The sequence below is a fragment of the Ambystoma mexicanum genome, chromosome 5p (assembly GCF_040938575.1).
Source record: "Ambystoma mexicanum isolate Mex_15411 chromosome 5p, UKY_AmexF1_1, whole genome shotgun sequence".
Lineage (NCBI taxonomy): Eukaryota > Metazoa > Chordata > Amphibia > Caudata > Ambystomatidae > Ambystoma > Ambystoma mexicanum.
Window position 1 is genome coordinate 802406914 of NC_090930.1, and position 288358 is coordinate 802695271.

The following is a 288358-nucleotide window of genomic DNA, read 5'->3' on the forward strand; positions in this document are numbered from 1 at the left end:
AATGCAATGGTACATTTTTTGTGCAGTGTTTATGTGCACTGTTTGTGAACATTACAGTGATGGTGTGTTTTGTTATGTTCTGGGCTGTCACCTATGATATGTGATGTTAATATGGAGAGGAGGTTTCTGCATGCAAAACATTGGATTGAGACAGCAAGGACTTCCCAGATATGATTTTCACTTCCAAAACGCCCATCACACTTACAAATTTGACAAGATAACACCCGGGCAACCCCCGTTCCCCTTGTTAGGTTTTATGGGCTTTGATTTTTTAATACCAGGTCGAATGCACAGTAAACGTGCATTCAACCTTTTTTATCTTGTTCAGGATAACAGGGTGAGGGAGGTTGGGGTCTGGAGGGATAATACTGTGCATCTCCCAATGTGTCGTCCCATGTCCCATAGGGGGTTTCCCTCCCCATGAGATCCACTCATTGAGTACCAACCCCAGGGGACTATTGGATAGCGGCCTCACGGGAAGGGGCGTCCCCATAGAAGCAGTGACGACATCCTGGGATTCGTTACAATACTTAAAGTCCCTAAATTCCGTATTTATTTCTGGTTCAAACCTAAGAAATACCCTCCATTGGGACCGCAGGAATTCCCTGGGGGACTCCTCTTGGCCCGCAGAAAATGTGTATGCCACCAGTGTTGAATCCTGCACTCAGCGTTACAATGGGAAATACTTCCTGACTTTCTGCTTGTATTTACTCCATGAGGTAATATTCAGCTCAACAAACTGCAGAAAAACCCAGAGGACTGAGCATCGACTGTGCAAGAACAATATTTCACATAATTTTCCTACAGCCGCAAACATAACGTATGAAGAACAGCCTCTGTATGGTCCAAATGTTCTTGAACTGCCGCACCACCATCTTTGAGGAATGTCTTCACTATTTTCTTTGTGAGACTTCACAGCCTGGGAGGTGTCTACATATGCGTGCCTTTCATGTCTGCTTCTGGGAGGCCTCTTTGGGCCCACCTCCTTTTCAGAGGCCTACTCGTTTATTGTATCTAAAACCACATGTCTGGCCCCAGTCGACACTGGTGGTCTCATTATTTTCACATCAACTAGCACACCACCCCACAGCTGCAATCTGCCTGTCTCTCTGATGCTTCTGCGCTGCACACCCCTTCCGAATGCTGTCTGGATGATGGTCAGTTAATGATCGCATTCCCTTGTGTGTGCTTGAGTCAAAGCTGCTCCATTCCCGTGCTGTGGGTACAATCCCCACTGCCTGGGGCGGCATATTGGGGCTCATTACGAGTCGGTCGGTTTACGATAAAATTGGCGGTAATACCATTTACTGGCACTTTTACCAGACCGGCCAGGTATGAGTTTGCCAGAACACAGATGCTGGAATTACCAGCACCGGTATCAACTCATCCAGAATTAACAGTGCTGGTAATACCAGCAACAAAAATACTGGATGGTCTGGAAGCCCGCGCTGGTAATACCGGCACAATGAGATCAACACCCTATCATGAGATTGCATTTGCCGGTAATACCAGCAAAAGCAAGGCATAGATGCCTACAGCTGAAAGCAGGTGGCAAATGCACACAGGTGTGGTAAATGCACACAGGTGTGGGAAATTAGGCCACAGGTGCACCCAATGCACCCAGGTGCACCCAGTTCACCCTGGAAGAGTACAAAAGGCCCACACCTTCTCCAAACACACTTCCCTACACCACCATGTTGCCACTGATCGCAGTCAGCTTTGAGATGCAGCTGCTCCAGATCAACATGGAGCTGCCGGGGCTGGAGGACCACCAGAAGGGACAAGAGGCAGTGGATTGTGAGGAGGAGACGCCACACTAGGCGTGCACCCATACCTCAAGTAATGGCCACACCATGGATCTTCACTGACATGCAAATCCTCACCCTGTACTGCCTTGATAGGGAGAGCATTGCAGATTTCCTCAACCTGATCCAGGAAGACATAGGGAGGAGGATCGGCATCAGGACAGCCATACCACTGCTGGTAAAGCTGGTGTTGGTCCGGCACTTCCTTGGCACGGGCACGTTCCAGCACACTGTGAGTCAGCTGCATAGCATTTCGCAGCCTGCATTCTCCAAAGTGCTGGGTGAGGTCCTGGATGCACTCCTGCACCATGTGGGACAGCACATTGCACTCCCCACCACCCTGACACAGATGAACACCATGAAGGCAAGTTTTCATGCCATTGAACACATGCCCAATGTGGTGGTAGCCCTGGTTTGCAGCTGTTGGCCCCTCCGGCCTCGGCAAAGTCTACAGGAACCGAAAGCAGTTCCATTCCATTAATGTCCAGGTCATCCGTGATGCTGACCTCACAATCGCCCACTGCTGTGCGCGGTTCCCAGGATCAACCTATGATGCCATGGTCCTGTAGAACAGCATTCTACCAGCATACATGGAGGGGCATAGAGGCCAATGGACCTGGATATTGGATGAGTACATGTACCATCACATTAACCTTGTTGTACAGATTGTGGGGAACACACACATAGAGATTGCATGCCCTAACAATTCCCTATACATGCAGGAATCATTCACATACCCAACACATGACAGGCAGCAACCCACAGGAGTAGGGCATGACCCACAATTCATCAGTGAATGGCCAAGACATACTTGTCAACAGGCCCGCCCCACACAATGGACTACAAGCACCAGAATGCAACATCACAAATCTCACTACATGCAAGGACTGTCAATTGAGATGCTGCTGTTACAGGCAATGCTTCCACAGATCCACATGATGTACACCTATGTCTACCCCCCTTACAGGGGACTCTGGATACCCACAGCTTCCATGGCTAATGACTCCTCTGAGGACTCCCCTGACGGCACAGGAGGTGGCATACAACTGGGCCCATATTTGCACTAGGGTGTCATTTGAGCGGACCTTTGGCCTGTGGAAGGCCTTCTTCCGATGGCTATACCAGACTGGGGGTGTGCTCTTGTACAGGTAGGCAAGATATTTCTATTTCTATTTCTATGCAATTTTAACGCGCCGAAACCCTGCAGGAATCAGGGCGCGGAGAACCGGGAGAATAAAATTTGCATGAAAGGGTGGACATTTTATATTCTAGATTGACCAAGGGCTGAGTCTAGAAGGTGCCCTACAGCCTAGGACTTTACTGAAATAAGAAGGTGTTCAATGATTTCCTAAAAGTGAGGTAGCTTCCTTCCCGTCTCAGGGCAGCTGGGAGCCTGTTCCAAAATGTGGCTGCCCTGACCGGAAAGGTTCTGCCTCGACCCGCTGCCCGTTTGGCATCTGGAACCTTCAGAAGACCTACATCTGCTGATCTGAGACTTCTCTTAGGCACATAAAGCAAGAATGTTTCTTTGAAATAGGTTGGAGCCACTCCAAAGAGGCATCTGTGGACAATCGTCATGGCCTTAAAATTTTCTCTATCTTCTATTCTAAGTCAGTGCAAATCCTTTCTTCCTGCCGATATGTGTTCTCTGTATTTAGTTTTCTTAACTATACGAACAACATCATTCTGCAGGACCTGGCATCTTGGTAGCTCCCTCTTTGTGGCACCCATTAACAAAGCATTTCCATAATCTAGGCGAGAGAGTAAGATCGCCCTTGCGATATTTGCAGTATTTGCTTCGTCAATGAAGGGTCTGATGGCTCTTAAGAGGCGCAAATAGTATGCATCGTTTTTAGCTAAGTAATTCACTTGGGCTTCGGCACTGACTGACGCTTCCACCATCATCCCCAGTGTTTTGACTTGTGAGGATACTGAAATGATGGCTTCTTTTATAGCGAAATCCTTGTATTGTGCTCCTAATTTAGATCTTGCTTGACGGGATCCAAAAATCATGAGTTCTGTCTTGTTGTTTAGACACATCCAGTGTCTCTGCATCCAGATGTCGATGACCTTGTAGACCTCCTCGATGTTGGCACTATCTGTGGCGTAATCTCCTATTAATTCAAAGACAAACTGTTGTCATGATTCCTGCCCCTCATGTCCTCAGCCCTCCAAGATGTCAGGCTGGAGCCAGGCCACAATCACCTACATGGCCCTCAAGGGCCTCTCCATCCCTCCAAAGACCCACTTGGAGTCAGACTTGGCGCTTGTGGCACCAGACTCACTCACTCCCATAGGATAACATTGGGGATTGGACTTGTAGTGCATTGATGGGAACAAGATGGATGCCCCCACATATTTCGGTTCCCAGAACTGCATGTGCAGTCTAGTCTTTTGGGTGTGGTTCAGCCCAGAGACACCTGAGATACCCAGAGACTATTTAAGCCACGCCCAGGCTGAGAAACATGCTTTGTGTTTTCTGCACCTGCAGCATGACACTCACCGTGTTCGGATTGGTCTCCAGTAGGCTTGCATCTTTCTTCTGCGCTCAGCTCCTGCAAGAACAAGAACACCGTTAGGAACAGCCTTTCCTTGCAGTGCTTCTGCCCATCATTCATTGCTCCTTCTGTTCTGCGGGCATCTCCGGCGGTGTCATTCCCATCCCGGCATGCCGCTTCCTAAGGAAAAGGGAAAAGAACAGAAAAAAGGCATTAGTAAGCATTCTGCAAATCTTTGCTTATTTTTAAATACTGTACAAGCTTCAAACGCTTACCTGAATCCCAGCCGCTCTGGGGGAACTCTGTCTCCGGAACTTCTCATCCATCTGCAAGAGGGAAAAGACACTGCAGGTTAGTGTGGAAACATCTAGAGGCACTGCATACCGCGCTTACTCACCGCATTTGTTCTTCATAACCGGCATCCACTCTGAAAACGTTGCAGCACCTAAAAGACACAGGAAAAGAACTCAGTTCAATACAAATACGAAAGGGGTGCATCGCGCTCTCACTCACCTTCAGCGCTACTCATCTCAGCAGCACGCCGCCATCCCCGGACACCGGCCATCATCTAAGGAAGGAAAGGAACGAAGTTAGAGAACTGTTCAAAAGACTCATTATACTTACCTGTCGGACTCTTGCCAGAGAAGTAACTAGGCAGCAACGAGCGCGCATCAATCAACGCGCTTCTGCGCTGAAAGCAGGAAGGAGAGCACACTATCCAAGAAAAGAAGGTGAGCTGTGGATCAAAGGAAAGGGTTGGACCCCGGGGAAGAAGGGGTTCAAGCACACAGAGATAATAGGGAGTTAAACTCTACCAATCCTGTGTTTCAGGCCCAGTCTCCAGTCGAATAGCCTCCAGGGAAGGGTTTGAGGTCGTAAGAGGTCAGAACAGGCTGAGTGACGTCCCCGTGGATACCAGGTGAGCGTTACAGCTGTGTATCATCGGCGTAGTTTGTGAAAAATACACTGATGCTTACCAGTAAGTCACAGAGGCTTCCCATGTATAAATTAAATAATAATGGAGACAGGCTGGCTCCTTGAGGAACTCCAAACAGGATAAGGTCCGCTTCTGAAAATGTAACGCCCCAGTGTATTCTTGCCTTCCTGTCACTCAGGAAAGACGTTAGCCAAGCGGATGCAGATGGAGAGCACCCTGCAAAGTTATCTAATGCTGCTTGGTAACTGGTGGTCAACCAGATTGAACGCTGCGCTGAGGTCTAGCAGCATGAGCAGCCCCGATTTACCCTTGTCTATCAGCTCCAGCATGTGTGATTGTAAGTCAAGCATAGCTGACTCGGTACTATGCGCTGCTCTAAGTCCTGATTGCTGATTGTGGAGCATCTCCTGAGTCTCCACATGTTTTTGCAGCTGGTTTGTGGCGATTTTGTCCAATATCTTCAAGATAAAGTTCGAATTGGTTATGGGACGTAAGTTACTTGGATCCTTAGGGTCCAAACCCGCCTTCTTAACTAGGGGAGTTATTGTAACATCTTTCATGGTTTTTGGAACTATTCCCTCTGTAAAAGAGGCATTGATTATTCTAGTAAGAGTGGGTGCAAAAAGTTCTTTGTTGTCCAATATGATCTTAGTGGGGAGTGTATTTTCCGCACATGAAGTTGGTTTCATTTTGGCCAGCAGCAAAAAAAAATCCTCCTCTGTGATAGCTGCAAAGCTGAAACTTTCTCCAATTTCAGATGGAGGGTTTTCTGAGGGGAGGGTTTCTGAACTTGTGATGACCCTTGCCTGTATGATATTGTTTCTAGCGTTTAGAATTTTGGCGGCAAAAGCTTCTTGCACTCTATCACAATCTTCTTTAAAAGGGTTGTGGGTGGTTGGAGCACCTTGGGTTTTTCGAGTGCCTTAAGTATTTCGAAAAGTTTGCTGGTTGAATTAGAGGCTGCCTCAATTTCATTGTTATAATAATTTGATTTTGCTTCTTTTACTTTCTTTCTATATTCTTTGTCGATACGTTTCCACTCTTCCCTATTTTCTTGGGTTTGGTTCTGTAGCCATAATATTTCCTTTGCGCGTTTTACTTGTTTAAGTGTATTGATTTCATCATTGTACCATTTACGTTGGTTGTTGTTTTTTCTGACTGACTTGTTTTTTGAAGGAGCATGCTTGTCTACTAGCTTTTGCAGATGAGTGGTGTATTTCGATAACATGAGCTCACAGCTATCATTTTCAACAAATGACTCAAAAATTTGCTGTAGGCATGGTTTTAAATGCTCAGGGCCTAAATTCTTAAAATTTCTGCTCCAGACTTTCACATGAGGGTTCTCCTGCTATTTAGGTGGGGGTTCTAGTAGTTCTAGATAGTGTTGTTATATGCTATGTTGTACAACATATGCATCCAATGCAAAATTCACTTGTCCTCGGATGTGGACATGCCACCCCCTCAGCAGGATGACGCAGTGACTGTGGGTGCCACACATGCATGCACTGAGTGTGTAGAAGCCAGGCGTGGGTGACTGGCTCACCAGGAACTTATTGACAACTTCTTCAGATGAAGCCACCAAATTGCACTCCCCTTGCACCTATGTAAAGTAAAATATTGCTGCTCACATTAAACACTTGCACTCAATAAAAAATGTCCCATCATTGTTTCAAGTGAATTCCTGTAAATCTTGCAACGTGTAACTAACATCCCGACAACAGCATTGCCCCTCCAAAAACACCTCACCAGAATCACCCTGAGGCATGGTGCAGCATCACCCTCATCCACCTCATCCTCCTCCTCTTTCTCTTCAGTGGTAGGGACATGGACACTAACACAATGTATTTTGTATTTATTTTATTTATAGAGCGCAGCCTTGCCCTGAGGCATCTGGGTGCGTGGTTACAAGAAAGTGGTTACAAGCAGGCATAGGGGGTCATTCGGAGTTGGGCGGTAGCCATGGTGCTATTAGCACCATGGCGTCCTCCCATACCGGGTCCGGTCTGGTTTAATGGGGACTTACCGGGTCATTCCGACCCTGGAGGATCCGGTAAGTCCCCATTAAACCAACCATTCCCCATTCCCATTGAGCCCCTACTGGGCTCAATGGGAATGGGGAAGGCGCTAATAACGGGCCCGCGAATAGCGGTCAGACCACATGTGGTCTACGGTTCCCGCTAAGGGACCTCGGAATTGGCCACTGAGGGATTACCGGCACTGGTCTCCTTACAGGTGTCCGGTATCCCTTACCGCCCAACTCAGAATGACCCCCATAGTATGTTGCAGCAGTTACGTAGTCTTAGTCAGGATAATACAAAAGGCTTAAAGCATAGCTTAATAACACGGTACATGATACACATAAAAATGGAAGTGAAGCTGGAGCGGGAAAGAAATGAGAGAGTGAGCAGAGCTGAAGTAGTTAAGGTTCGGTGCCTACGAAGAGAGTGTAGTAGGCTCATCAAACTTGTGAAGCCAGAGTTTGGTTTTGTTTTTGAAGGAGAGGAACGTAGGTTCTGCTCTGAGTGCAGTGGGGGTAGTATTAGCTGCAAGAACGGGGAAACTTGAACCCCCAGCAGACTGCAGCTGAAATCTGGGTATAGTGAGAGTGTTCTCAGCGGTCTGCTTGTGACATGCTGCGAGATGCGGCTAGTCAGGTATGCTGGCGCCAGGTTGTTCTGAGCCTTGTAAGTTAAGGCTAAGGTTTTGAGGGATATTCGCTGCCCAACGGGGAGCCAGTGAAGGCTACGTCTGATGTCTGAGATGTGAGATCTTCTAGGGATGTTGAGGTCCGCCCTTATGGCGTTGTTTTGTGCAACTTGTAACTTGTCAATGTTTTTTTGACTGGTCCCTAGGTAGAGAGCATTGCAGTAGTCTATTTTAGCCAATATTAATGTTCTAGCTAGGATGATGCAATTCTCAAAATTCAGGAAGGGTCTGCATGCTGTGATAAGTTTGCAGGTATATGCAGAGTAAGACGCTACAGCATTGATTTGTATAGTTAGGGAAAGAGTTGCGTCCAGATAGATGCCTAAAGTTTTTGCTGTGTTCGACACGTTAATGATGTTACCGTCTATGGTGAATGCTTTGTAAGCTGGATTAAGTTTGGCCAATTTGGAATGCGAACCGAGGATGAGTAGCTCAGTTTTCTCATCATTGAGGCAGAGCTCATGATTAGCCATCCATGTGCCTGTGGCTGCACTCCATGCAATGGGGAGGATGGCATGCTGGATCCCTGGGGTCTGCGTACCAGTGCTTTGATGGTCACAGTGCGTGCCACTACAGGCGGTGGCTTTGGCATGACACAGGGAGCTGTAGTGACAGCTGTGTCACTTGCCCGGCTGGTGGCAGGGGCACTGACTGCTGACATGGGGATTGTGTCCCCCTCAGAGCTTGATGGCATGTCCACAACAGTGATAGGCGGGGATGGGGGTGGTGGAGGTGGAGTTGGTGGTGCTGCTGGTGGCCCAGCATACCTGCCATGCTGCTTGCGCCTGTTGGCAAGTGGTTGGGCCTGTGCAGGGGTGAGGCCAGTTGATGTGGCTGTGGTCGAGGCTCTAGCCTCTTCACTGTCCGCGGACTGTGTTCCTATTGGAAATGTAATTACATGCTGTTCGTCATCAAGCAGACATGTCTGTGGGCTTGTAGTACACTAATGCGACATTGCATGTGTCCCAGAGTTCCACGTGTCAGGTGGATCGCTTGGGTGATATTGCTCAGATGGGTGCTCATGCATGTATGTGGTTGTGGTGTCAGCTGAGTGTATACAAAGTGTGTGTGTGTGTGCATGTGCACATTGCCTGTTGGCCTGCCGAGGTGGGTTTTTTTTGTGGGTGTGGTGGGGTATCACTTTCTGAAGTGGACGATCTTGGCACACATGGGTGCTTCTCATGTGTCCATGTGCATGCATGCACATTTCAGCTACATTGCATGTGCATTGGTATGTTTACCTGCATCCCCTGGCATGTGTATATGTGCACTCACTGACCATTTGCTGTATCTCCCATGTGTTGATCCATTTCCCATGCCCATTCTGTGCATCTATGCTGATGGATGCATGCAATTGGGGACTACATGCACATGTCCATGTAACTGTACTTACCACCATCAGCTTGGGCCCCTGCTCCAGCCTCTGCGCTCCCTATTCCCTCAATGCTCCCTACGAGCATGATTCTGCTGGCTGTCTCCTCAAAGGGCATGAGGTGTAGGGGGTGCACCGTGCCTCCTTGATGATGGCGCACTCCCTCCTGTGCTTTGTAAGGAGGCTACGGACCCTTGCCTTCAGGTCGTCCCATTTTATACGGCAATCCGTGGTACTGTGGTTGGACAGTTCCCACAGCCGTCACCCTTGCCATGACCTCTGCCTATTTGACACTCTTCCAGTGCTCACTGGTCTTCCTGTGCTTACTCCCAAACACTTTGCCAGAATGCTGTACCACAGCATCTGACAATGCAGTGAGCTCCGTCCTGTGAAAATGTAGGCTTGCGGAGCCGAGATCTGGTGCCTGGGACTTCTCTTGCTGGAACATGTTTTGGAGGCACTTCTGGGACTGGACGGCAGCAGGAAGTGGGGATTCAGGATGGACTGTGTTTTTAAAAAGGCCGCCGCCGGCCTTGGCATTTCAAAAGTGATGCTATTTCCGGTGCCTTTAATACTTCCAGTTTCGATGGTGGTATCAGTATTACCAGCACTAATCTGCTGGTAATACTGGCAAACTGCTGTTGTTCCGGCGGGGGATGTGCGCGCGCCCACAGACTCGTAATACACCAATAATTACACTGTTTTACCAGTGTACTCGTAAGGAGGCCCATTGTCTATATTTCTTTCAGTACCTAACTTTTAAAGTTCTCTCCTCCATATCTGGCCGAACTGGAGTGTTAGCTCTGCATTGTTTCCATTGTCTTTTGAAGTTGTGCCTGTAAATGGTCACATTCCGTCTGCTCATTACTTCTGTCGCACTGTCATTCAAATCAAACGAAGGGCCTGTAATTCTGTAAACTGGGCCTTATTCCAAGTATGCCAGTATTCTGGTGGTCGAGCCGCCAGGATACTAGCATTCATTGGTGTAGGAAATGGGGAGGACAGGGGGGACAAATCCCCACCACAATTTCAGGCAGGGAGGACATGATGACATTTATCCCCCCCACAATCAGAAGCAAGGCCAGGAAAAGCTGGGATTTTATTGTCCCAAGTGAAGTGATGAAACAGCAGGGCAGCATTAACTAAATTCAGGGCTGGTCTGTAAGCGAATATCCAGGCCAGCCAGAATGGTTCGCTCATCATCACACTGGCCGTGGCTGGCTGCCTGGTGCACAGAACATCATTCTTTTCTGCCAGGGCTCGCACGCGCCTGCACATTTGAGGGGCATCACCCAGAAAACAAAACGCACATGCCTTCTGTGTCTGCTGTGCTGATCCCCGTACTAGCATGAGTTGCATCACATCACATGAGGCGCAGTGCACTGCAGCGCAGCCCGGGGCAGTGACCAGGGCCAAGTCTGAATGCTGCTGCTGAGCTGTGTGACGCGTGGACGAGTAGAGCAGTCAGCGATGTGTGCTCAGGTCAGCGCTCATGCAGCGCAGCAAATTTCTGTCTGGGCATTGTTTGCTTGAAAAGATTGCGTTTGATTGGCAAGACGGGAGCTCTTGGTAAAGGTCAGTAGTAATCCCTGTGGGAAAATAGATAGATATGCTTGCATTGCATTACGATGCCGGCCCCACTAATAGCTAGTTAAATTTGTGTAAAAACTGGCAAGCTCCCCTTTATACAACCAACCCTACCTCAAGACAAGGTTGTCCAGGATTTAGCGCAAATGAACATGATTAAAAGTTAATGGGCCTCATCACGAGTTGGGCGGTAACCCTTAAATCCGGTAATAGCACCGCCAATACCGCTCCACCGGATCACAACTGTAAATCCTGCCGGCACCCAAACGCGCTATTACAGAGTCATCACAAGTCCGGCATTGGCACTCTTAGTGCCAGAAAACCACCATTAAAACTGCCAAAAATACCCCAGGCCATATGCTGGAGGTAAAAGAACACATGAGACAGCAATAAGGGCCATACACAACACACCCTTCCCAAACCCATTTCACCATCAGGAGCAGGGAGGAGACAGCAATAAGGGCCCAGGTGAAAACAATGCACACAAGAGGCCTCCTAAAGACCCACCCATGCACAGCACACCCTTCCAACAACATGTTGCCATTTGGAGCCGGGAGCCTTGATGTGGACATGTACCTGCTGTGCCTGGAGCTACAGAGGCCTGCCAACCAGTCCATGGAGGAGCAGGAGACCAGCACCAGCCAGCCGGCCAGCCAGCCAGCCATCCATCCCTAGGGTCAGGCCAACACCCTGGGCCCTGACTGATGGGCAGCTGGTGACCGAGTACAGGCTGGACAGGAAAACCATCACCCAGTTGCTGGACACAATCCAGGCTGACATAGGCAGCCATATAGCCATCAGCACTGCTGTGCCCCCACTTTTGAAACTTGTGTCCATTCTACAGAACCTCGGGACTGGCAGCTTCCAACACACCGTTGCCATGATGCATGGTATGGCCCAGTCCACCTTCTGTGCCGTGCTGGGACAGGTGCTGGATGCACTGCTGCCCCATGTCAATGAGCACATTGCATTGGCAGCCACACAGGCACGGGTCAACCAGCTCAAGGCACAGTTCCATGGCATTGCCCAAGTCCCAAATGTCATAGCAGCCCTAGACTGCACACATGTAGCACTAGTAGCACCCCGGGAACATTAGGCAGCCTACAGGAACCATAAGAGTTACCATTCCGTGAACATGCAGATGACGTGTAGCCCTGACCTAACCTTCACCCACTGCTGCGCCCGCTACCCAGGATCCACCCACGACTCCATGGACCTGCGCAACAGTACCCTGCCAGCATACATGGAGAGGCAACGGGGCCTAAACACATGGATGTTGGGCGAGTAAAAATCTAGTCTGAAATGCATGCCAAATTACACCTGTTGGGGGGCCATACACACAGGAATCCCTGCATGCAAGCAGGAGACACAGGCATCTCTAGCACAACACCATTTCCATGCATATGCCTCACATGAGAACCCTTGCACACGTTCCACACAGCATAACACACCCAGTCTGAATGGCACACACTTGTGAAAGCACAGTCACATATGGAAGCCCAACTACCACAAAGCATCTTGTGTGTGTCGGAGTGCTGCTCCTCACCCTGACACAGAAGCGATATCCCACCCTGGCCACCAGACAGTCATGCCAATACAGTCCAAATGTAGGCACATCCACAAAACCACCATACACAAGTAGTTGTAGTCTTGACAATGACCATCCCTGAGATAGTGACCCCTGATTGGCCAATCACATGCCTGGCCAAATGTACATGATTGTGCCAAGTAGCAAACGCAACACCAGCCATAGCGAATGCCACAACACATGGCCTAACAACATGTTGCCTGAACATGCATATATAAGGGTACCCTCATCCAGAAATAAGGGACAAAGTACTGTGGCATTTAGACACAGGGGTGGTGCATGCAGTAAGTAGTCCATTGATTGAATACTGCACCTTGCACAGCACACACCACAATGAAAGTAGCTATATGAAAAATAATGTACGTGTACTACATGAGTGTGACACACACATAAGCATTAACATATTAATTGATACATTGCTGCATGTAAACCTCAGCCGAGGCATGTCCCGGAAGGCGAAGGATGTATGACAACATTGCACTGAGATAGCATGAACTTTTTCAACACATACTTGATTCTGCTACCAATGTCACTGATGTCTAGGCCAAGGTTGGTTCAGTGGGTGTACAAGGCTCAATGTCTGCATTCTCTCCCCTGCAGGTAATTCAGGATACCCGCAGTACACATGGCTCATGACCCCTGTGCGTAATCCACACATTCCAGCTGAGCTGGCATATAACATGGCCCATGGGCGTACACGCATCTGTGTGGAAATTGCATTTGGATTGCTGAAGGCACGCTTCCGGTGCCTAGACCGTATGGGAGGGGCATTGATGTATGCACTAGAGAAAGTTGGCAAAATCGTACTTACCTGTGCCATGCTGCACAACATTTGCTGTCGCAGGCATGTGCACTGCCCCCCTATGCTGATGGCCAGCCACCTGGGGATGGGAGTGATGATGAAAATGTGCCCAAAGCCAGGGAACATGCACACAGGGATGGGGTAAGGGAGGGGGGATTGGCCAGAAAGGCCTTGATTGACAATTATTTTTGATCCGGTGGATGGGTACATGTAACACATATCACTTGTAAAATAAAGAGCACTTTAACACAATCATGAATGTCCATGCTTTATATGCATAATGAACATGATTTATTATTAGTTGAACAATCCCCTCTCCCCTCTGTAAACTCCCCAGCACACAATCCCCCCTCAGCACTCCCCAAAACAGTGCAAGTGTCTCCATGTGCCCAGGGCTCGGCACAACTGTGCTATATGCATCTAGTATGCTCGTGGGAGCTTCCCACGTCCAGGCCCCTCTGGTGAGTGGCGTGGGAGATTGCGCAGGGAACAGCACCTGGGCGAAGCCTCCAGGAATACCTCTGTGAGTGTTGTAGAGGTAGATGGAATAGCTCCTGAAAACTGCAGCTGCTGGATCTCTCCCGCATCTGCTCAGCATGTGCAGATTGGCCCTCACACCAGCTTGAGTACTCTTTGTCCAAATCCTGTCAGGGCCGCTGTGCAGCCCTCCACCACTCTATGGGTGCGCGCATTATCATGTGCCATGGTCTTGGCAGCATTGCATATGGCATGGCTTATTGCCTTGATATGGCAGTTGTGCTCAGCCAACATGGCCTCAATTGTCAGCTGTCAAGCCTCTATCACATCCTACCGCCCCATTAGAGCAGGTCCCGTGACGATGGGTCTGTCAGGTGTGCTGTTGAATGGACTGACAGGTCTGCACAGGGTGGCAGGGGAGCTGTTGGGGGACATGGCGGCATCTATGATGGGGCTGCTGCGGTTGGAGGGGCTGCCTTCAGGGGAACCATAAGAAGGTGTGTCCACATCAGGCATGGGTGTGCGGGAATGATGTACACGCACAGGTACATGGGGAGTGTGTGTTCCACTGACACCTGCTCTGGGCTCTCTTGGGGTGTGCCCATCTCATGAGTGGCACTGTGGCTGGGTGAGAACACTAGTGCAGTGTGTCATAGCGGAGTGGTTGTGTGGCCCTCATCCGAGTTAGACCCACTGGTGGCTCCATCCATATCCTGAATGCCTGCAGTGACTCCCAGTGTTCGAGGTGCTGACGCCCTGCAGCCTTGTGGACTTTGCACTGGTCTGAGTGGGCTCCGGTGGGGTGACGTAGGATGTGTCCTCTGTCTTCCCTTCTCATGCCGGCCCCTTTACAGGGATGTGGTGCTGGTTGATGCTCGTCGGGACATGCAGCTGGATGTGGATGCTTCTTCCCCATCATCATTGCCCTGCAATGATCGCTGCGTGCCTGTGGGGTACATAGGGTGTTGTATGAGTTGAGGGCAGCTTACATTGGTATCATGCATTTGATGCCTTACAGTGGGTTGGGGCACAGTTTCTATCATGCTTGCCCATTGCATATTAGTCAGTCCTCATGTTGTGATTGGTGGAACATGCTACAGGGGAGGGACACTGCTTGGACATATTGGTGTGACATCTTCAGATATCTGTAGTGAATGCACAGCTCCCATGTGGCTGTGCGTGGGGGGGCGGGGAGGCGGGGGGGCTTTGATACGCACCCACATATCACGATGCTGTGCCATGCCCATGGATGCCTTTCCCTTGGGGCTTAGGTTGATACATTTTAGGTTCTTATGGTACCAGAGGGTGCTAGAGTACAGTGGTACCAGGGGGCACCAATGGGTGGCTGCGGTGTGTCACACACATTGCAAACACATACTGGGATTGGAGGGGTGGGCATAACATGATTATGCAGTTTTCAGGGGGGGAGGGGGTGTACTCACCGGCAGCCTCCTGGGTACCAGTGCCTGCCTCCGCTCCACCGACTCCCTCGATTGTGCCCATGTCTATCAGGGTGGTCATCTCCTCCTCCCAAGGTGTCAACTCGGGTGGTGGTGGTGCTGGCCCTCCTACAGTCCCCATGCTCTTGCTCCTGTGCTGGACCAGGAGACCACAGACACGGACCCGCAAGTCATTCAGCCACTTGCGGCAATCCTCCCTATCCCTGGTCACACGGCCCACCACTGACACCTTCTGGCTCACTTGTCTCCAGATCTGTGCTCGCTGCTGTGCACTTGTTTTGCACTGCTGGGGGCCATACAGCTCTTCTTGATTTCCCAAAACCTCCTCAACAAGTATGGCAAGCTCCTGGTCTGTGAACTTGGGTTTTCGCACCCTGTCCAAGGCTGACTTGCCCCCGGTACGTTCCTGTGATATTTTCCAAGCTTTAGAGGAGTGGGTGGCTTACAGGGGCTGTGATTTTCAGCAGATTGTGATTTCCAAGATGGCGACCACTTTAATTCCCGTTCCGGCGGTGACGCATTTCCCGCAGCGCTAAGGGCCAACTACTAGTGCCGCGGCTTGGGGGTAGCGCAATGTGCGCTGGATTTACGGGTTCATAGCCACATTTTCCGCTGGGCACTATGTGTTAACTCCATGGCCGTGTGTGCATGCACGCCGACTCATGACCTGGCATTGTATCCGCCAGACATCGGGGCGTTAGCGCAAATAGCGCTAGAAGGAAAAACGCTGGGATATCGCCCAACTCGTGATGAGGCCCAATGTCTTTACTTTCGTGTCTGACTCCTGTGTTTTCACTACTCAGTGAGTACTCTTCCTGCCTCAGCTTCGGACTGAAGGGAACAGATCATATTCCCTGTGCCATGAAAGCAGCCTGCTGCCTACCGAACAACCAGCCAACATCAACAGATTGTAGTATTGGATGTGTTACCTAACCTAGAGCTATCTACAGTTAGGCACCCCGTTATCACGCCAAAGCTCTGCCTGTCTACCATCGACCAGATGCCCAAAGTTGGCTTCCCAATACCTGCTGGTTTACCCCATGCTCCTTTTCAGGGTTACATCTCTACTCTAGACCACCACGCCTCCCTCACTGGAACCGTGTACCACAGCATCTGTTCCATGAACTCTGACTGCATCAAGTTCAGAAACTATATGATCCTCAGGCCTGGCACACTCAAGCTCTTTTCGCCGACACACCCTTTTGTCCTTCAGGGGTCAATAAATTTAGAATAAATAAATTGGGCAAAAATAACATGTGATAGCACAGCGCTTAGAAATGGTAAGGATCTTGCCTGAAGCGTTACATAAGAACACAAACTATTCTTATCTTCTGCCCCTCTTATTTACTTCCTGATAAAAATGTTGGGCAAACTCATGGCGAAGCTGGTTATCCCCAATATGACCCTCCACACCGAAATAACCGGCTGCCTCCACGACCACCAGTCCAGTTTTAGGGCACTCCCTCTGTTCTGATCCTCCGCAATCTCTCTTCTGCTTGTGATGCAGTCAACCACTCCCATCCTCATAAACAGTGCCCAGTCCGTGGCATTGTGGACTGGGCACTGGCGTGACTCACCTCCTTACTTTCAAACAGACCTTCTGAAGTACAAATGGGCCCTTTTTCTCTCCCCCACCTCCCTCTCTACCTGTAGTGTCCCTCAGGGCTCTATCCTATCGCCTTTGCTCTTCAACATCTACCTGGCCCACATGATCTCCATTTTCTCCCTTCATTTCCAGTGTTAGGCAGATGACACATAGCTCTCTTTCAAGCTGCCTTCCTCTACCTCCTCCTCCTCCTCCTCCTCCTCCTCCTCCTCCCTCATACCTGGCTAGCTGACTGCTATTCAGTGGCATGGTGCTCTGCCAATGATCTCTGCCCTAATGCCAGTAAGATAGAGATCCTTTTCGTTGGGACGCCTGCTCCTTGTTCCCCCCCCACTCGCTGGGCTGACTCCCTGGTCCCCTCCACTCACCCACTTGTGAACAAAAAACCTTGGTATCATCTTTGGCTCTTCTCTCTCTTTCTCTCCACACATCAAAGACCCTGCCAAGAAGTCCAATGTTCAGTTGCATCTCCTCAGGGGCATTCTACTGTTCCTCACCTTCCCCCAGATGCTCAATGTCTCCAGAACCCTGGTTCTCTCTAGGCTAGACTACTGCAACAGCCTCTTCCTCAACCTGCCTCTTTCCTCCCTTAACCCCCTTCAGCTAATCTAGAATAGGACTGCAAGATTCATACTTGGCCTCAAGCCCATGGACTGCATCTCTCCAGCCCTAAAATCTCTCCACTGGCTCTCGGTGACCGCAAGGGACAAATTCAAGACCCTTTCCATCATCCACAAGGCGTCTGGGGCCTGGAACCTCTTTACATCCAGCTTTCCCTCCCTAAATCCCTCCCGCCCAGAGTCCTTCTGTCTTCTGGCACCAACACTTTTCCAAGCAGTGGGAGGTAGATCCCTTTCCTTGGCTGGCTCCTCCCTCTGGAACGGTCCCCCGCCCCCAGACTTGAGCCGGATTTTCTTGAATTCCGGCAACTTCTCAAGACTTTCCTTTTCTCTTCTTCCTTCTTTCTCCCCCTCCCTTTGTAACTTTCCATCTGCTGCTGCGACATGGTATGGACCCTTCAGAGTCATACAGGGGCCAGACCATCGCCTACCAGTCCCCCTTGCATCCTTTGCCAGCACTTGCCCTCGGGCTCCCTTCCCCGGACTAACCTAACTTGGTCTTCCCTGTCCACCACACTCTCCCCTCCCTTCCCATTTCACTTGCCACCTTGGCCCACGCAGCACTTGCAGCCCCCACCCTTGCGGGTATCCCACTCCTGCACTTCTCCTTCTACCCCATCCCCTTGCACCTACCACCTTGTTATGCACTTGCATGGTAGGATTGTCAAAAGGCCAACATAACCGTTTTTGTTGTTCTACTTTTTGATTCCCATGCCCCCCCTCCCATCTTGTCTTGTTATGGCTGGAAACCACTGTGTACAAGCGTCATACAAATGTCCAATAAAATAAATAAAAATAAAATACATTGTTGGGGCTTTAAAGCGGCTTCCTGGCAGCGTTGAGTTCTACACAAAATACACACATGAGGTCAAATAAACATGTTTTCAGGGTGATAGGCATGGCGCACATGAAGCGCGTGCAGCCGGCGTGGATCTGATGGTGCTCTCTGTCTGTGCAGTGGTATGGGGACGATGCACGCATATATTGTGTAAAGTGGCATCTATGGTCCACACAAGGGGGTGTACAAAGGGGTATGGAGGGTGCACACACGGTGTGGTTGGTGCTCATTTTGTTTATGATGGGGAATGCAGCACACAATGTGAGCGGCAGGGTGCATGGGTCGTGCACACAAGGCATCTGCATTGCCAGAGAGGTAGGTCTAATGCATAATGTCTGTATAGAATGGTAGGTATGGTGCAGGCACATGGTGGCAGGTATTGTATATATTTGGTGTCTGCATAAATGTAGGTATATTGCCAGTAAGATAGCTAGGCGGGTTGCCCGCTTGCTGCGGAAATCTGTGTGGGATCTGCAGATTGCAGTTTCAGGTTGGAATACCTGCAAGGCCAGCTCAGTTTTTTATCCTTCCCAGATGGATAGATGAATATCAACTTCAGTTGGGTGATAGTAATTGCATGTTAATGATCTATGTGCAGCGCTGTGGCAAAAGCGCTATATAAATACACAAATATAAATGTTGTATTGTGGGCAGAGAAGGGATGGGGCCTTTGATTTGTACATTGTGGTAGGTCTGATGCACACATGGCGAGTACACAAATATGAATATGGTGCACTTTTGTGCGCAGAGTAGTAGTTCGGTATTAGGCACAAAGTATTCACAAAGAGGTAGATATGGTTCACATTCTGATTGCAGAGCAGCTTATGTGCTGCACATAATGTGTGCAGAGAGCTGAGAATACTGCATGCATGCTGCTTGCAGAGCAGTACGTGTGCTGCCCACATAGTGTGTGTACAGACTGGTTGGTGTGGTACACACTGTGCGTGAGGAATCGTAGGTATGGTGCACTTGATGATTGTTCGGAGAGTTCAACGGAGCAATCACATAGGGCCTGCAGTGGTGAGCAATGTCCGCAATAAGAGTAGGAATCGTGCACAAGGTGTTTGTAGAACGGTGGGTATAATGCATACATGGTTTGTGCTGTGAAACCGGCATGTGCATCCAATGTAGATAGCGCAGATGATACAGTGCGTGTAGACCTGTAGTTGTGGTACATAACAGATGTGTGTAAATCAGTTGCTATGTTATACCAGTGTGCAGAGCGATAACCTTTATGAACGTGTGTGTGAAATGCAGTTGGTATGGTGCTCACATTGTGTGTGCAGACGTTTTAGAATGGTGCACGCACAATGTGTGGAGAGTCATTAATATGGCATGCAAATGCTGCGTGGTGCCCATACGGTGTGTGTATATGGAAAAAAATAAAGAAAAAGTGCCAGAACCAAGTACCAGTGAGTTGGGCAACAGTAACACCTGTTATTTGTAGAGCTCCGAAGACTTCGGCACTTGGCTGGCCTTGCCTTATGTTGGTTTGAATATGGGTTGGTTTGTGTCTGTAGCAAAGTCCCCAAGTTGTCCACTGTCCCCCCAGATTGTCTGGTCTCCTACGCCCCTGCTAGCATTTGGTACTTACCTTTACTGACACTCGGTCCGTGGCATTGCTGCCGGATTACGAGTGCCAGCGGTATGGTGTAAATCCCCATTCATGGAGTCCCTTTGGACTCCATGAGGGGATTTTCCATCATTACAACCACTGGCATGGTAACAAGGGCTTTTTTGGCCAGTACGGCATCTGGCTTACCTCCAGCCTTTAGCTGTAGGTAGCCCAGGTGCCCCACTGGCAAACCCGTAGTCGGGCGGCCCGGTAAAGTGCTGGTATCCACAGATACCAGCACTTTTTAACCAGACTGCCCGACTCAGAATGAGGCCCTCTGTTCCTTATATTCCACACATAACTTAACTGCATAAAACATTCCAACGTCAATTCTGCAAGGTTTTTTTCTAATCTAGTGGAGTTGTCTTAACCTGTATCTCCTATTCCAATTGATCAGTTTAATTTTGTATGTCATTTAATTCATTTTTCAACTTTGTAATTGTGCTAAATTAGTCTTGTAGCTGTTTATCCCAAATGTGTCAAACGTTTTCAGAAATCCCCTTGCTCTGAGATCCACCTCTCATGGCGCAAGTGCGCAGGTGTCTTCATTCCCTACAGAGCACCTGGAGATGATGAAAATAGCAGCAGTGTGCGGTATAAATCAGCATAACACAACAGGAGCATATCACATTTCTCTTTTCGTTGTGCCAAATCAGTCTGCAACACCACATTTCCCTACAAATCCTGTTCTCTGGCCTTATCACACGACTCGAGATCTAACATGCATTTCCGAGCTTCAAAAAGAACAACCATGCACCCAGGCAGGACACTACCAATAATAAGCAAATCATCCAGAGATTCCTTAGCAATAGCATCTGTCAATGTGTGACACCAAAATTCAAGTCGCAGAAACATCCAATTACTAAAAACAAAGATGTTGCTTCTGCATAACCTTTCAGGTGAGAGGGGGTAATCTTTTGCAGGTTTCCTTTTTTTGCTTCCAACAATGTTACAAACTGCACCAGGACTAAGTCACTCTGTTAAAATATACACAAATTATATAGGACAGGCGGCTTCACAAAATGTTCTTAGGAACTTCAATCTAGAGGGCCCGGCATTACCTGGATAAATGCCTTCATCAAGTGTCTAGCCTATGCACATTATAGCTAACAGTGCCAGCATTGTCTACCAAAAATAAATGTAGTGAGTTTTGTTTCCCCACTTCCCATATGTTTATGGACGTCCCAGCTGTAACCCCATATTTCGGACCCAGCAAATACACTATTATTATAGATATATATATATATATATATATACATATATATATATATATATATATATATATGTACATAAATACATACACACACACACACACCCGCCCCCCCCCCCATAATAATTTGACAGCAGTGCCCCTGGAAACAGGGAGAAGAGGAAAGAAAAATGAAATAATAATAATACATGTATGTTGTAGTTCATATCAGACATTTTCATAAAATTGACATACATTAATACCACATGAATTAGACAATCACAATAAAATAAACACACTCCATACTTAGATCAAAACAGTAACATTAATGACATAATAGTAACAACACTTAGTCAAGATCGGCAGACTTCATGTGCAAGGAAGCAACACTGCACTTACTTTCAAATCCTCATATAGTGCATAATTTATTTCATGGTAGTCGTCATCATCTGGCTTACAGTCGTAAAATCCATAAAAGTCCCTAAAAATTCATCAATTTGTGTCCATACCTGATAAAGTGCCACGTGTGTGGTTGTAGAGTCTGTGTTTAAGCAATAATTCCAAAAGTCCATACTTTTTATACTATCATAATTATGGACTAGTTTCCCAAGAGGGGTCATATACAACAGGCCGAGTTGGGGACACCAGTAAAGACATGTCTTGCAGTCTCTTCATTAGTGGGACATCGGCAAATCCAACAGTACCCCTCTTCTTCAGCAAGACCCCATCTGGCTCCCAAAATGGCCCATAGTGGTAGGAGATTCCAGCGCATCATAATGCACAATTGATGGACTCCTGGGTGGGGGCACTGCACACAGTACCCCTGGGGCTTTCCAAAAGTGTCAGTCACAGTATGCACAGTTTAGTAGCCTTTTAGTTTCGCTAGGTGGGTATAGTTACACTACCAATACCACCTATTGAGTTTCCTGCAGCAGACCCCTTTTACTGTCTCGAAGTCTTTGCAGCGGTCGTGGCCGGGATGCCATTGCATTCGGTCGAATTGCTAGTTATTTAGTTTCATATCATTTGAGCCTCGCAGTAAAGGCTCCTTGTGCAAACTACTACCCAACACCGCTAGCATTGGACACTGCGGGTATAATAGAGATTTTAACACACTACACCAGAAATGCCCCTCCAGTCTGTTTAACCAACTTAAATAGCGCAATGCTAGAGCCTCCATTCCATATAGGACAGATGGACAAAACCACTGTTTGTTCAGCGTGCCTATCCCACCCAAGTAGTAGCTTGCATGCTGGTTGACAAATCTACGACACAGAGTGCTCTATTGCTTGCCTTTCCTGGTTTTCAGATCTATGATGTTAGATTAATTAGACCGTTTTGATATAGTAATGCCCAGATATTTATAAGAGCCACATATTGGATCTCTCCCAGAGTTGTAGCTATAACAGGACGATTGATTTTCCTTGGGGAGAATAGCACAATCTTCTTCTTACTTAAATTTACAGCCAGCCCATTGGCATTAGCACATCTCCCCAATTCGTTTAGCATGGCTTTTAGGCCTGAAAAAGTCTGGTCAAATATGACCAGGTCGTCCACATAAAGCATAGCAGACACAGGTTTAGTTCCAATTTTGGGAGGGCATCTGGCTAGACCCTCTAGGAAGGCTGGTAAGTCCGCCAGGCATAAGTTGAACACCGTGGGGACAAGAACTCACCCTTGCTTGACTCCCTTGTTAATGTTTACTGGCCTAGGAAAACTACCATTGTTCCCCAGGCAGATACGCGCTGTGTTGTCACTGTGGAAAGCAATAAGGATTTCCACCAGTCACTCAGCGCAGTTTTTTCCCTTAATTTATCCCACAACCGTGCACAGTGAAATGCTGCTCGGAAATCCACTAACAACATATAGGGGAGCACTCTGTTTTACACTAGCTCTCGACACTAAGGCGTCTAAGACACTAGGGCGGAAACCTGTCTGGAAGGGACCCAGAATGTCATCCCTCTCTGCCCAGGATTGTAGATGAGTCAGCACACAGGAGGCAAACACATCTATCATAGATAATAATGTATAGGTCTCTGGTCTCTGTCTGTCTCCTGCTTTATACACTGGTAAGAGAATGGCTATTGTCCAGGACAATGGGCTTGCCTTTTCTCTATATACTCTCTCAAATAACTGCAACAACAGCATTGCCGATCCTCTGGGATCATTTCTCAATACTGTGGCCGCCAGGCCAGTTGTTCAGATTGTATATCCGTTCTTGCAGGTCTACTATACAGAGAGTCAGTGGCCACTTACTATCTCCCTCTTAAGGAATGTTGTTGTCTCTACCCTGTGCCTCCTGGTAGAACATTTTGCCTTGTATAAACAACCTCCAGTCTTGTTCCGCAACTGGATTCATCCTGGGCAGCTCTTTTGCACTTCTTTCCCGCATCAGTACTTTCCACATTGTTTGCATGTTTTACTACAGACAGCTACCATCATATTTTGCCAGTCCCTATTTAGCCCTTGGAATTTATTGCACTTAAGCCAATTCCTGTTGTCGGGGGGAAATTCCGCCGGGGTCGGCCGGGCCGTCCGTAGACCTCCGGGCAGGGAGGCCCCAACTCCTCCCGTATATCCCAAAAGAGATAGAGTATGAGACACACGCAAGAAGCAAGGTGACTCTGCTGTTCATTAGACAAAACGGCAGGGATGGGTCAAGGATCGTACGCGTCCGTCCTGACACACACACAATCGTGGGGCTCGCCGGCCCTTTTTACCTTAGTATGATGCGCTACTTGCGTCATCTTACAAAGTTTAGCAAAAAACCTATTTCCACTCTGGATTGGTTACTCGAGTGGTAGGGTTAGTATAGCATACATATAGAGAACGGTATTAGTGGTTGAGGGTTAGTCAGGTGATATACTTGGGCTGTCCCTTCAATTTTTTACATGAAAATTGTTACATGAAGACCTCTGAGGATTGGTCAATGTTAATGGCGTCAATGATAAGAGCCCCATGCTCTGATTGGTCCACTCGCGAGCCTCCCAGTCTGGGACTATCGCTGTTCCCAGCTCGCGGTGCACCTGTCATTTGCAACAATGTTTTTACTATGGGTAGGTGTGAACAATGTGAGGATTTATTCATATGTTGGGAGGTCGACTACTCCCACTGCTGCAGATGTCCAATGAGTCTTTTAATTGTATCTGCCTGTGTCTTGAAACGTGGGATTCAGGCGTCTCCTTCCTCCTGGGCTTGGCATCCTGTCAGGTTTATCTTTGTCACGTGAGGTGGGACCGTGTTTGAGGCCGAATTCAGCACAATTAATATTGTTTTTCCCACTGTGTGCCTGGTTTATCTTGCAGGTGCGACCTTGGCGTCGGCTTGCAGCGTGCGAGATTGCAACATCGTGCCCTTTGCGGTGTGCTTTCGCCGGGCTCATTCTGCAGGGTCAGCAACCGAGCTCTCGCTCATTCAATGTTCATGGAAACTTTTGCTTGCGGCCTACTTGGGCCTGGTGCATAGGTGGAACCGTTTGATGCAGAGCTCTTTAGGTTACGGTATCATATTGCTCTATCCTCAGTATCGTGTCTCCGTTATATTCTTTATTATGGTACATGGTTCTTAGAAGAAGCGTGAGCAAGCCTTTTTAGATAAGTTCATTATGCGTCTTGCGTTTCTGCATTTTGAGAGCCTATGTGGAAAATAATAAAGATGCACGTCCGTGGGTATGTCTGTGGCCTATGTCATAGCACTGAGTATGTTCTTCGTGTGGATTGGTGTGGGAGTGTCCGGTGTGCATAGGTGTGCTGACCGTTGGCTAGGTTGTCATGGCATCTCTAACGACGTGTATGTTTAGTCGAGTTGGTCCATGCCGCGGGCAGGCTGCTGGGCAGGTAGGTGGGCACATCCGTATGTTCCTGTACCAGGGTATTTGGTCGTCTGGTAGATAGGCAAACTCCTCTCGTGGCGGGTGCCTAGGCCGTGATCCTCTAGGCCAAGCGCGAGAGGGGAAGGGCGGGAGCCTGGGAGCCTGTTCTTCCATTCTCCCACTTCAGTCCCCCCTCTGGTCGACTTGTCGACCACAAACATATCCTTTTCTTTATCTCCTCTTACTCTCCATATTTTAGTTATTCCTCCCAAATGTCCATAGTGGTTAACATGGTCTTCAAATGACCAATACATATATGCACAGGTTCCTCCAGGAGTGCAGTATACCCATTTCCCTATGTAGCTCCTTGGGTTTCTTGGGTTTTCGAGTTTCACAGATGGTGGGTCCAGGTGGTTGGTGATGATCTGGTTGCGCAACTTCTCTCTCTCTTTTATGATTGTGCCTGTGTGTTGGCCGTCATCTGTTGGCATCAAGAGGTGCATACCAACCATTTCGATCATCTCGTCTGTGGTGCGTGCCTTCCGGGCCTTCCAAAATCTTATTATGATCAGTGTAGCTCCAGCCAAAATAGTACATCCAACTATAATTTTCAGTCAATCTGACAGCCAAGATGGCATCCATGACCATAATATTGAAAACCAGCTCTCATCCTTTTTCACACCTTTACTTTCATCCATCATTTTTGAGTGCATCTGGGCCAATTGTAAAACTGCTTCTGTCAGTGTACCATTGTCAGCATCGTTGGCAGGGATGAATGTGCAGCATGATTGTCCTATCTTAGCGCAAACTCCTCCTTCCATTGCTGTGAGGAGGTCCAGTACATATCTGTTCTGAAGTGCTACCATCCTCGCAGCTCGCAGTTCCTCTTTTATTGCGTTGAATCCATTTACCGTAGAATTAATAGTCATCATTAGTTCCCATCAAGTTATCTGGAGCCATTTTGCGTTTGCGTAAGCCTGTAGCCCTGGATGTATTATTGAGGAGAAGAACATTGCTGCTCTGCTGAATAGTCTGTGCTCTGGTGGAATTGAAGTGAGTGCTGTTTCCGACCTTCCCCATAGGTAATTTCCTGTCAGAGGTTCTCCTTGTCTTTTCTTTCTATTCAGGACAGTATTATTGCCGTCGGTTTTGCTCTCTGGCTCCTTCTGAGGTTGTACAGATCTCTTCTTCCTTTTGTTCCCTTCATCCATTTTGGGGAAGTTCGCCATATTGACATGTTTCTGGGGTACCACTAGTGATGGTACATTAACGTGCACTATTGTGCATATACCATTCCACAGAGGGGGCAGTGTGTGGTATGCTTTTTCTCCACAGGCCCAGTAATGGTCCATTACTACTGCTGTTCCTGCTCCCCCCTCAGGTAGCTCCATCACGCTTTCACAGTTGGTGTTGTATCCTACATCCACCTCCCCTTTATGTTGGTAGCATACCTTAGGCGCAGTTAGCGGCAGTATTGTTATTGGGTCTTCATCCTTCTCCATCCACGTGAGCATGGGTACGTACTTGACCCAAGTCATCCAACATCTATGGTTGTGTCCATCAATAGTTGAAATATTTTCTCTTGTTACCATGTTGCTACCAACCACTCCTATGTCCCATTTGCTGTTCATGTACACCTTCCCTGTTATTATCACCAGTGGTCTTTCCCAACATCCGTTCTTACCAGGGACTTCAGTGGCGTACCAATCACATGGTAGGTACTGTAGTGTTACTTTCTTTGTTTCTCCTTTTTCAGGACCACTTGTTATGTATCTGAATCCTTCAGCATGTAAACTGCTCTTGTGGTAACTCAAATAAGTCTTGAGGAAGTTGTTTTCATATGGATATGTATCTCGTGTTTTCCACACCAGTTGCACCACTGTCCCTTGAAATCTACCTTTCGTCTGGAACAGTGCCAGGTATATTATACATCATGCTATTTTTTCATCTATCTCCGTGGCAACAAATGTTCGAGAAGCGCTCATGGCGTATGGGATTAATGAGCAAACGTAGCAGCTGTCTTCTGTTGTCTGCTTACCTATGTGGGTCATGTGTTGGTACCATATGTTGTTTGAGATGTGTGCTGAATCTTGTATGTAATCATCAATACCTTTATTATCGGAGTATGTGCTGCGTTTAACTCTATTTTCCTTGTGTGGGATTTTACTAGTACCACCTGACATAACACCTGTTGCAGCTGGGGGTGGGGGTGTATTAGGTTTGGGTACAGCAATAATATTGATAGCATAGCTGTACTGCCATACAGAGGCAGCCAAGAATCCGGTGGCCATTAAAATCCCCATCAATTTTATTACAAATGCTAATTTCACCGGCATTTTGCTCTTACCTTGCTGCAGTCCGGCAGCTTATTCTTGCGACGTTAGAGTTGCCCGCCTGAAAATTCTTAATATGCTCGTTATTAATGTTAGTTGTTGTTTTTAAGCTCTCCCTATCAAGTAGTCATTCAGTGCCCAGGCGAAGAGCTGTTCCCACGCCAATCTAAGCGATCTATCTTTTAGGGCAGGCAAGTATGGTTGGAGGTGGGGCATTGAATGTTCTATGGCCAAGAGGAATGCTGTGTAGTAGACACGTACCCTCCTTCTTTTCAGGTACGTTGGCCTTTTTATTTCATATACAAATTGGTGTGACAATTCTTCCAGGTAATTATCGTCTGAGGGTACCATCTACTCCTGGGCAGTGAATTGGTTAGTTATCTACTTTCTTAATAGTACAATAATACGCTGTACCTGCATGTGCGAGAGAAAAGAAAGAGAACATTCAGGTGTTTACATGTGTATATGTGCAAGACAATGTCCTTCAGTTCAGTTATTACTACAATGGGTAGGGGTTCAATGGGCAGACGGTTTGGGGCTCAACTGGCGGAAGTCTCGTTATTATATGCTCGTTATTAATGTTAGTTGTTGTTTTTAAGCTCTCCCTATCAAGTAGTCATTCAGTGCCCAGGCGAAGAGCTGTTCCCACGCCAATCTAAGCGATCTATCTTTTAGGGCAGGCAAGTATGGTTGGAGGTGGGGCATTGAATGTTCTATGGCCAAGAGGAATGCTGTGTAGTAGACACGTACCCTCCTTCTTTTCAGGTACGTTGGCCTTTTTATTTCATATACAAATTGGTGTGACAATTCTTCCAGGTAATTATCGTCTGAGGGTACCATCTACTCCTGGGCAGTGAATTGGTTAGTTATCTACTTTCTTAATAGTACAATAATACGCTGTACCTGCATGTGCGAGAGAAAAGAAAGAGAACATTCAGGTGTTTACATGTGTATATGTGCAAGACAATGTCCTTCAGTTCAGTTATTACTACAATGGGTAGGGGTTCAATGGGCAGACGGTTTGGGGCTCAACTGGCGGAAGTCTCTTTACTCTTTAATCGTGTAACCATGGGGTGGGCAATATGGGGATCACCCCTTTCTTTTCTAGTAGTTGTCTCTGGGGAATCTGAGGGGTGGCAGGGTATGGGGACACTTAGGCCGTTAGTTGTAGTAGAAGTCTCTTCCTCCGTTGGTGACGCTGTTGTTGTTCTTCCAGTGGCCCTGTCGGTGGCGCTGGGGCGGGTCTGGAGTTTGTAGATCTTTACGTCGTGTAGGTGGTTCCAGGCACGTTTGTCCTGTAGCTTTACTGCTCTCGTTGATACCTCCTCTACCAGATGGGGGCCAGTGAAGCGTGGGCTGTTCCACTTTCTGTTGAAATTGCGAAGTAGTACGTGGTCACCTTTAGCAACTTTGCACAGTCTTTCCTTTTTCAATTCTTTATCCGCGTCTTTTTGTTGATCGCTGTTAGACCCGCCCCGTGTGCGCTCGAGCTGTTGAGACACAAACACTACACTAGTAATCAAAGAAGGCACATATTGGTACATTTCATCACCAAGGACATTTGCAGTACTCTCGTGATCGGTAAATGCTCTTGATGTTGACGTTAGGGGAAGGCGCATTTGACGTCCGGTAACCACCTCGTGAGGGGTGAGGTGGTGGTCGGAACCTGGTCTATTCCTTAGCTCAAATAGGGCTAGTGGAAGGCAATACAACCAACTCTTCTTTGTTGTTTGCTGTATTTTTGCAATTGCCTCCTTTAATACGCCATTCAGGCGTTCACATATACCGTTGGCCTGTGGGTGGTATGCACATGCAAATTTATGCTTGATGTTCAGTAAGGATGTGATGTGCTGGAACATTTCGTTTGCGAAATGTGGGCCATTATCTGACCGCAGTACCTCGCACACTCCCCACCTGGGGAAGACCTCCCTCACTAGGAACTTAGCTGCTCCAAATGCATCTGGGTGTGAAAAGGGCCCTGCTTCAATCCACCTCGAGAATGGGCATATTACTACAATCATATACCTATTTCCTTGACATACGTTGATCATATCAACATAGTCAATATGGAGATGTCGGAAGGGTCCCTCTGGCCGGGGTATAGTACCTCTTATCACCTTCAGAGTGTGACCGGCCGTAAACTGTTGACATGTGAGATAATTGCTGATAAAATTTGACACATGAGAATTTAACTCAGGGCAGAGCCAGTCTTCCCTAATTCGTGCTGCAATTACTTCCTTGCCTGTGTGGGCTGGCTGGTGTAGTTGGCTCAGGGCGTTGTTCAATAGTGCCAGTGGTATTACAATCTTTCCAGTGTCACCCTGGCGCCATAGTGCGTCAGTTGGTGACATTGTGCATCCTCTTTTTACCCATAATTCTTTTTCTGCCATTGGTGCAGCCGCTTGTAGCTCCATTATCTGTGTGGCTGGGAGATGGGTGTACCCTTCTCTTATCAACATCTCCTTAGCCATTCCCCTCCCTCTCCCTCTCTCTGGGGGGTTCCATATCTCACCAAAATATGCAGCATACTTCGCATGTGCGTCTGCTGCTGCATTCCCTTTTGAAATGTAGTCTTCACCATTGGTGTGTGCGGTGCATTTGACCAAAGCTAATTCTTGGGGGTCATTTATTGCTTCACTTAGTTCAGCCAATAGGAGGGCATGTTGCACTGGAGTGCCATCAGCTCTCCTAAACCTTCTTCTTCTCCATTTCGACAGCCCTGAGTGGACAGTGGACGTAACATATGCGCTGTCGGAATATATGGTCACTCGTTTGTCAAAGCTTTCCTTCAACGCCAAGATTAGTGCAATTAGTTCTGCTGCTTGAGCGGAATAATGCTGTGGTAGTTGTACACATTTCATTGCCACACACACCGGTACCTCCATCATTTTTACCACTGCTGCCCCAGTCCTCCTTATACCATCCCTTTGATCGATAGTTGATGACCCATCAATGAACAGGAGCTCACCTCCTTCTAGTGCGTTCTATTCAATCTTTCTAGTACATGAGTACATTTCAGTAATTTGCGTACAATCGTGTGCATAATCTCCTTCCTCAAGTACTTCTGCTAGGAACCTTGCAGGGTTGACCGTGCTACATCTAACAATTGATAGTTCAGCTCTGGATAAGATGATCTCATAACCTGATGCCCTTTGCGTGGTTAGGGTGGACTTAGGTTTATTCAATATTGCAAATAGTGCATGTTCCACAAACAGTGTAGTCGGGCACCCCATGGTGATTGCTGATGCTTTCTCTACCGCAAAAGCAGCTGCGGCGAGACCTTGTTTGCAAGGGAAATGACCTAACATCACAGGGTCTAAGTGGCCGCTGTAAAATGCTACTGGTTTGTAGCCCATGCTTGTTTTTTGAGCCAACACTGCTTTCATTACTGCTGAGTCGCAATGTGAAAATATAAAGAATTGTCGCTCATAGTCTGGGGTTGCCAGTACCGGAGCAGTTGATATCGCATCTTTCAGTTCATCAAAAGCCTCTTTCATTTCCATTGTCCACCCCAACTTTTTCTCCCCTTTATTGGCTTCCTTTAACGCCTCAAGCAGGGGTCCTATGTATGAGCTATAATCAAATACCCATGCTCTACAGTAGTTGCACAGACCCAGGAACTGCTGCAGTTCCCTCACTGTTTGTGGTACTGGCGTTTTTGAAATGGCCTGTGCTCTTTGTGGTGCAATCTTTCTTCCATGTTGGGATATGAGCTGACCAATGTAAAGTACCTGTTCTTGACAGTACTGTAACTTTTCCATGTGTACCTTGTAACCTTTTTCAGCCAGTATTGTCAGCATCTTTAATGAGTCCTCTCTGCATGTTCTTTCGTTTGTACTGCAAATTATTATGTCGTCGACATACTGCAACACTGTGCTTTCCACTTCAATGTTACCCAAATCCATCTGTATTACTCTGTTAAATATTGAGGGTGATTCGCAGTACCCTTGTGGCAATCTGGTGTGTTTCCACTTTGTGTTTCTGTAAGTAAAGCTTGTCAAATCTTGTGAGTCTGGGTGCAATGGTATTGAGAAAAAAGCATTTTTAAGGTCGATCACTGTAAATCGTGATGCTCCCGCTGGAATGCCACACAATATTGTGGCCGGGTTTGCGGCTATTGGGTATTCTGCTTCTACTGTGTTGTTCAAGGGCCTGAGATGCTGTATGAAGCGCCAAGACCCCCCCTCTAGCCTTGCGCACTGGGTATACAGCCGTGTTACATGGTGATTTTGAGGGGACCAATATGCCATTATTTATAAGGGCCGTTATGGTTTCATATATGCCCTCATCTGCCTCTTTTGATAGTGGGTACTGTTTCACTCTGGGGAGTATTGCACCTTTCTTCAATTTTATCCTTACTCCCCCTATACTTTTTATGCACCCCACGTCATAGGGGCCGGTAGTCCATAATGATGTGGGTACTTTTGTCATATCCTCCTCAAAGAAGGGAACTGGGGTGGATGTGGGTGCCTCAAGTGCCATTGCAATTTTCTTTGCCACTTGTTTGTACGCCACTTTTAGCCATATTTCCACACTCATCATAAACACCATTTCACCTTCCTCCTTTTCTTCTGAGAACAGCTCCTCATCTGACACCTGGGTGAGTCTACATCCTTCTGCTAGTGCTATCACTGCCCTCCATGCTCTTCCTTCTCTGTCTTGGGCATGTACCGCAATGTAATCAGCTGTTGCTATAATGCTCTCAATGTCCACTGGAACCACCTTTCCTTCTGGTTCATTGACTGGTGTTTCTGGTCTGAACAAATAGGCGGCTGGCCTCCTCCAGATCTTTCCCTCTATCCCTGGCATCCATGCAAATGCCATGTCTGTCCTGTACTGGAATAGTTCACCATCTACTGGCTCAGCCCTAATCGATGTCTGTCCGCAGTATGCTTGCATAATCTGTCGTGCTGTGAGCATGTTAATTCCTGGAGTAGAGCAAATTATGCCGTCCTCCGTAAAGGAGATTGTCATATTCAACCTGTTCATGATGTCTCTCCCCAGTATATTTACTGGTGAGGCACTATGATATAAAAGTGGGACTGACATGTCATAATATCCTATAGATAAGGGAATGTTATCAGTAAAGGGAACCAACCCTCTAGCCCCAGAGAATCCTTGGGTGTTCATGGCTTCGCCCGACATCTTAAATTTACCTTCCCTTATGCCAGACCGGGTCGCCCCGGTGTCAACAAGGAATGATATAGTCTGTGAAGGTGGTATTTGGGAGGGATCTTGTGCAGCCACTACTTGTGTGGGGCTTTGGGTCATTGTTGTAGGTGTAGTTATTAGTGCCCCTTCCATTGTGTATTTAGTAAGTTTTTTCTGTACTAGTTTAGCCTCTTCCGTTTTCCTGTCCTCTTCCTTTTGTTTCATTTTTCCTTGCCATGTCCTGCAATGATGCACTATTGTCAGTTGTATTTCTGGCCATGCTTTTGCTTCCATTCCCACTACTTTCTTCAGTTGTTTCTGAACTCCTTCTGGGAGCCCTTGTACTAGTATATGATAAAATATTGCTGGTGTTTTGTCCCATTGTTCTCTAGTTTCCATGTGCCACTTCTCTTGGATTTCCTGGATATAATCAACAGGATCTTCGTTCTCACGCATCTTGCGTGAGGTAATTGCTCCTATGTCTGATGTGTCTGGGTACTGTACCCTCAGTGCCTGCCATAGTGCATGGCTGCAGTTTGCGAATGGTGCCCCATCGTGCGATGTGTTTGCTATTGTTACCCCAGGGAATCCCGCTCTCTTCCAAATGTCATCCGCTGCATCCCCTAATATCGATATTAGAAGGCCCTTTACATCTCACCCTGCCAGTTTCTGTCCTGCGGTGTGTTTTTCCATTTCATATATCCATTTACCCGCACCTCCACTTAATGATGGGAACCTGCATTTTATATTTTCTTTGTCTGTATGCTTCCAAGGGACGTACTGTGGTCTAACCCCTCCCCTCCCCAGAAGTGGCATTAAGTTGTGTCTCGTTTTATCCCTTGGGTTCCATAAAATCGAGTCCTCACACCCCTCCTCTTCTTCCCTCTCTCCTACATCGTCAATTTCGTCCGTATTTCCCCTACTCATAACTCTTTCTTCTCCATCTTTTCCCCTTCTTCCATCATTTCCTGTATTTAATGTGGGCGTGTGTATTCGTCCTTCCTGCCTGCGTCTAGGGAGGTCTCTAAACCGACCTGCATAGGGTGTCAATTCGTTTGTGAAGGGCGCAAGTTTGATTGTACGTAATGAGCGTGAGGTGGTTGAGCATGTGGGGTGGGATGGGAGAGGGTGTGATGGTGACGGTGTGGCTTCATGTGTCTGTCTTTCCGCTATCCCTTGCTCTTCCTCCTCACATCTCTCCAATTCATCCTTTCTCCTACAGATCCATGGTGAGTCTGTATTGGTCTGGGTGGTGTATAGTTTATCTAGACTTTCCCTTTCACTGTTTCTTCCTTCCTTCTCCATTCCTTCTTCTTCCTCACTACAAAAGTCATTCACAAACGGCAGCCCCCACTCTGTCTTTTTCCCCTTGATTGTTACTGTTTTTAAGCCTATTAAGTCCGGTTCTCCCTTTTCTCCTTTACCAACCGTCCCCCTTTGCGCTGATGTTGTTGCTACTTCTGCGTCTCTATACACATACCCCCTTACTTCAATCTCCCTCCTCCTATCTTCTCTTTCCCCTTCATTTCTCTCCTCCATCTCTCTACCAATTTCCTCCCTTTTCCTTTTTAATTCCTCCATTACTTCACTACTCACCTTTTCCAATATCCTTTCATCCTCTTTCTTCCTTTCCCATCTCACCCTCTCCCTTTGTAATATACTCTCTATCACCCTCCCTTCTTCGTATTTCTTAGTCGTTTCTGATAGTAATCTCTTCTTCCACATTGCCATTTCTTTTTCTTTCTCTTCTTCTTCCCTTTTCCTCTCTCGTAGCACTGCTCTTGATACCCTTTCTGCTGCTGCTTTTACCCTTTCAGCTTCTCTCCTTTGCTTCTCAGTTCGTTCCCTTATTTTTTCCAATTCGTTCTTACCTTCTTTCCTTCCCCTCGCTCTCTCTCTTTCCTCCCTCTCGAGCTGTTTGATCAGTTCATTCTGTTCATCCCTTAACTCTGCTAGTCGTTCCTCCAAAATCTCTTCCTTTTGTCGTAACAGCTCTTCCCCTCTCATTCCACTCTCCCTGGTATTATCCTCATCTATTTTCCTTACTACCTCCTTCTCTTCTCCTGTTAATGAACCTCGGAATTTTAATAGTATCTGCGCAGCTACCCACTCATCATGTCCTATTTCCACAGTTTGCTCTTCTCCAGTCCTCCCCTCCCCTGCTGGCATCTTCCTATGAGCCACATATGGTGGCGGGCTGTATGCCGGGTTCGAGTACCCCTCAGCCGCCCTTAACTGTCCTCTTTCTATTTCTCCTAATTCTCTTAAAGGGTACAACCCCCCTCCCTCTGTTTTCACTACCTTTGCTAGGGGTATATCGTTGCTCTGTTCCTTTTTTATTTCATTTTCTTTTGAGTTATTATTCTTTTCTCCTCCCTCTTGTCCGTTCCCCGTATTCTTTGGGTCTTCACTCCCCTTTTTCCCATTCTCTCCTTCCTCCTTAATCTCTTTTTCTTCCGGTATTTCCCCCACAGTGAACATTCCATTTGGTCCTGGTCGGGTCCCTTGGAACATCCTCCATAAGTTAAACACCTCCACGTGGTTTGTCAACTTCTTCCCTTTGTATGTATTATGCAGATGGTTTAATAGTGAATGTTGGGTATATGGATCGAAGCTACCATTAGGCGGCCATGGTGTTATCATTTTGTTGTCCGTCCCCTGTGTCCATTCTATGCTATACTTGATCAGTTTCTCCCTATGGGGTGACAGTGTGGTACATATGTGTTGTAGTGGGGTAGTGAGGGTGTTCCCCCACCCTCCCGATCCTGTCCCGTGTGACATAGTAACGCTCCACTTGTTATCCTTCCCCTATTTGGTAGCTATTATCTTGCTAACACTTACAATACACAGCCTTATACCTTTACCTGGCCCCGTAAATTTGGGGACTTGCGATAGTCCGCTAAGGAAAATTATTAAAATATAGTATTTACATTTGTATATTTTCTTCTTTCTTTCTTCCTTTACACAACACCCTTACGGCCCCCTGCGGCCGAGGCGCACGTAGCCCCCTGCGGCTGCGTACCCCTTGTGACGTTCTTATACCGTCGCCTATTTTCATTTGCTCCTCCTCCTTCTTCTACACTCGCCGTGGCCGGCGTTCTCCGTGCGCAGCCACGTTCCCCGTTTCGCCTTTCCCCGATCAACTCATTACCTTTTATCTCCGTTTCCACTCCCTTACCACAGTTCTCTTCCCCACCACTCTCAGAAAGAAAGATGCCTTGTGCTCGGGATATCCTATGAAAGTCCTACTGGTGACGTCACCGATCTCAACGAGCTACTGGTAAGTTCTTCATATATTCTTTAAGTCCAAAATACACTTGTAATCTACCCCCGTTAACCTCACAGCTGTCTTCCTGTCACTCCTGGAACAAGGTAATCAATAATATAATCGGACTGCGCACGCTGCGTCGCCTTGCGTGTGATACGCCCCTCGACAGGAGGGCTTAACCAGCCAATTATCTTCCGTATTGGGCAACTAACTAGCTACCGCCTACAGGGAAACGTCATCTACCTATCGAGTTTCTTGCTCGAACAATAGGGATCCTCATCTACTCATTGATCAATAAATGCCAAATCGTAGGAAACCACACACACACCCTTACACGTAGTCGCGACGTAGGCCAATCAGTGTCTACGAGCGGCCGCACGTGATGTTTTCGTGCTCCACCCCCCTCTCTCGCGCAACGTAGCCGACTGCTCTCGCACTCGTTCGGCTACCATTCATTTCATTGCCAACACTAAATTGTCAAACCTTCGCCGCGCACCTGTGCAACACCTCCCACCTCCCGTTTTTAATTCCTCCCCCCTCCCTCACAATTTCACGTTGCTTGTTGTGCGTGGCATGCTCACCAAGTTCTCTTGATGCGGGGCCGCTCGACTGCGTGCACCCCTCCAAGCGGCTCGCCACCTCCCCTCGTCTGGACCACGTCTGGACACTCGCCAACCGCGGGCGGGATACTTCTCAACCGGCTCCCGAAGGCCAATATCCGGATTGCACTGTCCGGTCTTCTCGCAGTTCCGCGATGGTCCTGTAGTCCTCAGAAGGGGGCAACGGCAGAGGGGGCCGCGCCGCCGGGCCTCCTCGCAACGGGAGTACCTGGAAAAAAATAAAAATAAAAAACAGATCTTAAACAGATCTCAGCAGTGCCTCCAACTTGTCGGGGGGAAATTCCGCCGGGGTCGGCCGGGCCGTCCGTAGACCTCCGGGCAGGGAGGCCCCAACTCCTCCTGTATATCCCAAAAGAGATAGAGTATGAGACACACGCAAGAAGCAAGGTGACTCTGCTGTTTATTAGACAAAACGGCAGGGATGGGTCAAGGATCGTACGCGTCCGTTCTGACACACACACAATCGTGGGGCTCGCAGGCCCTTTTTACCTTAGTATGACGCGCTACTTGCGTCATCTTACAAAGTTTAGCAAAAAACCTATTTCCACTCTGGATTGGTTACTCGAGTGGTAGGGTTAGTATAGCATACATATAGAGAACGGTATTAGTGGTTGAGGGTTAGTCAGGTGATATACTTGGGCTGTCCCTTCAATTTGATACATGAAAATTGTTACATGAAGACCTCTGAGGATTGGTCAATGTTAATGGCGTCAATAAGAGCCCCATGTTCTGATTGGTCCACTCGCGAGCCTCCCAGTCTGGGACTATCGCTGTTCCCAGCTCGCGGTGCACCTGTCATTTTCAACAATGTTTTTACTATGGGTAGGTGTAAACAATGTGAGGATTTATTCATATGTTGGGAGGTCGACTACTCCCACTGCTGCAGATGTCCAATGAGTCTTTTAATTGTATCTGCCTGTGTCTTGAAACGTGGGATTCAGGCGTCTCCTTCCTCCTGGGCTTGGCATCCTGTCAGGTTTGGCTTTGTCACGTGAGGTGGGACCGTGTTTGAGGCCGAATTCAGCACAATTAATATTGTTTTTCCCACTGTGTGCCTGGTTTATCTTGCAGGTGCGACCTTGGCGTCGGCTTGCAGCGTGCGAGATTGCAACATCGTGCCCTTGGCGGTGTGCTTTCGCCGGGCTCATTCTGCAGGGTCAGCAACCGAGCTCTCGCTCATTCAATGTTCATGGAAACTTTTGCTTGCGGCCTACTTGGGCCTGGCGCATAGGTGGAACCATTTGATGCAGAGCTCTTTAGGTTACGGTATCATATTGCTCTATCCTCAGTATCGTGTCTCCGTTATATTCTTTATTATGCTACATGGTTCTTAGAAGAAGCGTGAGCAAGCCTTTTTAGATAAGTTCATGATGCGTCTTGCGTTTCTGCATTTTGAGAGCCTATGTGGAAAATAATAAAGATGCACGTCCGTGGGTATGTCTGTCGCCTATGTCATAGCACTGAGTATGTTCTTTGTGTGGATTGGTGTGGGAGTGTCCGGTGTGCATGTGTGCACAGGTGTGCTGACCGTTGGCTAGGTCGTCATGGCATCTCTAACGACGTGTAGGTTTAGTCGAGTTGATCCATGCCGCAGGTGTCGGCATGGGCAGGGCGGGCTGCTGGGCAGGTAGGTGGGCACATCCGTATGTTCCTGTACCAGGGTATTTGGTCGTCTGGTAGATAGGCAAACTCTTCTCGTGGCGGGTGCCTAGGCCGTGATCCTCTAGGCCAAGCGCGAGAGGGGAAGTGCGGGAGCCTGTTCTTCCATTCTCCCACTTCACTGTAGTAGTTTTTAGCCTTTTTTATTTCTTTCAAGGTTACTACCATGGGAGCCTCTATAGTTTTAATTTGACGCAGTTGTTTTCTTAAATTGGCTTTAGCCCTCCCCATTCAGACCACCTCCAAGCATGATGGTCTCACTCATGGCCGAAGCTCCCCAATATGTCAACGATCTTATCAATATATTCAATGATTTCCTCTGTTGTACTATTGCCTGGGGGATCATGTGTATTCACACTAACATTCGCTTGGCGATCCCTCCTCCTTGGTATACGAATTTCTAAAGTCAGCACATTTCCTTTTTTCGTCGTGCGGGAAAACCTGGCTTGCCTGCATTCAACACAAACTTCAATCATCAAGCTGCTCCTGGGGCACCCCCTTGGACGCTTAGTTGCTAGAGTTTGGAAAATGTTATACCCATCTAGGTAAAATGGGGCACACATCCAATTTTACTATAACATAAAGACTTTGAAGCTTGTTAGCAATTTAGTTGATGGGCCATTTGGACAAAAGTGTGAATTGCACCTGGTATTCCAGCAACCCATTTTCCAACTTCATACTGGTGCGGAGTACATACTTTGGAAGACACTTTTCAGACATATGGGTCCGGCTGCGTTGTTAAGCCCCTCAGGTTTGCTATGCCCCTGGAGGGGAATTTGCACCGCCACCGAGTTTGGAGCTTGGCCCCTACAGGTGCACAACGCTCCCGATACTGGCACACAAATTTGCCTGTCAAGTTCAAAGCCCAGGGAGGCAAGCGATGCTTTCTGCGCTCTTGTCAGTGTAGCACTTTCTGGAAGCATGCAATGCAGCTGGGTCGTGTATGCATTTTTCGGTCCAAGGGATTGTACGAAATCAAAGTCAGATGAATTTAGAATTCGTAGGGATGGTATTTTCATAAACCATTTCATAAGGACAGAGCAATTCAAGTTAGGTGCTTTACTGTCCCTTGTTTTAGCAGCTATTGTTAATATACGTGGGTCTAGAGGAACAATGACTCGATCTACTTGCTTGTTAGGTGCTTCTTGAGCCCCCACCTCCCTCATTTTTGTCACTTTTAATAGGTCTGTTAACGGATTTTGTGACTGACATATTTAGACCATGGAACCCCACCCTGGATCCAGCTTCGGGAATGTCACCAGCTGTCAGGTTCCTGCTGCTTTTATCTTTCAGTAGCCAGCTTGAGAGTGTGCTGACCGACCGCTGCTGTTCTTTTCTCCAGGTGATCTGTTTCCTCACATGCCACGGATGAGTTATGGAAACTATCGGTGAATTGAGCATAGGACTAGGTTGGGCCCGAGGAGCAGGGTAAGGATTAGTAACTGCTACACTGCACATGTTTCCTCCTGCACCTTTCCTTTCTGGTTGAGTAAGATGGAGGTGAGGCTGGCAGCAGATCTATAATTTCCAGATCTGCATTCTCATTGGGTGGAGATTCCTGTGTCTCTTTCACATTTGTTAGTACTTGGCCGGCCAAATCCTGTTCTGTATTTTTTTTAACATTGTGTAGCACTTAACGCCTTTATAAGCACCGCTTGTTTAAGTAAATCTTCATGTATGCGACCACACAACTTCAACAAGATCTTTACTGCAAAGTTCAGGACGTCATTATCAGGGGTAGTTGATTTGGCCGATCTCACAATTGCTCCTTCAATGGGCACTGAGTCTTCTACCGGCTGTGACATAAGCTCAAAACATAAGTTAGGAGAAATGGAGAGGTGGGGTTGAGGATGGATGGATTAAGGGGTAGGAAGAGGGAAACACGTTCTCTGCTTCAACCAAGCCCCTCTCTGTAGGTGCTACTCCCACCTTCTCTCAAACAATGAGTGGCAAATATTGTAATCCCCAGGCTTTCATTTGCTTGCCTTTTATTTAAATGTGGCGTTTTTTTAAGGTGACCAAATAAACTTTCACCAGTGGTACCTTCTGGTGAAAACTTGATTCTGTCTGGTCAAAATGTCACCTATGCCAATCCATTTGCTCATTTTCTTCAATACCGAGGAGCTGTAACCCTAAACAGTCACTGCAGGCGATTGGTGATAATGTTGAGCTATCCAGTTGGCAGGTATGTCCATGTACTCGCCTGCTTGTAGCCTAATCTCGTGAGATGAACTACTTTCCCTGGAACAGGCCTTTCTGCACATGCATGCTAACTGCTACCAAGCCAGACCCAGCTCCAAATCATCTACCAACAAAATCCTAAAAAGCTGAAAAAATAATTTCCCATATGCAGTCGAATTTAAACCCTACTCTCTAGTACAGTCGCCCTGAGTGGTTATACTATAGGACTGCCAGCCTGTTCGCACCACATGACTTTTCCAGTGTTTTTCCATTGGCACTCATTTACAATTGTTCTAAACTAATGCAACAGAAAGTACATTCTGGCAACATCCTTAGTCCTTCAAAATAAGTAAAGTTAAGCTACATTGTGTCAACTTCCTTTCCCTGCTACAGCTTCCCATTCTGTCTCGTCACTGTGCCAGTTCGATGCAGACATTTTTTTTCTCTAAAGATTCAATCCTGGAGTACACAGCCGTGTTAGAATTTATCAGAAATGCATCTGGAAGTTCATGACATTTCCTTTATTAAGGTAAACCAACATCATCCATGTGTTATTTAACCTTTATACACACAATGCGCTTCTAAATGTTAACAACATGGTTAGTTTGCTCAAGGCATTCTGTCTACAAAGAAATTTTCCACAAACCATTAATTATGTTTGCAACCTAGCTCTCATGTATAATTACACTCGTGCACCATGGATTGTATTAATAAGAAAAAAAGGGTATAATATACAAGAAGTGGAGCGATGGATCTCTTTTATGGCTGAACGTGGATTTTGTAGAGTACATGGTGCTATAACAGGTGATATCCCTGCAAAACAAACGTGGCATAGGAACTGTTCATCTAGTATCATTGATTACATCTATGTTAATACTAAGTGGTTTTTTGTCATTAATGACTTTTGAAATTATAAACCAAGAACTGAGTGATCACACAATCTTTTAGCACTCAAACGGAGGTAGACAACAGATGAAGTGAAAGTTGAGAAACAATGGACTAGGCAGAATGTTATCATTAATTGTGCAAAAACCCGCTTTCGCTGGTCTGAACCAAAATTATTGACTCTCAGTAACTCAATTGAAGTCAATGTTAGTAAGTCTACACAATATACTCATTTTTTGGCTAAATATAAAGACACAGGGCCTCATTACGAGTTTGGCGGTATCCTTCCCCTAATAAGGGCACGGCTACCGCCAAACTCACTACCGGCACCCACGAATGGGCCATTACCGGCCCATTACGAATTGAATGGGCCAGTAATTGCACATTCGCAGGTGCCGGTATGGCCGGGCTCCCGATCCCCATTCTACCCCATGGGGCAGGGTGGGGAGCATGGTTGCACGGGCAACGTTTATAACGTGCCGGTGCAATCACAAGTTCTGCTCGCGGGTGCCGCTCTGCACACCTGGTCTGACCAGGCATGCAGAGCCGCACCCGCGAGCAGAACTCGTAATGTGGTGGTATGGTAACAACAGCGCCGGTCGCACTACCGGCACCGTTGTTGCCTTACCGCCACATTCGTAATGAGGCCCACTATCACCATTATGGGCCCGCAGGCCTTTTGCCATACCCATGTATATGATGAACAGGTGAGAATATCGACAGGAAAGAAGAATGATTTACAAATTACCATTTGCAGAAAAAAACAGCAGCATTTTGATCGGCCAAGTGCAAATATCAAAACTGTATTTGTGGCCATAAGGCACCCCTATTTCAGCAAGATAGTGAACTCCTGCTCAAATCAATGAGCAATAAAAATTCTTCTGAAATTTGGAATTTGCTCAATAATCATTCTTATAATAACCAAGCAGCAGCATAAACTAATGGCAGGAATGTACACCAATGGGTTCAATATTACTCAAATGTAGGTACAGAACAATGAATTCAGAAATGTAAATTATATTCTAAAATCTACTGGCCCTTGAAAAGTTGAGTGTTCTGTCTCGATAGCGGAGGAACTAATTAAACAAGCCAGCTCTTTGCGGGCCGCCGTTACTAATGGGCTTCATCATTGTATGATAAAAGCGAATTCAAGGTTGTGGGCCACCTTTGTATAAAATATTCCATCAAATACTTCGCAGTCGAGAAATTCCATCCTCTTGAACAACATCATTAATTGTTCCCATTTTTAAAAAGGGCAATAGATCTCTACCTCAAAACTATCGCCCAATCGCTTTGTTAGATGCTCCAGGCAACATATTTGCCAAACTGATCTTACGAGATTTTAATGCCTGGACTCTGTCTGAAAATCGAGACCCCAATAAATCAGGCGTCGTTGCTGGCATGGGTACTGCAATACATTTGATGTGTTTGAACGACTTGAAGGTACAATGTCAGGCTACTAAAAAAGCCATTTATTTTGCTTTTGTATATCTAAACTGTGCTTTTGATTCAGTTTCTCTTCTTCTGTTAATGTCCAAACTACATAGAGCTAAATGCCCAGAAACACTGTGTGATATAATCTACGCCTTTCACTCAAAGACATCAATACAAAACAGGCTTACTTTAGATGGCCCATTATCTGTACCTATTTCAACATTTCGAGGCCCCAAACAAGGCTGTTTACTTACTTCAGGTATCTTTAATTATTTTCGTCATGATATCAAAGAAGCATTTCAAGAAGTTTGTTCCGATTCACCAAAATTTAATAATCAGCATATTAAAGCTTTACTTTACACTGACGATTTTGTGCTAATTCCAAAGACCCCAATGGGCCTTCAGAAATTAACAGCATTTGAAATATACATCATGCGCAATGAATTAAAAGGGAACCCTGACAAAACACAAATAATGATATTTTCTACAAAGAGGTCTCAGAAATCTCAAATGTCATGGTCAATCGACAAATTCAATCTAGCCATTGTTACTAGCTATAAATATTTAGGAATGGTTTTTGAAGGCGTCATTGTAGCTAAAGGCCAGATAGAGAGTGTGGTTGCTAAGTTAGACACAGCCATATCGCAGACAACAATTATCTTGCATCGATATGGCAAGTTTTCACCAATTCCTGCTCTTCTATTTTGAAATCTAAAAGTTAAACCGTGCTTACTATATGGGCTAGGAACAGGAGTCCATTTGTCAAGACTTTGGCTAGACCAACTGGAAGCTAAATTTTCGAAACAAATATTATATTTACCACAATCCACACCTAGCTCGTGGTTACGATATGAGTTAGGTCTGACTTCCCTGTACGCTCTATCAGTGGCGAGTATGTAATCTTCTTAGAAAGTGTTTGATTTCTACTCTTGTGAATGTATTGTTGAAAGTCTTGGCCACCTATTTTTTCTCATCTGTACATCAATTTGCTCAAAGGTGGAACATGGGAGTTATTAATATACTTGCATATGCGGATGTGTCTATTATGCTACTAATGAATCCAGACAAAGCTAAAACGAAGATTTACCAACATGACTGGATCACAAATAGACAAATGCCTAATGTATAAACAGTCACCAAAATTTAGGTTTCCACCTAAGAAAATTCATACCATGGCAGGCTATCTTCAGAAAGCTCCATCACCTGCTCATCGATCTGCTACGTTACGTTTGAACTTAAACTTGTGGCCTACAAGAGATGTCCGGGCAGTTCGCAAAATGATATCAAATGACCAGAACTTTTGTCATTTTTGTTTGGATCACTCATGTAGGGAGACACTGGACATTTGGTTTCATTATGCGCTGCTCTTGTGAATATACGCAGAGTTCACTTTGCTAAACATTGCAATTACCTTGGCTCATTAGAAGAATATGATCGCTGGTCTGTTTTGCTTTAATCAGCCTCCTCTTCAATGTAAGTTTCGATTGTTGGGTTTTAGAATGCAATGGGGCTTGATGAGTAGCCTGATTGGATAGCATTGAAGACCAATCATTTTTTCTTTTGATTTTTCTTTACATAAGAAGTGCAGAAATTGTGTGTATTGCATTGGATTGTAGATTTACTTTAGTTTTGATGGAAGATTTGTCAATTTGTCATTTTATTTAATAGTAAAATATTTTATTGGATGATAAATGTAAAATTTATATTGAAAAGTTGATTTATCAGCTGAATCAATAAAAAAAACTCGTACACCATTCCATTTGTATCATCATAATGTTATGTTGGTTGATTGTACAGAGCAGTAATCTCCAACACATTGCTCAAAGCAACCTAAAATTTTGCCCGCCAGTTGCTTTCAGCCATGAAGTGGAGGACAAGAATGGGGCATTGGATGAATGAGGCAACAATGGCAATGTAGCCTGTGCCCGGACTGTGCAGGAAATCTAGCCAAACCGCTTCCTCTGGAAGAGACACATAATATGCCATTAGTTGTCGCAATATCATCAGGGTGGGCTAAGGTGTGGAGAGGGAAGCATGGGTTTAAAGTGCACAAGGAGCATGGAGGAAGCAGCCGAGTTGATTCTCGAGGCATCAAAAGAGGCAAGCACCAGGACGACCATGCTTGTACAGTTGAAAGCAGACATAAGTCTATTGATGCCCTCCCCAACCCCCCGCTCCCCCCACTGGTTGGTCAATTTATGTTATCTTGCATTTGTATAGGGCCTACTGCCATACTTTATGGTGTCAAAGCGCTTTGCCTGTCAGAGAGGCAAAGGAAGAGCATGATGGAACATTCAGTAACGGTAGAGAGGAGCAAAGTCAGATACATAGTTGGGATCAGGGCAGTGGATTTGGGCATGCAATGTAAACAGACTTACTGAGCAAAGCAGTTATTGAGACATACACGAGGCCCAGAAATAGGCTGGCATGACCATCTCTGTGAAGGCCATGAAACTGCTGCTATCAGCATTACAAATGGCACTCAATGAATTCGCATTTATTGGGGCAGATGCACTCTATGGTCGCTGTGCCACAAAGCTGCATAACAGTAGTAGGTGAGCTGTTGGAGGAGAAAAGGTACACAATCTGTCCAGCATCTGTTGAAATCAACCAGGCAATCCAGTGTTGCATTTGATTAGGTTGAAATGGGGCTATTCACAGAAGTCTAGCAAGTGCATAAGGGCAAAATAAGTACCATGAATTGACTTTCCGTGCATGAAAAATGTGTGCGCAAATTATTGGTTCAAAATGTTCCATACACTTTGCATTGTCATTGTGAATGCATTCCCCATCTTCTGCTAATTTGCCCACTAGACAAGTATACACAAATGGGAAAAAACCACATGCCCATATTTGTGTCCTGGTGAATTTGCCATCTTCTGTACCTTTGCTCGGCTGGCAAGTACATAATGAGAAACTGAGTAGCATGCATGTACACATTTTCTTTATTAAATAATTTGCATACACCGTTCTTTGAACTAGTAATGTTTGTGTTTGATGCCATGACATACAATGGTTAGAAATGTTTCATACTCAATGTGGTTTCCTGGTCGAAAATGACATTTTCTGATGGTTTCAACAAGACGTTTTTAGTGCACTCCAACTTTAAGAATGGCTCTGGGAGGCCACCAGGGGATGCGCTAATATAACCAGCCTCAGTGCGACTCTCCCGCCCTGGGGACCAGCAAAGTGGACTGAGCCCTCCGTCAACTCAGAGGAGGGTGTAGAAAGACAGCAGAGATCCCACAGAGGGAGGGCAGAGCACCGGCAAGGAAGGAAAACCTATACTGACTGAGCCCCTCGCCCCCCCCCTTAAGTAATAAAATAAAGAGAGCCAGGTGAAGGCTTTCTCGTTCTGGGGGAACCCAGAGCCAACACGTGGGAGCAATAGCGGGGACATGCAAGAGTGCAACACTGCCTTGCAACAGACGGGGGCCAGCAGTGACTGGTGAGGGGAACACAAGAGAAGGGGGCCTGCCCGGGGTGTCGGGAGGCCCCAGAAAAGGGCCATTACATGCCTATCACTGCGCCCAGCCAGGGATAAAGGAGATGAACAAGTTACTTTCTTACCTGATAACGTTCTTTCGATGGGATGGTCCGACAACGTATTCCATATCTATGACAGGTAATGTCCACAGCTGTGCTGCTGTGGAAAATCTTTCGCGTCTGCGTCGATGACGTTGATGCGCCGTCCCCGAGGACCTCCTCCAACGGCCGACGTGACGTCACCCAATGTGATAAGTAGGACGCACGACGCCCATAGCCTCAGTTATAGTTTTTTCCCAGAACGTGTGCCACCAGTTTTCTGCCAGTCAGACACACAAGGCCTTGCGGAACGCAAGCTGCAATCGCAAAAGAAATTCTGCAGCGGGGAAGGCAGGGAGGGAGCGATATGGAATACGTCGTCGGACCATCCCATCGAAAGAACGTTACCAGGTAATAAAGTAACTTGTTCTTCGAGGGGATTGGGTCCTCCGACGTATTCAATATCTATGACAGACTCCCAAAGCAGTACCAAGCAAGGAGGTGGGAAAGAATTTAGAATACAAATTTAGCATGCCCAATCAAATTGCGGAATAGAGAACTGCCTTGCCAAAGGCCAGATCTTGCCCTCTGATGGAATCGAGGGAATAATGACGTACAAAAGTATGTACTGAAGCCCAGGTAGCTGCATCACAGATGTAACAAATAGGAACTCCCCTCTGCAGGGCAGTATACGCAGCCACTCCTCTGGTAGAATGGGCCCGCAAGCCAGCCGGAGGGTCCTTGCCCCCCAAGCGGTAACACTCGGAGATAGCTAAAATAATCCAACGAGACAAAGTCTGTTTCGTCACAAATTGTCCCAAACGCTTTCCAGCGTAACCAATGAAAAGTTGATCGTCCACTCTGACCCGGGACATGCGCGAAATATAAAAGCTTGACGCTCTCCGAGGATCAAGCCTATGGAGCCTCTCCTCTTCCTTGCCAGGATGTGGAGGAGGATAGAAGGCCGGAAGAACCACCTTCTGGCTCAAATGAAATTCCAAAACCACCTTGGAAGACAAGAAGGATGAACTCTAAGGACAACCCTGTCCTTATGAAACACAGTGAAGGGTGGCTTAACTGAAAGGGCCTGTAACTCACTCACTCTGCGAGCTGAAGTAACCGCAACCAAAAACACAGTTTTCAGAGTCAACAGCCTCAAAGGGCAAGAATGTAAAGGCTCAAACGGAGCACACATAAGAAACTTAAGAACAAGGTTCAAATCCCAACCTGGCACCAGAAAAAGGTGACGGAGGGAACACATTAGTGAGCCCTTTCAAAAACTGCAAAATTAAAAGGAATCTTAAAATAGGAACACTTCAGACGAGCACTTAAATATGGACAGCGCCGCCAGGTAACCTTTAATGGTCCCCACTTGCAAGCCCTTTGGGCCAAAGAAAGCAAAAAAGACAAAACCATGGGAATGTCACATTCAAAAGGATCCACATTCTGAACTCTGCACCAGTCGCAGAACTTTCTCCAATGGCAACGGTACAGAGACTTTGTTGCCGGCCGCCTGGCCGAGAGCAACACCTCCATCACGTCTTCAGGGAGGACCCAATCCTTATACCTCAACCTTTCAAAAGCCAAGCGTGAAGATTGAGGGATCTGACCTCTGGATGGAGAACCTGACCCACCCCTCCCGTGAGAGCAGATCGTCTTGGTAGGGAAGACGACATGTAGGGCAGATGGACAAGTCTAGAAGGTCCGGGTACCACGTCCTCCGGGCCCACGCCGGAGCAATGAGGATCATCCGGGAACCGAACCTCCGTAACCTCTGCAGCACTTGCGGGATGACGGGGACTGGAGGAAACGTGTACACCAGTGGGAACGACCACTCCACCGCGAACGCGTCTCCTAAGGCTCCTTTTGGAGGAAATTCCCGCGAGCAAAACCTTTCGCACTTCCGGTTGACACTGGAGGTGAAGAGATCCACTTGAGGGGTCCCCCAAAGGGCAAAGATCTCCAGGAGAATCTCCTGAGCCAGCTCCCACTCATGAGAGATCGTGCTCTGCCTGCTCAGAGCATCCGCCGTCTCGTTGTCGTCTCCGGCCAGATGAACCGCCAAGATCGAAACTTCCTGCTGGATGGCCCAGAACTCGAGCTGCATCGCCTCCCTGCACAGCGGAAGTGACCCTGTACCCCCCCCCACCCCACCCCACCCCACCCACTTTTGTTGAGGTAGTGCATGGCCACCGTGTTGTCCGATAGAATCAGGACACTCTTTCCGTGCACAGTCAGCAGAAAAGCCTTCAGGGCTAGCCTGACGGCCCTCAGGTCCAACAGATTGATATGGAGTCTGGACTCCGACGGAGACCAACGACCGCTGACTGTCAACTCGTTGGCATGAGCTTTCCATCCCGTGAGGGATGCGTCCGTCACGATCGTCACCTCCGGCCAGGGCAGCCAAAATGGGGCCCCCTTCATCAGATTGCCCTCGACGGCCCACCACAGAAGGTCCCGGGCTACCGAGGACAGCACCTGAACAGGGTCCGACAGTCTGCCGGAGGACTGAGACCACTGGAGCTTGAGTGCCCACTGCAAAGATCTCATCCGCAGACGAGCCTCTGGCACCAGAAGAATGCAGGATGCCATGAGGCCGAGCAGTCTTAAGAACTCTGACGCTGGGAGATTCTGGGCAAACTGAAACTTGTGCACCATCTGCTGAATGTGAAGAACTCTCACCTGAGAAGGAAAACACTGCCCCAGGGACGTGTCAAGCACTGCTCTGATGTACTGGAGCCACTGCGTTGGTGTCAAATGGGACTTCTTTAAATGGAGGGAGAAGCCCAGCCTGTGAAGGGAGTGGCAGATGACGGACAGATGATCCAGGACTTGCTCGGGAGACCTCCCCCTGTTCAACCAATCGTCCAGGTAGGGGTAGACGTGAATCCCCCCCCTTTCCTGAGATGCGCTGCCACCACCACCATGAGCTTGGTGAAAACCCTCGGGCGGAGTTCAATCCGAACTGCAGGACGCGAAACTGAAAATGCGAGTCGCCAACCGCGAACCTCAGGTACTTCTAGTGCTTGGGATGGATCGGCACATGGAAGTAAGCATCCTTGAGGTCGAGAGACACCCACCAGTCCTGAAGTTGAAGGGCCTGGAGGACTTGAGAAAGTCACCATTTTGAACTTGTCCTTCCTGAGGAGTTTGTTCAAACCGCGCAAGTCCATGATGGTTCTCAATCCCCCGTCTTTCTTCCATATCAAAAAAATAAGGGGAATACCATCCCTTGTTCCTCTCCGCTATAGGCACCAGTTCTATGGCGCCTTTCTCCAGCAGGGCTTGAATTTCCTGCGCAAGGAGCGGATCCGGACTCTTCATAGAGAGGCTCCCTGGTGGATTGTCATGAGGCCTCTGCCGAAAAGGAAGACAGTAGCCGTGGGTTATGATCTCCAGAACCCACACATCCAAAGTAATGGCTTTCCACTCTACAAGATGCTCGGCCAGCCTTCCCCCAACCAGCGAACCATGGGACCTGGCCTCATGACTGAGTGGTAGCGGCGTTGCCTGAGGGCAAAGAGGCAACTGCCCGAGCGGCCTTGGCACCTCGAGTACCTTTGTATCCACCTCTGGCACTCTTACGATGGCCTCTTTGACTGCTAGCTCCTCTCGCTTTACTGAAGGACAAGTAATAGCGAAAGGAACCTCCCCTCCATTGCTGTCCCCTGGGACAAAAAAGGCGGAGGTTGGCGAACTGCAGCGCCCAACGACTTCACTGCAGCTTTGGAGGTCTGCAACCTCTCAAGGCTCTCGTCAGCCTTGCTGCCAAAAAGGTGTTCACCGTCAAAAGGCATGTTGAGGAGCCGGGACTGCATATCAGGAGGGAACCCAGACTTCCGCAACCACGCAAACCTGCGTATTACGGTGCTCGCCGCCATGGACCTACTGACACAATCCGCCAAGTCCAAACCCGACTGAACGGCCTCACACATAGCATCCTTGCCATCCTGAACCATAGCAAGGAAACCATCCCGTTCGTCCCCTTCGGGAATATGATCAGCCGCAAATGCAACACAGTTCCACAGAGTGTGTGTGAAACGAGACAAGGCACATATGGAGTTGGCCGCCTGAAGCGCCATACCCCCCGAAGAAAACACTTTCTTCGCCCAGCCGTCAAAACGTTTGTCGTCCCTATCCGGAGGGATGTTAGGATACGACGCCTGCTTTGCCGGGGCCATAGCCGCCTGCACCACCAAACTCTCTGGGGTGGAATGCCTAGACAAGTAGCAGGGGTCGCTACTGGCTGGACGGTATTTTCGCGACAAAGACTTGCTCACTGCCGGGAGACTCTCCGGAGCAGTCCAAGCCGCCGCCACCCTTCTCTGCAGAGCCATATGAAAAGGCAAAACCGGGTCAGTGGGTGGACTGAGATCAACGATGTCCGTGAGATCATCCTGAACGAACTCCCCTGGGGGAGCTGACCAACCCAAGTACTCGGTAACCCGAGACATAAGGCGCCGATATGAAGAACCAGCATGAGTGCCAGGCTCCGGCCGACAAAACTCCACCTCTGGAGAGGTGTCCAGTCCACTGGCATCATGCAGCGACTGCCTCAGGTCATCAAACTGGCTATGGCCCGAGATAAGGTCATCTGGAACCGGAACCGGAACCAGGCCACCATCAGAGCCTTCCTCACCCTCTGAAATGTACTCCAGGCGGGGAGAGGAAGACCTCTGTGGACCAAAGCAGTGCAGGACCTTAGCCATAGCCTTTCTAGGGGCAAACCCTGTGCCACGGGGCCCCTCCGACACCACCGCCTCGAAAGGTGTCGAGGGCGCCAAACGAGTCGGCGCCGGCAGAAAAGGCGTTGAGGGCGCCGAACGAGTCGGCACTGGCATCGACAGAAAAGGCGTCGACATCAGCTGCAGCGCTGCCAGCGTCGACACAGTCCTCGAAGCCGGAGCTCCGAGCGTGTCTCTCGACAACCTAGGCGCCGATGGCGTTGACGACCCCCTCGGAGGCGGAGCCTCGAGAGAAATAGTCGACGACCTCGGCGCCACAGGAGTCGACGTCTTCTTCGAAGACGGCACAGGATCACACGGTCTCGAGCGCGTCGAGGACCGGGACCTGGCACGGGCATGGCGAGAATGGCTACCCTTGTTCGAGCAGGACCTCTCCCGCGAGCCGTGCCAACCACCCGAGCCCGAAGGCGTACGAGCAGTGTCTCTCGACCGGTGCTGACCGACCCCACTCGGAGCCGCGGACGGTCCGGTGCCCTGCGATTCAAGAATCGCTAGCATCTGCTTCCCGAAGGAAGCCCATTCCTCCGGTGTCGCTTGCATGGAGGGATAAGCGACCCGCCGACGGGCGGAGTCCTCGGAAGAGGATGGGGAAGGCGACCTATGCCGGCGCTTCCGGGAATGCCTCGAAGAGGCGGAGGAGTGGCGAGACCAACTCCTGGAAGGAGACCCACTGGACTTCCGACGATGACGCAGAGAGTCGCCCCTCGAGTCATCTGTCGAAAGCCCCGCAGACCTCTACTTCCAGGGCTTAGACACCCGGCCTACCGACAGCTTCTTCTTGCGTTCCCGCAAGGCCTTTGCCGTGAGCGACTGGCAGTCGACACAGTCGTCCATATCGTGGGCCTCCCCGAGGCACCAGAGCCAGGCGTTGTGCGAGTCCATGACCGACATCTTGGACCCACAGTCCCCACAGTTCTTGAAGCCCGGACGCGGGGTTGAAGATGAGAAAGACATCGCCACGAGCAGGTCTTCACAACAAACCGAACAGGTTCAACGAACCGAGAATAGAAAACAGCAAACTCCAACGAGTCGAGACGTACCGAGATTCACGAAGCGAACACGTTCGCAGAAAAAACAGAACTGAGGCTATGGGCGTCGTGCGTCCTACTTATCACATCGGGTGACGTCGGCCGTCAGAGGTCGTCCTCGTGGATGCCGCATCGACGCAGGAGCCAAAGATTTTCCGAAGCAGCACAGCTGTGGACATTACCTGTCATAGATACGGAATACGTCGGAGGACCCAATCCCCTCGAAACCCCCAGCTCGGGGGGGAGGAGGGGAAAGAGCCCTACCAGCTGACCACAGAGGAGGTTCTCGCAGCTTCAAAATGACAAGCAACCCATGAGGGTAACCTGTACCCCCCCACCCCTCAGCAGCTGGAGAAAGTGAGGAGGCCCGAAGGGTCAAGAGGGAGACCTGGAGCCTCATTACGATGCAGGCGGTAGCCGTGCCTGTATTACAGGCACAGCTGCTGCCAGTATTTTATTTTTTGCCGGCATTTTATTTTTTCCCCCGCACCAGAAATTGGCAATTACCAAGTCATTACGGCCTTGCCAGACCCAGTATTTGGCCATTCCTGGGGGGCGGGAAAAATTCTTCCTCATTCCCATTTGAGCCCCATAGGGAATGGGAATGTGGAAGCCGGATGCACCGGCACCGTTATGGACGGTGCATCCGACATGCTGTGCTCGCAGGTGCCTGCGGCAGAAAGGAACCCGCAAGCACAACTCATAGTTTGCCGGTCCGGGAACTACGGTACCATAGTTCGCGGACCGGCAAACTTATGAAGCCCCTGGGGTAAGTGCGCCAAGGAGGAAATAAACCTAAGGTGATCCTGGATAAATAGAGGAATCCTGAGAGCCCTGCTCCATTCGGAGAGAACCTACAAAGGTGTGGGCCCCCAGGACCATTCATGGGGCATGCGCCTGCCTCATAGAGGACCTCCCATGGCCCCAGACAAGTGAGAGCACCATCTGTACGGGGCAGGGAGCGCTGGATTGGAATCCACTCCCCTCCACCTGCCCTGTGGGGCCCTAGCAGCATCAAGTGAACCTGGTTAAGGGGAAGGCCCCCAGGAACCACAACTGGGGTGTGTGCCCACCTTAGCGAAGAGCCAAGCTGCCTGGAGCCCCACCCCTAGAATGGGAGTGCAGGGTCAGACAAGAGCCTTCCTGCTTGAAAGAGGGGCAGGAAGGAGGTGGTCCTGAAGTCCCCCCCCCCCAAACTATAAGCACCTAAGCAGCTTGGACTGTGGGGGGCAAGGACAATGGCGAGAACTGGCAATTTATGTGGGCCCACAGAGGCGGGTGAATAGGAGATTACCATTGTGAAAGACAAACGGTGGGGGTACTGGGACAGAGACACGACCCAGTCAAATAAAGCAACGCCCCCCGCTGATGGCATGGAAGGCAAAACTTGGGCACTTTCAATACAAGCAACTAGAGCTGGGCAGTGACATATCCAATCCCACCATGTTGGAGGCGGGGAGTGACGTCTGTCCACCAAGAGAGATATCGCCTCAACAGAGGCAAAGTAGACAGAATCAACGTTAGAATCGATAGTATGGACGAGAGGCTACAGGCGGTGGAACACAACCAGACAACCCTCGAACATTGGAAAAACAGATGGATATGAGGCTGGCGGAGTTGGAGAGAAGGGAAGGTGAGGTAGCTCTAAAGATGGTTGACTTCGAAAATCAGGAGAGGAGAAACAATCTGGGATTCTTTGGCATCCCAGAAAAGGAAGGTGAAACGGAAGGAAACCTTCGGAGAACCATACACGAGGTGGTGAAGACGCTGTTCAATGATGAGAACATGGACAAACCCAAACTTGAGATAGACCCAGATAAGACAAATAATTCTTGTGAAGGCAAGGGGGCTGAGCTCTGTGTCCCTGGGAAATGCAAAGGTGGTGATCTATCAGCACTTACACTGGCGAAGTGTCGATTGTGTGCCCCCATCACGAAGTGGCTTAGCGAGAAGGATATGAGGTACCTTTGTGGGTTCCCCTTCTCTGTATACTTTGAGGTTGAGGATACATCTACAGGTTGGTGACTGAGGAAGATATAAAGAGGGTCACAGAGGAGTTGGGAGGAGGCAGGCAAAAAGTGGCTGGCGATGGAAAGGGTCAGGAAGACAGACGATGGCGCATAAAGGGTCCAAATAGATGCAAAGACACAGGCTCCAGAAAATTCAGGAAGCTTGGATCGCCCCAGGCGACTCCCTCCTGAGCCATAAGACTTGTCGGAGATTAGAACACAGAGTTTGGATGATTAAGGTGTGGGGTAGGATGTATGGGGAAATGTATGTAGTTACTAGAGGGCACAAAGTGGGGCTCGAATTAGTGTGCTTGGTTGAGCCAGTCCACAAAGGGGGGGGGACCACTGGTGATTCAATCTCGTCAGGGGAAATGGCTCTGGGAAGAGTTGGATGCTGGGGGGTGGGGGGCTACAGGGGGAGGAGAGGATGGCCTATGTTCAAGTTGTGAAGGTTCTAAATTTAATGGTGTGGTGTAGGGCACCGGTTAAGAGGGTCCAGAACATGGACTTGTCTGAGAGGAGGGGGAGGAAGCGTTCCCATGGGGAAAAAGGCGCTGTCTGGCCAAGAAGATGATATGCGGATAGGCTCCCTAAACATCTGGGGCCTTAACTCACCTTCCAAAAGATCTATGGCGCTACGAGAGTTCAAGAAGTCCAATCTCGATTGGATGTGCCTGCAGGAAACCCATTGGAAGAAGGGGGGACCCAGACTGGGCTCCCGGGAGGTGTGGGAGGTGATTATGGCTTCCGACCTAACAAAGAGACGCAGGGTTGCAGTCCTTGTCTCAACCCAGATGAGCTTTACGATAAATGCGGTTCTGGCCGATCCCATCGGGAGGTATGTGTTTGCAAAGGGTCACTTGCATGGGGTTAAGCTCACGATTGGTTCAATATATGCACCAAATGTGATTTCTGGGAGAAGGTCAGAGATTAGTTAATTCAATCTGTTGAAGGTCAATTGGTGGTGGGTGGGGATTTTAATATGGTGTTGGACCCACTGAGGGATCGCAAGCAGATGAGGGGGACCGAATGAGCAGGGTTAACTAAAGTGATTTGGAGCAGTTTAAAATGGTTAATGAAATATTAGGTTTATGGGATTCCCTCCACCCTGTGCCAGAAGTGGACATGCCATTCACTTTATACTCTGCGGTCCATGGTTCCTTCTCGCGCATCGAGTTGATCTTGGTGGACATGACCCTAAAAAAAAATAAAAAAATTAAAATCAGGTCTTACAATCCCAAGTAACATCGATTCCGTGGTCAGGCCACGATATGGTAGGAATTCAGGTTGACATGGGTTTGACTGAAAAGGACCCAGGGGAATTGGAAATGCAACGATTTCCTGTTAGGATAAAGCAGTACAACAGGAATTGCTTAGGGGAATCAAAAGAGTACTTCCTTTTCACTGATACAGGAGAGGTGGGGATCCAATCGGTTTGGGACGGTTTCAAGGCAACCATACAAGGGACCCTGGTGAGAATAGGCTCAGAGAAGGGGAGGGGGAGGAGAAGGAGGTTATGCTCCATAGGAAAATAGAGGAGATACAACCAGAGGTATTCACAGGCAAATTATTTCACCTGCTAAAGCGAAAGAGTTTCAAAGATACAAGACACAATTCAAAGCTATACTGATGCAGGATACAGAAAAAACCTCTTCCTGAAACAAAAATACTACAAGAGGGGGGGACCGAGCAGATAGGATCCTGGCATGGAGATTGAGGGAGGAAAAAAGAGGAGAACCATCAGGGCTAATAGGACGGAGGATAATAGGTGCCTACACAACATCCAGAGTATGGGGAGTGCATTTGTAGAATAATACAGAACCCTCTATTCGTCGGAATGGGCATGGGATGAGACCCAAATTGACATTTTTGAAAGGGCTACCAATTCCAGGGCTCCCCAAAGATATAGCAGAAACCCTAGAGAATCCCAGAACCATAGAGGAAGTTCATGCGGGCCATTGCGGGAATTAAATCAGGGACCGCCTGGGGAGGATGGGTTTATGCTCAAATTCTATAAATTATTCAAATCCCTGTTGGCCCTGCGCTTAGTAAAAGGTATTCAACATGTGCCTGGAGGTGAACCCTCCCCCCCACAATGATGGCAGAAATTATTGTTGTGGTCCCAAAGGAAGGGAAGGACCCCACCAAGTGCTCCTCCTATAGACCAATCTCCCTCCTCAATGGGGATGTGACGATGCTAGCAAAAGTCAGAGGAACGAGATTGGAGGGAGGTATGCTACTCCTAGTGCATGGGGAACAAGTGGGATTTATCAGGTGAAGGCACGGGTCGGACACCATCAGAAAGACTATCAACCTGATTCACGGACACATGCGAGAGGGCTAGACATGTATATAGCGACATTGGACTCAGAAAAGTCCTTTGATAGGGTCAAGTGGCATTTCATGATAAAGGTTCTTCGAGGATGGGGCTGGGAGCAAACTTTTTCAAATGGGTGGCTGAATTATATAACAGGCGCAGGGCAAAAGTTCGGATAAATGGGGGACAGAGACTTTTCAACTCACGAGCTGGACCAGGTAGGGATGGCCCCTCTCCCCGCTCTTGTACGCCCTTGCCATGGAGCCGCTGGCGATTGCAATTCGAATGAATGAACGCATTACAAAAGGTATCATGGGGGAGAACTTGAATGCAAACTTTCACTATTTGCCGATGATATACTGGCTTACCTCACAAATGTACATGTCTCCCTCCCAGCATAATGGCCCAGATTGGTGAATATGGCCAGCCCTCGGAACTCAAAATTAATGTGGGTTAATCTGCTATCCTGCCACTATTGGCACAGAGTCCCCTCGTAGATAAGAGAAAGAGTTACCAGGATATTACAGTTAATCAGAGAAGCATTCAATACCTGGGCATATGGGTGACAAGAAATTTAGGAGAGATGGTGGCAGCTAATTATAATCCCCTTCACGCTCAACTCACGGCTCCCTTTGATACTGACCTGGTATGGAAGGATGACTTCTATAAAAGATGAATGTCCTTCCCAGACTGCTACATCCGTTTGCATCTTCCCGAGCCAGCTTCAGGATTAAGTTTTTCTTAGAAGTTACAGGAGAGCTCCGTAGATTCGTATGGGGGGAAAAAAAAAAACCCAATGGTGAAAATGGCAGCCCTTACCATTCCAAGGGATGGGGGGGTTGGGTTCCTGGATATCCGCCTATACTATAAGGCGGCACAAACCAGGGGTATGCTGGAACCAATGAGGGAAGATTTGAGGACTTATTGGTCCGACCTGGAAGTGCACCATCTGAAGGTCAGGGACTACTTCTGGTCCCAGATTAGTTCAATACCGGAACGTAACCGGTCCCACCCTACACTGGGAGTTTTCTGGTCAGTCTGGCGGGACTCTATAGATGCACAGGGTTTATGCCTCATGGCCCTCCCCTATGTCTTCAATACAGGGGCCCCCGTTCGAGTTGGGGTGACGCGCACTTGCAGAGGTGGTCAGATGCGGACCTTGAGAGTTGGTCAATTTTTTGAGGAAGAGAGCTTCCATAAATGGGGTAAGGTGTGGGATATACTGTGAGGTGAATCAATACCTATATTTGAATATCTTCGCATAAAGGGTATCCTGACGGACCCCAAGTGGGGGGGAAGGGGCAGCTAGAGAACTAACACCAATGGAAAAAGACCTAGCCCAATCTGCGACAAGGAAGGTTATATTGTCCAAACTATACAAGGCTATGAATGAAACCTGCCTAAAGGGGAGGCAAATCTTCCAGAGATATTGGGTGGAGTTCATGGTTGAAGAGATCTCCGAGGAGAAGTGGGCACGTATATATAAAGTGGTCTTCTAGGGAGGATGTTCACCTCCACAATAGAGCACAACTTTAAACTGTTAATGGGATGGTACAGAGATCCGGTGAAACTGTCCAAGATGTTACCGGAGTATCGCCGCTGTGCCCTAGGGGCTGTGGGAACTGGGGGACCCTGCCCCACATGTGGTGGCAATGCCCCAAGGTACAAGTGTTTTGGAAGGAGGTGCTGAGCTGAATGGAAGAGGTGACGGGGATATTGTTGAGTGTAGACCCACTGCAGCTGCAGCTGCTACTAGGGCTCCTGCAAAAAGATAGGGAAAAGCATAGACTTCCAAAGATGTGGAAAGCCATGCTAAGAGCGGGGAGACTGGCCATAGCACAATGTTGGAAAAGGAAACAGCTCCCCACAAAAGTGGTATGTGAAGGAAAAGTGCAAACCAAGATGGTAATGGAGAAGCTCACTGCGGTGGTGAATGATAGAATGGAGGTATTTCCTAATGAGTGGTCCGCCCTACTGCTCAAATGGGGGCTGGAAGAAGATAGCCACGTAGAATAATCCAGTGTGTGTGGAGCGGAATGGGGAAGAGTGGGAGGAGGAGGGGGGGTGGAGGAGGCGCGGGCCCCGGAGGGAAGCCGATAAGGGATATATACAGATAATACAAGAACCTTTGTATCTGAGACAATAATAGAGGGACCCTACACACCATTGAACAAAAGTTGATTCGGACAAGGGTTCTGGGTTGAGAGAAGGGAGGGAGGGTGCAGGGGAGGGGGAGTTGGGAGATCTAGACTATTTTTGTTAAAGTGGGTTACACATGTTTGTTATATGGAAAATGTCTGATTCTCTTTAAAAATGCCAATAAAATTAAGTTTAAAAAAAAAGAATGACTCTGAGGTTCTTAATTACAGGTTATATTTCTATTGGTCAAGGTGCTGAGGGGGTAATACAGCCCTGGCACTAAGGTTGTTAGATAAACCTAAAAATAAAGGTATCCTAAACTTAAGGATACTCCCGTCCCCTTTGCGCAGTCATCATTTGTGGAACAAATTCTTATGACAGTTCGCATTGAGCTTAAAGTATTCAACCCGTGACTTATTTAAGAGAATGATATGAATCAATCTAGACAGTAATATGTTCAAACCAATGTGGCATTTAAAGAAATAAAGTGTCAATTATGACATCAAAGGAGCAATAAGATCCTTTAAAGTGCAGTTTACAGCTCAACGCATTTGGGGATAGTTCCCTTCTTCAGGAGTATATATGAAGATCTGTAGGATATCAAACATAAGTATATTATATAATATGGTCCATATGTAGTTCACAACACTCAAGGTACATGTAAAGATAACCCATTAGGTGAAATATTAAATGGATTTAACTTAGAATATGGTCAAAAGAAAAATATTCTAGTCTTCAATTCTAATGTTTCTTCACACTAGTAGTGATAAGGTTTAATTAGAAAGATAGATGTAAGTTTATCTCATATCTGAGAAGTAACATGCAGTTTAGCAATAATATTGAGGCATAATTTACAGAAAAAAAGCATCAATTGTAATCACAACAAAATGCTTGAATTTTGTAGGGCCTGTGAGAAATCTGAAGGTGTCTCACTCCCTAGTCCCCGGGGATCTGTCATCCAGGTGGCCAGGACACAGCCATCGCTATTGGATCCAGTTCCTGGGGGTGGACCAGTGCAGGAGGATCACCTGGATGGGGGTCTTCGGGGAGTGGAAGTGGGACACTGAAGGTGAGATGTGGTATCCCCTTCCTTATGACACTTTTTCCCCATCCTGCCCAGTAGGCAATTAAGAAGCTCTACCTCCCCCCCCCTTTTCCAACACTAACACTTTGAGCGACAACGGACAAAAACCCAAGCTGTTTACCTGATGTGCCCAAACGCAAGAGTCAGGCAATTGCTGACAACTAAACACACCTGACTGCCCTTTCCCTTCCCAAAAGGGATAAAAGACAGAGCACGAGAGCACACTCTGAGGAGGGCCGAACGCATGAGGAAGCAGCTATTCCAGGATGGCAGTTCAAACAGAGGAGACAGGCGGCAAGACTTGAAAGGACGTCAAGGAGGGATTGGCTTTTGCCCTTTTAAACCCAGACCCGCGAAGCCTCCGACAAAGGAATCATAAGACCGGTAATCGCAGTTGGGAAGAGGTTTGACAGATATCAACGGTACATGGAACCCTCCCTCACTGAGAGCCAGGGCGCGGAGATGCGGTTGCCATCGTGGTACAGTCTGATTTCAGCACAGCCGGTCAGTCGGAAGAACCTGATAAGTGGACCAGATTGTGTTAGGCACAAGGTTGCAGGGGCAACATTAAGTAGATTAATAGAAGTCTTTTGTGAAGGAACTTGGTACCAGAGAAAGAGTGGTCCGGCGCCACATGGGTGCTCATTTGAAGATCTAGCTGGTACCCCTCTCCTGAACAAAGAGAATGTGGGATTACAAAAGTGTTGAAACTACAAGTACCACAAGGCCATAGGGAAGGTTGGTGTGAGGTGTCAAGGTGGTCATACAAGGGTCAAGCCAAACTCCTTATACAATTGAAAGTCCTTGACACATTGCAGAAGTTTTGACAATTGCGAAATTGTGAACCCGACCGAGGGAATTGTGAAACAGGCATTTGCGCCCAGCTGAGGGGAACGCCGTGCGAACTGTAATTTTGTGAAGCCTGCACTTGACATAGGCTAACAGAGTGACCCGGCGAGACGTGACCGCATTCGGAAAGCCTCCGTTTAAAATTGGCAAGTGCTTTGGAAGGTCTGAGCCCGGAAGAAGGGGACCCAACTAAAACTAGATAGTTGTTTAAAAAGACATTGAAACTTTTGAATATTACACATGAAGAGATTGTGATTGAAAGGCGGTAGTGAACCTGACTGAGGGACGTCAAGAGAAAAGCAAAGGGAAGTGAATCCCACATTGTGAAGAAGCTAAGTGAACTACATTGCGACAAGTATGAACCCGACTGAGGGATGCCCACAGTGAGTGGTTGGTCTGAGCCCAACTGAGGGAGGCTGACGATTGAGAGAGGGATTGAAGTCCGGCTCAGGGGGATCCAAGGGTGAACCATAATCACCCGATGGAAGATTAACAGAAGGAACTTTTGTTTTGTTGTTTTTTTGGCATATCGGGCCATTTGAAGCAAGAGTCTGGGCACATAATGCCCTGATATAGACAAAAGGAACTGTAAGCTCGTGCCAGAGAAGCCCAGGATTATCTCACTGGCTTTACTGTTTAATAAACACCCTTCAACTGTGGTCACTTGTGTCCGTCCTACTTTGATACCATGCCTTCCTTACAGACCCTGGGGTGCCGTGCTAGAGACTTAGGGGATGGATAATAGCCAATAGAGTGGTTGTAAAACAGTATTTACAATTGAAAAATGTGTTAGATAAATCTAAAGAAATACCTAAATTCAGTGTGTTCTTCACCCCAACAGTTATGCGTAATCTCTGTGAAGGAGGGTATAAAATATGTTACCTATTAATATGTTACCTTTCAAGCAGATGCCCCTTCGACATGCCGTAGCCACACCACTGGAACAGAACAGGAGGTAAGCTGTAAAGCGATGTCCCATCAACCTACCCAGATGCCTGCAGAACCACTCCTGTGTGCCCTCACTGAATATGACTTAAGCCCAGCCCAGGAGAAGGAAGTGAACCCGGAGGCAACAGTATCTGAGATGGATGGGAACGCAGATCTTACTCATACATCAATAATCAGACTGACTCAGGAAGTTTGGCATAAAACACAACTGTTAGACATCAACAGACGCCGCACATCATTCCCTCTCAAGAGATCTTCAACATTTCATTAAAACAAACACAACATTATACTAAAAATTCATCATGCGTGACCTGATACTCATAATTCTGGCCCTTACATAGTCTGATGTCTTCATCCGTCAGCTCTTTGGGTCCAAACCCTGACTCGACATTAATCATGATCTTCATTCCTGTTACTTTCTTTGCTGTCTTCTTGCACGATGTTATTATTATTCTTATCACACACAATCCAAACATGATCATCACCAACAAAGTTCCAAGATCTTGAAGATATTTGCCATCCACTGTGGAACTCATGAGAAGATTGATGCAAACCAGCTGTCATCAGCAATGTCTGCTACTTCATCTTCACATGTTAGTTCGTAAGCATCGTTCTGGCCTCTGTCAAGGTCCCATTTTCATCATCGTGAGAAGGTGTAAATGTGCAATATGATTCTCCGATTTTGGCACAAACACCTCCATCCATAGCTGTAATCATAACCAGGACATAGCTATTCTGAAGAGTCAGTCTTATGGCTCTCGGCTCTTCCTTGATAGCATTGAATCCCTTTATGGTACTCTTGATCATCTGCTGGAGCTCCCATCTGGTTATATGTAACCATCTGGCATTTGCCATCCTCTGGATAGCTGGCATGAAGATTGTCGTGAATATTGCCGAAGTCTGACTGAACAACCTGTCTTCATACGGAATGTCATTGACAGCTTCTATTGATTTAGCTGAGTAGTTCTCCCTTTTAGTTCGATTGAGGAATCCAACTTACCTCCTCTTTCGCAGGTAATCTGCTTTTGGGAATTCTCCAATTTTCAGGTCACTCTTCGGTATGATCAATGCTGGAACATGAACAATTACTATAGAACACAGTCCTCCCCAATCCCTGGGCAGCTTCATTTATGCTCTGGATGACAGTCCCAGTAGTGATCCATTATCAATATTGTTCCATCCTTCTTTCCTGGTACATCGAAGATTCGACCACACTTCTGATTCTCTCCAACTTTTCTTGTGCTATTGTTTCTGAAGCATCGCTCTGCACTAGCAAGAGGCACTATCTGCAACAGGCCACCTTTGTCTTCGACCCATGTCAGCAACTTTGCAAGCTTTGGCCATAAAGGTTTGCCTCCTTTTTCCACATGATCTATAACTGGTTTGTGATGTCTTGTTACTGCTAAAGCTCTGCATACGAGTATATGCCTTCTTCCCAGCCATCCGGAGAAAGTACTGTTGCCCAGATCTGCATATGTTGTCTCTCCTTGCATCTTCGTATTTCTTCATCAGTTTTTCCTTGGCAATTGAGCTTCTTATTTATCACCCATCTGATTCCCACTCCCTTCAGATGTCCAGGCTGCTCAAATCATATCACATGATCTCTTGTGTGTGCTCTTGTCTTTAAATCTTGACATAATTATCTTCTTCTGAAGCTGACCATTCCGTCATCCATACCAAGGATGCTGTTCGACCCTGGAATTGATCTCTTGTACGGCAGAGTGTAAGGCGAGTCAGACAATGAGCTGTCTGGACATCCATTTCTATAGCTATGAATATCTTGGACTTTCACATAGCATAAGGTAGGAGAGCACAAACATAGCAATCCTCCTCAGAGGTCCTATTTCCCACCTCTTTCATGTGTTGATAACACATGCTGTTCCCCCAAATACGCTGTACTGTCTGAATAATTATTTAACTCATTATCATCTGTCCTTGCACCTCTCTTAGGTCTCTTTCTTGCAAGGAGAACGCGTGCATAATGCTCATGGAGTGTATCAGTAATCATCCTTCCAACAGGGAGAATCATAGGAACACTTGTCAGAGAAATGGGTGACCTTACATGTGTTAGTGGTGTGGGGATAATCTCATATGGCCTTGGTCTCTTTGCAACAACCAATTCTGCATAGGACACTGGACTGGGAAGACTCAAGGGGATTCCTACCTTTCTGGGACCATCAAAGTAAGTAGCCTGGACCAGCAAAAAAAAGAAAAACAATAATAGATGCTGAGCATGCATGTATCATGACCCAATACATGAGATCCCACCACTGGTGCCTCTCCACTCATCGTCGAGTCTGCTCACTTTCTGGAACTGCATTATTCTCAACAGTCCACAGTGTGCCTGTGTACTACTTTTAAGAAAGGAAAACAACTTTTTAATCAGGCAGGCTTGTTAGATGCTCAGGTAGCTGCCGAATTTTCTCAATTATCGCTGCAAGCAATCTTCTAATCGGTGGGCCATTCTTAGGATCGTGCACAAAAGTACATATGTCAGTGCTACGCCCAACAAGAGCAGGGTAAGCTCCGAGTATAAAAATGAAGACAGCGAGAAGAAGCCTATGGATATCGACATCAGATAGAACCATGTATCTACCCAAAGAGAAACGCAGTGAGGAATGAATTGGGGAACTGCGCCCTTTTCCAGTCGTCATATATGAACTCAAGATCTGGCATTTTTAGCACATCAGCACTTTTTAAAGTCCAGTTAAAAAGATTCCTGTGGCTCGAGAACGTCGATTATTGCACTCCTGCTAAAATATCTATAAAGAGTGTTTGCAGTGAGTCACAGTCCAAATGCACATTTGCATTTATTCAATCAGTACTCTTAGCGTCCTTCTTCCTCATCATCGATCGAGTCTGCACATGCTGAACTGCTTCTCCTTGTCTTGCTTCCGGACCAATGGGTGGGGGGTGTATCGGTCTCACCAGCATATGGCTTCACATTGCCCAAGTGAATCCAGGCGTGCCTTTCATGGACTTTTACTGCTGAGGGAGTGACATTTTCCGATGATAAATGGTCCACTAAAACTGGGCTCATGCCACTTCCTTGTGAAGTTGTGCACTAAAACGGGGTCTCCAATAAACAACTTGGGTACAGATCATTTTTTACATCCGGTTGCTGAATGGCCTTCATCTGTGTCCTGAGACCGACACACCTTACGCTTGAGTTGATCTGAAATGACAGAGCTACTAGCGGTCATAGATGTCAAATACGTACGCAACTCATTTCCTAACAATTCTGCAGTCGTCTGGGCATCACTTCTACTCCTCGCTGGAAGAGACAGGGGCTTTCTCATTCACTTTCCCGTTACTAACTCATGGGGTGTGAGGTGGTTGTCCGACCCAGGCTGATTCCTTAATGCATACAATGCAAGAGGGAGGCAATACAGCTATCCCTTTTTCATTGTCAATTTGAGTTTAGCGATTCTTTCTTTGAAAAGACCGTTGAGTCTCTCTCATATATATATTTTGTTGCTTGCGGGTGATAGGCTAATCTGTTTGAATACTTCATTAAGAAAATGGGGCCCATTGTCGGATCACAGCACCTCACATACTCTCGGACTAAAATCTTTGCAGTACAAGTGGCATCAGGGTGTGTACATGGACCAGTTTCAATCCATCTCAAAAAGGGGCACACTACTATGATCATACAACTATATCCACTACATACTTGCAGCACATCAACAGGCGATATGTAAATGCTGAAAAAGACTGTTCGGTCGAGGAATCACTCCTCTAATGGTTTGCATTGTGTGCCCAGTGGTAAACTTTTGACATACGATACAATTTACTACATAAAGGCAACGTGTTCAAACAGGTTCAGTATGAACCAGTCCTCCGCAATAGCTGCTGCAAGGCTTTCCCTAGTTACTTGCGCAGGGTAGTGCAGCTGTTCAAGCACTACTTTTAATATGGCTATAGGCATCACCGGTTTGCAAGTGCTGTCCTGTCGCCACAATACCTCAGAGGGGGATAACGAACACCCCCTCTGTTTCCACAATTCTTGCTCTTCCTGTGGGGCACTGCTTTGAACTTCCATCAACTGTGTACGGCACAAATGATTAATCCCTTCATTTACAATCATAATTGTGAACACTTTTTCTTTTACTTCTGGAGTATTAAATCTAGAGATATCTGGGGAATATGCAACCCCTTTGGCATCTTCATCTGCATTCCCACCTGAAATAAAATCAGTTCTCTTTGTACGTGCTGCACATTTAACTATTGTGATGGCTACTGGGAGTTGTAGTGCCTTAATAAGCTATCCAATAATGCTGCGTGTTGCACTGGAGTGCTGTCCGCTTTGAGGTAGCCCCTCCTTTTTCAAAGTGCTAGCCCTGCATGCACAGTTGACGTCACATAGGTGAAGTCACTGTACACTGTTACTTCCTGCCCTGTGTGTTTATCTAGCATGACAATAAACACCACCAATTCCACAGCCTGTGCCGAAAAGTGAGACAGTCTTGCACTTGCTACCACTTCAAATTCCCCATTAGTTCTGTGCCTTACCACAGCTGAACCTGAAGGTCTTTCCCAATCAGTTTGATCAATTTTTGAAGACATGTCAATAAAGTGATCCTCCCCCCTGGTAGAGCATTCTCCTTTACCCTTGGAATCTCATCGTAGAACTCCTTGTAGTTGGAGCAATCATGCACTTGCTCATCCTCTGTCAGGTTCGGCTACAAACGTGGCAGGCTTCACCATTTTACACCCAACTATTTTGATCGCTGGATTCGATACAACTACCTCATATGCAGAAGCCCTCCGAGATGTCAGTGTACCCTTAGATTTCTCAAAAACAGCAAACAAAGCATGCTCAACAAATAAAGTAATGGAACACCCCATCACAATGCTTGTAGACTTCTCAATGGCAAACACAGCTGCTGGCAGCATTGTTCGCAAGGAAAGTGTCCTCTCATAACTGGATCTAGAATTCCACTATAATATGCCAGGTGTTTGTACCATATTTTAATCCTCTGTGTAAGCACTGCTGTCATAACTGTTCCATTTGTGTGCAAAAACAAGAAGCACGCCTCAGAATAATTGGGAATTCCTAAAACTGGAGCTGTACAGACTGCTTTTTTTTCAATTCCTCAAACCCTCCCTCCATTTCCTCAGTCCATTCTACTTTTTCCTTGTTCACTTGGGCTTCAAATCCCACAAAAGGAGTCTTGTGTATGAACTATAATCAAATACACATGCTCTAACATAGTCGCATAATCCCAGAAACTGCTGCATTTGCTTTATCGTGTGCGGTTTTGGTGTTTTCATAATCACCTCAGCTCTTTCAGGTGTGACTTACTTTCCTTCATGTGAGATTAACTGGCCTATGTAGAACACCTCCTCCTGGCAATATTGCAACTTATCCTGGTCTACTTTATATTCCTTGTCTGATAGGGTAGTCATTAACTGAATCGAATCTAGCGTACACTCTTCTGTCATGCTACAAACTAAAATGTCATCTACGTATTGCAGCACAACTGTATTTTCCAATTTAATATTTCCTAGGTCCATATGCAGAACCCTATTAAAGATCAATGGAGATTCACAATACCCTTGGGGCAAACAAGTGCTCTTTAGTTTAGTCTGACGAAACGTAAATGACGTAAGGACTTGGAGTCCTTATGCAACGGGATTGAGAAAAACACATTTTTCAAGTCAATCAACATGAAATATCGTGCCTCTGTGGGAATACTACATAAAATCATTGCAGATTCAGAACTAGAACAAAATGTGTCTACAATCTGGTTAATTGGCCTCATATCCTGAATTAATCTCCACAAGCCACCCTTCGAATTGTTAATCGGATACACAGCAGTATTACACAGTAACTGACTTCACCAAAATACCCTGTTCCATCATGGCTGATATATTCTTAAAAATACCCTCATCCGCCTCTTGAGACATCGGATACTGTCTTGCTCGAGGTAAAATTGCTTCTGGTTTTAGCGTAATCTTAACTTCTCCCACCCCCTCAATAGGTCTATGTCATAGAGGCATATAGTCCATAAAAAGGTTGGCACTTTTTCCAAATCCTTATAAAAAAAGAAATGTTTGAAAAAATTATGGGCATTGCAGCACTATTACCATTCGCAATGGAATTTCTCTTCTCTCTATTCGGATTCAATATGTAATACTCATCTTGAATACTACTTCATCATCTGATGGATCATCTCTAAACATATCTTCATCTGTCACGTCAGTCAATCTATACCCTTCCCCAATGGCAATTACCCTTCTCCATGGCCTGCCCTCATCATTGGTTCTTTCAAGCATGGTCAATTCCCCTCGCAATATGGCTGCATGTAATTTTAGGGGAATAGTCTGTCCCGCCTCTTCATCCATAGGTACCTGTGGCCTGAACAAGAACTCATCAGGTATCCACATAATCTTTCCCACTAGGTTGGGTAGCCACGTCAACAAGATGCATACCCCATTAAAATGCTTGTGGCTCGAATGGCATTCCTCAGAGAGCCATTTGCCCTGTAAACGCCTTTATATATTCACCCACATTTAAATGTATCCCTGAAGTGGAACACACTATACCTTTATCAGGAAAGGAAATCTTTTATTTAGATTTGTCATTAAATCCCAGCCCAAAATATTAGCCAGTGTCTGCCTGGAGTACAATAATGGAACAGACGTGTCACACTCTCCTATAGAGACCTGTAATTAATTTGTAAAGACCTATGCTTGTAGCTCCAGAGAACCCTTGAGCATTCTTGACATTTCCCGATAACGGATATTTTCCCTCTCGTATACATGAGCGAGTTGCCACAGTGTCTACTAAAACTGACTGCCCTTGTGGCGGATTCAACGGTGCTTGCAATGCCTGTTGCATTTGCGGTGCTTATGCTTGATACACTGTCTGAAACTGGGCAAACCCATCCCCTACTTTGTGAGCTATATGCTGGAGGATAAACTGTCCCCCCTCTTCAGAATTGCCCATTCTGTACATACCCATGGCTCCCACATGTTCACACGATGTGCCCTGTCATGCCACATGTCCAACATATAGGTGGAACTCTTCTGACTTGCCCCCGACTGGATTAAAACCTCCTTTTGGTTATCATTCTGCATATTCTGAAACCCGCCTTGGTTATTTTGGAACCCACCATAATTATTCTGGAAACCACCTCTTCCTCTGAAACCCATGCCTCAGCCTAACACCTTCCCTCCTTGATCTGTTTGGCATTGACAATTTGCCTGCGATGTACGCAGCGCTTGCTGGGTTCCCAGCCCTTCTCCGCTTGTCAGTACAGGCCCTTCTTTGGTGTACTTCGACAATTTCTTCTGAACTAACTTAGCCTTCTCAAGTTTCCTGCATCTTCCTTCTTATTTTTCTCTTGTAGCAGTCGGCAGTGATGCGCGATAGTCAACTGTATCTCTGCCCATGGCTTCACTTCCATTCCCACTAACTTCTTGAGCTGTCTCTGTACCCGACACAAAATGTGGTAAAATACAGGCACCGATTTCCCCACGGCTCCCTCGTTTTTCAAAGTCCACCGTTCCTGAATACTTGGAAATGTAAGAAAGCGGATCTTCGTCATCTTTCATTTTACGCGCCATAATTGCACCCATATCTGACGTAGAAGGATACTGTACCCTCAGTTCTCTCCAAACACCTGCTCTGCAATTATTAAATGGCGCTCGGTCATGAGCTGTGTTCTTTGGTGTGCCATATGAATAAGCTGCTGTCGTCCAAATGTCAACAGCCCTTTACCCAAGAATGGCTGCTAGGAGACCTTTAATGTCCCCTATGGCTAGAGTATTTCCTCCTGTCATCTTTTCTAGCTCATGAATCCATTTTCCTGCACCCGCCATAAAACTAGCGAGTTTACATCTTAAATTATCCTTGTCCATTTGGGGGCAGGGGCTATACTGCGGTCCGGCCCCTCCTTCCTCCATTAAGGGGAACTCAATGAACCCAAATCCACAATCGGCTCCCATCATCTGCCTATCCATAGTGGGGACAATGGTTCCAGATTGCCTTCTACTTGGCAATGACCTCAGTCTGTTCACATATGGTGGCGACTCTCCCTTCTCACTATGCGACCGTCTAAGTCACCACCAACGGATCTGGCATCCTATCTTTAGGTTGCTCTAAATCAGACCATCTCACTTCCTTGTCTGTCTGCAGACATCCCTTGGGACCGCATGCACTCTCCTTCCTCCCCACGGAAGCTTTCCCTTTCTTCGTCTGACATTTAGTCCACAACTAGTAGGACTCTCGTCTCCATTTAAGGTAATTCTGTCCAAAGACAAGGCTTCATGCTTGAGACTAAACTGGCTTCCTTCTTCGCCGTGTTATTGGGCCACTATAGATCGATCTTCTTTCCCTCTGCTTCCTGATTCACCTTTTGTTCTCATATCTTCATAGGCTCTATCGATCCTATCTCCGATGCTCCCTATGTCAAAATTCTCCTCCAAGGTGATCGTAGATGGCCCTGCCGTTGCGCCCTGCAACGGGAAAAACTTCTGTGTGGCTCCAGAATATTACTGGACTTGGTTCCATTAACTCTCAATGTGATCAATATCGCATTTTCCTTTTTTGCTCCATTTCTTTGTCTAATTCCCTTAGCTTCCCCGCTTCCTGTCTAACTCTTTCCTCTTGTCTTTTCTCTTCCCTTTGCTCTGTGCACTTCCTCTTCCCTTCTTCTTTGCATTCTTTTATCCCACAATCTCTGAATTTCCCCTTTTATAGCCTCTCATATTCAATTGCTCTGCCTGTTGTCATATTTCCTTTGCTCCTCTGCTGCTCTTCGTGGTTTATTTGTTCTCGCATTTGTCTATCCATTCTCTTGTGCTCGTCCTCTTTCAATCCTTCTCCCGTTCCGTTTTTTCTATCTTGTTCATCTTGATCTTCCCTTTGCCTTACTTCCGATACTTTTCCCATCGAGTTTAAGCAATATCTGTCCACCCATCCATTCGTTCTGCACGAGCGTGACCGTCAGCTTTATCCTTTTCTCCTTTCCATCTCTTAATCTCCAGTTCTATATCTAGGGGGACATTTGGTTATTGACTTTTCTCCGCTTTATCTTTCAAGATCTTAAAAGTCTCCTCTTTTCCTTTAGTCTTTTCTGAGCTATCATCACTGCAATAAGCAGGTGGTTCATACACATACTATATCCTGTTGCCGCCATTAATTCCCTTAATGGATACACTCCATCTTTTGTTCTATCGTCATTTACTTTGGGCGAGGTAAGGGGAGCAGAAGGCTCAACAGCTTCCTCCCTACACTGGCTAAGCATCCAGCGCTCAGGAGGCAGATCTTTCCATTCCTCTTGGTACATTTTCCAGAGCTCTAAACTAGCTAACCTTTTCTCCAATTTCTTCCCTGTGTACACAGTGTGCAAGTAAGTGGTCATGTGTTGCAAAACCGCTTTTGACAGCGATACCCCTTGTGGCCATGCAATGAACATTTTATCTGCTGTACCTTTTACCCAATCCACACTATACTGTTTGAGCTTGGGTGCATGTTTTGTCAGTGTCTTGCAAAAGTGCATCTGTGGAGTAACGTCCCCCATTGTGGCAAGTCTTAATTGACTGTCGATACTTACTGTTGATTTACACAAAATGTGTTCCGGAAAAATAACAAATATGAGCGTGCACCTCCCTCACTGATCAAACCCTCTACTTTCTCAATTACTCCAATCTACCTGTTCTGTCGGCACCAACAATGAGTAAAAAGATAGATAACTTTTTCCCATCCTTTAACATCACAATTTTACTTTTGTCACTCAATACCTTTCTAAAATTTCAAAATACACAGACTAATCAACTTTACATATACCTCGTCATGACACTCCTTTTCTCTTACCCCCTAAAATACTCTGGAGTTTGAATCATTCCCTATCAGAAACCTTATGTGCCATCCAAGTACCCACTTGGATTTTGAAATGACTCCTTCTAAAAGCTCCTTGAGCTAGGACCCTGGGCTCTTTTTGATGCTCGTCATATATCCGATGTATATCTCGTCATATATTAATCAACCTCTATTACTTTATTCTTTTACCACAATCCCCATTGCCTTATTTTGCCAGTCCTCTCAATCTACTCACCATTCACCTTCCGATCCTCGGGATTGTCTCCTTCTCCAATCAGCCACCGTCACCTTCGGTCTGCTCCGCACCGGTTGAAACCAGGAGGGATTTCATGAAAGAGGGACCCGTCCCACCTGTATCATCTTTTCTTGCAAGAGTTCTACATCGGCCGCTCTCCACAGGAAGCCTCGCAATCCTCCAGCTAAATGGCATAGGACGCCCAATTTTTTGAAAATTTTAAAAGCCTACTGTCGATGGGTCTGTAACCATCCTCCTCCTGCTACCAAGTGAACTCTGAGGTCCTTTAAGACAAGGTAACAGTGTCTGAATTGGCATGGTCATGCCTACCCACCCATATAAACCCAAAATCCATCATCACAACTGCGGGCTGCCATTCAATTAATTGTCTTTGATCTTGGCCTTGGCAGAGGCTCACTGTGCCTGAGAATAGAAAGGGAGTGAAGGCATGGCCTTATCTTCTTGTCTCAGTGTAGCTCGCCCCAAACTCTATTTTCATCTGACCATGTGACTGGAGATCACGTTTTGAGCTCCTTTGTTGAATTTAATATTATTAAATGAAGGAGAGGGTCGGGGCATGATCCTGCAAACAGATCCTGTATTTGGTGGTTTAAAAGGGTAATCCAATAAGGAATCGAAGGAGAAGAGTGCCTCGAATCATACGGCAGCCCGTTTCCACGTAGTTCAGGGATTAAGGGGATATTGATGGAAAACTACGAGAAAGAAAATGAAGAGGCGGAAAACATGGCGCGGACCGCAGAGATGGTGTACTGAAAGGGGCACCGACTGCCGTTACCAGCAGCAGAGGCACACCGGAACAGTGCGCAGCTGAAACCGGCACCAAGATCCCCTCCAGTCGGGAGGAAGATGAGAGTGGTGCAGGGGAGCCAAGAGCAGGCGCCCCCACCTGCGCAACGGAGTGAACAGGCAGAAGACGGCAGCACGCAAGGAGGGGCCGGTCCAGTAGACATTGTGCCAGGTCCCCGCACAAGTATTGCGGCCACCCGACTCCCCCAGTGAGGAGCGGCCAGGCCGCGATCGAGTGGCACTGACCCACGAATATCTCCCTGCCGGTTGCATAAAGTGAGGGCATATGAAACTGAGGCACACGAGGGCGCGATCAGACAAATTCACTGTGGCCCACTCCTGCGACTGGGCACCCAACAAGTCTGCGCCCATACAGCACTGCACAAAATCACCCAGAAGAGGCATTACAGGAGCGACCCACTGGTCCACAAGGGGGCCACGGGGCACAACAATTAACAGAACTTGGCGTCGGGAATGCCAGGACATAACCCAGCCTGCGACATGGCAAGCGAGTGCGGATCGGCCGCTCCGAATCTCCAGAGCACATTAGGCGGTAAGAAGCGAGCAGGTGGAGGACCGACACTTCCCCAAAAAAGGTTGCTGTGAAGTCCTGCCCCAGAATTTTTCAAAAACCCTGAGCGTTACTAATGAAATATCACGCCCTCAGACGCATGAGCGAAGCCACAGGGCCCTAGCAATCTGCAGACCATAGGCTATGAGGAAGACGGGGATCTCACTGTGATAGTGCCATAACATAGCAAGGACCCAAGCAAACCTCCCTAACACAGTGAAGTGAACAGTGAAAGTGCAGCAGCGCACGGACCTGAGCAACTTGACACCTCCAGAATAAACCCATCTTTTCCAGGCCAGCAGGGGGGCCACTGAATAAGGTCCCAATCAAGACAGAAGCTGACCCACAGGAAACGGAGATAGACTCAGAGATAGCGCTACCAGTGAAAGCCCACTGTAGACCCAAGTGCAACATACAGCACTATGCAGCCAGGTCCCAAATGCCGGAGGGGCGGAAGAAATCGAACGCGCACCTAAAAAAACCCGGCCATCCCGAAGCAAGCCACAATGGACAGCTACGTGAAAAAAAACAGACAACGGCTGAACCTCCGAGCAGAGAGGTACCACCAGAAGGCGCAGCAGCGGGGACACAACAGGTGGCAGACCAGAAAATGGTCCTGGAAGCAATTGCAGCCATGTGAGCCTCAGTGGAAACACATTGGTGAAATAAAATGTGACATGGGACTGCTAACGTAAGACCACTGGAATCTAGCTAGCAGAGTGGGTGAAACAGAAACGCTCATGCAGACTGTCACCAAAACCAAAGATCTTGAAGACACTGCGAGAGAGCTGGTCACCCAAGTGAAGATGCTACAGGACCGCGCATAACATTCGGATACTTGGCCTCCCGGAGGGCATGGAAGGTAAAGATCCGACAGAATACGTGGAAAACTTACTTCTCCAGGAAATAGGACCAGGAACACTGTCGCAAGGATTCACAGTTGAAAGGGCCCACCGGGCACTAACCAAGAAGCCCCCGCCTGGAGCCCCACCCAGGCCCATTATAGCGAAAATACTCAACTACCGAGATAAGGAAAGAATCCTTACGTTCGAGGCTAGCGGGCATGATTCAAAAGGAACTTGGCGACTCTAGCCATCTACCACGATTACACAGTACAGGTCCAAAAACGAAGAGCGCAACACATGCCCATGAAAGAAAGGCTACGACAACAAGGCATAAAATATATGCTTCTTAATCCAGCCAAAATGAAAATAATATATAAAGGAAAGACCTGGTTCTTCGACACCCCCCGATGACGTGAATTCCTGGTTAGATGAACACAACTTAGGCCACCTGCCAAATAGCGACTCCAACAGACCAGGAAAGGCCAACTTCCAGAACGGAGTACCCTCCTCTCATAAAACACGCAGCTATGGAAAAGCAGACACAAACAATGCAGAACCCTGCCTCTGGAACCCAACCACACTTGGTAAAACAAGACTCAAAACAAGTAGAGGGCACGCAAGAAACAGACACTTGCTAACACAGGAGACACCTATCGCCCTCATATGGAATTGACATTCTAATATGTTGTACTGAACTAAGGACACCAACAGTGTTCACCCACCGAATGCCACAGCTTTGGGACGATGGTGGGGGTGCCTGTACGGAACCAAACCGATGGGCAGCAAGTTACTAGTTATAGTTTTAAGTTGTTGCTACAATCACAGGACAGTATACCCCGCTCACAACTCAGACCAATCCACTAACGGACCACTCGCCAGAAAGCCACAAGCAGTAGGCATGGGTGGCAGCAAGAAGGAGGAGACACAAGGCAAGCTGGATAAAAGCAGTAGACCCCAGACTTCCACGAATGAGACGGTGTATGGCACAAGAAGATGTAAACAGACCTTCACAGGTCGACTCATTCAAGCCAAGCAACGAGAGAATGAACAAGTAAGAGCCCAGATAAGACATTTCAGATGGTGGAAACCATAAGAATTGCCACGTGGAACGTGAGAGGCTTTAATGACTACACCAGGAGAATGAGGATCATGTCCTACCTGCGAAGAAAACACATCCACATTGCACTATTACAAGAGACCCACTTCACACCGGACAAGCAGAAGACCATCCTCAGTAAATGGAGGGGCAAAGGTTACGATTCGGCATACTCAAATTATGCTAGAGGGGTGGTCATATGGATCACACCTGGAACGGCGTTCCGTCACCTTCATAGCTACTCAGACACAGAGGAACGGGTCACATTGGTACACGGTTACCTAGATAAAACAGAAATCTCTATCATAAACACATGCGTCCAACCACAATGCTGCAGCATTCTACCACTCGCTCTACAGCACCCTGGACCCGTATAGAGACTTGCATTGGATTTGGGGGGCGGGTGGGAAGACTTTAATTGCGTCTTGGAACTCTCCCCCTTGGATAGATCCAAATGCACATCAATGACCCATTCGCCCTCAGCAAAAGCCCTCCGAGCCGAGCACTGACCCGGGATTTAGACCTACAAGAAACTTGGAGATGGCTGAATCATGATAAACGTGAATACTCCTTCTACTCTGGGTTCATACATTATACACAAGAATAGACTATATCTTAACAGGGAGGAACACCTGGAAAATGTATTGAGTGCCAAATACGAGGGGAGAACACTATCAGACCACCCCCCATTAATAATCCAATGGGCCCTCACGGACTGCCCAAAACCCATCCCTACATGGAAGCTCAGAGCGGAAGCCTTACGAGACAGCCCTCAGGGAGGAGCTCAGATCCCAGTCTGCAGTATTTTGAGCATAATTCAGGTAGTGCACGGGACTATATAAAGTGTTCATAAGGGGGGCAGCAATTGCCACGATAAACGTGCCGCTCAAAAAGTACTGGAAAATCAGGTCACGAAGATAGAGGCAGCAATCACAGACCTAGAAAGAAGCACAACTAAAGGAGCAGACCTTGAAGAAGCCCTCAGGCAACTTTGGCTCCAATGCATGAACAGTGGGAGAAACTGGGGATCTGAGCTTCAGGAGATACACAGAAAAGATACACGGCCAGGGCGACAAACCAGGCAGACTTCTAGCCTGGCTCGTCAGAAAACTGGACATGAAGGAAGAGATAGGAGAAATAAGAGGAAAAAGGTCAATTGCGGAGATCTCAACAAGACATTAACAGGGAGTTTGAGAGCTATTAAACCAAATTCTACAAAGACACCTCCCCTTCCAACAAAACAATTACTAGAAACTCTGGAAGACATGACTTCCAACCCTCACAACCGAACAGAGAGAAGTACTAGACAACCCTCTCACATTGGAGGAGAGACAAGAGGTCATAACAGCACTGCCCACAGGAAAAGTGCCCGGAAGCGATGGACTGCCTTCCGAAGTATATAAGGAATATGCAGACATATTGGCACCAAGATTGCTACAGGTCCTACAGGACTCGTATGAAAGGGGCAAGTTACCAGAATCGATGGATCAGGCACTCATACTCTCCTCTTAAAACCTGGCAAAGATCACACACTGTGCGAAGATCGACCCATAGCACTGATAAATCAGGACATGAAGATACAGCGATTCTCGCAGATCGCCTTAAAAGAGTGATCACCACTCTGATACATCCAGACCAGACCAAATGGGCTATGTACCCGGAAGGGCCACAACTGCCCACCTGAGATGTCTACAGGCTATCGTAGCGGAAACGTGCGCCCAATCAGATCATTGTGCTGTGGCTGCCTTGGATGCCATCAAGGCCTTCGATTCTGTTAAATGGGAGTGGATGTTCGCTGCATTAGAACACTTTGGGAACAGCCAGGGGTTTGGGATTCACATGTTGTATGCCACCCCAACAGCCAGAGTGCTCACAGGAAAATACAACTCAGACTTCGATCTCACGGGGTACCAAGCAGGGCTGCACATTTCCCCCGCTTTTATATATTTTAGCGTTGGAAACCCTAGCCATATACATGATCATGTTCCAAGATACCGGACTACATGTCCACAGGGTCACACGTTATGTCCCTTTACGCAGATGACATTCTCCTGTTCATACGAAAACCCGGAAGACACATTGGGATCTTAAATTGAAGTCTTGGATACCTTTGCATGTCTTTCAGGGATAGCCATCAGTAAAACCAAATCTTGCTCATTTCCCCTGGCGGGCTGGGCGGAGCACACATTGGAACAACTCCCTCATCTAGAATTGAAATGGAACACCCACTCATTCCGCTACCTAGGTGTGCACATACACCACTCCCTAGAAGGCACCCATAAAACCACCACAATACAAGCCAAGCACAGCATAGAAGCTTCCATTAAATTTTGGGAAAAGCTCCCCCCATCAGTAGTGGGCCGAATATCCTTAATAAAAATGATCATATTACCTAGGTTACTGTACCACTTGAACAACATACCCTACCTCATCCCGAAGACAATCTTTGCAGATCTCAACACCACATTGAGCAGCTTCATATGAGGGAAAGGGAGGAAGAGAGTGGCCATGGCAACGCTTTGTAGTGACTATGCAGAGGGAGGTCTGAGACTCCCGCACTTTGAACTGTACCACCTTCCTGGACAGCTACAGCATGTGGCCAATTGGCTGGCAGACACACACAGTGGAGCACACCCTCCTGATCGAGGCTGTGACCCCTTATCTCCTAAAAGAGATACTGTGGACAGAGGAGGCAAAGCTTCCAAACACCCCCATGCTCCTGCAATTAGGAAGACAAATATGGAAAAGAACATGGCTGCTACTGAAAGTGAAAGAACCGTATTGACCCCCAGATTCCCCTGGCGGCTCTTAATAGCACCACAAGAGAACATCTCCAACAGAGAGGAAGTCACTGGGAACCGAAGGGTATCACAATTGAAGACCTGGCGCCGGAAGGGAACGTGAAAGAATTCAGGGATCTAATTGAGTCCCGCAACTTACATAAAGGCCAATATACAAACTATGCAAGGCTCCTCAAGCAAATAAACATTAAGTGGCACAACCCCAGCAGAGCGACAAACCTAAAACCTGACACTAGGCCTCCTATATGACGTAATGGGGACACATGGTATCCAGAATTTACCAGATGATAGAAGCGGAACTAACCAAAGACAAAAACAAGGGGAAACAAGACTGGGAGTGAATACTGGGGAGAGACATAACGGACAGGGACTGGGAAAAAGCAAAGATCTACCCTAAACACGTATCAAGAAATGCCAGGTTTAAGCAACAGCAATTCCATATACTCAACGAGCGCACCTCACACGGAGAGAATAGCCCATTTTCCAGGAGCTAGCACCCAAAGATGCCCAAAATGCAATGCTAATCTAGGTCACATGTTTTGGCAGTGTCCGAAGATCCGTTCCTACTGAATATGATTTGAACAACATCTGAAGGACAGGGAGTTAAAAGGGAAAACTTGGACAATGGAAGCCTGCTTACTTGGCATCTACTATTTTCCAAATAAAAGCAAGACAATGGCAAAGTTGATCAACCTGACGTGGGCATTAGCCAAAAGGCGAATAGCAATGGCGTGGAAGAAGGAAACAGCACCGGACTTTGAGATATGGTGGAAAGATTTACAAAGATGGACCACTGCAGAGATGGCAGTCTGGCAAGAAGCATTACGAGCCGGAAGAATGGAAAGTTCCATAAATATAACGTGATGGCACCAGATATTACAAGACTTGTTCAGCTCCCCGGACGACAAATCCCCTTGAACATGATGCCTCGGTGCAAGTAAGAGTGGCGCTGAAAAGGGAACGCAGGTGATGAACAGCAACCGGTCACAAGTCAACCACTAGAATTACCAGGGCGAGGAATAGGCAAATTACTACCTTTTTTTACCCCTTAAAGCTCATTATTGTAAAAAATAAAAACTTTAGGAGGGGAGGGGAAAGGAGAGCGGAACAAAAACGCATACAAAGTGCAGGGACAAATAGATAGATTGCATTAGGAACCCAGAATGCAATTATGTCAAGCAGATAAGAGGGAGTGAAGACTGGAAAAGCCTTGCCTCACGGAATGAGGGGCTACATCAGGCACAAATGGGACTCAGCAAGTGACAGGAGAAACCGCATCTAGGGCAAGAAGGGAGACAACAGGAGATGTACGATAGAGAAAAGGAAGGCTGGGGATTATAATAAAACAGGACATAAGAGGGGTCAATTAAGGAAAGAACAAGGACATTGTAAGCAATGCAGCACAGGGAAAGAGATTAGAAGAGCCAAGAGGTTACTAGAAGTAGTGATGTGGTAGCTGCCAGGCATATTATGAAGTGAACATTGTAAGAAGGTCTCATCCACATGCAAGGGTGTTACATCAAATGCAGGAAACATGGTAAGACACCACTGTTGGTGAAAGCAGCAAGACATGGGAATGGTGTTGGGCACAAAAGAGCAGACAGCTAGGCAGGCAAAGAAAAGTCAATGTCCAGAATAATGTTAGATGCTGTGAGCATCCAAGAACAGGATACAGAGCGATCCGAGATGTGCTGCAGCTCTGAACCTAAGTGGCATGAGAGGCAGTCAAAAGGGAATAGAGCCAGTGGGATGGGGCAGGGTCAGGCCTTCCTTACCTTTGGTCACATCAGGAGGCATGCAGGTGAGGCAGGAGCAGCAGAGTAGAAACAGAGCATAGATTACCGCCAAACTACCAGAAGCCACAGACTGGCCCAAACAGCTAGCAGAATGAGGCCCTTTGCTGCAGGCCTTCGCTGGGAGCCAGCTCCGCCTGCAAGATCCCTCGTAGTATGAAGATAAAAGGACCATCCAATCTGCTTCGAGCAGGGGCGGGCACAGGCAGAAGGTGGAAGAAAGGCTGAAATGACCCAAGGCAGCCATGATCGAGTGGAGCAGCGCTCCTTGCTGCAAATGAACGCCACAAGGCTTCCCTTAAGAACACAAGGCAGATTGCTTGGTGCACATGGCCACAGGTGCACACACTGGGCCCCGGTCTTCTCAGACCCAGACAGGGATGGTGAAGTGACCATGAAGACTTATGCGCTACACTCCTTCCCTTACTCGAGCAATGGTTGCCAGGTTGAGTTAAGTGCAACATAACCTGTTAACCATGCTACCTCAGACGCAGGGATGATTGATCTATGACCCCCGTTTGTTTCCCAATGTGTTTAACCCTTGCAATTTCTTGTAGGGTGGTGCTTTGCGATTAATTAAACCAAAATTGTGTCAGACTACAATTTCAGGTCCTTTAAGTCCTTTTTCAATGAAAAAGATTTTTTTTTTTTTTTAATTCTTTGGTGTTAAAGGTGGTCTACCTTTTCATGGGTTCGTTTTCCATTAGGACACAATGGTCTCCCTCAATTATCAAAAGTTTGATCTGTGACAGCAAAACAATGTCCCAGTCACTTTTGCATCCTAAAGTCAGATACACTCTGCTAAGAACAACAAATATGAAACTGACACACTGGCGTGTGCCCTCTGCTGCCACCCACGCAGCTCGATGACATAACCGGGTCAGTGGTACCAGCAGAGCAGTGTCAGAGAAAGGGGCTCCAATAGCGCTGCCGCATATAAAGAAAAGAAAACACTATAAAATACAGGGTTCAACATTAAGGGGCGCTTGGAGCTATTTAGGTCCTGCTTTTAGCATAGTAGAGCCTCTTGAAACCAACAACTACCAGGAGCTACTTTTGGCTCCTAAGGCCAAGTGGTGCATTCCAAACATGTAAACGTGACGTTAACTTTGAGTATTTTAGAATGGGAATAAAGAAGAATTCGAACACATTTTAACACAATGGTTCATACCAAATGGACAAAAAGTTAAAGGAGCATCTCTGATAGCTCCTTGTTCCTCTGTGGGAGCGCATGCCTACTGGGTGATGTCCAGTACCCAGGAGCTGGTTTTAGGCCCTGCTCATCGGATCTCAATTAAAAATATCTAGAACCATGTCCGGGTGACTTGTGTAGGAAACCTGGCTGCACAGTCTGATGCAGACCTCTCCATCAGGTGCCAGATGGCAGAAATAACCAAATCAACCCTCTTATCTGAAACATCTGAGGAGATTTTCCACTTTTAAACCCCTCACTTTAGGTCCTGGTAACAATGGCACTGGTTCTTGAAAATAGATTATCTGAATGGCATACTTATCTAGGATTCCATTATACATTTTCTCAAATACTGCACTGAAAATGTTATAACAGCCCAATATTTCTCAGGGATCTCAGGGAAACATGTTTTACTATTGCCCAAGCTCATTAGCTGCACTACCAAACAATTATCTTGTACCAGTGCGCAACTCCCAAAACAAAAAAGAAATCAGGGTGGCAGCTGCACTAGGGCGGTCTGGGCAATTCGTTTTCATTGACACCAAAACTTGAAATTCATCTGGTGTTTAGAATAGCCTTAAAAATGTTCTCTTCCGCATAAGGTCACCAGATAGTCCACGGCTGTGTTCGGTTGGTTGAGGTCAGTGCAGAGGCATGCCAGATTGCTCTAAAGAAATTGGGGAGCTTCTCACATATAAATTGGGAGTCTTCTCTTGCACTTGGAATTGGTAGCTTTTCTAAAACAGTATGGGCACACCTCACCTAGATTGCAACATAAAACCAGCAAGGTAGTAGTTTTAATAAGATTCACTTAAGAAGTGGTCAAGTTGGTCTCCTGCGCAAGCAAGAAATATGGCTTATGCTTCAATCCACATTTCAATCTTATTGTCTCATGAACTTTTCTCTGGAGACCATCCACATTCCAGGAGATGGACTTTGACCTGCCCTCGACCCGGTTCTCTACAAACCAATACGGATAGACATTAGTCACCAATGTCATATGCGTTGTCATGATGTTCACCTTGACTTTTCTCCTGCCTGAAATTAAAGAATTCGTTCTAGTTCAACGCAGCTTAAAACAAAATCCACCTATTAACCCAACTCTAGCAATTATCCCTCAACTCAACACCCAGAACCACATCCCTGCTGCAAACATATTCCTAAATCACTGACTGAGTAACGTCAAACTGAATCCAGTTGTGTGCAAGGTGAATGCACCATTGGTCTTCATATTTTGGTGTTAATCTTGATATTTTGGTGTTAAAACAGTTATACTGTAATCCAGTGACCTGAAGCAATAGTGATTTTAATGCAAGTGCTGGGCTCATTACAAAACTTGGAAATAAATTAAGTGCATTCAAATGAATAACTCAGGTTGTGATCATCTTTTCGGGTAGTACAATGCAGTTGAATAAAAATTCCTGCAGAATAAAAAGCATGCAGCCCTTTCAATTGATAAGACTACAGGGAAAAACAGCACAAAACCTCTGCTCATCAGTCCTTTTTTATGCAATATCCATGTTTATAGGGAGAATATAAACAGCAACAGAATATCTTCACTTAAGCGGAAAAAAGGTCTACAAAATAAAACTCATGATTCCAATAATTTGTATTCATGACATTTTGTGCACAATAGAAATGTGAGCTTTTTACAAAATATATTTTTAATACAAAAAACAGAATTGTAGTTGCATCGGCATAGGTTCACACGTCAGGTCCTTCTCCGCCAGGAACTAACTGCAAAAGAAGAAAATTACATTTAAATTAGGTTGCTCATAATCCACCAACAATTTTGACAAAATTTTTTAGAAACTAAGATTTAGACCATAAAGGGAACAAATGCAAATTTGCAAAGAATGTTGTAATGCAACCATCATTTTAAAGTCAACAGTTCAGAGCAATTGTGAGGTTTGACAAACATTGGAAAACTAGTATTGCTACAAAATAGGAAAATGACCCAGTACGGCACTTGAGTGGAGTTTGAGAAGCAGACTAAGGTCCATAGGCCGTGAACAGAGTAGCAAATGTTGTGGGAGGCTGCCTCGTGAAGGCTGCCCCCCACAAGTGGCTCTGTGCTCCATCCTCTCGCCGTTAATTTTTTGGGTGGGCTCAAAGAGTACACGAGCCTCCAAGAATTACGGTTTCCATTTTTTCCACATTCCTCTCCGTTCACGATGACCACCTTTGTTTTTCCAGCCTGCTCTGTTACACTTCCAGCCCGCTCCCCAACCCCCCAACTGTACCCAAGCTCGATGTACTGTGGGTGATATGCAGTGATAAAATTGCGGCAAAAATGTCAGCTTCACAAAAATAATTGCGGCAAAAAGGCTGTGGTTTAACTTGTTAAAGGTGTACCCCATTACACCATTTAAAGGGAGCGGGGGTCACAGGGTGTCCCCTGCTCCCTTTAAATGGTATAACTGGGTCCAGGGGTTGCGGAGGTGTACCTCTGCATCCTTTACATGGATCATAGCAGCAAAACCACAGCCTTTTCTGCAGCGATTTTAACACATGGAACCCTTCCTGGGTAGATCATCGCAGTACCTGGCAACACAGAAAGCGGGCTTGTTGTACATGGATGCGTTTTGATACTTTGTAAGCCATGCAGCATTCTGTAGGAGCAAGCGGTTTCTCCCTTTTCGGTCTTTAGACTGCTGAGACCAAGTGTGATGCAATAAAAGAGCAACGTGGATAACACCTGGCGTGTGGGTCACCAATAAGGAGGAATGCCAGTGACAGGGAGATAACTACCTACAGATATTTCATGAGTCGTGAGCGGGTATCTGTTTTGCGAGGTGGTGGAAAAGACAGCTGTTCCGAGTATCAGCCGCTTGCTCACGAAATATAATAGTGGCAAGAAGCAAGAGTCCTGCTGTCTGCCGTGTCCGCACTGAATGCAGTTAAGGACTGTATATCACAAAAAAAGTAATATCTGGAAGTAGTTATCTCCCTGTCACGGCCATTCCTCCGTATTGGCGACTCACGCCAGGGGTTATCCATGCAAGAGTGGACCATCGGAATTACCATAGCACAGGATAGTCTACGATAGAGAACCCAGGATTTGAATTTACCATCTACCACACGTCCTGATGTCGGCCTGCACACACAAGCTTCACTGAACAGCTTGGCTTTGGGCCGAAACACCATAGTGTCGACAATTCCATTACTGAGTCAGTGTTGATTCCACACACTGGCTCACAGTTATGTTCACTGAAATGTATCCACAATGTATTTGTAAAACAAAATATGTCGTTGAATGAAAGCAAAACATGTTTATCAAAATCCAGTCCACCTGTCTGGGTTGCACTCACCCGTTCTGTATACTTTTTAAAACCAAATTTGAATGTCTCTGGGTACTCTATCCCCACATTTGTTAAAAAAAAAAACGTGTATTAAACACATAAGGTGGAAACACTCTGTGATTGACTTTCTTTTACAACATCATTGATACTCTGCCATGAAACAATATGAAATGTATGTGTGACCTCTCACTCTGATTTCTGTGATTATTAAAACATACGCCCACCTGGGTTTTTCAGGGCATAGCCAGGTGCCCTTATATATTTTTTTGTCAAATAACACAAACAAATGACTAACATGTAATAAAATCACATAACCTCAATAATAAAATACATCCAACCAGATTAGCCAGTGCAATAAAATCGCAACCCCCCCCCGCCCCAATACGCAATACTGAAAGGAAAGGCAACAATTAGAAATTGCAATGGCAGTCCACAAGAAAATCAACCCGAACTTCAAAAGTCCAACCAGGGGGGGCAGTGTTGCGCAGCGCTCAAGATGGCGGCTCTCATTTAGAGCTCCTGCACCAGAGGCTGACCGGGACAGAATCAGACTTCTTCGTTTAATCCCACAGCAGACGGGTGGTTAACCCTCAGACTACCTCAGCCATGCACAGATCCTACCCCGGTCCCGATCGGTGACCGGGGAGCAAAGAACAAACAGTCTGCTCTGTGTGGCGGTGAGGGACAGGAAATACAGTGCGACCAGCGCTTCGTGTCACATCACAGGGGCTGTATTTTTTATCAGCCTGAGCAGCGAGAACCCCGGTGCTAGGTTGAGGAACTCGGCAAGCCCCGCCTCCCACCAAGCGCATTTACAGTGGCCTCCAGCTGAGATGCGTGAGGCAACTCCTCCGCCAATGGCGAGAAACATCTTTGCTCTACGTTGTTGAGACCGGAGCACAGATGCTGCGGCTGGGATCACCCTGCAACGTGGGGTTGCCTCCCGCATACCAGGTACTGGTGTCACTCTGCAGGGCACCCTGGATGGCTGCATGCCCAATGACGTTCTTTCCTGCCACCCTGTGCCCTGCAGTATCCAGTCGGCAGGGAATACAGGTTGCCACGTGCCTTACTAGAGATCATTGCTGATTTAGCCCTGCAGCTCCCCTGGGTGACCATGGACAACCATCTTGGAGACAGCAGGGCGACTGCCCATCATAGCCGGTCCACTGGGGGCTGTGGCGGTGAGTGAGCACCTAGCACTTAGCGCAACATTGACTGAGAGGCCTGCATGTAACTTCAGCGCTGCTCTACACTTGGCCTCTTTGCCCTGTGGGGAGCCCCGATTGAAGCCCAGGGCAATCACGTTGCCCCACCCCTACCATCCAAGGTACATCGTGTTTATCCTCGTTATCTACGCGCTCACGGCAGGCGTGAAGGCATTGACCCGCTAACATTACCGTATAGATCACTGGATTAAGATACTCTATACCCTTTGGAACACTCCCACTGCGACCCCCGTCCTTACATAGTATGACAAAAGGGAGCGCAAAAAACCAATGCTCCATGAGCCAATACACTAAATCCACTCCTAAACCCACTCCTAAACCATCGACGTCCGGTGGGGCGACTGCAAGCATGGAACTAGAGGCAATACTGATGAAACGCACCGAAACTCATCGCATGATGGCATGTTTGCAGGAAAGGTCTGCCACAGTACACAGTCAACTCAATAACATGACCAGCACCATAGACTCAATCAAAACTCGCATAGATAAGACCGATCAACGTCTAGTGGAGGCTGAAACACGAGTGAGCACAGAGGAGGAGGATATGTCCACCATGAGAAATGAACTCTCTACACTCTCCAGGCGAGTGCTCCAGGTGGAAAAGGACGACTTGGAATCACGATCCCGTCGCAAGAACATTCGTGTTATAGGAGATCCTGAGAGCAATAATGAAACATCCTTGGAACAGTGGATAGAGACCACTTTGCTGCCACTGCAGGGGAATCCAACGTTATCGCCACAGTTTATGGTTGAACATGCACATAGATCCCTGGCTCCTAAACCCAGACCGTGGGCACCCCCACGGCCATCATTGTCCGTATTCTTAACTACCAGGACCGCAATGCAATCCTCGGAGCAGCCCATGAACAGGGGACCAGATGTTGGGATTGTGCAAAATACACATATATCCTTTGGGATCGTGCAGAATACACATATATCCTGATATTTCAGTGGCTGTTCAACAAGAGGAAATGCTTCTTAGCGGTCAAGAAACAACTGCGAGACATAGCTTGAAATATGCAATGTTGCACACTGCCAAACTACGTGTGAAGTTAACAACAAGACCACCTTTTTCATGATACCTGGAAAAGCCATGAAGTTTTTGGACAAAACTTTACCACCACCCTAAACCCTGATCATAAATCCTAATGGCTGTCCTTGTAAAGGTGGCTCACTTTGCTCTGCCCCCCATAAGCCCTGTGGTTTGATTTTCATGTAAAGTTTTATACTTGTTTTTACAGCTTTGTTACCAAAGGGGATGCAGCGAATGGACACTCTTACTCACAGACCCACGGTTGGTAATGCGTGTTCTGCCCCTGGCGGGGGCAGTTATATAAGCAGTACACAAACAAGTCCTGTGTTGGCCCGGGTGAACCCGTGCACCAGCTTCCCCATGCATTGTTGTGTTAATAGTTCAGGGTGTTTCACGTGGGGTATCTTCACCCTAGTTCCATGGGGAGGAGGGGGGGGGGGGACTGTTGGGTTTATTTAAACAGCACTTGGTACACACTACACTTAGGAAAATGATGGGCACAGAAAATAATTTAAACATACTGGGACGGTTGGATCCATGTACTATGGGAGACAACACTAGCCACTCTACCCAAATGGGGGACATAACCTGTCTTAGTTGGAATGTCTGTGGCCTGGGTAATCCAACCAAGTGGCAGAAGATGGAGCTATATATTGAAAGACACAAAGTTAAAGTTCTATATTTGCAGGAGACCCATGATCTTTCAGCAGTCTGAGAAGGATTCGCTAAGAACTGGGTTGGAAACCACTACATACTCTGCACAGGCTACGGGAGTCATGACCCTGGTACACAAATCTCTCCCATTGCAGTGCAAACATACAAAGGTAGACCCTTTAGGCAGATATGTTGTGGTGTAGGAGACCCTTGCGGGAAGAGTAATACTGTTGCTGAATGTTTACGGCCCCAATGAATTTTATACGGACATCCTGGACGACCTTGCTCGATATCCCCTATGGGAAGAGGGGGCGGAATTGGAACACTATCCTAGATTTGAAGCTGGGCAGATCCACCCACACTCCGAACTCGTGCGGCCTCTACTATTAAAGAGGTCATGCACTGCCTTGGGCTAGCAGATGCTTGGAGAACATTCCACACTGAGGACCTCGCATATTCTTTTCATTCTTCGGTCCACGACACTCAGACACGTGGCTCATCTCCAATACATTGGTCAGTGATGCCAACATGCTAGCTCGCACCTACTCCAATCACTCCCCAGTTAGCGTCTCCCTAGCATTACCAACACTCTCCAAGCCCCCCCCAACAACTCGCGCTTTAAACCGCAGCGTTCGCATCCACCATTGATGAACATGTGCAATAGTTTTTTTGCACAAAATGTAGGTTCTGTATCCTCGACCAGTGTGCTCTGGGAAACCTTCAAGATTTACATTCAGGGGATTATGTCAGAGTTCAGTGTCCTCAAAGTCATCCGGCAAAGCATAATACAATGCAATGACGAACTGCGGAGACTAGATCGAGAAGTCCAACCCTAAGTTGGATGGGACATTATGACCCAAAAGTTGAAAGTAGCCAGAAGTTTTGGGAGCTGGGAAAAAGTTAGGAGGGTCTTGGGGATAGGTGGAAGGTTCCAAAAGCTAGAAGACGACGTATTAGGACTGTTCCTAGCTTTCAGAGTGCTTCCGACAACAGGTTTTGTGAAAGCCAAACAATGATAAAAGTTTTAAAAGTTAGTCAAACCTTTAAAGGATGGAGATGGGGGCAGGCATATTGCTGCAACTTAAGACACGTACTGCAGTTTCTCTCCAGACTTGGCAGGTCGATGGAAGATTACCTGATGCAAGTTTTCACACTTTTGGTTTCAGTCAGAGGTCCCCAGGAATTGTGATTGAAAGAAGCATTCCCAGCAGGTAAAGGAGTTTGGTGCAACCTCCTTGACGAACCATGCAGCAGGCACCGGTACATGACTCTACAGGGTGGCTGACTGGACGCGGGAAACCTGGTTACAGGGACAGTCACCAATGCATAGTGCCAGAAGATGGCAGCTGTCGTGGTCAGTCTCCTATCTCCAGTCCCGTTGATGCTGGAAAGCCGACATTTTATAGGAGTGACTCTTGTAAAAACACACTGCGGATCCCCACAGTTTCAAGTAAAAACGTGCAACCACGACACAGCTACTGCAGTAGCCCAAACTGGACTTGGTCAGTCCAGGGACACCTCAGACAACTCCAGATGGAAGTGTGTTAGGGGAGTTTACCTAAAGTCCCACTTGGAGTTAAGACTTTAGTAAGCTAGACCAGTGGTTTGTAGATCCCCAACTCTTAGTATCAATCCGTACTAGCCAGGAAACTTGGTAGAGGGGAGAGCAGTCAGGATCATCGTAAGAGTAAGATGTGAGCTGTAGGTAAGTACACTGAACCTATCCAGTAAGCACAAAGAAACACATTAATATATAGATGTATTATAGTTACACATGAGTCACTTAAATACTTAGCACAAAAAACCAAACCACACAGGTAGTTTCCAAACCACTTAGTTGGTAGTTGCTGAACGCTTACATTGTTACAGGAGTTCGACAGGTCTACCATATTATTGGTAATAACGAGCACCCACAAGGGCGTGGCCTGGTGCCCATTTGAGGTGGCAGCAGCGCTGAGCTCCGGCCGAGATCCTATAACACGATCCTGTCCTGTAACGGTGGACAGAAGGCACTACCACTGAAAATAAGGGAGTTCCAAGGAAGAAAAATCACTTCCAAACATCACTCCAACAAATCCGAGTAAAATCAGACCTGAAGACGACGAGAGCGCCCTCCTCCCCCGGAGCCGCACAAAATGGCGGGCACGTTCAGGAGCCTCTGCAGTTAAAGAGTGGCGGGGGGAGGGTTGGAGTGCTGCTGCTAAACTATCGCGTGGGAAACCGCCTGGAGAGACCTGTGGCAACCTGATCAGATTGTGAGACACACAGTGCCGGGCAGAGTGAAAGAAGCCACTTGTGCACTGCCATCGCACTCGGACCGCCGCGACTGGGAGGCGGAACATCAAGCGGCGGTGCAAGTGACAGCTGGACCAGCACTGAGACTGGCACCACGACGGGGAAGAGCGAGCCACGCTCAGGAGAAGTATAAAGCGATCAGGACATAATGAAGACAGCGAGGACTCCCACGAACATCAGAGCAACACACCAAGGAGCGAGACGAGGTGAGACACGGGACCCAGGACACCAGCAGCTGAAGAGGACGATAAGTGGAAACACGACCCGAGAAGCACAACACTGGCCGGCGACAGTCGCAAAGGAGGCGAGCCATTAACCCATGGGGTGGAACTAACAGCCATGCAGAGTAAACAGTCTTAACAGTGGGCAGACACCAGTAGTGAAAATGAGGCATTAATTTACGAGGGATGGGGTACAGCCCGGCAAGACCACATAGGCGCTGGGTACCTTGGACACAGGGCAGTAGGTCAGCAAAAGCAAGCGAACCCACCAAAACTGCGCCCCATCCGCCCTAAGATACCCCATCAGATTGCCGACCCACACTACAGAAGCAACGTGCCCTTAAAGACTCAGAGGACACTGGGGTAAGCAACACTGCAACCCCCGAACGGGGCGACAGGCAAATAGGAGAGACAGGCGGACTGGCCTGGGGCGAATCCAGGACTAGAAGCAAGAAAGATGAGCGGTAGACCAACCCCTGACGAAGAATAATCAATAGAAATTGAACTTAATAAGATGGGAAGTTGAGCCGGCGCGAAAAGAAAGCACATGAACAAGACACTGGAGATTGACCACTGGGATCAATACAAGAGTCAAACTAAAGCACACAACCCATGTGTGCTCCATAGCTACAAAAGCCCACAGCACTATGAACCAAAAGGCAGAACTGGCATAACCTACAATCCCAGGAGGGGAGAAGTCAAAATGCACAGAGGGGAGGGGGGGGGGGGCACAACACAATCACCCCATTCTGCACAAACGTGCAACAAGTCAAATAATAACAGGGCAGCCTGAGAGGTCCCGGAGCTGTGCAAGACCAGCCACAAGTAAACAGATCACTGGCAAAAACAAGGCTGGGGCTCAAACTGAATACCTACTGAACTAAGAGGGAAACGCAGGCAGCGACCCACAAACCCCAAACGCCAGAACTGCACCACAAGTAATGCTCAAAGCCAACATGTCATCTTCCAGAAATAAAAGGGAAGACAACCATAATGGACTTGTTCACCGCAACTAAGCCCCACACCATAAACCGAGGCTCCTGGAACTGAAACCCAGAAAGCAGCGACGGGGCCAACGAAGACAGTCAAGTATTGGAAGCCATAGCTGCGCTGAGAACCTGATGCGCAAGGACGCCCCCAACCTAACGGAGAGGGTCACTCATACAGAAACGGCACTCCAAGAAACAACAGGTACAGCGGACCTGAAAATCAGAGTAGCTGAGCTAGAAAAGAAAGTGGCCACGTTGCAAGCAAGATCTGAGGACGCAAAAGGGCGTGCTAGACGTAGCAACATAAGGATACTGGGGATACCCAAAGGTACAGAGGGACCAAATCCGACAGGCTACGTCGAAACCCTACTAAAGCAAGAAATTGGAGCGAGCCGACTGACACAGGGCTTCGCTGTTGAAAGAGCTCATCGATCCCTCCAGAAGAGACCACCGCCGGGCTCATACCCCCACCCGATAATTGCAAAGATTCTCAATTTCCAGGACAGGGAGACTATCCCCAAATACTCCAGAGAGGGCAGAGTGATAGAGCACGACAACTCCAAAATAACCATCTACCCAGACTACACGCCAGCAGTACAAAAAAGCGAGAAACTCCTTTGTTCCAAAGGCCAGGCTCAGACAGCTGAATTTGAAATACATGTTGCTCTACCCGTCCAGGCTGAAGGGGCATGCAATATTCTTGGAAACACCGGCGGCAGCCACCATGTGGATGGAGCACAACAACTTAGCGGATGATAAGGAAGCGACCACCTGAACATAATAAATAAATAATGTAACCAACAGAAATCACATCTACTCCATTCTTTCTTGCCCCCAACGAAGCAGCAGCCTTATCCGACCACCGAAACATGATAAAGCAAGACGGCTGAGGGACACACTTGCCCTCCCTAACTGAGCACACACACCTAACCCATGGACCCATTAGTGCGGGCTTGTTGCCAGCACGGGACTACTCACGCTCGAAACCCAGAATGGGACTAGACAGCGCGAGGGCGCTTGAGCGCTGTGAGGGAAACGCAGCCGCTGGGCGCAACGGTTTGGTTTATGTTTAGTGTTACACTTGTTATACGGTCTACATGTTGCAAACAAATGGTGTGAGAGGAGGCATAAATCTCAGGCAACGGAGCTAAGGGGGTGCCCAATCTGGAAAGAGACCACAATCTGGGAAGGCAAGCCACACGAGGGAGGAAGCTGGAGGCAGCCTAACGGAACGCTCAGACCTGGCAATGGCTACATAGCTTAGAATGACATGGAATGTGAGGGGGATGGGCTCATACCTGCGAAAGAAACCAGATCAAATCCTTCTTACAGAGAAATAAAGTATTGATAGCCCTACTCCAGGAAACCACTCACGGCGGAGGACACGTCCAAACTGAAAGAATGCTGGGGTGGGGCAGGGAGCACTCTACTCTAAATATGCAAGAGGAGTATTCACGTGGGTGAGCCCAGAGGTACCATTCCAACTGCTGGGAACCAAAGCTGATAAAGAGGGCATATACCTGGTAATGTGGGGAGTAGTTGAACAAATCAAAGTTTGCATAGTGAACTCTTACTTCCCCAACCATGGCATACCTGCCCACCTCAAGCAAATATGCGCCAAAACACCACATCACAGAGACAGCTTCTTCATATGGTGGGGTTGGGGGTGGGGGGGGAGGGGGGGTTGGGGGGTAGGAGGTGTAAATGATGGGGCCCTGGATAGATCAGACTCACCACATCATCAAACAAACACCACCTCACAGGCGTTAAACACACTGGTTGACCACTTGGATCTGGTTGACGTCTGGCAGGAACTACACCCCACGGACAGATGTTACTCACACTACTCCCCCTCACAGCCTATACACTAGGATAGATTACCTTTTTATCGACAGAGATCAAATGCCACAAGTAGAATCCGCACAATACCTAGGCAGATCGATATCAGAGCATAGCTTAAGGTTCTAGAGGCCGTTTCTTCGCACACCAAGGCTCTTAAAGTCCAAAACACAACCTAGCTAAAAAGCAGTTCGGAGAGGCTTAAAGCCTTGAAAAGCAGCAGAAGTAAAAAATTCCTGTGGATACTTTTTAGTCTCTAGGATAAAAAATGCAAGAAGGCTTAACCAACTTTGGAGACCCTGTTAAAGGACTTGCAAAGGGGACACAAGCAACGGCTTGGGTCAGAGGTAAGAGGGGGCTGCCCTGGACACCTCTATGTGCACTCCAACACTCTGGAGCGACTTTCTGGAATAAGTTAAGCAAACACTTGGACGAATTCACAGCATTGGAAAGGGTCTGCAGGCAGGTCTGTCCTTCTAGTTCAGTTTCCAGTGGTCGACTTTTTCACTCCAGGAGCCTCACCCTTTCAACAGTTTCAGTACATACTCCTATGCCATCTTGCTCAGAAGTTTACAGAAAGGGTCATATGGCCGTCCAATCAGGACAGCCAGACACCTCAGCGGGAGCTGGTCCCATTCAGGCACTCGGCAGACAAATAAGGGGGTGGAAATCTCCTCCCCCACTTCCTGCCAACCCAGACACTCAGGAGCCTAGGCAGGGACAACCAAGGGTTCCCACCAAAGGCAAAACACAGACACAGTCCTCCCCCCTCCCAGAATGGTAGAAGGTCCAACAGAGCCACTGTGCTAGAAATGGCGAAAAAAGAAGGAAGACGCCAAGTTGGTACTTGGGTGCCCCTATTGTGCACTACCAGGGCTATGGGCATAGCATTCGGTAGGAAAATCACACAATAGTTGATAGAATACATCCAAGGCCAGCCACCAGCCATAACTAGGAAATTGTCTGCGACTAAAAGGTCACAGCAGCAAGAAGCAGGATACTAGGTATCCCCCTGGCACTTCACATAAGGTGCTGTGTGCCAATCTCTCAGTATATACATTTTAAGGAGAGATACTAAGTATCTCCCTACCCTTAATAACTATAGTTACTCTAGGATAAAAAAGGATCTCTAAGGAGGACCCAAACGGTCCCCCAGCAACACTGCCCATAAGGAGCTGTCTGCTGCAATAGTAAAATACGGGCGCCTTAAAGATGTATGGAGGAAAGTAGACTCCATAGGACAGGTAAAACGGAACAGAGTTCAAAAAGACAGAGCACATAAGAACGAATGAGTGGAAAAAGGCTCCACTCATTAGGGATTTTTAAAAAAATGTCCAAATAGGGGAGGAAGCAAAAAATAATAAATCTCCCTAACAGTGCACCGAGCAGACATCAGGAATGGTTGGTCCCATTACTCCAAGGGTCGAAGCTCCACTAAGAACTTTACAAGCAGGCAGAGCCCTACTGGGACTGCAGCAAAAGTTGGTTGCCAGGCCTTCTTAGGACAGGGCCACAGGTCTTCCAGGAGATTTCCATTGTTGTGCGAAATTCTCTCCATCTGCAAGTCCCCCAGTACTTTTTGCTGAACTCGTGGATTATTATTTTTTTTTTACCAATTCTCCCGAGTCAGTGGGAACCTTTTTCCACACTTTTTTACTCTGATCACAAGAACCCTTTTTACCTCTTTTTGGTGTTTCTTTGTGAAGTCTTGCTTCTCTCCAATTTTAAAGGCCCGTACAATTTACTAGAGCAGCACAGAGCGCCTTCTGTGCAGTGTTGCTGGAGGCTCCAAAAGCTTCCATGCAATTGTTTTTACTTTACTTGGCATACTCAAAGCTACCAAGACATGGGGATACTTTTTATCCTACCTGTGTTATTTTGCGACATCAGCACACCTCACCTTCTGTGGAGTGCAGTGATGCAGCTGCACACAGACAAACAAGACAGGGTTAGGCTCGAAGATAGGCTGAAAGAAAGTTATTAAAAGTTAGGAACAGTTTGCATGTGATTCAGATTGTTTTACTAAGTGATGTGTTACTATGAAAGCTATTCTAAAGTTACTGGAACTGTGGTTCACGATCTAAAAAAATATTAAAGTGATTTTATGTTATCTACTGTTTGTACTTGACTTGCGATTTATCACCTCTGCTGTAGTGTATATAATAAATGCCTATTTTGTTTATTATATATTCCAAGTGTATTCATGTTTTCTCTGACTAAGTGTATGGTTTCAGTTCTTTGTACCTCACTACAACCCCTCCTTGAGCCTGGCTGCTCACCATTCTACCAAACACTTGCGTGTTTCAGGTCAAACCCAAGTAGTGTAACCCTGTTCACCCAAGGTGAGCTTTCATTAATCAGCCCAGACAGTAATCTATGTCAAGCTCTCTAACACAGTCTTCACAGCTGTGCGGGATACCCGGCTCCTCACAGGATCTCTTGGGGAGGGGATGGGGGGAGGGGGGGCTGCAGACTCCTCTACTTATCCAAAAACTCAGGTGATAACGAAACTCAGCCCACCCAATGGAAGATCTGCCTCCTACACACCAAAGCAGTGGTCCAACAAGGAACACTAATGGTGAATCTCAGCATACTCTAGACATACTGAAACCAGTTTGTGGATTAGGACCAGAGAGTACCAGTCGACTTCCTGGGAGCATATACACATGGCCCTGCACTAGCCCACAAAACGCATGGCTTTCCCCATGCAACGCAGGTCCGTAAAAGGAACAAACAAAAAACCAAGTGGCACAGTCATTTTATGAAACTGTTAGTAGCCAAAAGCGGGAAGGCTTACAAGTACAGTAATAAAATCATCAAAAAGTAACTGTTGGCGCCAGTTTGCATTGTAAGATGCATTGTGCAATGATATAAAGTTACAATAAAAATAAAAAAATAACAAGTCAAAATAAAAGGAAAACAGTTTCCCTGTACTGACAGTCTGAAGGGCTGGTCAGTTTCCCCAAAACAATGAGCGTGCAGTGAAGAAAGTCAGGACTGAGTACAAAAATAAAAAGTTTGGGGGTGCATAGAAAGGGAGAAAAAGTTGTAAAAAAGAAAACTTTCCCAACACTTGTTACTGGAGGGATGTTTTGTTCGGAACGATACTAGTTGGGTATTGCTACTGTACCAGTATCCAATAAACAGAATTAAAACTAATACAACACGGAGTAAGATGGTATACAGGCAGGGGGAAACAGGGCTCCCTTTGTCACCAAGATTTACCTTGATCATGGGACCCTGCCCACTTCATGCCAAGTTTGTGGAGGACTAGTGTGGCCCAGCAGCAGCAGCTAGCTTCAATTTATGTTATCTTACTTGCGAGCGTAGTGGCGTTATATGGTGGTTATCAGTAAAAACGCCCGAGACCACGCACGTGAGCACGACGGTGGGGACGTACATAGCGACATACATATGTAAGGCGACAGGATGGATATATGATACAGATATATATGGCGATACAGGTACATAGCATGTATAGGGGATACAAATATTTGGTAACATCATGGCGAACATGTGTTGCCTCCATCCGCGGCGTCTGCGACATCTGCAGCGTCTACAACATCCACAACATCTGCTCCAACCATTCCACCCGCACCGCTGTTCCACCTACTCCATGCGTTCAGTCACTTTCATCCGTTCTACCCATTACAATGGTTTCACCTGCTCCATCCGTTTCACCTTCTCTGACCATTCTGTCGATTCTACCCACTCCTCTGCTTACTTATTCTTTGTGGTTTGTCCTCTTTACTCCATTTATTGCACTCGTTCCAGTCATTCTACTCGTTTCATTCGACCCAAACTATATATACACAGTGCGAATCCGCCAACTCCTTCCACTCATCCGAATCAATCGACTCCACAGATTTTCATCCATTCATGTGGTTCACTCCAAATATTCCATACATATTTCATCCAGACCAACTTCTCTCAATCAACTCTAATTACTCTTCCATTCCTCCAGTCCACCAGCTGCGTGACTCCGTCCGTTCCATCCCACCATCTCATCCATCTACTCCCTCCACACAATTCTATCATGTCGGTAGGAGCAGAGGTTTTTTCTCATTAGTCTCATTGTGGGATTTTTCATTGGGTTGCTGGGAATTCGGATCCATCTTTAGAGTGATCATTGGAATTATGGGAAGAGACACGTTTTTAGTAATTTGCAGAATGACAAATAGTCTTCGTGTGCCAGATGTGAGGTGGAAGCGAGTTCCACAGGGCGGGGGCCAAGGCTGAGAACGAGGATCCTCCGAGCCTGACCAAGTTGGTTGTTGGGATCACCAGAAGGAGGGCGGAGCTTGATCTTAGAGGGCGTGTTGGGAGGTAAGGTTTTAGTTTGTCTTGCAGGCATAGAGGGCCAGTCTTGTGCACTGCTCGGTGAGTGATGCACAGGGTCCTGAAGGGGGCTCTTCGTCCAACTGGGAGCCAGTGAAGCGTTCTGAGAGCTGGAGAGGTGTGGTTTCTTGGGACCAGTGCTAGTAACAATTTGGCAGCAGGGTTTTGTGCTCTTTGTAATTTAATAAGCAGATATGCCCGAACTCCGAGGTAGAGGGAGTTTGCATAGTCCAGTCTTACAATCGACGTAACAGCTGCAACTCTATTAGGAAATGAGAGGTAGGGAAAAATGTGTCCGAGAATTTTGAGATGGTAATGACAGGACTTGGAGACGTTGATTTGACGAGAGAGTGAAAGGTCAGAGTACATGGTGCATCCAAGGTTTTTTACTGTGGGAGAGGGGGTGTTGACCCATCGATGGGGGGCCAGGATAGAGGGCGGGGGAGAAGTTCAGTGCTGCCGCACACCATGATTTCGGTTTTAGTGGAGTTTAGGAGTAGGTGGTTTGTAGTCATCCAACGGTCGATGTCAAGGAGGCAAGCTCCGAGGTTGGGCTGGGGGTTGGGATCTGGGTTGAGGAGTTTCAGGATTGAGTATCATCGGCATAGTTGTAGCAGAGGATATTGTCCGGGCGGATGATTCCAGGGAGGATGGACATATAGAGGTTGAATAGGAGGGCTGATAGGCATGCTCCTTATGGTACTCCAGTATTGACTGGGCGTGCGGCCGAGGAAAAAGTGGACAGGAGGGTTATTCGTTTCCTGTTGTCGAGGAAGGAGACGATCCATTTGAGCGCGGTTCCATGGATTCCCAGTGAGTGGAGGCAGTCAAGTAGGATTAAGTGGTTAACTGTCGAACACGGCAGAGGTCTAGAAAGAGGAGTGCCACGCATCCTGCAGAGTCAGCAGTGATCTTAAGATCGTCCCAGATTGAGGCCAGTGGTTTTGGTTCCGTGACGTGGTCTGAACCCTGATTGGGCGGGATCAAGGAAGTTGTTGGAATCCACAAAGGTGTTTAGTTGGGAGTAAGCTGTTCGATCCGATGAGTTTTGCAAGGAATCTGGTGTTCGAGATGGGGCGGTAGTTTTTGGGGTCATGGGGTCAAGGGATTTTTTTTTTTGTTTAGAAGAGGTTTGACATGAGCAATTTTGAAGGCGTCGGGAAAGATTCCAGAGCCGAGGGAGTCGTAGAATGGTTCTTGCATATTCTCTTGCGCAGGTGGAAGAGATTATTTCTTTGAGGACTGATGCGGGGCAGGCGTCGAGGGGGGAGCCAGAGGATTTTCGGGCAGAGAGCAGGACGAGAAATTAATCTCTGGAGATTGGTTTGAAGGAGTCAAAAATGGGTGGGGTGGTTGTTGCAGTGGCGGGCAGATTTTGTGGTGGTGAGAGGAGGGCCAGTTTGTTGTTAAGAGGCCTTTCTGTCGAGAGCAGAGGAGTAGAAAATGAAGCTAGAGCGAGTCGCAGAGTGATTGAGAAGGTGGAGATTGGGCCGAGGTAAAGGATGGTTTGGCAAACTCAAATGATTGTTGGAGTTCCTTGCTGGGTTTTTACAGTTGTGAATTCGTTTGATGTAATGTTTTTTTTTGGCTTTCCGGATTTCAACTTTATAGTAGCGATTGTGCAAGGCGAAGGTGGATCTACTCAGATTGGTTGTTCTTTTCCGCTATTTGCGTTCTAGGGATTTATTTCACTGTTTCGCAATCTTCAGCTCAGCAATAAACCATTTGGGTTGAGGAAATAGTTTCTGCGAGCCATACAGATTTGTCAAAGATGCTTCTGTTTGTGGAGGAGTTCAGGCTGATTTCTGGACTTCATATAAATGGGTCAAAGTCCATTATATACCCACTACCTGGGGTTGAGCGTTCATGTATCACGCATGTTTTCTAAAGTTACTATAGTGAGAACAGACACTGACAGAGTGACTGATGGAGAGGAGATGAAGAATTGACAACAGGAAGGAGAAGGAATAGATCTCTCCTATTGCACCCCTTGGAAAGACATGGGGAGGCCTACTGGGAGTTAAAGCTCCAAGCTTTCTTCAGTCGAAGAAATAGCAGGCAGGCTGAGTAAGAAAACCGATCCCCGCACCACCATCTTGCCGACTGATGCCCACCTGTTCCGACAGGCGGAGAATTGAACCAGTCCATAAGAGGGTGCAAAACGGTGATAAAGCCATAACAAATTAATATGCGAGGGAAACAATCCTGAGGGGGAACGAAACTATAAAGGGAATTGGATTAAATCCTGGCCCCTGTTATGGCGAGTACGGAAGGGTGGGAATATATAAATTGATTGTGCACCCCGAGAAGTTAGGTAACATTTCAGAAGTCTATGTGCTTCTGAAAAAAATATAATTTATAAACTAGATTCATGGTGCGTCTTTGTGAGATCCCATCACTCTCCCCCTGTGCAACGACATCTAGCAGAGAATAGTTCTCTGGGAGTTCAATGAACATCTCAATGTGTGCATAACTAGAAGTAATTCCTGGGTATACCATCAAGCAGAATATTGTTCCAGACAAAAGGGAGCGGGTGGTTATTTGCTACCCATTCTCTAGCTGGTTAAGGTGTCCATTGAAGGTGAGAGTGGTACAAGTTTACCCGGTAATTGGAATCTAGCCTACATAAATGTTGAAAATACATTTTCCCCTTCTACAAGCCATTTACATACATTAAGTAGTTATGTTCTAGTAGTTAGTTGCAATTGAGTTTTTAAAATGCTGTTAAAAGTCTGAGATGTCTATGGAATAAAGGGGAGGTATCCATTTTGAATAAAGGGGAAGAAATGAGAATTGGATAGGTAGGGCATACTTTAACTAATTTAGGTTTTTTACAAGGGAATAGATTCCTCCTGGACTCATGCATTCAATCCACAGTGCATGCACTTTCAGGGGAATTAGATGACTAAATATCTATGGTGAGGTTTGCATTTCAATAGTGTTTCTATAACTTTGAAAACTGAGGTGACTAGCGGGTTGATTATTTTTCATCATTGGCATTAGAATTTCCTGTATTTGTAACTTGTTGGCCTGTAAATTGATATGTTTTTGATTTGGCTAATAAATAGACCCTCTGTGCAACCCTGCGGGTTTCTTGTCCCTAAAGGGGAGGGAATTTGTAAGGCATCAATGCTATTAAAGTGGGGGTCCGAGATACATACAAAAGAACTTTATTAAACAAAGGAAAAGTGGGCGCACCTAGTTTGGGGTGGGAAACTTCTCTGAATTAGTCGTCACCCGATTAAAGCATCCTATAAAAACGTCAAAGGCCTGGTGTCTCCTTGGAGGTGCACTGCCCATGAGACAAGTCACCTGGAATCCAAATCATCACTTGCGTGTACTCTTACTCTTAAGTCTCTTCATAGAGGGGCGCCAATCCAAAAATCACCTGAAGGCACTAACACCAGACATCACTGCCTTACTCAATTTGCTTGGCCATTTCTGCGATGGTCACTCCTCCTAAAACTCTACCTACCTAAACTAGGAGGGCAGCTAGGAAGGGCTCTCCAAATATTTAGTGAACCAACTAGACCATGATAAATATTCATCTGATCTGGAAATAGGTTTTTCAAAAGGATCAACATTAGGAGTGTAAATCAGTTTATAATCTTCTGCTTGTGCATGCAAACGCTGTAGACCTCAATCTTTGTCATTACCAAAAGGTAATGGCCTGAGGTGAGTAGCATTACTGTCTTTACTAGATTGCACCCAGTGAGGGTAGAATGTTCCATATAAAGATAGATGGAGAAAAGGGAAATGCTGGGACTGAAGCCTTAAAACCAGTAATTAACTTCTGCAACTGCGTTGTATGCAATGGAACTGCCCTCATTGCAATATTCTAATATGGGATTAGGTACTCTGGCTGGGGCATACAAGCAAGATAATGGTTGTTGGAAAAGATTTATCTTTTAGACAGCAGACATTTTAGAGGAGCAGCAGGGAGCTTCCCCTGAACACAGGTTTATTATAAAAGCATATTCAGCCAGGCGATCCAGGACGTAGACCAACTCCCCCGCAGCAGCTGTGAATAGAACTTAGTTATCAAGTAGAAATTGAACAGAATATCTGGTTGGCTTCATTGGTTTAGAACATTGTTGTAATGAGAGTTAATCTTGTCCTGCATGACTGGCTAGGAATGCATGCCGATAGAATGTTGGTGTGTATGATTGACAGCTCAGGAGAATGTTGAGTGAGTTGTGGGCAAGTCTTAAATTAATGTCAGTTGGGGGCCTAAGCTGGATGTGAGAGGATGGCCGGTGGGTCTGTCCATTATCGGTCTACCGAGGTCATCTGTCCACCTGTGATGTACATACCTGCAAGTAACTGGAGTTGTACATATATAACTATGCATAATAAAGTATCCTGTTTCAACTTGCATGGCTCCACAGCTGGTCTGTGTATTATCGAAGAGAGCCCTACACTTCATAACAAACATGTAATTTGCAACTTAAGCCTTATTCAAAACTAACAATCACTAAATCGAACAGACATTTTTCACTTTTAAAAGGAACACCCTAGTGGTTGTACGTTCTACAGTTATGAGAGCTCGGGCCTTTTATACATGGTGTGATCAGGTGGACAGCCTGCCTTGCAGGTCTTCAGATTCCTTACAATTAAGGTATTGCATTTTGTTTTGGTCACACCATCGCAAACACTTTGAAACAGGTGTTTAGATAAGGGCAGTCTGGCCATTTCACATTCAAACTGCTGCCTTCCAAGACTTGACTGTAGGACAGAAGTTTCAAGACAAAATATTTACCAGTCAACAAATGAGTAGCAAAGAGATGTGTGAAAGGATGCAAAGTCAAGAGCAAGGGTGATTAAAACAAGAGTGCAAGTCGGTCTTGCTATAATCTACTAGTCGCCAAATCTCAATTGACATTTTCCACATAGAAGAAATACAGGACATACAGTAAACATTACTAACCATAGTTATATTGTTTCCATTCAGCAAAATCTGATCTAGTTTTGTGATCCTTCTTCCTTCAGGAGTGATCTCACTAATTAGTAAAGGAGGAAAAGGATTTATAAAAATATCAATATAAGCCATGAGACAAAAAACCAACAGTTCTCATTTCTTTCTAATCAAGACAATGTACGCAGCAAACGCACAGAAAAGAATCTTCCTTTCAGTAGACAACTGCAGAAAGTGGACTGGACATTTTTTTTTCCATAATGTGCCCAGGTGAACTTTTTCATGTTAGATTTCTTTAAATACATTGCTCCCCAGCACATGTAATGTTCAAAGTGGTCTTAGTGCTACGGAAAGCTGACCGAAAAGCAACGACTAGAATATAAGAGGCACAACCTCCATTCCTGCTCAATCGTAGTGAGGGATGTGATGAGGAACGGAGGACCCAGTTGAAGTGCACTGGACTGTGCATAAGGGTCTTTCACTTGACGGTGCATAGGGGGATTTCACTCCATTCGTTTTGCCTATGAGAAGCAACGGAGCGAGGAAGCCATACCAGAGGCAGGCAGTGACATTACACACTGCAATCTGGAAGCGTGTTAAAAATTTGAAATGGTTCCATCTTTTACGCTGACCTAGCAGACAATATTTCAAATGTGGCATATATTCTTAGCTTCAACAGTTTCAAAAATAATGTCTAATCTACAGGGGACATGCACAAAAATAAAAATTGTAAAAAAAAAAAATCATACCCCCTTAAAATAACTAATGGTATTTTAGGTTCGGAAGGAAGACATCAATGCTATGCATCATTAATCGAAGAGCAATTTCTACTGCAATTGCATACCACCCAAGTCTCTCACAACCAACTAGAGATTACTTATACGCATACAATTCTGGTCCGTAGACTGAGGACAAAACACCAAAAACCTACTTTCATGCAGCAGGGTAGACAGTAATGACATTTTAATCCAATTCAAGCCGCGCAGAGGCTAAAAACAAAAAAATACTTACAATTCTGTTACATCTTCTAGAACCATATCTAAAGTTTCATTTTAAGGAAAAGCAATTGCATAAGACATACCTGTAGGTCACCCAACAATAAATGCACCCTTCAACCCGACTCCAACCTTCCAAGATTTCTCTGCGAGTTTGGTTTGCTTCACAAAACAAGAAATCCTATGCCTAAAAAAGGTTCTTTTAAAATGGGACATTTGATCTTAAGAAATGAAAAGTATGCCCAAGAAATTACCAGAAATAGTATCCTTCCTGGAAATATCCAAAATTAAAAAAACTTTAAGCATATTCAAGAAACAAAACTGTAGACAACCCCTCCACCCCCTACCCAAAGCCAATCGTCCACACACTCAGCACTTCGATTCAGCCAGGCTTCCACAACCGAATACCATCAGAATGCCTGGTCGGTGTTGTGCCTCCTCCATTCCGCAATACATTCCTCTACCAATGATATGTCCCCACAACCCACGCTCCCCCATGCCATTTGCCCTCCAATGTAACCGTTTCCCATTCCATCCTAACCCTGTCACACAGTCATAACAAGTCTTCTGTATCCCAAATTTCTAACCAACCTCAACAATCATAGTATGTGCTCCGTCCATTTGTGCGTCTCAAATCTGTGTACTCTGTTCTTCAAACTATGAATTATGGGCGATTGCGTTATGGCTTACGGCCAATGAGCAATATTAACATTTGACACAAAAGGCCCACCACTAACATCACCTATATAATGCCCAAAAAACTCAGATCTGTAGCAGGAAACGCTTAGGGGGAATCCATCAGATGTGGCTATATTTTGTTTAGGCACCAGAGGGACTTTGTTCGCATAGAAACAAGTCAATTTACAATATCACAAGTGGAGTAGGAGACACTAGAAGGCCAGCCTGCAAGATTGCAACTTTTTTTTATTTGTGTGCATTCAAGACAGTCTTTACAAACCACAAACTATCAACATACAAAATATCAAACATACCAAGCCTTTGACATGGCCCTATAATAATTATAAAAAAAAACAATAAAATACATCAACCATGGGTTGTTTCCACAGATCACATTTGCAACATATGCATAAAAACCTTACTTCATGATCCAATTCACATGTTCTACATTTCTTAAAACATTACAATAGTTTGTTAGATAATCCACAGAAAACTATCTAAAAAAGATAGCTTAAAAATGTTATGATCTTTGTTAATTTTAAGCCACACATGGAAGGCCGAGGCAGAAAACATGAGATTCTGCGGAGTATAGCATGCTCCAAAACTGATCAGATTCCAAGTGAACAAGTTTGGCATAGCCCCTTAAATATAAAGTATACAAGGCTCTGCAATTGGTCAACACGTGGCGGGCAGTTTCCCCTTGACAGTGACAAAGTTGGCAGAGGCAGACATCTCTAGTGATCCCCATCCAAGCCCCTGTATAAGCTCATACCAGCAATACATCAAGGCGTAGATAGAGTATAAATCTAGTGAGTGCCGAGAATCAGAGCAACACCAGATATTTGCAGGGAGTATCCCCAAATAATCCCTGTTGGGTGTAGGAAGCATACTTCCGTGTCCCCGCCAATCTACTAAAATGAAATCCGATCAGCTATGCCAAATTTTGCACTAAGATTGCTCAGGAATAAGGGAATATCACTCTTATTATGGCAATATAGATTAATGTCATGACAATGCAAGCCCACCCTGGTCTCCCAATTCCCTAAACCATGAGCTTTTTTGTTGGCAAGCAGAGTGTTCTATTGTGGAAAAAAGCAGAGAAGGCATGGCACTGCAATTATATTTAATCTCTGCCCATAACTTACAAGCCCTGATTTTCCAGACAGACAGGAGTGGAGGCCCAGTTCAAGTCTTACCGCCTCCACGGGGACGCAACTAGGAAGGTTCAAAATAGACCTAAGAAGCCTCCAAAATCGGGAGCCACGAGAGCGCCTTACATGGAAAGACTTCTAGAGCATACATAATGGTGGATATAACAGACACCCTATATGCAATCACGAGAGCCTCAATGGATGCTCCCTGTGGTCTAAAATGACCCGCCGAAGGGCCAACCACTTGGTCCAAGATTTCAATACAATGACCTCCTCTAAATGAGCAAAGGATGGAGAAGCCTGCAGATGTACGCCAAGGTACTTTGAAAGTGAGGACTGGCTCAAGCATATCATTTTTCAATGCCCAAGGGAATGACTTCCTGGCCTTAATCCTGCTGGCACAACTCATAACCGTGATCTTGGTAATATTTATTTGCAGGCCATTTAGATTTGAATAGGCCTGACATGCGTGTAACGAGTGTTGTAATCCAAGTGCAGTCCTGTCCATCACTACCGTGTCATCTGCGTACATTAGAGACTATCTCTGTCCTACCATATCTAGGGGGAAGTTGTAGACCAATTTTAGGGACTGGTGCAGGTCAGCAAAATAGGTAACATAGCAGTGGTGCCAATGCACACCCCTGTTTGAGACCCCTATTTTTCCTAAAGGACATGGTCATTGCCCCCTCCTGCGAAAGTCTGACCCGAACCCTAGTATCACAGTACAAAAGCTTTATGCAGTACAATAAGGCAGGGTTCGATGCCTCATGCTGCCAGTTTCTCCCATAGTTAACGGATCACACTGTCAAAGGCAGCACTATAGTCCACAAAACAAATACAGTGGCATATATGCATCTGATCGGAGTGTCTGGAGAATCCAAATAGAATGGGAGGTGTTAAAACCCTTTCTGAAACCAGACTGATGTGGGCCAAGTAAATTCTCTCTCTCCACCCACTCTGTCACCAGACTAAGAAGTAATCTCGCAAAATATTTGGAGCTACAATCCAGCATAGTTAGAAGGCGATAACAAGTAGGATCCTCCCGAGGTCCCTGTTTAAACACTGGCAGGACCAAGATCGAATCCCGCCAAGATTGTGGAATGTCACCATCCTCGCATATGCGTAGGAAGAGTCTCTACAATAAAGTAGCCCAAAAAGCAAGGGGTGTGGGGGGACAGAGACGGTCCGGGCCAATAGCCTGTGAGGATTTCGATTTTTGAATCATACCCTCTATCAGCCATCATGATACGAGACCAGACACAGGTGTTCGCCATTGAAGTTCGGATATCCGTACAACTGTGCTCAATGGGAGTGTAATAATGTTCTATGAGATAGCTACCCGAAGCGGCCTCTGTAACACAACCAACTTCATAGATGCACCATTAGCTCGAAAAATTCTTAGCATATGGAGTTGTTACCCAGGAGTGAATTAACTGCCATCTGGCCGAAGTGTAACTTGCTTTATGCCCCTTCAAATTTCTTTAGGGTTTTAACTTGTTCAATGAAGGCTGAAGGTTGATTCACCCCGTCACACTTTGTCTCAATGTAGCTCGCATGGCTGTTTTCTTGGCTGCAATAATCGCATCATTTGGGGGTCCAGGCTTGCCTAGGACAATGCGCTTGACAGGTTGCATAAGCCCATGGGGCCAATACAGATCCATTAATATCTCAAATCCCAATGACACCTCTCCAGTACAAAATCTATAGGCGGGTCACCCCTGGTTACTGCCCAGTTAAAAACAGGCAATATTGTGAAGTGGACCAAAGTAGTCCGTTACCCACCAAATTGCCCTGCGGATTGGCCTCGAGAGTTGATAGGTTTGATCTAAAGCATATTGAACTGCATTTTACAACATTACGTGGTCACTCATAGGCCGCCTGTATGTGCAGCTGTGGGGCAAAGGTTCCAACAATCTCATTTACAAAGATAAAATCAATTCCGCTATGACTAATTCCATTGGACCAAGTGCAGGGGGTAGATGTAGGGGGTCCCACGGGCGAGGGGGTTAGCTCAAAGTCTAACACGAGTTTGCACCATGCCCTAGGATGTTTCTTTGTACCTATATGCCAATGGTCCCTAGCTGAGTGCGTGGACTCAGCTATACAATCAACAGTAAAGTCTCCAGTAATGATGATACCCCTCCCCCCCTTGACCTGTCCCCAGCCAGGCCAGCAAGAGGTCATGTACATTTGTACATTATCCACAAGGTTAGTCGTTTTAGACCCCAGGTTGGGGGGGGGGGGGGGGGGGGTCATAACGTGAACACCAAAGTGCAACCCCCCCCTTACCGGGAAGATCAGGTATGGAAACGGCCAGACAATTCTCTGCCTCCCTATAGGCCTAGAAAAGAATTGGAGTGTATGTAGATCTAACGCCAATATATAATCCCCCTTGGGCAGGCACAGTGATGTAGGATGGGAGAGGGGAAAGAACAGAGTAGCCATCCAAAGAAAACGGTGATGTGAGCCAGGTTTCCTGAAGACAAAATATGGACAGCCAGTAATTCCTTTACACCCAGGGGATTAACAAGAAAGGAGCGGTGGCCGTGTGAATTCCAAGAAAGTAAAGTAAATGGTACCGGATCACTCACCGGTAATCAGGCCGTAGTGGACACCAGGGCCCACTCTCCACATAGTCTACCCTTGTGGTGCGACAGCCCAAACAACGATACACCAGGGCCTAAGCCATGGGGACAACTATGTGACCGCACTATCTACAGAGGCCTGCAAGGCTTTTGAAAAAAAATAAATAAATTGATGTCAAAACCTGCATCATAAAACCAGTTTGCATTTTTACACACACAATCAGCGATCAAAGTGGAAGCAAATTTCAAAAGTACCCAATTAGTAGCACTGTAAGAGAGGAAGTTCAATGCTTACTATATCCTCTGAAGTAAGTTAGTAGAGATCAGGGACATGGTGGAACAACTGAGTAACCGTGATCGATTAAGAACTGGATTAGCTACAGATGGTTCAGTGTCTACTAGCTTGATCAATTTGGAGTGAGCCCATTTCCTAACGGTTTCCAAAGAAGTTCTCCTTTCCATGGGGATCTGAATCCCAGACTCCACAAAAGAATGCCAGACTGTCCGGAGAGGGTGAGCTCTACCCACAGCCAACCCCTCCCGATAATGGTTGCACGTGGAAGGTTCCAGATTAGGGGCAATGGTAGAATGCCCAATGTGCTGCCCCCTCCCGCCTCCACTGTGGGGGTCCTCAGAAACTGGCACATTTGGGGGGCTAATGTTCTCAGGCAGGTGATCGCAGGCAGCCAGAGGGACTGAAGTGGCAGGCCTTTCGTTCAAAGCACCATGCAGGGTCACACGACAAGTAACTCCAACCGAAAATGTGTTCATTGCTGCATATTTGCCAATACCGATGGATGCCATCTGCAGGTTCCTAGGTTTATGTGTAGGAAGCTCTACGACTTCCATGGCCTGGGACACCCCTAGAAGAGGAGGGGACCCTCCCCAGACTTTGACAGTCACTTTTTTTTCCATAGGGAGTGGTTCGCTGGTCAGCAAGGAGGGACCGCTCAACATCAATAGCATCCAGTGCTTGTTTATGTGATCAAGCTGTTACTCTCAAGGAGGGGCACCACAGGACCACCGGATTTAGTGTCACTTTCTTGTGAAGCACTGAGGCTGGAGGAACACATTGTAGACCATTTTTCCTCTCCTGCGATTTATTATAAGATGCATCGCTGACAAGAGGGCATAGTTCTGTGGGTCAAAGGTTCTTGTCCAACAGCAGCGAGCTGAGCCACCATACATCGAAAGTCATTGTCAGCCAGCTTGGAGCAAAGTGAAAAAAGGGCATCACATGTGGCTATAATAAGACCCAAAGCAGAGGAGCCGGAGGTCACCAGAATCTCCCCAAGGGGATATGAGACTAGCCTCTTGAGCAAATTCAGAATCACCCCCTGCCGTGTCAGGGGGCGCGGGGTGCCAAGTGCTCCAAGTTAGGGGTGCCAGGTAGATTGGAAATCCCAGAGTTTATTTGGCTGCAATCACATGGGTCAAGGGAGTTAGTTTCAAGTTTAAACAATGCTTCAAAAGAGATAATCAAAAGGGAGTTTTGTAGTAAATTGTCTGGGTGGACCTCACATTGAACTTTGACTTTACTCAATGGGGTTTGTAGCTTTTGAATGAATATTCCAGAAAAATGTGGTCATTTTCTTTTGTCCAGTAGACTATTTTTTCTTCCCAGGTTTTATTTTGGATATGGTTTGCTTGGCAGTTTTTATGGTATTTAGCGCACTGAGGCCACGTGCCTGCTTTCAAGCCCGAGTGGATACCCTGCAAGGGACGGTTTTGGAGGGATTAGCTTTACCCATAATATGTTCATCCCACACCCCCAGTAACATATTGTTCACTGTCTCAGGTGACCCAAGGTATGTCCTGGCAAAAAGGTGTTCTCACCGGAGGCCACCACAACCTTTTCCTCGGATTGGTCTCGGGTCCTCTCACTTTGTCAGTCTAGAAAAATGGATACCTATACTTTGTAACCACAAAGGCATTTTGGTGGCCGTGGGCCAACCGTCTCATGCACGATATGACAGAATATAGGTTTTCGAGTTTGCCAATGAATGGCCATTTTGATGTAACAAGAATCACCATTTTGTTTTCTAACCATTGCTCATTGCTTTCTGTTCCTATTGCTTCGCAGTATATTTTCCGCTTACACTGCTCCGACTGTAAAACATTGTTGTCTGTATGTGAAAAGGACAAGGCCGCAGGGCAGAGAGGATAACAAGAGTTCGCTGAAACACAAAATTAGGCAGCGCCAGGAAGAATGCCCGGCTCCCTCCCGAATGTAGCCTTGAAGCAGACCTGCAGGGCATTTAATCATTTCACAGCTGCCAGCCAGTCTCGTTATATGGTACAATATGTTAGAATAATACCGCTAAAGGCTTGAATTATGCTTTTCTTACGGCCCCCCTTTGCTGAGCCCGCTAGAGCGTGTCGGCTCCCAGGACGCGAATAGCACCTAATAGATAGCAAGGAGCGGAATGCAACTCTTCCCCTCCCCCCCATATGTAGCTCGCTTCCAAGAACAGAAGCGCTGTGTTCTATTCAACAACTGAAAGATGCCTTCGCACTCACAAATTGCAAATTGTTACTAAAATAGATGTTTGAAGGTGTCATAGTAGTCGGAGATGTCCATCATCACACCAAGTTCAAAGAAACCCAATAAAGGGGGGGTGTTAAACATGTCATAGCTGATTGTTTGATATGCATTTTGTATATATGTAACTGATGTACATAATTCACTCTTGCGTCCCTCGAGGTCTAGAGATACACGTCGCGGGGCGTGAGACCGAGTTGGCCAACTGAGACTTACTTTGCAATAAACCCTAGCTTTGGGAATACAACCGCGCGTCTGGCGTATCTATCGTGTGTGGTGACTCGCCTTGTTTCCATAGACGTCAGGGTCCCCTAGGGGCCCCTTTCAAGATGGCACCCGAATAGGGACCCTCGCCCACTCGTTCCATCGCATAACGTAATTGAGTAAGGCAGAGAACGGCAAGGACGGGACGATCGAGCCGGGATCAAGAGGTGTTCGGGGTGCCCTGTAAAAGTGGAGAGACTCCTTTGCAGATCTGCACACATGTGATCCCTGATCGACGTGCCTGGCTAGAGAACAAGGAAGCGAGGGTCCCGAAACGAGGCGGAAGCCAAGAAACGCAGACACGACGTCCTTTGGTGCGTCAGTATACAGACGACTTGATTTATCAGGTGAGTCATTCCCCGATTCAAGGTATCCTGATATTGGTTGAGAGTTGACGAGTTGACTTTGCAAAATCAACGTCCTAGGTAAGGTTGATTAACCAGGGGGCAGGTAGAAACATGCCTGGGGTATTGTCCACCTTAGCAGGGTTTTTCCGCTGTGGTAGACCATCTTTGGAAGCTGGCCAAATTGTACCACCTGGGGGGAACGCCGGCGTATGAGATGTATGTAAAGTATGGAGTGGGTGCGATAATATTCTGAGAGACTTGGCATAGGCAAACCAGAAAGCAACAAGACCATCAGTGGCCGATTAATGGTAGTTTTGAGATAGCGAGGATAGACAACCTGGAAAGGGTGTTGATAAGAAAGAAAGCGCGTCCTGCAGCATTTGAGACTGGAGAAAGGAAGCAATGCTCAGATTTAAAAGCAGAGCAAAACATGTGCGCATGCATAAATCGAAAGGTGAAGTAGCGGAAGAGAAAGAAGAGGAGGAGTGGACTGAGTGTCTAAGAAGGGCAGGTAGGCGTGACCAGTTGAATATAGAAAAGATATACCCACAACGAGAATTACACATAGCAGATGAAGTGATAGAAAATATATTGACCCATACAAAACAAGGCCCAAGATCAGATGTAAGACCAGACATGTCAGTAGCTATTGTCCAGACCCCGCCCGTAGCTCAAGCTCCCCCTCCGGTAGCTCAAGCCCTCCCGCAGCCACAGACCGTGCATGTATCACTTCCTATTAGCCAATCAGGCCCACAACAGACACTCCCTGTTCCCATTGTCCCATCCGCACCTCCCGCCTCAGGTACAGACTCGGTACTGACCGTTCCTCCCGGGGTTGAAGTTGAAACCACGGGGGCAAGAGGCGGGACTGACCAACGGGGGTGCACGAGGGTAACCCGCAGAACAATGAGCAAAGAAAGGAAGGTGGAATTGCAGCAACAGGCCGAGATGTATATAGACGGGAATGATCGGACGGCAGCATTGGCCTCGATGTATGACTTCCGTAGAAGCAACGAAAGACAGGTAGTGTTGGAATGCATGGGTGAATATTTGATGGAGAAATGGAAACAGTTAATTGGGAAATTACCACCGCAGCAATTGTTAGATTTGAATGCATTAGCACGCTGTAGGGAGAGGGATGAAGAAGTGAGAGAACATGTTTATAGACTTTGAGCTTAAAGATGAATTAGATAATGATTAAGCCGAAATGGTTGCTACACCTGGGTACAGGAGTAGGGATATCGGGAGAAATAGGAAGGAAACTGTAGAGCCATATATATACACAACAACGACATTCAATGTTGTCAGTACAAAGGGGCGATAAGTTAAAAGTATGTATACGAGAAGTCGGATCCTAGTATTCCCACAATGGAGATACACGAGCTATTTGATGAATATTCCATGTCCATGAAAAGCACTACAGTCGATGGCTGAACATTTATTAGACAAAGATATAAAAAACGATAAGGCCAGCCCCCCCGAAATAATGGCAGTATATAGAAGAGCACTAGAGCGAGGGACAGGAGAAACAGCCCTATCATTGGATCTGGGAATATTGTTACATCTAAGAGAGGGGGGGGGGGGGATAAGTGGGGCATTTCCTATGAGAGAGGTCCCACCTACCTTTGTGCCCAAAGTGGAGGTTCCCGCAGTGGGCAGTGCAGCGGCGCAGGTGACACCAGCCCATTACACCGCCCAATATGTGCATGTCCCCTTTTCCAGACAGGAGGTGAACAACAAAGCAGACGATTCCTGATACAAGAAAGAATCCTGCAGGGTTTTACAAGGAAGTAGAGTCCTGCCTACAAATATCCGTGCTTACCAGGGGTGATAGACCTAATGTTCCCAGTGATCCTGCCAGCAGACATATGGAAACAAATAAGGAAGGTAGATGACCCAATATCCTTTGGCGCCACATGGGCGGACTTGATAATAGAAGACAGGAATAAAGCGGTTGGAGGGACACCAGGAGCGAACCTGGTGGCGTTACCAGCACGTATAGTGCATAAGATAAAAGCAATTGTCCCAGAGAAAAGAATTCAAATGGGTCAAATTGACTGCATGTGTACAAGGCAAGGATTGAAGAAGTATTCACAGATTTCAGTGGGCAGGATGTGGGTTCGGAAGCAGGAAAGAGGTTATTTGTTGACAAATATGTCAGGGGGTTAAAACTTCCAATTCAGAATCTAATAATGACATCAGAGAGTGCATGGCAAGCAAAAAAGTATTACATATGGCCCAATATGATGAGCGCAGAGTGACTGCAGGAAAAGAAAAAGAAGAGAGGGATAGGGTAAATCTAAAGACACAAGTATTAATGCAGCAATTAGTAGGACATAGAGGGCGAGGGAACGCACAAGGCAGGAGTAATTCAAATATGCATGGGGGAACAGTGGGACCGAATCAGTGTGCGTATTGTAAGGAGGAAGGACATTGGCGAGCGCAATGTCCGCATCTACAGAATAGAAATGGGTCTGGTCAGAGGAGACAGCACAGAGGACGCCCAGGAGCGAATGGGCCAAATAGGAATAGTATGCAGCAGCATCACAATAACTGAGGTAATCAAAACCAAGGCCAAAACCAAAATGCCCCAAACCAGAGTCAGGGACCGCAAAATCAACAATATGGAAACCAGAATGGGGGAAATAGAGGGAAGAGTGGGAATGTTTTCGATACACAGCCAAACACGTATTACAGTAATAGTAATGATTACACATCGGACGATGTGTTATTTCCCCAATAAGACAGCCCAGGACAGGGGTCGGAACCAGTGTCTATTCCCGTGAATCAGAGCGGAACCTACGAAAAAATGAATCGGGAATGAGGAACACCGCTTTCTTGTAGATACAGGAGCACAGAAGTGTTCAATAGACCATCACTTGGTTCCGGATATACCACTGTCAGGGAAAAAGAATATTTCCATAGGGTTCGCAGGTACACCAGTCATAAACCCAGTGTCCAAACCAGTATCAGTTACCATAGGACCATTTACTGAACATTGTCCTTTCCTTTTAACAGAAAATTGTGGGGAGAATTTGTTGGGATTAAACTTGTTGAAAAAACTAGGTTCTGTTATACATTGCACGGCAGACTGAGTGTTTCTAACGATATGGCCACACGATGCTCCTGTGTCAGAATTCATGTCCGAAGCGTTCCCAGGGGAACTAAGTAAAGTACCAACCTGTATATGAACAATGCATGACAATGATGTAAGATGTTTAAAGATAGAGCCAGTAAAGATCATTTTGAAAGAAGGCGTTACCCTACCGCGAATACCCCAATACAAAATTTCGGTTGAAGGTGAGAAAGGATTGAAGAGTATTGTTATAGATTTGGTGAAATTAGGGGTAATCTAGGAAATTACAGGCAGTACATGCAACAGCCCGATTCTTCCTGTTTATAAAAAAGGAGGCAATGAGGTACCATACCGTTTCATAATTGATCTACGCGCATTGAATAAGGTAGTAGATCCACAATTTCCTCTAGTGCCAGACATCACTACAATATTGACAATGATACCTGTTTCAGCAGAATATTTTAGTGTAGTAGATTTGAAAAACACGTTGTTCAGTATTCCAGTGGACAAGGACAGCAGATATTTGTTCGCGTTCACATTAGGACGACGATCATTTACATTTACGCGGATTCCGCAAGGTTACACGGAAAGTCCAAGTATTTACAGTAGAGTCCAAGTAAACCTGGCTTTACTACGTTTCCCATCAGCAAAGATTAAAATGTTTTTGGAAGGGTTTGCTTGCAGATTATGCCTCTGGGCAAATAGAGCAAATAAATTAAGTTTATTTTGGAGTCCAAATGGGGTAATCCGCAAAGTCAATCCAGTTAAAAATCAATTTACCCAACCTTGCAGGATATATAGGGGAACTGTTCCAGGATTCACCAAGGTCCGATAGATATTAAAGAGGACCGCTGCCAAACTGCAGCCCTATTTAACCGCAATTTGGGTCGAGATTGGATCTGTAAGAGCCCTTTCTCTATTCAGTCTGGTCCTACATGTGGTATTTGAATGCAATAAAGCAATCATGGCAACAAGTTGAGTTGATAAACCAAACTTGATCATTTTCGCCCACAGTAGTTCTCTGAAAACTGTCAAACGCTGCAGTAAGATCTGGGGCTGCCATATAAAGAGGCCCTGTGTTTGAGCGTTTAGTTTGATCTTGAAGATGGGTCACTATGGCGGCATTTAAAGGAGACCCCATAAACGTAGGAAATCCCACTTGGCAATGAGGAAGAATATCATTTGGCCAATGACATTTTGTATCTCCAATAAAAGGATTGAAAATATTTGGAAGAGGCTTCCACCAGTGCAATTGGTCTGCAATTTCCAGGTACACTGGCTAGGCCCTTTTTGTATACCGGAATGATATTGGATGAGCACCATGTTGAAGGAATTGTGCCCGAGTGATAGATATGATGACATTTTATTTTCAATATTTTTGTCCAAAACACAGGATCAGACTTTAATAGACAGAGGGATGGGGGGGAATCAGGCCGAGCAGCTTTTGTGCTCTTGGTCTTGTTAATCGCCGATTCTATATCACTTTGAGACCACAGTGTAACCCTAGGAAATGTAACCCTAGGAAGGGATGATCTATCATTCTTCCAAGTGTTTTTAGTCAATCTGCTAGGTAATCAATGTTTATCAGTAATATAGGTTTTATTGCTATCATGTTTTATTGAATTATACATCATTGATTGTCAGCCAATAGTAGCTCACTCTTTTAGCACTAATTTTATTTTTATATGCTTGTCACACGATTTTTAGTTGTGTCATAAGGTGCAAGGGCGAGCGATATATATATATATATATATATATATATACACACACACACACACCGTAATCATATTTCTGATGCTTGTATCTGCTTAGATTCACATGCTGTGCATAGGCCGACATCTAGTGGAAGCTGTGGAGTATTACAGTTTGTTTTTCGAAACTCAAAAATGGGCTTCGACACAGGGCGTGCCAGTAATACTACCCCTAGTGCGACGTCCACTGTACCCATGATCCCTCACGCGTCTAGGACCCTCAGATTGTATTTTTTCTGACATGCGGTAGCATGCGGAGTAGCGCGAGTACAGATAATCCAAGCAGATAGATAGATAAGACTACAAGCATCCATGCGCCTTCTCTCAGAGGGGAGGAAGGGTGGGTCACATGTGAATCTAAGCAGATACAAGCATCAGAAATACGATTACGGTGAATAATGCATCTCTTCTGAGGCTTGTTGAATCTGCTTAGATCACATGCTGTGCATAGATTAGCGAGCAGTGTTAGAAGGAGGAGGTGGGATGTGCAAAGGGTCACGAGCAAATAAATGTCTTAAAACCGCTTGTCCCACTTGAGTATCTGTCTTGGAATGGGTGTCAATGCAGTAGTGCTGAGTAAAAGTGAATAGAGCTCCAAGTAGCTGCTTTGCAAAGGGTGTCAAGGGGTACATTTGCAATGAAATGTAGAGTGGCCCCAATGCTTCTAGTAGAGTGGGCTCTTGGCGTGAAAGGCAGAGTTTTTTCAGAAAGAGTAACACAGCTGGATGCAGTTAACAATCCACTTAGAGATGGCAACTTTAGAGACACGATCTCCCTCTCTGCCTGTAGCTACAGAGACAAACAGCTGATCCGTTTTCCTTAGCGGTCTGGTCTTGTTTACATAGTAGAGGACCACCCTACGCACATCTAGGGTGTGTAGTTTCACCTCAGCCGAGCTTTGTGGGTCTTGGAAGAAAGCCGGAAGCTTGATGGACTGGTTCACGTGGAATTTAGAAATAAACTTAAGCGAGAACCTAGGGTGTGTACGTAAAACCAGTTTATCTTTATGAACTGTAAAGAATGGATCCTGCACTGACAGAGCATGAATTTCACTGACCTTTCTTATAGATGTTATAGTTACTAAGAAGGCCGTCTTATAAGTCAGGTGTTTGAGACAGCTTTTATGCATGGGTTCGAATGGGTGGCCCATGAGTTTAGATAGCACCACGTTAAGGTCCCATCCTGGTGGTGGGTTTGAAATAGGAGGGTGAAGTCTCTTTATTCCTTCCATGAAAGCTTTAACCACTTGTATCTTCTACCACAACACCTTGTTACGGGATGTGGTGTATGCTGACAGCGCTGCCAGGTGTACCTTCAGTGAGTTAAATACCAGTCCTGCATCCAGCAGGTGGAGCATGTATGTGACAATTGTGGAAGGAGTGCAATCAACTGGGTTGACTTGCTTATTTTGGCACCAGATAACGAATCGTTTCCATTTGTCAAAGTAGCAGTGCCTCGTGTTTGGCTTCCTAGATTCCTTTAGGATGTCCATACACCTCTGTGGAAATTTGAGATGTACGAACTCTATGACCTCAGAAGCCATGCTGCTAGGTTCATGGAGTTGGGTTGAGGATGCACTGTTTGACCTTGGTGCTGGGACAGTAGGTTGTACCAGCCAGGGAGTTTGATGGGTTCGCACACCGCTAGTCTGCATAGGTGTGGGAACCACGGTTGTCTCGCCCACATGGGAGCAACTAGGACGAGCGTCATTGACTCTGTTCATCTTGTTGACCACCTTCCTGATGAGGTGTTGGTGGAAAAGCGTACACAAACATCCCTGACCAGTTCATCCACAGGGCGTTCCCAGTTCTCTGGCGACCAGCCTCATATTGCAGTAGTATATTCCGAATTCTTTCCTCTGATGGAAAGGTCAACCCCCTCTTGCGTGTCTAGGATAGCTCCTAGGAACTGTTGGCGCTTGGCACCAGACAGGACTTCTTCTCGTTTGAGAAACCTAATTCGAAGAGGAGGTCGATCGTCCTTTGAATGTTTGTTCTGTAAATTACTGGGGTCTCCCCCGTGATGAGCCAGTCGTCCAGGTAAGGGCACACCGGAATTGCCTCCCTGCGTAGGTGTGCCGCCGCCACCGCCAGTACCTTGGTGAATACCCTTGGAGCCAAGGCTATCCCGAAGGGTAGTACCTTGAACTGGTAGTGCCGACTGTCCACCTTGAAGCGCAAGTACTTTCTGTGCGTGGGAACATGGAAATATGAAAATAGGCATCTTTCATGTCCAATGTTGCCATGTAATCCCCTTTTTTAGGAGGGGGATTACCTCTTGGAGAGTAGTCATGCAAACTTTTTGGGGCTTGACATAGTTATTTGCAGGCCGCAAGTCCAATACTGGGCGCATTGTCAAATCTTTTTTTGGCACAAGGAAGTAAGTTGAATAAATACCCTTGTTTACCTGTTGTCCCGAGACGGGTTCTATCGCGTCCTTTGCTAGAAGATTGACGATCTCCTCGAGGAGGATCTTCTGGTGGTCCAAAGAATGTATTCTTTGTCGTGGAGGGTGGTTTTGGGGACGCTCTAACAGTTCTATGCAGTATCCTGCAGACACACTGGACAGCACCCATCTGTCTGATGTGATCCCTTCCCAAGCTTGGGTGAAGTTGGAAATGCGTCCCCCTACTGGGGATGCGTGAGAAGGGACCCTGAACAGAGTGTCACTGTTTTGGTGGAGGCGTGCCGACGCCGCCTCTACTGGGGCTGCCTCTACCTTTACCACGCCCTCTCTTATTAACCCTGGGTAGACTGTTGGCTGTTGTTCCATTGTGTACCCTGCCCCTGGGAATAGTTAAACCCTCTCTGGGAATTTTGTCCGCATGGGCGACGAAAATTGCCATTCCCTCTCTGGTTTGGGGGTTTACTGGTTAGTTGGCCTAGGGATTTGAGTGTCTCATACTCGTCCTTGGCATTTTTCAGTGCGTCCTCGACCGCCTTTCCAAACAATAGATCCAACTCCACCGGTTTATCAATGATGCCTGGGTTTCGGCTTTGAACCCAGACTGTCGCAACCAAGCATGCCTTTTGATAACAGTACCTTCTGCTATCAATCTGCTGGCGTTATCCACAGCATCAAAGGTTGCTTTTAATATGCAACCGGACACAGCTCTTGCTTCTGCCGAAACGCATGCCAATTGGCTTTTTAAGGGTTCTGTTGCGGAATATATGAGTGCCTTGACTTCTTCCCACTGGTGGCAGTTGTAACTCGCCAGCAGGGTGGTGGAGTTGGCAATCCTTGCCTGTTAAGCGGAAGTGGAGGCTACTTTCTTGCCTAAGCCATAAATCTTCTTGCTCTTCTTGTCGGGAGGAGCTTCCGACAATGACAAGGGTGTTCCTGCCCTCTTACGGTGTTTGTCACTACCAGGGAGTCCGGTTTCAGATGCTCTCTTATGTACAGTGGGTCTGTTTGGGCTGCCCTGAAAAGCTTCTCAACTCTGGGGTTTACCGCCCTATTGAGATAGGGATTCACAAAGGAAGGGTCTATCCTTCTTTGAATTGACTTAAGGCTAGGGATGACCTGGGCAACAGGTCTCCTTTCTCCCACTAACTCCTCGGCAAAGTCCCTCTCTTCCTGAGCACCCTGGGTATCAATGTGGAAGTGTTCTGCCGCTCTGGGTAGCAATTCATTCAAGAGAGGCTGGTTATCGACAGGGGAGTCGGTAACCGGGGGTTCTTTATCTACCGGGGAATCTAGCCTGTAGGTTTCTGGGTTCTCCTCCTCCTACTCTTGGTCCTAGTCATCCCCATAGTAGCCCATCCCAGTTTGTTCTTCCAACATGCCCAATTCTGGATCCTCACAAAAGGATGGATCTCCCCGATATTGAGAATAGGGCTGTATACTGAAGGGGTCTGAAGTAGGAGCTTCAACCCAGGACTTCTTACTTGGGGGTATAGGATCCCTAGAGCCAGAGGGAGTTGACCCGTTGGGCGTAAAAGAGTGTTCAGGGTTTTTGGCGTAGAAATCTGCCAATGATGACATCCTTGACATGACTGTCATCACTAGACCATTCTCTTGAACTAGGAATGATTCTTTCTTGAAGGCCTTTCCCTGTATTAACTTGACTAGACCTACTGGTTTGAACAGGGGTCTTTGGGATAACAGAAGACCAAGACTTGTCCATCAGTTTATGAAGGGTTGAATGTTTCTGAGGTGTGGAAGGAGGCAAAGACTGCTTCCTCTGTTTTTTCCCTTCCCGTGGGTGGAAGAGTGTTTACCCTGTTTTTTCGCCCCTTCGGAGCCTTTCGACACCTGGCGCCGAGGTTCGGGGGTAGTGTCCCTATCTCTGGAGTGTGGAGGTTGGGACTCGGGAACAGCCGTTGCGCGGCCTGTTGACGCCGACTCCTAGAGTGCAGTCTGGGGATAAAGGTTGGCTTCGTGTTCTGACGATCGAACCTCCGTTGCCTTGGGGAGCGAGGCACTTCTGGCAACAGTCGATGGTTGCCTGGAATCATGCGGCGATCTAGATCGAGGACACCGATTCGGACCGTTCTCTTTGTGCCTCTTTCCGAGTACTCGGCATGCGCGTGGAGTCTCGGTTGGACTTCATGTGTTTTGTGGAAGTGCTGTGGGTAGCACTTGTGTCGCTGGGGAGGTGGGTCTTCCCCATAGCCGCCCTGCCGGACGACCTTCCGAGGTCGGCAACTTGCGCTTGGCTGTCAATTGACGCTACGTTGCCCTCGCCGTCCGAAAGCACAGCGTCACTGCCATTGCTGAAGGCACCCTCCGCTGCCATGGCCTCTTGACTCCTGGCGTGGTGGGCCCAACGCTTGATCGAACGTTCCTCGAGTGTTTTCGGTTTGAACCTACTACACGCTCTGCAGTTAGCCTCGGGGTGGTCCTTCAGTAAGCAGAGATTGCGCGTGGCGTGCCCGTCAACCCAAGGGTACTTGCGGTTGCACTTGGGGCAAAATTGGAAAGGGGTACCCTCCATACGCACCTTGTGGCAGCGGGCTAATAAGTGTAGGAATATATAAGAATGTACCTATATACCAAAAGAGTGTATAGTATGTCCACCCCCCCACTCTCCCTACTTGCAGGGCCGAGGCCAGAGGCCTTCCTAGGCCCAAATCCGTCGTGCAGCTCTCGACGGTCGATTCTTTCTCCGTGCCGGCGTCGAGTCTGGATGTTCGGTGACTCGACGTTGGGGTGGAGAAATGGGGAAATATAACAATATTTTAGCAAAAGTATGGCTAAGGCCAGGGAACTCCGCGGAATGCTTCCGACCAGTATGGCGGAAAAAAACAATCTGAGGGTCCTAGACGCGTGAGGGATCATGGGTACAGTGGACGTCACAGCAGGGAGATGTAATGCTCCACAGCTTCACTAGATGTCAGCCTATGCACAGCATGTGATCTAAGCAGATTCAACAAGCATATATATATATATATATATATATATATGTTTGTTGTTCTGGTTGTTCTTTTTTAAATGTAGCAATCATAGAATTAAAGAATGCTGGTGGATGATTGGATGATACGGGGCGGCCTAGAATCCATTTCTCTTGCCAGCTTGTTCACATGCTCTTGAATTTGTCTACAATTTTCCCCCTCCATCTCCACTATTGGACATCCCACCCCATGCTCACTAAATTTGATGGCTAGGTCGGCAAGGATCCGATTAAGAAATCTTCTACAAATGTAGGGATTCCATCTAACTGTCAGTTTATGCCGGTCCTCTTCTACAAATGCAAGACCAATTTCCATCGTGAATTGCTTACAAAATAATGTCAACACCAATTTAATAACCATATGGTCTCCACAAGCTGGATTGATTAAAGTAAGAGGATCTGATAAGACATATAGGGGAGTGGCGATAAAGAAATAGTCTATAAGCGATCTAAAGTTGCCACGCATCCAAGTATAGTTATACGTATTAGCATCCCGTTGCATCATTTGAATATCCCAAAAAAAAAAAAGTCTACCCATCTCTTCCCATTAATACCGGAGTCAGACAGGTAATTACCCCAGCTCCTACCGGTACAGGCAGAGGGAGTAGCGCAAGTTGAGTTAAAATCCCCACCTATTACAATTTTTACATGAGGATTTCGAATTGTGGCACCTTCAAGGATAAAATCCAGATGGTCCACCAAATGGGCAAACATTTTTGTAGCTTTGTTCCAATAGATGCATACGATTAGGCGACAGACATTGGGCTCTCCGGGGGTAAAGAGAGCTGGACGGAAAACAGGTCATTGTAGATTAAACATGATGACAAGTTATAGGAGTTGTTGATTAGCACTGCAAGACCTCCCGACGGTCTGCCTAAAAGGCCTCTTTTGGAAAATTGTACATAGGAATGAAACCCTCTACATCAAATGTAGACATATGCATAGTCTCCTGCAGTAGCATCACAGCAGGTTTCTCACTTTTTTCAATTACTCTGAACCACTGCTGGAAGTTTCTCAACCCACATGCATTCCAGGAAATAAGGACCATGGTTTTGTTGCTACCGTTCTAGGGGGTGCTTTTTTGAGTCCCAAGATTTATTCATATAGGGCTCTAACCACGCAAGCTCTTTAATCGCTGCGGCAACCACCATAAATTGCCTTAACATGTCCTCATTTAAGTCAGAGGGCAGATCACCAGTACTAAGGCCAAGATTTAGGTCTGTACTTGGCATAGGCATTTGTACAAAAGCTGTTGCCTCCTCTGGTGAATTGAATATGTAGGGAGTCAAACCGATATGAATAAAATCATCTTGTTGATCCCAAATTAATTTCATAATAGTAAGAGTTGTAATTACATATCCTGCAAATGGATAACCCTTGAGACAGGCAATAACAATCTATATCAGATTGTAACGTTCTCAACAATGGTATTGCCTGAAATATTTTAATCATGTATGACCTATTCAGGCAAATGTTACCATTTCAGGGAGTATTCATCTCCCAATCCATTATAGTTGGTATGTCATAAATTAACAAGGGCTAACCCTCACTTCAGTATATTCCCGAAATGTTGGGCATGGGAAATATTTAGTACAAAGATTCTCAGGAGGAGATATTGCACTAGCTGGAGACGAACACTCATTACCGTGGAATGGGGCCACTTCAAATCTACAGCAACTAAATACAGTTTACCATCAAAAGGCACCCTTAGATACATTTAATGACCATGGCCTAAACTGCTTAGGGAGCCCAACACCCACATGACCAACAATACACTTTATACTTCCAGGGTCACCATAGTTTTACCCAGATTGACTATATATTTTTATATAACGCATTCATGGATAGGGTGAGAGGTACAAGAAGTGGTCACCTTTTGAGTTGAGTGAGTCGGAGAAAGGGGAGAGAAAAGGGGCTGGACAGTGCCAAAATATGTTCACACAAGCCAGTTATAGAAATGACAGAGTGGTCAGTTTTCACTTTTTACCCCGTCCACTCTGACCTCATATGACCACATGGGAGTCTTAAAAGGAGTTTGTAAAAGCTTCGCAGAAACAACCAAACTAGCACAGATTAGGAAAAAGACAGCTTCCCCAATGCAAACAAAAATGAAAAAAAAGGTTGGAAGAATACAGAAAGACTGGATCTAGAAAATTAACAGGGCTGAAAGAACATTAGCTATAAAAAGGGATTATGAATAATTTAATAAACCTGACAAGCTGCTTACAACGTTTTACGAAGCAAACAGCAGAATATATAACAGTCATTAGTGATGAGAAAGGAAGGTAACACTTTGGCGAGAAAAATACAGACCTTTTATAAGACCGCCTACAAAAAAAGAACATAGGGATAGTAGCCGATCTTCCCAATAAGAGGACCAAAACAACTGGCTTGATGCCTCAATTACCAAACAAGAGATTTAGAAATCTATAGCAATTTAAATAGACAAGGCCCCACGACCAGATGGTTTAACAGGACTATTTTAGAAGACTTTTAGATCTGTAATAGTATAGCAGCTAATTCTTTCTGGAAGTCAGGGGAAATTAAGACTCCATGAAGGAATTATTTAAAACAATTTTCAACCTGGGAAAAACCTCAACTGTGTGGTTTATATAGGCAAAGATACTAACTAGAGTCTAGGGAGGCTCATAGCATGGATCTGGGTTGTTGGATCTAGGTCAATAAATTTGCGGCAGAATGGACCCTAGTCAATTTCGCCCCTTATCTATTTGACCTTCAGCCAAACAAGCAAAATCCCTGGCCCAGCAGCAGCCCTATATCCATCCCCCTTCCCCTACTTACCTTATTGCCGTCCGCTGGTGCTCCTCTTAAATCCATGCGTCAGTTTCGTCCCTGCAACGCAGGTCGGAACTGATGTTGCAGGGCTCCTTTCTCTTTTAAAACTTTGTTTTGTTTAAGTCCCCTGCTCCAGTGTCCCGGAAGTGGGGTACACTCCCGCAACCCCGGTTACCATTATTGCAAGCAATGGGTGTAGGGGACATCCCCACAACCCTCGTTCGCTATAATGGAACCGTAGTTTTACAAATTTTTGCTGTACAATCATTTCGTGCAGCCTAAATTCGGTGAACTGGGCCATTCAGTAATTTACTTTCAGTCAAATTGGATAATTCCTCCTAGCATTAGTCATATGGATCAGTCAGGGTTTGTAACACATCGACAGACTTTTGACCAAATAAGAAAAGTGATCCACTTAATAGCCAGAATCACCCGATTCTGCAGATGGCCCGGCCACTCCATTTTTTAAACCATTAAGAAATTAGACTGACATTTTATGGAGTGTTGAAGAAATTTGGTTTTGGAGAACAATAAAAACTGGATATTCCCGAGTTACAAGAATCCAATAACACAAATCAGAATCAACAAATCTATCATTGATTCATGGCGCGTCACCCTTCTCAACTCTAATGCTGGACTTCCTTGGCATCTTGCACTCATGGTGGCCCTGAATCATGATGTTCCATCTTCATCTTGTATCCTGGCTTGCAACATTATGTGTTACTACTGACTTCTGCAATTGTATTCACTCTCCTCTCTTGCTTCTCCACTCTTTTTGACTGCTTACTCTGTTCTCTCCTCCCCTTCCCTCTCCCTTTTTCTATCTCCTCCCCCCCCCTTACTTTCTTCTATGCACTTACTCTATCAGAATTGTCCCTGGACCTACTATGATAGCAACCTCGTCTGTCGCTCCCCACTCCCCTTACTGCCCCCCCCTCCCTCCAGCACTATCTGAAACGTTGTCGGACCTAGTACGATAGTCACTTGTTTTGTTCCTCCCCTCCCTTTCTGCACCCATGTCCCTTACCTTTTGTTTTCCTCCGGCTCTACCAGAAATGTCGTCAGGCCTAATACGGTAGTCGCATGTCTGTTTCCATTTCCTTCCCACTCTCCCCCTCCCTTATCTATGTCTTAGCACTTGCACTATCTGAAATGTCGTCAGGCCGAGTACAATAGTTAATTTCACATCCTTACTGTTCATGGTCTGTAAGAATGTTGTATTTTCCCCTAGTTCCCTTCCTTGCCTTGAAGCGCTTTGAAACACATTGTGTGTAGGCGCTATATAAATAAACTATCATATCAGCTGCAGTAAAATTTGAAAGAATAGTCCAACAAGGGCGCCCACTGTAGCCTTTGTTTTATTCTGGCATTGGAACCATTAGCAAGAAGGATGTGGGCAAACTAACAAAGGGGTTAGGTGGAATCAACTTTGGTAACCAGTAATATAAATTGACTCTGTTCTTAGATGACATACTCCTATCCTCATTGGAACTAGTGGAATTAATGCAGTGGGCACGATGGGAGAGGATAGCAGAATGTGCACAAGGTTCAGGGTTTAAAATGAATGGACAGAAATTCGAACTCCTGGGACTAGACATTACTGAAGACATTCTAACACGATTTCTGGAAGTGGGCTGACAAGTGTATGAAATACTTGGGAATACAAATGACTAATCAGATCTCAGATGTATACAAGATGAATTACCCTCCCTATATGATGCTATTCATTCAGAATCAGTGAGATGGGAAGAGTTAGTCATATCCCGGTTTGGGAAAATCAACATTATAAAAACATTTATCCTCCACTACTTTATTTCTTTCAAGCCATTCCCGTAATAAGTAGGGACCTATAAAAAATATGTAATTTGGTCACCACCAGCAATAAAAGCTGGGCTGGGGTGCTCCAATTAAGGAGCTTCTCAACTGCGCATTCTGGTAGATATGGCAAAACCCTTCAAATAAATGTGGGCATGGGATGGGAAGGGGGTGGACACACTCCTTTGGAAACATTTAGATGCCATAATACCCCAATCGATTTAGACCAACTGGTTCACAAGCAAGAATTAGGCGACCTCATTTCCCTCTCCTTTCACATCTATATTTTCACAACCAGAGTAGTACCGGAAGCATTTGAAGCTTGGAAAAGGGGAGGATGCTCACATATGTGAGAGCTCTTCGAAGAAAAAGAAAATTATTAAATATTTCTAGGAACGCAAAGATGAATTCTCCCTGCAAGAGACCGATACGATGGAAATCTTTTCAAAGCCCTGATTCAAAATTCGAGGGCCCAGATTCCCCCTCGCCCTAAAGGAGCACTCTTTATGTGCATTTCCTGCATTCAGGTACACGAGGTACCAAGCATCTTCCAAAATGGCCACCTGTTTCTGCCTGGAGCCTCATCTGCCTAGCCAGGCTCCCCACAACAGCCATTGCCGCCTACCGATTGGCCTGTGACCGTTCTTAACAGCCATTGGCTGACCGCAGGCGAAGCCGGCCCACATTCTCCAAGGCACCCTGAATCAAGGCTACTGCCTGTTCGATGCCGTTCGACTGCCCCTGCCGGACCGGACCACCTGTATGAGGTAACATTAAAAGAACTTCCATGTCGCCCCTACACCGAGGTACTGCATCTTTGCAAGACACCTCCACCTGCCTATTATTCCTCATCCGGTACTCAGAGCTGTCGACCTGCATACTAGAGTACAATCTACCGCCTCAGAACTACTCACCTATGTATTACAATTGACGCTTGTATGCTCTCACTAACCCCCAATCACGAGGTACATGAACTGCCACTTTCACCTAATGTCTACCATACACGCTCTGGTCCAACCACCTCCCAATCCGTGTCCCCCTTTATTCTTAAGCACTCTCCAACTTGTTCCCTGTATGTGCATTCCTTAGCTAAAAGTGATCTTGCCCACCATTGACTGTACTGCCTTAGCTAAATCGTACCTGCCTACTGCTGATTTCTACACTGTCTCAACCAAAGTGAACCTGCCGATTGTGGATTTTGCACTGCCATAGTTAAAAGCACACCTGCTCACTACTGACTGTGTATTGCCCTAGCTGAATTCGAACCTGCCTATTGTTGACTCTGCACTGCCCTAGCATAATCGAATTTGCCTATTGCTGCGACGCATCTCCTCCCAGGTGCACATCCACCATGCTCTTTAGGGCGCTCCTTATACTGCATCACATTCTGCCCTTAGAAGCAGCAATTATCACCCAGCTACACATAGTCCGACACGGCCGACACCTTCAGCCATCACTCACCTTATCTCTCCCAAGCCTTGCCCCCCCCTCCACCCCCGACCCTGCGCATGGCGACCCCCACAATGGACCCTATGAGACCCACCTTAGGCCTCCAGCACCCTAACACTGACACTGACACTAACCCATACTTCAACGACCCAGCCCTCTGGCTGGAACACTTCGCTAGTAAACCCACTCCGAATCAACTGTGTTCCTTATCTCTTAGAAACAAAAGATTAGGCACCAGATTCCGCATACGCCCCACCCGCAGTAATCTCCCCAAGCAAGCACACACCACCTTGCTCACCCACTGCACCCATCAATAGCAAACCCTCTTCTACAGAGGCAAAATTGTCAGTTATCAAGGATGCCCTGATCAACGCCAGATCCCTCCCAGCGCACGCTCTAGATATAGCAGACCTTATAACATCTTCAGATATCTACTTCATTGCCATAGCTGAAAATTGGCTTCATGCCGAATCCGGTCCTTCCTTATCCCTTGCCCTACCACCTGGTTTCGGCATCATGAGATGTGACCGCACCTCTGCCTCCCAAACCAGAGGTGGTGGCCTAGCCATCATCCACAAAACCACTCTGGATTTAAGAGTATCGACCAATACTAAACTCTAGTCCGCTGAACTACTATCAGTTAAACTCGCACTAACACCTAATCAAACAGCCACCATCCACCTAATCTACAGGCCCCCAGGCCCTGCACCCTCCTTTGTCGGCAAAATCTCTACCCTCCTCCTTGACAATGCAAAAACTAACTCACAAATTATCATCCTTGGTGACCTCAACCTAGGACTTGGCGACCCCAAAGATCCTATTGCACTAGTCTTGGAAAACGCCCTTTCTAACTCTGGCTTCACCTTGCACATCCAAGAGCCCACGCATTCTAAAGGCTGGCTAGCCATCTCTAACTGCATTATCAATGTCCTGGCCAATACCCCCTGCTTATGGTCAGACCACCACATCATCACCTTCAATATTGAAGCTTCCCCCTGTATCCCGACCCCAATAGCGCCTGCTCTCTCAACCAGAAACAAAAAGGACATAACCAAGGAGAAACTTCTCCCTCTGCTACTCCCTCGCTTAAAGCAGCCACTGACTCCAGCAATGACTGCACCACTCTAGCTGACATCTATAACTGCAGTATGCTCACAGCTATAGATTCTATTGGCCCCATCAAATTGGAGGAAGGCCAAACCACGTGCACACCTTTACTCTTGGTTCACACCACAGTTAAGAGTACTCCGCAAAACTAAACGCTGTGCAGAAAATCGTTGGAAAAGTCACCCTTCTGACACGCACAAAGACAGCTTCTTCTTGGCATCGCTCACCTACAAAGCAGCCATTATAGAGGCAACAAAAAAAAACCCTCAATAATCGCATCCTGCAAGCTGACTCCAATTCTAAAGAACTCTTTAAGATCCTAAAAGAACTCAAAACACCCGTTACCCCCACCCCCCGTCCCCCTACACTTGCATTAGAGATAGCAAATGGTGTGCTAACATTCAGGCAGCGTTACTGAATAAAATCACCATGCTTCAATCTAAAAATCATAGCTAAACAAGACAGCCTGAAACTGGACAATCGCCCTCCTACCCCAGCTGGGGCCCTCTCCCCTGACCTGCCCAATCTCAAACGCTTTGCCTTCTCACCACTGCAGAGGTGGAAAACATCATCCCGAGGATCAAACCGTCCAACTGCCAGGGTGATCCCTGTCCTTCCCCAATCATTAAGGAATCGGCCCACGATTTGGCCCCATTTATCACATCCTTCATCAATGCTTCCTGTAAAACCACGGCCAAACCACGTGCACACCTTAACTCTTGGTTCACACCACAGTTAAGAGTACTCAGCAAAACTAAACTCTGTGCAGAAAATCGTTGGAAAAGTCACCCTTCTGACACGCACAAAGACAGCTTCTTCTTGGCATCGCTCAATTGGATGAATTAAAACAGGAACTGTCCCCGACAACCTCAAGGACACATGGGTGATCCCCCTGCGCAAAAAACCCTCCCTTGACCGTAGCATACCCACCAACTACCGACCTATTACTACTGTCCCGTTTCTGCTAAATATCTTAGACCACGCAGCATACCTGCAAATCGAAGAGTACCTGGAAGCCAATAATCTCCTAGGTCTTAGACAATCTGGCTTCCGCCCCAGACACGGAACAGAGACAGCTCTACTAGACTTAAAAACTCAAATTGAAGTTCTAAAGGACAACGGCAAACTGGCCCTGTTACTTCTACTCTACCTCTCTGCAGCATTCAATTTAGTCAATCACCAAATCTTATGCAAGCATCTTCACTCTGCCGCCCATTTCTCTGTCAGCTACGGCCTGGATCCAATCATTCTTGAGTAATAGACCTATGCGGGTCTTCTCTCAATCTGCAGCCGCAGATCCCTCCCCTATTCACTGCGGCGTCCCCCAGAGCTCTTGCGTGTCGCCAACACTGTTTTTACAAAACCGCTCTTTGATGTACTTGACTATCTGGGTGTCTTATACGAATTACGCTGACGACACCCAGATACTCATTCCCATCACTGGAGACTACTTGGCTGACACCAAGGCCCTGAATGACGTCTACCTGGTCATCCAAGCCTGGATGGCACAACACCAGTTATGCCTCAACGATGACAAGACTGAGCTCCTCATCTTGGGCACTACGCAATGCCTTAATAAACTTGAGCCGTTTTACCAATCGTTCATCATCGATCGCAACACCATCCAAGTTTCGAAAGACACCAAAACCTTAGGCGTCTACCTTGACGCCACCTTATCCCTATCCCGACAAACAAATGCAGTCAGATCTGCTTCAGCATACACCTGCAAACTCATTGCAGCTTGCAAGCCATTTCTGACCACTTCAAACACGGTCACACTGGCCAGAACGCTCAATATGGCCAAAATAGACTATGGTAGCGCCCTCTACCTAGGAACCAGCTAAGAGAATCTGAACAAATTGCAAATCTCCCAGAACAACGCCATTAGAGCGGCTCTAAACATCCTGCGAAACCACCACATCTCGGAATCCAGATCCAATCTACATTGGCTACCTCTCAAACAGAGAATTTCACTGAAAGCCTTAGGCCTTACCCACAAATGCCTAGCCAACCAAGCTCCCCCGTATCTCTGCAACCGGCTATCCCGCTACGCGCTTACCCGCCCTCAAAGAACCGCCCAGACCCACTGTTTAACCATCCCTAGGTTCAAACTACAAATAGCCTCCAAGCTGTGGAATGCCCTCCCCCTCACCATCAGATCAGAAGAATGCTTCAGTGCCTTCAAGTCCAAAACGAAAGCCTGGCTCTTCAATCAGCCTTGAAACTCGGATTTCTTATGTAGTTGGGAGCCCCGTCCCAGTAAGCGCCTCCTCTAATCTCTACTCTGTAAATGATGTATATCGCCACCACTCCGGCACTGATGGATCAAACAACACGGCCGACTTCCCCCAGAGGCGAGGGTGATCTTTCACTAAGGGACATGATGGCCGCTATGGCTAGCTCGCGCTCCTCCATGGAGATCAAAATGGATAGCATCGCGGCAGACGTCTACTTTCTATGCCACAATCTTCAAAAACTCACCTCTCTAACAGAGGAGGCGGAACACCGCATTTCTGAAGCAGAAGACAACATCAGAGGCGTCACCCAACAATTTTCAAACACCCTGACCCGCCTGAGAACCCTGGAATCCAGAGTCGATGAGGGAGAGGGAAGATCTCGTCGCAACGTGCGCATTCTTGGACTGCCAGGAGGAGAAGAGGGGCACAGCATGGAGCCATTTTTAGAACAGTGGCTTGTAGATATCTTTGCACCCCATTCCTTCTCTAAATTCTTTTCGGTTGAAAGAGCCCATAGGATGCCCTCGGGTAGACCAATCCCGGGCGCGCCCCCTCGTACAGTGATCGCTAAACTGCTCAATTACCAGGACAGGGATGCCCTCCTCCAGATGTCGCGGTCAAAAGAGACAAATCCCCACAACGGAGCCCGAATCACATTCTTTCCCGACTACACCCGAGAGGTTTAACGGGCACGGCAATCCTTCGAACCACTTAAAAGACAGCTGGCCCTCATGAACGTAAAATACAGACTGCTCTTCCCAGCACAGCTTAAAATCTATCATAAGTGATCCACAGTACACTTTACCGACCCGCAAGAGGCCTGGAAATGGGCAGAAACTCACATCGAAGGCGACTGGAAAGCGAGACCAACGAGACAGAGGGACACCCCGGCCTGGACGGGACCGCCCCTCCCCGTGAGAGAACCTGCAGGGATGGAATCGGAACCCCCCGGAGCAGGAAGCAAACCAAAATGAAAGATGAGCATGCAGCGATCCTACACCAAAGGAGCATTATGAATCACTGCGGCGCAATGACACGCTATTCCTTGAACTCGGCTCTTTGCTGTGTGGCTTGATCCAACACGAGGAACGTGATTAAACGGCGCAGGAAAACGGAGCAGACCGTTTCTTCTCTTCATTTGTTCCTAACATTAGTTCAAGTGTGAGCTGACCCCCTAAGGTTTTGAAGATCAGCGATGTTCGGGCGACAGGTACTTCAAGTTGGGGGGGGGGAATGTCTTTATATTTCGTTAGTTCGGAACTAGAGCATGTTCAAACAATTACCCAATCACAACCCTTTGCATAATATACCCTACAACACCATTTACCGGGACCTTACTCCCGCAAGACATACCAACGGGAGGCAACTCTACCGACTGTGACATCCTCTTAGCCCTCCAACACGTGTTCTAGATGGCACAAGCAAAAACCCAGTCGCCACCGACTGATCGCCCCAGGTACCTCAAACTGCTCACCTGGAATGTGAACGGAATGGGTGCTGGGATCAAAAGACGCCTGATTAGGCAACTGTTGAATAGACACTCTCCCGATGTGGCCCTGTTACCCGAAACACACCTAGCGGGAACACACTGCACCCTCTTCCAAAGGACCAACTACTGGGCCGCATTCCATGCGGGGCACACAATGGGATCCAGGGGCACCGTTATCCTCATACACAAATGAGTCCCGTTCTCCCTGCAGGTCGTAGAACAGGACCCCCGAGGTCGCTATGTATCCATCCTGGGATCGCTCTGGGGAGAGAAATTAGCCATTGTGTCGATATACTCCCCACCAGGACTGGGCCAGGAATTACTGGATGATCTGACCAGTCTCATGGGAAAACCCCAGCCAGATAGGTGGATAATGGGGGAGATTTTAACGACGTAATGTGCAATACCACAGATCGTACTCACCTTAGAGGGCGCAACCCGGATACCCCAACGAGGCTGTCTAACTTTGTATCCGCCCTGGGCCTTCGCGATGTGTGGCGGGAACTACACCCCGAAACAAGGGCTACTCGCCCTCTCCAGACTAGACTACCTCTTCCTCCCGAACACAGACCTACATAAGGCAATATCCGCAGAGTTTCTCCCTCGTGGAATCTCGGACCACTCGCCCCTAATCATAGAAATGCGAATGCAAGGTACAACCCCTCCCAGAACACGGAGACTGAACAATTACCACCTCGGGTTCCCCGAAGTGATTGACCACCTCACAGAGGTTTCCGACGAATATTTTGACATAAATGAACCGGCAGTGAACAACCCAGTAATTATATGGGAGGCTTACAAAACAGTGCTCCGAGGAGCAATAATCTCCTGGACAGCGAATAAAAAGAGAGAGACTCCAAAAATTATAGAGGCAGAGGGTGAGCTGACCCAGTCCGAAAATAACCACATTCTTGACCTCACCCCGTAGACCCAAGGGTGCCTTAAACTAGCCACGGAACACCTCAGAAATATAATGCTGGATAACGCCAAACAAGCCCACTGGGATTCCAGAGCGAGAATATACGAGCTGGGGGACAAAGCAGGCAAAATGCTAGCCTGGCTTGAAAAGAGGGATGAGGGCCGACGATATGTCCGGGAAATTGTTACTCCATACAATGAGAGGTACCAGGCAGATGCCGAAATAGCAGAGGCCTTCGCCCAATTTTATACAGAATTATATCGAGCCCCGACTCTGCTAGATGATATAGAACTTCCATCACTGACAGCACAACAGCGAGCGGAACTAGACTCCGATCTCTCTGAATCGGAGATAACCGAAGCCCTAGCACAACTCCAAACAGGGAAAACACCAGGCCCTAAAGGATTCCCGGCCAAAGCTTGGCAAAAGCTAGGAGGGAACAAAATAGCAACCCCCCCCTCTACAAAATGTTCCTCGGTGCCCGTGAACAAGGCACCCTTCCACCAGACCTATGAAAGGCTACCATTGTGGTAATTCCCAAACCTGATAAACCCCCGGAGATGTGCGCCTCCTACAGGCCTATCTAACTAATTATTAGTGAAGGCAAGGTCCTCGCCAAGCTCCTAGCCAACGGACTGCAACTGGTAGCCCACACCCTGATCCATGTGGCTTTATGCCACACAAATCAACCCGAATGAATCTGCATCGGCTCCACTTGGCGTTAGAACGGGCCCCAGTTATCGACACATCTCTCGCCCTACTGGCAATTGTTTTCGAAAAAGCCTTCGACTCGGTCAGGTGGGACAGCCTTTGGGAAATCATGAGACGCATGGGGTTTGGCGACGGCTTCTTGGGATGGGTTAAACTACTCTATACGAACATCCAAGCGAAGGTCAGGGTGAATGGTTGGCCCACCCGGTCCTTCCCTCTGGGAAAGGGCACGAGACAGGGCTGCCCCCTTCTTCTCCCCTTCTCTTTGCCCTTGCGATCGAGCCTCTCGCCCTTTGGCTGTGCCAAAATGCAGCCTGGACAGGATTCAGATGGCCGAGGGGCACGAAGAACGAATTTCCTTGTACGCAAATGATCTCCTGATATATCTGGGGGACCCAGCCCGGACCTGCCCTATAGTGACACAAATGCTTATCCGTTTCGGTGAATTTAGCAGGCTCAAAATTAATTGGGGGAAATCTGTTCCCTCCCCGGTGAAGGGTGGTGTGCTGGTCAACCCCCAGGACTGCCTGTACAGAGTAGAACAGGGCTTTCGATACCTAGGGATCTGGGTGACAACAGACCTCACTAACTATGCAACACACAATATCCATCCGGTAATTGACCGTTTTGTCAGTGATGTTCACCACTGGAAGCTCCCCCCCCTCACACCCATGGGCAGAGCTGCACTCTTTAAGATGACTCTCCCAAGGTTTCTCTGTCTTACAGAATGCCCCACTCAAGATCCCAGACTCCGACTTTGTCCGGGTTGAAGCCCTCCTCCCGGAACTTATATGTGGTGGAGGGCAACCAAGGATAGCGCTAACCACGCTTGAAAGATCGATCTGGGAGGGCCGGATAGGGGTGGCCCGCCTCCAAACCTATTATTGGGCCTCACAACTTGCAGTGGTCAATTACCTGCTTCACGGGGACAGAGAACTCCCCCACATCAGGGCTGAAATTGCTGCTATGCATGACACCGACCCACTGCACTTATTATACAAACCCTCCCGAGAACCCCCCCCCACCAATGACCACGACTCACATCATTACTGTTTGGAAACAAGCGCACGGATTCGTAGGGTGGAAAAATAAAATAACCAAAGCACAACCGCTGTGGGCAAATAGCAATCTACCCGAAATAATGAAACTTGACATGGCCGAGATGGGTGGGGGTCAGGATTCTGAGACTTGAAGCTATTCTTGATGGAGGGGCACTAGCCCCGTTTGAAGCCATACAACAAAAATTCCAACTCCCGGGTACTGAGCGATACCATTATGTACAACTGGCCCATGCCCTAAGAAACCATATACCTGTAAATGCCAGTATCCCGGACTACACACCAATAGGACGCAGCATGCTCCCAGCTTTCATCGCCAACAAATGCACTTCCATTCTATATAACGCCATCACATCCTTTGCCACACCTGAACTGACGAGCTTGAAAGCGAGATTGGAGGTGGATGTGGGAGAGATAGACCCAGAAGACTGGATCCAAGCACTAATGCATCCAAGGGCGGTTGGCATCTCTTCTAGACTTTGGCTGGTACAATTAAAATTTTTGCAGTGTATTACCCCAGAACGATATTATATAGATGGAAGAGAACCCCCGAATCCGAACTGTCTCCTATGTGGAGAGGAAGAGGGGACTTTCTTTCATATTCTATGGGCATGCCCCCCGAGGCACACCTTCTGGAACGCATGCTGCAATGAACTCAATAAGATCCTTGCCTGTCATATACCACTGGACCCAAAGATTCTCATCCTGGGTATTCCGGATGAGATTGCTCTTAATAAATGGGAAAGGCTGCTCTTTAACAGCAGCGGGGCTGATGAAGCGTAACATAGCGCAAAGATGGGGAGCAATGGGCAACGGACATGGACATATGTGCAATGATAGAGCACAGAATATACAATGCAAGAGGCTGCCCTGTTAAAGCTGACAAAATATGGTGGAGGTGGGAAGAAGGATCCTAAATCCTACAAGACACAGCGGGGGTGATGCTGCTTAAATGCATTAAAGGTTTTGGGAAATGTTTTTGGGGGATTAGTAACGAGTCTGATAATGTTGACTTTTGAAAAGACATGCTAGTTCCTACATGATGATGTTTTGATTGTGATGTAAAACAAAAATGTTTTATCCCAAAAAAATATAAGCAACAGTGGGAGACTGATCTAAAACACTATTTTACAACAAAACGATGAGGACATATGGGTCAGAACAAGACAGGCATCTATGTATATACAATACAGACAGGATATGGTGGTAATGCCAAGATGGTACTTCGATCCCATCAAGCTGCATGGCTAAAAAAAAAAAAGAAATGTTCCCCCAATTGTTAGAGGATATGCAGGAATTGGGGTCCCACAGCACATGATGGGAATGTCCAAACAAAGCAATTCTGGAAATAGGTCCTACACTTAAAATTATAAGGAGGTGGCAATACCATGGGACTGCGGAGTGCACATGTCGGGCACAACACTGGGCGGTGCTGATCCTATAAACCCACGCAGGGGTAGGCGGATTACAACATTATTACTGGGAGCAAAATATTTTTGCACAGAAATACACAGCCAATTATCAATGTGTGGTTAAACAGGGTCTGGATGATATTGGCAAAAAGATCCAGCACAGATTCCTCTGCAAATTCTTGTAAGTTATGGCAACCCTTGTTGGCATGTCTGGCGCAAGAAAAGAGATCTCAAATGCTTTGAAAGACTGCAAGCTCAGTTATTGGATATTCATTCAGGTTCTTACACTTACAATTAAGGTAAACTTAAATGCTTACTAGATACCTTGAATATGATTTTCTGGGAAGTGGCACAGGGGATTCAATTGGGCTTGGAGGAGGGTAGTGGAGGGTGGAAAAGGGATAAGTAATATTGGAACATTATATTGTAAAACTTTATAAAAATGTGGGGGGGGGGGAAGAAGAGGTGAGATGGGCTGCTAGTATCTAGATACTACACGGCTTCCCAATTACACATACTTTGAGAATGGTTGAAAATACTCAACCGAGCAGTGATGGCAAATTTATGGGGCAGTAGCAAGAATAGCCCTCTGGAAACGTGCTATTGAAAACACATAGGCCCCCTTTAATCTAGCCACGGCAGAAGTCTTAAGTATGGGAGCAACCAACCAGGTCCAGAGGTTTGGGTACATTAAATGCCTCCATTTATGGCTTGGAAAGGGGAGGATGCAGCCATTTGAGGAAAATGCTCACAAATACCATCAACTCCTTCCTAGCGTGTAAAGGGGAATTCAGCCTCCACAAGACTAACAGAATATTTCCATATATGGCATTGGGTTTTAAACCAGGAAATATGCAAAGGGACCACTAGGGACTTCGTAGAAACACTCAAGAGATCTACAGGAATAAGGCGTTTTGATCTATGAACTATATTAAATCCTAGGAGGGCCCACCTGCACACAGACCAAATCTATGCAAAAATTGAAAAAAGGCTAAGGGTATTCACCAACATCAGAACAATGGGATGAAATCTGGAGCAGCGCAACCAGTCATAATTCTGTGTACAACACAAGGAGACAGGCTCTAGCAGGGTCTGCAATCTTTGGCTCTTCGGGTGTTTAGGAATAGAACTCCCCAAATGCCTCATCACAGACTATTCTGACCAGTGGCCTACACAGAGGATATCTGGATTCCATTAGACTACATAAGATGAATACTGGCTTCTCGTCAAGGTGCTAGAGGGAATGTGGAGAACAATTATCTTTTCTTTTTGTTGGTCATGCCAGACTCTGGAGCAATTTTGCAAAGAGATGCTACAGTTTAGAAGAAACGAGATCGGTGTAGAAATTTTGTGGGATCCAGCTGTAAGCTTACTTAGGATACTGGTTAGAAGAATTTATCCCAGGCAAGCCTCCAACGATAGATTGATCACAGCATTATTAAAAGCAGCTAAGTTTACATTAGCAGAATTGTGGCGCAATAATACGAGTGTGTGGATTTTAGCAGCAATGGAATGAATGACTGCCGATCCAAGAGACACTTCTAACAGTTTGTATGAACCATGGCAACACTTGCTACTATTTTTGTCACAGGAAAACAGAGATCATTCTTGCCCAGAAAGATTACTAGCCTTACAGCCATGGGAGGTCTACTCAAGTAAAACTGTTCATTAAAAACAAGAGTTTAGTATTCATTTATTGCTCAAGAGGTATCCTTGACCCTGCTGGTATAGTAATACGGTAGAAACAAAACTAATTCGATGAAGTGGGAGGGCTGCCTGATGTATCCCCGCCAAAGAAGCTCTTGTAAACAGCGCAAATTAAGACTGGGAAACATTTTAATCCTAAATGTAGTTGAGAGCGTAGACGAGAACAGGTAATGCATTTCAGAGTAGCCCATCCATCCAAACGTGCAGCACAGGCAATCAAGGACAACATAAGTCCAGCTCCCTGCCGAGGGTGCAAATATTGTGTCAAGTAGAAAGTTTCTTCACCACCCGTGGCCTGTCCCTGTATGAGGTGTAGCTAGCCATGCCAGCCCCATATTCAGTCTCAAAAGCACAAGTAGGAACAGGGGGGACTGAGCACAGAGGTGTTCCCTGCTGGTAAGGTGTGGCAGCCAAAACCTACCAGGGAAGGTTAGGTCACTTAGTACTGCAGGCTCATGCATTCGACCCCAGTCCAGGGGGGCAGCAAAGGACAGGGCAATGCACATGTGTATGGAAAGGGGAGGTGTACTGTTAGAGAGTTTTACTGAAGTCCACCTGTGGTAGGGCTATAGAAGACTCACTCTTACAAAGCACCAACTATTTGGTTGTGCCTTAACTATCCAAAAGGTTTGGTACCTATGACCGAGCAGCCACGCTTAGTCTAGGAGGGAGAAGGGCTGTAGGAGAGTACAAAGAACTTTGAACAGACTTGGGCCGCCATATGAGGTTTGTACCAGGCCTTTTTAAACATGAAAATCTTGTAAATATGACAACTTTATTATTTTCCTGTGTACATTTACACACAGGTTTGGAGGAAAGGGCAGTGCAAAGGTCATGTTACTTGACGGAAATCAGAACGCTTTTGTTTGTTGTCTATATGGATCTAATTGCCAGCCATGGAGAAAAGCATCTGAAAAGATGTTTTCTCTGAAGCCTTTCAGAAAAAGAAAGTGCACATTGTGAAAGGAATGGTTTCTTTCCATTCATCATCTGCTGTTGTGGGTCGATGCTCATGGAGGAAACAGAAGCACTGTGCATATTTATTTTCCTAGCATTTTAGGATTGTATAATTAATCAAATGGAAAACTAAGTTGCAATTGAGAATTAATCTTTTATAACAAAGTATGCGTTTCCCCCTAGTGAAAGCAAAAGTATTGAACAAATGTATTTTAGAGCTATGTGCTGTGTGCATTATAATGCAGAAGCAGATCATTTTTACACTATTTAAATATACACTCTTCATTCTAAAAACATTGTGTTAAATGAGTAAGCATGGTCTAGTTTACATTCAGTCAGCCTTGCAGACAATGGGGTACACTACTATAAATGGTCAGTGGCAGCAGTCTTTGCTTAAGGGTGAGCGAGTGTCATTACACCAACCACAGGTGTTCCAGACTCTCAGATCTTCAAAACTACAATTAAAACAACCAAAACCTGACTCCAGAAGTGCAAGCGCTGTTCAAAAACAAGCAGAAGTTACATTTGTAATTTAAATAGCAACTCAGCAAAACCTGTCCCTGTGATAATCCAGATAGGTATTTAACTTTACGTGCCGCTTCAGACATGGTTTGTCCAACATCTATGCACTATGATTATTATACCTCAGTCGATACTCTTATTTACCAACCTCTGAAGGATGTTGGCCAAATAGATAGCTCAGCCAGTTGAGCGCTCGATGCTGTGATCTGTAGGTTGCAGGTTTCGAAACCCGGCAAGGCCAACTGAGCCTTTCATCGTTTCGAGGTTGATAAAGGAGTACAGGCTTTGGTGTGGTGATAATTGCGATAAATATGTTCTATGTACGGCACTTTGCCAAAAGCGCTATATAAATAACCAATTGACCATGAGATTAGGTATAGAATTTAGAAGAGAGTCCTTGCCTGTGCACAGTTGTATCAGAACACTGGCATAACATTAAGTAGTAATAGCTCCAGGAAATGAGGACTTTCATTAAACATCATAAGACAATTCTGCTATTGAACCTCAAAACACACAATACAATTCATGTTTTCTTTCCTATGTAATTGGTTAGGTTTTGTGTTTTCAACAGGTGAATATATACAGGAGAAATGGCACCTTAGAGAAATAGTGAAAGGTTTATTCCGTCACAATGCAGACCCTGCCGCATGGTAATGATTTCCATACTGTTTTTGCACACGTCAGTTGGATGTCACATACATTTTATTCTTGCAAAGGCGAAAAGTCATGTTTACTCTCTTAAAATCACATTTACTCTCAAAGTTTAAACTGAGGGAGTAAAATGCTCCCCCTAGCTGGAGCCCCGAGCAGACCTCTAGTCAAGGAAGCACTTACACACTGTAATATTAGAAAAAAATAAGGATTATATATACTAAGGCAATGTTAAATCAAGCCATTCCAGTAAGTAAAAATAGTTCACCCAGATAGATGTATACACTCAGTATCTGCTGTTGAAATACTAAATTCAGTAGGCCTTTAGATGAAACAGGTAGAGTAGCTTCAGGTTAGCAAATAATTCATCAACCAACATTTACTTAAAATAGTAATACTGGTAGTTTAAAACTGTGTAGGCCTTATCTATAGAAGTCCAACCCTTTCCAGGGAATGCGTCTCTCAAAGTCAGATGTGGACACTGGGGGTGGGGGAGAGGGGACAAGTGGCCTGTGGGCAGAACAACAAAGGAAGGCAGATGTTGAAAATGTTTAGAAGATGGGTTTTCGTAACAAGTAGCTAATAGGATTGGATTAAAATGTTAAAGGGGGACTAGGTAGGGTACCTGAAGGATTTCTGTCTCAAGGACCGATGTCCTAATGCCCGGGAGAACACAGTTGGGTCATCCACCTCAACGTGACTTAAGTTCAGGAGGCACAAACAGCAACACAAAAACTACCCAGGTAAGTACCCAGGAGTGAGACGGTGCCCTGTTTGATGAACAGCGATGTCACCGGCGGGTCCCCAAGGTGAGACGACAGCAGCTCTGGTTCGAGTCTCTGGCGTTGGCGGCTGAAGGAAGAACATTTGGCAGGGGCAGTGAGACTCAGTCACAGGGATGCCCAGCAGACCCTCAGCACCAGGTTGGGGAGGTTCGACACAGGCTTTGTAGCAGAGACGCTGTCACCCGGCAGACTTTCTTCCTTCTCTTTGTCCACAACTCAGCTGCGGGGACTCCTACGATCGGGATGAGTCTCTGTAGGCTCAGACATATTCCCACGAGTTTGCAGCCAGAACTGTGCTGGACGAGATGATGCACCACAGCAGTGCCAGGGGTCCCAGAGTATTTGGGTATTGCAGGCCTGGATGGTCGCAACACGTCGTGGGATGGCTAAAACTGTAGCTGGTCTCGAGACTTGTTAGGCCCACCAGTCCAGGGGAAGAAGACATCTGGTCTGGATCTTCCCTGTCGCACAGAAGAAAGGGCTTGAGCTGCAGCAGTCACTCGGTCGGCTTTGGCAGTCGCCTTCTATACAGAAACCCAGCCAATCAGCATGCAGATTACACTCAACTACGGGTGGTGGCTATTCCAAGGCGACAGCCAGACACCCAGTCAGAACTGGATCTAAGCACACACTGGAGGACAAAGACCTAAGGAGTTTCGGTGTCCTCCCAGCTTCCGGTCCTCGCAAATACACTGGCGCCTTCGGGCAGGCTTCTCAACGGTAGCCCGGCAAAGACAAAGGAGCAGGACTTCCACTCCCACCCAGATTAGCAGGAGAAGGTTCAAAAAAAGGGCAAGCCATCATGAGTTGGCGAAAAAAAAAAAAGACATGCACCAATTTTAAAGGCATGCACCAATTTTAGGTCAATGGTGACCCATGGCCCTTACCGCAGCTGCGATAGCAGCCTGCGTGTAAAATTTATAAATACATTTTTTTCTTTAAAACGGTAGAAAATGTCCACTGCCACCAGCCACTCCAGACTTGCGCTGTAACTAGAACATTACAGGAGAAATGAGAAGAGATACCATGTATCCCCCCCAGCACTCCACATAAGGTAGGTTGGGCTGATCATGCAAAAGAAAAAGTATCCCCCCCATATCCTGGTATCATTAAGTTAGCACAGAAAAATAAAAGAAAACCAAAGAGGGAAGCTTAAGGAGCTTCCAGCAACCCTGCGCAGAAGGTGGTGCGGGCTGCAATAGTAAAATACAGATGGCAAAAAAAGATGGTGGAAAACAGACCAAATATAAACAAAAAGGGCTCCCGGAGTTACAGAAAAAGAATGACTGAGGAAAAAAGGTTACAACTAACCCAAGAGTGTCAGAAGAAAGTGCTGGGGAACTCACCAAGTGGCGAGAATTGCACACAGGATGAAATTCTTCCTAACAGATACCCATGTATGTAGCAATTATATGGGAGAAATGTCAAAGTGGCAATTGTAACCAACATGACAGCATGGCCAGATAGAAGGCCCCAAGGTGAAAGGGGGCACGGTCTACCCAACTGAAGCATAGTGTTCCTCAACTGAGTGTTAAGGGACTCCGAACACTGATGCAAAAAAGAAAATGGGGCATTCAAACATGAGAGCACAGTGGTCAACAAGTGGGGACCACCAGGCTGTCTGAAGTCACAAGGGGGAAAAAATGCGAACTTAAAATTAACAAATTGTCATTAGGACAAAGTAATTTGGGCTAAAAATAAACCAGTTATTAGCCCAAAGAAGTAAATCATATGTGTAATCATTTTTATAGGAGTAGAGAAAACCATTTCATATTAATATATTGATCAGCAATGCTTTAATAAAAATGTGCAGTATGTGATACAACAGCTTTTAGAATGAAAGAAATGTGATACCTTGTAAATTTCAGGGGCTTGGCAGATGATCCAGTTGGCTTATAGCCATTCACCAACATATTTCCTAAATTCATACCGTTTAAAAGAAGCTTATATTAAAATGTGAAAAGTACGATTTTGGAAAAAGCAAATTATCTAAATTAAATGAACAATAAGAAAAGGATACTGACAAAATCATCGAACCCAAGCAATGTGCCAACAATTTCTTTGTCGCTTTTCATCACAATGTGAATCCGAGATCCAATACACTTGTCCACCAATTCTAGTGAAAAGAAAAGAAACATGCGAGTAAACAAAAAATATAAAGTTTAAGATATGAAGAAAACATTTTTAAAAATTATCCATGTTGGAGGACCATTGCAAAACAGCACATAGCCAGTCAATACCACACCACAAGAGTTCACCTTTCAGTTTTAAGTCAAGAGCAAGAGTCAATTTCAGATAAATGTTCAAAACTAATTTCAGGCCTCAAAATCTGCACTCGCCATATGCTAAACGAACGATTCCTGGCAAGTAAGAAAGGGTGGGCTTGTGCATAAGCAGAATGGAGTAGTAGTAAATGGATTTATTTTGATTTATTAAAAAAATGAAGTGTTTTGCCAAGAAGCACTTTAAAAACAGCACACTGATGGTTGGAGAAATCCCTCTGCTGTGAAATTACATAGTCCTAAAACAGTAAGTGATAAAAGGGCAGCATTAAATAGTCTCTGCATGAAGTAAACAAAAAGGTGATTGAATAGGGAGCCATCCCGCATGCATAGCCTTCCTGCGAGGCTCAAGGATTCAAGTAGCAAAGTTCAAAACCTTAAGTGGAAAAAAAGGAGAAATGGGAAGTCCCACTCTTCAGCCTGAGATGGGGGCGCTATGCCAATACGTGTTTCACTACAGCGAAAGGGGAGTAGATTACAGATTTGACAGATGTTAAAGTTAATCTGGTGGCATTTGAAGTCAGGTTGTGGTTAAAAAAATAAAAACTCCCAGACTAGGAGCAATGTGGAGGATGGAGCAAGATGGTCGTCGGGTGAGGGCAGAATAGTAAAGAAAGGGTATACATTGGAGGCCAAGAGAAAGACCAAAACCAAACCCGTTTAGGAGAAATCGCGAATCAGTCAAACCAAAGAGGTAGGCCCTAATGTAGGAAGCCAACACAGGGGCGAAGGAAAAGAGTAGTATCCCAGTTATTGGAAGATATGAGAAGCCAAGCGCAAAGATGGGTTTGCATAGAGACCAGATCCTTGCAGGAAACTAAATGGGTTAGGTTTAGGCCTGTCCGTAATTGTTTTTATTTATTTATTTATTTATTTTTAAACACAGCATGTTTCACCCACATCCTCAATTCAACCAGTCATAATGAAATCCAGGATGCAGCATATATTAATGTATTCAACTTTTTATCCACGTATAACTTATATTTTGAACCATTAATATCTGTAATTGCATCTGTAAACTTCACCGTAATCAAACTAAGGTTAAGTTCCCTAGTGACAATATATCACAACACACACCCGTGCTTTTATCAGCTGCAGAGGGGACAACGCAGCTAAACGTACTGTCTACACCAGGGGTCTGCAAACGTTGGCTCGCCCGAGGTTTGACTACAACTCTGGTTGGCTCGCCGGAGGTTTGACTACAACTCTCATGCTTCCTCACCATGGACTAGGCTGGCCAAGACTGACGGTATCCATAGTCCCAAACATCTGGAGAGGAAAAGGTTGCAGACCGCTGGTCCACACAATGCTTTCACGCGTCACCATAGAAATGAGCAAGGCTCTGGGCGTGACCAAGATGGCGACCATGTAGCAGCACTGAGTCACTGCTCTGCCAACGAACTTCAACATCCTGTAACCTACCACATTAGGGGACACAATGCGCAAGGCATAAAGTAAACGTGTGGAACGCTGTTCTAGAGACAGAGGCTGCGCTGCCAATGCAGCCCTGTGTCACTGGCACATCCCCATCACGTGTCACACGACTTGAGCAGGAGGCTGCCCCCCCCCCCCCTAGGATCCAAGTGGCCTCAACAGTTAGGGAAGGCAAGGATGACGGCATTTAGGGCTATTAACGGCCATTGTTGCTTCGCTGGTTGGGGTTTGGAAGTACAGGTGGGGAAGAGGTGTTTTGTTTTGAATTTTTGCGCAACCTCTTCTCTCTGCACAGCACTTCTGCACACACGTTACTACACCACAAAACAAACCGCACATAACCCCACACAAAAGCACATGGGAGTCTGCCGAGATGTAAATCGCACCGAAGCTCCGCGAACGGTGCAAACGAAACTGATACTGTCAACAGGACATCGCAACTCTCACCAACACTTTCCGCTTTGACCTACTAACCCATCCCACAGTCTTACCTTTCAGATTTGCCAGAGCACCAGAGGACCACTCGGGTAGTGATAGCGTGCAGTATAAATTATCTGCAACATTAACTTGAGGCATTAATAATGTTGTGAACAGGCACAGGGTCATCTCATCTTTAAAGCAGCACAAAATTGAGATAGGAAGGAGGAAACGCACCTTACTGGCACGGAATATGTCAAATTGCAAGGGCCAACTGTACTTTTCATCTATCTCTGCAGCAGCCAGAGGGTTAGAAATTTAGATAGTGCCAATTTGAATTACAAAAACACATGATACAAGGGTGCTCTTCCTGAGTACCTAAGCGCCCAATATGAAGGACCCCGGTTGGTTTTACTTGAGGTCTCCAATATTGCTGTACCAAATGGGTAACAGGATCATATGAGGGTGACTATTGTATACTGGACAGACTTGGATAGCTTCAGGAACACAGGCCGTCGCTTAGGGACAGGGTCTAGAACATTACAAGTCTGCGATAGGTTCTAACTAGACACCTGGCGTAATCATCACCTGTATGGAGTGCGATTCTCATATTGGTCACAGATGCATAATACGTGCTCACGTATTGACATCTTATTTTGGAGTAAAATATCTGTGCACAGGGTAAGACAGGCAGTCTTCCACAGATCAATATCCAATCATTCTCTTTTAAAGGTTCTGATGGACTGGGTAGGCAGCCCTAGTTTTCCACCACAATGGAGACTGCAAACATCAGCCTTGCAGGAAGGGGCATACAGGCACATGATAGAGATCATCCGTGCATTTTTCCATATGAACAGAGGCACAGTAGACTCCAGTGGGATGCTTTGGGAGGCCTTTAATGGAATGACCCGTGGGGTGTTAAATGTCAAAGATCTGGAGAATGAGGAGCGTGCTAAAGAAATAACGACATTAGAGAAACAAATACAGGAGCTAAATGCCCTACCTCACACGGACCCAGCAGTCCCTGCTCTACTAACTCAAACACAGGCAAAGTTGAACACAGCACAGGAGGAAGTAAAATTTGAATACCGTGTACTTACCAAATCCCAGCATGAATTTGGGGGTAGGCTGGGAAAAGTTAACATGGATGAATATGAAATCCTGCAATACGAAGCCCATTATTCGCATTCAGACATTTGGGGGAACCATCACACAAGACCTGCAAACAATTATAAATTCGCAGGGTATTTGTAGATAATGCTACTTGGGGAGCTGATGAGACATTACGGACTACCTAGCAGATGTGATGCTTCCGCGGTTGAGCCAAAATGACTATCTGAACCTGCCTGGATATCCCAGTCACCATGCAAGATGTGAAATGGGCAATCTTGAATATTTCAATGGGCAAAGCTCAGGGCTTGGAACGATTGCCAGATACCTTTAGTGAGATCCTATTTCCATACCTGTACAATATGTACGTGGAGGCCCTAGAAGTTGGGCGATTGCCAACTTCTTGGACTGAGGCGGTGATGACATTACTGCTGAAATCAGGTAAATCTGAATTAAGTGTAGGTCCTATAGACCTTTGTCACTGATGAACACAGATGTGAAGATTAGTACGATCCTGGCGGGGTGAATTGCAAGGGTGGCACCTTAACTGGTTGCTGAAAACCAGGCAGGATTCAAGGCAGGGAGGACCACCTCCCTTAGCCTGCACAAATTATTTCTGGTGATGGATGGGTCAATGCCTTCCTTGGAGACTATGCACTCTAGATGCTGAAAAGGCATTTGACAGTTCACTGGGGATTAATGCACGCTGCAATGCTCGAATATGGGTTTGGGCAAAGGATATGTAGATGGATCTCACTGCTTTACAACAACTCAGTAGCCAAAAATCAGGACCAATGACCACTTCTGATTTCTATAGGCAGAGGTACAAGGCAGGGATGCCATCACCGTTGCTATTTGCTCGGATTATAGAACCATTGGCATGCAGCCTTAGAACAAAATTTGACAACCAACTGGTGGCAACAGTCTCACTGTACGCAGACAATGTACACAAAAGACCCGGGAAATAATATACCACTAATGCTATGTGAAATTGTGCGTTTTGGACAAATGTCTGGCCTGAGGATTAACTGGCCTAAATCAGTGCTGTACCCCCTTCCCGGGAATTAGACAATCTGCCACTAAAAAGGTATCCACAGACTCCTTCAAATTAGGGGTAATGGTGAACGCAGATTTCAAAGTGGTGTACACGAAGACTCCGGTAGAGTATGTTGTCCCAGGTGGACCAGATTGTAACTACTTGGGCTAACATACCGTCATCACTTCTAGGGAAAAGAGCTGCTGCAAAAATAGTAATTCTACCAAGACTGCTGCATCGCTTGCAGGTTTTACCAACCAGCATACCACCAGCATTTTTGAAGAAGGTGGACGCTACACTACTTTGGGGTAGTACGAACCAAAGGATTGCACCAACTAAGTTGAAACAAAACATAGAAAATGGAGGGCTGGGCGCTCTGGACTCGGCTGTACTATTATGCTGCACAATTACAGCATGTAGTAAGTTGGGGGAAGGTGGGTGTGTTAGACCTCCCCAACAGGATGACAGGCCATAATGGGGAACAGAAATTGTTGAATCTGCTGTGGGTAGGTGTGGCGAAAGCAAAGGGGTTAACAGCTCCGATAAGAGTGCTGCATAATATATGGGCCAGCCTAGATCCACAGCAAAAAAAAAAAGTAGATGTGTAGTAGCGCACGAGATTCCGATATGAGACAATTGCACATTTAAAAGGCACAGTAAGTAGAATCAGGAAAAGGGTCTGGGGCAAAAAAGGTTGTAGGACCGTGGGAGATGGAACAAGTTACTTACCTGTAACTGTTGTTCTCCAGCATGGGTCTGGCATGGATTCACATGCTCATGAATATTCCGTCGTCAGGCTGGGAATCCTCGGTAAAGAAAAAATCAGTATCAGTTTCGTTTCTGATCTGTGTTTCTTAGTAGTAACCAATCACTGATCTCTGGGCCATACTGCCCCCAGCCAATGACTGCCCTCTTCCCAAGCCCCGCCCCTAGCAGCCATCCTCAGATTTGGTAGCACGCCAAGTGGCAGTATGACCAAGTGAAGAGCCGCAGAGGGGCAGGTAGCACGGTTCGTATGTGAATCCATGCCAGACCCATGCTGGAGAACAACAGTTACAGGTAAGTAACTTGTTCCTTCTCCAGCATGGGGTCTGGCATGGATTCACATGCTCATGAATAAAAGAATACATAGCAGTACACACATGCACAACCACGGGAGGTGGCAAAGGCTCAACATTAAGCATTACATACCAACTCAACATTAAGCAATTCTTACCTCCTCACCAGGCTCACCTTAGGCAAACAGGTTGCGCAGTACTGCTTGGCCGACCCTGGACTCCTCCCTGGAGTCCCGATTGACGCAGTAGAATCTTGTGAAGGTGTGCGTCGACCTCTGTGTAGCAGCCCTGCAGATGTCCAGCAGGGGCACACCAGACAGGAACGCCGTGATAGCAGCGATCGCTCTGGTCGAATGGGCTGTCGGACGGCCGGGCAGCGGTCGGTTTGCCAACCGGTGACAGTGCATGATGCAGCCGTAGAGCCATCTGGAAATGGAAGTCTTCGAGAGAGCCTTCCCTTGATTCACAGACCCAAAGTTCACAAACGGCTGTGACGTCTTCCGAAAACTCTTTGTGCGGTCCACGTAGAACTTCAGCGCTCTAGCTACATCCAGCAAGTGCAAAGTCCTCTCGGCCGGCGTCGAAGGCGACGGGAAGAAAACTGGTAAAACCAAGGGCTCGTTGAGGTGGAAGTCAGACGGCACCTTGGGCATGAAGGAGGGGTGCGTCCTCAGCACCACCCTCGTGTCATGAAAAGTCAAGTATGGAGGCTTGCAAGATAGGGCCTGGACCTCTCCCACTCGTCGTGAGGAGGTGATGGCCACAAGAAACGCTGTCTTCCATGACAGGAACTTCAAAGGCGCCGAATGCATAGGCTCGAATGGGGACCCCCACGAGCCTGGTCAGTACCACATTAAGCTCCCACGCCGGGGCAGGAGCCTTCACCGGCGGGAACGATCGGAATAGTCCCTTCATAAATTCCTTCACCAGGCGATGAGACCCCAAGGACGCCCGTCCCGTAGTTCTGGTATATCGGGAGATGGCAGCCAGATGTATTTTGATGGAGGCGTGAGCCAGTCCAGCTCTGGCCAGTGACATTAGGTACAGCAGTACTTGAGGGGCCGTAATCCGCAGAGGGTTAATCCTCTGTGCACGGCACCAGACAAAGAACCTCTTCCATTTATGACCGTAACACCTGAGAGTTGAGGACGCCCTGGCCTTTGCAAGACCCTCTCTGCAATCAGCCGGTATATCGTACCCTCCAAACTCTAGTGCTGCAGAAGCCAGGCCTGCAAGTTCAGCGAATGTGGGTCGTGATGGAGAATGGCGCCTCCTTCTCTGGAGAAGACCCGCGTCCGCCGGCAGCTTGACTGGTGGGGACGTGGACAAGTCCAGAAGGTACGGGAACCAGATCTGCCTCGGCCACGCCGGTGCGACCAGGATCATCCTGCACCTGGACTTCTTGAGCTGGTTGATGAGGCGGAGCAGCAACGGCAACGGAGGGAACGCGTATAGAAACAGGCCGTCCCAAGGGAACGAGAAACATCGCCCATGCTCCTCGGCTGTGGGAACCTGCTGGCGAACCTCTGGCACTTGGAGTTCGTTACCGTCGCGAACAGGTCGATCTGGGGTTTGCCCCTTCGTTGGAAGAGCCGATCCACTTGATCCTGGCGTAGTTCCCACTCGTGGCACGAGCGCAGCTCCCTGCTGAGTGAGTCGGCGATGGTGTTTTTTTTATTCCTGCCAAGTGAAAGGGAACCAGAAACATCCCCTGGGCAACGGCCCAGTGCCACAGATCCTGGCCCTCCTTGGTTAGGGCTGGGGATCTGGTGCCCCCTTGCTTCCGTATGGAGAACATTGTGGTGGTGTTGTCGGTGAAGATCCTCACCACCTTGTCCTAGAGGGACGGAAGGAACGACTTCAGAGCCCAGAACACTACTCGGAGCTCCAGAATGTTGATGTGAAGAGACCTCTCCTCCGGGAGCCAAAGGCCTCTTGCGTGGAGATCTCCGGTGTGGGCCCCCCCCCCCCAACCCTCCAGAGAGGCGTCCGTCATCACCATCTCCTGAAACGCCGGGGTTTGAAAGTCCGTGCCTGTAGTGAGATGAGCACGGGTGCCCCACCATAGGATCGCCTGACGGAACTCCTTGTCGAGAGGGATCCTGTCCTCGAAGCAGCCCCTCGCCTGAAACCAGCGGGCATCGAGAAACTCCTGTAGCAGACACATCCGAAGTCTGCAAAGGGGTACAAGATAGATGCACGAGGACATCCCGAGAAGGGACTTGATGGACCTCACCCTGGCCATGTCTGTGGCTAACAGGCGCCACACCTTGCCCAGGATGGTCTTGGTCCTCTCCTCTGAAGAGGAGGCCAATTGCCCCACTGTATAGAGCTTCGCTCCCAGAAACAGTGCTACTTGCGATGGAACCAGGTGGGATTTGGGGTAGTTGATGGCGCACCCCAGCTCCGTGAGCAACCGGATGGTCCTCGCCGTGTGTTCAACGGCGAGTTCCCTTGTCCTTGCCCGGATTAACCAGTCGTCTAGGTAGGGGTAGATGTGGATCCCATGCAGGCGCAGCCACTGGTGCCAGGCACTTGGTGAAAACCCTGGGTGCCGACCTTAATCCGAACGGCAGGGCACTGAATTGGTAGTGGCGTCCCTGAACCATGAACCTGAGGAACTTCCTGTGCCGTTTTAGAATGGGGATGGGGAAGTAAGCATCCTCCAGGTCCAACGACGATAAGAAGTCGCCTTCCTCCAGCTGTCCCAGCACGTGATGGAGGGTGACCATCCTGAATTTCTGCGCCTTGATGTATTTGTTTAACCGACGCAGGTCCAGGATGGGGCGCCAACCGCCGGTCTTCTTTCTGACGAGGAAGTACCTTGAGTACACTCCGGAGCCTCCTGGGGACGAGCTCGATGGCACCTTTCTTGAGCATCGCCCTTACCTCCAACAGCAGTTGAGGGACGGGATTCTCCTTCCTGGCCACGGGAGGAATGCAAGGGCACTTCTTTTGGAATTCCAGCGAGTGCCCGTTGGCTAGGGTGTCCAGCACCCAACGGTCGGTGGAGATGGACTCCCACACGCTGACGAACTTCGTCAGCCGGCCTCCCACCGGGGTGCTTTGGTGGGGGCCAGACAACACGGCCGGGTCTGTCTTGCTTGGAGGCGGCCTTGCTGCCTTGGCCTCCCTGGCGACGACGGCGGGATTCCCCTTGCTTGCCGCGACCTCTGTACGCCTCCTGGGAAGAGGAGCGGGCCGCCTGGCGGTAAGTGGAGGAGCCACCGCTGGATCCTTTGGAGGCACCCTGTCTGCCTCCGGAGCTCCAAAAGGGCAGCTGCTGTTGAAGCACCCTTAGGGCCCGGGCCGTTCCGAGTCGGTCTTGATGGCCTGTAGAGACTCGTCCACCGCCTTATCAAAAAGGTTGTTTCCTTCGAAAGGCATGTCCAACACTCTGCTCTGGACATCCTGGCGAAAGTCTGTCGCCTTGAGCCATCCTCGTCGTCGGAGGCAAACTCCGTTGCCCAGTTGGCGAAATCCGGTCTCGGCAATGTCCGTTGCCACCGTTATGGCGTGATCCAACGCCACCTCACCTTCCTGCAGAATTTCTAGGGCCTCCGCCCTCTTCTCGTCAGGTAGGAAGTCTGGAAGGGGAGCTATCTTGAACCAGAGCTCCCCATCGTAGCGGGCCACGATCACTTAAGGCGGCCAATGCCTTAATCGTCGTCGCCGACGTGACGACTCGTCGTCCCATGGAGTCCAACTTCTTGCCCTCGCTGTCCAGCGGGGGAAGTGGAAGTTGAAGCAGCCACACCCGCTGCCGCCTTCTCAGCCGCTGCCGAGACAACAGAGTCCGGCGTGGGCTGGGCCCTGAGGCACAAGGGGGCGGCATCGGGGACTCTGTACTTCTTCTCGTACCTGTCCCTCTTGGCAGGTGTCGTGGAAGGGTTCTTGAGGACAGCAAGCCCCTCGTCCCAGATGTCGAGCAAAGGCACCATGAGGACTGTCTTCCTCTTGGCCTCTCGTCGTTGGTACTGAAACCCTTCCTTTTTTTTTTTCTGGGCGGAGCTCGAAGAGCTCAGATGCCCTGGTTATCATGGCGTGGAAAGAGCCAATTTCGTCGGCTGGAGAAGCCCGTGGGGGGGGGGTGTGATGACGGGATGTCCGCTGTGTCATCGCCGCCGTCATCGTCCGTCCCCATCGCTGTATCGTCACCGTAACCTCTCTAGGGTCCAGCGAGGAGGATGCGGGGTCCACAGGTCTCGCAGGCACGAAGGGAGGAGCGGGGTGGACTCCTCCGCGTGTTCGGAGGGCTTCCCGACGGGCCTGGTTCTGGGTCTTCCGTCGGGGTCCGTGACAATCTCGTCCTTATCTCGGTACATAAGGATTGGATTGCCAACAAAATGGCTGCCGAGCTATCCTGAGGCTCGGGTAACGGCTGCGCCGGAGGGTATTGCCGCTCCACTGGGCCCTCTTTGTCGTCATTGTCGCCATCTTCGATCACGTCAGCAGGGACCGCCCCCTGGGATCGAACCTCTCGTTGAGGCCTATGAACCTCTCATTGAGGCCTATGGACCTCTCATTGAGCCCCTTCTCGGTTTCCACCTACTCCTCAGAGGCTGATTCCGAGTCTGTAATGGCCAGGTCACCGGCCCCCCCACCTTTTTTTCAGCCGGGGGCTTCACGGGGGTCTTAACGATGGGCTGAAAAGAGGATTCCCTTCCGCGGTGACAGGGATACTCTGGGCCCGGAGGCCGTTTCCACTGGCGTAGTCTCAGCCGGCTTCGCCAGGGTCGCAGCGACCACTTTGATAGTGGCCTTTGCCGGCTGGATCAAAGCCCTCACCACCTTAGGTGCGTCCTGGGCCTTCGCCTTGGGGGGAGGCTCAGCGCCTCGCTCTCCCTTCGAGATCGACCGGGTCCGCTCCAACGGCTTACCCGGGTTCTCGGACTTCCTCTTCTTCGAACCAGAGCGCTGGCTCGTGGTCGTACGTGCCGGGGAAGTAGCGCCCTGCCTGGCAGCCGAAGAGCCCGACCTTTCGGCGCACCCGGTGCCCGCAGACTCACGGTGCTTGGCCTTCTGTTGGGCCCACGTCACCGGGGCACCCTCACAGGACTTAGAAGCCCGCTCAGACTTTTTCTTCGCCTTCTCACCTGCTGTGCCCTTCTCCAGCCAGGCGGGATCGACGATCTTGTTTGGTCCATTCCGAAAGGTTCTTGCAGAACGCACAGTCCTTCTCCACGTACGTCTTGTCCTCATGAAGGCAGTAGAGACATTGTGAATGCTCGTCCTCCTTGAAAACGTTTTGCAGTCCGCATCCAGGGCAGCACCTGAACAGCTTGGATCCGGGCATCGAGCTTCCCTTGTCCTGGGTCATGTCCATTGAGGTAGTCCGCAGATCTTCCGGAATCCTCCAAGAAGTGTAAACTCGACGAAAACTTCACCCTTGAGGGGCGTAGAAGAATTCCGAAACGGGTCCCCGTTGTCGGAAGTAGAAACGGTGGAGCTTGAGGCTCAATTAAACCGAAAAAATTAGAAAATCTCCTGAAAAAATGTGAAAACGCAGCAAAAAAACTCGAGAGCTAAAGCACGAGGACTGCCAACACTTGAGCGTGTGGTAAAAATCTGAGGATGGCTGCCAGAGGTGGGGCTTAGGGAGAGGGCAGTCATTGGCTGGGGGCAGTATGACCCAGAGATCAGTGATTGGTTACTACTAAGAAAGAGATCAGAAACGAAACTGATACAGATTTTTTCTTTACCGAGGATTCCCAGCCCGACGACGGGGAACATTCATGAGCATGTAAATCCATGCCAGACCCCATGCTGGAGAATTATATGAGGGAGGATTGGCCCTGCCATTCCAAGAGGCACTTCAGTTTCTGCCATATGCTGCAACAATGGCAGCCATCAGAGAAACATAGACGTACATCCCCGAAATACCCACTGAACACACAACGGTGGTAGAAATTGCATGTCTCGCAAAAGGGGGGTGGAGAATCACCACACTACATAAGGCACCGATGGCTGGTCAGGCCCTGGGCCAGATGAAAGTGAGCACTGAGAAAGGGATAATGGTGTAGATCTGGATGACACAAAATGGAAAAAGGTGTGTCAGCGTGTTCAAGAACTATCGATAAACCCTAGACTGAAGCTTATATAAACGACAGACACCAGAACGTATACATACACTTGCCCCAGGATACCCTGCTGCTTGCGCTAGATATGCAAAGTAGCGAAAGCATATGGTATGGGAGTGCTGTCCAATGCCATCTGCATGGCAACTGAGACAGCTCGCAAAAATTACTGCTTGGACGATGATCCGCTGGTATGCCTACTAGGGCAAATGGGCAACCAGGCAGTTTTATTGTATTGCAATTTTTCTGAAATGCTGGAAAGCAATGCAGCGGGAGAGCGCGATGGCTCCAGTGTTTAAAGATTGGCAAAGGCATCTAATCGGGTAGACCACAGCAGAGAGAGAGATTTATATGTACAGAGGGCTATCAGGACGGGTGCTGAAATACTGCACTCAAGGTGAGACAGGTTGCCAAGAACCATCCCATCTGAGGCCACTGTGAATTAAAACGCCTTAAGTGCAGGACCTATGCGGATAGTATCATTAGATGTGGTGCTTCCTGCCCCACAGGCGGCTTTGTTGGGAAATACCTATGCAGTGGTGGTAGAGGAGCTGGCTCCTTACCGTCAAACAGCAAATTTATCTTGTGCCTATGATTCAACAATATACTTCCCTTGGGATTGTGTTTGATTCAAGGTGCACGTTAATTAAATCTATGTCGCAAGTGTTTGCGTTGGAATTGTCGTATGGTTGATTTAAAATTAAATGCCTGTCCAGTAGTAAAAAAAAGGAAAAAAAAAAAAGAATGGGCAAGACTTTAGCCTTCAATAAATATCAACAAACCCTAAACACCCCAACATCTACACTGGAACAAGGAATTTTATGCATGCTTTCTGCTGCCGCAAAGCATTCTCCATGGGCAAAATATGAAGTAATTAAACCTTTTGAATTAGCTATTTAAATGTCTCCCTATGGTGTCTATTTGCACCACGAACCGATTGCCAAATTCAAAGTTCATCGTTGCCATTTTTTTTTTTAGATATTTGTCTCCCATCCTTTTCTTAAAACGCATGATTTTCTTTAAGCATATTCTACATTTCCCGTGGACGACTCCTGTTATCGCCCTGCTCTCTTGTTGCCATATTTCCCTCACTGTGTTCTTGCCCTACGATTCTAAACTGCTTCATTGCTTCTCGAAGTTTGTCTTGTGCTCAATAAATAACCGAAAAATAACAATTGTTTTTTTTTCAAATCAGTTTTATTTTGTGATTGGGTCCAACAAACAAGCATGCCCAGTACTTGGGGTTTCAGATAGGACCCCGAATTAAAAGACAAAGAAAAGGAATCAAGACAAAGCCATGGAGATCGCTCATACCGAGACGATACTCACGATCAAGAACATCGTAGAACGGAAGACCCTTCCACTTGGATGTCTCTGCCATAGTCAAATGGAGCAACCATTCAAAGAAATGCAGGTTAAGAAAAAAGTAAACAACCTGCAGGGCTCATCTATCTGAAGGTGACCCTCCACCACTATGCATAACACAGCAAGGTGACTTCAAGGCAGTGTCTTACATGCTCGAATCTGCAAATGGTGATGGCCCTTATGCATGAACTTCTTGGCACTGTTCGTTCACATACAGCCAACAATGAGTATCAGGTCCGTTTATTTTACAGAATAATCTGACTTACAATTTGTTTTAAATTCCTTTACAACCCACATGTCCAACAATCCCAAGTGTTTTCTATGTAATATTTGTTAGTTTCCCTCCCCACCCCCATCAAGCAATTGCTTTTTTTTACAATACGTTTACAAACAAATGTCAATACAAACATTTTTTTCTGAATATATTCCATCTGCCGATTTGTAATGCCTCAAATGTAAAAATTCCATATCGCTTAGCGTATTTCCATTTGTTTCCGACACCGGATTTTCATACATTTTTGCCTCGTTTATTTCAAGCAGAGTATACAATTTAAAAATGAAATCCTAATAACTAAAACTAGACATCTTGGATGGTACGGACCCGTGGCATGCAGACCCCAGGGTTAAAAATTGCTAAAACCTATGTAGGTGCGTAGGAGAGCCTGGTTAACTTGAAATCAACAGACACCCGGAGCTACTTTTGTCTCCCCAGTCCAACTATTACTATCAACTAATATGCTATTAATTCACAACATACAGCAGATTGTTTTGACTGGCCATCTGAATAGATATCCTAGCAACAGTGAGTTTATTTTTAATATGAGCAGGGTTTGAAATGAAGTGTCGATGAGCAGGAGCTAAACCCAGGACATCAACAAATAAGCAGGGGAACCAGGAGTACACAGCGCACTACACTACCACATGAGATGCACATCAACCACCGCCTATGTTTAAACATGTCCCAATTCATCTTAACATTCTGGAACACTAAATGTTAATATCACATATGCATGTTTTTAAGGTACCAGTTGGACTAGGGAGCCAAAAGTAGCTCCTGGCGTCGGTTGATTTCAGGTTAATCAGGCTTTCCTACGGTAGAAGCAGGAGCTACATAGGTGTGAGCAATTTTTACCCCTGCAGTCTGTATGCCATGAGTCCGTTCCATCCAAGCTGTAAGCAGTTACTAACAAATTCAGCCACGTGATCCACCAAATTAAGACAGAACTATGTTTCTCAAATGTGGGTAGCAATGACCTCTTTCCCCACGTGTCTCGGATAGTGCAATTGTGCTAGTGCAGTGTTCAGTAATGCTAGTGACATAACCACTTTCCCTGTGTTATTCTGCCGCCACAGGGCATCCGTCAGGTGCATTCCCTTTTGGTCCACAACTACTGCTTTTCCCTGGGTGTAGCTCCCTGCAATGCCACAATCTGTGCTTCTGGCAATACATTGTACCCTTCCTTTAGCACCATGTTCCTTGTGCACTCGAGTATGTGGTGTTCCCAAAGCTCCCCAAAATAAAAAGTCTGCTGCTTCATTTCCTCTTGACATGGTATCTTCCCCTTTAGTGTGCGCGTGGCACTTTGCCATCTGTGCTGGATACGTTAATTACTTTATCAGTCTGCCCAATAGAAGTGCATGCTGAATTGAGTCCCGTCCGCCCTACTGAATCCTCTCCTGAGCCATTGTGACAGTCCAGAGTGTATTGTGTACGTCACATAGGTGGAGTCAGAGTACACAGTCAGCACCTTTTCTCGGTTATGTTTCAGTGCTAGTATTAGGGCCACTAGGTCTGCTGCTTGTGCTGAGTAATGGGATGATAGTCGCAGACTGGCTACTACCTCACTTGTAGCATCTTCTTTCAGTCTTACTACTTCAGCTCCCGTATGCCTGACCCCATCTGTCTGGTCAATTGTCGAAGATCCGTCAATGTAGAGCACATCTCCCCCCTCAAGTGCATCCTCCTCTACCTTGCAAGTGTCACTGAATATCTCTAGGTTTGCTGTGCAGTCATGTGTGTAGTCTATCTGTAGGACATCTGCTAGGAATATTTCTGGGTTGACACTGCACCCATCTTCAGTGCTACATTACAGTATCACCTCATACCCTGATGCTTTTTGTGTCGTCAGTGTGCTCTTTGGCTTCTGCAGTATCGCAAAGAGGGTGTGTGTTCCACGAAAAGAGTGATTGTCCACCCCATGGTAACTGCTGTCGACTTCTCCACTGCAAACGCGGCAGCTGCCAAAGCTTGTTCACACCGATTGTGTCCTCTCACTACTGGGTCGCGTTTCCCACTGTAGTAGGCTATTGGCTTGTGTCCCACGCTTGTCTATTGTGTCAGTACTGCCTTCATCACTACAGTGTGTGAGAACAGAGAAAGATTCTTGTGTAGTCTGGGATCCGTAGCACTGGTGCTGTGCATATTTCGTCTTTCAGCATGTCAAATGCCTCAGTCATTTCTGTAGTCCATGTTAGTGTTTTGTTCCCTTTCTGCGCCTCCTTCAGAGCACCCAGTAGGGGCTTTGTGTATGTGCTGTAGTCAAAGAACCATGCTCTGCAGTAGTTGCATAACCCCAAGAACGGTTGCATCTCTCGCACGGTCGTGGACTTGGGGGTTTTGCATATTCCCTGCTCTCTATGGGGGGGGGGGAGATCTGTCAGCCATTTTGGGATATCGCCTGTCCAACGTATAGCACCTCCTTCTGACAATACTGTAGCTTGTCGTTGTCCACCTTGTGTTTCTCATCAGCTAACACAGTCAGCATGTGTACAGAGTCCTGCCTACACTGATCTTCTGTCTCACTGAAAATCAAAATGTCTACATATTGCAAAACTGCGCTTTCCATCGGTATATTGCTCAAGTCCATCTGTATCATGCTGTTCATGATATATGGTGACTAGCAGTACCACAGAGGAAGTCTTGTATGTTTCCACTTGTTTTCTATACCTAAAGCTGGTCAATTCTTATGAATCTGGGTGTAGTGGTAAAGCAGAATGCATTCTTCAAGTCAATGACCGTAAAGCAGGCAGCCTCAGAAGGAATGCTGAACAAAATTGTAGTGGGGTTTGCAACTAAAGGATATTCTGCTTCTACAACGTGGTTAAGAGGCCTTAAATCCAAACACCATTCCCCCCCCCCCCTTGCCTTCCTAATTGGGTACACCAAAGTGTTGCATGGGGACTCGGATGTTACAAGAATGCTTCTCCCAATCAGTCCTGCGATTGTCTCATAAAGCCCCTCATCTCCCTCCTTAGTTAGTGGGTACTGTTTTACTCTTGGCAAAACTGCTCCTGGTTTCAGCTTTGTCTTCAGTCCCCCTATGCTCTTTATGTGTCACACATCATAGGGACTTGAGGCCCATAAAGTGCTGGGTACTTTGGTCAGGTCCTCAAAGAATGGGGGTGGTGCTTCCAGCGGCATCGCCATCCTCTGTGGTACCTCCCTGTAGTGTATCCTTAACCAGTAAGTCGCACTCATTTCGAAACACTATTTCTAGTCTCTCTTCCCTGAATAGCTCTTCACCCGTCACGGTGGTCAACCTGCACCCTTCTGCCACTGCGATCACTGCTCTCCATGCCCGTCTTGTGTCATCCATCCCATGTACCGTTATTCAATCCTCTCTTGCAACCACTGCCTCCATTTCCATTGGCACTTGGCACTATGGTTCTTCCTCATCCAATGGTAGCTCAGGTCTGAATTGGTATTTGTTTGGAACCCGCCACACCTTCCCTGCAATGCCTGGAAGCCATGCAATAGCGATGTCATTCCCGTACTAGCACATTGCCACGTCCACCTGCCCCCACCCTCCTCTGTACAGTGCACCCACAGTAAGCTTGAACAATCGGTCTTACATAGAGCATGTGTATTCCTGGTGTAGAGTGAAAAATGGGCCGGTTTAGTCTGCTCATAATGTCTCGTCCCAGTAGGTTTACAGGTGTCTATCTAGAGTACAGTAAAGGCAGTGATAGATTATGATCTATAGAAAGTGAAATGTCTGTAAAAGGAAGCACTTTGAGCCCCAGAGAATCCCAAGTGTTCATGGCATCACCTGACAATGTAAACGCTCATTCCCTAGTCGCCCCTGTGTCAACAAGAAAGGAAAAGGTTTGGACACCCATCGCAACCCCTATGCAAGATTCCTCGCAGGGTTGGGTGTGATCGACAGGATGGGACACATCAAGTTCGTCTGTGGGCTGTCCTATTAAGGGTATAAGGACATCCCCATTCCCTGTAAAGGGAATGTTCCCCACCATGGTAACTCGTCCCAGTTGCCCAACATGAACCGGTCATGGAATCCACGCGTAATGCTGCGCCATTGTTCTGCATCTGTGCCAATTGCTGTGTGTTCCCCCGGTCCTGTGGTGCTTATAAATATTGTAGTACTGGTGCTTGCATCTGTGTTATTTTGTGTTTGTGGTGCTTGAACCTGTGATTGTGGCATCTGCTGATGAGTGCTCTGCATCTGTCCTTGCCGTTAGTCGTGTGTAGTAGTTATGCTGATCCCCTTGATATGGCTGCAGTTCAGTTGCATCCCCCTGTTCCTACACTCTTGAAATATGTCCAAATTGCCAACACGTTCAACACTGTGGTGGCTCCCTCCCTTGCCCTTGGAAACCCCTGAAAAATCCCCTGTGCCCTGCTGCATCTGCTGCCCATGTCCCCAAAACCCTCCTGGAAAACCCCCTTGGTTGTGATGCATCTGTGGTCTGAATCCGTGCCCTCTGTTGGCCCCCCTCTTCCTCTGAACCCTTGCTGTGCACCACCACGCCCCATGACCACCCTCCCACCCCCATGGGCAGTGCGAACTGCTGTGGCCTTTGTGGTTGCTGCTGCTGTCCCGGTGGGGTGGGGCTGGTTAATACCACCCCTTCCATCGCGTACTTAGATTTTTTTGCATCAATTTCGCTTAGTCCATCTTCCTGTCCTACGTCTTTTCCTTAATCTTCTCCTGCCATAGCCTACAATGGTGAACTATCGCGATTTATATTTTTGGCCATCCTATTGCTTCTATCCCTACCAACTTCCTTAGATTTTTCTGGACGGGCTCTGGCAGCCCCTGTACTAGTATGCGATAGAATATTGCTACTGTTTTGTACCGAGTTTCAAGGTGCCAAAGCTGTACTGCACAGGGTCTTTGACTTTCCTCATTTTCTGGGACATAATCACCCCAATGTCTGATGTGTCTGGGTATTGTGTCCTTAATGCTTGCAATACGGCAGTCCTGCAGTTTGCAAACAGCGAACCATGTGTGCCGTGTTTTGTGTCGTCACCCCCCAGGAATACCGCCCTCTTCCATACGTCAATCAGCCACGTCCCCTCCGTCCCCCCAAGATCGACACTAGCAGTACCTTTACGTCCCCCACAGCTAACGTTTTCCCGCAGTCATTTTCTCCATTTCATAAAACCACTTCCCAGCCCCTGCACTGAACGATGGCAGTCTACACTACACATTCTCCTGGTCTGCCTGCTTCCATGGTATAAACCAAGTTCGTACTTCTCTCTCCAATAAGGGCATCTGTGTGAACCCCTCCTCCCCAGGTGTGTTTCTGGTCAGTCTAACCTACCTGTCCCCTCCCTCGCTTTCAATGCCTGTGCATACATCTACCAGTTCTAGTATGGGTACTTGGATACAATCGTCATATCGCCTGGTTAACCTTCCCCTTGAACAAGCTAGGGCTGTTTCCCCCTTCTTCCTAGGCGGTCTCCAAGTCTATCGACATATGTAGTGCTGTCATGTAGGATGTGCAAGTCATTCGGCAGTCGTGCCGGCTTTTTGCAGCTGCCCCCTCCTTCTGTATACAACCTAAATTCCCATGACACCCGCTTGTCTTTCCCCGTTGACTGGGGTTGATACTGCTCCCCCCTCTCGTCCCCAATGTTCCCGTCTTCATTGCCAGACCCTGTGTCCATATTACCACAAAAATCATCTGCGAAACTCAGCCTCCTCGATGTCAAGTCGCGTTAGGTTTCAAGCTGAGGTCAATGTCCCTCAAGCCGTACCTACTTACTCACCCCCAGTCCCTTTAGGCCTGCTCCATCTTTCTGCAGTGCTCCTGCCCCACGAGCTTTGAAGCTGCAGTTTTCCCCCCACCCCAATCTATGGCTACTTGTGTCTTTACTACCCTTATTGCTCGCTCATCGTCCTCCCTGCACGCTTGTTCCCTTGCCAGTCTATCCAAATGCAACTTCGTCTGTTCCCTCTCAACCAACCTGAGTTTTTCCCGCCCTGCTACTTCCCTTCACCTCTCAATCTCTTCCAGTTCCCTTGTCCCGCTGCGCTCTCTTCTCGCCTTAAAGTCTCTCGATCCTCTCCCTTTGCTCCTTTTCCTCCTTTCTTCCCCATCCTCCCACTCCAGCTTCTCTTGTTTCAATTTCTCCTCCCGTTCCTTCTCTATCTCATCTGCCTCCTCCATTATCTCTGCCCAGTCTCATGCCTCGCTGCTCTCCTTCAAACCTTCCATTGCCTTAGTCGTCCCTTGTGCCTCTCAATCTATTTTTCCCTTCCAGCTTCAGGAGTATCTGTCCTATCCACTCGTTCGTGGCTAGGCTCCCGAGCCCCTCCTTCACCTGCTTCATCGCTCTCCCTCTCTCGCTAGCTGGCTGCCCTGCGCCTTTCAGCCCCTCCTCCTTTGTATATGGTGGTGGCTTACATGTCGGATTGGAGTACCCCTCTGATGCTCTCAATTCCCGTAAAGGGTACATCCCTTGCTCATCATCTGTGTAATTGGATGCAACACTCTGAGGGACATGGGGTGGTTCGGAGGGATGAGCCCCTGGCTCCTTCACATCCTGTTGGTTCAGCATCCACCGACTCCTCGCTGCGTCCTCCTCGCCCTCCTGAAACATGCACCACAATTCAAATATGACCATGAGTTATGTTAACTTCTTCCCCTTATAGGTACCCTGTATGTGTGTCATTAGTGATTGTTGCATGTCTTTGGAGAAACATCTGCATGATGGCCAGGGTTTAGTTAGCTTTCCCCGGGTACTTTTGGACCATTCTATACAATATTTACAATGTTCTCCCTATAGGGCGAGAGTGTCTTACACAATTGCTGAAGGAGCGTGTGTCCCCCGCACTTCCCTTGCTACATCTTTCGTGCCTTTACCTTCCACAATCCGCTGTTCAGGGAAAAAGGTACAACATAATGACAATACTTTTCAGTTTCTACGAGCCTCTCTGGCGCCACAACTTATCAGCGTGCTCCGTGCACCTCCCCTCCTTCACAACCACTGCCTCATCAGGGGCGCACACACAAACTTGCGCATGCGCCTTCCGTGCACCACTTGTTCACCTCGTCTGCCAATCCCAATTTTCCAATACTAGCCCCACACAGTCATGCTCTCCGTGTCCTATGTGCAACCCTACGGGTGACATCACCAACCGATTGACCAAGGTGGTACAGAATAAATCAAATACTGCGCGTACACCGTTATGTCGTTTACTCCCAAACCACACAAAAACCCCACAGCCAGTCTTCACATATTCTCTTGTTATTGAACTGTACCCCCTTCGCCACCTAGCGTGCAAAATGTCTCATTCCAGGAGACTGAATCAGTCGACTCACCTTCCACAATCTTGGCCAGCTCCCTTGCTAACCCTTACGGGGATACGGTCATGACCAGAGTTAAAACACCCAACCCACAGGAAAACCACAATTTACATTATCTTCCGTAATCCGTGTCCTCTAGTCAATAGTCTAGGGTATTCAGCAGAACCGTTTACCTCTAAAACCAAATGTGCACTAAACATAGAAAAAGGACATCTACCTCTGCTCCGGCCCCTACTAATTTTGACAATGCTAGCCAATACTCAATACCCTCCCACACACCCACAGTTGCCGTTAGAATGGATCAATACTTACACTCTGCTGGCGCTGCTTGGCCGACGACTCCTCTAGAAGGTACTCACTTCCCCGTCCCAGTCTGCCTGTACTCCTCACTGATTTCGGGCAGCCTTTCCAAGGGCACGCATTTCCCAGTCTTCTCGAAATATGTGAGGGTCCTGCAGCCTCTCCAGTTCTGTGTCAGAGGAGACTACCTGGTGCCTGGCTGATGCAGTCAACCATCCACTCTGGCATACCTGGGAGTTCTCCCCAACAAGTTGGTAGCAGAGGCGTACTGGCAGTTCACAGACTTGGAGGACCAAACACCCTCCCCCAGAATACACAAAGGACTTGGTCAACGGCAAGCTCAAACTGTGGTTTATTACAGCCAAAACCAACAGGGATCGATACAAGAGAAATTCCAGCATGTCACCCAGTAAATGGCTCGCCGGCCACTTTTGTCTTAGAAACCGGTCACTGCTCCGTCCTTACTTGGGCCTCTCCAAAAAACCTACCGCGAATATATATATGTTATTTTACTGGCTCTTCCATGTCAGGTGGCTGGCCTGTTCCATCCCCAATTCACTAACATTGTTGCAGTGTTGTGGATTTACCATTGGTTCTTTGCCCGTTGCTACCCACCCATAGGGTACTAAACGGATTGGCTAGAGCAGACGTCCCCAGGCCTGGGACCCGAAATTTTTTTTAGCTCACGCTTACCTTTAAGTTAATGAGACGGATGTGTGTGTATTGCAACTTGTGTGCACCACCTTTGCCTTATGAGAATATACTCCTGCTCGGCGCAACACTCGTTGCAGACTTGTTGCAGTTTGTGTCTGTATACCTGGGAAATCTTGTCCATTGTCTGCTTCAGCTATCACATGTATCACAAGACCACAAATTTGAGCTCTGTAGCTCTTAATTAGGAGGATTTATTCCACGTCCCTGCAGCTGATCCCTTGGTCAACTGGGAATTGGAATGTCTTCCATCTCTTGTCCTTGGCTGTGGGCCTCGTCTCACACTTCTTGCTCCCTGTTGTGAGGAACTCATGGTGACAACAAGACAGACAAGTGATCCCAGGTCAAGGGTGTTTATTGAACAATGAAAGTTGTACACGGGTTGGAAAAACGCCTTATCTAAACCTAAATCTACGATGGGAGTTAGCTTCGACCATCAAATGAAAGAAAAAGCAGTCCTAGTGGCGTCAGGTCAATATCAAGAAGGCCTATACTAAGAAACCTATTGCCAAACCTCACAACTAATACAAAAAAAGGGGTGTGGGATAGTTCAAGAAAAGAAAGCAGTGGTCTCAAATAATATGTCAAGATGCGGTAGTCTGGGTCGCCCTTCCCCACGTTTTGGACACAGGGTAAAATGGGTGTTTTGAGCACAGCCTCAGGCTTCTCCAGCACAAGACGACAGTTACAATGGTAGGTTATTTACAGAGATGCACGTAGGTTGCACAGAAGTGTTAGCACAATGCGCACACAACTCAAATATTTTTTGGGGTTGGATTGAAATGGCATCACTTTTTTTTTTAAATGCGGGTAGAATGTACTGTTCTTTTCCCATTACAAAATGGGTAGCACCCTGGTTCTTGAAGCATCTTTAATTCCTTTTGGGGAACTCTAATACCCTCAAATTTGAAATACTATTTTTTGGGATCAGCATGGACTCTGAGATCGGAAATCTCCTGGTCAGCAGTGCCCCCCGTCTGATTTGCATCCATGAAGTTAGAATTGCATGCCTCATGGAATAACTGCTCTTCAGTTGGTCTCTGGATAATACATTGCCTTTGGAACAGGCGTTTACCTACCCTGCAGCTTTTAATTCCAGAGTCCCAATTCCTTGTGTGTTCCTGCTTTTTAAAATGTCCAATATTCCCACAACAAGTCATGGTAATCCTGCACATCGTAATTGGTCAATAGCTTGCCCAACAGTCAGACACTCCGGTAGACTATGCACCCCAATCTTCATTGGTTGATTATAATTTCTGCACATGTGAAAAGAAACGGATCCAACCTGCTCTTAATACTTTTAAAATGCAAAATCTATGTTACCAATATTTTCTTGTAGCAAAATGCCATATCACCAAAACAAGGATTTCTGTAATCCCCTGGCTCACACAAACCCCTCTGGATATGCAACTTGACTGCTAGATATTTATTCATAAAGTTATGAATAGTAACGATTGTTTTTTGTATTTGGTGTCCTATGAAATACGATTCTCAGCTTTAATAACATTGACTAGTTAGCAACCAATTTGGTTGAGAATTTATATCAAGATGGTTTTAAAATACCCAATTTTAATTTAAATAATCTATGGATTCCAAAAGGAGAGATCCAACCTTAATTCCATTTCTGTGAAGAATGAAACAACGCAAGCAGACCTCTTAGCCAATAACATAACATGGACCTGCTGGCAAAAGGGCCTTTTTTGGTTTTGTCGCTTTTTGGTGGTGTAAACCTTATTGCCTTATTCCCTTATGGCATCCCACACCCATAACAACTCTTGAATTTTGGTGCAAACAATGAAATGGGAACATAATAGGAAAAGCATAAATGGACTCTCAACCTCCTTTTAATAGGAGCATAACCTTGCTGCCAATAAACCATTAAGCAGAACCCACTATGCACAACAATAAATGTCACCATTGCTACCGTACTGAGGCCATGACAGGCAAACACTAGGCTCACACTCACTCGGCCAACCATGACCTACTTCTAGTATTCGCTGTCATAACACTGCAACTCCTGGAAAAAAAAAAATAAAATAAAAAAAAAAACAGTAAATCTGGTTCCAGTTCTTGTAACAAAATTTCTCTTCACAGTATGATTACCCACAGTTTCCTGCTGTGTCTTCTCGGGGGGGGGGGGGGGGGGGGGGGGGTGGAGGGTGGGGGGGGGGGGGGGGGTGGGGGTCGGCAGAGAACAATCCATGTCCTGATAAGAACCTTCCACCGACTCACAGTACCGGTTTGTTCTCATCACTGCCCCTGCAACCGCAAGAGAATCCTCTGGCAGCTTCAACATTTTGCCATGACGCTCTTCATCCTTTGTTGCCATCAAATGAAAATCTCTATTCAAAACACTTAGTTTCCTCACATGGGCAAAAAGTTCAACATTTGCCATCTCCGATACACTTCTGCCCTCGCCTGCACACTTTGTTTTCATTTTGCCGAGCTGCGTGTTTAGGCATAGTTCTGAGAAATAAATCTCACGTGATGCTCATGCGCCTGCTCCAGAAGCTGTTAAACTGGTCGCCGACGTGAGTTCTCCATTGTCATTGCCCTGTTGCTCTTTGAAAGAAAACATAAGCCCACGTGACCCATCTGTCACTGGGACCACGGCCATTACAGCTATGTCCGACGTCATCATTTCTCATCTGCTCAGCTTGAATCGCACACCTCCAGTGGTCATGCCAGACCCAGATGACCTGTCTTCCCAACGCACCCTCATTTCACAACTCTGTGCCTTAGGGATAGTCCAGTCCATAAGCAGCATTAACTGGCACACGATCCACCAACAGCACTGAACAGTGCACACCAGTAAGTGACTCAATTGAAATTTGTGAAGTTCGCCGCAAATGTATTTGCCACCACAGTGTCTGTGTTGCACATCGACAAGACTCTCCCCACAACGTTTACAACCATTTTTTAGCACTGCAGGGAATCACAGGCAAACCTCCTCTTTGATGTCTCACTCTGACACTGAGCACCACAAGCCCAGCCACATATCGCCCGGTCAGAGGCATGTGCCCTTCCACTTACCACCCGGTGAGACCCTCTGGGCTGAAATCCTTTACAACCGCTGACACGCAATACCCCAGGGCGCCCTTGATACAAATGAAATTGGATCTCTCACCTTAGGGCCTGAGAGAGGGGGGGGGGGGCTCTAGACTTCTCCTTGGTGCTCTCTCCGAACGAGCTGCTCCTTATGTCAGCAAGCAGCAGTCCTGCGTGGCACCCTGCAATGAACCAGCAGTTGCCATTACTCTTCAGATCTCCCGTCTGACTGCCGCACCAACTCCTTTGAATCACACTGAAACGCACCCGAGTTTCTTGGATCCTTGTCGCCAATGTAAAGAAATTCCGAGGCACTGCTGATTTATACACGTTTACTTGAAATTTGTGCAAGTTACAGATGACAAATTCAGAGCTTAAGACATCTACCAGCCCATATCCCAACCGTCACTTAAAGAACACGCTCACTTGACATTCCACACCTCACATAACGTTCTACCCTGATGACATCACAGTAAAAGATGCATACACACTGAGGAATATGTAGAAACATTACAAGAAAAATATGCAACAACATCACTACATGTTTTAAGATCACTACACACTACTTAAAGAATAGTCTACTGGTGGATGGTGTAGAAACCTCTGCCATCAGGGACACTGGGGCCAGCGGAACTGTAGTGGATTCCACTTTGGTAAATTCAGAGGAGCTAGCCAGAGCCCCTCTGATGCACACTAAGTTAGCTGATGGTCCCCCTCAAGTTTCCAGTTATGCCTGTAACTCAAGCTGTGAATGGTTCAGTAGTCAGGATACCTGCAAGTGTTCAGATGCAGGTCCCTGGAAGAGTCTGCTGGGAAACGATCTCAGAGACTTTGGTCTTGTGGGAGATACAGCAGAGACTCTGCATTAGGTCTCAAACAAAGGCTGCCAAGTCCAAGGCTGAGCCAAAGGGGAAACCCACGGCTAAAGTAGTCAGAAAACCAAGGAGAAGAGAATATTTCCCCTAACTCGCCTACCACTGAGGTGGCAGCAGTTGGCCAAGCTCCTGTACCTGATGAGGAAGAGGAGCTGCCTGAAGCATTTGATCCCAATGACCATCCTGGGTTGCAAAGTGTACTGGCAGAAGGTGGTCAGGGAAGAATTCGGTAACGTCCAATTTAAGTGCCCATCTTTGGAAGGCCTTGGGATACAGGCCTGATCCCAGCTTGAGGGGGTGCCTCCTGGGAAACAGAATTTATTGGGAAGGTGGGTGATGTATCCTGCCTCCTGCAGGACTTACCCTGGGCCAGTAACAACAAGGAGCAGGAACCAGGCTGACCCAGGTATGTATGAAAGGAAACACGCTTTATTGTCTTAGTTACAGGTTCAGTTCAGAGTATAGGAGAGAGAGACCATCAGTAGCTTCTTCCCTGGTTCCCTGCCCAGCTCCAAGTTCCCAACCGTCTCCCTTGGAATCCCCAGGTGCCCCAACACTCCAAGCTCCACTAGCATTCCATCACAACTCTTACACTGACTCAGACCTCATTCATACATATGCAGGATATAACACATCCCCCCCCTTATTTCAATCAAAAGAAAACACACAAACTCACAACCATGCTAGGACTAACAACCACAACATTTCTACTACTCCTTCCACCCTGGCCTGCCACACCAGGGTCTCGGTGCCGCCACCACCAAGCACTACCTTGCCACATGGACAAACAAAACAAAACTACAGACATCGACCCTCCTAACTTAACACCTTCCGCCAAGACTGCCACTCCTGACCTCAGGTCTGCCACACCTGAGCACAATACAAAAACGCCCCCCCGAGAGGCTACTAACCTGCCAAAATAGTGTAGCCACGAATATAGAAAACTTACACAAAGGCCAAAACAGAATAGTCCTAAACATGCCAACAAAGATCCCATGCACTCTAACAAATATCCCAACAACTATGCCTCATCCTCCTCCCCTAAAGAAAACATGAAAAAGGAATGAAAACCTAGGAAAGAGACATACAACACAAAGATCACAGAAAACACAACCACAAAAGAAAGGAATTGTGGCTTAAAAACTGCATAGCAAAAACCATGAAAAAATGTTTACATGCAATTACTACCAAATGACAAAATTAGTAGTGCATTGCACATTCACCTTTGCAAAACCCAAAATTCAGATGTAAAAATTTTAACACTACCAGAAAAAAAAATAGTGTAGTGCAATTTCAAGATTTTGCAACCCAAAAGCTCCGGCACACCACTGGGATGAAAAATCAAATGGTGTGACCTGGAATTTCTAAAAATATTTTGAAAAGTGTAATAAAAACTGAAATTAATCCAGTAACCCAAACCAGTGTACAATCCACAACTTATATACTAAACACTGGCCTAATACTGTGTGCCCTCCGCTCCTATTCCATACCACTTGCAAACTGGCGTGCAAAAACAACAAAAATCCTCCTCCCAAATGCACCGCCTGGCATCACAGAACTAACTAGGGAAAACCCTAAACTCAACTAAAGGAAGTATGTTGCCGTGCGGTTACCTACAACGCAGACAACTAGTGTAGCCCCTATAATGTAAACATACACTCTCTAAGAAAAAAAAATTCTCCTTTCCCTTCCTTTTCCAAACGCACCCCTGCGTTGTAACTCCACAAAACAACTCCGAAGAGGGCCCATGCCCTAAGGTCAACTACATTGGAACACCCTTCTGTGTCCAAACTCCTCAAAACGAAACTTGGGGTTCCTCCTGAAGGTTTTATACTACTGCCAAATACACCTGGCCAAAGTGTATAAGCCTAACCCCTTTTGCATGCATGCAACTCCCATTTATATATTCCCAATTTGCGCAACATACTCCGCAATTTACGTGTACTCTCCCGCACGTCAACATCTACAACCGTACAACACCCTGTACACACACCACTACAAAACACACGTGCTACCTCTCACACATGTACTAGCACAAAAATGCACAACTGCAGAACCTGCTGCCTCCTGTGCGCACTCTTGTGTCACACACCCCATAAGCTTGCGCTCACATACGCAGACTTAATCCACAATCATACAGAACTTCAACACATGCAAACGCAGATCAGACAATTAGAATTTCCAAATCTGCAATTCCCAAAAATTGTGCTATTCCCAAAATTTGCATTTCCCCAAAATGCAAATTACATAATGCATACGAAAGATCAAAGATTCGCCCAAAAAACCATATCATGTGCAATTTCTAACAAAAATCTGCCTTCTGCCTGCCCATATATGCAACAATAAACACAACTTTACATTATTACTAGTGCATATATATAAATGACGTCTTCCGGAAAATAAACGTATAACCTGCATCTTGTCATTGTGTGCACTGAATGTGCTGCAACTTCAATTTAAAACCATTTCGAGTTCGCAAAAATGTATTACATTACATCTGCCAAGATAACTTTAACCTGCATACCGGCATCGTGGTCCGTAAATCAAAGTGCCATCTGTCTTCATGCACTGTCCACTGAAACTTCAAACTCCAAAACGGAGATGCCTTGACAAACAGCTGTGTACTCCCCGTATCGAAATTACTCTGTTCAACCATGTTTGTTTGATTTATTTCAGCTGCGTGTTCCAAATTCCCATTTTCAACCGATACTTCACGGCTTCATGTTTCATTTCACCTCTCTTCCGTGAAAGATTAATCTGCAGCTGCCGGTGTAATTTATTCACTCCAACGTTCCGTAGTTCCATTATGAAATAATGCTCTTGAATTTCCGCAAACGTCATCACGTTTGTACTCGCAGACGTCCTTTCCTCTATATTCCTCTGCAGGCTCCTGAGCTCCGAACATGACGCAGGGGCGTTATTTATGCGTTCCAGCCTAACGGTGATGCTGGAACGCAGGGGCTCGACTGGGCGCGCGCCACCCACGGCCCCAAGGACCCCGAAAATTGTCCCAAAACACGGCAAAATGTAAACGTTTTTTTTTTTTCCAGTACCTTGACTTGTGGTGTAGTTCTCCACGAACTACAGGTCCCAAGAGCCACTGCACAACAGGAGCGCAACGGCGCTGGATCATAGGCTGCAACATCAAATGCGAATCTGCTCCTGCCAAACTCCTTTTCCTTGCCGTTGCAGTATCATTTCTCCATCGGAGCCCGACTTCCCTCTGGCCCCATGGTTGGACTACAGGCTTCCTCCGCAGCCTGTTTGATCGTACAGTGCCCCCTAAGCATGGCACCAACCTCACGTCGCCCTGCACTTCTCAGCTCACCAAACCAGCGTTTCTCCCAGCTGGTGTTGGCGTCAGTAGGGCATCAGGTCTTCTCCTCTCCAAATCTCCAGTTCCCTGTTACATTTCTCTCCACATTCACTGGATTCTTTAGATCCTCGTCGCCAAATGATGTATCCTGCCTCCTGCAGGACTTACCCTGGGCCAGTAACAACAAGGAGCAGGAACCAGGCTGACCCAGGTATGTATGAAAGGAAACACGCTTTATTGTCTTAGTTACAGGTTCAGTTCAGAGTATAGGAGAGAGAGACCATCAGTAGCTTCTTCCCTGGTTCCCTGCCCAGCTCCAAGTTCCCAACCGTCTCCCTTGGAATCCCCAGGTGCCCCAACACTCCAAGCTCCACTAGCATTCCATCACAACTCTTACACTGACTCAGACCTCATTCATACATATGCAGGATATAACAGTGGGCCGCTATATAGTGAGCCCACAGAGTCCGCTGAAGAATACCATAGGGGGATGGCGATTCCCCTTCAAGTGAGAACCTTCCCTCTGCAGTTGGCACATGAGGTCCCCCTTGCAGGTCATCCTGGTATCAAGAAGATGAAAGGTTATCCATGCACTTCTACCTGGACCCCCATCTCAGGCCAGGTCACTGCAGGAGTTGTGCTACTTGCCAAATGTCTGATAAAAGGGGCACAACCATTCAGGCTCCATTGGCACCACTCCCGGTAGCGGGTATACCGATTGAGATGTTAGGGCTTGACATTGTTGGTCCCCTTGACCCTCCCAACATCCTCTGGCAGCAGGTATATTCTGATGGTAGTTGGCCATGCCACCAGATATCTGGAGGCCATCCCACTGAAGACAATAGCTGCCAGGTCAGTTGCAAAGACATTACTTGCCATCTTTACTGGGGTGGGCCTCCCCAAAGAAGTTGTGTCTGAGAGAGACAGCAACTTCATGTCCAAGAACATACACGCCACGTGGAAGGAGTGTGGGGTCTCCTATACATTTCCATAAGCGTATCCACAGACAAATGGCTTAGTTGAGAGGTTTAATAGAACTCTCAAATGTATGACTGGAGCTCTTGGGGAGCCCCAGAGTAGAAAGTGGGATCTCCCCCTATCATGCTTACTCTTTGCCTACAGAGGTCCCTCAGCAAGGGGTTGGCTTCAGCCCCTTTGAACTTCTTTTTCGTCACCCTATCAGGAGACCTTTGGCTATTTGTCACGCTCACCTGGTATCCACGGGGACGCCACCCAGCCCTGGTTGGATGATTTGCACTCTCGAAACCTCGCCCGGTCCCTTGGTAAGGCCTCTGGTTAAAGATGGGTCTGCAATATAGGAGAGTTGGATTCAATACCAGATTGTCTCCCACCTCCCTTGTGGGGGGCGAGCAGCGACCAAGTTACTTCACTGGTGCAAGCCCCCCCCCTGTGGGAATCCAGGCCTGCTGCGACTCTGTAGGTTTGATGCTTTACAGTCTTTATATGCAGTTCTTATGTTGCTCTTAGTTTGAATAATAATGTCTTGCTTCTTTCCTTTTAGGTGTGGAAAGGTATTTTGGAGTTGTAATGCAGTTTGAAGATGAGCATGGGCCGGTAGGCGAAAGCGCCGTGTGCGCGATGCTGTCCGGTGAGTAATGCGATGCGCAGCGCTGTTTCGCCTTTTATATTGCTAACCTGTGTCTTTTATCTCCTTGCAGGTTGCGATGTTCCTCGCCGAGCGCCGTGATGTTCCAGCAATGATACGGACCAGGAGAGGACTACCCAGGTAAGAATTGTGTAGCTTTCTTAATTTGGAAGGAAACGTGAGTAAACGCTTACTAATGCCGTCTTTCTTTCTCCGCTTTCCAGGTTATGGTATTGCAGGATGCATGCGGTGCCGGATGATGGAGTTCGTACCTTCAGGTGAGTGGAACTGAAGTTGGCGATGGATTGAAGACAGGATACTGTTCCAGTTAAGTTTCGTAGTGTTCCTTCTCTCTCTGCAGGTCCTTGGTTTCAGGTATGCTGGCATCAAAGAACTGGACACGATGAGCGTTACGCTGCCCACAGCAGAAGAACGCAAAGCATGTTCTGCTGTTTGGGTGTGGTTTAAATAGTCTCAGGTAAAGTAGTCCAGGTAAAATAGTCCCAGGCCTGCCACACCCAAAAGACTAGACAGCATAGCTCAGTTCCTTGTAACTGAGCTATGTGTGTGCCTCCATGTTGGCTGAACCCCCCTATATTCCCCCCCAAAGTTAAATAGTCCCAAGTAAATAGTCCCATTCTAATGTTGGTCTTCATGATGGTTATGAGCCTGGCACCAAAGGCGCCAGGACTGACTCCAAGAGTGTCTTGGATGAGGTTTTAAGGCATTTGACCTGGCCCTAACTGGAAGGCTGACTTGCCAGTGAGGGACAGGGGCAAGGGTCATGACACTATAGTCTAGGAGGGGTGGGAGCTCCCCACACCACCCCCCGCCCCATCACTTCAAATGTAGTGGACTATGTGCTAGGATTAAGGAAGAGAAGGTCTTGCTAATGGCTCAGGCCAGTGACAAGTTCAAGGCTGGTCAAGCAGACCAGAAGGCTTCACTTGTATACTTTCCCCCCTGGTCAAGACGTCCTAATCATGCATTGAATAAGGTCTAGGGCCCTACAGGATAAGTGGCCAGGACCGTACAAAGTTGTGGAGCAGCTTGGTGAGGTGAACTATTTAGTGGACCTTGGAAGGCCTGGTCAAGACACAAAAGTGTTCCATCCAAATAGACTGAAGGCATTCATCCCTAGAGTGGGAATGGCTGCTCTGCTCTTGGCATCAGACAGGGAGGACGCAGTCCTTCGGATGGCTCCATTGAAGGTGTCAAAATGGCTCCTCAGCTGTCTCCTAAGCAGCAAGGTGAAGTGGGATGTTTGCTTGGGCAATCCTCCCCCTTGTTCTCTGTCACCCCAGGTTTGACACCTTGGTGCAAAGACATTGGCACTGGCAATACAGTGCCTACCACAAGTGGGAGCTAAAAGGACTGTCAGACAAAGTTAGGTCCCACATCAAGTCTGAGGTCAACAAGATGTTGGATCTAGGGGTGATTGAACCCTCCAGTAGTTCATAGCCAGTCCTGTGGTTCTGGTGCCAAAGGCAGGTACCTCTGAGTTGAGGTGCTGTGTGGATTACACGGCTTCGAGTACCATCACCAAGACAGATGCACACCGACTACCAAGAACAGACGAGTTGGTAGACAAGCTAGGTTCTGCAAAGTACCTGAGCACCTTTGATCTCACTGCAGGGTATTGGCAAATATCCCTGACAAGGTGCCAAGGAGGAAAAACTGCATTTTCAACTCCAGAAGGGCTTAACCAGTTCAGGTTAATGCCATTCGGATTGATGAATGTACCTGCCACATTCCAGAGGTTGAGTAACCACGTTATGAAAGGGTTGGGTGCATTCTGCATTGCATATCTGGATGATTTAACAGTATTCAGCCCCACTTGGGAGGAACATGTAAAACACATGTGTTACAGGCTCTTCAGAAGGCCCACTCGATCATAAGTGTCAAATTGGTGAGGGTTCAGTGGTCTACCTTGGGCATGGGGTTGGTGGAGTTAGAATACAGCCTCTTCCCAGTAAAGTACAAGCAGTACAAGACTGGCCTACCCCGCACAACCCAAAGTGGGGTTTTTCCTGTGCCTCACTGGGTACTACAGGAATTTCATGGCAGACTATGGTACCATAGCTGCCCCCCCCCCCTACCCCACTCCTGTCCAGTCTGCCCTCAACTCCAAAGAAACCCAAGAAGGTCTCTTGGTCTGAGTAGTGTAAGGCACTTAAAGGAGTCCTTGTGCCAGGCCCCTGTTCTCAGAGCGCCTGACTATCAAATCTATTATTGTGCAGACAGATGCCTCAGACACTGGGATAGGTGCAGTCCTATCACAGCTAGATGAGAAAGGCAGAGAACATCCTATTGGGTTCATCAGTTGCCAGCTTTAGGACAGAGCTCAGATGGTCTACTGTAGAAAAATAATGTTGTTCTATTGTGTGGGCCCTAAGGAAGCCGAGGCCCTTCCTCTATGGGACCCACTTAACTGTGCAAACTGGCCAGGGGCCATTCAAGTTGCTGATGAACATGAAGGGAGAGAATCTCAAGTTGCTCAGGTGGTCCGTTAACCTGCAAGGCACTATTGAGCATAGGCCAGGTGACCAACATAGCAATGCTGATGGGTTGTCGAGAAAGTTTAACCGGCCTGAACATGACTCATCCAGGGGTGGTCTGTCTATGGAGTCAAAGTTAATTGCAATTTAATTGTATGCAAAAGAAACTTGGTGTATCTAATCCTGAATTGTAGCCTAATTTATGCATATCCAAAGGATAGGTGCACAGACAAAGGAAGAGTAATACACATGCACACGTGTGAGTTAAATTAAATTAAACCTGAGAGTAGTTTTTATTTTCACTTCAGTCATTGAACAAAAATTGGATTATCAATTCCAATATGCAAGACAGAAATTGCATTTAAACATTTATACAATTGTTCCGCATGATCAAAAACATGCTGCATGGAGACTATTGCGGCACGTATATAACAGAACCTGGGTGAATGGATACATGAGTATACCGTATGCTGACATTCTTTGAGAAAGACACATGTACAGGCAGATGTTTCTTATATTAAGTACATTACTTGTTCTTCTCATAATTCACCTAATAACAATACCAGGTAAGTTACACATTTATCTCAAATGAATAGAAACAACATGAACAATTATTGCTCTAGACACAGGACCTTGGATAGGTCTGACAAAAGCCAGGCTAGAGGGTGACCAAAGTGGATCGACGTCCCTGACATAAATCGAACCCAAGATTGTAAAGGGGGAGGGGGGACCCAACAACAGAAGGTGGAAGGGTCCCTGGACGTTTCGGCTAAACATTGGGTCACAGCCTGCTTCATGGAGCCAAGGTATGAGGTCCCCTGTGAAAGATGAAGGGGAATTATGGTTAATACACCATATATGATGTATGGGTGCAGTGTATAGTACAATAAGATGTTCCAATGATAAGATACTAAAGGACAAACAAATTAAAAAGGGACTCTGGTAAACTCATATTGATGGTCAGGAACTTACCTTGCGCTGGACTGGAACCTGGATATTTGCCAGGCAACTGACTTTGAAGAATTCCAACTGAAAACTTTCATGGATGTATGTTGATACATTCTCACATCATGTAGCTGTAAGGGACAGGGAAGAGCAGAAAGGCACAACTGGGTAAATGTGTAATACAGGATAAAAACCAATTGAAGTAGCACGTCTAGTTAGCTGGTTACCTTGATAAGAGAGCTGGGTTCCCAACGGATGGGTAACTTAAGGTTTCAAGTGGACTTGGAGACCGAGCTGAAGTGGCCAGTGAGTGACCCGGAATGAGTCGAGTCTGCAGAAACAAAACCGAACAAAGACACCCCAAGATATGGTAGGTATAAGCAAAGGCTTAAAGTTTTCAGTTGGAATTCTTCAAAGTCAGTTGCCTGGCAAATATGCAGGTTCCAGTCCAGCGCAAGGTCAGTTCCTGACCATCAATATGAGTTTACCAGAGTCCCTTTTTAATTTGTTTGTCCTTTACTATCTTATCATTGGAACATCGTATTGTACTTCCCCTTCATCTTTCACAGGGGATCTCATACCTTGGCTCCATGAAGAAGGCTGTGACCCAATGTTTAGCCGAAACGTCCAGGGACCCTTCCACCTTCTGTTGTTAGGTCCCCCCTCCCCCTTAACAATCTTGGGTTCGATTTATGTCAGGGACGTCGATCCACTTTGGTCACCCTCTAGCCTGGCTTTTGTCAGACCTATCCAAGGTCCTGTGTCTAGAGCAATAATTGTTCATGTTGTTTCTATTCGTTTGAGATAAATGTGTAACTTACCTGGTATTGTTATTAGGTGAATTATGAGAAGAACAAGTAATGTACTTAATATAAGAAAAATCTGCCTGTACATGTGTCTTTCTCAAAGAATGTCAGCACACGGTATACTCATGTATCCATTCACCCAGGTTCTGTTATATACATGCCGCAATAGTCTCCATGCAGCACGTTTTTGATAATGCGGAACAAATGTATAAATGTTTAAATGCAATTTCTGTCTTGCATATTGGAATTGATAATCCAATTTTTGTTCAATGACTGAGAAGTGAAAATAAAAACTACTCTCAGGTTTAATTTAACTCACACATGTGCATGTGTATTACTCTTCCTTTGTCTGTACACCTATCCTTTGGATATGCATACATTAGTTTACAATTCAGGATTAGATACACCTCAAATTTCTTTTGCATACAATTAAATTGCAATTAACTTTGACTCCATAGACAGGACTCCCCCTCTTGTTTGCTTTCTACTGATAGCCCTTTGTCCTGTGCTATTGTTTGGGGCTTTCCCTCCCGTATTTCTCATCCAGGGGTGGATCAAGACCCCCTGTCCTTAAACTGGGAGGGCCAAGTGTTGGGTAACATTTTAAATGTACTGCTGTTTTACCCCTCTATTTGTGAGCTCCAACTTTTTGCTGTTTGTTTTAACCTCCTGTCCTGACTTTCTGCCAGTAGAGCGCAGTCATCTGCTGCACTCCACAGGGCTTTTGCCAGTCAAAATCATGAATCAAAGAAAGGACATTTTTTTTTCCCCAACGACTAGGTCCCTTTTTTCTTATGAGTCAAGGACAATATATTCAACGTCAGAAAGAAAAAATGTCCTTTCTTTGATGCACTATTTTGACTCCATGCACTCTATACAGTTGGTTGCCTTGGTTTAAAACACTACACTATGTTTCTTCGCACACATTGCACATTTAGGCAAACCACCAATGACTATGTATTTACATGTTTTGTCTGTTAATTTTCTTTAAGCATTTGCTACCTTTCTTTGATGCATTTGTTAAACAAGATGAATGTTTTTGATTTATATGTACACAAAAAACTAAAAAGTATTATGTTAAACTGAACGCAGAAAAGTTCCTCTGCACCTACTAACACTGGCTAAATAAAAAGCTACATTGTAACCTTTAAGGGCTTAACTGCTCGTCTTCTTGATTACGTATGAGAGTTAGCTTAATGAAATGGCTTCTGTCATACCAAGTATGCTGAATAACTCAGCCTTTACAAAAATGTATATGTAAAGTGACCAAAAGTAAGTGGTAGGACGCCATCCCTTTTGTTTCAAGTATTATTAGCTCTAAAGTCCTCCCGCTTTTCCATGAACTGACCCTCCAGTTACCTAGGTACCCAGGAAGGGGGCTGGGACTGCCTGGTCCCAATCCACACTCCTGGTGCCAGGATGTCTGGTGTGCACAAAGGCAAGAGAGCTGCAGTGGTCCCGGAGCTGGACTAGGATACGAGGAGGAGTCAATAGCCCTGAGGTCCAAATCGACCTCTACACAGAGCCAAGTATCCAGAGCAGCTAAGCAGATCCAAGGTTGCCCGGAACCGCGCAGAGACGGTTTGGCACCCTGAGCCTGCTGTTGTCCCGGTAGAGCCCTGGTTTGCGCTCAATCTCATAAGACCTGCAAGGGTGCTTCAACCCTTTTGAGTAGTGGGACCAACCGCTCTCAAAACCTCCTTGGTGCCCTGCAAATGAGCCTTATCGGCAGTGTCCCCCGGGCCCTCCAGTGGACCGACCAGCTCATCCCTTGGCACCCATCCTGGAGCGTTCTAACGGAGTTTGTTTGAACTTGGGAGAACCCTAGTTCGCACTGTAAGTCACATTCTTGCCAAATCTCGTCGTCCCTACTGCTTTGGCCCGCAAGAGAGAAGGGTGCGTCACTGTGCGACAGTGGCGATCGCTGCTGGCGACTTTCCCACCTTTCTCCAAGTGCTCTGAACCAGGTCCATCAGTATCTTCATTGTCCTGTATTCGAGATGCCAGATTCAGTCCCAGATGTGAATTGGACCTGCATCCGCAGCGCCTGTGCACTGGAGCCCTAACAAGGAGGGGATTTTGTTGTCCAGGCGACCTTTGTCAAACCTGCCAAGTTTGACCCCGGAGTGAGCTAAGGGCAAGGAGTAGTAAACCCAATTACCGGTGGACCCTAGTTCATCCAATCCCTTATATGCACAAAGGATCCCTAGTGGTCCTTCCTTCGACTTAGGTGGCTCTTGCTTCCTGGGGTCATCCGAAAGTTGGGGACACCTTCATTTTCCGCATTAGGCCAGCCTCTGACTTTTGAAACCGAATTCCTCACACTCCAGTGTCCTATTCTAACTGTTCATTCCCATTGAAATGCATCCCTTATACATCACTGACCGCTTTTACGCACAAACATAACATTGAGCACAAGGTACCAATCTTCGTAGGGTTGAACTTCTTAAGTTAGGGATATCCATTTCTGGAGTTGACCAATGTATTAAAGATTGCGTTTTCCCTGCTCACAGGTTTCGGTGGTAATCTGCACACTATTACATTGTCCGAAATGGACTGTAGATAGGTTTTCTTACTGTGCGTGTGCGTGTGTGCGTTTTAACAATATTATTAATGTGGTTTCATTATAAAGTGTTTTGTTAAAGGCCTAATACATTGTGTATTTTTTTTTATATACAAATGTTTAAGGCTAATTCTCGTGTCTTACTGTGTGCGCACGCATCAACCTCAGATCACACCCACTACTCCGAGACCTACCTACCTTAAATAGTCCTGGCTAACTTCGCATGAAGTGTTCCCCGTTTCACTGACAACGGTGGCCTTCTGAACGTCTGTTCACCAGAGCAGAGTTCAGAAATCCATTCTAACAGAAGGTGTGCAGTCAAGTGTTTTAATTTCAGTGTGTGTTACAAGCCCAGCTTCACTCTTTGGCCAAAGTGTGTGATCCTGGACAAAGAATGTAATTACTCTTTGACTTATACACCTGCAGTCCTTATAAAAGGGATTTAATTCACACTATATGAAAGACACGCTAACAATGGGGCAGGTTTATTTTTATTCGGCATGTAGTTAATTACAAACTTTTCCCCAATCGCATCACAAGCATATATATAACAAAAAACACACACTTTTTTTTAATACAATTTCCAAGTATTTTACCAGTGCACCAGTGCACACTTGACATTTTCACCCATATAGGGCTTCCCACCACCTCTCAGCATCCAGCTCAAATTTTGGGTACAGGTGGCCATACAAGTAGACACTCGGGTGTCATAGTTCCGTGCAGAACAGAGTCAAGTGTTACAAAGACTATTTCTGTCACATAGTCTACAGTGTGTGGTGTTGGAACAGATTCTGTATCTACAATGTTGTTCTGTTGTGTAGGATGTTCAATCAAAGAAGGGGTCTGTGTTTAGGGTTCGGAAATTTAGTCAAGAAGGGTGGTATCACATTGAGGGAGCCCGTTATAGTTTTTGAGAGGGAGTGAATCTTGGAGCCTGATCTTTTAATTTCTGTGATTCTCCAGTCAACTGCCCACAAGATTTGTTTCACATACAACGGGTTACGGCATAGGGTCTCAACAGTAACACCCAGCTCGGATAGCAGGGCAAGGCAGGCTCTCTTCCACAGATCCAATGTCCAGTCTTCAGAAATATTCGGTCTTGGTGACAGGACATCGAATTGAATCTGATGTTTGCGTTTTACTGAAGAGTAATAAAGATTTCCATTTTACTCTTGAGAAAAGGAGCCCAATCTCGTGTCACATAACAGCTATAGGGACTGCATTTGGTAGGTGTGGAACAGTTCGGTAAGAATTTCCTTCAAGCCAGTCCCACGTCTTCCACGGTAACCCAAGGCAGGCTTCTGCTGCATAATGCGATTTCTGGAGTACTTCTGGTTGTAGAATTGCGCAATTGGGGCAAGTGAAAAATGTCCCATACTTCCACCGGATTACCACAGGCTTTCATTTGCGCCAATCATCGATCCCAGATATTTGATTGATGGCTTCGCTTGGAGATGGAGCTCATTGATGGGCCAGCTCAAGGCCTTTGTTTTCTGTGCACTTCTTTTCTAGCACTAATATTTCCGATTTGTTGGGGTTGATTCGCAAGTCATTTTGGTCTACATAACTGAAGGATATCTAGTAGCTTCTGTAGGCCCCTTGGAGTTCTGAATAGCAACACCAGGTCGTCGGCGTAAAGGAGCCACGCCAACATTTGGCTGTTTATTTTTGGTGAGCACAATTGAGCAGGGGAAAAGGACGTGCCTCGCATCAGAGATTAGGTTTAACAAGAAGGTGGCAAGGGTGCAGCCCTGCTTTAACCCATCATAGGTGGGAATGGAATCTGTCAAAAGGCCTTAATTTAATCTGATCTGCAAAAATGTTCCTGTGTATAGATCCTTGATCACGTTTTAATAGATCAGCTGGACATTTTGTAGCAGACATTTTCATCCATACGTTCTGACAATACTAGAAATACACTTTCTAGATAGATACAAGCAAGGTATATTTTACAGTCTCTTCTAAGAGTTTGCATTTTCATCAGACTCAGTAACAGGTTAAGATTACACCCGATGCCTTTTGTCTACAATCTAAATTTCCGGTCAGTCACCCATTCAGTCGCTTTAGTAAAACAGACGCGAAAATCTTGCCCAACACGTCAAGAAGGGCCATGGGGCGGTAATTTCCTGATATTGCCTGCTCGCCCTTGTTGAAGACTTTGCCGATTATACCACTAGGGTGGGACTTGACCATTCTGGACCATCCTTTTAAAAAACGTGCAGCAGAATTTAGCTCCCCCCCTCCCCCCATGAGTCTGGGGCTGCCTTGAGCATTTAGTTTGTGAGGCTGTCTGGTCCTGGGGCTCTCGATTTACTTGCCTTCTTTATGATGGCTAGTATTTAGTCTTGATCGAAGTTGATGTTCGATGAACTTCTCCCAGTCTGCAGGAGGTCACTTCTTTGGTCAGTGGTTTTTTTTTGTATAGGTCAGCAAAGTGAGATGACCATACATTTCCTGGCACTGGGTTCAAGAGAAAAGGACAAGTGGATGATCTCACTGTTTAGCAACTGCCATACTTTTGGATCTCATGGATTCGCACATTGTTTCAGCGTCTTTTTCAAACATTGCAGCTTTGTATCCCGATATCCAGTTGCAGTATTTCGGTTTTCACTTTTAATCAACTGTGTTCTCACCAGCAGCAGAGCTCTCTGTAAGGCCCACACTTACTTTGCGCATTTGACACTTTTGTTTAAATACCATACAATCAAAGCAAGGTTTGGCTTTGAAAAGCAGTATTAAGTTTCTTTGGTTGTTTTCTTTGAAGCTGATCAATACTTGTTCGTAGTTCACTCCTGATTTGTCAAGCTCTTAACAATTCAGTAATTTTTTTCCTGTATGTTTTTGGCATACTGTGGTTTAAATCGAAGCAGATTTCTTCCTGGTTCTAGATAGATGGCATGAAGCCATGTTTTTACTGCCATTTGCTAAACATGGAGCAAGTCAGAACAATGGGATTGTGATCACTGACTGGCGTAGGTAATACTCTCTCAGTAGAGTAGTTTGACTTGGCATATTGCGTGAAGCGAAAAAGTAGTCTAATGTTGAACTCATTGTTCAATTCTTCCAAGTTTTTGCTCCTGGCAGGTCAACTTCCAAGTTACCATTCATCATATGAATCTGTCTCGCAGCAGTCTCCTCCTTCCATTTCTGCTACCGATGTGTTAGCATTTTTTTTGAATGGTATGACTTTTACCTGTGTGTTTGCGTTTTTCAGACAGTCAATATTTAGGTCGCCGCAGAGATTAGGAAAGGCTCCTGCAGCATATAGGTCTTCAAACTGATTCATCACTGTCCACAAAGTCCACATATTCCGAGCACTTTGGGTTTCAATATAGGTTATATAAGATTAAGTTCTTCCCCTTATTGCTCGCTGACTCTTCATTGAGTTTTATAATCAGAGTCTGAATAAAGGTATTAGGTCAAATTTCTCTTTCTACTTCCAATTTTTGGTTATTTCTTCTCACAAAGATTGTTAAGCCTGCAGTTGGCCTGCAGGCAGTTCCTCTGACTGCTTTGTTGTGGTAGGTAGTGAACCCTCTAGGCATGGGACTTATGTCAGCCACGTTTCTTGAAGGCATATTTGCAAATGCCGAGGGCAGGCCTTGCAGGAGACAAGTGAATCCTCAGGTATTCCGAGATACGATCTCTTATGGCCACGGTTCGGCTTCCTTCTGGCTTTATGGCCATGTGTTTATGGACTGAGCGCTTGGGAGCCCGTTCCACAAGTAGAACTTTTTGTTGGTTGAAGGGATTACGTATCTTCGAGTAGTGAGATTTGTCTATCGGGACATGATGTCCTTTGATGGCGATTTTGAATAGATTTGGAGCAATTGGTCGGTCCCTCAGAAGGTTCCAGCCAAAGTGGTCAGTTGAGCATCCAGTTTCTTCTTTTCTTCTTTGTTTGCAGGGATTTTCGGTGCATTGAATTTAGACTGAGATGAACTTCGAGACACTAAACATCTTGTTTCTGGGGCTTTCACATCAAAGCCAAGCGAACAGAGTTGATCTTGTGTGTCCAGGACCAGGGACGCTAAAGCTGCTGTTGCCATATGCAAGGGGACACTCATTTTCATATTGGTTTAAAAAGGCTGAGTATCCAAGTTTATAGTGTTATGCAGCTGTGCCATAGTTTTATTCCGTCTCTTCTAAAGTTAGGTATGGGAGTTTGTGGTAGAGGTGTTAATATCATATTTGTAGCTCGAGTTCCATTGCACATCATTATGGTCTCCAACACATTTGCTTTCTTCAGGTTCTACTTGATAGCATTATAAGGACATCTCAAGGAGTAGGTCATCTAATGTTCTCCTGCAAAGGGAGATTGGAGGTTTACTGGAGATGGTTGGGCTGAGTTTTCATATTGGACCTGGAGCGGGATATTAGTAGTTTCCTTTCCTATATTTGTCTTTTCAGGTAGTCTAACTTCAACTGAAGGCAGCTCTGCGAGCTTGCGGCATAGGGGCGTTTTTGGTCTTCTTTACTGGGATTAGTTTAGAGGTTTTCTTTGGTTTTGCCATGGATCCTTGCGTTTTAGTGGTGAATATAGAGCAAGTCGTGGAGCCACTTACAGGTAGGGGTTCGTTGGTCACCGATACCAGATTGGTCTCAGTCGTTTCACTACCCAATGGATTTTCTATTACTACTACTTGTTCATACAGGGATGGTGGTTTATCAATTTGGTTGGATGCTCTCGTTTCCCGATTTACATTTAACCCCAAAGGGCCTGCGACTTCCACATCTACCTGTAAAATTCCCTGAAATTTGTATAGAGATTAGATATCCTGCATTGTTTTTTGGTTTGGATCTGGGTACCCTCTCAGAAATTATAACTACTGACTAATGTAGTTATTTTCCTAGGCTCTCGTTTATGGTGGTGCCAAGGACTTCTTCCCGATGTGCTCGTTGGTTCACTCTTGCTTCTCACCAACCTCGACCAGGGACTTCAATACTGTGGCGTTGAGTTCTTTTTCTTTTAGTCTCATATCTCTGGTTGCTTCAATGAAAGACTGAATCAACTTGAGTTCCTCAGAGTAATCAAGGTCGACTGGTCTAGTAGTTGGATTGATTTTCATAGACCGGTATGATGCCAGCATTATGGTGACTACAGAGATATTAGCCTGTAGTTGATAATTTTAGTTATAAGGAAGCATTTTGTTTGGTTGATTTACTAAATCAATGGGACGTTTTGGCAGGCAGGAGGTTCTCTCATGCAAGGCTCTTTTTTTTTTTTTTTTTTTTTTGGTAGTCTCCAGTTGTTCAGCACTGGAGCTAGACAAAGAAGATGAGCTGGAGAAAGATGTATCAGCATTTGAGACACCAATCCAGGTCCTTTTAAGGCAGGTTGCTCTCACAGTTGGACTCCTTACTGTCCGCGTTTACACGTTGAGTTGAGGCCGTTAATTTTGTGGTCAAGGTGCTTTCATTGTGTTTGGACTACTTTCCGCAACTAACAATTTTTGGGGTCCATGGATCACAGACATCGGGGCTGGCACAGTGATCACTAGTTTCTTTGGATACCATGGCTAGATGATGGAACGTTGTTGAGTAGACGGCCAGCCACTGGTGCATTTGTCCGGCAGTAGTTGCGCTCAGCTCGTTTAGATTCGGTTTGCTCCTCTGTTTTTAGATCTTGTGTCAAGGGCCTTTTCTCGGGAGTCTTTACCGAGGGGGTTGTGTAATGGAAGCGACTTTCAGGACTCCACCCAGGGTGCAGAAGGAGGCATGTGAGGTCCGGCCGTTCCATCCAGGAGTGGAGCACAAGGCAGTCCAATGGGGGACCCAATTTTATTTAGGGACCCAGATCTGCTTTTTGCTTCGGGTGTCGGGTGACTTGCTATGCTTTCTAAAGTGGTGCGGGACGGGCACAACGTGTTTACATGGTGCCCGCCAGCTCTCGCTTACTCCATCACTCGTGTCTGATGGTTCAGTGCATTCAGTTTTCCTCTTCAGGTGTGCATTATCCCAGGATTTGTTATTTTTTGTGAGGGTACTGTTATTATTCAGAATCTCCACGTGTTGGGCCATTCCAGCTTGCATTCATCAAGTGTTCCTTGTTCATTTAACAGTGGTTGGATTAGGTGATTTCTATAGTCTGGTTTTGGGTTTGCCTTACTTGGGGCAGCTGTGGAAATCCCCAAGTGCCACCTCACGTTTAAATCAGCCACTGATTTGCTCCTTTTTTTGGCGGAAGCTCCTTACGATGCTGGGCGTTCAGGTTCTGGGACAACACTTTTGTATAGCCTTTTCAGTGTTAGGTCATTCTCTTGTTTCACTTAGGTTTTGGTCTGGTGAGGTGGAGCAGGGGCGGGTCGCTTATTGATAATTGCACGCTCTATGCAGTTGGAATCGGCGGAGGATCATTATCACTCTGAGTCGGATCTACAAAGTTCACCAGGAGATGTGAGGAAGGAGCGTCTAATGTAGGGGGCCCCACGTCAGGTGAGCTTCGCAAGTTTCACCAGGTGCGTGGGGTCACAAGCAGCCAATGCTGCCTCGAAGGTTCCCGACATTGTAGAACACCTTCTCAGTTTATCGTGGGTCTGCAACACATTGAGTTGCAAAAGTGGAGCGTTGCTTGGGTGTTTAAAGTGTGGTTCCATTGCTTGCCTAGAAAGTTCTTGTGTTGCAGTTGGGAGTAATGTAAAGGCAGATAGATTGTGGGGCTTTGAGTGTATAGGTTCAACTTTGTAATCCTTGGGGACCCAATTAATTAGACAGGACCTCCGGAGTATTTGTGTCGCATCGGCTGTGTACGCTTGAGTGTCTGTGTTCGGGGCGCTCTCAGGGTCAAGTGAGGGAACCGCCGCCCCCCCCCCCCCCCCCCCCCATCAGTCGTGCCGGTCTTGTAGGTTTGTGCTGCTAAGTGCCTTTAACCTCATTCTGGGTGAACCAACCGTTTCGCAGCTCACTTAGCCTGTTTGGAGCATAGATCAAAGGGAGAGAACTCCCCACAGTGTCTAGGCAGGCTCTGTGTTCGTTCCAAAATGATTTCTCGCCGACTGACAACTGACGAAATTGGTACCGCGATATAGCCATTATATTGTAGGTACCTAGATCAAAAGGGAGAGAACTCCCCGCAGTCTCCAAGCAGGGTTGTTTGAGAGAATACCACTGAGTGTGCGCTATATGGCAAGTACAGAGTAGCGAGTAGTCCTACCGTGTCAGGAGGTGATTACGGCAAAGGGAGAAGGAGCCAAGTGTTAATCAGGAGTGGTGGGAGGGCGGTCTTCTTGCAGCGGACATGCACAAAAGCACTAAACACCAAACACTCGCAATACTCTGCCAAGAAAGCAGTTTATGTGCGCCGCCTCTCGCACTTGATAAATATCCGCCTTTATCGTGTACTATATGCGGCACGTTTAATGATTTTAGCTACCAAATGGTGTACCCGCATGCTCCTCCGTTAGTGGGCCCCAATGCTATTGCCTAGAATTACATTATTGTTGCATTGACCCCGCCCACAGTCGCATATTACTTGATTTGACAGGCAGATAAGTCTCACCAGCCATTCATTGCAACAGATGTGCATAGTGGGGAGAGGGGCCCCTCGGCGCGCGCCCTCTCCCACCCTCTGTGCATGCTCTCGCTCGCCCTCTACCTCGCTGCACCGCCTCTCTCTGTAGTGTCTCTATATGCCACCATGCGCTCCCTGTTTTCACTGTGGTGTTGTGATCTCGCTCTGTGCAGCAGTTCTCTGTGCTGTAATAATCTGCATGCTTTCTCTCTCCCTGTGCTGTAGTGCTCTGTGCAGTCGTGCTCCCTCTGCACTGCTCTCTGCGATGGTGTGTACTCGCTCTGCCTCTCACTCCCTCTACCGCCAAACTATCACTCACCTTGCGCTACCATACTCTCTGCACCCTCCCTCCTCGCGTCATTGGTCTTCCTCTCAACCTTGAAGATATCCCTTCTTGTACTTTCATTCCATCTTCTCCAACTCCTACACCTTACTTTTTCTCTCATTTTTCCTCCGACACTTTTTTTCCTCTTGCCCTCCCACACTCACCCGCATTCAAATTTCCTCTTGCTGATCATCAATGTTACACCCTCTCCTTCTCTACTCCTCTTCACATTCACTTACACAAAAGAACCCCTTCTCACACCCTACTTTGGAATTTTGCACCTTCTTCCTTGCACCCTGCTGCCAATAAATGCAAAATGCAATGTGCAGCAGTAAACGCCAAAACTATTGGCATTGCCAATCCTTGTTGATTTGGGTTTCCATTAAGAGAGATATGGTCGGCATCATTCACTTCAATAATGTTAAAAGTGACGTGTTCATGGAAATAAAGCCTGTCTGACGATAGTCCTTCAGAGTACATGCCTGATGGTTATCATCCAGTAGACCGCAGCAAATGCATTTGTGAAATGTAAGCTGCATTCATAAGATCTTCTCCCTGAGATGAATTGGCAAGGGTTGAGGGCTGCTCAGCAACTCTGGGGACCTGTATACAATGCACTATGTTGTGAGACCAATGGGTTGTTCATGATCGAAGGCAAGGAGGGGTTATACATTCCAGAAGGTCAAGGCAGGTCTCATGGAAGTCTAAACCTCCCCCCAACCGGAACCTGTAATGCAGGGCTGAAGTGAGCTTGTCAGCGAGTTCACTGGAAAACTAGTCAGCACTGCCCCAAGCCAACTTAGAGCATCATATGTTTCCGTAGGTCTAAAAGGACAACCAACTTCTATTGCAGTGCCTAGGTGCAAGCCAATACAAAATGTTTTGCCATGTGCATATTTGAATTGGCAGGTTTAATAAAATACCATATTTTAAACCCATGTTCTGAAACTTCAGTTTCACATTTTCTGATGATACAGTTCCACGATTTAGAAGTAATTATGTGAGTCTTCATCCTCGGCAACCAGTTCTCTCAGTGTTTGGTTAAACTTCTCAAATAGCCCGCCGGACCGAGAGTGGCGCGTGGATGTCTTACCCTTAGGAGGTCGTTAATTTCACCCATCAGTTTGGGCATGAAGCTGCTGCGGTCTGAGTATTTCCGTAGGGAAGCCAACTCTAGTGCTGAATCAAACGGAGCACACAAGTATAGTAGTTTCAGTATTACTCGCCAGAAGAGAATCTGGATAATTTAGGAGATTTACTTTTTCGCCGCTCTTCGGGGATCGAGGGGCCCTACGAAATACATACAGATTAGGAAGAATGGAATCACTATGATGGATAATAGTTGCAGGGGGTTCTGGGTACGTCATCTGGCATAGCCTTCTGGTTGATGGGCAGACCAAGCAGAACTGCGGATCTGAGCATACACACCAGTAAAATCCAGTGTATGTTCATGTGTTATGCAAGGCCAAGATGTCTAGTCAGAATATTCAGGGTTTGGCTCTATGCGTTGGACACCAAGTTCTTGCAAGGTTTTTCCAGAAGTAGTTCCGTTCTCTGGGCTTCCGCGATTTCAACTAATGCGGGCCTGGGACGCCTAATGGACAAGTCTTCACCTCTTGGCCTCTGCGATTTCCCCAAACCCAGCTTCGACCCTCTGTGTCGAAGATTTTCCACTTCTTCAATCTCAGGAACAAATATCTTTCACACAAATGAAGTTACAGGCTGGTCACATTTTATGACATAGGCGAGATTTCCCGGTTTGAAGAAGACTACCTTCAGGTCTCCATCAAGGACTCGGCTCCCACATGCTGGAAATTGTTATGGCCAATCCGGACTTGTGGGCAATCTACCCATATGTTAATTCTGGCACCTCTGCCCACAAACTAGTCTCAACTAGAGCCTTGCCCCAGAGTGGACCCGCCACCACCTCATCTCCATTACAGGTCTCATCCCGCGGCTCCTATGGTTGCTCTAGTAGGCCCTCAGGCAGTTTTTGTCATTAATACTATCCTTAACAGCTCCTCCTGGCTGGGAGCGACCTCTATATCAGGGTCTGACCAATCCCACTAGTCACACCATGTTTCACAGATGGTTTCAGAACACACTAATTCTCAAAGACTGTTCAAGATTTGAATAGTGAATTTTAAAAAAAGGGTCCAACTAAGGGCTGTCCCTTCCCACCCTAGGTATCCCTCCACCCTAGCCCAGATGTCCCAAACTACCTCCCCGTCCAAGCCCCCCACCCCACAAGATGGTCACTAGAGATTAGTTACACGCTAATGTCTAGGATCTGGGTGGCAAAGGCAATCGCCTTATTCCCTTTGAGGTCTTCAAAGGTCTTGTGGGTCCCAACATGGGCCCCACAAGAAGATTTATCACAGGAATTGGTGCATTCCAATTGCCCACGACTGCCACGCATGAGAGGCATGTGTCACTTTCTCTATCCAACACACATTTCACCAGCCAGCATCGGAATACAAATAGGGAGGACTCTATACACAAGAGCCACCCCCTCAAACGTTTGACAAACAAACCAACAGATACAAAACACTGCTTCCACAGATGACAGTGGTGCTCCAGGGGTTTGGGGGCTCCTGAATAAGGCAACAGTTGACAGGTCCCATCTGTCCCAAGGCAATCCTGTGTCCTTACCTTTTCCATAACACAGTCTGATCCCAGTTCCAAGCTAGCACTTTAAGAGCAAAAACTCTGAGGCCCCTGCTGCTCTCCTCTTCAGACTCAGCCAGTAGTCCTTGAGGGGGAATGCTCAACCACATGGCACAGCCGCTTCTTAAGACCAGTAATAAATGGAGACCTAGGCCTGCCCCAGGGGCAGTGATCCCCGTTTAGAAAGAGGAACAATTTTATTTTAAGGATATGGATTGTGGAGGTATTTATACCTCCCCGGGATGCGGGACGAAGATGGTTTGGGTTCCTGGATAGAGGGGTGAAACTATAGTATTGGCATGAGAAAGAAGCACGTACATAAACGCCAACCCATTCTGGAGAAGCTAGTCAGTCCTGGTTTTAACTTTGCATTCTGAGACCTTTAGTACTGGTTTTATAAATGGAGAAATCAAGGACTACATGCCCCAGAATGCTAAGTTAAAACTAGCACTGGACTACCATCTGCTAAATGAAATGGGACATATGTATTTGTACAGCGCCTACTGTCATTGTTATGGCTTCGAAGCTCTGGCTTGAAGCATTGTGGGGTGGAAAGGCCCTTTAAAAGACAGTCTGTGCAAACATGAAAATAAATAGCATTACAGTGCATGCAAATAGTAATTAGAATTGGTTGATAATTCAATTACTAGCAGAGGCAACCAATTTAAAACATTATCAAAATCATGCAGAACATTGTGTTCAGGCGCAGAGATGACCGATGGGTCACGGACTTCACCACAGCTGGACAATGTTTTTCATGGGACGTAGCTGTATTCGATGGGCTGCAGCTCAACAGGGCGACTGGGTATTATCGTCTACAGTTGTAGGCTCTGCTATACTTTACATGCAGAACACATCCACACTGAATAATATGCATAATTGTCAGATATGTCGAAGATACATTCAACACATGTACTATTGTCTGTAACAGAGTTATTGCAGAACAAATGTTTTATAGTGGATGCAAACGCCATGGTGTAAATACATAGCCATATATAGAGAAAAATACTGCATCGCCAATCTCCAAAACTCCTGGTGCTCTAGAGAAAAACCACTTGCTCTCTGAATATCCATTTCCCCGCCCAAAGGAGTCCTGTGCTTCTGACCTTGGGCATGAAGGAATTCTTGTTATTATGCTCCTGTTGGGACCCTGCAATCCCCCTTGGACCACCACAAACCCAAAGCTAACCACAAGCAAAATGACTACATGAAATCAACATGCACAATTGGCAGTCCCATCAGCCACACATTGCAATGCACGTCCAATTGCGTATACCCTCAGTTTCATGAGGATATGCATCAATGGCAATAGGTCAACGGGAATGAGAAGGTACAGTATCCTGAAATAGCTTTCTGAAACATAGTATCAAGACCATCTCTTATTTCCAAATCAAAGTCTAAAACACATAAGAGCATATATGGGTGAAACGCCCATCAGAGTAAACAGTGTATCATGTAGTACCATCAACATTTGTGTTGTACAGGGCCTGCCAGTCAGTGCTCCAGATAAGTCTTGAAAGTGGGAGTATTGTACTCCCCTATTTTTTTTAAAAGTTGGGAGTCCAATGATTTTAGGGATTAAAAATACAAGTCTGATAGGAATTAATGGGTGTGGCTTGAAGCACTAGCAATGAGGACGCTTCACTGAGAACTGCATGTAAGCTCTGAGCTGACAGCACTACTCATACTGTTGGAGCCGTAGCAGCGAACCAGGAGCAGCGGCTGAGGAAGCAGAATGCCCGGGGATCAAGTCGCTCGACTTAAGAAAAAAAGAAATCAGCACCCACAAGTGCCGTTAGACCAAAAGGAAGACCAAGCTCACCCCCACCAGCAACCCACAAGATGGCGTGCACCACATGAGGCGCAAAGAGAAACTTGGACCTGCCGGAGAGCCCCCTGCAGCAAGGCTGATGACCCCGCCGGGAAGAGGGAATGAAGCGGAGCCTCCGCTCCTATCTCAGCTTTAAGCGGCAGTGAGCTGGGGGTGAAGGGGAGGAGCCCGCAGAAGCCAGCACGCCTCAACACTGCAGTTTACAGACTGTGTGAGAGGGGCCTGGATGTCTGCATTTAAATAGCCCGTCTGAAGCGGGGTGATCCCTGGAGGGCTGCTGTCAAACTCCCTCTGCGGGGCGCAGAATTGCGAAGCGACACCAGCATAACAGTGTTTCCCTACTGCACCAACAACCGTGCCGGTCCCTGACTGGAGGAGGCAGAGGACCGGAGCCGCCCAGCCGTTACAGCAGACCTTCAGGTGAGGGACAGCAAAGGGACGAAGAAGCCAATATTCAGTGAGGCAGAAGCAGTCCCCGGGCACATGGCAAAACACACCAATCTGAAGTAAGTCCTGGAAGGTCGAAGAGAAGCCCCGAAATCCCAGCGAAACTTCTGGGCCACAGTGACATGTTGAGAGAAAACAAAACACTCGCTAAAATCATGAACAATCTACCCAGGCTCAACCGCAGAAACCCTAACACTAAAGAACCCCAACAAGATCAGCGTTGGCTCCCCAAGATAAAACAAGGAATGCTGAGAGCTTACACAGTTCACCCCAGCCTAAAAGGTGCACTCACTCGCTGACTGGCCCACATGCCTAATTGGACCATGGTCATCACCACTTGTTATGTTGTTAAGGTACAAGTTCACAAAAGTAAAAACCCTGGTCACGACAGCGACAAGAAGACTAAGTATAATATGGCAACGGAAAAACCCCCAGAACCCATCTCCTTCTCACTCAATACATAAGACGAACGTTGCAGGCTTGAATGCACCCAGCAAATGCTAAAAAATAAATAGAAAATAAAAAAATATCGATTCTGCAACGCCTCAGTGACCCATCAGGCTCAGTGATCTTCCTCCAAGAGACCCACCTGGTCCCAACCGACTTTCACCACCTTTGGAGCAGAGCCTTCCCAAAATAATATCTGGCGACCAGTGGCTCCAAAAAAGGGAGCCCAGCAAGTTTACTGGCTAAAGTCATCCCGTTCATAGAACTGGAAGTCCTAAAGGCTGATATATCGCTGTCAAAAGGCAAGCTGTTTGGCCAACTCTACACCTTGATCTCAGTCTACGCCCCCAAAGAAAAACAAGAGGCAGATTTAGAAACAAAACTCCTTCCGTTCCTCGAAGGCCACATAATGATGGGAGGGGATTTCAACAGCGTCCCAGACCAGTCGTCTGACAAGTTGCCCCAACCAGCACCAAGAGACTTAAAAATCGCCCTGGGTCTGCTTCACCTCTTTAAATACTCGGGAGTTGTAGACGCCTGGAGAGTCTTGCACCCAGACATAAAAGACTTTTCCTTCTACAAGTAAACCGCACCTCCACTCGCATCAACCTACTGTTAGCTAGCCCCCAATTTCTCTTCTATACAGACGAGACACTGATAGGCGTAAAAATAATCTCAGACCATGCGGTCGGCAGAGCAGCAGAAACAATGCATTGCAGAAGCCACCCTCCCCTACCTCTCAGAAACAGCCAGACAATCCCTAGACCTACCAATCTCAAACGAGAAAGTAGACGCACTGAAAATCCCAGAAACCCAGAACCAGACTGTTTCTCGCCCAGATTTCATAATCTCTTCAAGGCCTCCCTTATGAGCCCACTAACGGAACTCTTCAATTCCTTCCAAGAGACTCGACAACCCCTTCAATTCGACCACGTTCGTACTGTTGAAACCTGGAAAGGACCAGAGAGATTGTGTCTCTTAAAGGCCCATCTCGCTTCTAAACAGATGCGAACATATACTCCAAGGTACTGGCGAACAGATTAGCAAAGATCCTCTCTGAGCTTACTGATGCAGACCAAACAACATTCATAATGGGAAGCAGCACTGGGGACAATATCCGGCAGGCACTCAACCAGAAGTGATGTCGACGGAACACAGCAAAATGGCACTGCTATCCCTGGACGCAACTAAAGCATTTGACAAAGTAGATTGGTCGTTCACGAGTCTGGTCCTTGAGGCGTTCTGCTTCGGTCCTCTTTCGCAAAAAATGATACTGGCCAATTACAGATCCCCGAGAACCACCCTGAAAGTGAACCAGACACTATCGGCCGCAATCCCACTCATGCGGGACAAGGATACCCTCTCTCCCCATTAATCTTCGCCCTAATAATGGAGCCCTTTGCCCAAAGAATCTGCAACAACCCTGCCATCAGAGGGGTGGACATAAAAGGCGAACAATACAAGGTGAGCCTCTATGCAGACAACGTAATGCTCTCGCTTACGAACAGCTACTCATCCCTACTAGAGTCCCTAGATTAATTTAATCTCTTTGAACAAGTGGCAGCCTTCTCCATCAATTACGCTCAATCAGGTGCCTTGGCGATAAGCATGTCCGACAACATAATAAACAACCTCTGCCAAACATGCCCACTGGAATGGAGCACGAAAGCAATAAAGTACCTGGGCATACAAATCACACCAACCCCTAAAAGGCCTCTAGGTTGCAAACTTCCCCCGCTTATTCAGCGGCTTGGAGACAGACCTCAACAGATGGGAAAGACAAGAAATCTCATTGCTTGAAAGAATCGCGCTTTGCAGAATTACCCTCCTGCCCAGATTCCTAAACGTTTGCGTCCCTTTAAAGCCACTCCTGCACCTACAAAAACAATCTCCCAATTCATATGCAAAAAAGGCAAGGCTCGAATCCCGCAGACAGTAATGACAGGAGCAGCCAAAAGGGGCAGGATGAAAGTACCAAGTCTCCACAATTACTATACGACGGCAACTCTAACAAACACTCTTGCATGGTCCGTGACCACCCATTCCCTAAAATGTGCAATCAGAACATGCCAGATGGGCCCTGCTAAGCTCGCTACTGCACATCTCAGGGCCACTGGTCAACCATCCTCTCCTCAACCAAAACATCCTGGAGAGTCTAGGATTGGGCACTGCGAAAGAAGGGAATCTTCAGAGGACTAAGCCAAACTCGCCAGCCTTTCAAAATCCAGACTTCAACCTGCGTCCAACCGCGGCTAACTTCAAGAACTGGAAACAGGGGTTGTCTGAAGACTTTCACAGCTGTACGAATTCTCTCAGGAAACAGTCTGTTTTGCAAAATAAAAAACAAAATTCTGTAAGTCAGGAAGGAAATCAATTTCCAGAATGACGACACTGGTAGACATCAAGATAGCGAGAGGGCACCTGTTACACAAGTTGTTTGTGAGAGGTGAAGTGGTCTGAGCAGGACCAGAATGTATGGTTGCAGGCAATCACACAACAGGTCACTGCAACTGGGTTAGATATCTGAAAAGATCAGGGTTCCTTACACGTGACCCTGAGTGAGCTATACATGGCCCCTAAGGCCAAGGATGAGCACAACACGATTGCCAGGGTAGCGTCATATCTATATTTATATATGAGAGCGCCATACAGGACAAATGTGCTGAAGGCAAAGATTTGGCAAGTAGGCAACGGATGGCATTAGAGAAGGCCCAATCTGACCTGGACTCTTCTGGGCAGAGGCTGCACCGAAGCCAGGAGTCAGAAAACGAAAGTAGGCAGTATATCATTAAAATCAAAGAGGACATAGGTATCCTGCAACAGGAAATGGCAGATCAGGATACCAGAAATCTGGCCTTGCAGAAGGAGTATCAAGAAGGTTTGGACTCCCTACTGCAGAGCCAGAAAAAGCTGGAGCAACAGCTAGACTTCAACAGGGCATGCTCAGAGCAGGTAGCCACCCTGCAAAGCCACCTAGATACAGTGAAGGCAGAGAGCAACAAACTGATTTTGAAAGACCTGGATACCCAGGCAGAGTTTGATGAGGAGCGCCAGAAAGCTGGTGCCCTTCAATAGCACAGGGACGACCTGGCGTCACAGAGGCAGGCTCCTGCTCAGGAAAGGGACACCTTAGGCCAGGAAGTCTGCCACTTAAAAAGGAAAATGGAAGAAAATCACCTGGCCCTCCAGGGACTGGGTGATCTTCAAAAAGAGCATGTAAGAGGATTCAATTCAGCACTACAGCCAAGTCAACGCCTAGTCTAGAATACTGAATGAAAACCCTTATTGATGTATCTTTATGTCCAGTTCATGCGTTCTGGATGACTACCCTTATATAACACCCCTCTCTTGGAATCCTCCTGACCCCACTGAGCCAAGAAGTAGTTCTGTTTTGCAAGTTAAAAGGTTTATTTGATAATTTAAACAATATATATATATATATACACATATATATATATATATATATCACACTTTAGAATAAATTAATAATTGAATAGCACACTTAATCTGATATGATAAAGATTAACAACGGAGAATCTGGCACTAGCACACCTCTTTATAATCACTAAGGAGTTGACATGAAATGGATAAGATAGCAACAATACTTTTATGGTTTCAAATGGATGCAATGTGGAATGAAATGCAGTACAGAAAATAACTTGATATGATTTCAGCAAAAGACAATGTAATCACTTTCTTGGACAATTCACCCCCCCCCCCTTTTATGCAATGCAAGGAAATGGAAGGAAGCACACAGTTCTCAGAAATGCAATTAAATGATTCAGTTAACCCAGCAACTTAGACTACAGAAGTTGGAAACACAGGCAAAATGCTTTGATATGTGCTGGCAATGGAGTGAAAATATGTTAAAATGCTTTTAATTCCCTCTAGAGGTTCAGGGTGAGTGGTATCTAGTTAATATTAGTCCAGGCTCACTTTAGCAAGGATCTAGGGTGTAACTAGCAGGTTAAACGAACTTTTGGCAACTGAAAGCAAGAAAACTTCTCTTTTCACATGTGGAGAAATTTGCAAATCCCGGCAAAATTCGCGAGTGCGTCTTTCGCGATTACGGCAAGACTATAGGGGGTAGGAGTGCGGTTCTAGGTTCGTAGGAAAGCCACGATTCTAAGCTTTCTGAGGAAAGTTACTGCAGGTCTCTAGCACAAACGGTCACGGAGATATGAGCGATTAAATAAAGGTGGTTTTTCAGATTTGAAATTTTAAAGTTCAAAAAGACAAGTGCAGCTTGCAACTAGAAAATGACAGGTGACAGTTAGGAGACAGTTCTACTTAGATTAAAATAGGATTGAATTATATTATTTTAACTAAGAGATTGGTTCTGCACAGTTTTGCTATGTACTCACACTATATTCTTGAATTAGAATGGGCCTCGCCACGGATCTGGTCAGGTTTTAGACTGGACTCTGGTCTCTGCACTTCACAGTGATCTGGGTCAGCTCTCTCTGGTTCTGCTAACATTGGCCTGGGTCAGCTCTGCTCTCTCTCTGGGTACAGCACTGCTTCTGGATTCTGGAGATTTGATAGATTTGAAGTCTCAATGTCTGCTCTCTGAAGGTTGAGGGAGGTAAAGTATAGAATTTTGGCAGAGCTTCCAGCTGCAAATGGATTTGAAGGTCCCTATCTGTCCTGTCTGCTTTTATGTGTTTTTTTAATGGGTGTGTGTGAGCAGCATCACTAGCCAGCCCCTCTCCACTTATCATTGGCCAAGCTTTCATTTCTCCCCTGATTGGGGGAGCTAAGTTGTGTCAGAGTGATGTCATTTTACACCCTGCAGAAAGTCCACTCCTGTCAACTTGCACACAAATCTAGATTTGAACCAAATACATATTTGCTGAGGTACATATTGTTTTAAAATTACACGCACCCATCATGCATTACAGGAGGTATACCCTGTCCAAATCTGCTCTTCCTGAGAGCTTGCATTCAGAAATGGCAATATTTTGCACTTTTTAACTGGTTTGCGATACCGGACATTACCCCAAATTTACACACATGTGCGCAAGGAGTATGGACATTAGTTGATGAAGTGTCAGATTTTTCACATGCACACATTTTGAGTAATATCCTCTTTTCCGCTAAAACCCCCCTGAACATGCCACCGGTTCTAAAAACCTCTTAAAATGTGGGCAGAAAAATCACAAGAATTATGGTATCATTTATAAAATTTTCACAAGTCCGTACTATGAGTTATTCATCTTTTTAGAGTTATGTTCTGGCCCCAAAGGGGTGTGGTTTTCCTCCAGCACAAGGTTGAATTTCTGGTTTTTCCAGTTCTGCCAAGCCAGCTTGCTCTCACAGGCAGTGCCCCTCCCCTTTGCTTCAGGAGGAAGCTACTTTTACGACATCTACAATAAGCCATCTGCCTGGGTCAGGCCAGGGCTTTGTTCAGAGCTCCTGTATTCTGTGGGGGCTCCCCTTAATTCAATTATCAGAGAGATGGCATATCCTTAGTGTGGCCAGCAAAAGGCAGATAGGCCTGGGAACACTGCTGTGACTCAAGTTTCACTCCTGATGGGGGTAGTTGCCAGGCAGAATTCAGTTTCTCAAGCCAGGTTTCAGATAAAATGTCACTTTTTGTTCCCCAGTTTAAGTCAAGACAATTTTTTACATATGCAGCTAGAATGCTGATTCTAAGTTCAAAACTATGACATTTAAACAATTGCAACCTATGTGACACTCAAAAGTAGGTCACTCAGTCAATTTAAACATTTAGATTTTTTAGTGTCTTTCAGTCCAAATTTACTTAAACTGCTGAAATCCACAGCTCAGCCAGTCTTGTTATAAACCTTCAAGTCACTTCAGAATATAACTTTACATTGGATCCACCTCTCAGTAAGTCTTTCTTTGGCTTGCCTTGGGTTCATTTATTCAGTTTTACACAAAAAAGTAAAATCTGGTGGTTTTAAAACGCCGGCATTGGGATTTAAGAAATGAATTCTCCAGAGTTATGGGTTTGCTTTTGGCAATCAGCATTGCCATTCCCAATGGTTTCAGACTACTGTGTGGGTACTCCAATGGTGGTTTTAGGCAGTGTCCTTCTGTGCCCATAACATCGGCAAAAATGAGTGGCAGCCTATTCTTCATGCATTTCCCTGTGCATTTTCTGGGAAGCTCTGGCCATCATGATGTTTTCCATGTCAGTACTGCACAGTTTTGAGGTAGGGCTTGGATGCGTGGATAAAAACATCCCACAAGCATCAGAACTTGTTAAGAGCACACCAGGACGGTGGAAGATGCTCTGGCAAAAAAAGGAGCAGGCCAGTGGGGACGGTACCCAGGAGGTAAGCCTCCTGCAGGAAAGACTGGCCCAGTATTCCAGGACAAACCAGGAAGCACAGAGAGAGAAAGGCTGTCAGCACAATGATAGGCTCCAGCAACAGGTAGCCATGCAGACTGCCCTGAGAGTCTAGAAAGGCCTTGATTGAGGAAATTAAAGCACAGGCTCTTGCATGGCAACAGGGAGCAGGGGCTGATAGAGATGAGGTTCGCTGGGAAAGGGAAACACCCGAGCATAACCTCAGGAGCCCTAGTACCAGAGGCCTTCATCGCTCCCAGGCCCTGGACTCTGCCACCCCCATGTCCCCTGGCGAACATGAGCCAAGGGACACGGGGATGGCAGATTACTATCCAGTTAGGAGTATGGGACTCATGAACCAGTGCCTCCCAGGAATGGATGGGCAGGCATTGGGGTATAGGCACCCAAGTACAGTGCAATTTAGTGCAATTTAGTGGGGAACCCCAGTTAGGTCAGTGGGAGGGGGTTGTGGGGGGTACCCATCAAATCCTGGCAGCAAGGAGGAATCTGAAGACTCCTCTGAGCGTCACAGGAGACCAGATCCCCACATTCTGCCAGCCATTGCCAGGCTCCCAGAATCCGGGAAAACCTGGACGATCAGACAGGCACCTCTGGCAGCCGTGCTTCTGAGTCAGAGGATGAATGGACTAGGGTTACCCGAACCAAGAAGGCCAATAAGGCAAAAAGGGCCTTGCTTAAGGACCCCTTAAAACAGATCAAAGCAATAAGGAGCGTCATCACTCCTTATCATAAGAACTCCAAGTATTCTGTTTGGAACACTTGGAGCTCTTTGACCAAATGATGGAGACTTTCCATTTGAAAGGCAGCAGTAGCTGCATTCAGTTTGTAAAATGGACATTCTCCCCAGAATACTCCAGTTTCTTTGCGGGGCTGGAGGACCAAAATCATTCAAGATGGTCCACATATAGGGCGGCCATCTTGAAACACTTTTCTGTTCAATGAAATCCCCAAGAGGCTCGCAAGGCAGCCTACAATTTGCAATGTGGGGAGGATCAGGCCCCACAAGAATTTGTGCAAGAGTTGAAGCGTGCCTTTGAGCAGACTACCAAAAGGGTGCGCACGGAGAGCAAAGAATTTGTTAACCCTTTTTTCCCCATGCCTTGCCCAAATACATCATGACCCAGCTAGTGAGAGATTTTCATGAGAAAAGGTCACTAGGCTGGGTCATTGAACAAGCCACCCGAATCTATGAGGTGCAGAAGCCCAGAGAAAATAAAAGTAATGCTAAAACAAAACCCAAACGACCAGCACCCCTGCTGCTGCCAAATTGGCAGAGGTAAAGGTTGCCCCCATTTTAGATTTGGAGATGGGGGGGCCTAAAAACCTGCCTGCACAGAATTCCAATCCCGGAAGGCCCTTGGGCCAGTCACAGACAGGGAGTCAAGGAAGTAGTCCCACAAATGGGGACCTCACTCCCCTGACTATGCAAGTCCCCTCTACAAGGGAAACCGACCCATCCTGGGTTATGTGTGGACTCCTCCAGCCCAAGATGGGGAGCGGGAGGGGGGAAATCAAACCAAACACCTAACCCAGGGAACTTCCCTCCTAACTTCCATAGGAGGGCAGAAATTCACCAAATCCTGGCCAGAACTTTTTCCCCCCCCAGGTATCCACCCAACTTCCAACCCCAAAATCATCCATCCTTCTTTCCCCAATTCCCCGAGTCCAGACCACCTAATCCGGGAGAGGTGAGGCAAAGGGTGGAGGGGTACCCAAATCTTCCCAACCCGGGGTACTACCATAGAAGGGATAGCTACCCTTCCCGGGATCAGCCCAGGGGAGAAAACAGAACCCCGTATCAGCCTGAGCGGGTTTCACAATTAGAGCGCCAGGTCCAAAATATGGCACAGGAGCTGGGACCAGTGCTGAGCGCTCAGCAGAACTCTCAGATGGGCATGCCAGCGCAGAATGCCCCAAACTCTGGGCCTGGTGCTCCAGAACAATGAAGGGGCCAGCACCCCGACAACCCACCGGTTCCCAGGGAGGAGGCACAAGGGGAAGGGGGGGTGTAAAGCCTTGGAGGAAGCTTCCTTCCTCATTTGTAAACAGCCCCTGGTAACCCAGGAACCGGAAACAAAATTTCCTACCCATGAAAGTCTGCCACCCAAGGAGCAGAGAGGGGGGGGGGGTAGGAGAAACAAAGGACCCAGACAGACCCATTTTGTGGAGGAGGTACAGATCTTCCAATTTGAGGGAGAGGGATCCTCAGAGGATCCTGGGAAAAGGATCTTCTCCTTCAGAGATGGGGGGGGGGCTCCTCCCAAAGAAAAATGGGTCCAAAGGGATTCACATCCAGACTGGGTAGATGTGGGGACTGAGCTAGCACCGCCCATCATCTCATCCCAGAACCAACAGCATCAAAATCCGCTGGTTCAAACCCATCCTGGTGACTGCCTCCAAAAAGGGGGGGGCGGCCCAGAACTAGGGGAACTCAAAACTTCTATCTCTAGTTGCCAACTTTTTCTTGCAGATTCCCATGACTCTCCACAGAATTCTGCCCAAATCTAGTCTCTCTCAATGTCCAAAACCAGAAAATTTGCCCACCAGTTGTCCAAAAATGTGCATTATCTGTGCCCCCTTGCAGAGGAGGAGGGAAGATACTATGCCCCGGTACAAGTACAGGGGCAGGGTACAATTTTGGCACTAGTGGACACTGAATCCCAAGCTACCCTTCTGTCCAGAAGGGCCTTTGATGAACTAAATGCAGGAAAGGGGAGAATTACCGTATTCCTCTCACCTCTCTTCCTGGACAACTTCAGAACTTTGACGGGAAGGACATTTCCGTCGAGGGGACTGCGGACTTGAACATTAAAATTGGGCGACACAAGGTGAAACACCCGGTCATAGTAGTGACTCCAGAGGTCACCCCTCGTTTACTAGGGAATGACCTCCTGAGAAGTTTGTCACCCCTAATAGATTACATAAACAAGGTCCTCAGGACCCAGACTAGCCGACCAATAAAGTTAAAACAGAGCGTCAACCATGTTAGTTTAAACGGCACATGCCACATGGTTGAACATAAATCCAACCAAGTAGAATTTCAATTCCAGAACAACCAAATTCCAGACGTGACAGTAATAGCAGTAGGACAACAGACTGGTAATGGGGGGGGGGTCCTCTCCATTTCTGAAAATCAACCTTCCTTCCAGTTTAAGGTGGTATTCCACACTGCAAGGAAACACTCTGAAATTCTTTACCAATCCACAATCAAACATTCCCACTCCAATAGTTCAGAAAGATGTGAAATCAGCTCAGAGCCTGGCTGATATTCAGCAAATTGGAGAGCAGTTCATCCCTGTTCAGTTAAATGAAGGGAAGGACTCTGTTCTTGCCCGAGTGTGTGTGAACAACGGTAAGAGCTTCATCAGCGAAGCCATGTTCCGCCAACTCCCAAAAGATCCAGCCATTCCCACATTCAAACTGAAAGTCAAATGGGAAATGGATCTGGAAACACCCAATTCCAAAGATCTCCTGCCAAGCAGGTGTATGCTCAAAATATCCATGGCAACAAGAGCATAGTACATAATTGTTGGGTCGTGCGAGACGTCACTGCCGCCTTTTACGATCGCTTTGCCATTAGTTTGGACCTAATAAACTTCAAAGCTTGGTCCCGATTAGCGGATAATCCTATGGGCTTTGATGACCAAGAGAAAGCATTTAGGTCAGCTCAATTGCTACTTTATACAGTTGAAATTCAGATTGGAGAGGAAGTAACCATACCAGAATCTCCCTGGGAGTGAAAGTAAAAGAGGACAAAAATTGAAAAACCCTGATGCTTATATTCATCTAAATGCTTCTCTCCAACAGCAAGGGTTGGGTGTAAACCCAACACCATTAGTCAACATGACACCATTCCAATAGAGGTGGATAATTACTCTAGCCGCAGGCACCATTATTGGAATGGCAGTTGAGGACCGACATTTTTCCATTGATCTAGCAAATGAACTGTTAGGACCAATCCCCAAGGACTGTTTTGACAGTGACAGTGATGACAACACAACACCAGACCGGATCTTCACCCGGCATGGGGGTTGGGGGGGGGGGGGGGGACCTCCTGGTGTACACTTCCTGCCCTTATGGTAAGGAAGATGTGACTTGCGACTTCAGGAGGGATGAGGTGATTTTCCAGGTCCATGAGGGCTGCCTCTCCCACCTGCAGCCACCAGTCCAAATCAGCACTCTGACCAGGGACTTCTCCACCCAGCAGGAGGAGGCCACTGAGATAGCGTAACCAGACGTCTTTCCAAGGTTCAGGCAGTTGGTTGAAGAGAGAGTCAACCTAGCTGATGCCTGAGAGACTCTGGAGCAGAAGCAAAAGTTGAAACAAGTTTTCTTGGATTTTCAAGATCTCTTTGCGGTGGACTCATGACTGTGGTCGCACCGACATCCACACAACAACAATTCCCAAGGACCCTGGTATGACTCCAACGTTTGTGAAGCAATATCGCTTGCCTCTCGCATCCATGGAGTCCCTCACTGAATTAAGAACCTTGAGTCCCGGGGGATAATCCGTCCAGTAGACAGCACCTTCAATAATCCGGTGTTGGGAATATTGAAGCCTAACGGCCAGTGGAGACTCTGCGCCGACCTTAGGGAGCTCAACAAACGGGTCCATACTTCCCGATGGCCTCTGCCCCACATTGACCAAGGGCTGGCCCAGATCCAGGGGTCACAGGTATTCACTGCAATAGACCTGACCAATGGATACTGGACTGTGCCCGTCAGTAGGGAGGACCAATACAAGCTGGCTTTTACCTTTGGGGGCCGGCAGTACACATGGACCCTGACTCCCTTCGGACACCTCAACTCCGGTAATGAGTTCAACATTTTCCTACATGAAGCCATGCCCGATCTGGGTGCAAGGGGTAACCTGGCTTATGTAGATGTCCTCATCAAAAGTTCAACTGTGGAGGAACACATTGCAGAGATCCGTTATGTTCTGACACAATTGAGGGCCGCTGGAGCAAAACTTTTCTTTCAGAAAGTACAGTGGTGTAGAACCCGTGGTAATTTCTTGGGCATGAGATTACTCCTCAGGGTCTCTGTCCCCAGGAAAAGAAAGTGGCAGCACTTCAGAAACTGAAAGACCCCACAACTCTGCGGGAACTAAGGAGCCTCCTTGGACTGACTAATTAGAGCAGAAAGTTCATTGGGGCTACGCAGAGATCACCAGACCCCTGATTCATCTTTTCAAGGGGGGGGGGGGTGAAGTGGAAATGGGGTCCAGAACAATCCGAGGCAGTAAGACAGCTCAAAAGAAGCCTCTCACAAGCGCCTTGCCTAGCTTACCCTGTCAGAAACAAGGAGTTCTTCCTGGAGACAGGGTTCTCTAATACATGGTTGACTTCAGCATTATATCAAAAGCATGACAAGGTCAATAAAGTAATCTCCTATGCAAGTAAAACTTTATCCTCTGTGGAGGAAAAATTCAACGATTGTGAGAAGGCACTCCTGGCAACGGTGTGGGCATTGAAGAATTACCGGCCGTTTATCCAGGGAGAACACATCATAGTGGAGACTCCACACCAGCCTCTGCAATATCTCCAAAGTGACAGAATCCGGGCCGGAAATGTGAGTAATTCCCGAATTACTTCCTGGATCCTGTCAATGCAAGGCTTTTCTGTGGAGGTGAGATATGGCCAAAACAAGAAGAGTCCCCTCGCGCAAGGTCTGGCTGACTTGCATGATTGTGCCAGAGAAAACTGCCTGGAGGACGAAAGTCTAAAAATCAAGTACAACATGGAGGCATACCTCAATTCCCCCCACAAAGTCTTTAAAGAGGACAAGTGTGAGGGAATGCCCACTGTTAATGTGGATGGATGCTCTTACCATGTTAACAACGGGGAAAAGAACTTGTGGCCGGCGTAGGGAATGCATGGGTGAATGAGCCCCAGAACCCTCCACTGGGTACAAGATTGGTCCCCGAAGTAGTCAAGTGGCAGAGTTGATGGCGGTGCATCAAGCCATTCTCACTGCTGTCCAACATCAACTCCACGAACTAGTCATAATCACAGATTCGGATTATGTACGGAACGGGTTCGTGGAGCAACTGGTTAATTGGAAAACCAGAGGCATGCTATGTGCCAATAACAAACCCTTGAAACATGGGAAGTTAATCCAAAATATTGATGATCTGGTCACCTCGACTGGGATGACCATCTACTGGAAAAAGATCAAGGGTCATTCCAAAGTAGAGGGACCAGACAAAACTGGAAATGACTTGGCTGATCAGCTGGCCAAAACTGGGGCCATCCAAGGGGATCTAATAGAGAGAGTCCCTGTTGGGGGAAATCCTGGTCACTGCTATCGCTAGGTCCGAGAAAAATGCTCACAATGATCTTTCAACTGCACAATGGAGTAAGGAGACCCCAGATGCTGATATGATTACGGCTCAGAAGGGGGATCCAATAATTGGTAAGTTTTACCAACACATTGAAGACCCTGAGAACTTTCCCCTGACGGATACCGATTACATTGGGAAAGAGGACCTCGGAGTGTTGATGAAATGTCCAAAAATGTTCCGAATCCAAGGCGGTTTGTTGGTAAGGAAATCCCAAGCTGGCCATGATCAGTGGGTGGTTCCTACCTCATTCCGAAGCCTGATGTTGTCACGCCCATGATGCGGCCACAGCCGGTCATAGGGGGTTTCATACAACACTTGAAATCTTAAAAGAGGTTGCATACTGGCCACGCATGGGGCAGGACCTCGACCAATAATTGAAGGGGTGTCTTCTGTGTGCACAATTTCAGCCAACATCCATCACACACCGTGCGCCTCCCCAAAAGAGGGGGATGACACTGCCATGGTCAGATTTGCAAGTCGACTTCATAGAGCCCGTGATTCGCTCCTCTAGGGGGAATAAGTACATGTTGACTGTGACATGCTTATTTACTAAATGGGTGGAATGTCTCCCGGCCCCAAACTGCAAGGCAGAAACAGCAGCTGCCCTGATGATCAACCACATCTTTTCGCCTTTTGGAATGCCCCAAAGGATTGAGTCAGACAGAGGTAGCCATTTCACCAGCAAAGTAATGACCAAGATGTGGGAGATACTTGGGGTTAAAAGGAAGCTACACATTGCTTACCGGCCAGCCTCTTCTGGTGCAGTAGAACGTTACAACAAAACCATTGTGAGCATCTTAAAAAAGTTTCTGGCAGATTCTGGGCCAGGTTGGGATATCCGATTACCTCTTGTCCTAATGGCCATCAGATCTACCCCTTTATCTGCAACTAAAATGTCACCATTTGAGTTGATGACTGGACGCAGGATGGTGCTTCCCCAGCATCTGCTTTACAGGACCCAAGAGCAGACATTGATCAATGCCTCCACAACTCATGAGTATGTTGAGAATTTAAGGAAACACCTTCAACATGCTTTTGCCTATGCTCAGCGAAATCTAGAAAGATCAGCCGATAGCATGAAGACCCACTATGGCTTGAAGACTACTAGGAAAGAATACAATGTAGGAGACCAGATTTATCTATCCAATTTCGAAAGGAACCAGGCCAAACAGCGGAAATTTCTGCCTACCTGGAAGGGACCTTTCGAAATTGTAGACAAGATCTCACCAGTTGCCTACAAGATCCGCATCCCCAAAGGCAGTTTGGCAGAGGGGGAATATAAGTGGGTCCATATTAATCAGCTAAAGTTTTGCCATCCCAGGCACACTCTGCAGCAACTGGAGCAGTCCTCTGAAACCCCAGAGAGAGCCGCTCCAGATCAATACAATTTCAACCCTAAAATATTCCACATATAGGCTATAAAATATAATAAGAATGCAAATGTCTCCTGATTTATAAAATGTATATGTTCACCCCACTACATTAATAGTGGTGGGGAAATATATACAAATATGTTTCTGCCGCTTTGCTTTGTCATCCTAGGAGAGATAAACCATGGAGGACGACCCGGGGACCGGGAGCAAAGATCCGAGGGGCCCAGAGTACCGCCCAATACTCCCATCAGGACCGGCGAGGAGACCTGATCGATCCACCCTGATGGAGGAAAAGATGGTGAACTTTGCCATCTGCGGAATCAGAAGAAGATGAGGCTAACATCCCAGTCTTGCGAGTTCCATTGATGGAAAATCAATGCCATCGCAAGAGGGGGGCTTGTGGGATGTTTTCACCCACGCATCCAAGCCCTACAACAGTGCTGGCAGCAGAAACATCAGAATGGCCACTGGAAAGCATGTTGCTCTCCAGAAATCACCAGAAAAAGCGCAGTGAAAACCTGACAGCTAGGCCACCATCCACTTTTGTCTATGTCAGTGTTAATACAGGAGACCATTGCCAGACCCCATCCTTTGGCTGCACACAGAGCAAAATCAGTGCAAAGGAATACAGAGCTGTTCAAAAATCTGTTTTTATTTGGTGTCAAATTTGCTAAAATCATGGCTCACAAAACCACCAAAAAGATCCAACCTTCCTGGGGGGTGTTCCATGTTAATCTACTGCAAGATTCTACATCAATACAATGTCAGCAAGAATCAAGCAAAATCCACTTTTAAGGATGCTTGCTAGAAGACAGCTGTCAAAAATGGGTGCAGTACCGTTGCTCGCTTCCGACAGGTGCTGGCGATTCCTAAATCCTGACAGGAGAGCTGTATTTCAGAAACTAAATATGCCAAAGTAGAGATTTCTATCAAAATGCCATATAGGGTGCCACACAGTGATTATGTTGAAAGAGACTTGAAGAGATATTGCTTATTTAAAGTTTATAAATGTGTATTTTTTTTTTTTTACAAGGAACTAGATTACAATTGATCAGAAAGTAACTTGATGCAGTTAAAAGTTCAAGAGGCCTTCTGTCTCTGGGAACCCTTCACACCTCATCCCTAGACAAAGGAGACATCCCTGCCCCAAGCCAAGAGATTGACAAGTTGTTGTGAAAAGGAACTGGGGAGTGGCACCCTGGACTGGGGCTGTGCTGGCAGGAAACAAGACAATGGATTCTTTCAACTGAATAGAATATGCTGATTTGGCAGGAAACAGGCCACGTGACCTCTGAGTCAGAGCTAAGCTTCTGGGGGCGGAGATAAACCAATGGGTTAATTCCATTGAGAGCAAATCTATGTTTTATAAAATTGCAATTTACAGTGTTCCAAGCTGACAGAAATGTACAACTTTGAGAGTCTTAAAATGAAAAATGCACATACAGTTCAAGACTAAGTTGGACGCCGTGGGATGGATGTTCTGAGGCCAAGCCCCATAATTATTAATATTGTGGATGCAGAGTTTATGCTAGAAACCCAAGAACTTCCAGTAATATGCTCAGAGAGGGTGTGTAGGTCTGTGTAAAATTGGGGGCCGGACCAATATTGCGAAACCCACCAAAATCACGAATCAGTTGTCATTTCTGAACCCAAGCTCTTAGAAAGATCAAGGTTGAACAGAGACCTGTCTTAATTAATATGCGACATGTACATGTATTCTCAACAACTTGTGTACCTTAGAAACATGTTGGATTATGAAAAAATGATTTTCTACGAGAAACCAAAGGGGAGTGTTGTTTCCTTAAGCCATAAACATGACACAGAATGACTCACCACTCCTTTCTCCAGTCAGGGCACAGAGAATCCTCTAACCTATCAGGATCCTTAGTGGGTTGGGCATAGAAAGTCAGCCTCCACACCCACTTAGAAAAACACATAAAAAGAGACTGCTGAGACCCAGATAGGGGCAATCACTTTCCACTTCAACTGATTTCTTGCGCAGCACTCTGCCGGACCGGATCCTGGCAATATCCAGAAGAACCTAGACTCCAGATAGATCCAGAACAAAGCTCTAGAACCCAAACTCTAGAACCTTGGAGAAGCAGAGGCCTAATCCACAAGCTGGACTCTTCCCAGTAGACTTCAAAATCTAGCAACCTGATTCTAACACCTAAACTTCAAGCGGCTCTCACCTTCAACAGCCGGGCCGTGCTGTTTGATTCTAGCCAATAACCCTGTGCTAGAACCAGGACACCAGACCCAGAAAGCAGAGCTGTATCCAGAACCCGTCAGATCCTGTTCAATAGGCCGACCAGACAGCTGTGCAGTGCCGATAGCAGACCAGAGGCCGTGCTGTGAGCAGAACCAGTGCCAGTGACCGTCCGGTGGCGAGTGAAGTCCAAACCTGACCAGTGACGAGGCCCATTTCCATTCCATTTCAAAACTAGGAGTGAGTATTTAGTCTAGAACTGTGCAGTCATCTCTTAGTCTAAAGTAATCTTATCCCATCCATTTTAATCTATCCAGAAATGCATTCAGAATTTTGTGTCCACCCTGTGATTTCCAACCTGTAAAAGCATCATTTGTTATTCTGAAATCTTGACTTGATTTTTGAAAATGTACCTCCACAAAAACGGCTATCTTTTGAACCGCACGTCCTAGAAGTGAAATTAAACTGTCATTTTAAAGCTAAGGTCCTAAGCTTTCAAACAAACCCAAAACAACATTCCAACTCGCGATTTACGCACGCGGAAAAAGTGCCACGAATTGCAATTTAGGTCAATTTCATTTTCTGTTAAAATAGCTGCTCCTTGTTCTCAATTGCTGAATTTCGTTTTCAACCTGATAATCATTCATGAATCATTGCTTGTGTTGACCTGAACCAATCTAAAGTAACTATCACTTATTCTGAATCTTCTTTAGTGAAAACATTTTAGCATATTTTTCACATTCAAAGTATTTTTTGCCTGTTTGAAATCATACCTGTTTCTCTAAGCATGCTGGGGGGAGGGGGGGGGACTGGAATTGAACTGCATTATTAATTGTATTCTTGAAAACTGTGTCCTCATTTCCATTTCTTCCTATTGCATAAGGCGGGGGGGGGGGGAGAGAGTTGTCACAAGGGAAAAAGTGATCATATTATCTTGTGACTGAAATCATATCAAGTTTATCTTGCGTTGCATTCCTTCATATATTGCATTTCCTTGAAACCATACAAAGTACAAAGTATTCTCTGCTACCTTATCCTTTCTATACCAACTCCTCATCGATTACCCATTGTTGATCATCACTATTATATTCATAAGTGTGCTATCAAATATTGATTTATTCATAAAAGTATGATAGATATATATTGTTTAATTCTTCAAATAAATCTTTTAATTTGCAAAACAAACCTACTTATTGGCTCAGTGAGGTCAGGGGGATTCAAAAAGAGGGGCGTTATATAAGGGTTCATCATCCAGATTTAAGAACTTGACATCAAAATATATAAATAAGGGCTTCCATTGGGCATCCCAGACTAGGCATTGACTTGGTTGGATTGCTGGATTGAAGTCACTTACAGAATGCGCACTTAAACTGCTCTACCGTTGGTACTTCCCTATGGAAACACCACTTCAAGAGCTCCCTAGACCCAAGTGCTATGTAGAGCGCGAGGAACGTACTTCCATGTGGCGAGACTGCCCACTGGCGCAAAATTCTGAAAAGAGGTGCTCCAGACCATAGAATCCATCACGCACCGTAGCTTACCAATGGACCCGGAGGTCATTTTACTGGGAACCCTGCACAATGACTGCTATCCGAGGGAGGGACCAACAACGAGGTTACTGACCCAACTCCTAGCGGCGAAAATCACCCTAGCCCTTAAAGGTAAAACACGCAAGGGTCTCCCTGCTACCGCTATCGTGGACCAAGGTCTGGGACATCCTGGTAGGAGAGAATTTTACAGCAGTGAAAGAAGGAGCACTCCACCATTTTACAGATTGTTGGGCCTACCGCTCTGGAATATAACCGGGAGTTCCCGGCACTCACTTTCCAACCGCAACTGGCAAAGCTGTTCTTACGCCCCTAACAAAACTGCCAAATTCCCGGCCTCTTCCCTGAATTAGTCTCATACGAAGGTGCTAGACCTACAAGGAAAAAAAGACAAGGGGAACTCGCATGTAACTGGCCATGTTAACTATTGTAAAGCATTGATATTACCTTGTCGTACATCTATGTATATACTCTGTTGCAACAGGTTTTAAATAAAACTTGTTAAAAAAATAAAAACTACAAGTCCAATTCCCAAGGAGAGATAAGCGAAAACAAATGTTTTTGTAATAAATCAAAATTTCTTTGCACCTATTTATTCATGCAAATTAAAAGATACAGGTTTACTTCTTACAATAAGGCAGTTGAAATAGTATCTGGTTCCCGTGGTACTACTGTTCCAAACATATCCATGAAGCTGTGAGGGTGAAAGCAGGGGTGCAAGATCAGGGTTCGAAATTGCCAGGAGCTGGGAGCTATTTATCTCCTGTTTATACCCAAGGGGAGCCTGGTTAGCTTGAAACTAATCTACCAGGAGCTAGGGCAGCCAAGTGGTGCCATACAATCGTAGCTATGTGTATTATTAACTGTGCATGTTTGGGAATGTATATCTAGGAGAATAAAGAACTCACCTAAGGGACATCTAGAGCATATTGGATAATAAAATAAATTGATAAAAACGTAAAGTTTGCATCTTGTGCAAAGTTAGATTTGCTGTGCGCTACGTATTAGCTCCCGATAACCCACATGAAGCTCCTGCCTAACAGATTATGCCCGATACCGAGGAGCTGCTTTTTGCTCCTGGTGAACAAATCCAATTTCGACCCCTGAAGATTCTACATGTCTTTGTTAAGAGTATTTTACTCCCTTTTTATATTTTTTGGGGGAGTATTTGACAATTTTTATGGAGAAGTGGCTGATACACCCTTATATGTAGGGCTGCTGCCAGTGTTATTGTGCATGTAAATGTGTTCCTGTTGGCATTTTAGCAGCGCGTAGGGTAACCATGTCTTGGAAGTTTCTGGCGGGCCTCAGATGTGAGTAATTGCAGCGTGACCTTCAGCGATGGTCCACGGCAGAGTCGGTAGTGTGGCAGAGGGTACCAATTAGAGGCAAACAGGAAGGGTGCAATAATGTTATGGCCTGTAATGTGCTGGTGTAGAAGATGTTTGCTGCCACAGAAGATAGGCCCCTTTCAGAGACCAGACAACTGGAGGTGGAAGGGCGTAGTGACCAATATAGCACAGAGAAGGGGATAGCTAAGACCCAGAAAGGGTGATTAGATGGGCAGCCTACATTGGAAACGTGGTACTACTTAACCAACTAGGGGTGAGGGGGGGTGAACTCGCTGCTCTTGGCTCTGTAAGAAGGGGGGTGGGGTTCATTAGTGGGGGAAGGCAGATGCAAAACCTGTGGTGTTGATTGGTGCAGTTTGGTTGGAAGAACTGGGTTCCCGAAAGTCAATCTACCTTCCGTGTATTTGGCAAAGAAACTTGGGAGTATGTTATCCATATGGAAGAGCACAAGATCTAAAATTACAGCGCTTTGGGTCTGGTTAGCCGCTGACATTGGAGAGTGCAATTAGGCTAAAGAGAAGAGCTTAGTCGTTAGGAAAGATTTCCATTTATGTTTCTCATCTACCATAGAAAGCCTGCAAGGGCGCTTCGTCCAGTTGAAGTAGTGAGACTTAACTACTCTCTGCACCTCCAACTTAACCTGCAAGCAAGCCTTTGAGGTGTGCCGGGACCAATGAGTGAACTGACCAGCTCATACGGGACCTTTGCCTTGGAACTGCCGTTGTCTCGAGTTTCCACCTCTTGGTAGAAGGCACTCTCCCATCGAGTTTCGTACACCCAGCATTCCTACGTCTGGAATTAGGAGAGTCCGCCTGAACCAGCGCATACGCGGTACCCGTGTCGCCCCGCAGTGGTAACAAGCATTGTGGGTGCCTTGCTGCTGTGCCCTATGACGAGCTGCAGTGGAACTGGCCCGATCCCTACACCAGAACCAAAGAAATCACCACTGTCCCACCACGGAGTGAGGTCACGGAACGCAGCTCCTGAAAGCCAGAGGGACGTGCAACTGCTGGGCTCGAACCTGCAAGCCGAAGTTTGGTCCGGAGTGTGTCGAGGGTTGGTGAGTACTTGCATCACTTACTGGTGGCCCCTGGCGCATCCATAGACTTTTACGAATGAGTGTCCCCCAAGGGCCATGCCTTTGTTAGAGTAGCCTGTCCTACCATCCTATTCAGATTGCTAGAAATCTCTGCCCTCTTGTGGCGACCCTCCTTGAATAGTGGATATTCTTCATCGCCTTAACCCCCTTCCTGCGACACTGCAGCCCCTCCAAGAGACCCCTTGTGTACTTTTAATGCAAGATCGAGTGCTGCCGCGCTGAACGTACTTTTGAGCACAAGGCGCCACACTTCGTAGGGATTGGACAGTCTATTAGTTAGGTTACAGAAGCTTGAAGAATTGCCTAAAGTAGATTTGCACTGTACGACCCTCTTCTGTCGGAGGTTGTGGATCTGCCTTTAATATTCCTTTAGTTACTGTATATAAAACTGTACATATGTTTCCCAGTATAGTGTTGTGTTTTTGTTAATATTGCTGTGGTTTCACCTTGTGTTTGATTTAAAGGCCTTTAATAAATGTTTATGTATTTTTTATATATACCCGATGAGTAATTTATTTTACATTTACTGTGTGCTCTCATTGTGCACTTTCAATCACACTCACCCCTACTGAGACCTAGTCCTGACCGCCGCCAATGCTACCTCGATTTGTCTGGCTTGTCCAGAAGGTTGCCCTGTTCCAAGAAACTAGGCTGTCGCCTCTTCCCACCAGGTCAAAGTTCAGAAATCCATCTTAACAGTGCGGCTCGATTAATGTTGCTGTGCTCATGGCTAGGCCTGTGCTGGATGTCAGTGGGGTGGGGGAGGTTGGGGTGCAGCCTTAGGTGCTAAGAGCTTAGAGTGGAAACATTTAATCTGGTGAATAGGGGGATGAGGCTTACAGGGCTAAACAACCTGCAACCCTTCACTCCCACCACCGGCCTTTTGCATACAGGTCCCATTTCACTAGCTCACGCGCCCCCTTTCAATCCTTCTCTCACATTGATACATTGTATCCCATGTGCAACAAAGCAAGCATCTGCGAGTTGGCAGATGAGGGCTAAGGGGCCGTCTGTAAAGTCTAGTCAATGATCATAAGCTGCAGCTAAGGGTTATGTGAAGTAAGAACCTTTGGTTCAGAGAAAGGGCTACTTGAAATTTGGGGGCCAGTGACACCCATTTTGCTTTGTTTAGCATGCTGGTTGGCAGGTTGAGAGATGCCTCAAAGCTCACTACCATGCTCAGGCGATGTGCTCAGTGGCCTGCTGGGAATTCTGCCAGGCAGGGTAAAAAAGACATTTGTGAGGGCAGGGCTAGAATACCTGCTCCTTTTGTCCAGAGGTCTACCTGAAGCCCAAAGCTCTTCTCACACAGTCCAAAATGAAAATTCTCTCTCCACCGCAACCAACAGACATCAGATTTTGATGTGGCACCAGGACCTCGGTATCAGAGTGATGCCGCAACCCTGCAGGGGGATCTTCATGAAGAAATGCAGAGCAGAAAGGGTGCGAATTCCTCAAAAGTGTGCGTAAATGGGTGAAAAAACAAGGTTAAGGGAAGGTGCAACATCACCAGGATGGTGAAGAGCAGTGTGTTGGCAGTGACAGACAGGGGAGATGGGGCTGAGGGATATGATGAACGTTCCAATAAGTCTGCAATCTCGAGTTTGCAGTCTCACTGGTACCCTTCTAGCTAAGGGTAGCGGTGTCAGGGTTTTCCTTTCTTATGCCACAGCTAAAATGTTCACCTGGAGCCAGGGAAGGTTCAGCCTCACCCATCAACAGCTATTTGCGCTACAGAAAAGGTCTCTTAAAGTACGTGGTGTGTGTAATATCATATCCAACATTATGTTGGAGAATTGGGATTAGGAATGGGGGCCAGGGAAAAGGGGATATGACGTGGGGTGGTGGGAGGGACGTGGGTCAACAGGAAATACTGGAGAGGAGAAGAATAAAAGGTGTGCAGTTACCACAAGAAGGGGAGAAGTGGTCCAGCAATGCCTGCCACCCTCACACAGAGTCAACTGGGGAAAAGGGCACCAGCAGCTGAATCAACTCCACTGTGAGACACCAGCCACATCACAAGACGGTCCATCACACAAGCCAGGGAACACAGTCGCTCCACCCGCCACGAGCAACCATGTCAGAGGAGGACATACCAGCCAGAGTGGCAGCAACCCGGCCAAATATGTTCCAGGCAAGCTTCCAGGAAGCCCGGTCAACACAATTTAGGGCCCATATGAGCAAGATGGGAGAGAGATTTCGATGCAATGAACAAGTTGAAAATGCCAGTGTCGTGGCCTGCCCTAGTGAACAAGATGGTGACAGCTGTGCACCCATTTGGCCAGGCAGATCAATCCCGTTTCCGCTGCCGGTATGAATTCCCACACGAAGGAACGTGCCTGGCAATTGCACAAAAATGCAAGAGGCGAGGTAATGGGCTTGCCGGCACCAAGAATGAAAGGGCCAGTGCGGCTTCACCCCCGTTAACAGCTGCACCTTATCGGGAGAAATCAGCTGAACATTACAAATAAAGCCCACAAAGAAAACACCAGAAGGAAAAAAAACAATGGCGAAAAGCTCGTTCTACTTTGTCTCGACACCCTCAAAAGGGCATGACGACACATAAGATACATCAAATAGTCCCCCTCCGACAGCACGTCCAGCTGGTCTACAGACAACAACGACAAGGGTTATAACTACGCACTGGGAAACCGGCAGGCAAAATAACAAAGCCTGACCCTACTGCTAAAAGTTAACCTACAAGCGGAATTCCTGGTGGACACCGGGGCCACTGTCAATGTAATCAGTGAGGAAATCTATAAGCATGTATCCAAAGTTCCACGTCTACGACCATCACAAGTAGACATGTATCCCTACGGATCCAAAACGCCTTTACCATGCAAGGGATACTCTGATGCCACCTGCGAATACAAACGCAGTCCAGAAGACTACCAATACATGTGCTGGAGGCAGCTGCAGAATGGAGATGCATTCTAAGCTTCAAGGTAGATATGGGACTCATAAATGTGGCTATATATCGCCCGATGGCCTTTAAGTATAGAGACACAGCTGAGAGAAAGTACTCGGAAAACTAACATAAAACAGACCAACTGCCCATTGATCCAACCATTCATCCGGTCACCCTGCACTATCGGGGCATGCCAATATACAGGGCCAAGGGGAAGACGAGCTACACAAGGTTTTGGAGCATGACACTATAGAATCCGCAACTGGACACACCATGGGTATCGCCTATCGTACCTGTGCAAAATTATTATTATTATTTTTTTTTTTTTTTAAAAAGGGTCTGACACCATCAGACTCTGCATGGACATGAGAAGACCGAATCAGGCCATCTGAGGGAAAGCCATCAGGCCCCCGTATTACAGACATGCTACACCTACTGAACGGGGACAAGTGTTTACAAAATTAGATCTTAATAAGGGCAATCATCAGCTGAAGTTGAGCCCAGAATCTCGATATATCGCCACTTCGTGACCCACCTGGGCCTATACAGATACAAGAGGCTCAGCTTCGGGGTATCATCGGCAGCAGAAATATTTCAGGACGGGATTCAAAATGTCATAAAGCACATCCTGCACTGTCTGAACTACATTGATGACATCCTGGTCTTTGGCAGGGACACGAAACAACATGACAATATGCATGTGCTGGAGGCTGTTCACCTTGTGCTCAATAAAAGGACAAATGTGAATTTCGGAAAGGCACTCAGGTGTTTTGGGCACATGTTCTTGGCCCAGGGAATGACCCCCCAGACCCGGAAAATGTGGTGGCTCTCAACAGCACACCTCCACCCACAAATGTATCCATTCTTTGGGCTTGCCAGCTATTGCACCAGATACAAAGATATTTCATCAGTCAGTGAGCCCTAACGAAGCAGCAGGTCCTATTCAAATGGCCCAAGGACCGTTAGGACTCTTGAGCTAATCAGGAGGGGAAGGTCATCAGCAGACAGCATGGCCTAAAATGATGCAGCTAGAGACACGGAACGGACGGTAGAGTCTAGCTCAGTGAGGCTGCGGGCCATCCTGGCGCAAGTCGATTAAGAAGCATCCCAAAAGACAGTGTCGTGTGCAAGCAGGAGTCTGTCTACAACAGAGCAGGCGTATTTGCAATCAGAGAAGGAAGGGCTAGTGGTAGTGTGCTGTGCCAACACTTCCATCTGTTCCTGTAAGGTAACTGTTCATTACAGATTATCGGGACCCGCTGTTCATTTATGGCAACCCTAAGGCAAGGATTATAGAGGATTGTGAGATAGGAGCCTAAGGCTGCAGAACTATGCTTTTAACATAATCCATCTCAGTGGAAAAGAAGAAAAACATGCAGACTTTCTCTCCAGACACCCTTTGGAAACAGTGCCCCCGGAACCATCCAGAGCGGATCGATACATCCACTACGTGGTGCACCAGGCGTTGACAAAATGGAGTGGACAGTGTACAGATTCTACAATAGTCTGAACACGATCAGGCTTTCCAAATTATAACGGTGTCAGGGCACTGGAACCCCGCTAAGAAAGCTGGGGAGAGGGTCATCCCAAGAGGTACAAAATGATATCCTATGTTTATTGTTGGTGAAAGAAAAACTGTCATTGTCAAATGATGGCCTACTGCTAAAAGGAACTAATAAGCTCATCATCCCATATACATTACAACACTGGGTGGTTGAGCTGGCACATGAAGGTCATAGAGGCATCCCATCAACCAATCACCTACTAAAACAGAAGGTGTGGTTCCCACAGTTGGATAGCCAGGTAGAAGAAGGACTGTCCCACCTGCAGTATCATACCACACACCCACCGAGAACCAGTTCAGATGACAAAGGTTCCCGAGAGGGTATGGAACAAGGTGCGCTCGATTTCTTCGGCACAATGGACAGGAGGTAGTATGTGCTGGTGGCTGAATATTCTTGGTTTCCTAAAGCCCACCCAGTAGGGTCCACCGCTGCACACCACCTCATTCCCACCCAGGATGTTCACAGCATATGGGAACCCCAGAGTGGTTTATTTTGACAATGGACCCCCCTCCCCCCATTTACCAGCCAATATTTCAGAACATTTGCCAAACATACGACTTACTCCATTATCGTCTCAGGCCAACGAACAGAAAGATTCATGGGCAACTTAAATGAGCACTCCAGATAGCAAACCTGATGGGGAAGCCTTTTGAACTTTTGCAATAACAGTTAATGAGGGACTACAGGAACACGCCTCATAGTAGGATGGGCAAGGCCCCATCTGACTTATGAACAATTTACGAATGAGAATACCCCATCTCATCAAGTCAGAACAGTTTTATTAAGATGACGGGAACAATGAGGGATCAAGATGAGAAGGCCAAAGAAAAGATTAAAAACAAACGCAGACACCAAACGACGGGCCAGGATATCTAGTCTAGTGGTGGGAGATGTGGTTATATTGCGGGAACCCAGCACGCATAAACACTGCATTTCAGACTGATCCAATGGTCCATGATAACGCCAGAAGATACAAACCGTGAAGTCACTCGGGACTCCTTGCAGTATAATGAGAGGATCAAGTGACAGTGACACAGATTTGGAGGAATATCTCCTATGAAGGGGATGTGACGAGTCAGAAAGTGACTCAGTAGTTACTAGGAGTGAGGTCACCGGGACAGGCAAGAGGTGACAAAAACATCAACGGTCGTGAACTTGACCGCAGAGACCGATTGAAGAAACGAGTTAAGTACTGGAGAGGAAAGAATAAAGGTGCATTTAGGCAAGCTCAGTGTGAAGGGGGCGCTGTGTGGGAAGCAGAGCCAGAATACTGTGGTAGGCCCACAGGGTCCCAAAACAACAGGGTGTTGACTGAATTGTGCTTACGTTTACAACCTTTGCGCAAATTGGTAAAACGTCTTGGGGAAATGTCAGAAGGAAGCAGTATAAATGAAGGTAGCAGAGAGGCAGAGTACTGGCTTCTGCAGCTTTCAATATTTTGGAGGAGGGTGCTTCAGCCCTAATCCGCACAGCCATGATTGGCTCCTCTCAGGAGTATGTACCATGCACGAATTAGGGCCCATCACCCATCCCTCCACAGCTGTTTCACCATTTTACTGCAGCAGATGTGGGTCTGTGACAGGGAAAGAGAAAGGGTGGTGAAACAAGGCGGGAGTGTGCGGAGGTTGCTAAAAATATCGAAATGCTGCTATAAACATAAAAATGTTGCAGTAAAACACACCAGGCAGTGAATGTCATATCAAAGAAAATTTGGGAAGAGCACACATGCAAATGAAGCAGTCTTTTCTATACCAGTAGCTCCCCGGTTGGGGGCACAAACTGCTGTGTGGTACACATCACCCTACCCAAAAACAAGGAAAAGGGTGAATTTTTTGATGAGCAAAAAAAACAAACAAAAAAAAAAAAAACACAAGTCTGCCTCCTTGAAATGTTAACAAATGGGATGGGTTTTTTGAATAATGTAGGTTGGCACTAATGAGGACTGTGAACAAAGCCAAGTTATAATGTAAGCCTCACAGGTGCCCTGGTCATTCCACTAGTCTGTTTCTTTGATTTTTTATCTTTTATTACAGACACATGTGAATTGGAGTCTGGAGAGTGTTAATGGCCCCTTTCCCTGACATGTCACAGCTCACTGGGAAAGGGTCATAAGCATTCCAAAGCCCCTCATTCTGCCTATTCTCCACACCAAATGGCTGCACCACATAATCCTGAAACAGTGATGCATAGAGCTGGGGGAGCCAGGGAATTCATGGGTAGGGCCGAGCCTTTGGGTGAGGCCCGGCTCTAGGAGCCCTCCAACCAATGTGCTGGAAAGAAATGAACAAAAAGGAAGAGAAAAAATATGCGGCCCTGGTGCCCCCTCTTGGCACCCGAGCCGACATCAGGAACACATTTATATGCTATGTTAAAGGTTCTTATACAGCACACTGTTGCCACCTGCATGGTTTCTTGGCGCTATGGTGGATCTGTAAAGCAAGGGGGAGGGAAGTTAGTAGGACTGAGCAGGACAAAAGATCAAGAGAGCTGTGATGTGCTGTTGACAGCTTCAGTTCGGTTGACACTTCACTGAGGGTAGGTGTGTTTTTTGGTTAGTAGCCATTGTGTGCTGTTGGGCGAGGCTATGTGTGGTTTGTTTCGTTGTTGTGGTGTAGTGAAGTGTGTGCAGTTTGTTGTGCTGTAGAGGTATGGTTGCGTTTAGTTCAGAGTTTGAGAGGTGTATGCAAAGGGGTGAGTTTTTAGTAGGGTTGGTTAGTGACCGTGATCTCAAATATATCCATCCATGACCATTCAGGTACATCAAATCTTCCTGCCCAAAACGCCTCAACCTGCCAGCCCAAAAAAATAACGTAGGACCCATTCCATGTGAAAATCTTGAACATCCAAGGATAGTGAAATTCTGAAACAAACTACTCACCCCATCCGGATCCCACTACCTCCTCTTGTAGCTGTAGGGAAAACCCACAGCACTTCTACGTTTATTCGACTGCTATGACTTTTAGAAGTTAACATTTACAAAGTCAACCGTTCCATGCATTCTTCACATGCACACATCACAGCATTTCTTACTCGCCAAGAGCCGATTGGAAATAACCAACGGCTAGTGCCAATTCTGAGGCCTGGTTTGTCACAAACAGTTCCGGCTTGTTATACAGCCACAAAAAATGAGAACCAAAAAGGTGCCCTTTAAAAGACTACTATTCTATGTTGTGCAATGTTTTGTACATACATGAATAAAAGAAACAGGTCTGGTGTGTGCATACAGTACAGCACATAGGATATTCAGACAAGTAAGCACACTAAAGTAGCTGAACAGTCGCAGGCATAATTAACAGAGTGCAACAGTGGAATGATTCATACTAAATATTATTTGTTAGTGATTAGCACACATTGAACGGAGGCTGTGAATAAATTAAATCACAGGTTTGTGTGTTTGAGATGTAAGCAGCACCCGTTTACGTTGCTGCGATGTTTACTACAGAAATATTGTTCAACAAGCCCCCTAATTTGCTAATCTATCTAACAAGAGCTTGAAATATACATAGTCTCAGATGGAATATTGGAAGGGATTCCTATGTGCTGAAGGGACGCATACTGGTTCCTAAGGTTGCCCCGTTTGGGACACTAAATATTGCTGTGCATTTCTTTCCATGTTGTCCTAGTGTGCAGGCAAAATGGTAAGAAACGCCCAAACATGATAAGAAATAAATGCGGCCCTGGTGCCCTCTCAGCAACCGAGCTGCAATGTCATCAGGGCTGCATTTATTTATTTTCCTTTTTGTGCATTTCTTTGCATTATTGTGGTGGGCAATCCCCCTACACACCCCGGGAGCATCTTCTCTCCCAGGGCTCGTGCTAGGGTCACATGTTGGTGTAAGAGAGCCCTGCCTGCTGTGCGATTACTGAAGCAAGATGCTGATGCCGCATAGCAGGCGGACGGCCTGCAGCCGCAGGAACCTCCACACAGACAGTGCCCTTGCTGGGCAACCCTGTCCATCATGCTCTTTCCCCATGTCAGTAGAGCACCTGCCGGGCAACCCTGCATATAGGCGTCATTTCCCTGCTGGGCAACGCCGGCACAGTCTTTGGTGTTGGCCTGGGTGCCCCCAGGCCATGGAAGAGCCTGTGTGCTCACAGGCTGGCATGGTGCCCCCTGCCAACCTATGTCAGCTGGGTGCCCCCAGCCTTGGTCTGCCTGGCCTGCGTGACCGCAGACCAGGACATAATGATGTCCGCGCCATACGAGAAAAATGAAAATACATACACAAATCTGCTTCCCCCCCACTTCGCCTTTACTCCCGCGACGCGATCATGTGGACTGGGCAGCCATGGTGGTGCATGCGTGGGTACTGGCCTGTGATGCTGCCCCTTTAAGGGCTGCACACATGCGGTAGAGTGACGTTGCACTCCGCCGCGTGCCGTATAAATAAAGGGGGTGTTCAAAGCCACGCAGAGCGACCGGGGAGCCCAAACCACACGGACGTGTCCTTGTGAAGTCTGTGGCGGGAGGGGGCACACGGGCATCGGTGAGTGCGCACAGCGCACCAAAACAGTGGCGACAAGGCGGGACTGCATCTTGGGCCGGGCGGTGACAAACAGTGATTGTTATTTTTATAAGATCTGCACCGTTCGATCATTCCGCAGGGCAGGAGGCAGTCCACACGGTTGGTGGCCATTTTGTGACTGGGCCTAGGAAGGCCGCGGCAGTGTTTCTGAATCAAAAGGCCATCCAAGGCCAGTTTTTGGAACGATTGGCAGTAGAGAGCTTCTAATAACACATACTGTGGTTTTGGACGAACATTGTTATTTTTGTCCCTTTACATCGAGTGAATGGTGGATCTTGGAGAGGCTTGCTGAGCCAGCAGGGCAGTCTCTGGGCCCACCTGCTCAATTATTGGGACTCCCACCCAATAGGGTGGAAAGGATTTGGTGGCTACTCCCCCCTGACAACATCTTTGGTGCACCACAGAATCAAGCTGGTGGAGGGGCTGCATCATCTGCTGCTGCATCACCTGCATGGACAAGGAGTCCGAGTTGCAGCCTTTGCGGATCCCACACAAAAGGTGCCTGTGCGCTCTGAGCAATGGATGGTGGTGGACCAGCAGCACAACAAAATCAAGGTCAGCCTCAAGTCCCTGTTCAACCTCCAGTACAACCTCCGGTGGCACCTGTCCAACCTCCAGTACAGCCCCCCTGTTATGGCTGCACCACAACTACCAGGTGCAAGACCCCCAGGTGCATTACCACCAATGCCTGAATTTGATATCTCAGGGGCTCCTTCGAGCCTGGGGCCACAGTGGAAAATGTGGATGGACAGACTGGAGATGTATTTCTGTGCTATTATGGAAACTAATGACAGTAAATTAGCCATTGCTGTACTGCGCAGGTCCAGTTGTGCATGAGGTGTTCTTGTCGCTTCAGCCCCGTGACGTCTCATATGCAGCGGCAAAGGATGCCCTCGATTATTTTCTACCCCTTGCCAACGTGGACTAAGAAAGATTCCTATTGGGGGCGGCACCCCAAAAAGATGACGGACTCTTGACACATTCTATGGGAGGCTGAGAAGGTTGGCGGTGCCATGTGCATGGGTGGATCCAGAGACAATGATAAGGAAGTTGTTATGCTGCAAATGCATCGGGAGGGACAGGGCCTCCATATCCTTGTCCTTTACTGCTTTTTATCGCGTGTTCTGCAGTGTTTTCCGCACAGGAGTTTGTGTGGGACTCCTGGCGGTGCAGCTCTCTCCTTTTGGTTTGGTGAACAGACCCATGGGATACCCTTATGGCACCCATGGGTAGGGGTGCAACCCTGTGCCCCTAGTGTATGTTTTTGCGCACCTGTGTGTGACGCAGAGCAGGGTACGGGCTGGTGGCAGCTCCGTGCTGAAATGACTGGTGCCCTGAGCGTCCTCCACTTTGGGATGCCCAGGCCCCGTCATTGGAATCGGTAGATTCCTGATGGAGACATCATGGCCCCCCATGGCCTCCTGCCTTCCATCACCTGTTACCTTGATCTTCCCGAAGTCCCGGGAAGCCCTGCCTCGGTTCCCTTCCCCCTGACTGGCTGTTGGGTGGAAGTTCCATATATGGTAGTGTGGGGAAGTGCCGACCAGACTGGCTGGAGCCTTCTCAACAACCATATGTTGTGGGTACACCTGTGGGTGGGACCTAGGTGAATGGAGTGCGTTACGAATACACATTCTATGTTGCGGGTGTCTAGTATCTGGTGGTTGACACAATGACTGAGACAGCCCTGCCCGGAACCGGTATGAATGCAGTATGGAGTGTTGAATGGCTCGGTACTTGTCCCAATACACAACTTGTGAGTGTCTGGAGAGAAGTGAATGGCCTGAATGCTTTGTGTGCCCGATTGGCTGCCTGCCTGCATGCCCTTAGTCGTGATTGGATGCTTGAGTGTGACCCAGCGGAATGAATGGGAGATCAACGGTATATCTGGGGACCTCTCACTGCTAGGATTCGTGTTCAGAAGCTGAAGTTCACTACGACGAGTAACTGAAGCTTGATCTTGAAGCCCTGCTGGACGAGAAGAATTGCTGTTGCTCTCCTTCGCAATCTGAAAGCTGCTGTGCCTCAAGGGCTGACCCAGAGAGAACCTGGTAAGGCGCCCTCTTCCCGAGCTACGAGGGACAATCGTGCACCAGCTGATCTTTCACAAAGCTCCCTGGTAGACAGACCTTCGACAGGCTGCCGACCCGATACGGGGATGCGGAACTCCAAGGAGAAGCGCCCGGACTGTTGTCTGCCACCGTTGACGACCGCCGTCGCCAACCAGAGTCGCCGTGCTCCTGTTTTGCCTGAGAACTTCATTGATCCAAGGACGCTCTCTTCTGCATCGCTGCCCGCTTTATCCCGCTGGAGAAGGCCTGCCCGTCGACGTGCCGAGAAGCATCCACCAGTGGGTTTCCCACCACCCAGAGACGTCGACGACTCGACGCCCTTGCTAGGCCACAGTTCTTCAAACTCTCTGCGGTCCAGAACTATCGACACCGAGGTGCCCCGCACACCTCTTCCTTGCAGGACGTTTACGCTTCCCAGTCAACGAGCACCGCTAGGAACGACACGGCCACTTCACCGTCGTAGCTTGACCTGTTCTCCGTCAGACGTTCGACGACCCTTGACTCCTGCCTGAAAGGGTGGACACTCAAGAAGGGCCGTCAATTCCCCGACAAGGAACGCTACAACGCCAGGTACTATGGAGTTGCAGAACTATTGGAAAGTCTAGTGTGAACAATATATGGACTGGGCTTGTATCTTTCTTCTAGAGGTTGCCCAGGTGGGGAGGCAGTGGGGGGGGGGAATCTCCACACAGAACTGTGTCTAGGTAAACGGGGCCAGTATTCTGCCAATTGCTCAACCATCTTGCTTTCCTTCCTCCCTCTACTGCTGGTTCCTCTTTACTTTGATCTGTGTGTCATTCTGACCGTATGCACTTTAATGAGATCTGATAACGTTAGTGGTACCACTTTAGAACTGTATATATTTACCATTGCTGATTTCTAAGTACAAAGTGAGTTATTGTGATAGTGTGCATCACCTAGAGTATTAATTATATAAAGACTGTTTTATCCGATAGTGTGTAGACATTCCTTTGTGGGTGCTCGGGGACTACATTGTACTTAAGAACCAGCCTGCATCACCTCCTGAGAAGCTAGGCCTCGATTGCTCGACCACGCCTACCAATAATAGAGAATCTTTGCAGGGGTCCTCTGTGCCTCTCCTCTACCATATAGAGAGCGGAAGTACAGATTCCCCCCCCTCCAATGTTTGCAGGAACCAGCTGATCCAGGGTTGCACTTCTGGCAAATTGAGAAGACAAGTCCTGAGGGAACCGGGCATCCTAGAATTAGGGAGGTGCCAGGAGGTTTCCAACCTGCGAGCATCCCGGATGGAAGCGGGGGCACGCCCCAGAAAGGTTGAAGAAATCTGTGCAGTGGGCCGCGGCTGGGGTGCCAGACGCGGGGGAATGACCCAATGGTAGAGGGGGCCGCCTCCGCTCAACTCATGCTCCAAGTGCGGTTATGACATTCCGCAACCAGCAGAGTGCCCTACAATTGGGAATGTGTGGCTGGTGTGGTGGTGCTGACCATTATGCCAGGATGTGCAGTGCCACTGCTCCGGTGGTAGTTTCCAGGAGCCCGGTGCGGGCTGGGTTCTTCCAGCAACAGTGCTCCTCGAATGTTGCCCAGCTTGACCAGGCAGAGGACAGTCAGGTCCCGGACGAGAAGGAGGAGGAGGAAGAAGAAGAAGAAAACGTGTTCTTCGCATCAAGCATAGGAGCGTCAAAAGCGAAGACAAGGAGACAGCCCCGGTGTCTGGTGCTGGTGAATGAGTCCTCAGTCCCTGTACCAATAGACACGGGGGCTTCGGTGAACGTGATGGCGCGGGAGCACTATGACGCCATGGCACATCCTCCCACCCTGACTAAGCCAAAGGTTTCCATCTTCACGTTTGGGGGAGCGGACCGGATCCAGCTAGATGGTGCATTTGTCGCAGACGTGGAACATGGTGGGTCGACCATAAGAGCCCGATTCTACGTGACGCCGGTCAGCAGTAACACCCTGCTAAGCTGTGCGGTGGCAGAGGCTCTGGACATAGTCACATTCGCATACTCTGTGTAAATAGATGACATTCAAATTCTCCTGGAGAAACACAACGCTCTGTTTGAAGGAATCGGATGAATGGCAGGTGACCCGTCAAACTGCACATAGACGATTCAGTCCAGCCCATTGCCTGCAAGCATCAATGAGTCCCGTTTCACCTAAGAGATCTGGTGGACAAAGAACTCGACAACTTGGTCAAATTGGAAATAATAGAGAAGGTTGTGGGCCAAACACCATGGGCGTCTCCAATTGTGGTGGCTCGGAAGCCGAAACAGCCGGACTTTGTTCGCATCTGTGTGGACATGTGCCTGCCCAACAAGGCAGTCAAGAGGGAGCGGCACCTCACGCCCACAATTGATGATATTACCGAACTACAGGGTGCCCACTTCTTCTCAAAGATGGACCTCCGGGCAGGGTATCATCAGGTGGTCCTACACCCCGAGTCAAGGTACTTAACCTTTACCACTCACAGGGGTCTCTACAGATACAAGAGACTGAGCTTCAGGGTATCATCCACAGCTGAAGTATTTCAGATCATCATCCGTGGAGCTCTGGCAGACCTCCAGGGCGCCCTTAACATCGATGATGATATTCTTGTACTTGCCAAATCGGAATCAGACCACCTGGTGAAGCTGGCTAAGACTTTTGAACGGCTGCAGTCCCTTGGCCTAACCTTGCACTGGGGAAAGTGTGAGTTTCTCCGCACCACCACTGTGTTCTTTGGTTTTGTGTTCACGTTCGGCGGGGTGTCGCCAGATCCATGCAAGGTGAAGGACATTAGGAAGGCCCGGGCCCCCGAGAAAGTCTCGGAGGTGAGGAGTTTCCTTGGAATGGTCACGTATTGTGGCCGTTTCCTCCGCAACCTGGCAGCAAGATCTGAGCCCCTCTGGGCTCTCACAAAGAAGGACATGGCCTGGCAGTTGGGCCCTCTCGAGCAGGCGGCTTTTGAGGATATTAAGAGTGTCCTCACGGCAGAAGACATGGCTTTCTTCGACCCTGCACTGGAGTCGGAAATTGTGGTGGATGCCAGCCTGTTTGGCCTGGTAGCGGTACTAACACAGCATGATGGCAACCAAGAGGTCCGTCCCATTGCGTACGCCAGCAAAGCCCTATCGGAGACGGAGCAACGATACTCCCAGATCGAGCGGGATGCCTTGGCTGTCCTGTGGGGCTGCCGCCATTTTTGACTGTTCTGGGACGGCCAAAAACTGGTTTCGGACCACAAACCGCTGCAGCCAATTCTGGCGGGGTCTTCATCCAAGCCGCCAGCCAGGATTGAACGGTGGATGCTGGCGCTGTTGGAATATGGTGTGTCGCTAGTCTACCGGCCGGGAAGTAACAACGCGGCCGACTATCTGTCGAGACACCCGCAAGAGGGCACTGGTGGAGTGCCGTCCACGTGCGCGGAGGCGGCAGACGAGCATGTACAGCTCGTGGTGGAGGCGGCTACACCCAACTCTGTGACCATACAGGACCTTGAACAGGCACCGGGAGAGGATGACTGTTTCCAAATACTGAAGTCAGCCATACAACAGGACTCGTGGCGGATGGTAATTGACTCCTTAGCGACCAGAACACAAGAAGCCAAGTCCACCTTGGAACAGCTGTGGAGAGTAAGAGGGGAGTTGACTTTCTCAGACAACGGACTCCTAAGAGGGGACTGCATTGGCATACCTCAGAGTCAAACACAACAAATGATTGTGCTAGCCCACCAAGGCATACCTCAGAGTCAAACACAACAAATGATTGTGCTAGCCCACCAAGGCCATCAGAGTGCAGCAAAGTCAAAGGCACGGCTATGCCAGAACGTCTGGTTCCTTGACATGGAACGAAAGATGGAGGAATTCGTAGCATCCTGTGTGTGGCGTCAAACCAGAGAGAACCAGAGATCAAGACCATGTCAAGAGGGACCAAACCGTGGGAGGTGGTTCATGCCGACTTAGCTCCACCTCGATGGGCACCTACTTCCTGGTGGTGGTTGACGAATGGTCGCGCTACCCTGAAGTCGAGTTCATTGAGTCAGTTGCCTTTGACAAGGTGGCGGTGGCCATTGAGAAAATCTTTGCCACCCACAGTACTCTGTTCTGACAACGGCCCGCCATTCCAGGGGGACAGCTTCGCAGAACTGATGGAGGAGTACGGCATACATCACAGTAAAGTGACCCCGCTGTGGCCCAGGGCCAATGGGGAAGCCAAAAAGGTGATGCGGACGCTCAACAAGGTCTTTCGTATTGCCCAGGGGGGGGGGGGGGGGCAAATGTCTGGAAAGGGCACTATACAAATTCCTTACAGGGTACCGCAACACACTCCACACCTCCACAGGTGGCCCTGGCAGAGGCAATGTTCCAACTGTGTCCAAGAGACTTGCTGCCAGAAACCAGTGAGCGGGAGCCCGCCGTGATCAACAACAAGGAAGTGGAGCAGGAGCGCTGCGAACGGACAGCAGCAGAGAACATTCGGAGAGGCCGGAGGCCGCAGAGATTGGTGCCCGGGGACGAGGTGCTGGTAAAGAACCTCCACCCTCCAGGGAAGCCGTCGCCGATTTATGAGCTGGCACCACTGGATGTAGTGGCGGTAAAAGGGTCTATGGTGACCGCCCCCGATGGACGCACCTCTGTGACATGCAACGCAAGCATTTTCAAACGCCTGAGAGAGCCAAGGACTGAGCCAAGAATTGACCCGGTGCCCAGCGGGCCGGCAGTGGAAGTTCGGGATGAAGGTGGTGGCTCCACATGCCTCCCAGGCAGAGATGCGGGCAGGAGTTACCCCCAGAGGACTGGGCGAGGGAAACCTGCCCATCTCACTGACTTTGTGCTAGAGTAAGACTCAGTGGGAGCCCTGAATGTCCAGGGAGGCTGCTATTAAAAAGGGGTTCCTGGGTTTGTGTGCAGTGAATGTAGTTGTTACAATGGTTAAGCATCCTTTGTTCATTGTTTGTTTTGTTATGAAAAAGGAGGAGTGTGATGCTGCCCCTTTAAGGGCTGCACTCCACTGCATGCCGTATAAATAAAGGGGCCGTTCCCAGCCGCGCAGATCGACCGGGGAGCCCAAACCACACGGACGTGTCCTTGTGAAGTCTGTGGCGGGAGGTGGCTAACGGGCATCGGTGAGTGCGCACAGTGCACCACAACATGGCCCAAAATGAGGGTCAGCTGGAACTCCGGTTTGCTCGGCCCGCCAGGCCTCACCCACCTCTAGTGATACTTGCACATTTTATTCAAAAGGTGCTTGAGTAAAACAATTCGGTCATGTGAAGACAAGTAGGACATACAAAGAGGTGCCTGGTTGTCTCGTGTAGTTAAGACATTTTCAAGTATCAAGACATTTTCAAGTATCATGACGTTGTAAATGTTTGTGGACTCATGGATTTCGAGAATAATGTTCAAAACCGGTGAAAGGACGTTTAAAAGAGACGAGCATAGGGACAACTTTAAACTGAGTGCCACAATCGTGGCTAGCTGAGTAATTGCATGTGCAGTCCTCCCTATATGTGGCTTAATCGAGCTCCCCGAAATTACGAGCAAGAAAGCATTTATTTCACAAGCTGTTCGGTGAATAGGTCTATAACGTACATGGCTTAGGATTCGTACAGCCAAATGAATAGGCACGGTGGACATTCATAACAATGTGGGATTCGTACAAGCAACTCGAAAATGCAGGCTTCGTTAGATTTTCTTTAGCAGACTAGCTTGCACCAAGAATGATAGATTTTCCGCACAGAGACAGTTTGTACGGCTCAGGCCACCCAGGCGATTGACTAGTTAACGATGGCATAAAGCGTCTGTTCTCTTCCACTGATGGGTAGTTTATACCTGCCGTACAGACATTAATCCCGCTATGCCTCTGCTAGGTTTAATATCAAATAAAAAAAACACCTCCTCACTAAACACACAAGCGAGCGTCGTTAAGAAAGAAACTCCAACGCTCACAAGCCTTACCAAGCGGCAACAGCTGCGAGGGATTGGTAGTAGGCGCAGTAACCGCCATGTCGTCTCGGGAGAATCACAGCAAGAGCAAGCTCCGCTCTTCCTCGTCTCTGGGCTCTAATACAACCTTGCTACGCGCCAAGTGGAGACAGAAAAACTAGACCGCTTGGGTGAATTGAGGCGAGGCAGACATATTGGTTGTGGGTAGTTCAATGAATGGCCAGATGGGAAGATGCCTTAAGCCAACGGCAACGCCCACCGTTTTGGGACAGTAGAGATCGCTCGGAGCAGTCGGGTGCTATAAGAGAAATGTGCCACAGATACAAGTGCTTTTTGTAGTTAAATCTTTATTTTTTTTTTTACATCAAAACAAAACACTTTTCATCACGTGTACTTTCCAATACCGAATTCTATGAGGATGTAGGAACAAGGAGTAACATATAATTGGCCAACTCTGGTTTGCAAGGGTGCTACAACCATACTTGCCAACTCTACTGATTGAGTCAGTAGGCTACTGCTTTTTAGGCATTTCTACCACCTACCGATTTGACTGATCCTACTGCTTTTTACAGTGGCAGGTAATGTGATTCTAGGGCAATTCATCTGACTGTGGGGTGTGTGGATAAGTGGTAAATGTGAATGATGGGCTCAATCCACTGATCTGACAGCTACATGGCTCTGCCCTGCACTCTTCGTGGGACAAACCTTAAGTGAACCACCAGTGAAGGCAAGTGTCAGATCATACCACCCTCACACAGCATCTGTCTATCAGACTGAGGAGGGTATCAGTCTCCATGTTGTTCAGTGTTCAACCTGTACTACAGTAATACATATGTACTGCGCAGGCTGCTTATACAGAGCAGTGACAAAAGTTGACTACCAGCTCTGTGTGAGTTAGGTAATTGAATTTGGTGTTAACTTACCATTCGCAATTATACATTTTAAACATTTGAGCATCTTTCCATGTTGTGCTGTTTGATGGGTTGTGCGTTTTAGAATGCTCCAGTGGTGCCAAAAATGTATGTTTTGTAATTTTGTGTGTTGTGTAAGGGTGGAAGGGTCGATTCCTCCTCTTGTACATTCAGCCCAAAAGAGACTTAATACTCATGCAATAGTTGGGAGATGTCTTCCTTGCCCTTCCCTGGTTACAGTGGAAGCGGGGCTACGCCAAGCCACATTAGGACTCCATTTTGTGCATAACTCGACTCCATTTTTGGACTAAGCCACACCCCGAGCCCTGCAAAGCCTCCTCTCCCCTTTTGCAGCGCTGCACACTGCGCACATAGATAGCCCCCACCTCCTCCTCCTGTGTCTGAGCTACCCAGGCTTCTTTCTCACGGATGCTCTGGCGGGAATTGTTGCAAACTGGAACTGTATTCTTTTCTCCTTCCTCTGAGCTCATTGCCCTGTGTGTGACCGGGGATGAATTTCAATTGTGGCCCATTCTTCTCCACAAACCTGCTCTTGCTCCTTTCACCCCACCTTTGGAAGTTACACTGGTTCAACCTTTTGCCCCTCCATGGTTTCTTTGATATAGCAGAAGTGTGACCCTTCCCCACTGACCACCCTAGAGTGCCCCCAATATAACTGATTTCATGTCATCATATATCCCGCCTAAAACCAACACCTATGAAATCACTCACTCAAGCACTGGGGCGCCATGGCAAATAAATCTTTGATCAAGCCACTGATAATGCAACTGGGGGTTAAGGCCCTCTTACCCCTCACAACTACAGAGGCCTGAGGCCGAAATGTGTAAATACGTGTCTTCAATTTATAGGTGTCCCCACATACTAGGACATGGTTTATATTCTGTATTATTAATTGCATGTCAGGAGATATGTAGCTTAGCCTAGACAGAATGACCTCTTCTTGTGGAACTGAACTTACCTTCACACCACCCAGATTAAACCAGCTGACCAAGTGCCTCTCTAAGTAACAGTGCTGCACCAGCCAATCATGTGGAGCCGGCCCATATATTGCCATACTGTAACTTTGTTGTCCACCAATCCCAATGCAACTTGATGTGCCTATAAAGAATCATCACTAGTGACGATTCTAAAACACATAATGTACTGTATTCTGTATTGTTAGTCAGAGCACCCTCGAGGCAGCAGAGTCCTCTGCATGCATATACCTTTATAAAACCTTATTCTACTCACAGCTATTCTCCTGGTCTCATTCACTACTGGGTTGTGTCCTTATTATTTGTCTACAATTGTATTTTTGGGGTGTGCACCTTCAATTATCATTGTTATGCTCAGTATTATTTTTGAAACTTGAAAAATCCTACATCCTTTTGGTCACAGAATGTTGGAAAGTATGTACAACGTTAATTGTACGATTGGAGTGGGAACAGTGGGACATAATTAACATTCAACTTAGTTGTAAATATATCAATATTATAACATTTCAACTTTTTCAGTTTGCTTATTAAGGAGTGCTTAGACTCCGTGGCTTATCTAGTGTAATGAGTAGCAGAGATACTCTTTGAGCTAATACTCTGCAGTTAGGGTACACAGGTAGCCATCCAGTGTGTGCACTATTTAAGTCTGGGTTGAATCCTATGTGCTGCTTGAATATAAAACAGAAAACTAATGAAAAAGAATATAAAGAGCAAGCCTAAGAGAGTCAGTAAAAGAATTAGGAATTTGTAAAGTTTAGGACTAGGAGTAGTGCTGGGAGAGCCAGGGAACTCTGGGGTAGGGTCGAGCCAGGGGTATGTGGCTTGTGTTGCATGTCACCCCTGTAGGGGGACATGTTATCTTCCAGGGTGTATGTTGTGGTCACATGGTTCCCCATGTGACCACGTTAATAAAAGGTACGAGCTACTTCCGGCTCATCAGTCAAGACTAAACTGACTACGGTGTCGTTCCTGTGCCGCGCCCTCCTGGCACCATACTGCGTGCTGTAGGCCCGAGGACGGGGCTGTCACGCCCCCGGGTGCACGACACCATGCCAACAGACATTCCCTTTTTTCCGACTTGCCTCCACGCATCCGCCGATGGCAGCTGGGCGACAGTTCCTGGTACAGACACAAGAGAGTCATATGCCCGGTTCGGACTCCTTACCTCCAGTGGCGGATGCCATGGCGTCTTTCCATGCCGCACCATGGGTATCAGCTTTGCTTGGGGGCTTGTTGCTTGAAACATCACATGACCAGGAAGTAACGTGCTTGGGAAGCTGTACGGGACGTGGAGCATACATCATGTGACCAGGAAGCAATCTCCATTGTTTTGACCAAGCGCGTGACACGGAACGTGCGCCGTGTGACCCGATCACGTGACCATCTTACCATTCAAAAGAAACGAGCGGATACTCAAACAACGCTTCACAGCTGCTCACGGCAGATACTGTTTGGCGTTTTCATTTGTTCTTGCTACTTCTGGATTACATCGATTACGGACTGCTTCACTGACCTCTTCTTGTCCCTCCTTGGTACCTTTGCTCTATTAGTCTTACCCGGAAATTACGAACTTGGCTTTTCACCCGGATTTGTTCTTGGATCATCCCTGTTATAGTCATTACCGCTTGGCTTCTGACTCTGGATTGTGTTCTGGACTGAGTACGGATTTCCCTGCCATTGTGCCTTGCTCACGTTTTTCTGCTGAATCAGTTGTTAACCTTCCATCTAGAGTGCCATCTTACTTGACATCTGTCGCCTGCTGCCGTCGACCACTGCCCCATGCTACACCCAGGGTATCCTACCATCTGCATTTGGGTAAGCCTTCTTGTGTGCCTTGTTCCTTGTTCCTATTTTGAATTGCCTTCATTACCTAACCTCGTTGCTTGCCTTACAGTGGGTAAGAGGCAAGAGGGTCCTTCCGGCATTCCTGGTTCCAGGCTGAGGGTATTCCACACCTGTAGCCTCAAAGACTGCGCGGGCAGTTATTTTATTATTTGCCCGTGTGGTACTTGGGGACGGAGGTTTCATCGTCTACACGACCATCAAGTCTTAACAGACTGTGAAGCCTTCTGGTCGTCCAGATGATGGAAGCCTCAGCCGGGGACCCAGTGGCTGCTCTAATGCAAGCCGTCACAGCCCTAAGAATGGACATGGCTGCAGCTACAACTGCCATCCACCACCGCCTAGACTCCTTACAGAGTGCCCGCCATCCACTACCGGCGGACTCCGAATTCGGGGATACCACGCACCCAAACCCAGGCCCCTCCATGCCTCCCACACCTCCGGTTCCCGTGGTAATACCTACTCCGTTCCCTCTAGCTGCTCCGGAAAAGTATCAGGGCGATCCCAGAGGGTATCGATCATTTCTCAACCAATGCAAACTCCACTTCCTCTGCCGACCCCAGGCTTTCCTTGACTCAACCACCAAGGTGGCCTTTTTGCTTTTACACCTGACGGGTATAGCTGCTACCTGGGCGAACCCTTTGTTGGAAAATGATCACCCGGCCCTCGATTTCGACCTCTTGGTGAGTGAGATGTCCAAAGTCTTTGAAACCAGGCATAAAGCACAGTCCCGGGACCTAGAGTTACTAGACCTCTCTCAGGGTAAGAAAACCCTAATAGAATACATTACACGGTTTAACCAATTATCCGCAGAAACTTTCTGGCCTGAAAACAAGAAGGCCGTGGTGTTCTATAGAGGTTTGTGTAGTGCTATGAGGGATGCCCTTTAGTTTGTGCCTTCTCTCCCAGCGTCCTATTCCGATGTGGTAGATCTAACACTTCAGGAAGATGCCCGGAGAACCGAGTGTCGAGCAGAAGTCGGCCTTTCTAACAGCCAATCCCTCTCTTCGGCAGATACTTCCAGTGAACCCATGCAAATTAGCGGGATATGCAGCCCCATCACCCATGCTGAACGAGAACGCAGACGGAGCTTGTTACAGAACTCCTCCGAAGCCATCCCAGCTTTCGGTCTTATAAGACCTGTCATTGTCCATGCTCTGTTATACCCCACCAGGGAGTGCTCACCCTCTGTACACATAGTCATAGACTCAGGGGCGACCGGTTGTTTCATAGACATCACACTGGCCAACACACTGAACCTACCACTGATCTCAAAGAAGCACCCCGAGCCCGTACAGGCCGTCGATGGTTCCTCCCTTGTTTCCGGTCCTATCAAACAGCAAACCGCCCCTATGGAACTGATTATTCAAGGCACCCACAAGGAAACATTATCCTTTGACCTCATTTCCAGACCACAGTTCGGGATGATACTCGGCATTCCCTGGTTGAGGAAGCATAATGCGCTTATAAATTGGGGTACAGGCCAGGTTCTTTTTGAGTCCGAAGTTTGTCAACACTACTGCCTGGTGGACACAGAGGGCATGTCAAACCCCGCAAGAGCTCTTGGGGCAGTGGCTTCGTTAACAGTCAGGGAGGATGGGCCGTCTGGGATCTCGCATACGGTAGGGGCAGCCTTAACCGGTATACCTTCAGAATATCATGATTTCCAGGTGGTGTTTGATAAGGCATCATCTGAAGGTCTGCCGCCCCATAGGCCATACGACTGCCCCATCGATTTGGTCCCTGAGGCCTCGATACCAAAGGGCCGTATCTATTCCCTGTCACCGTCCGAAGAACTAACCCTAAAAGATTACGTTCAACAGGCCTTACTTCTGGGCCACATAAGACCCTCTACCTCACCCGCAGCAAGCCCCATTTTCTTTGTTCCAAAGAAGGAGGGGGATCTACGCCCCTGTGTGGGTTATAAGCGGTAGAATTCTGTCCCCATGAAGAACCGCTACCCCATCCCCCTCATCTCTACTCTCTTAGATAAACTAACCCATGCGTCTATCTACACCAAACTGGATCTCCAGGGGGCATACAACCTGATTCGCATGCGCAGAAGGGATGAGTGGAAGACAGCATTCTGCACTCGCCAAGGCTTATTTGAATACACTGTAATGCCCTTCGGCTTATGTAACGCCCCGGCCACCTTTCAGCGTTTCATTAACGATGTATTCAGTGACATCTTAGACATCTATGTCGTGATATATTTGGATGACATACTTGTGTTCTCCCCTACACTCGAAGAACATATCGTTCATGTCAGAGAAGTGTTATCCCGACTCCAAAAGAACGCGTTATTTGCAAAACCAGAGAAATGCCTGTTTCATATGAAGGAAGTCGATTTCTTGGGATTCCATATCTCTCCAGGGGGGTTGGCGATGAACCAGTCCAAAATCCGTGCAATCACGGACTGGCCGGTTCCGGGGACCCTTAAGCAACTCCAGTCTTTCTTAGGGTTTGCGAATTTCTACCAGCGTTTCATCGCCAATTTTTCTTCTGTTGTTGCCCCTCTGACAGCCTTGACCAGTGCTCTTGTACCTTTCCACTGGTCTACCGAGCACCAAGCTGCCTTTGACTCCCTTAAGACCTCTTTCACCACAGCTCCGGTCCTACAACACCCGGATCCAGAGCTCCCCTTCATTGTAGAAGCTGATGCATCCTCATTCGCACTGGGTGCAGTCCTCTCCCAACCCTGTCCAACTACTGGTCACCTGCACCCGGTGGCATATCATTCAAGGAAGTTCACGTCGACCGAAACGCATTATACAGTCACAGAGAAAGAGCTCCTAGCTATCAAAGATGTGTTTCAGGTCTGGAGACAAAATTTCTTGGGGCTAAACACCAAATCCTGTCGTGTACACCGATCACAAGAACCTGCAAGATCTGGCATCACTTAAATGCGTTAACAGCCGATAGGTTTGTTGGCACCTATTCTTCGCAGCTTCCGATTTCGTGGTTAAACACAGGCCAGGGGTGGTTCACGGAAAGGCAGATGCATTGTCCCGTTCGCCTGGGGGGGGTATCTCTCCCGTCCTTTCCAGACAGATTGTTAGAACAGGGGCACGTGGTATGTGCTTGCACGCCCTAGCAACCCATGTTAACCGCCATACGCCAATGGGTCTTGCAACATCCCCATGCATTGACTGAGTGGGATCCGGTGTTTCAGGAAGGGTTGCCTTTCATACAAGGGAAACTGTTTTTGCCCACTAATGACACACGTACCCAAGCCCTGGATTGGTCCCACAACGCACTTATCAACGGCCACCCAGGACAACGGCGCACTTTAGATCTGCTTAAACGCTGCTGTTGGTGGCCGTCAATGAGACACGACGTGGAGAACTACGTTAACACCTGCTCGGTGTGCGCTCATTGTAAGTCAAGTAGAGGATGCACACTAGGATTGCTACAACCCCTACCGATACCTCCGAGGCCCTGGCATACGGTCTCGATGGACCTAATCACTGATCTACCTCGTACACAGGGCTTCAATATGGTTTGGGTAGTAGTAGATTCCTACACCAAGATGGCTCGTTTTGTACCCTGTAAAGGGATCCCTTCTGCTCCATCACTGGACCGGATGTTCTTCAGGTCCGTCTTTTGTCTGTTCGGCTTGCCACAGGTCATTGTGTCAGACCGTGGCTCTCAATTCACGTCCTGTTTTTGTCATGATGCCCGCTCCCGGGGAGCCGGTTCAAGCCCTGCGTCCCCGAAAGCGGACATCCAGTCCCCAAGGAAGGACCCAGCAACCCCATAAAGGGGCCCTTTGGACAGTGTCCTGGTGCCTATGGCGCCAGGCTCATAAAAGACATCAGTCCTGGTGCCATAGGCGCCAGGCTCATTATGGGAGTGGTTGGGTGCACTTACCTGATGCAGACCATGCTGCAGGATCCCGGCCTCCTTGAGGCCTGAAAGGAACTACTTTACCTGTGGGACTAATTTATCATCCGGGCGTGGTCGGGGAAGGATACATACCTGATTGGAGGAAGGATACATACCTGGAACTTCTTCCAAGGTATTTAAACCCCACCCGAACAGCCACACGTGCTTCGTGTTGTTCTGCATCTAGCAGCTGGACGCTCACCGTGTCTGCTCCTGCATCCTGACTTCTGCCACGCCTGCCAGCATCCTGGATCACCTTCAAAGGAAGAGAAGAAGAGAACAGAAGAAGGAAAAGTCCTTACCTGCTAAATCCGCATCCCGGAGACATCTCGCCGACAATCCTGAAAAGGAAAACTTTTATTTAAAAGCTCATCGCGTCGATCGCTGCAGCGCCGCATTCCACTCACCTTTACAGGGCGCCTCCATGTTCAGCAGCGATCATCCGGATTCGCAGTCACGCCCCAGCGCCTAGGGAGAAAAAGACCAGAACAAAAGGTGAAAGAGAGAAGGGAATAAGGAAAGCTAAATCTCCATGTTAAGACTTACCTGTTGATTAATTCCCTCTTCGTTTCGGGTCCGCGCCGCATCCTGGCATTTCCGGACCCCGGCCCCTAAGGGGAAAAAGAGACATCAGCGTTAATGAGCGAATGAAAAGACATTACCAAAAAAAAACTCATTAAAGACTTACCTGATTTCTACAAGGATTTCACCTCTCATCTCGGGTCGGTGCCTGTTCCCCGGCACTCCGTACCCCGGCCCCTATGGTGAAAAAGACACTAGCATTAGTACATTAATGCATGGACACAAGGGGAGCCTCTTATCAAAAAACTTACCTGGAAGCCAAGCAAGTTTGGTTCTCACCAATCCGAAAATCCAGTGAAGTAACTGGATACCAACGCGCCCCTGCATCAGAAGCAGGATGGAGAGCTCGTCCTTCCAGACCCTAAGGTGAGACGCTACGAGGAATCACAGAAGGGTTTCGAGGAGGGTGAGAGGGGAAAGTGGGAGGCCGATTGCATTACCCCGCAGACAGTTAATCCCCTATTTTCGCCTACAGAAGGATACTTCTGCGAGCCAGACAAGCCAGATTTGGGGGCCCGGTCCAGTCCGTCTTCCGAACCCTACGCATCACCTTAGAAGAGGTCACAGCAGCGCGAACCAGGCCAGTGCCTCTGTGGGAGTCAGGTGATCGTAACAGAACGCAAAGCCTTCCTACAAATTCCCACCCAGGCGCTATGGAAAGTTCTGAGACTGATCAGTTCGCCCAATTACTGGGGGAATTACGGGCCGAAGTACATGCCGCTCGTCAAGAGACTAATGCCCTCAGGAGGGAATTAATAATATCAAAGGAAAGAACTGATGACCTGGCCAGACAGCTTTTGCAAGGTCAAGCTGGGCAAACTCCTCTACCCGGTTCCGGAGGGAACCCCGCTCCTGTGGTTTCCAGTAACCCTGTGCAGATTAATCTACCTGGAAACATGCCGCTGGCCCCACCCGAACGCTTTGCTGGAGACCCCAAACGATTCCCCATATTCATGAATCAGTGTCGTTTGCACTTCCTATGCAGACCTGGGGCCTTCCCTAATGATCAGACCAAGGTAGCCTTTGTATTGTCATATTTCAGCGGCTGCGCTGCCGATTGGTCAGTTCCACTGGTTACTCAAGATGACCCGATTCTCCGTGATTTTCAAAGGTTTCAAGCAAGCATGGAAAGGTTATTTGCTCGACACTCTTAGGGGCAGGCTCTGGATGACGAACTTCTATCCCTGCGACAGGGCAATCAGGACCTCCTATCCCATATTGCAACCTTTAATAGACTAATTGTGGAAACGGGATGGCCAGAGGATAAAAGAGTCACGTTGTTTTATCGAGGCCTACGCGGAGAACTTAAATATGTCTTGGCCCAAGTTGTAAATCCGGCCCAAGAATGCACAAAGTATATAGACTTAGTGGTCCAATTGGATCACAGACTTCAAAACAGAAAAGCAGATCGGTCCAGGTTTGAGACCCGGGTGTTGGTCAAGACCCATGCTAATCCCAAGGGAGTTGATGTCTCTGAGCCTATGCAAATTGGAGGGGTTAAAGGACCTTAACTCAAAAAGAACGTGAAAGGAGGCGGCAGTTAAAATTATGTCTTTATTGTGGGAATTCTGGACACTTTCTCCGAGATTGCCCGGCAAAACCGCCCCGAAAGGCGGTAGGAGCCGCTGATAAAAACCATGAAGACTCTGTTTCGGGAAACGACTCCGCCCGACAAGTGTAGGGGTCCACTTGCCGAGCTTGAAAACTAACTCTCAGACCTCGCATTTCATTGTGCCAATGGTTCTCGTAGATCCAGAACAGCCTAAGCGGTTGCATGCAATAAAGGCATACATCGATAGTGGGGCTATTGGAAACTATGTGGATCGTGAATTGGTCTCTAGGATTAACCTCCCTCTCCGTCCTAAAACCAGCAAATATGTCATCACCACAGTCGATGGAACTGAAATTGCCTCTGGACCGGTAACACATTCCACTACTGAGGTGACTCTTATTGGTCCCGACGGCCATCGGGAGGGTGTTGTGTTTAATGTAATCAAGGCTCCACAGTTTCAGGTTATTCTTGGAATCCCTTGGTTAGAGACACATAATCCTCGAATTGATTGGCAAGCTAAGAGAATAACCTTCCCGGATTGTACACAAACCTGCTACCCAGAAAACCTGAAGATTAATCTAGCATCTGTAACCTCTGCCTCCATGCAACTACCTCCGGAATACCAAGACTTTCAGGACATCTTCCAAAAGGAACAGGCCAACACGTTACCTCCTCACAGATCGTACGATTGCCAAATCGATCTGGTGCCCGGTGCACAACCCCCTTGTAGCAGGATTTATGCCCTTACCGAACCTGAGAATCTGCATTTGAGACAATATTTGGATCAATACCTAGCTAATGGTTTTATTCGCCATTCAAAGTCCCCGGGCATCCTCGGCTTTGTTTTTCGTGCCCAAAAAAGAAGGCGACCTTACAACTTGTATCGATTACTGCGCATTGAACCAGATAACAGTTAAAAACCGTTATCCTCTGCCTCTGATCCCTGAACTCCTTGACCAGGTGAAGGACGCTTGCATATACACCAAGTTAGATCTCCGGGGGGCTTATCATCTGGTACGAGTTAAAGAATGCGACAAATGGAAAACTGCCTTCCGTACTAAATACGGATTATTCGAGTACCAGGTGATGTTTTTCGGATTGTGTAACGCGCCGGCTACCTTCCAATACTTCATGAATTATGTCCTTCGGGAACTCATCGATGTTTGTGTTGTCGTATATATCGATGACATTCTGGTGTACTCCTCTTCGGAATCTGATCACAGAAAACACGTCAGGGCAGTACTTAAAAAACTGCGCCAACACAAACTATTTGCTAAATTGGAGAAATGTGTTTTCCATACCACAGAAGTCGAGTTTCTAGGTTTCATCCTGACACCCAAAGGAGTCCGAATGGACTCAAGAAAAGTGGATGCCAACCTCAAATGGCCATCACCTAGCTCTGTAAAAGGGGTTCAAAGCATGCTCGGCTTTGCCAATTTCTATCGCAGGTTTATCCCGGAATTTACACACGTGGTACAACCCATTACTGCACTCTTGAGGAAAAATAAACGTTTTGAATGGTCTGAAGAAGCCGAGCAGGCCTTTTAGGATTTAAAAGGTAAGTTTACCTCCGCACCTATATTGAAACACCTGCGTCCAGATCTCCCTTATGTCGTCGAGACTGACGCATCCAGCCTAGCCATGGGAGCTGTCCTGTCCCAAAGAGATCCCGAAACCAACCAACTGCATCCCGTAGCATTTTGGTCCAGAAAATTCTCGGCACCCGAGGTTAATTATGCAATCACGGACAAAGAACTGTTAGCCATTAAGTCCGCTTTTAAAGCCTGGCGGCATTATCTGCTTGGCGCTCGACATACCATCACAGTGATCACTGATCACCGGAATTTACAGTATTTGAAAACCGCCAAAGCTCAGTCATTACGGCAGCTCCGATGGGCTTTGTTTTTCGCTGAATTTGATTTCGTGATTACCTATCGACCTGGCTGCAAGAATGGCAAAGCAGACGCCTTCTCCCGAATTGGAATGGGAGAATCTGATACAAACTCAGAACCAGTACCAATAATTCCCGAACAGAGGATTCTAGGCATGACTTCGTTACAGACGCTTGAAGACATTCAAGCCAGAGTGAAACAACTCCTGGACCTTACAACCTTACAGGAATGGATACAAAAGGGATCAGACTTTACCATAAATAATGGTTTACCTTATTTCAAAGGACGCTTATTCCTGCCACATAAGGAATTACACGAACTAGTTATTTCCGGTTATCATGATACATTAATAGAGGGACACCCCGGTATTGCCAAGACAGAGGAAAAGGTGAAACGACAATTTTGGTGGCCCTCTTGGCGAAAAGATGTTAAATCATTTGTGATGTCCTGTGGTGTTTGCGCCCAAAATAAAAGTCAAAAGAAAAGACCAGCCGGTCTCCTTCAACCTCTAGACATACCGCCAGCACCCTGGCACACCCTCTCAATGGATTTTATTACGGACCTGCCTCCTTGTTCGGGGTACAATACTATTCTGGTAATTGTGGATTTGTTTTCCAAAATGGCCCACTTTATTCCTTTGAAAGGTTTACCTTCAGCTTCTGTCCTAGCCAAAGAATTCCTCGAAAATATTGTTCGGCTACATGGATTCCCATCTATACTAATCTCTGACCGGGGAAGCCAATTCATTTCCCACTTCTGGCGCAAATGTTGTCAAATGGCGCAGATCGACGTAAGACTATCGACCAGTCACCACCCTCAGACCGATGGTCAGACCGAGAGGACAAATCAGACCCTTGAGCAGTACTTACGGTGTATGTTAGAGCAATCTGAAAGCAACTGGAAAGACATTCATAATAATTCGGTACACTCTGGAACTGGCCACAGTCCTTTTTATACTTTGTTTGGGCATCACCCTCGAACCTCAAACCTTGACTCACCTCAGAACCTCGGAATGCCTGCAGTAGAACATCTGCATTCTACAATTACCCAAGCCTTCAAAGAGGCAACTACGCATTTACAACAAGCCAAGAGAAAATACAAGGAGAATGCTGATCGACATCGGAGTGAAGCACCTCCGTATCAGATTGGGGATCAAGTGTGGTTAGCTACCAGACATTTACCACTCAAAGGGCCTCGAACTTTTAACCCAAAATATCTGGGACCTTATTCTATTATGGCAATAATTAACCCAGTGGCTGTTAAACTTGATTTACCAGCTAGTATGCGAATTCACCCTGTTTTTCATGTGTCACTTCTGAAACCAGTGGTACCCGGAACCCGACTACTCAAACCTCCAGAACCTATTCTAATAGATGGGGAGCCCGAATTCGAAGTGAAGAACATTTTAGACTCAAAAATGTTTAGGTCAAAACTGTTCTACCTAATTTATTGGAAGGGGTACGGACCTCAGGAGAGGTCGTGGGAACCCAGCGACCATGTGCATGCACCTCGATTAGTCAGGAAATTCCCTCGACTCTTCCCAAACAAACCAAAACTTCCGGAGGGAACAACCTTGGGAGGGGCCTTGAGGGGGATTGCTGTCATGATGCCCGCTCCCGGGGAGCCAGTTCAAGCCCTGCGTCCCCGAAAGCAGACATCCAGTCCCCAAGGAAGGACCCAGCAACCCCATATAGGGGCCCTTTGGACAGTGTCCTGGCGCCTATGGCGCCAGGCTCATAAAAGACATCAGTCCTGATGCCATAGGCGCCAGGCTCATTATGGGAGTGCTTGGGTGCACTTACCTGATGCAGACCATGCTGCAGGATCCCGGCCTCCTTGAGGCCTGAAAGGAACTACTTTACCTGAGGGACTAATTTACCATCCGGGCGTGGTCGGGGAAGGATACATACCTGATTGGAGGAAGGATACATACCTGGAACTTCTTCCAAGGCTATTTAAACCCCACCCGAACAGCCACACGTGCTTCGCGTTGTTCTGCATCTAGCAGCTGGACGCTCACCGTGTCTGCTCCTACATCCTGACTTCTGCCACGCCTGCCAGCATCCTGGATCACCTGCAAAGGAAGAGAAGAAGAGAACAGAAGCAGGAAAAGCCCTTACCTGCTAAATCCGCATCCCGGAGACATCTCTCCGACAATCCTGAAAAGGAAAACTTTTATTTAAAAGCTCATCACGTCGATCGCTGCAGCACCGCATTCCACTCACCTTTACAGGGCGCCTCCATGTTCAGCAGCGGATTCGCAGTCACGCCCCAGCGCCTAGGGAGAAAAAGACCAGAACAAAAGGTGAGAGAGAGAAGGGAATAAGGAAAGCTAAATCTCCATGTTAAGACTTACCTGTTGATTCATTCCCTCTTCATTTCGGGTCCGAGCCGCATCCTGGCATTTCCGGACTCCAGCCCCTAAGGGGAAAAAGAGACATCAGCGTTAATGAGCGAATGAAAAGACATTACCAAAAAAAACCTCATTAAAGACTTACCTGATTTCTACAAGGATTTCACCTCTCATCTCGGGTCGCTGCCTGTTCCCCGGCACTCCGTACCCCGGCCCCTATGGGGGAAAAAGACACTAGCATTAGTACATTAATGCATGGACACAAGGGGAACCTCTTATCAAAAAACTTACCTGGAAGCCAAGCAAGTTTGGTTCTCACCAATCCGAAAATCCAGTGAAGTAACTGGATACCAACGCGCCCCTGCATCAGAAGCAGGATGGAGAGCTCGTCCTTCCAGACCGTAAGGTGAGACGCTACGAGGAATCACAGAAGGGTTTCGAGGAGGGTGAGAGGGGAAAGTGGGAGGCCGATTGCATTACCCCGCAGACAGTTAATCCCCTATTTTCGCCTACAGAAGGATACTTCTGCGAGCCAGACAAGCCAGATTTGGGGGCCCGGTCCAGTCCGTCTTCTGAACCCTGCACATCACCTTAGAAGAGGTCACAGCAGTGCGAACCAGGCCAGCGCCTCCATGGGAGTCAGGTGAGCGTAACAGTTTTTGGAAGGCCCTCACTAAGCTTCTGGGTATCGATGCACGCTTTTCCTCTGCCTATCATCCTGAGAGTGACGGCAGACTGAGAGGGTGAATCAGGTGTTAGAACAATACCTACGTTGTTTGTCCCTTCAGTTTCAGTACTCCTGGCTTAGTTCACTCCACCTTTCGTAATTCGCATACAATAATGCCCTGCATTCTTCCACTGGGTTCTCCCCATTTTACTCCCTTTACGGCCAACACCCTCGCACTCTTCCCTTTCCCGATTTTACCCCGACCAGTACCCCTGCCGCTAATGCCTGTGCCCGCGACTTGGCTAGGATTCATGCCCAGACCCTCATCCATCTCCGGGAGGCCCAGTCATCCATGAAGGTGGCTGCGGACAAGAAACAAGTAGACGCTCCTGTGTACCGCGTGGGTGATCGGGTTTGGTTGTCTTCTCGCCATCTGCACATCCCTGGTTGCCAGAAATTACTTCCGCGTTTTGTTGGTCCCTATCGGGTGTCCAAGGTTCTGAATCCGGTTGCTTATCGCCTTGCTGTCCCCTCTACCTGGCGATTGCACCCGGTGTTCCATACCTCGCTACTCAAGCCATGCCTTGGTCCAACCCGCCTTGTCTCTCCTCCTGCTCCTGTCTCTGTGGTTTCTCCTGATGAGTTTGAGGTCAGTGCCATTCTGGGTTCCCGTCTCTATCGGGGGTGGTTGCAGTACCTGGTGGACTGGTTGGGTTACGGTCCTAAGGACCGGTCTTGGGTTCCATCATCGGACGTCCATGCCCCGCAGTTGGTCGCCCGCTTTCATAGGGATCATCCTTCCAGCCCACGAGGCGCACGACACCATGCCAACAGACATTCCCTTTTTTCCCTCTTGCCTCCACGCATCCGTCGACGGCGGCTTGGCGACAGTTCCTGGTACAGACACAAGAGAGTCCTATGCCCGGTTCGGACTCCTTACCTCCAGTGGCGGATGCCATGGCGTCTTTCCACGCAGCACCATGGGTATCGGCTTTGCTTGGGGGCTCGTCGCTTGAAACATCACGTGACCAGGAAGTAACGTGCTTGGGAAGCTGTACGGAACGTGGAGCATACATCACGTGACCAGGAAGCAATCTCCATTGTTTTGACCAAGCATGTGACACGAAACGTGCGCCGTGTGACCCGATCACGTGACCATCTTACCATTCAAAAGAAACGAGTGGATATTTAAACAACGCTTCACAGCTGCTCACGGCAGATACTGTTTGGCGTTTTCATTTGTTCTTGCTACTTCTGGATTACATCGATCACGGACTGCTTCACGGACCTCTTCTTGTTTCTCCTTGGTACCTTTGCTCTATTAGTCTTAACGGGAAATTACAAACTTGGCTTTTCACCCGGATTTGTTCTTGGATCATCCTTTGTTATAGTCGTTACCGCTTGGCTTCTGACTCTGGATTGTGTTCTGGACTGAGTACGGATTTCCCTGCCATTGTGCTTTGCTAACGTTTTTCTGCTGAATCAGGTGTTAACCTTCCATCTAGAGTGCCATCTTACTTGACATCTGTCGCCTGCCGCCGTCGACCACTGCCCCTTGCTACACCCAGGGTATCCTACCATCTGCATTTGGTTAAGCCTTCTTGTGTGCCTTGTTCCTTGTTCCTATTTTGAATTGCCTTCATTACCTAACCTCGTTGCTTGCCTTACAGTGGTCAGGAGGGTCCTTCCGGCGTTCCTGGTTCCAGGCTGACGGTACTCTACACCTGTGGCCTCAAAGACTGTGTGGGCAGTTATCTTATTATTTGCCCGTGTGGTACTTGGGGACGGAGGTTTCATCGTCTACGTGACCATCAAGTCTTAACAGGGGCCCAGCACGAGGACGGTGCCCCTACCGGGCAACGCCGTCCCAAGGAGCGTGGAAGCCATGTGAACATGGCTGTTGTGGCGACCCCAGCCTGGGTGCCCCTAGAGCCGGGGCCGTCGTGTGCTGGGTGCCCCCAGCCACATGTGTGCCTCCAGTGATCTGGAGCGCAGTGGGGTGACCCCCACTGCATCATCCACGGCGTGATCGCCATCCTTCCAAACCCCGTCTGGTGCTCCCGACATGTGCATGGGGCCTGCCCGGTGACCCAGAGCAGCCCCCCTAACAATGGCGATGAGGGGCCTCTGAGGAGGCGAGGAACCCACGTGCGCGGCGGATGGCCGTATGGTGGGTGTCGCGGCAGCTGCGGCATCCGCCGCAGGAAGGAGGTTTCGGCTGCCCACCCCTGAGGTGCCCCCACCTCTCCATCGTGGGGGAAAAATGTAGGCCGCTGCGGGGGAAGAGACGCTACCCCCGTAAGGACAGAGTGATCTGTGGCATCGGCCGCACCTTGGGGGCGGCGTGTGTGTGCGTGTGCACCCCCGCCTGCATTGGCCACATCATTGATGGAAGTGCACCCCCACCACCACCAGGAGGGAGGAAGCTGTTTTCACCCCCTCCCCTGTGGGGAGTGAGAGTGCCCCACGGCGTCGGCCGTAAAGATGAGGTGGTGCCCCTCACCCACCCGCGAGCTGCTGGAACGAAGAGCGGCAAACATCGCCGTATGAAAATAATGATGCGGACCCAACTCCAACTGGGCCCGCAAAAGGAAACAAGACTGGAGCTGCTGCCCGCCCCGTGTGAGGGAGGAGCGTCGGCCGCAACAAGATGCCCGGCGACCCCTTAGTCACACCAAGGTGAGGCTGCCCGCTGCCCCTCTCCCCGCAGGAAGCAAACGGCATCTGGCATCCGCCACATGGGAGCTGGCAGTGGAGGCAAAGTGCAGATGGGTGCTGCCAAACAGCGGAGGAGTCCTCAAGCGTGGGCGGCTTTCGCCGCAGCACAGGAATGTGAGGCAGGCCCAATTTCCACCTGGGCCCGCAATGGGGAAAATGGAGGCGAGCTGCCCCTTCTCCCCGTCAAGAGAAGGGAGACACCCAGCGGGTGTGCCCAGACGTGGCAAATGACCGCAGGGCCCGACCGCGATGGAAGAGGCCCCAGGAAGGAGGGGCTGGCGGCCGGAACTGCAACAAGAGGCCGGAATGGCAAAGCATGCGGCATCGGCCACAGGACAACAAACTGCCCCTAAGAAAATCGCTCCGGTTCGAGGCGTTATAAAAAAAAACTATAGTTGAAGTGGGCCCCACTCCAACGGTGCCCAAAAAGTCAACAACAATGCGTGATGCCCACCCCATCCCCCGTGGGAGACAAAGCAGGTTGGCGGCTGCGCCGTGATGAGGAGGCGCTGCCCCTCCCCCATCCCACCGGAGCACCCGGCATCTGGAGCGCTTTATAAAGGCCCGCAGCGGCTCCAACAAAAACAAAGGAGTGGGTGTGGCCTAAGCAATCCGGGGCCGCGCGGTGAGGAGGAACATATTGTCCATTTGAACATGTGGGTAGCCAAGCAAGGGATACCCTGAGGAAAGAGGACAGAATGCCCTGTGGCCTGGCAGCAAGGCTCATAGCACTGCACCAGTGCCATCAGCCCACAGAGCAAGCAGAATGGAAAGGAATGGGCTGCAGCAAGTGTTCGTGATTCATGTGTCCTTATGGGCCTGCAGCTCAGGCACCTTACCACCAGTGTTTTCGCCTATCACCCATCCCCATGAGGGAGAGGAAGTGTAACCAGTGGTCCACCGCCATGGTGCCAGTTCTCCATCACAGGTGCCCCCCCCCGAGACTGTGGACTTGACCGATGTGGCCGCTGGGTCCCCCCAGGTGCGGCTTTGCCGGCCCTCTTTGACACCGGTGAATGCTGGTGAGGACACAAACTGTTTTCCTGCAACCCCACAAATGTGGAAGATGGACATCATCATCGACATTCCCTTGAAGACTGGGGGCCTGCAGACATGGACTTGCTTAAAATGGCCCAGTTGGTTGGCAATGTAATACAGGGCACATCTGAACATGCAATATACTTCACTTGGTGCCGGTAGTTCTCATCAGATTTTTGTGATCATAGAACCACTCACCCAGGTTAATAAAGGGTGTGAAAATTAGTAGAGTGGTTATCGTAGTAGTAGTTGGTGGTTATGCTCGGGTTTTGGGGGGTTTTGTTGTGTTGTTATGAAAAAGGAGGAGTGTTGCATGTCACCCCTGTAGGGGGACATGGTATCTTTCAGGGTGTATGTTGTGGTCACATGGTTCCCCATGTGACCACGTTAATAAAAGGTACGAGCTGCTTCTGGCTCATCAGTCAAGACTAAACTGACTCTGGTGTCATTCCTGTGCCGCGCACTCCTGGCGCCATACCGCGTGCTGTAGGGCCGAGGACGGGCAAAGCCGTCCCAAGGAGTGTGGAAGCCATGTGAACATGGCTGTTGTGGCGACCCCGGCCTGGGTCCCCCCAGAGCCGGGGCCGTCGTGTGCTGGGTGCCCCCAGCCACGTGTGTGCCTCCAGTGATCTGGAGCGCAGTGGGGTGACCCCCACTGCATCATCCGCAGAGTGATCGCCGTCCTTCCAGACCCTGTCAGGTGCTCCCGACATGTGCATGGGGCCTGCCTGGTGACCTGGAGCAGGCCCCCTAACAGCTTGGCTCTAGGGACCTAACGTGAGCTGAGCCGCAGCATGGTGGCTGGGCAGAGGGGGAGGCAGTGCCAGTGTCCCTTTGGGACAGGGGAAGGAGAAAGGGTAGAAGCCAAATGTGACATGTGGCACATGCCACAGCGTGCCACCAATCTCTGGACTGCCTGATGTAAAATGTATAGTTTAAGGGATTTCAAACACATTCCACAAGTGAAAAATACCCTCTCAATCCTTGTGGGGTTGTTTTATATTAAAACACTTTCAGCAAATGAATAGTTTAAGAACTTATCATGCCCAGGCATGTCATCTCGGGACTAGCTGATGGCAAATTTACTGTTTAAATGACTTCAAAGACATTAAACAAGTGAATATAAAGCCTCACAACCATTGTGCGATGATATAAATCAAATTTTTAAAAAATAAAAATTAAATTTCAATAGCTCCCTTGCGCTCAAGGCCTCATGCACTGTAGTCAGAAGTTCTTCCATTGCACCAATGCTTTAGATGGAAAATATCTGGTGCTAGTTCTTATGACCTAATCAGAAAGCAGGGCCTGCAAGTCCCTTTTCAGTATCAATTCTAACGTGGCATGCCACCTAGATATTTCTTTATATCTTCTTCAGATCCGTTTTTTCATTACTTCAAAATTACTTCAGGCATCTCACCTCTTAGGCACTTGCCTTATATTTCATAACTTACAGTAATTGAATGGTTGAAAGCACTTGGAACTCCAGCATGCCACCAATCTCGGGACTAGCTGATGTAAAATGTGCAGTTTAAGTGACTTCAACGACATTAAACAAGTGAAGAAATAGCCTCACAACCATTGTGAGATGTTATAAATCAAATTTAATAATAAAAAGCCTGTGCGTCACCTTGCAGCTGCTAGCTGTCTGTCTCCTGTGCATTACACAATATGGCCTGGGTAGAAGTAGAATCCTCTGACAGCAAAAGGGCTAACTCACCAGCCAAGCCTCCTGCACGCCCATTCATTCCAATGGGCATCTCACCCGCCAACAACAAAATCGGGTGATTTCACCCGCCTTTGCAAAACAAATGGTTGAGAGATATGCATACCCCTTAGCCCACAGAAAGACCAAGAGTGCACTGAATGGGATTCCAGCAGCACTGAGAGTTCTCACCTTTCTGTGAGCTTGGCCACTCCTCAGGAAGGAGAACCGTGCAAAAGGCACAATAAGAGCGTTTAGAAATGCAGAGATAGTTCCCTGGTTGACCCCTTTCATCCAAACCTGCTACTCCACCCGAGATCCTTGGAGGAGAACCCCCCCTTAAGGCCAAAAGGTACTTGAGCAAGCGACTGCGTGCGCCTCTAAATAAGGAGGTGAGAGTCTAATTGAAGGCACAATATCCCAGACCTTCTCTGCCGGATAAAGTAGCGGACACTCTCGAGGTGGACTCATTCATGGTTAAACACACCAAGGACCTGAAAAAGGCCTTGACCGCTCATGGATAGCATGCTAGGACACACTCCCCGATTCCATAGGTCCATTGGCCAAGATCATTAAAATGGTGGAAGAGACCAAAGAGGCCTTGCCTATGGATGTGCATATTCTGGCTGATTGGGCACAAAGAGCAGTTTGTTTAATAAGTAATACCAACTGTACGATAGCAGCAGAGTGCAGACGATCGATTTTAGTAAAGATCGACCTGAAACTCAGGAAGTTGCCATCCACTGAAGCCGCTGCAGCAGCTAAAGGGCTTTTGTTTGGAGAAGCTTTTGTCAAAGACATGTCCAGATTTGTTAGCACCTTTGCTGCTCTGGACAAAGGTCAGACATCGTTAAAAAGAGTGTGTGTGCCCTGTGTATCCGCCAGGGCGGCAGAAGCAGAGGCGCCTCCGCCAGCCGCTGATGAGGCCAGAGGCCCTATAGAGGAAACAACTGGTGACAGCAGGAAGACAGAAGGCTGAATCCTTTCTTCCCCTCCCGTGGCAGAGGCAGGCGTCGGGGCTGGCACTGCAGAAGCTGGTTAGAGTACAGTCGTATGCACACAGCGCAGCAGCAAGCAATGCAATTCCCACGATAGGTGGTAGGCTAGCGATGCACCTAAGGATTGGGAGGAGCTTACCGTGGACTCTTGGGTCGCAGAGACTGTGCAGGGGTGTTGTCTGTAATTTTGTAAAGAGCACAGCCAAACGAAACTGCAGCAACCTTTCGCAATTTCAGAGTGTTAGGCAGAATCACATACAGTACCCTTTGGGAACACTACATGCAATTAAGACTACAAGTGTCAGTACAATTTCACCTTTGGTACTAGCCTGTACTAAACAGTGATGTGGTAGCATTGGCTGAGCAGCCAGACTTATCTCAAGAGTTTAAGTGAGCAGTAGAACAAGTTACACAAAGGGACCATCAAATACAGTGGTTCAAACAAACACTCAAGGTTTCCTGGTAAAAGAATATACATTTATTTACACAGTCAATTAGAAAACTTTACACTAGCAAAAGCAGCTTAATATCATACACTAATACACCACAATACACAACCAATAGGTTACTGAACTAGTTCAGATCCCCTGAATTGGGAGCAAAATGGCACTTCAGTTACTTTAAAAAGGGGTAAAAAGACAAGGTTATAAGAAATGCAGCCCAAATACATTCATAGGTAGGGTAAAGGGTTTCTGTTAACTACAACCAGCAATGCAATTCGATAGGCCTGGGCCAAAGTCAATGGTTCAGAGTCTTTGTATAGGATAGCATAGTTCTTGTAGATAGCGGTTAAGTCTTTGCCACGGCTCTTAGAAGAATTTGGCTAGGCGAAAAGTTAGACGAATGTTTAGGGAAGGACCAGCCTTCAAAGAGGGGAAAGATTTACAAACTTTCTCTGGGGTCAAAAAGATTTCCGGACCGTGTTTGCACAGTACCTTTAAAGAGAAGAAGAGATGTAACTGAGGCAGTTGTTCCTGGCAGTTCAAGCAGACCTCGCTGTTTCTGTGCTTCAGAAGGAGGATGTCGGGAGGTTCCTGCACTGCCCAGGGAAGAGGCCACAAGCTTGAATAAATGTTGGTTTAAGGTGCGAGTGCCTTAAAGACCACAAACTGGTATCCTTCCCACTGGCTATCTGGTTTTCCACAGCACTCTGTAGAAAATTCGACCAGGAGGGGACGGTTTTTAGGTGGCTTGTGAGTTGGTTGGTCCCACCAAACTCAAGGGAAGAAGTTAACCTTGAAGGGCTTCTCTGTCGATGGAGTTTCAGGCAATTTGGACCTGCAGCAGGGCTTCACCGGTCGTCCAGGAGTTGCAGCAGTCCTCTTCCTTCAGCTCGTCTTCGGTTCTTTCGTTCCAGTGGTGGACTCTTCTTTCCAAGTCCCAGAGACCTGCTTTTAAACAGTTTTCCCCCATTCATTCCAGCCTGGCTGTCACTCACACAGCAGGGTGGCTGTCCTTGCCGGACAGCCAGCCAGCCAATCACGCCAGAGTGCATTCAGGTCTCCTAGGAGACTAAGCACAGGGAGTTTCGGGCACCTCTCTCACATCCTGTCCACCCCACTTCAGCACTGAAATCTGCCAAAGGCCAACGAACAAAGGGACAAAACCTGTTTTGCAATGCAGAGTTAAACACCAGAAGGACCTTTCCTAAAAGAAACGGCGAAAAAAGTCGACCGGAGCATGTTTTTACAGATAGGTCTTGGGCGCCATCTTGAAAAACATGGCTGACCCGATTTTTTGCTACCGTTGTTCCCGTTGTTCGCGGGTAAAATCATGGTAGTTTGATCTAAACCATTGCCACCAGCCATTTAAAGTAGGAAAGGGTAACATTTGACTGTTACATGAGTGTTTTCACTCAGGGGATGCTAGGCAACCCCTCCAGCACAGGAAGATGGTGTGTGCTGGGTCAATAAATATAAAGAGACTAGTAAAGTCAATTTAACTTTACATGCTCTGGGAGACGGTAGTCAGTCCCAGAGAAAGTGTTTAAACCTTGGGGAGTCTGAAAGACAGCCCTGTGCCACTGCACTGAAGGTGCTGTGTGACACAAAGAAACACCATAACCAAAGAACACAAAAGTAAAACACACATCAAAATACATGGAAGAGTGGGGGGAAAAAAGGCTCACACTCTACCCAGGTAGAAAAATCAAATCCTGGAAATCCAGCAAAGTTGCTGAGGGTCTCATAAGGTAAGGGAAATTAGCACATTTTGAGAATCCTCCCTAACACAGAGGAGGAACAAAGCCTTGTGGACAAGGAAGTAGGAGAGTTTCTAAAGAAAATGGCGATAAGGCAAGCACAGCAATGGGCCTCATTACAACCCAGACGGTAAGTTCCCTACTTTACCACCATGGTGTAAACTCTGTTTACACCATGGTGGATGGCGGATTTACCGCCCCATTCCAAGGTGAGTGGGGCGGTAAATTCCCATTCCCCATTTACCCATCCCCATTCCCATTTTTGCCCCATAGGGCATAATGGGAGTGGGGAAGGCGCTAATTACGGCACCGTAAATTACGGTGCCGTAATTAGCACCAAGGCGGGTTAGCGCCTTGCATTTTAACCTCTTCTGTCTAAAAGTTCTTTTAACTAACTGATCAATTTTCCATCAATCATATGTCATAACAAGTTGCATTTATCATTTATTTTACAGTCACTTATCTAAGAAGGAATCTGCTGAACCTCCAAGGGAACCTGACAGCAGGTGCGGTCACTAAACAGGCAGACAACACAGGGCGGATCCCTGCCGATTTGGAGGCGGTTCATTGCATGTTTTATTCTTCATTATACCCTGTTCGAGATGGAGTCATTCCTTAGGAAGCTACAGCGAGACAGTGAAAAAGAAAGAGGAATTGGGGATGAGGAATTGTGAGGTGATAGGACCATAACGTTGTGATTCATGGACTAGGACAAGTGTCATGCCTGAGGGCAATAGAGTTTCAAACTGCAAAGACTACATTGTCATAGAAAATGTTTTATTCTTTGATTTTTGTGCAATTTCTTTTTCTTTTTTAAGATTGCTGCTTGAGTTTTAATAAAGAAAAGTACGCATAGTACGAGCCTCTCTGTCTTTAATAGAATCATGACTTTCCTGAAAGTAAGTATGGAAAATCTGGACTCTACCACAGTACTAACTGCCTCGGAGTTTACCATCAGACAGCATTTCTGGCTAGTCCCTTTTTTCTGGCAATGTATTCCATATTGTGTCATGGAGTGCCCCCTACATTTCTCTGTCAACAGAGCCGCCAAGTCTCCCTAAAATCGTGGGAGTCTCTAGCAAAAGGAGACAGACACCTGCACTCTCGTATTTGAGCAGGAATTTCTTTCTACATCTGCAAAGATCTTCAGCTGTGCCTCAGACAGTCCCTTTTGTTTGTGGCAACACTGGGTTGAAGTAAGTAACACACTGCTGAACACAGCACTCAAAAGCACATGATGGTCTGACTGGGGCAAAGCTGTGTCCTGTACTCCTCGACTGCTGAATTTCCATCTGATAGTGGCTACTTTGGATAAAGAGGGATAAATAGGATAGATAAGATGATCATGTGTGTAATTTCAACACAGGTGTTGTGCGAGAGGCCACAAAGCTCATGTGATGGTCTAACATGCATATTCTGGCACACAAATATGACTGTAGTGTCTGACAGGACATATTCTTGCTTTGCTTCTAAATTTGATTAGAAACCACATCCTGCAGTCTCATATGAAGCACAGTTTAGGGTTTCTAAGCCAGACCTTTTGTTTTTAATGTTACATCAGGAAAGGAGAGGACCTTGCAATTCTCTTATTGATTTTATGTGCAAGTTCATCACTACCAAGTCGGTGCTGCGGACCCCGGTCAACGTCAAGGGATAGGCTTCACGGAGGGACTACTTCACATTAATGTCTACTTTCCTTAAGCCTCAGTCAGAGGAAAATCCAGACACTTCCCAACAGACTGGCCCCTCTGAATGTCGCTGTTGCTCATATGTTTCACACTCTGCCCAACCTCTATTGTCCTTCAAAATGCATGCATGAAACTGACAACTGCCCTCAGGGCCACAGCTTTATAGAAGAAATGGCAGCAATTATATGGCTTTTCCCTTAGTCCATGTTGGCAAGAGAGTAACAATATTCTTATACTGCAGGCCCATGTGAAATATAGCTTTGTCTTAAAATCTATGTATCATATGTTTGTCCTTCTGTAGGCTGTTGATTTCTTGGAGTCATAGATGTGTGTGATGTGTTGCATTTTGATAAGTCGTTCATTTTGTGAGGTCCATTGCTTCCGAGTCACATTTTACATGTTACTGTGTGGGATCACAGCAGTGGGTCAAAGAATAGAAGAAAAGCATGATAGGGCTTAGTTAAAAACAATATTTCCAGAGACACATGGGCTAGATGGAGCCTGGGGTCCCCTGGTATATCAAACAGGCCAGGCATTTCAGGAGTTACATAAGGAAAGAAGGAAGGCCCTTTACACTGGAATAGGGTGTGCAGATATTTGGGGCTCCCAAAGCATTGATACGAACAGAAATGCGACATTCACAAATAGAGTGTGAGGTGTTCCTTGGTCTGTTGTGGTGTCGTCATGTCCACCTTTACATTTTTCATCATCCTATCATGATCGTGATGGACCCAACACCCCTACTGCCAATTTTCCAAGGGTCATTTCTTCTCACACCACACCCATTAGAGCACTTGATTGCAAATGTCGGATTACATGGTCACTGTCCATTTCGATGCAGTGGCTGGCAACCCCATGGACTACCTGCTGGGTTATCCAGGTCTTTGGGCGTCGACATCGGAGGCAGTGGAAGTTGAGGCGAAAGCTCTGGTTAGCATGGTCAGATCGATGACTCGTCCTGCTGCTATTTAAATCTGTTTTCAGCTGTGTGCACATCGTGATTGTCCTGCTGATGTTTAAATTCGTTTTTAGCTGTGTGCACATCTTGATTGTCCTGCTGCTTTTTAAATTTGTTTTCAGCTGTGTGCCCATCTTCATAGTTCTGCTCCTCTTTACATTTGTTTTTAGCTGTGTGCATAACCTGCTTTTTATGAGAATGTGTTAACAAGTCCACCACTCTGTACTCTGTCTAGTCTGCTACCGGTTCCCTCACCCTTCCTCAGTTCCATTGTCCCTCTGTGCTGTTATTCCCCTCAGCCCTACACCCGCTACCCCCCCTTCCTCTGCGTGTTCACTGTTTTTCTGTACATATTACCTCCCCCAGCTCCCATTGGTCCCAGTCTTGTTCCCTGTCTCCCCCCTCTATCTCTGCTCGAATTCGGGGATACCACGCCCCCAAACCCAGGCCCCTCCATGCCTCCCACACCTCCGGTTCCCGTGGTAATACCTACTCCGTTCCCTCTAGCTGCTCCGGAAAAGTATCAGGGCGATCCCAGAGGGTATCGATCATTTCTCAACCAATGCAAACTCCACTTCCTCTGCCAACCCCAGGCTTTCCTTGACTCAACCACCAAGGTGGCCTTTTTGCTTTTACACCTGACGGGTATAGCTGCTACCTGGGCGAACCCTTTGTTGGAAAATGATCACCCGGCCCTCGATTTCGACCTCTTGGTGAGTGAGATGTCCAAAGTCTTTGAAACCAGGCATAAAGCACAGTCCCGGGACCTAGAGTTACTAGACCTCTCTCAGGGTAAGAAAACCCTAATAGTATACATTACACGGTTTAACCAATTATCCGCAGAAACTTCCTGGCATGAAAACAAGAAGGCCGTGGTGTTCTATAGAGGTTTGTGTAGTGCTATGAGGGATGCCCTTTAGTTTGTGCCTTCTCTCCCAGCGTCCTATTCCGATGTGGTAGATCTAACACTTCAGGAAGATGCCCGGAGAACCGAGTGTCGAGCAGAAGTCGGCCTTTCTAACAGCCAATCCCTCTCTTTGGCAGATACTTCCAGTGAACCCATGCAAATTAGCGGGATATGCAGCCCCATCACCCATGCTGAACGAGAACGCAGACGGAGCTTGTTACAGAACTCCTCCGAAGCCATCCCAGCTTTCGGTCTTATAAGACCGGTCATTGTCCATGCTCTGTTATACCCCACCAGGGAGTGCTCACCCTCTGTACACATAGTCATAGACTCAGGGGCGACCGGTTGTTTCATAGACATCACACTGGCCAACACACTGAACCTACCACTGATCTCAAAGAAGCACCCCGAGCCCGTACAGGCCGTCGATGGTTCCTCCCTTGTTTCCGGTCCTATCAAACAGCAAACCGCCCCTATGGAACTGATTATTCAAGGCACCCACAAGGAAACATTATCCTTTGACCTCATTTCCAGACCACAGTTCGGGATGATACTCGGCATTCCCTGGTTGAGGAAGCATAATGCGCTTATAAATTGGGGTACAGGCCAGGTTCTTTTTGAGTCCGAAGTTTGTCAACACTACTGCCTGGTGGACACAGAGGGCATGTCAAATCCCGCAAGAGCTCTTGGGGCAGTGGCTTCGTTAACAGTCAGGGAGGATGGGCCGTCTGGGATCTCGCATACGGTAGGGGCAGCCTTAACCGGTATACCTTCAGAATATCATGATTTCCAAGTGGTGTTTGATAAGGCATCATCTGAAGGTCTGCCGCCCCATAGGCCATACGACTGCCCCATCGATTTGGTCCCTGAGGCCTCGATACCAAAGGGCTGTATCTATTCCCTGTCACCGTCCGAAGAACTAACCCTAAAAGATTACGTTCAACAGGCCTTACTTCTGGGCCACATAAGACCCTCTACCTCACCCGCAGCAAGCCCCATTTTCTTTGTTCCAAAGAAGGAGGGGGATCTACGCCCCTGTGTGGGTTATAAGCGGTAGAATTCTGTCCCCATGAAGAACCGCTACCCCATCCCCCTCATCTCTACTCTCTTAGATAAACTAACGCATTCGTCTATCTACACCAAACTGGATCTCCAGGGGGCATACAACCTGATTCGCATGCGCAGAAGGGATGAATGGAAGACAGCATTCTGCACTCGCCAAGGCTTATTTGAATACACTGTAATGCCCTTCGGCTTATGTAACGCCCCGGCCACCTTTCAGCGTTTCATTAACGATGTATTCAGTGACATCTTAGACATCTATGTCGTGATATATTTGGATGACATACTTGTGTTCTCCCCTGCACTCGAAGAACATATCGTTCATGTCAGAGAAGTGTTATCCCGACTCCAAAAGAACGCGTTATTTGCAAAACCAGAGAAATGCCTGTTTCATATGAAGGAAGTCGATTTCCTGGGATTCCATATCTCTCCAGGGGGGTTGGCGATGAACCAGTCCAAAATCCGTGCAATCACGGACTGGCCGGTTCCGGGGACCCTTAAGCAACTCCAGTCTTTCTTAGGGTTTGCGAATTTCTACCAGCGTTTCATCGCCAATTTTTCTTCTGTTGTTGCCCCTCTGACAGCCTTGACCAGTGCTCTTGTACCTTTCCACTGGTCTACCGAGCACCAAGCTGCCTTTGACTCCCTTAAGACCTCTTTCACCACAGCTCCGGTCCTACAACACCCGGATCCAGAGCTCCCCTTCATTGTAGAAGCTGATGCATCCTCATTCGCACTGGGTGCAGTCCTCTCCCAACCCTGTCCAACTACTGGTCACCTGCACCCGGTGGCATATCATTCAAGGAAGTTCACGTCGACCGAAACGCATTATACAGTCACAGAGAAAGAGCTCCTAGCTATCAAAGATGTGTTTCAGGTCTGGAGACAAAATTTCTTGGGGCTAAACACCAAATCCTGTCGTGTACACCGATCACAAGAACCTGCAAGATCTGGCATCACTTAAATGCGTTAACAGCCGATAGGTTTGTTGGCACCTATTCTTCGCAGCTTCCGATTTCGTGGTTAAACACAGGCCAGGGGTGGTTCACGGAAAGGCAGATGCATTGTCCCGTTCGCCTGGGGGGGGGTATCTCTCCCGTCCTTTCCAGACAGATTGTTAGAACAGGGGCACGTGGTATGTGCTTGCACGCCCTAGCAACCCATGTTAACCGCCATACGCCAATGGGTCTTGCAACATCCCCATGCATTGACTGAGTGGGATCCGGTGTTTCAGGAAGGGTTGCCTTTCATACAAGGGAAACTGTTTTTGCCCACTAATGACACACGTACCCAAGCCCTGGATTGGTCCCACAACGCACTTATCAACGGCCACCCAGGACAACGGCGCACTTTAGATCTGCTTAAACGCTGCTGTTGGTGGCCGTCAATGAGACACGACGTGGAGAACTACGTTAACACCTGCTCGGTGTGCGCTCATTGTAAGTCAAGTAGAGGATGCACACTAGGATTGCTACAACCCCTACCGATACCTCCGAGGCCCTGGCATACGGTCTCGATGGACCTAATCACTGATCTACCTCGTACACAGGGCTTCAATATGGTTTGGGTAGTAGTAGATTCCTACACCAAGATGGCTCGTTTTGTACCCTGTAAAGGGATCCCTTCTGCTCCATCACTGGACCGGATGTTCTTCAGGTCCGTCTTTTGTCTGTTCGGCTTGCCACAGGTCATTGTGTCAGACCGTGGCTCTCAATTCACGTCCCGTTTTTGTCATGATGCCCGCTCCCGGGGAGCCGGTTCAAGCCCTGCGTCCCCGAAAGCGGACATCCAGTCCCCAAGGAAGGACCCAGCAACCCCATAAAGGGGCCCTTTGGACAGTGTCCTGGTGCCTATGGCGCCAGGCTCATAAAAGACATCAGTCCTGGCGCCATAGGCGCCAGGCTCATTATGGGAGTGGTTGGGTGCACTTACCTGATGCAGACCATGCTGCAGGATCCCGGCCTCCTTGAGGCCTGAAAGGAACTACTTTACCTGTGGGACTAATTTATCATCCGGGCGTGGTCGGGGAAGGATACATACCTGATTGGAGGAAGGATACATACCTGGAACTTCTTCCAAGGTATTTAAACCCCACCCGAACAGCCACACGTGCTTCGTGTTGTTCTGCATCTAGCAGCTGGACGCTCACCGTGTCTGCTCCTGCATCCTGACTTCTGCCACGCCTGCCAGCATCCTGGATCACCTTCAAAGGAAGAGAAGAAGAGAACAGAAGAAGGAAAAGTCCTTACCTGCTAAATCCGCATCCCGGAGACATCTCGCCGACAATCCTGAAAAGGAAAACTTTTATTTAAAAGCTCATCGCGTCGATCGCTGCAGCGCCGCATTCCACTCACCTTTACAGGGCGCCTCCATGTTCAGCAGCGATCATCCGGATTCGCAGTCACGCCCCAGCGCCTAGGGAGAAAAAGACCAGAACAAAAGGTGAAAGAGAGAAGGGAATAAGGAAAGCTAAATCTCCATGTTAAGACTTACCTGTTGATTAATTCCCTCTTCGTTTCGGGTCCGCGCCGCATCCTGGCATTTCCGGACCCCGGCCCCTAAGGGGAAAAAGAGACATCAGCGTTAATGAGCGAATGAAAAGACATTACCAAAAAAAAACTCATTAAAGACTTACCTGATTTCTACAAGGATTTCGCCTCTCATCTCGGGTCGGTGCCTGTTCCCCGGCACTCCGTACCCCGGCCCCTATGGGGAAAAAGACACTAGCATTAGTACATTAATGCATGGACACAAGGGGAGCCTCTTATCAAAAAACTTACCTGGAAGCCAAGCAAGTTTGGTTCTCACCAATCCGAAAATCCAGTGAAGTAACTGGATACCAACGCGCCCCTGCATCAGAAGCAGGATGGAGAGCTCGTCCTTCCAGACCCTAAGGTGAGACGCTACGAGGAATCACAGAAGGGTTTCGAGGAGGGTGAGAGGGGAAAGTGGGAGGCCGATTGCATTACCCCGCAGACAGTTAATCCCCTATTTTCGCCTACAGAAGGATACTTCTGCGAGCCAGACAAGCCAGATTTGGGGGCCCGGTCCAGTCCGTCTTCCGAACCCTACGCATCCCCTTAGAAGAGGTCACAGCAGCGCGAACCAGGCCAGTGCCTCTGTGGGAGTCAGGTGATCGTAACAGAACGCAAAGCCTTCCTACAAATTCCCACCCAGGCGCTATGGAAAGTTCTGAGACTGATCAGTTCGCCCAATTACTGGGGGAATTACGGGCCGAAGTACATGCCGCTCGTCAAGAGACTAATGCCCTCAGGAGGGAATTAATAATATCAAAGGAAAGAACTGATGACCTGGCCAGACAGATTTTGCAAGGTCAAGCTGGGCAAACTCCTCTACCCGGTTCCGGAGGGAACCCCGCTCCTGTGGTTTCCAGTAACCCTGTGCAGATTAATCTACCTGGAAACATGCCGCTGGCCCCACCCGAACGCTTTGCTGGAGACCCCAAACGATTCCCCATATTCATGAATCAGTGTCGTTTGCACTTCCTATGCAGACCTGGGGCCTTCCCTAATGATCAGACCAAGGTAGCCTTTGTATTGTCATATTTCAGCGGCTGCGCTGCCGATTGGTCAGTTCCACTGGTTACTCAAGATGACCCGATTCTCCGTGATTTTCAAAGGTTTCAAGCAAGCATGGAAAGGTTATTTGCTCGACACTCTTAGGGGCAGGCTCTGGATGACGAACTTCTATCCCTGCGACAGGGCAATCAGGACCTCCTATCCCATATTGCAACCTTTAATAGACTAATTGTGGAAACGGGATGGCCAGAGGATAAAAGAGTCACGTTGTTTTATCGAGGCCTACGCGCAGAACTTAAATATGTCTTGGCCCAAGTTGTAAATCCGGCCCAAGAATGCACAAAGTATATAGACTTAGTGGTCCAATTGGATCACAGACTTCAAAACAGAAAAGCAGATCGGTCCAGGTTTGAGACCCGGGTGTTGGTCAAGACCCATGCTAATCCCAAGGGAGTTGATGTCTCTGAGCCTATGCAAATTGGAAGGGTTAAAGGACCTTAACTCAAAAAGAACGTGAAAGGAGGCGGCAGTTAAAATTATGTCTTTATTGTGGGAATTCTGGACACTTTCTCCGAGATTGCCCGGCAAAACCGCCCCGAAAGGCGGTAGGAGCCGCTGATAAAAACCATGAAGACTCTGTTTCGGGAAACGACTCCGCCCGACAAGTGTAGGGGTCCACTTGCCGAGCTTGAAAACTAACTCTCAGACCTCGCATTTCATTGTGCCAATGGTTCTCGTAGATCCAGAACAGCCTAAGCGGTTGCATGCAATAAAGGCATACATCGATAGTGGGGCTATTGGAAACTATGTGGATCGTGAATTGGTCTCTAGGATTAACCTCCCTCTCCGTCCTAAAACCAGCAAATATGTCATCACCACAGTCGATGGAACTGAAATTGCCTCTGGACCGGTAACACATTCCACTACTGAGGTGACTCTTATTGGTCCCGACGGCCATCGGGAGGGTGTTGTGTTTAATGTAATCAAGGCTCCACAGTTTCAGGTTATTCTTGGAATCCCTTGGTTAGAGACACATAATCCTCGAATTGATTGGCAAGCTAAGAGAATAACCTTCCCGGATTGTACACAAACCTGCTACCCAGAAAACCTGAAGATTAATCTAGCATCTGTAACCTCTGCCTCCATGCAACTACCTCCGGAATACCAAGACTTTCAGGACATCTTCCAAAAGGAACAGGCCAACACGTTACCTCCTCACAGATCGTACGATTGCCAAATCGATCTGGTGCCCGGTGCACAACCCCCTTGTAGCAGGATTTATGCCCTTACCGAACCTGAGAATCTGCATTTGAGACAATATTTGGATCAATACCTAGCTAATGGTTTTATTCGCCATTCAAAGTCCCCGGGCATCCTCGGCTTTGTTTTTCGTGCCCAAAAAAGAAGGCGACCTTACAACTTGTATCGATTACTGCGCATTGAACCAGATAACAGTTAAAAACCGTTATCCTCTGCCTCTGATCCCTGAACTCCTTGACCAGGTGAAGGACGCTTGCATATACACCAAGTTAGATCTCCGGGGGGCTTATCATCTGGTACGAGTTAAAGAATGCGACAAATGGAAAACTGCCTTCCGTACTAAATACGGATTATTCGAGTACCAGGTGATGTTTTTCGGATTGTGTAACGCGCCGGCTACCTTCCAATACTTCATGAATTATGTCCTTCGGGAACTCATCGATGTTTGTGTTGTCGTATATATCGATGACATTCTGGTGTACTCCTCTTCGGAATCTGATCACAGAAAACACGTCAGGGCAGTACTTAAAAAACTGCGCCAACACAAACTATTTGCTAAATTGGAGAAATGTGTTTTCCATACCACAGAAGTCGAGTTTCTAGGTTTCATCCTGACACCCAAAGGAGTCCGAATGGACTCAAGAAAAGTGGATGCCAACCTCAAATGGCCATCACCTAGCTCTGTAAAAGGGGTTCAAAGCATGCTCGGCTTTGCCAATTTCTATCGCAGGTTTATCCCGGAATTTTCACACGTGGTACAACCCATTACTGCACTCTTGAGGAAAAATAAACGTTTTGAATGGTCTGAAGAAGCCGAGCAGGCCTTTTAGGATTTAAAAGGTAAGTTTACCTCCGCACCTATATTGAAACACCTGCGTCCAGATCTCCCTTATGTCGTCGAGACTGACGCATCCAGCCTAGCCATGGGAGCTGTCCTGTCCCAAAGAGATCCCGAAACCAACCAACTGCATCCCGTAGCATTTTGGTCCAGAAAATTCTCGGCACCCGAGGTTAATTATGCAATCACGGACAAAGAACTGTTAGCCATTAAGTCCGCTTTTAAAGCCTGGCGGCATTATCTGCTTGGCGCTCGACATACCATCACAGTGATCACTGATCACCGGAATTTACAGTATTTGAAAACCGCCAAAGCTCAGTCATTACGGCAGCTCCGATGGGCTTTGTTTTTCGCTGAATTTGATTTCGTGATTACCTATCGACCTGGCTGCAAGAATGGCAAAGCAGACGCCTTCTCCCGAATTGGAATGGGAGAATCTGATACAAACTCAGAACCAGTACCAATAATTCCCGAACAGAGGATTCTAGGCATGACTTCGTTACAGACGCTTGAAGACATTCAAGCCAGAGTGAAACAACTCCTGGACCTTACAACCTTACAGGAATGGATACAAAAGGGATCAGACTTTACCATAAATAATGGTTTACCTTATTTCAAAGGACGCTTATTCCTGCCACATAAGGAATTACACGAACTAGTTATTTCCGGTTATCATGATACATTAATAGAGGGACACCCCGGTATTGCCAAGACAGAGGAAAAGGTGAAACGACAATTTTGGTGGCCCTCTTGGCGAAAAGATGTTAAATCATTTGTGATGTCCTGTGGTGTTTGCGCCCAAAATAAAAGTCAAAAGAAAAGACCAGCCGGTCTCCTTCAACCTCTAGACATACCGCCAGCACCCTGGCACACCCTCTCAATGGATTTTATTACGGACCTGCCTCCTTGTTCGGGGTACAATACTATTCTGGTAATTGTGGATTTGTTTTCCAAAATGGCCCACTTTATTCCTTTGAAAGGTTTACCTTCAGCTTCTGTCCTAGCCAAAGAATTCCTCGAAAATATTGTTCGGCTACATGGATTCCCATCTATACTAATCTCTGACCGGGGAAGCCAATTCATTTCCCACTTCTGGCGCAAATGTTGTCAAATGGCGCAGATCGACGTAAGACTATCGACCAGTCACCACCCTCAGACCGATGGTCAGACCGAGAGGACAAATCAGACCCTTGAGCAGTACTTACGGTGTATGTTAGAGCAATCTGAAAGCAACTGGAAAGACATTCATAATAATTCGGTACACTCTGGAACTGGCCACAGTCCTTTTTATACTTTGTTTGGGCATCACCCTCGAACCTCAAACCTTGACTCACCTCAGAACCTCGGAATGCCTGCAGTAGAACATCTGCATTCTACAATTACCCAAGCCTTCAAAGAGGCAACTACGCATTTACAACAAGCCAAGAGAAAATACAAGGAGAATGCTGATCGACATCGGAGTGAAGCACCTCCGTATCAGATTGGGGATCAAGTGTGGTTAGCTACCAGACATTTACCACTCAAAGGGCCTCGAACTTTTAACCCAAAATATCTGGGACCTTATTCTATTACGGCAATAATTAACCCAGTGGCTGTTAAACTTGATTTACCAGCTAGTATGCGAATTCACCCTGTTTTTCATGTGTCACTTCTGAAACCAGTGGTACCCGGAACCCGACTACTCAAACCTCCAGAACCTATTCTAATAGATGGGGAGCCCGAATTCGAAGTGAAGAACATTTTAGACTCAAAAATGTTTAGGTCAAAACTGTTCTACCTAATTTATTGGAAGGGGTACGGACCTCAGGAGAGGTCGTGGGAACCCAGCGACCATGTGCATGCACCTCGATTAGTCAGGAAATTCCCTCGACTCTTCCCAAACAAACCAAAACTTCCGGAGGGAACAACCTTGGGAGGGGCCTTGAGGGGGATTGCTGTCATGATGCCCGCTCCCGGGGAGCCAGTTCAAGCCCTGCGTCCCCGAAAGCAGACATCCAGTCCCCAAGGAAGGACCCAGCAACCCCATATAGGGGCCCTTTGGACAGTGTCCTGGCGCCTATGGCGCCAGGCTCATAAAAGACATCAGTCCTGATGCCATAGGCGCCAGGCTCATTATGGGAGTGCTTGGGTGCACTTACCTGATGCAGACCATGCTGCAGGATCCCGGCCTCCTTGAGGCCTGAAAGGAACTACTTTACCTGAGGGACTAATTTACCATCCGGGCGTGGTCGGGGAAGGATACATACCTGATTGGAGGAAGGATACATACCTGGAACTTCTTCCAAGGCTATTTAAACCCCACCCGAACAGCCACACGTGCTTCGCGTTGTTCTGCATCTAGCAGCTGGACGCTCACCGTGTCTGCTCCTACATCCTGACTTCTGCCACGCCTGCCAGCATCCTGGATCACCTGCAAAGGAAGAGAAGAAGAGAACAGAAGCAGGAAAAGCCCTTACCTGCTAAATCCGCATCCCGGAGACATCTCTCCGACAATCCTGAAAAGGAAAACTTTTATTTAAAAGCTCATCACGTCGATCGCTGCAGCACCGCATTCCACTCACCTTTACAGGGCGCCTCCATGTTCAGCAGCGGATTCGCAGTCACGCCCCAGCGCCTAGGGAGAAAAAGACCAGAACAAAAGGTGAGAGAGAGAAGGGAATAAGGAAAGCTAAATCTCCATGTTAAGACTTACCTGTTGATTCATTCCCTCTTCATTTCGGGTCCGAGCCGCATCCTGGCATTTCCGGACTCCAGCCCCTAAGGGGAAAAAGAGACATCAGCGTTAATGAGCGAATGAAAAGACATTACCAAAAAAAAACTCATTAAAGACTTACCTGATTTCTACAAGGATTTCACCTCTCATCTCGGGTCGCTGCCTGTTCCCCGGCACTCCGTACCCCGGCCCCTATGGGGAAAAAGACACTAGCATTAGTACATTAATGCATGGACACAAGGGGAACCTCTTATCAAAAAACTTACCTGGAAGCCAAGCAAGTTTGGTTCTCACCAATCCGAAAATCCAGTGAAGTAACTGGATACCAACGCGCCCCTGCATCAGAAGCAGGATGGAGAGCTCGTCCTTCCAGACCGTAAGGTGAGACGCTACGAGGAATCACAGAAGGGTTTCGAGGAGGGTGAGAGGGGAAAGTGGGAGGCCGATTGCATTACCCCGCAGACAGTTAATCCCCTATTTTCGCCTACAGAAGGATACTTCTGCGAGCCAGACAAGCCAGATTTGGGGGCCCGGTCCAGTCCGTCTTCTGAACCCTGCACATCACCTTAGAAGAGGTCACAGCAGTGCGAACCAGGCCAGCGCCTCCATGGGAGTCAGGTGAGCGTAACAGTTTTTGGAAGGCCCTCACTAAGCTTCTGGGTATCGATGCACGCTTTTCCTCTGCCTATCATCCTGAGAGTGACGGCAGACTGAGAGGGTGAATCAGGTGTTAGAACAATACCTACGTTGTTTGTCCCTTCAGTTTCAGTACTCCTGGCTTAGTTCACTCCACCTTTCGTAATTCGCATACAATAATGCCCTGCATTCTTCCACTGGGTTCTCCCCATTTTACTCCCTTTACGGCCAACACCCTCGCACTCTTCCCTTTCCCGATTTTACCCCGACCAGTACCCCTGCAGCTAATGCCTGTGCCCGCGACTTGGCTAGGATTCATGCCCAGACCCTCATCCATCTCCGGGAGGCCCAGTCATCCATGAAGGTGGCTGCGGACAAGAAACAAGTAGACGCTCCTGTGTACCGCGTGGGTGATCGGGTTTGGTTGTCTTCTCGCCATCTGCACATCCCTGGTTGCCAGAAATTACTTCCGCGTTTTGTTGGTCCCTATCGGGTGTCCAAGGTTCTGAATCCGGTTGCTTATCGCCTTGCTGTCCCCTCTACCTGGCGATTGCACCCGGTGTTCCATACCTCGCTACTCAAGCCATGCCTTGGTCCAACCCGCCTTGTCTCTCCTCCTGCTCCTGTCTCTGTGGTTTCTCCTGATGAGTTTAAGGTCAGTGCCATTCTGGGTTCCCGTCTCTATCGGGGGTGGTTGCAGTACCTGGTGGACTGGTTGGGTTACGGTCCTAAGGACCGGTCTTGGGTTCCATCATCGGACGTCCATGCCCCGCAGTTGGTCGCCCGCTTTCATAGGGATCATCCTTCCAGCCCACGAGGCGCACGACTCCATGCCAACAGACATTCCCTTTTTTCCCTCTTGCCTCCACGCATCCGCCGACGGCGGCTTGGCGACAGTTCCTGGTACAGACACAAGAGAGTCCTATGCCCGGTTCGGACTCCTTACCTCCAGTGGCGGATGCCATGGCGTCTTTCCACGCAGCACCATGGGTATCGGCTTTGCTTGGGGGCTCGTCGCTTGAAACATCACGTGACCAGGAAGTAACGTGCTTGGGAAGCTGTACGGAACGTGGAGCATACATCACGTGACCAGGAAGCAATCTCCATTGTTTTGACCAAGCATGTGACACGAAACGTGCGCCGTGTGACCCGATCACGTGACCATCTTACCATTCAAAAGAAACGAGTGGATATTTAAACAACGCTTCACAGCTGCTCACGGCAGATACTGTTGGGCGTTTTCATTTGTTCTTGCTACTTCTGGATTACATCGATCACGGACTGCTTCACGGACCTCTTCTTGTTTCTCCTTGGTACCTTTGCTCTATTAGTCTTAACGGGAAATTACAAACTTGGCTTTTCACCCGGATTTGTTCTTGGATCATCCTCTGTTATAGTCGTTACCGCTTGGCTTCTGACTCTGGATTGTGTTCTGGACTGAGTACGGATTTCCCTGCCATTGTGCTTTGCTCACGTTTTTCTGCTGAATCAGGTGTTAACCTTCCATCTAGAGTGCCATCTTACTTGACATCTGTCGCCTGCCGCCGTCGACCACTGCCCCTTGCTACACCCAGGGTATCCTACCATCTGCATTTGGTTAAGCCTTCTTGTGTGCCTTGTTCCTTGTTCCTATTTTGAATTGCCTTCATTACCTAACCTCGTTGCTTGCCTTACAGTGGTCAGGAGGGTCCTTCCGGCGTTCCTGGTTCCAGGCTGACGGTACTCTACACCTGTGGCCTCAAAGACTGTGCGGGCAGTTATCTTATTATTTGCCCGTGTGGTACTTGGGGACGGAGGTTTCATCGTCTACGTGACCATCAAGTCTTAACAGGGGCCCAGCACGAGGACGGTGCCCCTACCGGGCAACGCCGTCCCAAGGAGCGTGGAAGCCATGTGAACATGGCTGTTGTGGCGACCCCAGCCTGGGTGCCCCTAGAGCCGGGGCCGTCGTGTGCTGGGTGCCCCCAGCCACATGTGTGCCTCCAGTGATCTGGAGCGCAGTGGGGTGACCCCCACTGCATCATCCACGGCGTGATCGCCATCCTTCCAAACCCCGTCTGGTGCTCCCGACATGTGCATGGGGCCTGCCCGGTGACCCAGAGCAGCCCCCCTAACAATGGCGATGAGGGGCCTCTGAGGAGGCGAGGAACCCACGTGCGCGGCGGATGGCCGTATGGTGGGTGTCGCGGCAGCTGCGGCATCCGCCGCAGGAAGGAGGTTTCGGCTGCCCACCCCTGAGGTGCCCCCACCTCTCCATCGTGGGGGAAAAATGTAGGCCGCTGCGGGGGAAGAGACGCTACCCCCGTAAGGACAGAGTGATCTGTGGCATCGGCCGCACCTTGGGGGCGGCGTGTGTGCGTGTGCACCCCCGCCTGCATTGGCCACATCATTGATGGAAGTGCACCCCCACCACCACCAGGAGGGAGGAAGCTGTTTTCACCCCCTCCCCTGTGGGGAGTGAGAGTGCCCCACGGCGTCGGCCGTAAAGATGAGGTGGTGCCCCTCACCCACCCGCGAGCTGCTGGAACGAAGAGCGGCAAACATCGCCGTATGAAAATAATGATGCGGACCCAACTCCAACTGGGCCCGCAAAAGGAAACAAGACTGGAGCTGCTGCCCGCCCCGTGTGAGGGAGGAGCGTCGGCCGCAACAAGATGCCCGGCGACCCCTTAGTCACACCAAGGTGAGGCTGCCCGCTGCCCCTCTCCCCGCAGGAAGCAAACGGCATCTGGCATCCGCCACATGGGAGCTGGCAGTGGAGGCAAAGTGCAGATGGGTGCCGACAAACAGCGGAGGAGTCCTCAAGCGTGGGCGGCTTTCGCCGCAGCACAGGAATGTGAGGCAGGCCCAATTTCCACCTGGGCCCGCAATGGGGAAAATGGAGGCGAGCTGCCCCTTCTCCCCGTCAAGAGAAGGGAGACACCCAGCGGGTGTGCCCAGACGTGGCAAATGACCGCAGGGCCCGACCGCGATGGAAGAGGCCCCAGGAAGGAGGGGCTGGCGGCCGGAACTGCAACAAGAGGCCGGAATGGCAAAGCATGCGGCATCGGCCACAGGACAACAAACTGCCCCTAAGAAAATCGCTCCGGTTCGGGGCGTTATAAAAAAAACTATAGTTGAAGTGGGCCCCACTCCAACGGTGCCCAAAAAGTCAACAACAATGCGTGATGCCCACCCCATCCCCCGTGGGGGACAAAGCAGGTTGGCGGCTGCGCCGTGATGAGGAGGCGCTGCCCCTCCCCCATCCCACCGGAGCACCCGGCATCTGGAGCGCTTTATAAAGGCCCGCAGCGGCTCCAACAAAAACAAAGGAGTGGGTGTGGCCTAAGCAATCCGGGGCCGCGCGGTGAGGAGGAACATATTGTCCATTTGAACATGTGGGTAGCCAAGCAAGGGATACCCTGAGGAAAGAGGACAGAATGCCCTGTGGCCTGGCAGCAAGGCTCATAGCACTGCACCAGTGCCATCAGCCCACAGAGCAAGCAGAATGGAAAGGAATGGGCTGCAGCAAGTGTTCGTGATTCATGTGTCCTTATGGGCCTGCAGCTCAGCTCAGGCACCTTACCACCAGTGTTTTCGCCTATCACCCATCCCCATGAGAGAGAGGAAGTGTAACCAGTGGTCCACCGCCATGGTGCCAGTTCTCCATCACAGGTGCCCCCCCCCGAGACTGTGGACTTGACCGATGTGGCCGCTGGGTCCCCCCAGGTGCGGCTTTGCCGGCCCTCTTTGACACCGGTGAATGCTGGTGAGGACACAAACTGTTTTCCTGCAACCCCACAAGTGTGGAAGATGGACATCATCATCGACATTCCCTTGAAGACTGGGGGCCTGCAGACATGGACTTGCTTAAAAGTTGGTTGGCAATGTAATACAGGGCACATCTGAACATGCAATATACTTCACTTGGTGCCGGTAGTTCTCATCAGATTTTTGTGATCATAGAACCACTCACCCAGGTTAATAAAGGGTGTGAAAATTAGTAGAGTGGTTATCGTAGTAGTAGTTGGTGGTTATGCTCGGGTTTTGGGGGGTTTTGTTGTGTTGTTATGAAAAAGGAGGAGTGTTGCATGTCACCCCTGTAGGGGGACATGGTATCTTTCAGGGTGTATGTTGTGGTCACATGGTTCCCCATGTGACCACGTTAATAAAAGGTACGAGCTGCTTCTGGCTCATCAGTCAAGACTAAACTGACTCTGGTGTCATTCCTGTGCCGCGCACTCCTGGCGCCATACCGCGTGCTGTAGGCCCGAGGACGGGCAAAGCCGTCCCAAGGAGTGTGGAAGCCATGTGAACATGGCTGTTGTGGCGACCCCGGCCTGGGTCCCCCCAGAGCCGGGGCCGTCGTGTGCTGGGTGCCCCCAGCCACGTGTGTGCCTCCAGTGATCTGGAGCGCAGTGGGGTGACCCCCACTGCATCATCCGCAGAGTGATCGCCGTCCTTCCAGACCCTGTCAGGTGCTCCCGACATGTGCATGGGGCCTGCCTGGTGACCTGGAGCAGGCCCCCTAACAGCTTGGCTCTAGGGACCTAACGCGAGCTGAGCCGCAGCATGGTGGCTGGGCAGAGGGGGAGGCAGTGCCAGTGTCCCTTTGGGACAGGGGAAGGAGAAAGGGTAGAAGCCAAATGTGACATGTGGCACATGCCACAGCGTGCCACCAATCTCTGGACTGCCTGATGTAAAATGTATAGTTTAAGGGATTTCAAACACATTCCACAAGTGAAAAATACCCTCTCAATCCTTGTGGGGTTGTTTTATATTAAAACACTTTCAGCAAATGAATAGTTTAAGAACTTATCATGCCCAGGCATGTCATCTCGGGACTAGCTGATGGCAAATTTACTGTTTAAATGACTTCAAAGACATTAAACAAGTGAATATAAAGCCTCACAACCATTGTGCGATGATATAAATCAAATTTTTAAAAAATAAAAATTAAATTTCAATAGCTCCCTTGCGCTCAAGGCCTCATGCACTGTAGTCAGAAGTTCTTCCATTGCACCAATGCTTTAGATGGAAAATATCTGGTGCTAGTTCTTATGACCTAATCAGAAAGCAGGGCCTGCAAGTCCCTTTTCAGTATCAATTCTAACGTGGCATGCCACCTAGATATTTCTTTATATCTTCTTCAGATCCGTTTTTTCATTACTTCAAAATTACTTCAGGCATCTCACCTCTTAGGCACTTGCCTTATATTTCATAACTTACAGTAATTGAATGGTTGAAAGCACTTGGAACTCCAGCATGCCACCAATCTCGGGACTAGCTGATGTAAAATGTGCAGTTTAAGTGACTTCAACGACATTAAACAAGTGAAGAAATAGCCTCACAACCATTGTGAGATGTTATAAATCAAATTTAATAATAAAAAGCCTGTGCGTCACCTTGCAGCTGCTAGCTGTCTGTCTCCTGTGCATTACACAATATGGCCTGGGTAGAAGTAGAATCCTCTGACAGCAAAAGGGCTAACTCACCAGCCAAGCCTCCTGCACGCCCATTCATTCCAATGGGCATCTCACCCGCCAACAACAAAATCGGGTGATTTCACCCGCCTTTGCAAAACAAATGGTTGAGAGATATGCATACCCCTTAGCCCACAGAAAGACCAAGAGTGCACTGAATGGGATTCCAGCAGCACTGAGAGTTCTCACCTTTCTGTGAGCTTGGCCACTCCTCAGGAAGGAGAACCGTGCAAAAGGCACAATAAGAGCGTTTAGAAATGCAGAGATAGTTCCCTGGTTGACCCCTTTCATCCAAACCTGCTACTCCACCCGAGATCCTTGGAGGAGAACCCCCCCTTAAGGCCAAAAGGTACTTGAGCAAGCGACTGCGTGCGCCTCTAAATAAGGAGGTGAGAGTCTAATTGAAGGCACAATATCCCAGACCTTCTCTGCCGGATAAAGTAGCGGACACTCTCGAGGTGGACTCATTCATGGTTAAACACACCAAGGACCTGAAAAAGGCATTGACCGCTCATGGATAGCATGCCAGGACACACTCCCCGATTCCATAGGTCCATTGGCCAAGATCATTAAAATGGTGGAAGAGACCAAAGAGGCCTTGCCTATGGATGTGCATATTCTGGCTGATTGGGCACAAAGAGCAGTTTGTTTAATAAGTAATACCAACTGTACGATAGCAGCAGAGTGCAGACGATCGATTTTAGTAAAGATCGACCTGAAACTCAGGAAGTTGCCATCCACTGAAGCCGCTGCAGCAGCTAAAGGGCTTTTGTTTGGAGAAGCTTTTGTCAAAGACATGTCCAGATTTGTTAGCACCTTTGCTGCTCTGGACAAAGGTCAGACATCGTTAAAAAGAGTGTGTGTGCCCTGTGTATCCGCCAGGGCGGCAGAAGCAGAGGCGCCTCCGCCAGCCGCTGATGAGGCCAGAGGCCCTATAGAGGAAACAACTGGTGACAGCAGGAAGACAGAAGGCTGAATCCTTTCTTCCCCTCCCGTGGCAGAGGCAGGCGTCGGGGCTGGCACTGCAGAAGCTGGTTAGAGTACAGTCGTATGCACACAGCGCAGCAGCAAGCAATGCAATTCCCACGATAGGTGGTAGGCTAGCGATGCACCTAAGCGATTGGGAGGAGCTTACCGTGGACTCTTGGGTCGCAGAGACTGTGCAGGGGTGTTGTCTGTAATTTTGTAAAGAGCACAGCCAAACGAAACTGCAGCAACCTTTCGCAATTTCAGAGTGTTAGGCAGAATCACATACAGTACCCTTTGGGAACACTACATGCAATTAAGACTACAAGTGTCAGTACAATTTCACCTTTGGTACTAGCCTGTACTAAACAGTTATGTGGTAGCATTGGCTGAGCAGCCAGACTTATCTCAAGAGTTTAAGTGAGCAGTAGAACAAGTTACACAAAGGGACCATCAAATACAGTGGTTCAAACAAACACTCAAGGTTTCCTGGTAAAAGAATATACATTTATTTACACAGTCAATTAGAAAACTTTACACTAGCAAAAGCAGCTTAATATCATACACTAATACACCACAATACACAACCAATAGGTTACTGAACTAGTTCAGATCCCCTGAATTGGGAGCAAAATGGCACTTCAGTTACTTTAAAAAGGGGTAAAAAGACAAGGTTATAAGAAATGCAGCCCAAATACATTCATAGGTAGGGTAAAGGGTTTCTGTTAACTACAACCAGCAATGCAATTCGATAGGCCTGGGCCAAAGTCAATGGTTCAGAGTCTTTGTATAGGATAGCATAGTTCTTGTAGATAGCGGTTAAGTCTTTGCCACGGCTCTTAGAAGAATTTGGCTAGGCGAAAAGTTAGACGAATGTTTAGGGAAGGACCAGCCTTCAAAGAGGGGAAAGATTTACAAACTTTCTCTGTGGTCAAAAAGATTTCCGGACCGTGTTTGCACAGTACCTTTAAAGAGAAGAAGAGATGTAACTGAGGCAGTTGTTCCTGGCAGTTCAAGCAGACCTCGCTGTTTCTGTGCTTCAGAAGGAGGATGTCGGGAGGTTCCTGCACTGCCCAGGGAAGAGGCCACAAGCTTGAATAAATGTTGGTTTAAGGTGCGAGTGCCTTAAAGACCACAAACTGGTATCCTTCCCACTGGCTATCTGGTTTTCCACAGCACTCTGTAGAAAATTCGACCAGGAGGGGACGGTTTTTAGGTGGCTTGTGAGTTGGTTGGTCCCACCAAACTCAAGGGAAGAAGTTAACCTTGAAGGGCTTCTCTGTCGATGGAGTTTCAGGCAATTTGGACCTGCAGCAGGGCTTCACCGGTCGTCCAGGAGTTGCAGCAGTCCTCTTCCTTCAGCTCGTCTTCGGTTCTTTCGTTCCAGTGGTGGACTCTTCTTTCCAAGTCCCAGAGACCTGCTTTTAAACAGTTTTCCCCCATTCATTCCAGCCTGGCTGTCACTCACACAGCAGGGTGGCTGTCCTTGCCGGACAGCCAGCCAGCCAATCACGCCAGAGTGCATTCAGGTCTCCTAGGAGACTAAGCACAGGGAGTTTCGGGCACCTCTCTCACATCCTGTCCACCCCACTTCAGCACTGAAATCTGCCAAAGGCCAACGAACAAAGGGACAAAACCTGTTTTGCAATGCAGAGTTAAACACCAGAAGGACCTTTCCTAAAAGAAACGGCGAAAAAAGTCGACCGGAGCATGTTTTTACAGATAGGTCTTGGGCGCCATCTTGAAAAACATGGCTGACCCGATTTTTTGCTACCGTTGTTCCCGTTGTTCGCGGGTAAAATCATGGTAGTTTGATCTAAACCATTGCCACCAGCCATTTAAAGTAGGAAAGGGTAACATTTGACTGTTACATGAGTGTTTTCACTCAGGGGATGCTAGGCAACCCCTCCAGCACAGGAAGATGGTGTGTGCTGGGTCAATAAATATAAAGAGACTAGTAAAGTCAATTTAACTTTACATGCTCTGGGAGACGGTAGTCAGTCCCAGAGAAAGTGTTTAAACCTTGGGGAGTCTGAAAGACAGCCCTGTGCCACTGCACTGAAGGTGCTGTGTGACACAAAGAAACACCATAACCAAAGAACACAAAAGTAAAACACACATCAAAATACATGGAAGAGTGGGGGGAAAAAAGGCTCACACTCTACCCAGGTAGAAAAATCAAATCCTGGAAATCCAGCAAAGTTGCTGAGGGTCTCATAAGGTAAGGGAAATTAGCACATTTTGAGAATCCTCCCTAACACAGAGGAGGAACAAAGCCTTGTGGACAAGGAAGTAGGAGAGTTTCTAAAGAAAATGGCGATAAGGCAAGCACAGCAATGGGCCTCATTACAACCCAGACGGTAAGTTCCCTACTTTACCACCATGGTGTAAACTCTGTTTACACCATGGTGGATGGCGGATTTACCGCCCCATTCCAAGGTGAGTGGGGCGGTAAATTCCCATTCCCCATTTACCCATCCCCATTCCCATTTTTGCCCCATAGGGCATAATGGGAGTGGGGAAGGCGCTAATTACGGCACCGTAAATTACGGTGCCGTAATTAGCACCAAGGCGGGTTAGCGCCTTGCATTTTAACGGCTGCTAAAAGCAGGCGTTAAAATGGTAATCAGGCGTTAAGGGTTAACGGCGCCGACGGCGCCGTTAAACCCTTAACGCCTGGGTTGTAATGAGGCCCAATGTCTTACTGGTGAAACAGAAGCAAAAGGTCAGGCCGGTGATAATCTCAGACAATTTAACGCCTTTCTCGTGTACCGACACTGCAAGATGGAGGAAATCCATCTCTTCAGGGACATTTTGCAGAAAGGGCACTGGATTTGAGGGATGCCTATCTAGCAGAGATACACCTCCTGAGATGCACCAGCAATTTTTAGAATTCCTCTGGTGATGGCAAAGGTGGGAGTTTATGTGTCTCCCTTTTCAGACTAACTTCAGCACTGTGGTGCTTCACAAAGCTACTCAGGAGTGAGACTGATTTAATACATTGAGGATATTTGTCTCATGGCGTAGGATCTGAAGCGGCTGCCAGATCAAATGGCCCCAATGATGGTTCTCCTAGAGAGGCTGGGGTTTCTCATCAATTGGGAGAAATCCGAGACCAGGCCACAGCAGAGAATGGAGTTCCTACGGTTTATCACAGACTCAAAGCTGGGGCACTATCTCTGCCCCTGTAGAAAATGAACGACCCTTTGAAACATCACAGTATTGACTTTCCATTAAAGACTAAACTTTACTTGACAGTCTCATGTTTGCTCAATCACCTCTTCTGTCTAAAAGTTCTTTTAACTAACTGATCAATTTTCCATCAATCATATGTCATAACAAGTTGCATTTATCATTTATTTTACAGTCACTTATCTAAGAAGGAATCTGCTGAACCTCCAAGGGAACCTGACAGCAGGTGCGGTCACTAAACAGGCAGACAACACAGGGCGGATCCCTGCCGATTTGGAGGCGGTTCATTGCATGTTTTATTCTTCATTATACCCTGTTCGAGATGGAGTCATTCCTTAGGAAGCTACAGCGAGACAGTGAAAAAGAAAGAGGAATTGGGGATGAGGAATTGTGAGGTGATAGGACCATAACGTTGTGATTCATGGACTAGGACAAGTGTCATGCCTGAGGGCAATAGAGTTTCAAACTGCAAAGACTACATTGTCATAGAAAATGTTTTATTCTTTGATTTTTGTGCAATTTCTTTTTCTTTTTTAAGATTGCTGCTTGAGTTTTAATAAAGAAAAGTACGCATAGTACGAGCCTCTCTGTCTTTAATAGAATCATGACTTTCCTGAAAGTAAGTATGGAAAATCTGGACTCTACCACAGTACTAACTGCCTCGGAGTTTACCATCAGACAGCATTTCTGGCTAGTCCCTTTTTTCTGGCAATGTATTCCATATTGTGTCATGGAGTGCCCCCTACATTTCTCTGTCAACAGAGCCGCCAAGTCTCCCTAAAATCGTGGGAGTCTCTAGCAAAAGGAGACAGACACCTGCACTCTCGTATTTGAGCAGGAATTTCTTTCTACATCTGCAAAGATCTTCAGCTGTGCCTCAGACAGTCCCTTTTGTTTGTGGCAACACTGGGTTGAAGTAAGTAACACACTGCTGAACACAGCACTCAAAAGCACATGATGGTCTGACTGGGGCAAAGCTGTGTCCTGTACTCCTCGACTGCTGAATTTCCATCTGATAGTGGCTACTTTGGATAAAGAGGGATAAATAGGATAGATAAGATGATCATGTGTGTAATTTCAACACAGGTGTTGTGCGAGAGGCCACAAAGCTCATGTGATGGTCTAACATGCATATTCTGGCACACAAACATGACTGTAGTGTCTGACAGGACATATTCTTGCTTTGCTTCTAAATTTGATTAGAAACCACATCCTGCAGTCTCATATGAAGCACAGTTTAGGGTTTCTAAGCCAGACCTTTTGTTTTTAATGTTACATCAGGAAAGGAGAGGACCTTGCAATTCTCTTATTGATTTTATGTGCAAGTTCATCACTACCAAGTCGGTGCTGCGGACCCCGGTCAACGTCAAGGGATAGGCTTCACGGAGGGACTACTTCACATTAATGTCTACTTTCCTTAAGCCTCAGTCAGAGGAAAATCCAGACACTTCCCAACAGACTGGCCCCTCTGAATGTCGCTGTTGCTCATATGTTTCACACTCTGCCCAACCTCTATTGTCCTTCAAAATGCATGCATGAAACTGACAACTGCCCTCAGGGCCACAGCTTTATAGAAGAAATGGCAGCAATTATATGGCTTTTCCCCTAGTCCATGTTGGCAAGAGAGTAACAATATTCTTATACTGCAGGCCCATGTGAAATATAGCTTTGTCTTAAAATCTATGTATCATATGTTTGTCCTTCTGTAGGCTGTTGATTTCTTGGAGTCATAGATGTGTGTGATGTGTTGCATTTTGATAAGTCGTTCATTTTGTGAGGTCCATTGCTTCCGAGTCACATTTTACATGTTACTGTGTGGGATCTCAGCAGTGGGTCAAAGAATAGAAGAAAAGCATGATAGGGCTTAGTTAAAAACAATATTTCCAGAGACACATGGGCTAGATGGAGCCTGGGGTCCCCTGGTATATCAAACAGGCCAGGCATTTCAGGAGTTACATAAGGAAAGAAGGAAGGCCCTTTACACTGGAATAGGGTGTGCAGATATTTGGGGCTCCCAAAGCATTGATACGAACAGAAATGCGACATTCACAAATAGAGTGTGAGGTGTTCCTTGGTCTGTTGTGGTGTCGTCATTTCCACCTTTACATTTTTCATCATCCTATCATGATCGTGATGGACCCAACACCCCTACTGCCAATTTTCCAAGGGTCATTTCTTCTCACACCACACCCATTAGAGCACTTGATTGCAAATGTCGGATTACATGGTCACTGTCCATTTCGATGCAGTGGCTGGCAACCCCATGGACTACCTGCTGGGTTATCCAGGTCTTTGGGCGTCGACATCGGAGGCAGTGGAAGTTGAGGCGAAAGCTCTGGTTAGCATGGTCAGATCGATGACTCGTCCTGCTGCTATTTAAATCTGTTTTCAGCTGTGTGCACATCGTGATTGTCCTGCTGATGTTTAAATTCGTTTTTAGCTGTGTGCACATCTTGATTGTCCTGCTGCTTTTTAAATTCGTTTTCAGCTGTGTGCCCATCTTCATAGTTCTGCTCCTCTTTACATTTGTTTTTAGCTGTGTGCATAACCTGCTTTTTATGAGAATGTGTTAACAAGTCCACCACTCTGTACTCTGTCTAGTCTGCTACCGGTTCCCTCACCCTTCCTCAGTTCCATTGTCCCTCTGTGCTGTTATTCCCCTCAGCCCTACACCCGCTACCCCCCCTTCCTCTGCGTGTTCACTGTTTTTCTGTACATATTACCTCCCCCAGCTCCCATTGGTTTTCTCCCAGTCTTGTTCCCTGTCTCCCCCCTCTATCTTCTGCTCTCGCTGCGCCTCAGTGGCCTCAGCCTGGTTAAGTGTACCTCACTCTCTGCAGTTTGCTATGGCGCTATCTATCTCTCCTATCTTCTCAAACTGCTTCTCTATCTCTTATCCTTCACCCATTACTAAGTCTGTCAGGAAGAACCTCTAGAAGGACATAGTGAGCTCTAACCCAGGCCTTTCAATTGCAGGCACCTACGTCATTGCCTGTGCCAGAGAGACTCTCACAGACATACTCTATGTCGTTCCCTCACCCGTCCTATGGACTCTCCATATGATTGCTCTTCTCTCTCCTTTCACTTCTTCGCCCATCAATGGTGGCACCCGCTGGGAGGTCTTTCTTGCCCTCTCCACCTCCAGGGTCATCATCAATGTCTACTGCAATGGTACTATCATGGTCCAGGGTCCTCAACCCAACCTTCTACTCTTTGATAGGCTCCTCCCCCGCCTTATCAACCTCCCTCCGCCTTCTGCACCAGCTCCTTCAGCAGCCCTGGCTCCCATGCCAGCTGTGCCCCCCTTGGCTCCCTTGCCACCTCCTAACTACCCTTCTACCCTCGTCATGGCTATCTTGCCACCACCCCACACATTGACAACCCGTCTGCCTTCTCCTCTTGGGTGAACTAGTCACCCATTAACACTGTATCTGGGGCTCCCTTGCCCCCTGTGGTGCCTCCCGCACTGGCTCCCTCCTCACCCATTATGGTCCCGGCTCCCTTACCGGCATTGGCCCCTCTGCCCCCTTCTACCTCTGTCCCTCAGGCACAATTGTCATTTAGGGGATCCCACTGTCCCCTGTTCCCCCGTAAGTCTTTCACTAATTGCAATCTGTTCCACATTACCATGGTAAGCCCTTACTCAGCTGTCAAACACTCCTCTGACATCTGCAACCTCCTTGAACTCCTGGATTTTGATGTTCTTGCCATCACTGAAACCTGGTTCAAGGATTGCTCTGTCACAAGTTTTGACACACTTCTCCCAGAAGGCAACACAATACTCTCTCTTCCTAGACCAAACAGACCAGGTGGGGGAGTAGCATTGATCTTCCCTGAGTGTATCTCTGTGTCTGTCATTCCCACTCAGGCCTACTCATCCTTTGAGTGCCTGGTCTGCAGGCTGTCCCTCTCTCCAAGCTCTTCACTGCTGCTGTCCACCTTCTATCGGCCAGCTGGTCAGCCTCCCTAATGGGCTGACCTGGCCTCCTCTCTCCTTTCCTCCTCTTCTCATCTCCTCCTACTGGGTGATCCCAACATCCACCTTGACTCACCTGATTCCTTAAGACCTTTTATGCAACCTTTACGACTCTCCCTTTCTTTCCATCTTACCGTCTGGCCCAACGCACAGCGCTGGCCACACCTTGGATGCTCTCTTCTCAACTGACATTCCGCTATCTATCCGTCTCACTACTTCTCTCTCCTGGACTGATCATTTTCTCCTCTCTTCTCACTTGAAGCTCTCTTCTCCCCTTGCATAGGTAAGCTTGGCACTGCCTCCCATCTACAAGGTCATCCGACCCATGAAAAGAGTCTCAGTAGCTGCCTTTGCCTCCACCTATTATGCTCCTTCCACTCTTGCGACTGACTTCCACCCTGCCACAGCCCTCTCAAACGTTAACCTCTCTGTTTCCAATACTCAAAAACAGTGGATATCCGATCCTCCCTCTCTTCCTCACCGCCTCATGTAGCAAAACCTCTTGTACCACCCTTGGCCACCTTCACCCCTCTCCTTCTTCTCCCTTCTGTCTCCCCTGTCACACCTGAGGAGGTTACTAGACAAGTCTGGTATATGAATGCCTCCTCCAACCAGGTGGATCCCTGTCCCTCCAAAATCATCAAGGACAACATTGACTTGCACGCTCCAGCCTTGGCTGACCTCTACAACCTCTCCTTTGCCACGGGAGCTTTCCCCACCACTGCTCTTAAGCACTCCCTTGTGCATCCTCTCCTGGAAAACTATTGCACGTTCTCTATCACTCCTTTCCTGTGCAAACTCCTGGAGAAGTTAGCTATTTCCCAGCTTACCCTCCGCACTGAATCTGTTGTCTCCTTCCACGACCACCAGTCTGGTTTTAGGCCATCCAGAGGCATGGAAACTGCTCTTCTGAACACCCGTGAAGATATGCTCTCAAATATTGGTTCTAACTCTCCCTCTGTCCTCATTCTACTTGACCTCTCCTCTGCCTTCGATACGGTGAACCACAACAAAATCATTGCACGTCTCTATGATACCCTGGTCATCATTGATCAGGCGCTGGCATGGCTAACCTCCTTTCACTCCGACAGCCTATCCCAGGTGGAACTGGGGTCTTTCCTCTCCCCTATCACTCCCTCTACTTGCGTTTTCCCCCAGGGATCTGACCTACTCCCCTGGATTTTCAATGGCTACATGGCCCTCCTGCCCCGTATGATAGCCACCTTCACCTCCAACGTTCAGTGCTACAAGGATGACACAAAGCTCTCCTTCAGGCTACCCTCGGCCTCTTCCTCACTAATAGCTGACTGTCTGGCCGCAATTCAGTCGTGGTGTGCTCCAAACGACCTCTGAACAGCATCCACAGTAGAATAACTCACTTGCGACAGCAATGAGGGTTTCATGTCCATATCAGCACCAGAGGCTTAGGCTTCCTCAGAGGTCTACTCAGAGACTCCCCTGGCCAGGATGGTCTGTAGTACCAATGGATCCTCATGGGCTACCACACCACGTCCTCCTCCACTGCATCCAGTGCCTCATCACCTGCACAAATAAAAAAAACATGGATACAAATGTTAATAGCATAGGCCACACACATGTGTATTACAATGTTGTCAGCCAACACATGAACCTGCCATGTCACACAGGACACAAAGTCAGGCACGCACGCAGTGTCAATGAAAGGGAAGGGGAGCCTGAAAGCAGACATGGATGTGTGTCAAAGGGCAAAATAACACATATACTGCATAGCACCTGCATCACACACAAGCATGTGACTGGCATAGTCCTTCCACAAACATGACTGATGCCAATACAAAGATGGCACGTAGCACAGCCATGCCAGAATTGGCAACCAGCCTCAGATGGAAGTTGAATACTACTGACCATGAGCCATGTACAATGCATGTCAGATGACATTTCATGGAATTCACTATTAGAAAACACACACATGTGTCACAGGGTGCAACAACGCTAGGGTGTTGTAATACAGTGAGGGCAGGCATACGGATTCAATAATGCTAGGTCACATTGGCATCACGCAAGTGAATAGGCATATTGAAGGGGATAACAGGGTTTAGAAGTGTGTGGGTGCAGTGCAGTACATGGGTACGACCTCAAATATGAATAAAAACACAGATCCAGTAATGTCAATGTCGTGGCCTGATGGCAGTGTAAGGGTAAGTGCCGTCATCATGTGTAAAGTGTTGGTAGTGGGTTGCAGGGATACAGTAAACCTCACCCCCAAGGGCGGGGGGTGGCTGGGAGGCAGTGCATGGGTTAAAATGGTTGCTCAGAGGACCTTGTCGTAGCAGACAGTGTGGGCAGGTGGCAAGTGCATTCTCTCAGTCATCTGGGACTACAGCAGGGGAGAGGAGGACAGAAAGCACAACACATGAGAAAGCATCAGAAGTGTCTGCAGACCCAGAGAAGCTACATCTCCAGTTACATAGAGGCAGGGAGGCTGTACCAGAGGGAGGCCCCAGCTCAACACAGACGTGAACCACAAACTAATTTCCATGAGGAGCAACTGACCCTGAGGGAGTAAGAAAGGGATGATAAAAGACCATGAGAATGAAGTAAATACTGGAGGTGGAGTTGAAGGAATTGCTGGCCCAGGATCCATAGAGACTTGCTAAGAATGCACAGGGTTCAGGAATGAACACTCATAGCCACTGTGAGCCTGTGCCATCATCACAGTCCTAGAGAGATACCTTGCACCAAGCCTAAAGGACTTTTCACACAGTCCAGGACTGGCAGAGTTGCTCAGGGAAGAGTGTAGAATCACATAAATCCTGGTAAAGCCTGTTGCAGTAGTCCACCATAGGAATTACCAGTCCTCTGGAGACAGTGAGCTGATGGGGGATGGAGATGAAAGGAAGAATGCCTCTGAGGAGGAGTAACTTGCACGGTGATCTCACAGAGACGTCAGTCATGTGACGAGAGAAGGCGACTGTTGAGTGGAAGATCATCACAGGCTATCCGTGACCACAGGTTGGAGCAAGAATAGGGCCAAGAGAGGCTGGACAGAGAGTGTCATGGAAGGAGGGAGCAGGTGTGGTGATGAGGATTGCCTCTGTGTGCAGCACATGGTTTGTATGCAGTCTGCATGACAACAAGCACGTATCAGCCCAACATCACATGGCAGGTCTCCCACACCTTGGATCTGCTCCACTGCAATGAAATCACTAGCAATCTCCTCATGTCCAGTGAGTTCATCGTCCTCTGGTGGTGACCCACTGCCAGTCACCAGAGTAGAGGCGAATTTTGCTGCCAGCTTGTCTTTTGCTCGGTGTCGGAGGTCATTCCAATGCTTCACAACATCACCAGCTGTGCGCTAATAAAGTTCGTAAGGCACTGCCAGTGGGTGATACGGGAGCAGGTGTATGTGTGCTCCCTGCCTGCACCAGCATGTCACGGCCGTGTCCCAACATGTAGTCCACGATCATGTCCAGTTCCTCATCACAGAAACACCTCTTTCTCGAAGTGTGGGACTCCTGTGCCGTGCCTGGGGTCTTAGCATGTACCGCTGGAGCATGCTTCTGCTTCTTGTGAGCTGTTGCACACCCTGAGTGGCTTGTACCGCTCTGGTCAGTAGGGGCTGGAGTACAGGTGGACTGGCCTATGGAATCAGCCACCAATGTAACTACAGAAGGACAGCTTCTGCACCACACGTGTCTTGGCCTTAGTGACAAGGGACTTGGCCCCTGAGTCACACTGGGCCAGGACCAATCCAGTCCTGGCTGGGTGACCCTGAGCCAGGGTGCTGGTTGCTACAGCTGCCCCTGCAGCTTCCAGACCCTGGCCGGTGTGAACAGCAGATGACACTGCTGCTCCAGATCCCCGGGTGCCGGTGCCTGGAACTTGCACCGCACGTGTCTTGGCCTTCGGGACATGGAAATCGGCTATTGAGTCACCCTGTCCCTGTGCCGGGACCACGACAGTCCGGGCTGGCTGACCCTGAGCCTGGGTAGTGGTAGCCACAACTGCCCCTGCAGCTTCCACACCCTGGCTGCACTGGACAGCAGATGGCACTGCTTGTCCGGGACCACGGGTGCTGGGTATGCCAGCAGCTGCTGCATCTCCCTGCCCCCGTTGGGTGGGGGGCATAGTTCTCCCTGCATGGGCCTAGACACCTTGCCCACGTGGACCACCTTGGCCATGTCACCCACCTTGGCCAGCTTGGCCACCCTGGCCACGTCGCCCACCTTGACCACCTTGGCCACTGTGGCCACGTCGCCCACCTTTGCCACCTCTGGCAAGTCGCCCACCTTTGCCTCCCTTCCCACTTGTTGCCCTCCCAGTCATGGCACTGATGGACTAGCGCAATGGGAGGTGCAGCCAGCAATTGTCCTGGGCAATTGGAGTGAGGGGGCAGGGTACGTGATGGAAAATGTACCACTGTGCTCCAGAAAGGCTCTATGTGTAGCCTGGTGAAAAAATAACGGGTCGCGCCACGCCCAGACACCCCAAAAACAAAACTTAACGTGTACGCGACCCCTCGCTAGCCCACGTGTGAGTAAAAAACATCCTGCAATACGCTGTGTCACCCAGCAACACAAAAAATGCATACGCGCGGAACACGTAGGCTACTATGAACTCGAAAATGGGTTATGCGACACAAAGGGGTAACCACAGTGGGAAAAATGCATGCACGACTCACCGTCTGTCTCGTAGAATGAAAAAAATCACACGCGCGTGTGCACGTAGGCAACTCCCCTCCCAAAACAAGAAGTACGAACTGCCATAGTGGTGAACTATTCGCGTGTGAACCCACAAATATATGAATGAAGTTCACGCGTTCGTCCCCACGAAAAGCACATACAGTGCACTGGTGTCCTATGCAGACCTTTAACCCGATACTGAACGGCAATGCCCAACGTACAGTGAGTGTCTCGTAACTTACACGCTTAGGGCCTTTCCTCTGATTACACGCTAACATGCTGTTTCCGCACGTGCGGAGTCACTCTGTTTCCAGCCGGCCACGCAAAAGAACACAGAAAACCCATGCTCCTGCCTACAAGGCCATTTACCTGCCTCCAACTTACCAAGCTGCCTCCTACGAGCCATCTGCATCTGCCAGCCCACTCTGTGTGCCTGCTGTCCACATGCCCTGCAATTTGGTGCCTGCTCATCAGCCATTGCCAGTGATCCTGTTGTTGTGACCACCTCTGCTGATTCTGAAGACTCCAGACTGCCATACCACCACTCCATAGCCCAGCCCCAGGACCACCTTGCCCACCCACATCTGCCTCGGGTGTTGCCATTTCTGACACCACAACATCTGAGGCAAGTGGCAACCCCCCGGCAGAGAGGCAGAGGGCTGTCAGCTTCTCACCCAGGGAAGTTGACACCCTGGTGGAGCAAGTCCTGGAGCATCATGATGCCCTCTTCCACGGCTCATCGCAAGTCAGCAATGAAGGACGGAAGAAGATCTGGGGGGACATTGTGGGTGCCATCAACGCAGAGGGAGTGGCACCCCGCGACTACCATCATGTCCACAAGCTCTGGGAATACTTGAAGTCCAGGACCCACAACAAGGCCCAGTTCCTCATCAAGGCTGGTGATGATTGAGCGAGGTGCTGGGGCCGGTTGACCACCGACAAGATGAGGGTCCTGGAGCGCTTCTACCCAACACTGTACCCCCAGGTCTAGGAGTTGGTGCTCTGTCTGGAGTCGACTGGTAAGTGTTCATTTGTTCTTGTCCACCATAGTGCATGTGAATGTTGATGTGTGGCTGGAGTGTGCACCTTGGCCTTATGTCTGACATTCCTCCTGTACAGATGTCTGTGTGCATGGCCCTGACAGTGCTGCATGTGAATCAATTCAAGCGTGTCCCACATCAATGGTGTCTGTGTTGCAATGCGTGAAGCGCACCAGCATGTAACGACGCGCACATGTTTGCATTCCTGTGTCTGGTCTGGGGCATGCGAGAGGTGTGACACATGGGTGCTTATGTCACCATCATGGACATGCATGGTGTACATGTGCGTGTGTCTGAGTAGTGCGTGTGTGTGACTGCCCAACACTCTGCACGTATGTTGCTTGAGTTCTTGATTTGTGATTGCCTCCCGCTGTCAATTTGCCCTCGGGTGCACTGTGACGTGATAGCTCCATGGCCTGCCTCATGACTGTTAGGTGATGTGTGTGAATGAGATGTGTATGTCCCATGATGTGTGTGATCTGAATACACAATTATGATCTTGTGTCAGTGCCTTGTCCATGGATGTGAGTGTCTGTTGTGAATGAGAGACATGTTTGTGAATGTGTGTGAATGGCACTTCCCTGTGTGTATTGGAGGGTGATGATGGTTGTGACCTCTGACAATGCCACTGATGTACATTTGAATTGTGACAAACACACATACCCACATATGTTCAGTAGCCTGATGAAGAGGGCGGAGAAGGCGCTGTGGAGCTCCGCAGCAGGGATGCCTCCACCAGGCAAAGACGCAGGGATCAGTCCTCCTCCCAGGTACCGTTATCTTCCAGTAGCGAAGGAGACTGGTGCCGCGTCCACGACAACGGCCGCATCTGCTGAGGGGAGGCCCAAGAGGGTGAAGTTGGTTGTGGGCACCTCGGCAGTGGGAGGGACAGGTGGGCCCACACAGGGGAAGTCCGATGCGGAAGACAGTGGGGAGTCATCCAGGTTGGTGGTGGTGGAGGAGGAGGAGGCCATATCAGCCCAGCACATGGAGCCCGGCAGGGGTGATGAGGTAGGTGTGACTGGTGCAGTCCAGGATCAGGGGCCGGAGGCAGTGCAGGTCACCGTGGAGGGGCCCGTGACTGATCTTGCCCCTGGAACAGCGACTGCACCAGTATGCACCTGCGGGCATGCCTCAGGCAGGACCAATCCACATGTGGCGGATGTATACACGCAAATGGATCTTCCACTACCTGTAGATGAAGCAATTTGTGACAGGGTGGAACCGTTGCTAGCCGGTATTGCGAGGCGTACAGCCAGCATTCGTGATGATGTGCAGGCTTCCAATCAGGGGCTTGCACATCATCAAGATGAGGTCTGTCGCCTCCTTAACTGGCTAGCTCAGTTCCTGATCACAAATCTGGTACGTGTGCTGGCCACTGCTGCAACCCCCCCTCCTCCTTTTCCTCCTCCGTGCATCAGTCATTCTCCCTGCCGTCTTCTGCCCCAGATACCACCAGGGCCTCCTGTGTTCTTGTCCCAACCCCGGCAGCCCGTCTGGTGGAGATCACATCCCTGCCACAGTCGGGAGTCGAAGGAGGATCAGCAGAGGTTGTCACTGCAGCGACAGGAGCTATGGCAATGGAGGAAGTGCAGGCACCAAGCAGCAGGGCACGTGCATGATGGCCCCGGGTGGTGTCATCATCCCAGAGGCTGTCCTTGTGGCTCAGGCACCAGGCATTTTGGCAGCAGCAGGCACCAGGCATTTTGGCAGCAGCAGGCTCAGGGTAGGATGCAACAGGACTTGGGCGTTCATCATCAGAGGGGCAGGTATGGGCCATCGGGCAGGAGGCAAACGTGGACCTTACAACAAGGATGTCTTCCGTTTTGGAGCGTTTGGGCCAGCAGATCGGGTCAGAGCGGCAGCGGGCACAGGAGACGCACCTCACCATGGCCAGGGCGGAGAATTCACTGCGTCGGGCAGAGAGGCGGGCAGAGGTCCTCGAGGAGATTAGCAGGGAGTTCGAGAGGAGCATGGAGGAGTCCCTGCAAGCCCCCAAGGGGGAAGCCGAGGCACACCTACTGGAAGTGGACACAGTGTTCGATGATGCCCTGGCAGAGACTAAGAGAGAGCATGGTGAGGAGATGGACTAGCCCACTGCCTTTGTATACAGTTCTTTAGGAGTAGGTTTCATTTGTTTTTTCTTTTTATTTGGAGTTCCTGGACTTTGCTCCGCATCTCGTATATAGTTATTTTTGTATTGTATTTTTAGGATTTTTCTACATGTTTTGGGACCATGGACCCTGGATCTTTGTAAATATTTGGATTTTAATTTGAACCGTTTTTTTAACCATGAAGGAATGGTTTTCACATGATATGTAATTTCATTTGCACATACGTGACTCTTTCATTTTTTACATCACATTGATTTGGTTTTCACTTTCTTTTGGTTTTTGATTTGGTTCATGCATGTTTAATTTGTTGTTTTTACTGTGTGTGACTTAGATACATATTTTGTAATATCATTTTTTGACATTGAAATCGAAGTGGTATCTAGTCTCAACGGTTAGTGCATGTTTCACTCCACCATGAGTCATTTGTGTGTCTCTGCTCTTCACCAATGTTGTTCATGTGTGTGCACATGCATGCAAGTGTGATGTTAGGATTCACATGACATAGGGAGCATGACCAATGGATGGTTGTTGAGGTGCACCAGGGGGATGCAGCGTGTGGTGGCATTTTAGTTGGCATGTGCTGCGTGATTGTATGTTGGTGCAATGTGTTTTGGGGTGAGGGCCGGAGACATGTGGCGGGGCCTGCCTGCAGGTTGCCGTCACTGTTGGGGTTGGGGACATGTGGCGGGGCCTGCCTGCAGGTTGCTGTCTCTGGTGGTGGGTGGGGACATGAGGCGGGGCCTGCCTGCAGGTTGCTGTCAATGGTGGGGGGTGGGGACATGAGGCGGGGCCTGTCTGCAGGTTGCTGTCACAGGTGGGGACATGTGGGGGGGGCTGCCTGCAGGTTGCTGTCACTGGTTGGGGGTGGGGACATGAGGCGGGGCCTGCCTGCGGGGTATGGTCACGGGTGATGGGGTGGTCATGTGTTGTGGGCTGCCTTCGGGGTATGTTCACAGGTGATGGTGGGGGTCCCATGTGGTGTAGGCTGCCTGCGGGGTATGTTCACAGGTGATGGTGGGGGCCCCATGTGGTGTGGGCTGCCTGCAGGGTATGTTCACAGGTGGGGGCCTCATGTGG

The 288358-nt window shown here is 47.6% G+C and overlaps 1 protein-coding gene across 1 annotated transcript; it reads right to left on the bottom strand.

Moving 5' to 3' along the window:
- Positions 1–81540: 81540 nt before the first annotated feature.
- LSM5 (LSM5 homolog, U6 small nuclear RNA and mRNA degradation associated) lies at positions 81541–229148 on the bottom strand. Its single transcript, XM_069613226.1, has 5 exons — positions 228947–229148; positions 141487–141582; positions 102082–102109; positions 101083–101155; positions 81541–81992 (listed from the first exon to the last, which is right to left on the bottom strand). Exons 1-5 carry the CDS (start codon positions 228993–228995, stop codon positions 81960–81962), a joined length of 279 nt encoding a protein of 92 aa, XP_069469327.1. The 5' UTR covers positions 228996–229148; the 3' UTR covers positions 81541–81959.
- Between the last annotated feature and the right edge of the window lie 59210 nt (positions 229149–288358).

Coding starts and splice junctions, on each gene's coding strand:
- LSM5 (XM_069613226.1), bottom strand. CDS start 228,995: ATGGCGGTTACTGCGCCTACTACCAATCCCTCGCAGCTGTTGCCGCTT. Junction 141,583..228,946: donor CTCGCAGCTGTTGCCGCTTG/GTAAGGCTTGTG, acceptor TCTTTTCACTAG/AATTGGTGGACAAGTGTATT. Junction 102,110..141,486: donor TGGGTTCGATGATTTTGTCA/GTATCCTTTTCT, acceptor ATGAAACTTTAG/ATATGGTTCTAGAAGATGTA.